This window comes from Sciurus vulgaris (assembly GCF_902686455.1).
Source record: "Sciurus vulgaris genome assembly, chromosome: 2".
In the NCBI taxonomy this organism is placed as follows: Eukaryota; Metazoa; Chordata; class Mammalia; order Rodentia; family Sciuridae; genus Sciurus; species Sciurus vulgaris.
The window spans coordinates 168188440-168476797 of record NC_136462.1 but is presented as its reverse complement, the minus strand read 5'-3'; the positions used below and the strand labels follow the sequence as shown (position 1 = coordinate 168476797).

Here is a 288358-nt window from a genome sequence, read left to right as displayed (position 1 = left end):
GACATATATAAATAAAGATTGCTGACATAACTCTTTAGGTCTGCATTTCCATCAGAGAACAGAGCTCAATTTGATCAGCTTCATCTTCAAAATCTTTGTTTATAAATCTTTATTTTCTAATCCTCCTTTGTCCCTCACTGAACTTGAGAATTTAGTCATGCTTGTCATAGCAAAAGATGCAAAAATTAGCTTCAGAATTAGAACATTTTACCTAAGATTTGTGAAGAGCCCCACCTTACCTGAGATAAGACTCTCCTTCACATCCTGCTGCATGTTAGAATGGCTCCAAAGTAAGCCAGACTTTAACTCATTTAAAGTTGTGTTCAAAAGTTTGATGTTTGCTGTAAGGATTACTGTGATCTCAAACAGGGGATATAATGAATAACTCAGCCAAAATTCAGGATAGCTATTGCACAAACTGAATGTTTTACTGTTGGTGATTCCACTTTGTATTGTCCTTGTAAACTCTAGAACTGTTGCCTGATTAATTTTTTGCAGAAGTATTGCTTCAAGAGGAAACACCATAAATTAACGTGAAATAGTAAGCCATAACTATAGGACAGATAATGTAGACCCCAATTAGATAAAAAGGGGTAAATAACTGTAAAGTCATAGACATTGAAATTAAAGCCCAGGACACTTACTTTATGACTGGTGAGACAAACTTGCTGGATGTTTAAGATCAAACTTAGAAATTGAGATTAAATACAGAGGTCAAGAAAAACCAGTATTTGGCTCTTGCCCTGAGAGTCAGCCTGAATCCTGGGAACAAGAGAACTTCTCTAAGGAGCTTTGCAACTCTGGGCCACACAACCTCCCAATCAGGGAGATTAGTGAGACCCCTGGAGGATGAAAAGCCAATCAGTGCACCTGCTGCAGAGGAGGGTCATTGGAGAAGGGAGACATCCCTGATGCTTCCAAGGGAAGCACCTCATTAAGGAGACCCTGCCTAATGAACAGCACTAACAGAGCTAAGAAGCTGCTCTTAAGTTCCCTATGAGTGACTCCAGTGGGAACTCAGCCGACTCTTGACAGACAGGAACAGGTCAATTTGATCAGTTTGGTCTTAAACACCTAGCTAAGCAGTTAAAACTGAAATATAACCATTCTTGGGCATTTAAAAGAAACAATAGTTAAATGCAACCTAAGATGTACACTTGTGTTAACCCCCCCTAGAATAATTAAAGACTGCAAACTACAAGAGAGAGATTCTTAGGCAGATATACCTGCTATCAAGAGAAACCACCAGAGTCAGGAGTTTTTAGTCAGTTTAAGGCCTTTTTAGTCAGTTTAAGGCCTATAGATCCTCATAGGTAGGCTTAATCTATGCTTGCTAGTATGATTATCTAGCCCTAAATCACAGAAATATAGAGATCTCTACTAAACACATGTTACGCTAACAAGAGGACTTGGTTATGCAGTCACTGCCACCCAAAAGATAAAACAGCAACTCCAGAAGGCAGTAGAGGCATCTGCTGACCCCCTGATATCCCTGCAAAGATGAATAACATTTATTGCTCAAGTTTCCTTACAGAACCATCAAGCACTAGATCTGACAAAGGGGGAACATGCCTCTTCCTAAGAGAAGAATGTTGTTGCTGCATCAATGAAACTGGTTTAATGGAAAAAACATCAAAACTCTCAGACATCTAAATGAAAGGCTGAGGCAAGAAAAATCAAATCCAGGGGGCCAGGATGACTGAACTCCACTCTTGTCACCTGGCTGACCCCTACCCTTACTCCCCTATTTGTGATAGGATTTCTGCTAATGATTACTTCCTGTCTTCTCAGGTTTGCCTGGAACCGCACAAGTGAGGTTGCCAGGGTGACATACAACCAGATGCTCCTACACTCTTATAGCCTCCTCCCCACCGAACTAGAACCCAAACATTTCTTTCTCCACGATGCCCCCAACATGCAGGAAGTAGCCAGATGGACTTTGGCACCCTGTATCACCAAAAAGGTCAGGATGTTAGGTTGGAATTTGGGCACCCATATGAAGGAGAGTGGAGCAACTGAGGCAAAGGGCAGTGCGCCACACAGCGACCAATCAAACAGGCAGAAAAACTCTACTGACCCCTTACCTACACCTATCACTCAGCAGGACCCCCGCCCATTCTGGCCTACAAAGACCTGGGCAGCCAAGGCCATGTGCGATTTTCTCTGGCTCCCTACCCTGACCTGTACCCTGGCAGGCTGGGAATTTTGTCCGAGAGCCAAATTCCAAAAAAGCTTGCTTCAGCTGCTTTCTGTCTGATTTTATTTGGCCACTAGCCGTGCCCCTGAGCTTAGAATTAGTTGTAAGTGAAATGCAAGTTAAAAGCACCATACAGAAATTAAAATCCACCAGAATGACTAAAGTTAGAAAAGACAGAAAATATGCATGCTGGATAGGATGTGAAGCAAGTGGAATGATGACATGCTGATAGTTGTAACTCTGGCCACATTGCCTTATGCTGGCTGTAAGCACATAGTCATGTTGCAGCAGTTTAACTCCTATTATATTCCCAACAGGAATACATAAATCAACATGCACACACAGAGATATATATTTTCACCAAATGCTATGTACAAAGATGTTGTTGAGAACACTATTCATAAATGTATAAAAGTCCCAAACTGGAAACAACTCAAATGTCCATTAAGACAAAAATAGATGAATAAACTGTGGTCTATATAGACAACACAGTATGAAACTGCAATGAAAATTAAACATCTACACTACACAAAACAACACAGGTCAATCTCACAAACATAATGATGAAAGAAGAAAGAAGCTAGACACAAAAAGTACTTACTGACATGATAACATTATCTAAGGCTCAACTAATAAACACTATGCGTTAGAAGTTAGGTTCATAGTATAGAGTATACTTAAACAAAGACAGCTTGCATGTCATCAAGTGATACAGTCTTTGTAAGACCATTATTGTATACGCAGTCCATTGTGGATAGAAACATTGTTATGCATGACTGTAACTATACATTTATTTCAACTATACATTTATTTTCAGTTTTCCCCCAGTGTGAGTAATATTGGTATATTTACACCTTCACATTTTCATCTTTATAAATCCATCTCATAGGGATATTTTCTGGAAATAGAATTTCTGAATTTAAAATATTTTTGGTAAAATGTCTTAATGAAAAGTGAAAAAAAATCATGTTCACAATATCTTTCTCTTGGAAGGGAGTGGTAATTAGAAGGGGACAAAAAAGAGAATGTCCTGTTTTTTTTTTTTTTTTTATCTGGATGTGTGTACATGTGTGTTCATCTTAGAAACCTTCATCAAGCTGTATATTTTTGTGCACTTTTGTATATTATAGCTCAATAAAGCACGAAACAAAACACAACAGAAATACTGCTAGTTGGCTTTCCACTGTGACAAAATACCTGAGATAATCAACTTAAAGGAGGAAAAGCTTATTTGGTCCACAGTTTCAGAAATTTCAGTCCATGATCTCTTGGTCCCGTTGCTTTTGGACCTGTGCTAAAACAGTACTTCATGGTGGAAGGGTGTGGCATAGGAAATTACTCACCTTATAGTAGCCAGGAAACAGAAAGAGTGAGAAAGGTACCAGGGTTCTAACATCCCCTGCAAAGGCACGCCCCCAATGACCTAACTTCCTTCAGTTAGGTCCCAACTCCTAAAGGTTTCACCATTATCCATTAATACCATGGACTAGGGACCAAGCCTTCAAAGCAGTGGGCTTTGAGGGACATTTAAGATCCAAACGAATACCATTGAATCTTTTAGAACATTACAGTTCAGAAGATAACTACAGTTATGCATCATATAATGACATTTTGGTTAATGACAGACCCCATATAGGAAGTGGCCCCTTAAGGTTTTATACCCTAGTGGCATCATAGCCACTCTTTGTTTAAGCAAGTACACTCCGTGATGTTTGTGCAATGATAAAATAGCCTAATGACGCACTTCTCAGAACATACCCCTGTCATTAAGCGACACGTGACTGTATAGATATTATAATAGATGTGTTTCTAAAAATGATAGTGTTAATCAAGCTTGGGTTACTTATTTTAAGTGCTCTAGTGAAAGCAACTCTTTAAAGGAAGCCCAAGGAAAATCCTTTGATGAAATGAATAATTATGGTTGATGACATTTCAGAGTTCAGATGCTACCAAAGTGAGCCTCTTCTAAAATCTTCTTTCACATTTTTGACTCTCCATTCAATAGGTGCAAAATTAAATTAAATTCTGTTCACTCGGGAGCCTAATAATTTTAAGACCTTTTGAAGATTTCTCAATTGTGACTCCACTTTTCAGTGTTTTTTTATTTTCACCTGCATTGAGGAAAGGTACCTCAAAATGTCCTTTTTGAATGTCATAAATTATAAAAGCATTTAGGGACCAAAATGTAAATGCATGTTCCATCTATATTTTCATGCAAGAGATATTATGAGAATGTGAGCATATTAACAGTGGCAATCAATAATTTATAAGAACAAAAGAATGTCCAATATTGAATCATAGGACTTATATAAATTGCTACTGCTCTCTTGTGATAACAAATTATTTTACACTTTTCTAACATACACAGAAATAGAGCACATGGTATAATGAACTTTCAGTACACAGTACGGTTATCACCATTTATTGCCGATCTTATTCCATATATACCCCACGTTCTTCCTTTGTCTCCTCACTAAATACTTTTAAAGCAAATTCCAAGCATATTTCTGTATACATACACACACACACACACAATTTAGATAAGAATTAAAGACCATGAGACCATTACCATTATTAAAATTAACTGACAAAAATTCCTTAATATCATCATATAGCAAGCCACTGTTACAATTGTCCTCATTGTCTTGTGACCTTTTTTTTTTTTTCCAGTTACAACTTTTGCTTTTTTGTTTTTGTTTTGTTTTGATGCAGCATCTATCCAGGGTCTCATGTTGCATTTGATTACTGTGTCTCTTAATAAGCTCTTCCCTTTTTTGTATGTCTCTGGGAATAGAACTCAGGTCCCACCTGTGCTAGACAAGCACTACAGCTGAACTACACCCCAGCCCTTTAAGGCTCTTTTGATTAGTAGACTCCCACTCCCTTTATCTTTTACCCAACATTACTTGTTCAAGGAACAGGCTGTAAAATAAAAATTTAACAGATTAACTTTTGTACTATAATTCTAAAATTCTATTAGGACCCACATTTACTATTATTTGAATGTAGTGTATTCATAGAAGTGAACAAAATCAATATCTCTATTAATTCCTATGTCCTACCAGAAGTCCACTCTGAAGTGGGATTTTTATCCCCACCCCATTTATAAGTAGGCTATCAGCAAATGTTTATTGAATACTTTGTGTGTTCAGCACTATACTCAGCATGTTACATGTAGCATTTCACTCAGTCCTCACAGCTCCCTCAAAAGGTAGTTATTATTCCCACTTTACGGATGAGAAAACTGATCCACAGAGAAGTTAAGCAATTTGTTCGATGTTATTCACTAGAAAGTAAGAGCATTGGAACTGAAATAAAATGTATTTAACATCAAATTCATGCCCTTAAATGAGAAAATAATTCTATAAGCTTGTTTTTAGAAAATGCCTATTAGAAAAGGAGAAGCTATCATCCAGAAATATTCAATAGTATTTTTCAAATATTATTGAAAAAATCCAGAATTTTTTCAATAATATTTCTTCTTCTTTTTTTTTTTTTTTTTTTTTTTTTTTTTAATACCTGGGAAAGATTCTGAGATAGGCTAAAGTCTGGACACACCTAGACATAAAGTCCCTAGATAACAAAGTGCTCGTTTCTTCATAAAGTGCTTCCAGAATCTACTCAAAGATGGTTTGAACCCAGTTTTTCAAGAATGGCGTGTACAGAAGCAACCAGCTCATCTTGTCCATGACCCTATGTCATCACAAGCTCAAAGTCCCTATGCACAACATGGTAATTCTCTCCAAAAAAAATCATGTGGCCTGTGAAGAGGCATGATGACTGTCTATGACTGAGCAAAAGAAGTCTAAAATTTCCCATCAGAGAATTATTCTATTAGTCTTCTCCTTGGTCCTGTCTCTTGGTATTCAAGTTTAAAGAGAGGGGAGGCAGATAGAAAGTGACAATCTGAGAAGGAGAACAAGATTTATTTGTAGTTCAATAATATATGCAAAATTTCTACCCTTGGGCCAGGTGCAGTGGTGCACACCTGTACTTCCAGCTGTTCAGAAGGCTGAGGCAGGAGGATCACAAGTTCAAAGCCAGCCTCAGTAACTTAGTGAGGCACTAAGAAACTCAGAAAGACCCTGTCTTTAAATAAAATATAAAAGGGTGGGGGATGTAGCTCAGTGGTTAAGCATTCCTGGGTTCAATCCCTAGTACTAAAAAAATAAAATAAAATAAAAAATTTGTACTGTTGGGAAGATTTATTGTAGTCAACATATTTCATGTTGGTTTGAATCAATTTATTTTAAAAAACTGTTTCATTATGTAGCAATATGTACTCAATATGAATAAATTTAAAGGTACAGAAAAGTTGTAGGATAATCACCCATGATTTCATTACTCTGAAAAAACTAATATTTGTTATGTAATTTTTTTCTCTTTGTTTTGGAATAAAAATCTGCATAATGATTTAATTTGAAATATGTATAATATAAAGTTTTCAATTATATGTGTTTAAAATGTATAACGGAACATGAAGTGGTTCAATGTTATGTTTAATTTCTATAATTCTTGGTAACACGGGAGTAAAGCTGAACAAAATGAAAGATGCTTGCTCTGTAGATTAGATGAGGATGGAGAATAGGTTCAATCATTTCATAATTTGAATGTTAATGTACATTTCGACTGAAAGCATCAATAGGTGACCATGTAAACAAAATGTTTTCATCTTTCCAAAGTATTTTTTGTAGAAATAAATAATTTGTCCTTACCTACAAGATGGCTATGCCAAAGTCATTATAATTTTATTCATTTTGACATTGAATTCCATAAAAATTATGCAATTTGGTAGACACATCTGACAGTCCTAGGCAATGAATGTTCTGAAGATGAATAACCAAATGCTCTTCATAGATGAGCCAGGATGACAGGACCTTGAATTCAGAGCTGCACAATGACAGCTTGACAGCTTGATGCATTCCTAGGCAGATTAATTTTCATAGCCATTGAAAATATAAAAGCAAGATGAAGGTAGTGGTTTCACTGAAAATAAAAGCAATATTTATTTTAAGAGTAGTGCTCATTAAACTTTTTTCTATTGAATGGCAAGCTGTTTTTAACAGGAAGAAAATGCTCTTAGCAGTACATGCTATGGGGTCATCATTAACTATATTCAACTAGCATGTTTGTAGCCTTTCTATTATATGCCTCAATTGGGCTTGGTTATTTCTGATATTTTAAAAATTTAGTTGATATATTTTAGGATATAAATCTCAAACTGGAAAACCAAAAAGAGCTTTCTTGTTTGGGTTTGCCAAATCCATATTACATCAGTAATTTTTGCAAAGAATACATTTGAATAGTGAAACTTAATGTTTTGAAATTTTAGAATAATGAAATAGTCTATAAATTAAATTATTTTATACTATTCTTTTTTTTTTTTTTTTTTTTTGTAAATTCAAGCATTTGGGGACAGTACTGACTGTTATAGGCCAGGCTATATGGGCAATGACCAAACAGACTCTATTTAACCCTGAGACTCCATGTCATGTAGGAAATGCTTCGCCCATGGGAACACCCTGCTTAGCATGCCATATTTAGCAACACAAAATGGCAATTCTTATACAGTGTAAGATTGTTCTCCCTCTGGGTTCCATTTTTCTTGAGCAGTGTACCCTAACCACATAAAATGTTAACATTTGTTTAAATGTTAGTAACCATTCTCTGATTGTCATAGCAACAGCCATTTATGATTAATATACTGACATGCTTTACTTATAATATAAAAGGTGTAGTCAAACGCTTGGAGCGGTTCGAGGGTTCCGACTTGCAGCCTGACCTTCCATTTCACCAGCTGGGGAATAAAGATGGTTCTGTCTCCTGCTTAAAGATCCACTCAATGATTTATTGGAATCTTGGCATAACACTGACTATATTATTTGGTTTTATATCCCAAAAGATATGTTTCTTTGACAGAAGGGAGGGGTAAAGTTGGTAAAACTTGGAAACTCACAAAGGAAAATAGAAGAAGCTCCAGCTAGCTCCCATACTGTTCAACTTGTACTGGCAAGTCCCAGTCAATGCAATGTGATCTCCCTCCAAAAAAGAAAAAGACAAAATCATCATAATTTGCTCATGATATGATCATTTATTTCCAAAGGCCAAGAGATTTGCTGGGGACTGATTAGAAAAAGATATATTCTGTGCTTTTATAATTATGTCAAAATGATTTCTAATATCATGTCTAACTAAAAAGATCCAATAAATTAAAATATTTTAAAAATATAAGAGTTCAGTAAAGAATTTGAATAAAATCTCAACATCCTAAAGTCAATGCTTTTTCTGTAGGTCAGTTATAATCGATTGAAAAATGTGATATAAAGATTTCATTCAAGTCAGGTGTGGTGATACACGTCAGTAATCCCAGCTACGTGGGAGGCTGAGACAGGAGGAACCAAATTTCGAGTCCAGCCTGGGTAACTTAGTAACATCCTACCACAAAATAAAAAATATAAAGGACTGGGGATATAGTGGCAAAGCACTTGCCTACCATGCATAAGGCCCTGGGTTCCAGTATTGTTGAAAATAGGAAGTTATCTCTAATTATCTGTTTATCACAGCTCCTGTTGAATTTATCTGCTGCATATTACTTGGGTTCATCCATGTCTTTCTTGCTTAATTCCTTAAATATGTTCTCTCAAGCCCCAGGGCCTTTGCATGTACTATTCTTCCTGGAATCATCGCATTCATCCTGTGTCCCAATTAACTATAATTATCCTTAAGATCTTATCTCAGTCATCTTTTCCTTAGGTAAGGTCTCCCTTATTCCCATTATATGCTCTCATAAAAAGTATACTATCTGTCCTTCACAGCTCCTTCACAGCTCGGTTGTAAATTAATCTTTATGTGGGTGATTTTTTAGACTTAACTCAATCAGAACAGGGATCAGGTATTTTTATACTTACTATGGTAAGTATAGGCATATGCACCCACCAGGCCCAAATGCTCTATATTTAATTTCACATTTTAAGATTGTTTTCACAACTGAGTCTCAGTATTTACATCAATGCATTCATTACAATGAAAATAAAATCAGAAAGGAATCAAAATATGAGAAGAGATTTATCTGTGAAAATAATCAGGAATTAATTTAGGGTAGAAAATGATGAAGATATTTCTTATAATGTTCAATAAGGAGCAAAAAAGAATATTTAAACAAAATCTTGAATTCATCTATGTTTTAAATAATTTGGCTTCATATACTGCAAATATTAAGATAAAAATATTTACTATACTTTATCATAAAGTCAGAGTAGCCTAATTTAATAAAATGTTCACGCATAGTAAATCCATAAGTAAAATAAGTAAGAATGGTCAATAATTTCTCTTGAGAAATTGACTAGAATTTGTTTAGTTTTTAAAAGTCTTTTAATTTTGATAAGTAACTCAAGACTCTCCAAGTTGTTTCTATAATCATAAAGGAGGTTCAAATTTATGTCATGTATCTTCATTTCTTTTTGCCAAAAATATAAATAAAAACAAAGAGATGCAAAATAATAGTTTTGATGAGATTTTAAGCACCATTGAAAACAAATGTTAATAATTTGTTGATAAAAACTCAATCCATTTTTCTTAAATCCAGGTAATATTAAATTCCTTTGTAATAAGATCACCTACTCGATACCCAGATGTATCTGATGTACTGATAAGAAGTAATATATAACATATCAATCTTTATGTCTAGTACACCAGGACTGTGGGGAGATTTAGTAAATATGGTCCACTATGTGTAGTCCTCACATAACCTGAGAATTTTCAGATTATATTCAGTTGAATTATTAAACCTATAAGAGGATGTCAAAATTAAGCTAATGATTGAATATCCTTGTAATGACTCCAACTCAAAGTCTAAGTTTGTAGTTTTGCCTAATCTTAGTAAAGCTTTTTTAAGTGTTCTCTCTCTCTCTCTCTCTCTCTCTCTAATTTTAAAAATAAAAAGGAATTGTCAGCCTGTTGGAATGGAAGACTTTGCTTAGCTCCCGTTTATTGAATCCCACTCACCTCCGGGCTCTGTTGTAAAGAGCTTTCAATTCGTTATTTCATTTACTCTTCAAAACAACCACATGAGGTTAAAAACCTCACAAAATTTAGAGTTTACTTAAGTATTTAAATCAAGTTCTGTCTTCAAAACAGCGGTTCTTAAACATCTAAAACACACCTTTTTTCTTCTATAAAAATTGTGTGGATGCACTTTATTTCCTCAAATCCATAAAAGTCTGTAAAACACACCAATTTGAATAATAACTTTTTATAGGGAAAACAAAACCAAAGTAATTTACACTTTGATTTTAAGATACATTTCAATTTCTGAAAAGTTAAATGTGGGGAAAATAAAAATCTCATGGATCTCCAAAGTATCTGTGATGCATTGTCTCCATTGGCAGTGAATAGGATTCATGGTCTTTATGATTGATTTCTCTTCCTTTCTCAATTCCCTCCTTCTTCCCTCCCTCTCTCCATATTTTTTTTTGTCTTTTTTTATTTTTAGTTTTAGTTTTTGATGTATCTTTATTTTATTTATTTTATTTATGGTGCCAAGGATCAAATCCAGTGCCTCACACATGCTAGGCAAGCACTCTACAACAGAGCCACAAACCCAGCCCTGTCTTTATTTATTGCAAGGTCTTGTTACATTATCCAGGCTGGCCTTTAATTCAAGATCATACTGCCTCAGCCTCCCAAGTAGCTGGAATTATAGGGGTATATCACCATGTCTGGCTTAACTTTTTCTTTTTTATGCTGGTGTTTGAACCCAGCATCTTGAACATTCTAGGTAAGAGCTTTATTACATCCCAGGCCTATTTATTTATTTACTTATTTATTTATTTTTTTGAGACAGGCTCTTAATAAGTTATCCAAGCTGGACTTGGAAGTTAGCTATCCTCCTGGATCTGTCTTCTGAGTCTCTGGGATCACAGGTGTGTGCCACACAGCTTTCCATGACTTATAGTATTGGATATTAAGTAATGAAAAATAATACTATTCAAAAATAGCAATAAAACAATGAAATATTTTTAAACTTATATAAAACATTTTAAAACTAGAATGAAGAACTTTAAAATCTCAAAGAAGATCATGAAATAAGATCTGAATAGATGTAGCTCAGGTAGAGTATTTATCTAGCATATGTGAGGCCCTGGGTTCTATTAGGGAGGTGGGGGGAACCTGAATAAATGAAACAACTACCACATTCTTCAGCAGAAATACTTAACTCCAATGTTAATTGTTCCATAAATTAATATTTAAATATAAATTTAATTTCAATTATAATTCATTTTTAAATTGCATAAAATGATCTACAAGTTCATAAGGAACAATAAAACTTAATAACAGCAAAGGGATATATTAAAGAAAAAACCAGCTGGGTGTGGTAGTGCACACTTGTAATCACAGAAACATGGGAGTCTGAGACAGGAGAATTACTCACTCAAGGCCAGCTGAGGCAATTTAGTGAGACCCTGCCTAAAATAAAATAAAATAAAAAGGGCTTTGGATGTGGTTCAGTGGTAATGGTATAGTGCTTGTCTAGTCTGCATGTGGCCCTGGGTTTGATCCCAGCGCTACAAAACAAGAACAAAAACCAAACAGTGAAATAGGGGCTTCCTTTTGCAGAGGTAAGGACTTTATGAAGCTGTTGTAATAAATAGGTGCAATATTGGTTTAAGAACAGGCAAATAAATCTATGGAAGAGAAAATACATTCTACAAATAGATCTCCAAGTAGATGAGAATGTAATATATGACAAAGGTGTTATTTCAATTAATTAGGAAAAGAATGTTTTTATTTTTAATATAAATGACGTTGGTATAACTGGTTCTCTATCTAGAAGAAAATTAAGTTGAACTTCTAATCTTGTATCATATATAAAAATAAATAATAGATGAATTAAAACTTCAATGTGCAAAGTGAAAATTTTATAAGAATATCAAGAAGATCTTGAAGGCTTTAACCAGGATAAGAAACCCAGAAAGCAGAAAACAGATACATTTGATTAGAGAAAAATTAAAGACTTTTAAATGGTAAAGCACCAAGTAATTGAAAGAAATAGGAAACAATTGTCACAAAATTTTTGTACTACAGAGGATGGATGAAACATTAATGTGTACAATATGTGAAGTGCTTTTTAATAAGAAAATGGGCAATAAATATATATAATTAAAATAAAGCAAATGCAAATTGCTAAGAATATGTTTTTTAAATACACAGATTCATTAGTCATCAGAAACTTCAAAACAAAATAGCCAGGAGCCACCAACTAGCAATAATAAAGAAACAAATACCTATTAGTTACTGGCAGGGATATGAGGTGAAGAGGTTGTGTAAAGGGGACCCTTCATGCAATCCTGACAGAAATAGGAATCGATACAGCTATCAAAGGACAAAACCACAACAATTCTGTTTAAAGGTCTTAACTGGCTTTATTTTTGATTCTAGAATTGGGCAATACTAACATTCCATAAAATAGAATAACTATTCTGTTGGTTCAATAAAAGATGGTTGGTTTTATATCCAGAAGGGTTTTGAAGAAAGAAGAAAAAATAAAGATGGTATTTTAGTGAGGTTTTTAGTTGCTGTGACCCAAAGACCTGATAAGAACAACATAGAGAAGGAGAGTTTATTTTGGCTCACAGTTTCAGGCTATAGCTGGCCAACTCCATAGCTCTAGGCCAGAGGTAAGACAGAACATGATGGTGACAAGGCCTGGCAGAGGAAAGCAGCTCAGGACATAGCAACCAGAAGGCAGAGAGAGAGAGAGAGAGAGAGAGAGAGAGAGAGAGAGAGAGAGAGAGAAGAGAGAGAGAGAGAGAGAGAGAGAGAGAGAGAGAGAGAGAGAGAGAAGAGAGAGAGAGAGAGAAAATGAAAGAGAGAAAAAATGAAAGAAGAAAAAAAGAAAGAAAAAGAAAGAAAGAAAGAAAGAAAGAAAGAAAGAAAGAAAGAAAGAAAGAAAGAAAGAAAGAAAGAAAGAAAGAAAGAAAGAAAGAAAGCTAGCTCTGCTCACTAGGGACAAAATATAAACCCCAAAGGCACACCTCCAGTGTCCAACCTCCTCCAGCCACACCCTACCTGCCTACAGATACCACCCAGTTAATCCATTCCAGCGGATTAATTCAGTGATCAGGTTAAGGCTCTCATAATCTAATCATTTCACTCTGAAAATTCTTGCATTATCTCATACATGAGCTTTTAGGGGACAACTCATATCTAAACCATATCAAACAGATGGATCATTTCAAAGTTGCTTTCCTTGTAAGGTTGGGACAGGGAGACAGAAAAATGGAAAAATAGCTGATTAGTTAACTTCAGGTTATATTTTAGTGTAAGGATTAAGGTGGAGGGAACTTTATTATCTTGCCAATTAAAACCACCCTGTTTGGGAAATTTGGTCATTCATTTCTCTAATCTTGATTTCTAGGAATGTCACATAACTGGCTTAATTTCAGCTTGTTGAACTGCAGAGTGAATGACTGTTTTGATTTTTAGCCTGAGGCAGTAAGTATTAAAGAGTAGACATCTTTTTTGAACTAGAATTTACTCATTAGACTCTAACATTTAATAATTAAAAACATAAGTACCTAAGACTACTAATGCAAAGTCACCAGGTTTAAAAATATTTTTATCTGGAATGTACACACCCATGAATCATTGACTATGGGTACATGTTGCATGCACACACACACACACACACACACACACACACACACACACACAACAAAAGGGTCAGGCATAAAAAATTCTTTAGCATAATCTGCCTGGTAAGGTAGGTTTTTTGGGTGTAGAGCCAATCTCCTGAGAAGGAGTTAGTTGTAAGCTATTAGCAGCCAACTCTCACAGAATTTGGTGAAGGGTACACCAGGTCAAAAAAGAGAACTTAGTGTATTATGGGGCGCAACTTAAGAACAGACCGATCACCACTGAGAAGTCCAAATTTGAGAGTCTTTATTAAGCTGGCCAGCCGACTATCTCACACAATGCCCCCAAAAAATAGCTACTGGGAGAACAGCCCCGACCACAGGGTTGTAGGGGTTCTTATACCAAAAATCACATCAATCATAAGTGTCTGTTGCTGATTCGAAATTACACATTAACATCATGAGATCATCGACAGAGGGGGTAGTGGGTCAAAATGACCCTTACCTAAGTATAAACTAAAGAATGGTTGCTAACATCCACACAATCACCGTTCACATGGTACATTGTTTAGGAGCAATAGGAATCAAAAGAGAGCAATTCTTTACTACATAGGAGTTGCCATTGTATATTATTAAACATGTCACACCAAGTAACTGATGATGGGCACAGAGGCAGGGTGTTGCCATGGGAGAAGCTTATTTCCTACATAACATGGAGTCTCAGAGCAAAATGGAGTCTGTTTAGTCATTTCCCTTACAGTCTGGCCTATAACATTTTCATGGAACCAAATCTGTCAGCCCATCACAGTGGGAGAACCAACATTGTCTGCCACAATCTATAAAGTTATGTAAATGATCTTAATTTGGGAGGTATATTACTGGGCATTGAACCCCAGACCTGGTGCATGATAGGTAAGTGCTCTACCACTGAACTACACCCCAACCCTTTTTATTTTTTAAGACAGGGTCTTGCTATGTGACCCAAGCTGGCCTCAAACTTGTGATTCTCCTGCTTCAGCCTCCTGAGTAGCTAGGATTACCAATGTGCACCACCACATGTAGCTCTTAAATTTTTTTTTTTTTTTTGTGGTGCTAGAGATCCAAAAAATCCAACAAAAGGACACTTTACTACTAACCTGTATCACCACCTGCTTTTACTTTTTATTTTGAGACAGGATCTCACTGAGTTGCCCAGGCTGCCTTGAACACGTGATCCTTCTCAGGTTCCTGAGTAATTGAGATTATAGGCATGTTCCACTGCACCTGGCAAATTGTTTATATTTTCACATAAATTACATAAACACAGGTAAAGTATGGAACAACATCTAAAAGGCGTTTTATATAACCCCTGACACAGGAGAGTAAGAATGAAGATAATACAGATAGAAAAGGGAAGCAAGAAAGAATGTCAGGCTTAGGGTGATTTAAGGAAAAAGGGGGAAGGAAAAGGAGATTACATCCTATAAAAAAAAAAAAAGATGATTATAGTTAAGGGGCAACAGTAAATGGAGAAATGATTTGGAATGTTCAGTGGTAAAACATGATGTTAATGCCTTCTCTTAGGGCAGACATGTTTTATCTTCTGTGAAGCTGTTGTCCTAGGAAAGAACCACTAGCATCTGGGTAGCTTTTTGTCTTTTGTTGTGAGTTGAGTGATGTCCTCCAGCAAGATATGACCAAGTCCTAACTCCTGGAACCTGTGGATGTGAATTTATTTGGAAACAAGTTCATTGTAAATATAATTAAGGATCGCTGGATAACATTATCCTGAATTTAGGGTCTGCTCTAAATCCAATCACTATTGAAAAAGAAGAGAAACACAGTCACAGGATGGGGAACCACATGAACATGAGACAAAGATTGTAGTACTGCATCCATAAGTTGAGCAAAGTCAAGGATGACTGACAGTTGCTAAAGACTGGAAAAGGACTAAAGCCTCAGGAGGAAGCACAGTCCGGCCAACGCTTTGATTTTAGACTCCTAGTGCCCAGAACTGTGGGAGAATACAATTTCTGTTCTTTTAAGTCACCATATTTGTGGTAATTTGTTAAGGCAGCATTGGAAAACTTGCAAAATCTGACATAAAGTTAGAAAAGTATGGGCTAAAGGTGTAGCTTAGTGGTAGAATGTTTGCCTAGCATGTGCAAGGCCCTGGGTTTGATCCAATACACACACACACACACACACACATACACACAAAGTGAGATAGAAGGTATTAAAAACTCAAGGACAATAGTGTGTTTATTATTTTAAATTCATCATACTACTTAGAATTTTACTGCTGCTTTTGAGTGACAAATTAATTGAAAGTTATGAAATTGTGCTAATTAGGAGAGCTAATTAGGTGTTCTTGAGGTTGTGGAGCTGGTAGGAACATGAAGACAGGGTTTTGCTTTCAAAGTTTGCCTCACATGTATATATGTTTAATGTATGAGAAAATAAATGTAAAAATACAAATGCATGTGAGAAGGATGAACTTACTGATTGAGCATACAGAAGATCTGTTAAGAAGTATTTGACTAAATTGTACTTGAAATGGAAAGATTGTATATTGCCTAATGGTCTTCCAGATGTTGCATCAATACACCCCCACCAGTGTGTAAAAGTGCTCATCTTCCTGAACTTTAATCAACACTAATTACTCCTTGCAAATTTAGTAACTGGAAATGAATTCATCTTTTTATAATTTGCGTTTGTTATTTCTGTGGTGCTGGAGATCAAACTCAGGACCTTGAACATTCTAAGTAAACACATTACTACTGAGCCACATCCCCAATCCACTAATTTGCAATTTTAAAATTAATAATGAGGACAGACAATCTGTAGCCTTTCTATTTTGAGTCCACTTGGATCCAGAAGTTCTATTTATTTATGCTGAGAAAATAGCCAGGGATGTGGGAAAAGGATACATACAAGATGTTCACTGCATTGTTGCTTATATTAGTACAAAAACTGAAAGGCTTACTAATACCAATCTCATTGACTAATTTATGGTACAATCTCTATAGCTGAACATTTCTTCAGTTATTAAAAATGATGTAGGAGTAGAATATGTACTGATTGTATTTGTTTATGATGTTCATGACGTTAAGTAAGAGGAAGAGATTATGAAATAATAGACTGTGTCATCCTGTGGTTGGGAAAGTCTGTATCAAAAACAAACTGAAAAGATTCATATAAAATATAAGTAGTGGTTATTTTGGGATAACAGGACTATACTTAATTGTATTTTCCTTTTGTTTGTGCGTGTTTGGTTTCTACTTTCAAATTTTCTGTTGTTACAACATAATATTTATAATAAATTTTATAAAATTACTTTTAATTTTTCTTTTGCAGTATGGGGATCCAACCCTGAGGAGGGTGCTTTAACACTGAGCTATATCTCCACACTTTTTTTTGAGACAGGGTTTTGCTAAGTTGCTCAGGCTGCCCTCAAAGTTGATATCCTCCTGCCTTAGCCTCCTGAGTCTCTGTGACAACAAGTGGGCACCACATTGCCTGGATTAAAATTACCTTTTTATAGAGGAAAAATAATACTTAAAAAAATATATCTCCCTTCCTAGATAATCAGTTTCTTGAGGTTAGGGACTATGAGTAAATCTGTTTTTTTGTTTTGTTTTTTTTTTCTTTACTTCCAACATTATTGACCATTGTATATGGCAAACAAAAAATAACCCTATTAATACTTCCCATGTAATCACAGTACTTCAAACTAAAGCTACAGGACCAGCCAGTAAATTTTGGTGGTGTATACCTGCAATCCCATTTACTTAGGAGGCTGAGGCCCAAGGATGGCAAGTTCAAGGCCAGCCTGAGCCTGTCTAGTGAGAGCCTGTCTCAAAAATAAATAAATCAATTAATTAAATAAAAACACATTGATTAGTTAATTAAAAAGGGCTGGGAGTGTAGTTCCTTAGTAAAGTTCTTGCCTGGCATCTGTGAGACCCTGCATTTGATCCACAGTTCTGGAGGGGTGGGGGCTATATTGGCTGAGCTAGGATGCTTACTATAAATATTTCCTCAGTGTGAATTTTGTGTGAGTGTGTGTGTGTGTGTATTTAAGTTTTTTTACTCTCCAAATATAATACTCCTCAGTGTGAATTTTTAACAGGCAATTGCCATGCTGTTTATTCCCCACTATGTTCACAACTTTTTACAGAGAGTAATATTCCATGGTTTTTAGTGCACCAAAGTCTACCAATCATTTCTCCAACAAAAGATCTTCCACTAAACAGGATTAGAGGAAATGCATTAAGAGCAATTACATATTCTTAATAAAGAAGCACATACATCTACTTATAATTCAAAATATAGATTAATATTGGGTTTAGAGGCATCTAATTTTGAATTCCGAGGGTGAGTGGAAAAAATTCCAAGGATTAACTGGCATGGTATTGCACACCTGTAATCTCAGCTACTCAAGAAGTTGAAGCTGGAGGATGGCAAGTTTAAGAACAACCTGCATAACTTAGTGCCTCAAAATAAAAAGAACTTGGGTATAGCTCAGGGCTAGACATTTTGTTTGGCCTGTGTGAGGGCCTGGGTTCACACAAAAATTTGTAGGGATTATGGAATACGATGATTACTCAATGTAAACACCTAACTATGTAAAAACATATGAAGCTATCATATATTCAAAACTGCCTTTTCCTTCTTATTTATTTATACAGCTGAAACAGGACCCTATAAGAGATGTTTTGTCTCCTTGACTACTCCCCAAAGATTATCAGAAAGGAATAAACCAACTGGATGTTTTGACAGGCCCTGCTTTGATTATGAGAGTGATTCTTGTACATGATACTCTTAAATAATAACCTTGATGGTTTATGTGACTGCAAACAATATTATTTTATTTCAAAGTTATACAAAGAACTGTTCAACAATATAAGACTCTAGAGTATGATGGTTGGTATAGAAGTTCTTAAAATTTCTCTTCTATTATTGAATGCCTGAACAGGTTTGATTATATAAACTAGCAAGTTCCAGGAGACCTATGATATGAAAGATATTAATAACCTATAATTTAAGTATCTTGTATGAAATATTTCACTATTGTGGTTAAAATGTCTAACATATAAAGATTTTCTATGCAGTACAAATGGAAGAATTAAAGACAGGAATATCTATAAGACCAAATAAGTTTTTGACTTAAAATTCCCTTATAATTTGCTTTAGTTCTTTACTTTTTCCCTTGTTGCCCAAATCCTAATCTATTTTATTTAGTAAGATGCAAGTCATTTTGTACTCCTCTGGTTCAACAAACTTTTTTTTTTTTTTTTTTTTTTTTTTTGGTGCTGGGGATCGAACCCAGGGCGCCTTGTGCTTACAAGGCAAGCACTCTACCAACTGAGCTATCTCCCCAGCCCTTCAACAAACTTTAATGCTGCATGTCCTATGAGTTCTGTAAAAGTTCGGAGCAGCTGCCACCAACTTCATTCTCTTCCATATGACCCTCCCTTTCCTTTTTGTAGCTCTAGGGTTTCCCGTCCCATATCCTGGGGTACCTCATAAAGCAATGTACAGACTTCAATCTTATTTTAACTCATAAAACTGGCTGAGGCTTAGTGACTATTTTTTCTTATCATTTATTTCTGCCACAATGAGCTCCTCTGAAATTATTTCCGAAAATTTTCATCTCATGTTTTACCATCTGAGTTTGAATAGTGGTTTTCTTGAACTATCAAGGAGGTTGTTTTTCATTTCTAGTATTTTCTTTTTGAGGCAGGAGCTTGCTATTTTGCCTAGGCTGACCTCCAAATTCTGGGCTTAAGTGATTCTCTTGCCTCAGCCTCCTGAGTAGCTGGGACAACAAGCCTATATTACCATGCCCAGCTACATTTCTAGCATTTTCTAGTAAGAGTTATACACAATCTTAGGAAATGCAAATGGATTTATAAAACTATTTCAACAAATTTCTGACATATTCAAAATGAGAGCATTGGTGTTTCACCAAGAAATATATCAAATTTTATGGCCAAGCTTAAAACGACAGAGGTAAAAGTGATTATAGTAAAGATTGTAGACCCTACTTGATAAGGAGAGGTAGAGAGTTTCCTTGTGTTTTCTTGGAATAACTTGAAAATGCAATTTAGGACCTAGGAGAACCAGGGCAATTCCCATATTTCATATTCTAAATCTCCATGTATTTTAGGAGAGAAATAAAGGGATAAAGAGATAGAGAGTCAGGAGAAAACAAAAAGGAGGGGAGAACAATGAACTCCTGCTTTACTTGTAACTGCAATTCCCAATTAAACTCCTGTTATGGCCTCAGCAGTCACCCATGTGGTCCTTAAATCTGCTGGGTGTGAGGAACTAGTCCCAGTCTTCGGAGTCACTAGAATTAATTATAGGTGTGTGCCACCACACCCAGCTAAGTTGCAGTTTCTTATGAGAGTGCAAGAAAGGCACATCAGATCATTCACCAGGGACCTGTTATCCTCAGTTAATCTTCTGAACTGACTCACCAGATAAATGTCCTCTGTCTTTGGAGAGATCTCCTTGGACCTCCTTTCGGAGGCAGGGACTGGCTTAGATAGGCCCTCTGCTTCAGAGTCTTTCATGTGGCCTACAAAGGCAGGGGCTATATTCTTCTCCAGGTCCCAGTAGGGAGGACCTGCTTTCAAATTCACTTTTGAGGTTGCTGACAGCATTTAGTTCCTTGTGGGCTGTGGGCTGGAAGCATCCTAAACTCTTGCAGTATGGGCAGTTTCCATCATGGCAGCTGGCATTCTTCAGAGTGAGAGAGTGAGGAATCCAGAGAGAAGCCTCTATTTTTACAACCTGATATCAGAAGTGACAGCCCATCACTTCTATTGTACTCTGCTTATGAGAAGCTGGTTACTACGTGCCACCTAGACCCAAAGGGTTGACCACCAGGAGGTGAGATTATCTCAGAGGCTGTCCACCACATGCAAATACATTTGTCCCTTTCCCAGATACTTCAAAGACTTGCTGCATTATAACATCAACTCAAAGTCCAGAATCTTATTACTGAAAGGAGGTCAGGATATCTGAGGCTAATCAGGTGTAGTTTTAAAAATACAACTCTAAGATCACAGTTCCTTTCCAACTGTAGACCCATGAAGTTAAAGAGGAAGTTATTGTCTCTCTATTCCAAGCATAGAATGAAGGATAGGCATAGGATAACTGCCATAGAGACTCCTATTCACAAAGTGGACAAGTCGGAAACACCAAAGAGTCACTAAGTCCAGTCCATATGCAGGGGAGAGAATTATGTAAAGGCCTGAAAACCAGGAGGAGGGAGTCGCTGGGGGCCACCTTAAAGGCTGTCTACTCTGCTGCTGTCCTTCTATTTAATTTTAATAATAAAAGGAGTCTAACCTTAGAGAACTATTTTATGAAGTTTGAGTTGAAGTTACTTTTAAAATATATATGGCATTGCTGTGCGTTTGTATCACCGTTTTTTATTTGGCTTAGAGTAAAAATAATTTCTGATGACAATATTGGAGGAAGTTGCTTAAAAATTATTTTCCCTTTTATTATGGCTATAGATCTGACCACTGACTGTTAATTTTCCAAAAATTTTCAAAATTTTTTCTTAGTTTAATATAATACTTGTTAAAAATAGATCCATATTTATTCCTCTAGCTGTATTCTCTATTTCATTTTTGATTGATCAATGTACCATGAATTTACTTAAAATTCAAATTACATTCCTTGGTGAAATATCAGAGTCTCTACTTTGAATATGGGTGCTGTTCTAGCTACTTTTTTGCATCGTTGACTGAGTTAGAGAAATAACTTCCACTTCCTTTCTCTATGCTTCTTTCTAAAGTCTTGGTAGGGTACTCTTTCTTTTCCTTCTTCTTCTACTTCTTTTTTAATATCAGTGTAGAACAGTGATTTTCAGCCAAGGGCAGTTTTGCTTCCCAGGGGAAATTAGTTAATACCTGGACACAGTTTGGTTTTAAACTTGGGTGTGCTATTGTTATTTAGTGGATGGAGACCAAGGATGCTGTTAAACATTCTGTAATACACAGGACAGCCCTGCAAGATAAAGAAGTTATGGTTTAAGGACTGGGGATATAGCTCAGTGGTAGAGTACCTGCCTAGTACATGTGAGGCCTGTGAGGCCCTGTGTTCAATCCCCAGTACCAGGGGAAAAATAATTATCTGGTTTAGAATGTCAATAGTATAAAGGCTAAGAAACTCTACTCTAAAAACTAATCAGTTCTTCCTCCCACTTTAAACATGAAGACATTACAGAGTTGTTTTAGCCTTAGCTATTATATAAACAGACTTTTTAATCACACATTTCCTCAAAATAACAAAAATGTAGAACTGTGATACAAACTAGCAACTTCAGGCAAACTAGATTCTAATTCAATTACTTAACCACTGAGTAACAGAGAGAGATAAAGGGAATTGAGAAAAGTAAAATTTCATTAAATGTGCAGCTTTAACACTTCTTTTGAATGAGCAACATGGATGGATCCTTTATGATATTTTAGAATCTAATTTTATATTTTAAATGTATGCAGTTGCTATTCATTATAAAATTTGTATAAGTATATACAAAACATAGCAAGGATTAGGAATTTTTTTTATTTTTGTATGTTCTTAGAATGATACCAAAACAACAATGATAAAAATTTAGAACAATGTACAACAGTCCCTGTGGAATCCCTAAGATAACTATAACATCTTTAATAATGTTTCAAATTACTATTATTCTGTGACATTTCTATTCATACAAATAAGTATGTCTATAATTTTATGAGTCATCTGTCTATATATGCAGAACAAGACTTTGGGAGAGAACAGTCCACTCAATATTTTTCTCAATTAATATCTGGTAAGTTTGTCTGTTTCATAACATAAATGTGATTCTCATATTAGTTTTTATCTTCAATGACATATGAAAGATCTAAAATCAAATTGGCTGTCTCTACAGCCACCTGTAGGCCACTAAGCTTAGCAGTCAAACAGTCCACAATCAGATTACTGGTTGGGCTCACGGTTTTATGTGGAAGGCAGGTTTGTGGGGCAAAAGGATGGCAAGTGCTTCGTAAGAAAGACCAACTGAGTTCTTCCTGGCTACTGTATAATCCACAGCCACATCGTGAAAGCAAATCCGGCCAGTTGACAACAGAGGGACAATCTCCCTGAACTGACCAAAGGTGTCCATACTTCATATCAGTGACAATTTCACCTCCATCATGTTCTAAAGAACCAGCAAGAGACTCGAGAGCACTGCAAAATGCTTCAGCAATTAATTGAAGTTCTGCTTGAGTACACCCATCATCTGTGAGAATACTTTCTGGTTCATTACGAGCCTAAAGAGTAATAAGCCATTGAGAACAGAGAGTGATTAATATCAAAATATTTCAGAAAAATAAGATACTTGATCAAAATCTTATTCATAAAGTTACTATGCACCTTCATTTACTCCAGGGGTTGACAACAATTCTAATGGGCTTGTGTGGGTCAGCTGGCTAGGTTTGGATCCCTTAACCTGATAGGTCATAGTAAAAATATATGCTCCCTGTCCTGTTACTGCAATGAATGTATCAGAATAACCCCACCAGCTGCTTATTCTAAACAACTGCCTTGAAGTAATATATGAAAATCAAGGCATATATATTATTACATTTGTTTGTATGTACCCGGGAAAGTTACTGAAGACTAATGTCCAAAATGAAGTTATTTATCGTATCATCAAAATGTTTGCTTAAAATGAAAATGCATATATTACTAAGACATCATTTTGGGAGTGTACAATTTTCACATCAATTTTTTTTTAAAGTAGTAAGACTTTAATCTGCTTTTTGGTTTCACCACTCTGAAAAGTTTATTCTAGAAATTTCTTAATAGAGAAAAATAATATAATAGTGAACTAACTGAATGATGATTTAAAAAGTCCATATTATTACTACTAAAAAACAGTGAATCACTTCTTGTTTTGGAACATATTTCCCCCATATCCCCAACATCTAAACAAGATACTTCCTTCCTCCAAAACACTTTGTCCAGTTTACTCAGTTTCATTTACAGATTAAATTATTGTTCACTCAGAATTACTAATTGGCAATGGATTTTGTTTCCTATAATGTACATTTTGATAACTTTTCATGAATTGACTTTATCTTCAAATAGATTTTAAATTACTTGGGAAGGGCATGCCTATAAAAAAAGTTTACTCTTTCTAACCCCAGTCACCGACTGGAAGCTCTGTAGAGCCTCTCAGTGATTCTGGTTGATTAAGTCAATCAACTGTCAATATTTGGATTGTTTCGGTTTAGAGGTTAGGTGTCCCTCAAAAGTTCATGTGTGAAACAATGCAAGAAGGTTTAAGGGTGAAATAATTGGGTCTAAGAGCCTTAACCTAGTCAGTGCATTAATCCACTGATATGAATTAACTGGGTAGTAACTGTAGGCAGGTAGGGTGTAGCTGGAGGACGTTAGGCATGGAAGCATGCCTTTGAGGTTCATATTTTGTCCCTGGTGAGTGCCGCTCTCTCTGCTTCCTGACTGCCATGTCCTGAGATGCTTTCCTCCACCAGACTCTTCCAACACAGTGATTTCCCTCATCTTGGGCCCAGAGCTATGGAGTCAGTTGATTAAGGATTGAGACCTCTAAAACCATGAGTGTCAAAATAAACATTTCCTCCTCTACATTGTTCTTGTTGGGTATTTTTGTCATGGCAATGAAAAAGCTGATTAAAACACATTTATACTTTTTTATATTCATCTTTAAATAAAGTAGGATAGGACTTATGAAATAATTATTCAGAACTATGGTACACTAAACTAATATCTGTCAGGAAATGAAGTTTCCTAGACTAATAAAAAATTCACTTAGTAGAATTAATATATATCATATAGAAATCAAAATAAAAACAATAATATAATGTAATATTTGAAATGCTTTAATAAATGAAATTAAGTTTTTTCTTGATGCTCCTGAAGTATTTTGGTAGAACCCTAGTTCTTTTGTTATTAACATTAGTATTAAATTTCAGTAGCTAAGACGTTAATATTAGAAGTCCCCAAGACAGAATGCTAGTTTCAACATGTAACACATGTAGACAGTACTCAAAAAATGGGGTAATTTGTTAAAGAATTTGATTTGCAATAATTATTGCAATAGAAGTCTTACTTTATATTTACAAGTGTTATTTTCCTCAAGGGTTCTCAAACATAATATCTAAGTTAAGACTACTGAATAATTAAGCATGAATGGTTTTAGGTATTATGATTTGGCTTATCATCTCACAGAACACAAGTTGCTGAGAACTCAGGTAATTTGAAGAGGGCTATTAATCTTACCTTGTATCTAATAAATGCAGCCAAATGAGTTTCTGTACAGCCACCTCCCAACAAAGCCCATGGTTCCTTGATTGTTAAATGCAAGATGTGCAGTGCTGCTTGACATGTGAGCTAAAAAAGGACCAAATCCGAATCAGACACTCACATCAGATCCATGCATCAGAAGCATGCTGTAATACAACATACATCATGGACTCAGAGTTCTATTTCAACTGACAATGAAATCTGCTTGGTCAAGGTTGTAGCGTGATTAATACATTTTGGAATAATAAAGATTAGGGACTGAAGAAAGGTACTTTAGTCAGAAGTATTTTCATAAATATTTTTTATTAGATCAATATACAGTTAGGTCAATTTTTTTCATGTATACTGAGTTCTTTAAATTATGATTCATAATGTATGGACTCCAAACGTCTGGGTCAGTAAGACTAGCTGGTACTTACACACAAAAAATTCAGTCTAAAAAATTCTGTTGTATAAATGCTATAGAATTTAGTTCAAATCATTTTGGAAATAATATATTGCTATAATTCAACAATAATAGAAAAGCATACAGAAACTTTGATTCACCAGGGATATATCCTTGAGAGTACATGAATCTTTATAAACTTGTGATCAATACCAGAGTTTATGGCTTCCCTTAAATAACTACTAAGAGATGGATGATAGGTATTGACTAAAGAACTCATTTTAAGTGAATTATTCATATATGTTCACATCAAAAAGTACACAACTCAAATTAATTTTTAAAAAAAATTTAGGGCTGGGGATACAGTCCAGTGGTAGAGTGCTTTCTTCATCAGTGTGAGGCCCTCCCTGGATTCAATTCTTACCACCATATTAAAAAAAAAAAAAAAAAAAAAAGAAAGAAAGGAAATTTCATATCAATGACTTTTTAGGTTTCTTGTAAATAGAAATAAGGAATGGTAACCCATGTCAAGTCTACTATAATGAAGCAATTAGTTTACTTGTAACTTTTTCTTTTTTTTTTTTTGATGTTTTGCACATATACTACCGCTGAGCTGTACAACCAGCCCCACCCCCAAAACTTCTGTCATTTTTGTTCTTATTTTCTATATCACTGCTTAAGCTATGCAAGAGGGGTAAATAAAAAAGAATGGCTCACAAATGTGAAAAAACTATCTGAGAACCTGTTGAGTGACCATTTCATCCCTGCCTCAGTCCTTGGATATGAAATTTAATGTTATTACTTACCTTCAGCTCATCCCAGGCAGTATCATTTCTGTTGCTGAGAAGCAAGCTGCAGATAGTTGCTTCATTAGGAATAAGATGAAAAAAATGCTTGGAGCCAAATTTTGCAGAGCACAATTCTTTCACAATTCCATAACTACTAGAAGATACGGAGCCTATGGAACCAATAGGCTGTGTTCCTGTTTTTTTTTTTTAAAGAATAGAAAACACAAAATGTCTAAGAAAAGGTGGAGCAAATAACCATTTAAAATTAATAAATGTAAATAAATTAATCCTCATTGCTAGCCAATATAAAAGCCCTGCAAAAGTATATCATGTAAAATATTACATTTTGGATAAAGTAATAAAATGCATCTTCTTAAACCCCTGAAATTAGTATTCTATTAAAATGATTTGCAAATAAAGCAAAGATTTTTTTGGTTTGCTTACCTCTTGGAACATTTCTTAGAATTTGTTTTGTGCTCTTGCCAGAAACAGGCACACAAAAATTTGCATACATTTTTAGGAAGCCCAAGAACACTGAAACCCCATTCAGAGATCACCAAATTAAGAACTCACTAATCTGGAATAAGAGTGATGTGAAGACTTTTTAAAGGCATTACCATTTCAATTTAAAACAAATGCAACTAACCAAATAGTTCTGAAGTGACTTCCTTTGGGGATCTATTTAGGGAGCATATAAGATTTTTATTTTGGCCTAGCAACTATTTTTATGTAAATAGCTACTTAAATTATGCTAAAATCTTACTTCACTTTGTTGTTCTTAAGCATTTTGCCCTTTCAACTGCACAGGCAATCAGTAACACTTTACAAATTTCAAATAGAAATAAGGTTATTAAAGGAGAAGCTAGGAGGCTTGAATGTTTGCAAAATTTCCAGATGTAATGAAATTTACATAAAAAATCTAGACCAAGCTTCTGTAAGAAATAACAATGCCAATTTAAAATCTGAATATTATACTATTGAGCAATTCATTCACTTGGGTCAACTTTCTATTTTCTTAAACTGATGGAGTTAAATGTTTAAAGCCATGATTTAGGTACATGTGCGTTAAATAACAATTGTGTACATGTGTGGAAACCCAGTCTACATTTATATTGCTTTTATGGGAAAATGTTCCACACTTTAAACACTAAATAATCCAGAATACCCAATATTCATAAGCTGTAAACTGCCAGATTCATGGACAGTTGGTGGATACTTAAGGACATGAGTCTGACCTACAATATTAGCAATAAGTTCCAAATAATTATTTCCACTTATTATTAACAATTTTTCACTTGATGGTCATTTGACAGTTTTACAAAGGTAAATAACTGAGAGATATTATATATTCAATAATTGGCATTCATACTGCTTTTTGATTATTTGTAACAAGCATATAAACATAAGTGAACTTTAACAATGCTTTAGTAACTTAAATATTGTAGGCTGGGCACAGTGGCGCGCACCTATAGCCCCAGCTATATGGGAGGCTGAGTTGCATCACTTGAGCTCAGGAGTTTCAGATGAGCATGGGGAATACAGTAAGACCCCACCTGCAAAAAGAACTGCAATCAATACAGAACTAAATGATCATCTGATAGGATGTCAATGCAGTTAAAAGGAACACTGAAAAGTGGCACGAATCAGCTCTTCAACTTGTTTTTCTTCGACTCTAACAGGTGAGTATGAACAAGTGCTTTTAATTTGATCAATTTGTGAAATTCAATAAATCTTTTGCCTACTATAATTATTTACCTAATTGGCAGTAAGATATATTACCACCAATTCAGCAAACATTCTGGAACACCTGTTGTGGACCAGGCCTGTCATAGTCCTCAAAGTAAATGACCTTGATTCTCAAGAGCTCAGCTGGAAATGTATTTATAGGTAACACATGCACATATACACACACCCTTCCTGCCCCCAGTTAGGAACAACTATTTGGGCAGAAGTACAGAAATTCATTGGCATTATAATAAAAATGAAGGAGGTATTCCAGTTATAAAAATAACTTTCGAATGTAACATGATTTAAAAGCATTGGAAATTGAAGTAGAAAAATTTGGGGTAAATTATGAAAGACCTTGTAATGATGTTAAATTTCTCAATTACCTGTAAAATACTGGGGTGGGGGGGTTAGAACAGATTCTACAGTATATTTTGGAGTTGAAAAATATACAGAAAATGGCCATAGTCACTCCATTTTTATTAAGTGAACAATAGGGGATCTTTTTCAGAAAAAAACCTTTGCTGTCAGAAATGATACCCACAACATGCTGTGAGGTTGGTGGCTTCTACAATTTTTCAAGATGTTAACAGCATCACAATTCAAGAATACCTCTGCTCAAACAAGTGATTTATTAACTGTAAGGGGCAAAAGTCAAGAGTGCTTTTTACCTGTCACTTTGCTCAGGGGTTCCATCAAAGCCACTCCAACTCTGTCTATGGCAATAATGTGATGTGTACTGAGGAACTGTTTCAAAGATGGGTGTATAACTTTTTGGCACAGGACAAGATCTACATGATCACTAATTAGCTGCCTTCCTAGGTTAAGCAACTGGTCCAGGGCTGCATTTTCAAGAGACATCCCATAACTGACCACCACGGTTCCTTCTCCAGTGTCAGCAAAGTCTCCAGATAAAGATACACAAAAGAGCGCCACCTTGAGGGCACTTGCTTTTTTGATAGGTAACATCCTCTTTAATTGAACTTCGGACATTTCGATGAGTACGCCAGGTAATACAGTAGAATCTGTAACTCTCTGACCTTTTAAAGGTACAATTATACTCTTTCCTAAAATGATACTGTCATCTGTGTTTTCTGGAATTGTAAGCAAGAATGCTCTCAGAATCAAAGCACTTATATGATCTATTTCCTTTCTGGTGAGCATGCAGGCAGGTTTACTTGTTAAAATACTGCGAACCAAACAAAGGAGGATCTGAGAACTACTAAAGTCAACAGGGATTCGACAACCACAGGCCTCCGACTTGAGATAATTGGTGCAGAGATTCAGAAGATGTTTGTTTAATTTAATCACAGTGGTGGGTGTCAAACCTATTTTCTGGACATTTTCAATCAGGTTGCAACAAAGAATGGCCGTAAATAAGCCACAGTCACTGAAGCAGGACACATGATTCTGCACCGAAGTTGTCAGGATTTTTAATATGGGATGGGTGACTGACAGGTTACGGAGCAGGGCTGAGGACTGTGAGGTTGTGCACACATAACCTCCCAGGCCATTGTGCAGCTGCTTCAGCCTACCTGAAGGACCATAGCATGATGTTAAGACTCCTTTTAAGACAGACAGTGTGGCCCTGACTGTCTCATTTGTCAACGGTTCACTTTTACACACTGAAGGTTTCTTAGCTTCTAAACGAGACATCTTACTTCAGGTGTAACTTGTGATGACAGTTTTTATTTTGTTAACCATATTTTTCTATTTATTGCATTGTCATGTGTTTTAACATTAAAAATACATTCTTCAGGAATGAAAGTCTGAATATGCAGCACTGTTGTTATTAAATTGTTCTGTTTCTGAAGATTATCGGCATATAATGATTTTATGACATGTTATTAATTCCAAACATTTATTTCACTTCATTCTTCAATACTCTTTTGTTGTTTGCTCCCAGACTGAGATTTTACAGACTGTTTTGCAGCCCTCTGTATAAAGTACGTTCCAAGGTGGACACCTATGAAAGACACCCCAGCTACAAGAAGCCAGTTCTTTCTAATCCAACTGGTGCTTTTCATTTCTTCTTTTGATATCAAGTTCTGGCTCAAGGTTGCTTCTTTCTGTAAGAAATAAAAATACGATATTTTAGAGAAATAATTCTACATTTTGTAGACTGCAATTTAATAATTTATTTTAGTGCTCTGCTCCATTTTTTACAAAAAGGAACTCAAACTTTCACACGCCTTCAGAATATGAGAAAGTAAACCAATGAAGACTTAATATTTCTTTACTCTTCAATGAATCTCTCCCATAAGAAAAAATACTTATATTTCAGTGACTTGGGAATACCCAATGATACAGCTAGGGAGGCTAGAGTACAATTATTTCAATAGGACACACTTCTAAAGGGAAATGAACCATTATAAAATCTAGTTTCTGAGTCTTAGAAAAATAGTCCCAAATATTTGTATTCTCTTACGGGAAAACTTAACGTTATGTTTTCATAACTTTGATCTGCTTGGCCTTTGAAAATAACTACATTTATATCAAATCGTGCTTGTAAATAATTATAAAAACAAGATAGGTATTGTACTAATACATAGTCTACATTTAGCTGAACAAATCTGTACAACACACTTTATCAATGTATATACCATGTTTTAAATACTTGGCTAAAATCAGAGCTGATTTTTTTTTTTTATAGATACAGGCTACTAATCACTGATTTTCAGCTTTTAATGTTCTAATCAACTAATTCTCACCAAAATGCTGGCTAATGACAATTAATACAAAACCAAGGAATAGGCAAAGTAACAAAGAGAAAAGTAGGATCTCATTTAAACTTTATTTCAATGAGTCTATGTACCATAAAGTGTTATCATACATCAAGTAGACAAGCAGAAATACAGAAATAGTTGCTTTAAGAAAGAAGGTGGTAAATAGTGTGCTTGAAAGATAATATCCTGACACTTTAATCACAATGTGTACAAAGAATAAAAATCTCAGCTCATGAGCCTTATCCTTTCGAGGACTGGTGTTTTGAAGGTGAAGGTTTAGACTATAATTAATTACTTTCAGAAATATGCAGCTTTGTGGAAAGTATTCACCCTTAATAAGACTAATCTAACTATATCCCAAAGTACTTCTTAAAGTAGATTATGGCATAGTATGGTGATATAGACCAAAATGGTGAACTGAGGACAGGCAAAGAGGTTAGGAGAAGAGGGAATGTTATGCAAAGTGCTATTTTGGTTACTGCTCCCAATTTAGTTAAAGGGCTGTAACCATGGCAACTGGGCTCAAATAAAGAAAGCAACTATGGCCAGCTTTGTCCTGAACCTAAAGGACCATTTTTTTTTTTTTAAATAGCATGAGGAAGGAAAAGAACAAAAACAAAAAAACTATCGTATTTCACAAACATTTAAGATATCTAAGTATAATTTCAGATTCAGTAAAATCTGAGGAACACACTTAAATGAAACCTTAGTGAGGTTTATATGGTAATTTGCATATTTTAACTTATACATACACAAACAATACAAACTACGATTAATAAAATAATTTTTCTAGTTAGAAAAGCCTTTCAACACATAACGACACATTGCTTTTCCAAAGAATTCCACACTGGCAATTCTAACAGTCCTAAGGTAATGAGACCAGTAACCACGTCTTATGGCTAGTACCTGTACAAAATGAAAAGGAAAGAAATCATTGAAAATGTTGGTGATACTCAAATCATTTTGAAGAGGTAAAAACTTACTGATTTATGGTCATTGGTTCAGACTGCAACAAATTAAAGTGTAAGAAAAAGAAATGAAACAAAATATTGGGGTTGCTGTGGAGAATGTTTGGAGGTGTCCGTTCAGCCCTATCAAAACTTTTTTTTGGGTGGCACTGGGGACTGAAACCAAGGCAACTCTACCACTGAGCTAAATCTCCAGCCCTTTTTATTTTTTGAGACAGAGTCTTGCTAAATTGCTGAGGTTGGCCTGGAACTTGTGATATTCCTGCCTCAACCACCTGAGTAGCTGGTGTGTTACAGGTGTGTACCACTGAGGCTGGCTAAGACTCTCTAAACAGTGTGGTCCATAATTCTAAATCACCATCAGAGGCATGGTTCTGATTGTTTCTGAATGCACAGGCCTAGCAGATGATTTTTTAATTGTTTTTCAATGATGGATACTTAACAGTAAAACTTACATGTCGGCTTCCTAATTGAAGAGATAATAAGCCATAAAATGTGATTTAAAGATATAAAAACGGGTAAAGTTTCTCCTAAAAGGATTTAGGATTCTTAAGAAAAATGACTGATTTTAGGTCTGAAGCAAGAAATGCACAAATTGAGCTACTAGAAGTTTTCTGCCAAAAATTAAGGATATTATCAAAGACTCCCTGGGTTATATCAAAAGTTCACAGGAAAACAAGTTGTAGGAGTCAACATGGAGCAGACAAAGAGATAAGTGAAATGTATGCAAACCCACAAATTTCACACTTATATCCAAACCAAAATCCCTAAGCTACTAGAACACTAATTCATTATTTTAAAACCCAATAAAGGGAAATAGAGCATTTTTTTTGTCTGTTCTATATATATGCATTTTGAGGTAACTGAGTAGTTGAGAGAAAGTTGGTTTTTAACCTAATAAATTATAGAAGGAATGATAAAAACATTTGGTATTCCCAATGAAATAATGGATTATGTCATCACATTGGCTGGTTAATTAAGTCCAGGAACCACAGACTGTGTGTTTCTGTAAATAAAGTTTTATTAGAATGCAACTAGGCTTATCAGCTTATCACATACTGTATATAAATGCTTTTATATACTACAACATAAAGTTGAGTGGTTGGGACAGAGATCACATAATCTGCAATGCAAACTATCTGATCCTTTTATAGAAAAGTATGCCAATTCCCAATTTAGTGCAATAATCACCAATAGATATTAATAATTTATTAAATAAGGGATTAAGGAAGAACTTTACAATGGAGAGATTAGACTGATAACTCACCTATTAATGTTAGCAACACCCACAATGGATCATACATTATATGTGAAATGTGATTACCTGGGATATACACCATGGTGCTATCCATGCAGTCTTCTTATTCTTAAAAAAATTAAGCCAAATCCAAATAAACTTTTTGATTTAACTTCCAGATTGCAGAAAATAAGGGGAAAGAGGAATTTGTTAAATGACAAAAAAAGAGTGCAACTGACCAAATTCAGAATGCAAGTTATTTTTTTAAAAATAGACTAGCAGGGGATATTTAATAGTTTGGAAAGAGACATTATTTATCAAATGCAGTATGTGGATCTTGTTTGGATCTGAATTCCACCAAACCCCTAAGAATATATGTATTTTTAAGACAAATAGATAAATATAAATATGGCTCTGGATATCAAATTATAGTAAGGAACTACTGTCAATTTTCTCAGTGTGATAATACAAATGTGGTTGTGTGATTATACCTGTGTTTACTATTAAAGGATGTATACTGAAGGTCTACAGAGTGGCACCTGGAAGCTGCTATAAAATATTCTAGCAATTAAAAAAAATGAAAGGATGAATAAAAGATTGGCAAAATGCAGGAAAATGTTAGAGATGGATGATGGATACTTAAGGGTTCATTTTTCTACCTTCCATTTTTAGCTGTGTTTATACATTTTCTATAATAAAAGTAAAAATAAAAATGGACAAAATATACTATATTCTTTTGATGTACTTCAACTATTTGGAATCAGTGTTTAATTAACTCTAAAATCTGGTTTTAACTTTTGCTTACCCAAAGCCTATTTAAATATCTGCTTCTATTTGCTTGATTAGTGATATTCACTTCTATGACTATCCTAACTATTGCTGCATGGACATTTTAAGCTCCTACTGTATTCGTCTAATCTTTTAGAGGAGACACTTTCTTTTCTCAACTTTTTTTTCCTCCAAGAATACCTTAATCAATATTCCTTATATTTCTTTTTGTACAAGGAATCCCCATGTGTGACTATACCTGACCCTTATGCTCTTATGACAAGAGTTATAGGGAAAAACATCAACCACAATCTCATTACAGTCTGTAAGACCTAATATATAAAAATGAAGCATATAATAAATGCTGTAACTTTTGCTCATACCCATTAAAATTCCTCCTATAACAACAAAATTTTACAAGGAATATATGAGGGTTATTCTTTTAAGCTCACTTTTTATATTAAATAAGTATCTAATATTTTAAGCCATATTTTTCCCCTTTTCCTTATGAACATTTAAAAATAAAATCTTGATTTAATATAATGTAACCAATAATTATAACACAGTCTTAAATTATAGTACAAAATTTCACACCTCTTATAAATGAAGAAAATTGGATTGAGAGTCTCCTTGTATTAAGAAGTAGAATCTTAAAATGACTTACTTTATGCCAACATTTAGAGTACAGTCCCTACTCAAAATGAAAAAGTGTATTAAAATGGAAAATGCTTTATAATTATAGGGCCATACTTCTTTACCTGGAACCCTTGAGGCTAGATGAATGAATTCACAGTTCAGGAATTTCTTGGACTTTATGAATATAATGTTACATAAACATCTATAATCAAAATAGTACATATCCATAATCAATGACTATGATATAGTATAACACTCATAATCAAACACAACATTTTTGCAGTGAAATTAAAATTTTAATTTTAAACACTGCAAATTGCCTCATGTCAATTAAGATCAAGTTTTGGGTTGGGGAGATAGCTCAGTTGGTAGAGTGCTTGCCTTGCAAGCACAAGGCCCTGGGTTCAATCCCCAGGACTGCAAAAAAAAAAAAAAAAAAGATCAAGTTTTACTGCCAAATGAGGTAGGACAGAAGTTTTGTTTTTTAGACCTTTCTGGACTTTGGAATTACAAATGAGGGACTATAGCTCTCAATTAATTAACTGTATCCTTTTAATTTTAGTGGTTCTCAAAAGGAACAAATTATTTTGAAGCTAAAATATTAGGTGCTTAGGAATGAAACAATTCATTTTATCTGTCTTAGAAAAAAGAAAGAAGAATGCAAGTTATGATAAAAGCAACAGCTCACTTGTCAATTTGGCTTTTCTCTTGCCAGTGCTCTATAAAATCAAGTTTCCCTCATTGGAACACACAATATGATTGACTAGATTAAAGGAAACTTACCTGAAAGTCGCAAGTCTACTATTTCCCTTGGATCCGGTTCTTTGGTGGACTTGCAAGTGTCAGACTATCTGGCTCAGGAATGTTGTCCTTATTGGGTATTTGGAAGACAGGGCTGCTTTTGATTCTGTGCCACCCCAAATGTATAAGCCCAATTAAGGGTACCATAACAATCAGAACTTTGTAGTCTCTCAAGAAGTTCTGAAAGCTCATAGTCCTTTGGCATCAGTGTACCTAGGAAAAGATCACAAAACAAACTCCCTCAAATCACATCTACAAACCACTACAAGCACTACACAGCCGTCCAACAAGGGATGACTTACACATTTTTAATATGTAAAGAGATATAATGTAAACCCAAGGGATATCAGGAACTCAGGTTGGGGAGACTTTTAGTCAACGACTGTAAAGGAATGACATTATCAGCTGGGAAAGCTATATACATCTTTGGAAGCACTCATGCATGCAGTATTCTTTATATTTGTTACTAGCAGTTGTCTCTCTGAGCTACAGTGAAGTTAAGAGTTTTTAATTAATATATATAATTTTTAATTAATAAAATTAATTAATATATATTTTAGTTGTTTTTAATTAATATATATATATATATATTAGTTGTTGGACCTTTACTTTCTTCATTCGTTTATATGTGGTGCTGAGAACTGAACCCAGTGCCTCACATATGTGAGGTAAGTACTCCACCACTGAGCCACAACCTCAGCCCCTTAAATTTTTAATTGAATTCATTTTTTATTTGTTGGGAATAAAGCTTAATGCCTCTTGCATTGTAGGCAAGTGGTATGTACGACTCAGCCCTCTCCTGACTCTTTTTTTCACAAAAAAATTATCTTATTATCTTCAGTCCCGATTTGAACAAAATAATCAAATTCTTAATCTTTAAACATGCAGTAACAATTTAGGTTCCCTGTTGTGATGTGACTTAAGTAATGAGCTTTCAACAAGATTAGAATGAGTAAAGTACAGATTCCAATTGTAGCAAAAACCCCTGCTTGGGAGCGCTGAATTAGAATGAATTAATGTTACCTCCACACTTACGTGTTGAACCATGCATTTTAGAATGTTTGCCCTGAACCACTAGTTACTGTCAACCCAGTTTACAGAAGATATTGGGGCTAGAAAATTGCCTTGTTATATAAAGCTAGTTGGTGTTTAAAATAGATTTTTTTCCTGTCTTTGATTTGGAAAGCACGGCACGGGGCCCAGGAAAGCTGTGTTCTGAGATCTATTGGTTTTGTGAACTCAAGTCCAGAAAACCTTTAAAGCTTCCTTATACTTTTATATTTAAGGGGCACTCATTAGTAACTACTTTATACCTTGTGATGATACGAATGGTCCCGTTTTGCAAGTTCCTTTCTAAGCACAGAAGGATAAGGCCGGCTCCATCCTCTGTGGGTCATGCTAAGAATTTGCTTCAACTGCACCTATGAGTTATTTAGTACCATGAAATTCCCTAGAAGACTATATATTTTGTATAAATGCCACTAGAAATATGTCTAAACAGAACTTCTTTTTATCCAATAACACTTAAATCAGTATTAAAATATAGTAGTACTGAGCAAAAAAGCCTGAAGTGTCTGTTCTGTGTATGAAAAATAAACAGAAGGCTGCAAGCATTATGCTTATAACATATTATACCCAGCAATGTAAAACATTTCTCCCCAAGGTCTAAATTCACATATTGTAAGGATTCTGCTGCTAAACTTAATGCACAAGATGAAGAAAACATGACCTACTTTGAACATATTTTATGGCCTTTTCATTTTCTAAAGTGCTCTGGTATCTTAAAACTTTGCAACCCTTAGGGACTATACCTTTTGTGTGGGTGAGAAGCAGGGAATGACCACGGATTAAACTCAAGGGTGCTCTACCATATTCTTGGACTTTTTAAAAGTATTTTGAGGCAGGGTCTTGAAACCTGCTCAAACTTGTGGTAGCCCTGCCTCATCCTCTCTAGGAGCCAGGATCACAGGTCTGTGCCACTGTCCCCATAATGAAACTGTACCTTTTATTTTAGTTTATGTTTCATTTTTGGAGGAAATCAATCATAAATATCTGACTCATGATAAATTTGGTTGTGAAGCCCACTGTGCAAACATCTTTATAGAGCGTTTGAGATTTGACAGAATAGTACAATAATTGGGAGAGGGAATTAGGTAACGTGGAGTAATGAGGGAGAAATTCTAATAAGGTTTACTTCCTAAAGGAAAGGAGGGATAGAGGCTGCAAATGGCTTGTATTGACTGACCTGTGGCATTCTGGTTCACAAAACACCTTGAACTAAAGGTCTAGAAGAGACTGCCATACTTTGGATAGGTGTTTCCCAGAGGCCCAACTGCTGAAGGTTTGGTTGCCAGCCTATCATGCTAATGTAGGGTGCTAGAACCTTTAAGAGATGAAGACTTGTAGCAGGAAGTTAGTTTTTCACTGGGGCATGCCCTTGAAGAGACCACTGGGACCCCTGCCCCTTTCTCTCTCTGCTTTCTGGTCACTATGAGGTGAGCAGCCTCCTCCACTATATTCTCCCACCATGATGTACCGCCTTGTCCTAGGCCCATGAAAAAATGAAACAACTAGACTGAAACCTCCAAAACTGAGCTAAAATAATCCTTTCCTCTTTATAAATTGAATAATCTCAGGTATTTTGTCACAGTAATCGAAAGCTAACCAAAATATTTCATTCAAATCCAGTCTTCTCAATACTCAAGATGTCTTTTGCATCTGTTATTCTCAATATGAGGTTATAAAGCCACATTACTTTTAACTGATGACATCTCTGCTATTCAACATTTACTTCTCCATAACCACTAACATAATTTCAACATTAGCTAGCTTTTTTTCTGAATCATAAGCTTTTAGAAAAACAGCTTACAAAAAAAGAAAATAGTTTGGACAAAGGATATAACAACAACATAGGGACTAATAACTCAGTATCTAAAATTCAGAATGAATTAGACTACTATTTATAATAGCAATATTTGAGAAAGTGTTGTACTGTTCTCTGTATGTAGGTCATAGTATGACATGAATGTACTGTGACCCATCCTTAAGAAGAGTAAGAGTAGGATCTCAGAGTAGGATCAAGTAGCCCCATCATCTTTTGGATATTTGTGAATTGAAGACAAAAGAGGAAAACTATTTTTACATATACAGTGTTTAGCACACTTATTATTCTTTCCATCTGGATAACTTGAGGAGTTATGTATTCGTTTTGAGATTTAGTTAAATCTAATCTGGGAATTACTATCTATTTTGGCCGAAAACTATTTGTTACACATCAGTGAGGCCCAGTGCAGTACTTCCGGGTTAGTAATGAGGACTGATTTAAGATTAATTGTTTTAATGTTTACTGAACACCTACAGGTTCTCATTTCCTCAAATTCTCCACATCTCACATATTCATTTGGCTAATGGAGGTGAGAGAGCAGGAGACTATTTTCTGACAGATTATTCTGTTGTCCTTTGAGAGGCTTGGAAAATGATTAGGATCAGGATAATTGAGCTTTTTATTTTACAAAGTTCTTTTAGAGCCTTCACATTTAATCCACATAAGAACTCGGTCACACTGACTATATAATAGTTCATCCCCGCCCAGCGAGGTGGAACATGCACTCTTTTCAAATGGCACTGTCGTGTAACTTTAATCTGCTTTATTTTCCTGAACAGTTTCCCAGCATGTTATGTGTCTTCTTTGCCTGAGTAAGGCTCATAGCTAGTTTTAAGAAAAAGGCAATATAGCTTTAAAATTTTCTATTTAATATGGAAGTTAGGTAATGTGTGACTTATTTTGTCCATATCCTCTTGTAGAGCTTTTACAATCAAACACATTTTGGGAACGAAATTTTAACACTATTTCATCTCAATTTTCCTGTGGGGTTTTTTCAAAATAAAAATTAATATTACTGCCCTCCTCTAATATTATACGCTTACTTTTTAAAATCAGTAAGGAAAAGGAATAAGGAAACAAGGGAAAAAACAAAATCTTTTTGGTTTAAAAAAGGGGATCATGACATTGTTTTGTAATCTTTTCTTCTCACCTTCATTATGATTTTTAACTGCTTTACACAGCATTTGCTTCTATGGAGATATTCTAATTTGACCCATTCCTGTTGACAAATATTCTTATAAATTTTAAAATCCTCTATATGCCGCTTTTCAGGATAATTCAAAGAATTGACAGATTTCTTAACTTGTTTTTTAAATAGACTTGACAAAAGGTTTTTAAAACCTTGACTTTTACCAAGGGTCATAGTGCTGAGTAGCAGAGAAACTAGGAGCTGCAATTTGGGAAACAAACAATTTACTTAGAGATAGTCCTTCCCTCAAAACACCTGGTAAGTCATTCCAAGTGGTGTGGAATAGCCTATGGATATCAGAATTCCCAAGTTTGAAATAATTTAAGAATCTGCTCACAGTGATCTGATTTAAAGAGCAATAAAAGGCTACTCCCTAAAATAAGTCATTTCAAGAGAAATGAAGGGAGATTGGTAAGCAACAAAGAGCAGACATTATTTTATTCACTGAAATGCCTTTTGTTGGGTTTAGAAAATATTTAGAGACAATCTTCATTCGGATTGTGCTTTTTAATACTTTTCTCTCAAAAATACACATTATGCATTATTCAGAAAGTTACATATTCATTTTGTTTTCAGAGCAACTTTGTGAGACCAAAAGGCCATTTTATAAACGAGGACACACGAAACAACTGACTCAAGGATTATTGTCAGTTGTGGCACTCAGTTTAGAGTTTGGGATCTTTTAAAAGGCTCAGCTGGTATTCTATGAAACAGTTCTCAAAAGTTAAGCATTAGCATCCTGCTGAACATGGTGGTGCACACATGTAATCCAAATTGCTCAGGAAGCTGAAGCAGGAGGATTGCAAGTTCAAAGCCGGCTTTGGCTACTTATCTAGGCCCTAAGCAACTTAGTGAGACCCTGTCTCTAAATATAAAATATTAAAAAGAATGGGGATGTGGCTCAGTGGTTGAGCGCCCCTGGGTTCAATCCCCAGAACCAAACAAAACAAACAACAAAAAAAATTAGCATCTCAGCCTGGACAGTACAGTCTCAGAATTTCCAGGGAATGAGGAGGACAAGAAGAACATAAGAAGAATGTGGTGGATACTTATGAAGGTTACTGAGGTGAACTAGCCTGGCATGTAAAGCCTGGCATATTCTGAGTCTCATGTCAAGTGTATCAGTGTACTTAACAGTGGTCTCATGTTACCTGATAAAAATTAGAGAACAAGTGTCCAGATCTCCAGAGTTGGGCTGTTTAGCTCAGTTTTCTTTAGCTTAGTTCTCAATACAGAATGGATAGGAAGATGTTTATGAACCTAAGGGGAGGAAGTCTGATATACCTTCACTTCATTACAAATGCTGCAATCTTTTTGAGTAGCTTCAAACTTAAAGGCAAAGAAAAGAAAATACTGACACTTATATTTAGATTACATATATTTTTTTCTTCTTCATCTTTGTGTGTATGTGGCACTGGGCACTGAACTGGGGGGCCTAACAAACACTAGGCAAGTGCGCTACCATTAAGCTAAACCCCCAGATCATAAATATTCTTCAACTCATTTCTGTCTAGGATAGCAACTTTCCGTTACCCTAGTTTGCATTAAAGAAATTACTGCCTCTTCAATTTCTATTATTAGGGCCTCTGATGAGTTTTCTGAAATCTGTTACATTCTAAGCTATATCAAGGTTTCTGGGTGACAGAACTGGACAGTAAGCAGTTGTTTCCTAGAAAATATCAAACAGTTGAGCTGTAGATGTCAGACTACTCCTTCTATGTAGCATAGTGTCAAATAAATCCATGAAGTTTTATTACTTCTTGCTACAAAATTAGGTCTACAACAACCTAGCTGCAGGGAATATTCTATTAAAGATTTTCATTTTGCCTATGGGGCTTGCTGGGCGCCATCTGGTGGTGTTTGGGCACAGTGTAAGGTAGATTTAAAAAAAAAAACCTTCATTACTACTCTGTTTAAAATATTTGAAAAACAGTAATGTTTAAAAGCTTAATAAAATGTAATTTAGTCATGAAGAGAACATTAGAAAGTGAGACAATTAATCAACCCATCTCCTGTGATTACGTTTCATGAAATTTACTGAAACTATACACGGACTTTTCTGTCACAATGCTGGCCTTAGGTGTTTGTGAATCCCTCATTCTAAATTCCAATCATTGGTGTTAAAAATAGTTCTTTTATCCTCAATTTTTAATATAGCAGTTCAGATTTTGGCACTTCTTATGTACGCGTTAGAAAGGACAGCAAAAAAGCTAGAAGAAAAGATTTTGAGATTGTTTTACCATAAAGAAATGACAAAAGTTTGGGATGAATCTGTTTAACCTGATTTGTACATGCACTGAAACCTTACATGATTCTTCTTATTATTATGGTATCTCATTCTTATGTACAATTTTTTTGTTTTTATGTATCCATTAAAAGCTTTTTTAAAAAATGCAAATTTTCATACCTATTCAACTAACCAGCATGGCAAAAACAATATTTTCCTTTTCTATTACCAAAATAACATCAGTTTTGCTAGACTTTTCCAGTTTTATCAAAAACAAATGCTAGAAACATTCTTTAAATTGTGAAAAATGAATCCTACAAATCCTATCCTACCACTGACCTTACCTCACCATTCAAGGTCAGACTGACCTGTATCCAGCAGCCAGGCTGCTGAGTACAGCTATGTCAAAAATGGATCCGTGGCCAGGTAGTATAGTGAAGGTTAAAATGGATGCATGTACTTTATGGTTTTTGCTATTCCCCCTTGTTTTGTGAATTCAATGTATTTATAATTAAAAATGATATACTGAAAATATCACAAACCTTACAGGGGAGGTTCACTAACTGTAAGCAGTTGAAAATATGAAGTAAGTCACAGATTAGTGACTAATGAGACATGACAGTCAGTCTATTGGCAGGCTGAGTGACTTATCAGAAAGGCTGTACTGTTCATAGAGTTGTCTCAGAATTCTTCCATCCCCTTTTGTTGATTTTACATTATGGCTGCCACTTGATGCTGGGTTGGTGGGGGGAAAGGGGATGTGTGTCATGCAAATAGCCAGACTGCCCAAGATTAAATGTGCGGTTGATATGCCAGAACTTCCTCTCTTCTATCTTCAACCTCCCGCTCCTCCTCCTCTGCATAACCACAACCAATTTTCTCCATTGAAGACAACCAAATGGAAGCTCCCTAAAGCAACCACCCTTTACCATTCTACTTTCCAGGTACCATATAATTGCATTCTTTTCAAATAATGCACCTTTTTCTAGGGTGGCTTCTCATTCCATCTTCAAACTCAACTAATCTGCTTTTGTTCCATTCTCCATGGAAACTACTCTGACTACTAAAGATCACTATTGTAGTCACTTTCCATCACTGTGACAAAATATCTGAGAAAAACAACTAAAAAGGAAGACAGATTCATCCTGGCTCATGATTTCAGTTCATGGCAGCTTGGCCCCGTTGCTTTGGATCTTCAGTAGCAGAGTAAACCATGTTTCAATTGCTCACCTCACAGCAGCTGGGAAAAGAGAGAGGGAGGAACTGGTTGGAATCCTAACATCCTCTTCAGGGGCACACTCCCAATGACCTAATTTACTTCCATTTGGTCACACATCCTGAAGATTCCACTACCTCCCAATAGCAGCACAGGATGACTGACAACCAAGCTGTTGGCTTTCTGGGACATTTAAGAACCAAACTATAACAATCACCAACCTGTCTCTTTACTTGATATCTTTGAAACATTTTATTTGTTTTTAAAACTTGTTAAGTACTTGGACTCTGTCCTTTCTCAGATTCCTTTACTGTCTCCTTGGTTTCCACCCACCTACTCATCATCTTCAAAGATCTGTCTTTGGTTGACTCCGGGTGGTTTCATTCACAACCTAAGTTTGTATTACAAAGCATCCACTAACGGCTCTTGCACCCTCACCTCTACCTTAGATCTGTCCATAAGTCCATCTAATTGATACTATTCACTTGTAACCCGTTTTCGAAAATAGTCTAAAACCATCTCACATAAAAACAAATTCTTTCCTTCCCAAAGTGCTATTCTACTTGGATTTCCTATATACATATATATTTTTTAAAGGCATCATATACTAAGTCATTCTATTCAGAAACCTGGATATAGTTTCCTTTGCTGAGAGAAAACTTTTTAGTTTGAATCTATCCCAGTGGTTGATTCTAGCTTTTATTTCTTGTGCTATGGGAGTCCTGTTAAGGAAGTCTGATCCTAAGCCAACAAGTTGAAGGTTTGGACCTACTTTTTCTTCTATAAGATGCAGGGTCTCTGGTCTGATTCCGAGGTCCTTGATCCATTTTGAGTTGAGTTTTGTGCAGGGTGAGAGATAGGGATTTAGTTTCATTCTGTTGCATATGGATTTCCAGTTTTCCCAGCACCATTTGTTGAAGAGGCTATCTTTTCTCCATTGCATATTTTTGGCCCCTTTGTCTAGTATGAGAAAATTGTATTTATTTGGGTTTGTATCCATGTCCTCTATTCTGTACCACTGATCTACCCACTCCTTGGCCTATACCCAAAGGACTTAAAATCAGCATACTACAGAGATACAGCCACATCAATGTTCATAGCTGCTCAATTCACTATAGCCAGATTGTGGAACCAACCTAGATGCTCTTCAGTTGATGAATGGATAAAGAAACTGTGGCATATATATACAATGGAATATTACTCCACCATGAAGAATGATAAAATTATGGCATTTGCAGGCAAATGGATGAAATTGGAGGATATCATGCTAAGTGAGATAAGCCAATCTCAAAAAACTAAAGGACGAATGATCTCGTTGATAAGCGGATGAGGACATATAAGGGGGGTTATAAGGGGTTAGCGTTAGGGTTAGGGTTAGGTTGAGGGTTAGGGATAAGGAGGGTGGTAAGAATGGAGGAAGGAAGGACTGTATAGAGGGAAAAGAGGGGTGGGAGGGGTGGGGGGAAGGAAAAAAGTAACAATGAATCAAACAATATTGCCCTATGTAAATTTATGATTTTTAATTAAAATAAATAATAAAAAATAAAAAAATTAAAAAAAACTGCAAAAAAAAAAAGAAACTTGGATATAGTGGATCCTGCCCTTTTCCTCACACTCAAGTTGGTGACCACCTCCTACCATTTGACATGATCTTTCCCCATGGCCACAGTTAGACCCTCACTGGCCTCTCAAATGAATCTTCTTTCTTAGTCCAGTGATTCTCAACATGGTCTCCTCACTGGTAGCATTATCCATCACCTGGGAACTTACTAGAAATGCAAATTCTCAGGTTGCCCCTACAGTGGTGTCCAATAATCTTTTTAAATACATTTTCTAGATAATTCTGCAGCTAGAGTTTAAACCACTATTTCAGTCAACTCCCACTAATCCAGTTTTTACACTTTTAAAAACATTTTGCAAAACAAAACAAAACAAAAACCAAACCAAATGAAATTGTGTTTCTGCTTTGCTCAGAAGCCTTTAGTGACATTTTTGGAGGGTAGAATCTAAAATTTCCTAATACAGCATAAAAAGCCCATCAGGATCTAGTTTCTGCCTGCCAGTTTTCAGAAAGTAATGTACAATAAAGCCTTTTAGTAGGATTGCATTGCCATCGGGTGATTAAGGAATAAGCTGTGGAATCATACCACTTGGGCTCTGAATCTCTACCTTACCACTTTACCTCTGGCCACGTGGCTTGGATGAGTCACTTAATCTCACTATGCCTCAGTTCTGGCATTCAAAAAAGGAGAATAATGACTTCCATATCATAAGGTGGGTATGCAGTTGGCACAACACCTAGCACTTAGTCTGGGCTCGGTGATGGCCAGCTATTATTACTATTTTGATTGTTTGAAAAGAAAAAAGAGTTCTGGCTTTAACCTGGAGTGTAACAAGATCAGGAGTGAACAGGAATGAATGCCCTGCTTCTCTTGGCAATTAGTTAGATAAAGAGTAAAAATATCCAGACTCTCAAGAAAGGTTTTGTGGTCTTTAGGGATATTTCTATTGTGGAGAGTGGTGTGATTCTGTAATCAGAATTTATGATGAGTTAGGACAGTTAACAGTCTAGTTTGGGAGAGCAACATAAGCTAACTGTGAAGGAAATAGGAAAACTAAAAGAGCAAAGTGCAAAGGAAGGAATAATTTCATGTTTGTTTCTGCAATAACAGCTAATAAAATTATAGTTGCCAACTGATTAAATGTGAGAGTCCTAGTGTGAAAGAGGCTCACTCTGCATTTTCAGAAACATTGGTTACTTAAGAGCAAAGGCTTTGAGTAAAGATAAGAATCAATTCTAACATCCATCACAAATAAGTTATAAACTCTGGCAAATTCTTTCCTGCCTCCATCTTGTAATCTGCAATATGGAGCCACATTATGAAATTTATGTGTATATATGTATATATATACATATATAATATATAATATTCATAGCTACAGTACCTAGTATGTGGGAAGTGCTCAATACATGACAGTTATTATTAGTGAAGTACATTAGCTTTAATAAATATCATACATAAAATAGGCACCTCTAAAGACTGCTTGATCAATGCCATTACACATCATCACCTAATATTCTAACATTTGGTTATAACTTAAAAATTAGGAAATATTGTAAAGATTGATCCAAATACAATCATGTCTCCATGCTCACATCATTTAGGGTTTACCAACTTTTGAGGATGTGTGACATGAATTTTATTCACATGCTCACTTAGTCTTGTTGTTTACAACATGCTAGGAATACCATGATAGGCTCAGGGGAAAACATCAAGATCAATAAGGCACAATTCTTGATCTTTGGGAGAATACTGGCTTGAGAAGCTACAATTCAAATACAAATGCTGTATGGGAGGAAAGAGACCCAAAAAACTACTGCATAAAAGTCTCTGCTGAGTTGACTCATTTTCCAAAACCATACTTGTTTTTTCTACTCCCTTTGAATTCATCTCAAAGGGGAAAAAAAAAAAAAAAAAAAAAAAAATTCATGTTTTTCCTTTTTCTTTCTTTTCTTTTTTTTGCTTTGTTTTGGTAATGGGAATTGGACCCTGGGGGTTGTTTTACCACAAAGCTACAACCCCAATCTTAGTTTTTAGACAAGGTCTGGCTAAGTCGCCAGGGGCTGATCCTGAACGTAAAGTCCTCCTGCCTCAACCTCTGGAGTAGTATTATAGACTTGCACCAGGGCACCTGGCTTGCTACCCCACTTTTCCTATCTGCCCAATTCTGCTTCCTTTCTTCATTGGTGATGACCTGAAAAAGTCCTCTCACATAAATATTCACAAATCTCCATGTCTGCTTCCCAGGGAAAATAACCTAGATTCTAGAAACATCTTGTCCATTTATGGGTGTTCGTGTTTACCGTTTATTCCCCCATCACAAGAATATAAGCTCCATGTGGTCAGGAACCTACCTGTCTTGGTCACTGCTGTATCTTCTAAAGCAGTGCCACAAACACACACGTACATTTGTTAATGGAAAAACCCACAATGTTAATGAATGAAACTGCCACACCAATCTCTGAAAGAGTAACAGGGTTTCAGTTTGGTCCCATCTGTGAGGAAGATGAACATGACCTCAGGAGATCTCTTCCATTTCCAATGCATTTCGATCTCCTTAATATTGTCAAAAGCCCTAAGTCCTGTTTCTGCTTTCCTACAAGTTGGCATGACCGTGGTGTACGACAGTTCTGCCATCCAGTTAAACATCAGGGGGTAGCCTTCACCCATTAACAGCCTTGGAGACAGCTGGCCCTTCCAAGTGTAGGAGTTAGAGAGGCCCTGTTGGAAGATGGAGCGCAGGTGCAACTGGGGCTTTCCCTAGAACATCTTTTCCATCTACTGCATGGTGGAGGTGAGTGAGTGGAAGCTCTATTCCAACTCTGCCTACGATACTAAACACCTTCTAGCCACCCACATCCCACCAGCAAGTATTTACTGCCTACGCTATTTTAAAAGAAAGTCCTCAGCCTCCTAGAGGGCCAGCCTCCTCCTTGGCTCCACCCCCAAGGACAGGGAGGACGCCACGACCTTTGTGTGTGGGGGCACCTACAAGCCTCCTCTCCTCTTCAGTTGGAGAGAAAACTGTTTGTTCCGCCTTAGATTTCAGCGCTCTCACCTGCCCACCAGCCGCTGCGCTTTCCTAGGCCGCCACCGCCGCCAGCAGGCACGTGAGGCCGAATCTCACTCCGCTGCAGCCCCGGATTCTGGCAACCTTCGCCCTGTGCTGGAGCCTCGGCGCATGCGCAGTTCGTCAGTTCGCGTCTCCGGCTCTTAGGCGAAGTGCTAGCCAATGACAGCGGCGGCGGTCACTGAAAGAACTAGGGCGCAGTTCATTTAATGTCAGCCCCAGTAAATTGTTGAAACTGAAAATGTTAAGAAAACAAATCAAATTTAAACAACACATCAAAAGGGTACACAGTTGTCTTTTGATGCGCACTTGACGAATATTTACTGAATGAACCAAATACTAGTCAGCCATTCTTGGCGCTCTGTGCTACCCGACTCGACCAATCATAAAGCGCCTGATTCTGTCACTCAACACTATAACCTGCTTCCCTGCACTGGGGCCTTGAAAACTAGGGGGCGGAGGGACCGAACACCAGAACTTCCCCGTCTTGGGCTGGAGAGCGGACATGCGCAGTGAGACCTGGTCGCCGTCTCCGACGCTTCCGCCCTTAGTTCTTCGTGTGGAAACGCTAGTGCCGGGAGGTGGGAAATAAATGCCTTTCACTAACTTATTTCCGTGTTCTCTCCCCTTTATGGTTTTTGTTTCAGGGGCGAAAGTGTTACTTTTCTGGATCATTCAAAAAATTATGGAGGAAGTTACATTTAAAGATAGCTATTTTATTTAAAGTTTCTCCGGCATTGTGAAAGCCACCTTTTACTCTACAACCTGTCTTCTATAATCGTCCTTATCGAAAATAGTTTTCACCCTTATGTCAGCAATTTCCCGATATTAATAAAACCACGGAAATACTATATTACTTTCCCTTGATCACTTCAGCTACACTTCACTGTGGGTAACCTTGATTCGTCACCTGCTAATCATATTCATGACGTCCCCAGCGTCTAAACAGCTTGACTCTGTTGCCATTTTTGATTTGGACTTTTTTGAAAGTCGTGAGACCAAGGGCCATTTTCCTTTTGGGCAGATTCCGTGCGTTATCTGGGCCTTTTACCTAATGTTTTGCCGCCATCTTAAATCCTGGCTCTGGCTTCAGTACGACGGCGAAGCTTCCTCGTTCATTTTACGTTTGGGCAGTGGCTGAGTTCCCAGTCGCGCAGGGAGAGCCTGGGAAAAGGGAAGCAAGCTTGAAAAATGAATTCCCCCAAGCTTCTGAAGTTTGGTTTGGGTAGCCAGCTGCCTCTTTAGTCAGAGTTTCCACAATCAGGTACTACTCCGCCTGTGGCCCTGGATAGTTACAAAACAAAGCCCGAACCCAAACCCGCCACCATCATAGGTAAGAACGTGGAGCTTCTGCCACCTGAGGTGTTCCTTCACTTGAACTGATGAACTGTTTGCCCATCTTCTCTCCCCGGGATTTTACTTTTGAGTTTTGAGACTTTTCCGAAGCTTTCTCCCTGAGCTCCCACTTTTTATTGTTTCCAAAGAGCTTCTAAGTTCTGAAACATAACAGTACGGAAAGCCTGAGCTTTACAGCGAAAATGTTCAGGAAAATTCCTTTAGGACAAAATGGAGCCCAGTACATAAACTCGGTATTTGTTACCAAATTATGGCGGCCTGCATTCATACGTACAAATAGTGCTTTTCACGGATTATTTTGGGGTTTGACTTACGTCATTAATTAATTTGGTGCCTTCATCGAGTACTTTTTTTTAAAGCCATAAAGATTCGGCAATTAAAAAAAAAAAAAAAAAAAACTTGTAGACCTTAATAACCCTGATTATCTACTAGGTTGGAACCAAGAACATAGTATTCTATGGTCCTTAGCACCATAGACTATACAAACAAGTATTTGCTTTCACGCTTCCCCAGCAACACCCCGACACCCCGCCCGGTTTTGACCTGAATTAGTAATTCTGTTGACACTTATTTCTTGGGTCCTAGGTATAACCATATTTGTAAGCCAATTGGCTGATGTTAAAACCAGTATTCAAGTTGTTGGGCCTTATTGCTCAAAGCGTGGTCCATCTACCAGCAGCATCAGCATAACCTGGGAGCTTGTCAGGCCACACCCCAGATAGACTGAATTAGAATCTTCTGGAAGAAGTGCGCCTTAAAGAAAGGGTGATTCAGGACATGTGCTAAAGGTATAGACAGTATGTTTTCAACCCGTGCCTCGTAACCATATTCCCAGTGTGTTGTTATGTGTTTTAAATGCAGTGAATATTAGGCGTGTTTTTCTCTGATTTTAGTCTATTGACTTGATGTCATGATTCCAATTTAGCATTCCAAAAAATTGAAAAGTCTATTATGCTTTATGTTATCTATTTTGACAACATCCAAAATAGAGCTTTTTCTTCAAGTTCTTCCATCCAGTTTACCACTAGTTTGCATTAATAAAAAGGTTATTACTATGCTTCCTGCTTTCTCATATCCTGCATGCATATTTTTACCTACTTATTAAAACTTGAACTCAAAAAGTTTGCATGTGAACAGCAGTTCAGTGTGGACTTGGAAAACTTCTGGTCATGTTTTACCAAAGCTGTTTGTGGCACCTTGCTTTTTTTTTTGTCCTCCTTTAATTAGAAATCCAAATCAGTGGTTCTCAACTTTGGCTGCAGGTGGTGACAATCACCTGGGGAGCTTTTATCAGAAGCTGAGTTTCTGGATGGAATTAAGGAGCCAGTAAGGTATTTGAGAGATCAGCTAATGACATTCACATTTTTTCCTGTTTTCTTTGTTAGATTTTTTTCTTCCCTCATGGCTTTAATTAAAATATTTAGGGTTTTGAGGGCAATGAAGAGAATTGGATTGAGAATGTGTGAACCACCTTCCCAATAACTGATCAACCTACCATTTATTTCTTCTGAGTTTTAAACAGGTTGTCTAGCTTTTCTTTTTCTTCCATCCATTAGGACAAGAAGAAATGAAGGTCATTGTTGTTTTATTTAGTCTCATGTGAATGTTTCAGATTTTAACAGATATGTATATTTTGAATGTGGGAAGTATTACAGTGCAATGTTCAGTGCTTCCTATTTTCACGTACTTCGTTGTATTTTGGGAGTGGCAGTACAGCAGGGTGGGCAAGGAATTGAACTCTGTGCTCCTTGGGTCCAAATCCTACCTCTTCTACTTACCAGCTGTGTGACTATTCAGTGCTTCAGTTTCCTCACTTGTAAGTTAAGGTTGATGTGAGGGTTAGATAATACAAGAAAAATATTTACAACTGTGCCTGGCACATAGTCACAATTATGTAAATAGTAACACTTGTTATTTTTAAATTATAATTATTTGAGATTAAGGTTTGGATTATGTATGCAAATTTACTGGCGGAAGGTATTGCAGTTTTATGACTTTTCTATGTACCTGCTTGAAAAAGAGAGTGACCTGAATATCTAGACAGGAAAGAAGCTTTTATTTTTTAATTAAAAAAAACTTTTAAAAAGGCAACTTTATTGAGATATAATTAATACTGCATATGTTTAACATGTGTAATTTGATGTTTTACATGTGAACACCAAGGAAATCATCACCACAATCAAGATAATGAGTGTGTCCATCACCCCCCAGAATTTCCTCTTGATCTTTTGTAATCTGTCTAGCTGCTTTCCTCCAGGCCACACCTGATCTATTACTGTAGATGAGTTTGTATTTTCTAGGTTTTTAATCTAAAGGTAATCTTTAAGTTCATGTGTTTTTTGGGGGAGGCCTACCTTCCTTCCCTCTTAATTATTTTAGGAACATCTTTGTTGTATCAATTGCTCATTCCTTTTTAATCATTCAGTAGAGTTCATTGTAGGTATTGACTAATTTGTTTACTTGTTGAGATCCCTTCAGGTTGTTGTTTTCAATATGTTCACTATCACATTGCTTTGTTCTTCCCTGGCTTATTTGAATTGTTAAAAAGAAAAGAAAGAAAAGTCTAATTGTAATTTGGTGATCAAGACTTTTACATACAGTGAAACCAAAAGATGACTGTGGTAAAACATGTTTGTGTTTTCACCTTTGCCATTGTGTAGTTTTTAAATTCATCTTTTATGAATGATCCGTGTTATGGCTTTTTAAAAATGCATCACCCTGTCCTGTTTTAGCTCAGGAACTGAGCACTTCCTGCCGGGTTCCATGCCCAGAACTGGAATCTGTGTGGGGGAGGAAGCATAATGCATGTATTGAGTTTTAGGTAGATTGTCATCTCTTGCTGTGTACATGTGTAATCATTTTAAGCTGTTTTAAATCTTTGAAGCCGACTATTTGTTTATTACTTTTTGGAGATTGAGTATGATAATCCATGCTCATTAGAAACCTACTAATTAGGCAGCAAAGTAGGGATTTATAAAGCCATGCCAGAAATGTCAAAAAACTCCCCTTTGTAGATAGAGAGTACCACATGTATTTTTGTGTTGTTGTAAGTACATTTCTAAAGTGTTTTTTTTGTTTCTGTTATAGAAAAGTAGTGACTTGTATTTTTTTTATAGTGTTGACATCTTGTGCTTGAAGAAATCAGAGCCAGTTTGAAATTGGATTTGATTTCTGTTAATTTTAGGGTAATATAGAATATGTTTGTTATAACGTTTCAGACATAAAAGTTTATTGTGTCACTGTTTCGAGTTATTCTGTAGTTAGAAAAGATTGGATGTTTTTACAATTAAAAAAATATTTTTGAGTTGGGTGTAGTGGCACATACCAGTAATGCCTACTACTTGGGAGGCTGAGGCAGGATTACAACAAGTTTGATGCTAACCTGGGTAATTTAGTGAGGCTGTCTCAAAATACAAATAAACAAGTAAACAAATAAACAAATAAGGGCTGGGGGGTATAGTTCCGTGGTAGAATGCTTGGCTAGCATGCACGAGAGGTCTTAAATTCAATTTCCTGTACTGGAAAAAATATTTTTTTGTTGACATATAATACAATCCACTCTCTTGGTGTACATTTTATGAATTTTGACTATTGCATTAAGTTGTATAACCATCACTGAAATCAGGTAACAGAACAATCCTATCTCTCCCCTTGCCAAATTCTTTCCTACTACCCCTTCATAGTTATCCCCCCATCATTCCACCCTTGGTACCCAATGATCTGTTCTCCATTGATAGAATTTTTGCATTGAAAAATATTAGATTTTAAGATGACTGCACTGATGATTACCAAAAGTTTTTTTCTATGGTGAAGACAACTGGAAAACAGTCATTGTCAGAATGGGTATGGGGTTACAAAGTGGATTAATTATGAGCTGTCTGCTTGTGCCCTCTGCATTCTTGATTCTGTTAGGCTACTGAGTACCCACCATGTATCAGGCACTAAGCCAAATACTTACATATCTGATCTTGGGTACTTCTCACAGGACCTATGAAGCAGAAATTATTATCCTATTTCAGATAAGAATATCAGAGACTGATGAGGTCACATGAAGAGGCAGAACTTTAAGGGATGTGTTTCATTAGAAACTGAGGATGTGACAGCACCACATGTGGGTGCCTCTGTCTGTTTCTGATAAGGTATTATCTGAGAATTAGATGCTGCCTGTTAGGGAAGAGTCCTGTGCAGGTCCTGCTGCACTGTGGCACAGCAGGAAGGGGAGGCCCAGATTGTGGGTCACCTAACTCCTGTGAGGGAATAGAAAGACTCAAAGGCAATTCTGTGGAATTAATCTTGGTAGAGGATCTCAATATTTGATCTACATTTAATGACAAAAGAAAAAGAATTTCTAATTTTTCATTGCTTGCATTATCCTCTTTCCATTGTTGGAGATTGTTTTGGTTTGTCTCTTTTACAAGCTTACTTTGGCATTCATTGTTACATGAATAACAGGAAAAGCTAATTCTTTTTTACACTGAAGTTATCTTTTCAAACATTGAGTGTCCAGTAAAACTTGGTCATTTGTCCTTTTTTTTGGCCTTTTATTAAAGTGTGTGATTCCTTCCTTGATACTGGTGTTTTTGGTAATAAAAGTTCTATGAAATGATTTCTTGTTCTTGAATTATAGTTGTAACTTCAGAAATTTTAGGCCCTTTGTCCTTTTCTGGTTTTGCTTTTGTAGCTAATAAAGTTTTTCTTTTTTAAAATTTTTTTTTAGTTGTTGATGGAACTTTGTTTCATTTATATATTTGTGGTGCTGAGATTCAAACCCAGTACCTCACACATGCTAGGCAAAAGCTCTACCACTGAGCCACAACCCCAGTCCCTAATGAAAGTTTTTCAAGATGACACAAGCATAATAATTTTTTAGATAAAATTTGAAATCTAGAATTAAAAGTCTAAGTCTAAAGTTAATTTCTAATATTTAACTAGGTTGGTTGCTTTTGCTTGTGACAGTTCAGTGGTGGTAAGAGAAAGACAAATGTGAATTTCAGAGTGCCTTAGTTTTTCCCACAGAATAATCTGGAAGGTCAGTGACTTTCTTTATTAGAGTTTATCTGTGCTGTGCATTTAAATAACAGGACAATCATGTGATATTGTTTAATCTACTTCCATTCCTCCCCAAATTAATTTTCATAAGGCTCTTATGATCTTTCCTTTCCCTCTCTGGACACACATGCAGACATATTTTTGGTGGTGTCATGCATTATCAATGTGACCTCTTGGTGAAAGAATGCCTGGAGCCCAGAGAAAGTGGGCTCAGGAATGCAGAGTAGAAGACAATCTTAATTTGTAAGAGTTATAATACACTTTAACTTCTCAGCATGCTTATGTAAATCATATGCTCTCCTGTATTTGGAAAATTGATCTTTTTGGAGGTTGTTCTGAATTTCATGATATCTGGCAACAGAATTAAAATGCCACTGAATGTAGCTTTTAAGTGATGGTTCTTCTAACAAAGGCTTTTTCACATTTATGCTTTAAACCCTAGCACTGAGCTTGCTGTTCTCTCCACAAAGCAACTTTGAAGGCCTAGGAAGGTAATTAGGTAATTTTTTAAGACAGTTGCTTTGTGTGTGAAAGTTCACATTTGCTTTTTAATTATGAGCAAAACAAGTTTAGAAAGGCCTCAGGTTGTTCCTAGATTTAAAACAACACACATGCTAATAATTCCTATTCAAGTGAATGTTAGAATGTTAGTATTTTAAAGACAAAAAAAAAATTTTAATGCATTAAAAAACTCATGGCCTAAATTCCAGCCATAACCTCTAATCTGTTGTACATTATTATTAATATGAAACACCCTGCATATGAGTTTATATTTGACTTACAACTTCTTCAACTTTGGCTGTATGATACATAAATTAACTGTTATTTATTAAACTAGGGATGTAATTCAGTGGCAGAGAACTTGCCTAGCTTCTGCAAGACTCTGGGATCCAGCCCCAGTACTGCAAAGTACGAGTTGTTTACGTATTGAAAGAGGTCCAGACTTTGACTTCTTTTTGGGAATGCTTAATGTAGAATTTGGGATTTGGAGACAGTAAAGATGTATTAGATAAGTAGATATAAGTCTAAAAATAAATTGTTTATATTCACAGATTTAGTTGCATGAGTAGGCTCAAGTCATTACACTTTTGATGATACATACCTGTGCCATATCCCAAGTATTAAAGAGGACAGGGATGGACCCTGCCCTCAGGAAGCTCATGGTCAAGCAAATGAGAGAGAATAAGGACCAGAGTTATGTGAAATCCATTGAGTTAAGTGTGAGGGCAGATGTGGTGCTGGTGTAACCCAGAGAAGGAGTGATTCAATCTGCAGATTCATAGAGGGCTCCAAGGAGCAGGTGGCATCTGAGTTGGGTTTTGGATGACTTGCCTTAGGAGAGAGATGATGACATTCTGCAGTGCAACCTGCATGGGTAAAGGCAGTCAGGTCTGGAGAAGTGTGATCAACATGTCAAGAGTTGGTTATGTGAAATTGCCTGTGCCCTGAGGTGGAGGTGTGAGCAGAGGCACCAGGGGAGGGCCTGTGATACTGTGGTAAGTTCCACTCAAGAATTTTGAATAGAAGACTCTGGCTCAGATACCTGTGGTGATGGTTCCAGAGGGATCCAGAGGTACAGTTATGGAGACTGGAGGTATTTTAGGGAGGTGATGATTGTGGGGCATCTGCAGGATAACCCATTCTTTATGGTCTGGGCTTCCTGGCATCATGGTGTGTTTCAGTCCATTTGGGCTGCTATAACAAAGCACCTTAGACTGGGTAATTTACAGACATTAAAAATGTATTACTCATAGTTCCAGAGATTAGAAAGTCCAAGATCAGAGTGCCAGCAGATTTAGTCTCTGGTGAGGGCTTGCTGTCTGCTTCAAAGATGGCACCTTCTTGCTGAGTCCTTACATAGCAAAAGGGGCAAGGTAGTTCACCTGAGCCTCTTGTAAGTTCCCATACTCAAAGGTGGAGCCGTCATGATTTATCACTTCTGAAAGGCCCCACTTCTTACTATCACATTGGTATTATATTTCAACATATGAATTTTGGAGCAGTACCTTTGCCCATTTTTTCTCTTGGATTGTTTTATTTTGTATACTTTGCTGGCTATGCATCTTGCACATGTCTTCTCCCAGTTTATAGCTTATCTCTTTCTCATTGCTTTATGGTGTATTTTGATGAACAGAAGCTTTAACTTTTAAAAAAATTTTCATTTTGAAATAATTATAGGGTCACAGGGAATTACAGAAATACACCGGAAGTTCCTGTGTACCCTTCTCTGAGTTTCCTCCATTGATAACATCTTGCATAACCATAATACAAACATGTAAACCAGAAAATTGATATTGGTTTAATCCAGAGTTTATCAGCATGTAGTCATTTTTTCTTTTCATGGGAGACAGAAGGGACCATCCTTGACTGTCATCTCTTCTGTCCTGGATGATAGGCTGTGTGTCTGTAGTAAGTGAAGAGATTGAGTTATTCTCAGATTCCATGGTAAGTGGTTCTGTGTTGAGACGTCACGATTCTCAGGTTTTAGGAAAGAATAGGGAGGAACATTCTTTCCTCCCCAGAGGAAGTAATGAAGCCCCACATTGGCTAGTGGGTGTTGCACAGTGGTTGTCAGGGCATCAATAACAGAAGGGGTCAGGAGCCTCCCCCTCCACTGCATTAACTTATCAGACCTGTAGAGATGCAGCTGAAAGACAGGAGCATCTTACTCCAAGCACTACCTTTGCCCAATTTTCTACTGGATTGTTTTATTTTGGACACTTAACTTTTGCTGGTTATATATCTTGCGTTTTCTCTCAGTTATGACTTCTCTATTTCTTCATGGCATATTTTGATGAATAGTAGCTTTAATTTTTAAAAACTTTTATTTTTAAATAATTATTGATTCATAGGAAATTACAAAAAATCTTTAGGTAGGTTCTGTTTACCTTCCACTAAGTTTCTTACAGTGATAACATCTTGCCTAAGTATAACACAAACATAAAAAAACAGAACATTGACATTGGTTTAATCCACAGTTTATTAATCAGTTTTACATGCATTTGTTTAGTTCTGTGCAATTTTATGTGTTTTATATATGTGTGTATTCATGTATCCAATTCTACAATCGATCCATGGAACTGTTCCCTAGCTGCAGGCTCCCACCTGCTATCTCTTTATAGCCACACACTCCTATCTCTAACCCTGGCAACCACCAGTCTGTTCTCCAGCTCCATGATTATGTTAATTCAGAAATCCTGAGTAAATGGAATTATGTAGTATGTAGCCTTTTGATATTGGTTTCTATAGTTCATTATAACTTCTTGAGATTCATCCAAATTCTTGTGTGTATCAGTACTTTATTCCATCTTATTGCCAATATCTCATGGTATAAATGTACCACGTTTTTTAAGCATTTACTCAATGAAGAATATCTGTGTTGTTTCCAGTTTGACTATTATGAATAAAGTTGTTGTGAACATTTTCAAATAGGTTTTAACATAATCATTTTCATTTCTCTGGGATGAATTCTTAGGAGTGCAGTGTTTGTGTTGTATGATAAGTCCACTTTTAGATGTATAAGAAGCTGCCATTGTCTTTTCCAGAGTGACTGTACACTTTCACAGTCCCATCAGCAAAATAGATCTTTTTCAGTACCTCCTCACCAGCATTTGGTGTTATGACCATTTTTTTATTTACTGTTCTGGCAGGTGTGTAGTGATATCTCATTGTGCTTCTATTTTACATTTCTCTGATAGTTAACGATGTTGAATATTTTTCATATGCTTGTTTGCTTTCTCTGTATCCTCTTTGTGGAACTACCTGTTTATATCTTTTGCTTATTTTCTAACTGGATTGTTTGTTTTTAGTAATTGAGTCTTGAGAGTTCTTTATATAATCTAGATAAAAATCCTTTTTTGGACATATGGATTGCAAATATTTTCTCCCAGTTTGCAGAACATTTTAATTTAAATATGGCCAAGTCTATCATTCTTTTTCTTTAGAGTTTATACTTTTTATGTCTAGTTAAAAACCCTTCCTTATTCATAAAAATATTCCCTAGAAAGTTTTAGTTTTGCACATTTTATTCTTGTGTGGTTTGTGACATAGTGGTCCAATTTTATTTTATTATTTTAAATAGGTATAAGGAGTTGTTTGATGGACCACAATTTATTGAATGAATAGTTTCTTCATTTCTCACTGATTTGCAGTGCTACTTTTATGGTGTATACCATTTTCATAAGTGCATGAATATGTTCCTGTTCTTTGTAGTCTGTCCCTTTGGTCTGTGGTGAGTACATTTGTTTATTTACTATAGCATTTGGAAGTTTTGTTGTGTCTGTGAAGACAAACCTCCTCCTTTGTTTGTGTTTGTTTTTCCTCTTGCGGACATGTCTCCTTCCATTTCAGGTTCTGAGTTTGAGGTTGTGATTGGAACTAAAGTTAGCAGATCACTGTGAAGAGGTCTTGCACATATCTGGCTCCATTTATTTCTAGATTTTTTTCATTTGTGGCATGCTAGTTCAAATGATATTTTTATTTTATTTTATTTTATTTATTTTTTTAAAGGGAATTCTGATTTCATTTTATTTTACACGTACCATCAGAAGGAAGTGAAATGGGGATTAACTGTAAAATAAGATTATAGTACGTTAACTATTTGGTTACCACCTAGAACCGATGAGGATGAGCAAACCTGTTCATAAAAGGCAGTTGCCTCACACTTGAAAATGCCCTGTGACTCAGGACTTCAGCTTTCTTCACAAAATAGAAATAACCATTAAGAATCGCAAAATTTTCTTTAAAATCGTCTTTGTTGCAAATTTAAAAACCGGGAAGGCCATTTTTCCCACCTGAAGACTTCATAAATATGGACAGTGTAGTAAGTGTGTCATTTAAAAGGATCATGTCAAAAATGGTAAGAGGTGGTATCCACAGGCATGCATCCAACTTGTCAGAGGCAGCGAGATCCTCAGGCAGCCTGAGCTCCATGGCTAGGTCACTTCACAGTCCAGCAATTACAGCTGAATCCCTACTTTTAATGGGACGGAATGTGGTTTTTATAATCCAACAAGGGAAAACTGTCCCTACGTAACATTCTAGGAAGGATTTCCAAGTCTTCAACTTCACATGACAATGACAATTTCTGTCCCACTGGTCTTCTGACTTCACGACTATTATCACGTCTTTTCATCACAAAATTTATTGGAAATGTTCTTTGAATGTAGCATGATACTGGGATGTGGCCAGTGAAATCTAAACGCACTGAATCATATGTGATTGAACTTTCAATGAGAGTTGCTAATGGGAATTCGTGAACCCTGATACCACAAGAAGTTAGAAGATACAGGAACTCAAAGAAGTCTGGCTCCATTATGGTCACCGGGCAGCCATAGCCTAGGGAGAGCTCGTCAGGCTGAGGCAGCAGATCATTCACAATAGGCGCTCGTCTAACTCTTGACCAGGAGCCAGGAGGTGGAACAGGTGACGGACAAATCAGCAAGACCATTAATGGACACAAAAAGCATGAGGAGCCCCCCTAGCACGCCTGAGAGCTTCATCATCACCTCGAACCTCAGCCCCACATATAGCAACAAGCAGGAAAACCCGGTATTTTTAAATTCTACATTTCTGCTTGTTGCAAAGAAGTTCCTTTATAGTTAATCAGTAAGCATGTTTGCTCCATTTTTTGTAGCTATTTTTTGGGATTCAGAAATTCCTTCTATTTATATATTTTTAATGTTTCTTTTTTTTTTTTTCTGCCTCTACTAACCCATTTTTCTCCCATCATCTCCTATTAAAACTGAAGTAGAGGATATAACATATAATAAAAGTAAAATTATATATGAAATATTAATTAGTGTTAGTTAATATTTGTAAACTTTAGATTATGAATTCCACCTATTTTAATGCACTTTGGTCAGTTTTGTTGAAATATTCATTGAACTGAAAACTGGGGACTCGGTGGGTAAAAATGATCATGTGCTTTTCTTCAATTTCAATTTTTAAATGTGAATTTTCTAGTGTTAAACCAGCCTTATATTCCTCAGCTACCTCATTTGGTTTTAATTCTTTTTAAGTAGCTTGGTATGTTCAGATTGCTTCTCTTTGTTAAGGATTCTTACCTTTGTGTTTGTGTGTAAAATTGTGGTTTTCCTTTCCCGTATTGCCTTTGTCGGTTTTGCTATGAGGGCTCCGTAAAATGAGTTGGGGGGTGGTTTTTCCCTCCTGGTCTCTCCTCTGAAAGAATTTGTGTGCTGGCAGTATTTTGTCCTTGAACTACTCTGAATTTTGGATGGCAGAGGTTTAGAAATTTGAGACATCCTAGAGGTTCACCTGTTTAGTCTCATGGTATTGTTGAGACAGGAAGAATTAAATGGGAGGCTCTTATCCATGGGACACTTTTCATCATACTCTCTCTCATTACTTTCACCCTTACAGAAACTTGACTTCTGAATTGAAGGTAATGGACATTTTATTATTTTAAAACTCATGGCTCAAAGCCTTTGCATTGAAGTCCACGCAAACCCATGTAAGAGAGACTTAGAAACATCACATTAACCCTGGTCTCTTAATTTTCTAGGTGCATCTGATTAAGAATGGAGAGAAGGGGGAGGTTCAAGGGAACAGGCATTGATGACTCATGGGAAGCACTAGGAGCTAGCGGGAGACCCTACAGACCCATCTCTGAGTAGCTGTGGTAGCAGCCCGCAGTTGAGAGGGTATTGCCCACTGTAATGATGGTAAATAATTTGCATCTTGGATATCAAAGAAGTGTTATGGTATTTTTTATGAACATTGGTAAAGATTCAGTAAATTTTTGAAAATTATTCTTAAAAACAGCAAAAATGAAAAGGTTGTAGACATAGTGACTGAGCCCCATTTATCTGGAACATTTTTTTAAAAATATTTTGTAGTTGTCAGTGGATATTTATTTATATGTGGTGCTGAGAATTGAACCCAGTACCTCACACATGCTAGACAAGTGCTGTACCACAGCCAAAACCCTAACCTTTATCTCAAACGTTTTTTCATTCACCAGACGCCTCTTGAGCACCCTCTAGTGTTATGCACTCCTGACGGCTGCTTTCTCCTGAGAATATCCTCTCATCAAGGGCAAGTGCGATTTCACCACATTTTGGATTTAGCACACTGATTCAGTTTATGTCAATGTTCAGTTCACTATTTAATCCATTTTTAGCACCTGTGCCTAATGGTGTAGTGAACCAAAGGAAATATGCTTCCCTTATCTGTAATGACTTCAACAAATATGCAAGCTCAAGGCCTGTGCAACTGTCCAGATGTGTTATGCTTTTTTCTTGATAAAATTCAGTTATTTATATTTTACATAAGGAATTGCTATGCCATGTTACATTGTATAGTGATGAATTAACTCAAAATACATTTTCTTTTAACTATAAAGTTTATGTTTCTTGCTCTGCTTTGATGAGCAGAAGAGAACTATTACTCCACCAGCGTTATTTGAAATTATGCTCTGCCCTAAGAACTTGTCCCTTGGCAGAGATGGGTGGTTATTAGGGAGAAGTTCACACCCACCCTGACAGCTCAGATAGCCATTAACCTTGACTGTTCTGTGTTTGACACATGGTGTTTGCCCTCAGTGGGCTCAACAAGACCCTCGCTGGTCCTTGGATAGGCTGTCAGCTGTGAGACGTTGACGTCCCATATATTTTTATTATGAGAATAGATAGCAGGGCTTGGAGTAGGTGATCTGGAAAGATCTCTTTTAGCTCTAAAATTATGACTTTAAGTTTCCAAACATCATGGAAACAAGTGAAAAAAAATCAATACACATTGAGGCAGCGTATCTTATGATATTGAAAGAGGAAAAAAATATTCAAAATATATTGCCCTCTTTTCCCAGATAGTCTATTTTACTTTAGATCATATTATTCTATATAAAATATTTGCTTTTAATTCTAGATTACTACAGATTATGTTTTTGAGGTTTGGCTTTGATGATACTTTTTGAAGAATCCGGAATTCAAAAGGAAATGTAGTTGGGTGCCACGGAGCATGCCTATAATCCTAGCTACTAAGTAGACTGAGGCAAGAGGTTAACAAATTGCAGGCCAGTCTTCACAACTTTACGAGATCTTGTCTCAAAATAAAATATTAAAAAGAGCTGGGGATGTAGTTTCATGATTAAGTGTCCCTGGGTTCAGTCCCTGTACAAAAAAAGTAAATGTAGCTGCTCTTGCTTTGCTGATAACACACCCACACACACAGACATACACACAACCTTATTGTGAGTTAAAAATGTAACCCTCACTAATGTGGCTCAATCTATCTAGTGGCAGATATGGTTTAAAAACCTTGCCTCAGCCTTCTGTGTGGTCTGCCTGTCCTTCAGAGAAGGAAGGATGTTTGGAAAAACCTGCCTGTGATTAAAAAATGAATAAATGAGATCACTTAAGCTTCACCTTTGATTGAATTCTTGCTAACAAAACTCTCAAAGCTCTTTTCCCATTCTGTCTAGCTGATTCACCTGACATGTTTTAAGTGCCCCTGCCCCCATGCAGGGACTGCCTAGGTTTTTAGCAAAGTCACTCAAACCTGATTTAATACATTTAAGGGTACTGATTTTATGTTTCTCAGGCTCAAATAATGTAGTTTTAAAGATTTATTTAAAGATAACTTTTATAACTGTTTTCAAACATGTTTTTGATTTTCCATGAACTACCTCCCATTTATACCTGTGTCTAAATGAGCTTGTTAAAGATGAAGAGAAACATAATTAAAATTTTTCTAAATCATATGCATTTTGTTATTCATAGAAAGAAAATTAATAACTGAAATTATTTAGGGTTCATGTAAAGTTATTTTTGTCCATTACAAAATTAGGTTATCAGGTTTTTTAAAAAAAAAATCACCAAATTTATCAGATTTTTAAAAAATCACTATTGACCAAGTGATAGTAATTGTTAATACTCATAGGAAGTCTGCTGTTTATAAATCAATATATTGGGTGATTTTACATGTCATTTTTTTTTTTTTTTTTTTTTTTTTGGTGTAGGAAATTGTACCCATGGCTTCATTTATGAGCTGTATTCCCAGTCCTGTATGTCATTTTATTAATCTTTTCAATAATTTTGAGTTAACCATTACTAATAAATAATAAGTGTTTCATAAATAATTCAGGATACAGAAATAAGTGCTTTTCTCACTTTAAAAAACTCAAATACTCTCAAAGTACATTGTTCATTACATGGTAGCCACTAAGCACAAGTGTCTACTGAGCACTTGAAATAAGTCTGGTCCAAATTGAAATATGCTAGAAATATAAAATATCCTATTGGAAACATTTGGTTAAAATAACAGGAATGTCAATTTTTTGTATTGATCACATGTTGAAATGCTAATATGTTATATTTGATTAAAATATTGTCAATTTCACCTGCTTCTGTTTATCAGTTACATCTGGGAAATTTAAAATTACTCTTGTGGCTCGCATTATGGTTTCTGTTGGACAGTGCTGCTCAAAAAGCATCTGTACACATTTTTTTTTTTTTTTTGTACTAGAGATTGAACCCAGTGACTCATACATGCTATGCAGGCACTCTGCTACTATGACATCCCCAGCCTGTGCACACAAAATTTCAACAGGCAGATAGTTGTAGGTACAAGGCTTCTGAATGATGTCATCCATCTCACTCCTTCCTTCCTCTGTGTCAGCTCACTTTATCTTGTTTTTCAGGTTGGGGCCTAGTTTAACTTAAGAATTGGGTGGGTTCATTTAACTCTAAATTATTTGGCCATATTTCTGCTATTATAACTGCTGTTGTTAGTATTATTGATCTTAATGAACATTAGAGGGAGCTTTTGTTCCCTTTAACTCTTATGTACCCACTACATGCACACACGCACATTCCCCTTTCTTCTAATGTTGTAAACATAATAATTTTAGGTCAAGATTCAGTATTTGCTATTAATGACTATAAATGCTAGTTATAACTGAACTGTGTGTTAAGTATTCTTTTTATTTTTTGCAGAGCTCTTGTTTATTCTTGGATCAATAATCACCTTGTTATTACTCATTTACTTAGCTTTCCATGTACCTTTCCTAAGGAATTCCACCTCATGTTCTCCCCTAGTTGCCTAAAATTCATCAGTATCCATGTAGACCTTATAGGATATGCCACTCCTGGAACCTTGCAACCTCCTGTCCCAGTGGTTCTGCCTGTCTCCACAGCTCTCATGCAGGGATCTCCTTTCAGGATCCTAGGCTTTCCTTAGCCCTTCTCCTACCTTGGCCCTCCTATTTCCTGCATCTTTCTCTTTCTCGGTTAATTTCCTCATTTTGGTGAGGCACATCTTTGGTAGCTTCCTGGGAAAGGATGCATGGGACATAATAACATTTTTTAAAGACCTTGCATGTCTAAAAACTTTTTTCTTCTCTTACATTTAATGCAGTTGGAGGTTGGAAACAATTTTCTTACAATCTTGAAGATATTTCTTCATGAGCTTTTAAATTTCCAGAGTTGCTTTGGACAATTTGTTTTTTCTTTTTCTTTTAATTTTATTTTAAAAATATTATTACTAGTCGTAGTAGTTGTACCAGGGATTGACCCAGAGGGGCCTATCCACTGAGGCCCATCCCCAGCCCTTTTTAACTTTTTTTTTTAATTAAAATATTTTTTATTTTTACAGACACATTTTGATTTATTGTACACAAATGGGGTACAACTTTTCATTTCTATAGTTGTAAACAGTGTAGATTCACATCATTCATGTAATCATACATATATACAGGGTAATACTGTCTATTTCATTCTACTGTTTTTCCATCCCCCACCCACTCCTTTTTCCTTTTTGCTCTTCACCATCCAAAGTTCCTTCATTCTTTTCTTCCCCCCATCACTCCCTCGTTATATATTGTCATGAACTTATCAGAGAAAACATTCGGCCTTTGGTTTTTTGGGCTTGGCCTATTTCAACTTAGCATGATATTTTCCAACTTCATCCATTTACCAGCAAATGCCATGATTTTATTCTTCTTTATGGCTGAGTAATATTCCATGCTTTGGGCAATTTGGAGCCAATTCTAACACCTGATCCATTGTATTCTCTACTTCCTGTCCCCACCCACTATTCATATTTGTAAGATTGTTTTGTCTCTAGTGCCTAAAATTTCACTGATATATGCCCAAATGTGGATCTATTTTCATCCTGATTTTTATGTGCCAGTCCTCTTATATTGGTCATTTAATTTATTCCCTTATTTTTTTTTTATTTATCTTTTTCAATCTTTTTCAGTTTTGTTGAAGTTTGAGAGATTTACTCAACTTGAACTTCCAACTCTTCAAGTAAGTTTTTTTTTCAGCTATCATTGTTTTGTCATTTTTCAAAAGTCTCCTTTTTTAAAAAGTTATTTTTGGCTTCATTTATGCATTATTTTTTAATCTTCCTAACAAAAGCTTAAAGAAAATGTTTCTTCTTTCACAGTCTCCATTTTAGCAAGTAATTTTTTCTGCTTGTTTGGTGTTCTTATGACAGTATCTTGCCTTAAATGATAGGTGATTCCTGGTTGTTTATTTGTATTCGAGAATGGGACATGAAAACGATGACTAGAATTTCTGTATATGGACTTCACTCTAGAGCCATCTGTCTAGGCTGTTTCATTGGGGAACCCCTGTTGTCAGTATTTTTAGATCCTGCCTTTTAGTTCAGTCTCATTCCTGAATGAGGAGGTTTCAGTCTTCCATCTGGAGCATCTAGGCAGGTTAGAGGGGCGCATGGGCTGGGAAAAGTCTCCCTTTGTAAAATATTTCCTAATACTCTTCTTTTAGTTGGGTAGCCCTACCTTATACCATGTCTGTTGTTTTCCAGTCCAGAGATCCTCTGACTGAACACAGTAAATGAGTGTACTTACCTTTTTATTATCAAATAAAATGATTGTATAGATATATCACATTTTGTTTATCTATTCATCATTGATTTAAATTTGGTTTATTTTTACTTTCTGGTTATTATGAATAATGCTGCTGTGAACATTCCTATGTAAGTTTTTGTTTGGACATAATATTTTTATTTTTCTTGGGTATATACCTAGGAATGGTCATATGTCAACTCTTACTTTTTAAAGAACTGCCAAAATATTGTCAAAATTGGCTGCAACATTTTTACGTTCAAAATTCATTCTGTCCTTGTCAATACCTATTACTGTTTTTGTTTTGATTTTAACCATCCTGGTAGGTATAAGATGATATTTCATTGTGGTTTCCATTTGCATTTCCTTGATGGCTAATGATGGTAAGCATCTTTTCATGTACTTACCTGCCATTTTTATATTTTCTTTGAAGAAAAGTCTATTCAAGTCTTTTCCCCATTTTAAATTCGGTTTTGTCCTCTTATTGAGTTGTAAGCCTTCTTTATATATTTTGGACATGAGTGTCTTATTAAATGTATGATTTGCAGATTTTATTTTTTCATTCTGGGTTATCTTTTTTTACTTTTCTTGATGTATGAAAATTAAAAATTTTAATGAAATACAGTTTACTATTTTTTTCTTTTTTCATATGTTCTTTGGTATCATATCCAAGAAACTTGTCTAATGCAAGGTCACAATGTAAACCTATGGTTTTGTTGTTTAGTTTTAGCTTTTGTTTTTTTAGGTTTCTATTTTGAGTTAATTATTGTACGTAGTGTGATACAGGGACCAGCTTTATTATTTTGCATGTGAATATCCAGTTGTCCTAGTGCGATTTGTTGAAAGGACTACTTCCCCCCATCGAATTGTGTACATAATCTTATTGAAAATGGGTTGGCAGATGCCATTTTTGGAGTCTTGATTTTTATTCCATTGATCTGTATGTCTATTCTTATGCTAGTACCACATTGTTTTGATTGTTTTCACTTTGTGTTAGGTTTTTAAATGGAAAAAGTCTGAGTCTTCCAACCGTTTTCTTTTTTGATACTAGTTTGGCTTCTCCAGATCCCTTGTATTTTCATATACATTTTAGGATAAGTTTATTAATTTCAATAAAGAAGTCAGCTGGGATTGTGATATGATTGTGTTGAATATGTAAATCATTTTGGTTAAGTATTGTTGCCTTAACAGTATTAAGTTGTTCTAATCCATGAACATGGGCTGTAGTCCCATTTACTTAAGTCTTTAATTTCAGTAATTTTTTTAGATATTTTTTTTCTTTTTTAGTACTGGAGATTGAACCTGGCCTTGAATTTATGATTCTCCTGCCTCAGCTTCTTGAATAGCTGGGATTTACAGGTATGTGCCACTCTGCTCAGCTTCAGTAATGTTTTATGGCTTTTGGTTTGCAAATATTGTTCCTGTTTTGCTATATTCATTCCTAAGTGTTCTTTTTCATGCTATTGTAAATGGAATTGTTTTCTTAATTTCATTTTAGGATTGTTCCTTGCTGGTATATAGAATTACCAGTGAATTTAAAAATATTGATCCTATATCCTACCACCTTCCTGAGTTTATTAATTCTAATAGTTTTTTTTTGTAGTTCATTAGTTTTCTATATATAAGAACATATCATTTGAGAATAAAATAGGTTTATCTCTTTCTTCCTTACTTGGATGCCCTTTATTTCTCTTTCTTGCCTAATTTTCCTGGCCAGAATCTCTAATACAGTGTTGGATAAAAATGGCAAGAGCACAGACATCCTTGTCTTTTCCTCATCTTAAGGGGAGAAAACATTTAGTCATTTATCATTAAGTATGATTTTAGCTATGGGTTTTCCATAGATGTCCTTATTCAAGATGAGGAATGTCCTTCTATTCCTATCGTGTGTATGTATTTTAATGAAAAAAGTGTTTTGGAGTCAATTACAGCGGTACATGCCTGTAATCCCACAACTCTGGAGACCAAAACAGAAGGATTGCAAGTTCAAGGTCAGCTTGGGAAACGTAGTGAGACCCCATCTCAAAACAAAAAGTAAAAAGGATTTGGGATGTATTCAATAATAGAGTACCCTTGGGTTTAATGCCCAGTACCTAAAAAAATAAAAAATAGGGTTTGGGGTTTTGTTGTTTATAATTATTTTGTGTTTGAGATGGTCATGTGCATTTCCCCCCTTTATTCCAGAAATATATATTATATTAATTTGCAGGTATCAAAACATCCAGGTATACAATTTGTTCCTAGTGTATAATCTTTTTTATGTTGCTAGACTTGGCTTGTTCATATTTGTTGAGGATTTTGTATCTTCATAAGGGATATTGATGAAGTTTTCTTACATCTTTATCTGGTGTGGTATCAGTACAAGACTAAACTCAGAATGATTTGAGAAGTTTTCCTCATGCTTCTATTAAGAGAGTTTCTGAAGGATTGAATTATTTCTTTAACTGTTCAGTAGATTAGGGATGCTATCTAGGCTTGTGCTTTTCTTTGCAGGTAGTGTTTAAGTTACTAATTCAATATAGTATTTTTGTTAAGGACATTTATAAGAGAACATTAATTTCACAAACACCTAAAATGTTTTATTTATTCAGCCAGTTTTTCTTATAAGATGTCCAAATTAAAAGAAAGTTTATGTAATTATGGCTTTCTTTTCTCTTAAAGGTCCTATAATTTCTTTTCTCTTAAAGGTCCTGTGGAAAATCTGTAAAGCCATGGCATCTAAGAAATTTGCTGTTAAAGTAAGTAATGCTTAATAGCCTTCTTTAAAATAATCAACTTGCTAATATGAGTATGTTCTAGGTTAATTTAAAATTGAATGTTATTTCTTCTCTTTACATTTGGGACTCAGAACTTTAAGTAGGCACATTAATATTTAAATTTTAACAATGAGATAGGAGAAAATGAATAGTTCATATTGTTACAAGGAGTTCTTTGCTTAAAGTCTTTTATCTAAGGTGCTGTTTTGGTCATAACTTCATCCTTAATGTTAAAAAATTATCCTTCATATTTCACGTCCATAGCATGATTTCTGACTGTGACAAAACAGATAAAAGGACAGAATAAGAGAAGCCGGCAATGAACCCTTTTTCTGGGTCCAAGAGAATTCTCTTGTCTGTTTGCCAAGAGAGTTCTCTTGTTTTGGTGTCCTCTTTCATTTTCTTTTCCTTTTTTTTTTTTGTAATTCATTTTTATTGTAAACAAATGGGATACATCTTGTTTCTCTGTTTGTACATGAAGTAGAGGCATACCATTTTTGAAATCATACATTTACCTAGGGAAATAGTTTTTGATTCTTTCTGTTATTTTTTTTCTTCCCCCCCACCCCTCCCACCCCTCGTATCCCTCTATACAGTCCCTCCTTCCTCCATTCTTGCCCCCTCCTCTCACCCCCCATTGTGTGTCATCATCTGCTTATCAGCGAGATCATTTGTCCTTTAGTTTTTTGAGATTGGCTTATCTCACTTAGCATGATATTCTCCAATTTCATTCATTTGCCTGCAAATGCCATAATTTTATTATTTTTTATGGCTGAGTAATATTCCTGTGTGTGTGTGTGTGTGTGTGTGTGTGTGTGTGTGTGTGTGTGTGAAGGTTTGGACCTACTTTTTCTTCTATAAGTTGCAGGGTCTCTGGTCTGATTCCGAGATCCTTGATCCATTTCGAGTTGAGTTTTGTGCAGGGTGAGAGATAGGGGTTTAGTTTCATTCTGTTGCATATGGATTTCCAGTTTTCCCAGCACCATTTGTTGAAGAGGCTATCTTTTCTCCATTGCATATTTTTGGCACCTTTGTCTACTATGACAAAATTGTATTTATTTGGGTTTGTGTCCATGTCCTCTATTCTGTACCATTGATCTACCTGTTTTTTTTGGTACCAATACCATGCCATTTTTGTTACTATTGCTTTGTAGTATAGTTGAAGTTCTGTTATTGCAATCCCCCTGCTTCATTTTTCCTGTTAAGGATTGCTTTAGCTATTCTGGGTTTGTTATTCTTCCAGATGAGTTTTATGATTGCTTGCTCTATTTCCGTGAGTTACATCATTGGAATATTAATTGGAATTGCATTGAATCTGTATAGCACTTTTGTAGTATGGCCATTTGACAATATTAATTCTGTTTATCCAAGAACATGGGAGATCTTTCCATCTTCTAAGGTTTTCTTTAATTTCTTTCTTTAGTGTTCTGTAGTTCTCATTGTAGAGGTCTTTCACCTCTTTTGTTAGATTGAATCCCAAGTATTTTATTTTTTTTCGAGGCTATTGTGAATGGGGTAGTTTTCCTAAATTCTCTTTCTGAGGATTCATCACTTATGTATAAAAATACATTAGATTTATGAGCATTGATCTTATATCCTGCTACTTTACTAAATTCACTTATGAGTTCTAATAGTTTTCTGGTGAAATTTCCCGGTTCCTCTAAATATATAATCATGTCATCAGCAAATAGGGATAGTTTGAGTTCTTCTTTTCCTATTTGTATCCCTTTAATTTCCTTGGTCTGTCTAATTGCTCTGGCTAGAGTTTCGAGGACAGTGTTGAATAGAAATGGTGAAAGAGGACATCCCTGCCTTGTTCCAGTTTTTAGGGGGAATGTTTTCAGTTTTTCACCATTTAGAATGATACTGGCCATGGGCTTAGCGTAGATGGCCTTTACAATGTTAAGGAGTGTTCCCACTATCCCTATTTTTTCTAGTGTTTTGAGCATGAAGGGATGCTGTATTTTATCAAATGCTTTTTCTGCATCTATCGAAATAATCATGTGATTCTTGACTTTCAGTCTGTTGATATGGTAAATTACGTTTACTGATTTCTGGATGTTGAACCAACCTTGCATCCCTGGGATAAAGCCCACTTGATCGTGGGCACTATATTTTTAATATATTTTTGTATGCGATTTGCTAGGATTTTGTTGAGAGTTTTTGCATCAATGTTCATTGAGGATATTGGTCTGAAATTTTCTTTCCTTGATGTGTCTGTCTGATTTAGGTATCAGGGTGATATTGGCTTCATAGAATGAGTTTGGGAGAGTTCCCTCCTCTTCTATTTCATGAAATACTTTGAGAAGTATTGGAATGAGCTCTTCTTTAAAGGTTTTGTAGAACTTGGCTGAGAACCCATCTGGTCCCGGACTTTTCTAGTTGGTAGGCTTTTGATGACTTCTTCTATTTCATTATTTGAAATTGATTTATTTAAATTGTGTATGTCCTCCTGGTTCAGTTTCGGTGATTCATATGTCTCTAGAAACCTGTTGATGTCTTTGAGATTTTCTATTTTGTTGGAGTATAGATTTTCAAAATAGCTTCTAATTATGTTTTGTATTTCACTCATGTCTGTTGTGATATTTTCTTGTTCATTCTGAATTTTAGTAATTTGGGTTTTTTCTCTCTTTCTCTTTGTTAGTGTGGCTAAGGGTTTATCTGTTTTGTTTATTTTTTCAAAAAACCAACTATTTCGTCAGTTTTTTTGATTGTTTCTTTTGTTTCAATTTTATTGATTTCAGCTCTGATTTTAACTATTTCCTGTCTTCTACTACTTTTGGTGTTGCTCTGTTCTTTTTCTAGGGCTTTCAGCTGCAGTGTTAGGTCATTTATTTGTTGATTTTTTTCTTCTTTTATTGAATGCACTCCATGAAATAAATTTTCCTGTAAGTATTGCTTTCATAGTGTCCCACAGATTTTGATATGATGTTTCTTTGTTCTCATTTACCTGTAAGCATTTTTTAATTTCCTTCCTGATGTCTTCTCTTATCCATTCGTCATACAATAGCGTATTATTTAATCTCCAGGTGTTGGAGTAGTTTCTGTTTTTTACTGTGCATTTATTTCTAATTTCAATCCATTATGATCTGATAGAATACAAGGTAGTATCTCTATCTTCTTATACTTGCTAACATTAGCTTTATGGCATAAAATATGGTCTATTTTAGAGAAGGATCCATGTGCTGCTGAGAAGAAAGTGTATTTGCTCTTTGTTGGATGGTATATTCTATAAATGTCCGTTAAGTCTAAATTATTGATTGTGTTATTGGGATCTGTGGTTTCTTTGTTCAGTTTTTGTTTGGAGGATCTGTCCAGTGGTGAGAGAGGTGTGGTAAAATCACCTAGTATTGTTGTGTTGTAGTCTATTTGGTTTCTGAAATTGAGAAGGATTTGTTTGACATACATGGATGAGCCACTGTTTGGGGCATAGATGTTTATGATTGTTATATCTTGCTGATTTATGCTTCCCTTAAGCAGTATGAAATGTCCTTTTTTATCCTTTCTAACTTTCGCTTGAAGTCCACATTATCTGATATGAGAATGTATACTTCGGCTTTTTTGCCATGTCCATGTGCATGGTATGTTTTTTCCCATCCTTTCACCTTTAGTCTATGGATATCTCTTTCTATGAGATGAGTCTCTTGCAGGCAGCAAATTGTTGGATTTTTCTTTTTTATCCAATCTGCCAGTCTATGTCTTTTGATTGATGAGTTCAGGCCATTAACATTCACGGTTATTATTGTGATATGATTTGTATTCCCGGTCATTTGACCCATTTTTTTTTTTTTTTTTTTTTTTTTTTTTGACACGACTTGGTTTCTCCTTTATTTGACAATTCCTTTAGGATAATTCCTCCCTTTGCTGATTTGCTTCTTTGATTTGTTTTTCATCTCTTCCTCATGGAATATTTTGCTGAGAATGTTCTGTAATTCTGGCTTTCTTTTTGTAAATTCTTTTAGTTTTGTTTATCATGGAAGGATTTTATTTCGTTGTCAAATTTGAAGGTAAGTTTTGCTGGGTGTAAGATTTTTGGTTGGCTTCCATTTTTTTTTCAGGGCTTGGTAAATGTTGTTCCAGGCCCTTCTAGCTTTTAGGGTCTGGATTGAAAAATCTGCTGATATCCGTATTGGTTTCCCCCTGAATGTAATTTGATTCTTTTCTCTCACAGTCTTTAAAATTCTGTCTTTTATTTGTATGTTAGGTATTTTCATTATAATGTGCCTTGGTGTGGGTCTGTTGTAATTTTGTGTATTTGGAGTCCTATAAGCCTCTTGTGCTTGATTTTCCATTTCATTCTTCAGATTTGGGAAATTTTCTGATATTATTTCATTGAATAGATTATTCATTCCTTTGGTTTGTTTCTCTAAGCCTTCCTCAATCTCAATAATTCTTAAATTTGGCCTTTTCATGATATCCCATAATTCTTGTAGATTCTGTTCACGATTTTTTACCATCTTCTCTGTTTGGTCAGCTTTGTTTTCAAGATGAAATATTTTGTCTTCAATATCTGAGGTTCTGTCCTCCAGGTGTTTTATCCTATTGGTTATGCTTTCTATGGAGTTTTAAATTTAGTTTATTGTTTCCTTCATTTCAAGAATTTCTGTTTGTTTGTTTTTTTTTTTCAATATCTCTAACTCTTTATTGAAATGATCTTTTGCTTCCTGTATTTGCTCTTTTAACTTTCGATTGGTATGATCATTCAATGCAGATTTGCTCTTTTATCTCCTTGTTTGCTTCCCTGATCATTTTAACTATGTACATTCTGAACTCCTTTTCTGTCATTTCTTCTGCCATGCTGTCATTGGGTTTTATTGCTATACCATCTAGGTTTGTTTGAGACATTTTCTTCCCTTGTTTTCTCATATTGCTCCGATATCTACCCCTCTAGTAGTGAAACTCTGGGATATTGCAGATTTCCTCTATGGACTAATATTTTCTCTGTAGATTTCCAGTAATTCACCTCTTAGCCTTCAGTAGCCTGAAGTGTTGGAGGAACTTGATAATGTGGTGCTCCACTAGGAAGCTGCCCCTTAGGGGTGGTGGCCTTCAGGTGGGGTATATTCCCTGTCAGTGGGTATAGGCGCATCCACTTGTTGACTGATGGTCAGTCAAAGGGGGACTAGACTACAGACTGGGGCACGTCTGATCTGGGCCTGTGTCTCTGGTTCTGCCCTGGTGGGACAGCCTTGCCCAGCAGGGAAGACTCACCTGGTGGGGAAGTTTTGCTGGGCAGCTCTCCTCTGAGAAGTTCCCTTCGGTCCAGAACTACCACCTGGACTGGGAAGCCCTCCTCTGCGATGTTCCCAGAGGTCCTGACCTACCGCCTGGGCTGGGGAGCCTGGCCCTGAGAGGAGATTCCCTTGCTGTGTGGCCTTCCTCTGCTATGTTCCCCGGACACCAGAGCTACCACCTGGGCCTCGGACCCTCACTTTGCGTCAAAGCCTCTCGCTGTGCGGCCCTCCTCTGCAATGCTTCTGGTTGACTGGGTACTGGGCTCCAGCAGGGAAGTCTCACTGGGCCACTCTACTCCATGAAGTTCCCTGTGTTTCGGGACTACTGCCCCATCTGGGGAGCCTGATCAATGGGAGAGATTCACCCGGTAGCTCTTTAAAAAAAATCCTTTTTCTGTCCCCTGGTGGCTGGAACTGAGACTTCTCATGTGTGGAGGGATGGGAAGAATATGTGGGGGGAAGAAGAGGGGAAGAATTGATAAATTGTCAGTGTATGCTCTTGATGATACTTCTATATATACTGACTGTTCTTTAAGTCATTTTCTGCATGCTAATGTTATCTTAAGTACCAGTTAAACACCTCAAATATGAATTATAGTTGTTAGTTTACCAAATAATATACTTTTTAATATTTTAATTTTATCTAATTTTTAACCAACTCAGTGTTTATTCAGATTTACTAACATTTATAAATCACATGTCCTATGGTATTTATTTCTTCAAGGGTGAATAAATAATGAACTTTCATTGTTTATCTAAAAACATTCTGATCTTACTCTAGAAAGATATCAAGTTGGTTTTGGAATTCTACGATGAGCATTTATTTTTCCTCAACATTTAAGATTTTTTTCCATCATCTTCTGACATCTGTTATTGCTACTGGGAAATGTTTACGTTATCTACAGGTGTTTCAAAACTACCTGAAACCTAGAGGCTTAAAACACGAGCCATTTTGCTGTCTGTTATGATTGTGCAGGTTGCCTGGCCCCAAGTAGGTGGTTTCTTCTTTTGATGTTGGTTGGGGTTGCAATTATCTAAAGACTTGATTAGGTGGAACATCAAAGATGTCATGCTCACATGACTGGCAGTTGGTGCTGGCTGTGGTTGGAATCTTACCTGGGTCTGTAAATTCTTCTCATCCATGTGGCTACCCTGTGTGGTTTGGGCTTCTGTCATGGTGATTTGAGTCTTGTCCTGACAAATGAGTTGCAAGAACAAAGAAGTGTAATTTGCTCATCTGAGTTGCTAATTGTACTGTGTACATTTTCTGTGTATTTACTTATATTTTTGTCCACTTGTTCAATCAGTTGAGAGGGGTATATGAAAATCTCCAGTTATGATTTTAAATTTATGTATTTCTCCTTTTAGCTTTATTGGTTTTGAGGCTATGTTAATAGAATGGACAAATTTATAATTACCGTATCTAATGAATTACTTATTTAATTATTATGTTTTATGTCTTTTTTATCTCTATTAATACTTGTTAACCTAAAGTTTGCTGGCCTAATATTAATGTAGTCTATATTTGAGATCTATCAACCAAACCTGGGTTGCTACTGGTTCCCAGATCCTGTCAGTTAGTTCCACCCATGTGCACAAAACTTTCAACTATCATTCCAACTATTTTTTTAAATTGTGAATGAACAAGAGTTTCAACACAGGTTTAAGAAAAAGTTGGAATATGAGAAACAGAGAATAAAATGAATGAGCAAACTCAGAAGATCAGAAAGGAAGACTTTATACTAATTTGTATTTTCAGAGCAGAAAAGAAGCTATTAAACCATGAAACAAGGTCAGTGTTATGAACAAAAGAAATTCATGAGAATAGAAAAGAGCCCTTATCAATTACAAATGTGACAGAAATGAAAAATCATTAGAATATGATAAGACCATCAAGGAATACTGCTAAAAAAAAAGTAGAATGGAAGATAGTAGATCTAAATAAATGGAGAAAAAAGATTAGAGGTTCAGTCTTAATATGAAAAATGGAAGATCTAGAAAGAAAATAGTAGAGAGGAACATTATGAAAAAAAAAAAAAAAAAACCAATAAAATTAACCAAAAATGAAGGGTACAAAATTCCTGTTTGAGAGGATTATGAGCATGTACCCAAAAACGTGTACAAAAAGGAGTTGTGCTAAGACACATTATCCTAACATTTAAAGACACTGAGAATTTAGAGATGAAAAGAAAAAAAAATCATAGAGAATTGAGAATTAGAAAGCCTGCTCAACTGCAGTTGATAGGAGATAGTAGTATCATACCTTTACTACTAATAGAATACCAAGAAAAATTGTTACTAACCCAGAATTCACTTTGCAGCCCAGTTTTTAATCATATTATGATGGAATAGAGACATTTTTCTGAAATGCAAAGTTTAAGAAAATTTCCATCTGTTGTACTTTATTTTAGGAAGGAGGAAGTCTTCAAATATGGGGGAGAAAAAGAATAAGGTGGGACCCAGGAAATAGAGAATTCAACAGGTGAGGGCTGAAGCAAATCCCATGATGATCTCTGTTATGCCAAGACAAAGTACCATTCTGATTGGGTTCTATGAAAGAATGTCTTCCACAAAAAGTGAAATGAATAAAATATCTCATCTATTTTAAGTTTATAAGGAAGAGATATTTTTTGTTTTTCATGCCTGTCAGAGAGCCTGGGAAAGATTTAGTCATAGGGTATAGGAAAACCACCCCACAAAAAAAGGAAAACGAAAAAAATGATTCACCTCTTAACTCTCTAAGTAAACAAAAGATTATGCAAGATAGGAAAGTAAGCATAGTATACTATATGACTTGGCTTTGAACAAAGATTGCATTTCATAATATTGTGAACTCCAGGTTTTAGAAGGCTGGGACAAGAGATTTGTGGGATGATAGTTGTAAGTGTTGAAGTCCTCATTTTTCATAGACTATATGTAAAACTGCAAAGACAAGAATTGTAGCATAAGCACAGTATTGAAATATGGTAAATACCAGATCAAACAGCTTAGTTTTCAGTGTAGTTGCCTCTGGTACAAGTAGTAGTGGTGGGGTTGGTGGGGCCTATTTTTGATGTCAGTGCAATCCGTGTCTATACTTTAAAATACAGAAATCAAGTGGATACAATTTTAAAGGAATTTATGCAGATTTTTCATATGAATGTATCTATTTTCAACTAAACTGAGTTGAAAAATACTTGAATAGAGCATGATTTCCAAAGTAAAAGAGTAACTGATGAATTCCAAATAATTTGCCACTTGCATCTGGGTTGCTTATTCTGACACATCCCTGGAGTGGTATTAATTTTCCATGCAAACAATTTAAACTTTCTCAAATGAAGTCTCTTGACCTTCCTACTTCTCTCTTTCTGTCTTTTTAACTCCTGTGTCTATAGCCTTGAACTTCTTCCTATAACTGCCTCCTAGATTTCCAGGAAAAGGCAGCAGTGCATGAGATAAGAGTCCTTGGGACTGTAGCTTTCAGGGTCTCTTGACATCTGGCAAGGTATATCTTATATGTGAGTGACTTCCCTCAGTTGAAAGAAGTGGTAGCATCAAGCACGTGTTTCTACAGACTTCCATAGCACTCCTCATCTCAAACTTTGCACCCACCATCCCACTTTTTAAATTGTTTTTATTAGTACATTGCAGTTATACACTATAATGGGTTTCATTTTTATGTAATCATACATGCATGGAATATAATTTGCTTCATTTCAGTCCCTAGTACTTCCTCTTTCCCTCCCCTTTTCCTTTGCCATATTCCCCTTTCTTTACTGACAATATTTTTAAATTTCCAAAATTATAAAGTTCTAGGGTAAGGGAAAGGCCTAGACCTGATGGAGATCAGCAGATTACAACCCCTGTGACAGCTGCTTGTATTTGTAAATAAAATTTTATTGGCGTACAGCCACTCTTGTTTGCTTATGTACTGTCTCTGAATACTTTCAACAGTGGCAGAGTTGAAGAGTTGCAAAAAAGATGTGATTACCTGTAAAGTCTGAAATATATATGTACATATACATACTGATTTATGTATGTAGTCATACATATATGTATGTATATATATCTCTGAGAGTACAGCTCAGTTCCTTTTAGCTGCATTTCAAATGCTTAGGAGGCAAGGTGGCTAGTAGCAGCTGTAATTGACCAGCACAAACTTTTTTTTTCTTTTTTTTTTTTTTTTTTTTTTGCCGTGCTTGTAATCAAACTCAGGCAAGCCACTAGCTGTAACTCCTTACACCTTTCAGAGTAAGCATTCAATGAAGTTACCTTCAGTTAAACTGCCCACAAAAGTCGGATAAATTAGCAAGACCAAGACAAGGACATTTCCTTTGCAAATGGAAAGGAGAAATAGACTTGGACACATAAGGTATTAATCATGAATATTTGTCCACTAAAACACAAAACTTTAATAGAAAAAAAAAATCCATATAAGGAATTAGTGTTAAAAAGTCAAATAATATACATTTATCTCAGGAAATTCTGTGGGTCTGCCCCTGGCTTTAGAGGCATTTAAAAAAATATAGAAAATTATCAGGACTCATTCCCAATATTCATTATGTCTTAAGATTTCAAATTTTCAATTTGGGTTCTAACTCAGCAGTACTGTGAAAATTTCCTACCTCATTGTCTCTGTAGACCATTTCCTCTACTTCCTGCATCTGTTTTCTTGGATTAGTTTGGTATTACACCAAAGTCTAGAATTCTTTTGGCCACAAAGGTTGCTTTTCTCCTTCCCCTCCCCCACTAACTCACTTTATTGTGGGTGGGAAAATTTGTGTTGGGAGGGCTTGATTAATTAGAAGGGATTCCTGGCTTCCCTAGCAATGGCAGCCTGGGAAGATTACAGAGCCTGGCTTAGTGACAGGCAGGCCAATCTGTATGTAAGGAAAAACTTGGACAAGCCAGATTTCCCTGGAATGTGGATCTGGCTTTGTCTTTCACAGGGAATGTATAATGACCCCCAACCCCCTTCTGCTTCCCACCCATTTCAGAAGGGTAAAAGCTTTTACTTTTGCTGTTGACAGTTGTCCACTTTTTATTTGGGGACTTGGGGTAGGGGTAGGAAGCCTGAGCCATTTTTAAATCTAAAGAAGTCTGAAGTTTTATTAATGTTTAAGAGGAAAGGAGAGATTTTACTCTTTTTTTTTTTTTTTTAAACTCCTTGCATCTTTATTATCTGTTTTTCTTTCCACTCTTTTACAGCATTTATAGTTTAATGTTCTGCTCTGAATTGCTGTTAACCTTAGTTTTTGCATTCCATAGAATACCACAAAAAAAGAAATATGTCCAAGAATTGACAGTAATTTCCCTGTTATAGTAAAAGTAAATGTGAAGAACAGTGCTTTAAATTTCCAGAGAAAGAAACCCTTGAATAGAAAATGGGCAGTCACTAGGCTTTTGTCTTCCAATTTGCCTCAGTGAATCTCTTAATTCCTGTGTCCTAGGTTTTTATTCTACCTAAAGGGGAATGTGACACTGACAGCATCCCCAGAGCTCATTTGAAAATTGATGCATTCATTTTGTGTGTACCATTGAAAAAAAAGATTCATGCAAGTATTTTCATATAGGTTGAATTGTAGGTACTGATTTTCTGTTAAATTAAAAAAACTTGAATTGCTTTAACAGAATAAATTTTAAAAAAACATTTTAAAGAGTTATATTCTTTATTAGAAGTAAATTTGAATGAGGAGCATGGAATTTGGCAGGGGGGTGAGTCAGGGTGTGGGGTGTCGGGGGATTGACTCTGGGAATGAACCCAGGTCCTCCTGCATACTAGGCATGCACTCTACCTCTGAACTACGTTCCCAGCCCTCCTGACAATGTTTTTACAAAAGCATTTTGTGAAACTTTTCAAAGTGAAAGAAGGACCTCTATTTCTTCTCCTGATATTTAAACTTGTGATCATCCAGTTTCTCTTTAAATTCTTATACTTTATGATTTAAAGGCATATAAAATTAGTGAGTTTACATATGTATGACAGATTGTAAGATGAATGTAGACTGCTCTTTTCTCTGTTGCACATTATCTGTTCTATTGCATTGCCCATACTGTAAAACATATTCAACTAAGTGTGCACTGATTGCATGATAGAATTAAAATAGGATTCCTAAAAGTTCACTAATAGTCACCAATTAGTTCTAATTTAGACTTACAGCTTTTAGGTACCTTCTCAGTAGGGCATTTTCTCTGACTGCTGATAATTTTAAAACAAAACTCTTTTGGACTTGACATTTCTTTTTCCAAGTGTTCTCTCTACATTTCTGGCCAGACATCCTGCCTTTTGAACTTCCTTGTTCCAGTGTTTTCCCTGTTAAGTATAAACTCATCTTTTTTTTTCTTTTCTTTCTTTCTTTCTTTTCTTTTTTTTTTTTTTTTTTGATGACTAAAACTATTTAAATAGCCCTAGCTTCTCATCCACTTTTCAGTCTCAGCTTTCTACCTGCCTCCAGAAGTTTCTGCCAAAATCGATGTCTAAAACCTCAAACCAAGACTTGAACTGGCTTTTGCTTTGAAAGTGCCTGGCACTGCCAATGATGTTCTTCTGTTTTTCATTCATAGTTGTCTATTTAATTTATCCACCCTCAGCAAAGTATCTTGGATTTGCTCCTTTTCTTTCCTTTCTTGCCAGTTCAAACCTTTATCATCCTTTTTGTTTGTTTTTCTGTGCTGATCTCTGGATGATCGCTCTGCCTCTCTTGTCCTGCCATCCCAGTTCATCTAGACAAGTGCCAGGGTTGTGTTTTCCTACCGCCACTTTCATTGTTACTTCCTTGCTAAGTGATTGGAGTAATTCCTTTTGTTTAATCAGATCCAATCTAAATTCTCTAGCTAGACATAAGGCACTCTGATAATTGCTCTCCCCTTCCTCTTTACCTTTGATCCAGTTTTCCATCTTGGAACTTGGGAAGAAGACTGACCAATTTCTATGGAATGGACTCATTATCATTCCCTGCAGTCATCTGGCCTGTGATTTTCTCTCGTTTCCTCTCACCTTTCTTTCTTGGCCCAAAAGTTCATATTCTGAACTTTTCCTGGGTTTATTACACTCTGAATTTCCTTTGACCATGTGCAGCTTATGTTGTCATGTTTTATTCATATTCTCCTGTAGTTTATATATATGTGCCTATGTGTGATTTTTGCACACTGTTTCTAACCACATTTCTAAGAAGAAGGATCTGTGCCCTGCTTCTTTTGTTATCTTTCTTTCCTTGTTCCAAAGATGAGTACTTCCTTTCCTCATGAAGAACAGAGAAGTTACTTGAGCTTAGAGTTATTTCTTACTGATATCTTTTCAATTCTAGTCAGGGAAGGTTGTAATCTTCAATTTGTGGTTTATTTATTTTATTAAAAATTTCATCTAAATCTGTTTTCTCTTGGGAGTCCACAGTTCCACTTTGAAAAGTTTTTTAAAAATTCTTTTGTGAACTGCCTCTATTAATAACCAAAAGTACAATATGAAGAATTTGCTTCTATATGTCCTTCAAAATTATATTTTACCTTAATTAATTCTTCAGTGTTAGACCTTAATAATTTTTCTTCCACAATACAAAGCATAGCCTTTTATTACTTATTCTGATGTAAAAAAAAAAAAAAAAAAAATCCTTAGAAAAAGGGTTCTCTCATCTGCTGACCCAGTAAGTAGTTTGGATTCTCTTTGAGGACTGTAGAGGGCATCATTGGTCTGTGTTTTAGAAGGTAACTGCAGATTCTATGATTCAAGGCAGCAAGCAATTAAAGTACTTTTTAAAATTTTGACTCATTCCTAAATTATCACGAAATCCTATGTGTCTGTCTGTCGAGTATCTGTGTACACACCTAGATCCCTAACCCGGTATATACATGTGTATGTAGATTTTTTTCTACCTTATGGTTCTTACTAGGATGTGCTCCCCACTAAATGCTGCTGTGGAAAACAGTCACTGTAATCAAAGGTATCCAGAGTGACCTCTGGGAAAGCTTTCAGAGTGACACAGATGACCTCTTGTGAGCTTCTCTTCTGGATTTAGAAACCTGGATGTGATGGTCTGAGAATAAGAATCCCCTTCATACTAGGAAAGCTTTGGGAGCCCAGCCCAACCCAGCCAGCTCTGGACCTGGCAGTAAAGGCAGAAGGGTTACATTGGGACTTTGAAGAAGTCCTTAATGACATAGCATTGTAACGGTTACATTTCTTCCCACTCACTTTTCCTCATTGTTATCCTTAATGTCAGTTTGGGCGATACTTGCTTAAGGAAGTCAGGGGTGTGGTGGGGATTGAGTGCCCTTGAATTTGTAGTCCCTGGGGGTTCCATAGAAATGACTTTCCACTGAAATGGCCTAGGTGAGCAGTAGTCTAGTCATTAGCCGAATAATCAAAAGAATCACAGTGTTAACTTACTGTCATTTTAGATACTTCTTTGTTAGTAACTTATTGGGCTTCCTATGATTAAGTAATATAGGAAATTAAACCTCTGTGTGTGTCATTTTGTCACATGTGAAATAGCATGTGACAGTAACTTTCTGATTTTAAGACAACTTGGAGACCTCATTAATAATAGTTACCCTATACACTGACATTAATAATAGTGTGTAATAATAATGTGTGAAAAAAGAAGGTTATGTTGTCTGTTTATTCCACAGAGGTATAGCAACCTAAAGATTCTGGTGAGGCATGTGCCAACTCTAGCATTCCAGTTCTTATTACTTGAGATATTTATTATGGATTTACTATGTATGGATTACAAGTGATGTTGTGGAAGTGAAGTTAATACTATGTCTGTAATGTCATTTGTATGATTCTCTGTAATCTAGTCATATTGCTTTAGGTTCTTTATAGTACTTCTTGAAATTTAAATCATCAGGGTTTTGAGGAAAGGATTCTAGAACATGAGACTAGCATCATGCTTTGCTCAGCGTTCCTAACTTCACATTTTGTTTTCACTTGTGAAAGTCGGATGACTGGGTGAATTGTTGTGACCTCTCCGAGCATCTGTTTTTTCAGTTCTGAGAAGAAAGTCAGCATTATGTCTTTCACTGGATTTCTTTTGGGTATTAAATTAATAGTAAAAGATAAAATACTGTGAAAGTGTTTAGAAAAATAACTTTTTTTATTCTTGTCATAGGTCCTCAGTAATTATTTAACAGTGACATTCTGTATAGTATTAGAGGGACTTGGCCTTGACTTCTTATTTGTTCCTGGTCTCATAATTCTTTGGAGTGAGGACTAGTCTAATTCTTTTCATATGTGAGGACTTAGTAAGTCTTTATTTATCCCTGCCATGCAGGGCCCTGGGTTAAGCACTAGAGACACAGACCAGGCTGATTGTCTTAATCCAAAAGTGGAAGGTTAGCGTAGAAGAGATACCATACTAGTGCACCTTGCATAGCTGAGTCATGACTAAATGAGGACAGGCATTTTGTTCTTCTGTTTCTGATGGGATGCTGTGGTAAAGCCATTAAGCAGTCAGTGTTGGGTGCTGTAGTTGTTTGTCAGTTTACACTATGGGCTGCAGTGGCGGGTGACCAGGATTAGAAGTCAAGAGGACTGGATTTTAGTTCTTGCTATTGATTCCTGACTAGGGACAAGTCAGGCAGCTTATTTTGTTTTAGTTTTTCTCTCTGTGTGTAACAAAGTAGCCCCAAACGTCTTACAATATAGTGGATCAGCAGATCCAGCTAGGCTGTTTTTCTGCTTTACTTGGCATTGCCTGGGATCACTCACTTAGATGCATTCAATTACTGCCTGAGCTGCAAAACCTGAGAAGACCTCACTCACATGTTCAGCTCTTCTCTGTGACACCTCTTTGTCTTCACAAGGTGTTTCATCATTCAGTAGTCTAGCTTGAGCTCCCTTACAGTATGGCAGTGGCTTTCCCAGAGAACACACAAGAGGAAGCTGCTGGGCTTTCTAAAGACCATCTCTGTAGCTGGCAAACTGTTCCTTCTACCATGTTCTATTGGTCAGCACATCACAAGACCAAGGAGAGGAAATAGGTCCCATCTCTTGATGGGAGCAGTGTGCATATCCCAAGGATGTGAGGAATTGGTACCCATCTTTGGAGATTGTTACCACAGTTATTGATTAAATGAGGTGTTGAGTTGGTGAGTCTCTGCAGGCTAATATCTAGCCCAACATTTTCATGATACTAAAAATTTTTATTTGAGAAATTATTTTGCGCATGATGTAGTGGAAAGAATTTGGACTTTGCAGGAAGAAAGGCCTAGATCTTAATATTGACTTTGCACTGGGAAGTGACTTAAGTCTAAGTTTTGTACCCATCTGTTAAATATTAGGGCTAATTAATTAGGGTTAATATTAACTCATTTCTAGGATAATTGTTCACGTTAGCACAGAATTATCAGTTCGAAAATATCTGCGCTCTTTCCTTTAAGGTCTTTTTAAAGTCACCAGTAGCTGAAGACATAAACGTCTTTTTGTTGTTGTTTAATGTGAAGATGTTCAGGTATTTAGTTATGTATCACAGTTACTGAGTATTTTTCTAAGACCAGGAGTTCAAGATAAGTTTATCTGTTTTGGTGCTATAAATTATCCTTAGAATGTTGTTGCTACTAAGAAAGTAGACTTAAAAATAAATAACTGCATAGTTTGAGAGTTCATTTTGGTGTTTGAATAGCTGAGTTGAGTGACATTTTAGGTAACTTTTGTCTACAAGAAAGAAAAGCTTCATAGGGTCACCAGCATTCAACCTAGTTATCTTGAATGGTGGTAGTGCTCAGGCCATGGATCAGGCCTAATAGATGTTACTAGGGCCACACACTTGCTCTGCTCCCTTGCTGCATGGTAAGAATCACCTGTGCCAGAAAACTCAGTCCAACCACCATATACATCCATAAGAATGGGACTCTGACTAGAAAAAATATATTCGATGTTTGTATAATTGTATCAGAATGAATCCTGCTGTCGTATATAACTGAAAAGAACCAATTTAAAAAAAAAAAAAGCTCAGTGACTAATGGGAGTGGAGAAATGAAAGAATGTAGGCACTAAAGTACTGGTTTTTGAAGTGTATTCTCTGGACCCATAGCATTAGCACCTCCTATACTAATTACAGTATTTTCACCAACTATTATTGTGAGGGTTAAATGAAATGATGCTTACAGAGTATTTAGCACAGTCCCAGGTAACCTTTTTAATAATACTAGGCATTATTAATAATATTCATCATCATCATTAATAATAAATATTAATCATTGAGATTAATATTTTTTCTGACAATGTGTTTCACAAAGCAGCTTATTTTATAATTTTTTAAAAAGCTATCAGAATTGTGATTAGTTTGTTTTTATATCTTCTGACTGGTCTGCTAGTCTAATTGTATTGAAAGTTGTCAAGTAAAGAGTTGTTTAGGCAAATTCTGAAGATGCTTCTTACAAGGCCTGTAACTGAAGAAGACAGTCTTCAGTCTGAAGTGTTGGTAGATCATATAATCATGCAGGTATATGTATAGCTTGAATATTTGTGGTAGTCATTAATGCCATTTAATAAGTCCCGAGGCAGTGTCTGAACTCTGGAGTTTCCTTTGAAGAGTTATTCTTTCTACACCCCACTTTAGGTTTCCATACAACTGTTTTCTTTCTTTTCTTTTTTTTTTTTTCATTTGTGGTCAAATAAAGACCATGGTTAACCCCAAAAGGAAGCCCAGCTGAGCTGTGGGGGCCCCAGGCCACAGTGCCTGAGCCAGTCCAGAGCCTCTCTGTATCTGCCAGCTGCCTGTTTACTTCCTCTTTAAGCTGAACTCTTAAAGTGAAAAGCTGTTTATTCCATCTTTTGGGCCTGCTGATTCAGAGGTGGTGGAAGTGTTCTCTGGGATGACACTGTTAATCACCTTGGCCTCTTGCTGGTGCCTGTATCCAGAACTAGAAACTTTTCCTTCCTTTATTTCATGGGAAACTATGGGTTCAGGCCATGACCAGTAAGAGACAACTGATCTTCCTTGAGCCCCCTCCTCCCCAGGCTTAAGAAGTAGTGTTCCTTACTGTCTTGTCTCCATCTTTGAATTAACTATGTAGAGCAGTTCATGTGAAGCTGTTTTTCGTATGGAGAATTTTATGCTCGGGCAGAGCCAGAGGACTTGGAGACCCTCCGCCCTGAGAGTTTTCAGTAGTGTTCCCTGGAAATACTGGATTATCTGGAGGGCTTAAGGCACATCCTTGTCCCTGCTCTGACCTGAGTGGCTTACCTGCCATTAGTGTGGTATATTGAGGTCCTGCATAGAATGCAGAGTGGATAAAGGAGGGTCATGAAGCATACTGTAGAGCCCTTATGTAGTCGCGCTTCTTCTGGGGTGAGATGAGAATCCCTGCAGACAGAATTGCCCAAGAGAACTTAGACAGTGTTTTACTTAGATGCCTAAGAACTAGATTGGGCTAGTGTAACTCCTACTTGAGCTCTTTAGAAGGAAGTAACGAACCCACACAAACTCAAGTGGAACCGAGAAAGGGTATTTCAATGACGTGGGAGTGCAAGTGACTCAGTACACTGATGTAAGATTGCTGTGGAGCTTCTTGATGGCCTAGAGATGGCTTCAGGCTGCCCATAGTCCTACTCATGGTCCTCTCTTGGAAAGTGGGATCCTGGTCTCTGCATCTTCTTGTTTTTCCCCTCTGCTGACCTCTGCTCCTCTGTGCACATTTTAGAACACAGTGGTGGGTTTTTCATTTCCCATGTGTGCTATTAACATAGCCTACGGTAGTGCTGTGCTTTCTGCCCCAGTAGCAAACTTCGGGAGATGAGTTTGGATAGTGTCTACCTTTGCTTCATTGACTATGTACATACATATCTGCCTGTGCCCACACTGGGGCATGGCAGAAAACAGTGCACAAATTTCTCCAAGAGTTATACAGTAGTATTTTATGGTTTAGAGACTTTGCTGTACAGTTTCTTCTTGGCAATCCCATAGGTAGACCTTATTACAGAACATAATAATGAGTGCTCAAAGTTTATAGAGAGGCCTCAGGGACATCCAAGAGGTAACTGAAATAATCTGACCCTTGAGAAGGTTCTCTTGGTTACTGGGGATGAGAACAATCATAATTACTTCTTTACTTACAGTTTGTAACTTGATTTATTATTGGAGTGAATGTTGAGGCATTTTAAGGTTGTTCATATCCCTCAGTGTGTGTATGCTATGGTAATTAAACCAAGATACTGAAAAAATCAAGAAAAGTATCAAAGAGGATTTCATTCTATTAAAATTTCAGAACATCTACTCTGTAGATGACATTGTGAGTCAAGAAAGGATCCAACCTTTAATAGCATGAATATGGTCTTCAGTCTTAAATTCTGAAGCATCAAAATGTTACCCATAGTCCCTTAGTCAGCTATGAGTTTGCACATTTGCCTTTGACTCAGCATTCCTTGTGTACTTCCTCTAGTGTGCAAAACCACAGAAAATGCATCATAGCTTTAGCATTTTTAATTGCCGCCAAGTAGTGCTGCTAGCCATTGTGCTTAGTCTTTCTGCAGCTGATGAAATGCTTATTTATTAAAAGGTTGCCCAGTGGAATCAGACATGGCTGTATCAGTTCCGTTGCTGCTTGCATCTCTGTTTCACTTCCCCTAATGACTGATTCTCCATCTGCCATGACAGTGCATTCCTGAACTGATGCCCTGGTCTTGGTGACTGGAATGTTTATTTTTAGGAAAAGTTCAAATTATCCAGAATACTGAGTGCAGTGACACACACATGTAATCCTAGCAACTCAGAAGGCTGAGATAGGAAGATTGCATGTTCGAGGCCAGCCAGGGTAATTTAGTGAGACCCCGTCTCAAAGTAAAAAATAAAAAGGACTAGGGATTTAGCTCAGTGGTAAAACTCCCTTGGGCTTAAAAAAAAAAAAAGATTATCCAGAGAAGGGTGCCTTTTGTAAATTTACATAAATTAGACTCTTGCTTCAGGAATTATGAGACGGTATGTGTCTTTGCATGTGTGAGTGTGTGTGTGTGTGTGTGTGTGTGTGTGTGTGTGTGTGTGTATAGATTTTTAAAAGAACCTCTATAGAAAAACTTAAAACGATTAGGAATATGATGAACATTGATGTACCCATTACCCATCTTCAACATTGTGGACAGTTTTAGGTTAAGTAGTATTCAAAACGAATGCTGGTTTTAAAAAGTGAATGGTGGATTTTCCAGATTTCAGAGCTGTTAGTAATTTCATGCATAACCTGAATCTTATCTCCTTCCTTCAGTCTTCAGTGTAAGTCTTAATAAATATTGTTAGATGAACAATAAGAGGTCTTATTGGGGCATTAATGTGGATTTTCCCGTGATAAGAATGGGACACTGAAGCTATTAATTTTGGGTATGCTAATGTACCTTAGGTTTCTGATTTTATTTTGAAGAGTAGTCTCATTGGGGTATTTTCACAATAATCAGATGAATCAGACTGCTTCTCCTACCTGTGGGAGCTTGATTTCTTCTCCCCAGTATTGGGATAAATGTCAATCTGATGGAATCCTACTTTCTTCTAAGGTTATGGCAGAGCTTCTATATTAGTTTGCTTCTTACTGGGGACAAATAGGGCTGGACTAGATCTGGATGACCTCCCTGTTGTTAACTCTGCTTCCCCAGATAGCCATTTCCCACTTCATGGAAGGAAAGAAAAGCACATTTACAAGAGTAGGCAAATGGGTAGAGGGAACTTTTGGGAGGTGATTGAAGTGCTGTAAAACTGGACTATGGACAGTTGACAACTATATAAATTTGCTAAAACTCATCAAACTGGAAACATAAGAGGTGAATTTATGATATGCAAATTTACCATAATAAAACTGTTGTTGATGAAGATCAAACCCAGAACCTCTCTAAGTATGTGATCTACAACTCAGTTACACTTCTAGCCCAAAGCTGTTTTACTAAACAGCATATTTATTCAGTGTGCTTTTTTTTTTTTTTTTTTTTTTCAGAATTAGAGGTCTTTGTAAGAATTTTCAAGACAATAATTATTCTCTAGTCCCAGCCATACACTGTTCATATTTGTTCATTAATTTATTGCCATGGAGAAGTAACACCAAGGAAATAATTTTAACACCAAGGAAATAATTCCACACTAATTAGTGTGGAATGGGTTAGTTTGTTCTCTTTAGTTTTATTAGCAAAACAAAATGATTATCAGGAATATTCTATAGTACTAAGTGATTCATAAATGAAAAAGTCCTACCTGAGTGTTGCAAAAATGCAAGTTGGATTTTAATTACTTCCTGAATAAAAGAAACCAGAAGCAAAAAGGGAAATATTTTAAAGTAATGCTTTCCCAAAAAGATTCTGCGATGATGACAGGGTTTAGGACATGCTACCCCAAAATATGGCACCTTGCCAGTTATAGAAACAGCAGAAGCAGGAAGGTCACTCTCACCTTCCCTTACCCTTCTCCCCTGAAGCAGGTCATAAAACCTAGGAAGGAGTTTCTGACCCTTTCCTGAAACAGGTCATAAGCCTTTATTGGAGAAGTGCCCTCCTTATACCCAGAGGAAAAAGAATATCCTTATCTCTGATGACAAAGGGTCACAGAGAACAACCTGAACAAACATGCCTTGCTGTTTCCTCCAATTTATTACCATTAGGTCATTCTTCTTTATCCAGTTGTATTTCTCCAAGACTATCCACTTCTTCATCAAACCTAGTATAAAAAACGCACACAGGTTTGCTTGTTTGTTCAAGTCTTCATTTCCATAAGAATGTTCCTATGTCACATTAACCTTGCATTAAATAAATATGTATGCTTTTCTCTAGTTAATCTGTCTCTTGTTATAGGGGCCTCAGCCATGAACCTAGGGTGAGCGAGGGGAAGAGTTTTTCCACACTGACAGTGAGTTAGCCCTTTATGCACAGTCATAGTAGAATATAGTCTAGTAGTGTCAAATCTTAAAGGTCTTTGGTTTATAAAGGTAGATATAGTGTCGCCAAAGGAAGTTAGAAATGACTTTGACATTTTTTGACTAGGAGGTACATTCACTTATTTAAGAAGTACTTATTGGGGGCTCACCACTCTGCTGATCATTTAGTGATAGACAAAAAGACATGACTTCCCATTGGTCAGGCCTCCAGAAATTAGGTGGTTGAAGACCTTGGTCTGCTGTTTGCTTTGTGAGGCACTGTGAGAGAGAATTGTGAGGTCTTTGAGAGAAGGCTCATGTCTTATGAATTCCTTTTCATGTCTCTAGTCTTTTGTATATTACTAGTGCTCTATAAATATTTAATGCCCACATGAATAAAAGAATAAAGAGAATGTTGTCCTCATCCTCAAGAACATTTTAGTTGTGATACTGCTATGGTTTGAGTGTGTTTTGTCCCCACCAAACTCATGTGGAGACTTGGTCCTAAATGTAGCAGTGTTGGGAGTTGGGACCTAGTGGGAGTTGTTTGAATGGTTTCATGTCATCTGTTAGGAAAGAGTTCTTGCTCTGATGGGACTGAATTAGTTACTGTGGGGGTGGGTGTTATAAAGTGAGGCTACCCCTTGTGTGTTTTAGTCTTCACACACACCTCTTTGCTTTTTGCTTTCTGGCATGAGTCAAAGCAATAAGAGGCCCTAACCAGAAGCTGAACATATACCAGCATCACCCATGCTCTTGGACTTCCCAGCCTGTAGAGCAATAAGCCTAAATAAACTTAAAAAAAAATTCCCAGTCTCAGTTATTTTCTTATAGCAACAGAAAACAGACTCAGAGACTTAAAAGCCATATTAGTATGAAAAAGATTGCTAATAACAGGGTCCTTTATAATCCCAAATATTTTAATTGTCCATGTAATGCCTAAAGAAGAGGGCAGTAGTGACTTAGACTGTTTCAAAAGACCTGTAGAGTTGGTGGTATCCAGTGGATATACCTGAATCTCTGACTAATAACAGGAGAATCCACTCAAGGATGGGTGCATGCACATGCAGACCACATGGTAGAAATGAAAGTGACTTGTATGGGGACCATGAAGCAGGGCTGACTTGAAACCAAGGGGAAAATGAATAAAGGAATTAGAGGAGAGAGTAACTGAAGATTGTCCAGATCAGCCTCTGTTTTTCAGCATTAGGAAATCAGTGAATTTTTGAGTCAACACATGATTAAATTAAAATTTGCAAACTAGTTGTTGATTAACCAGGTAGATGGTATGGCTGATGTTTGCATCTCTGTGTGCCAGAATTGTAGATATATATTTTTAGTTGTAGACGGACCTTTATTTTATTTATTTATATGTGGTGCTGAGAATCGAACCCAGTGCCTCACATGCCAGACAAGCCGCTCTGCCACTGAGCCACAACCCCAGCTCCAGAATCTTATATATTTAAGAGGTTATTATATTTAGTTGCTGCATTTTCTAATTTCCTGGCACCTTTGGCAAAAGAATTATCAACTTTTTTTTTTTTTTCCTTTCTTAATAGGTAGGAATTCTAACAGTCATACAAAGAAGAACAACATTTTATTTGGAACATTCAGGCAGGAATTCACTGAAGGTGTGTCATATGCATAGCAGTGCAGAGATGAAGAAATACTATGCAAAGGGTGGTTAGACCATTAGAAAGGTAGCAATGAAATGCTACTGGAGTTGGGGAGGAAGAGAAGGCATTGCCTTCTGCTGAGAACAAACTGAAAACGATGTAATCTGTTTCAGGCATTTGCCTATATATGTCTTTTTAATCCTCAAAACATCCCAGTATAAATTTTAATCCCTAATAAGAGAAAGAGGCTTAGGCTGATGTATATGAACATAAGTCATAAGTTTAGATGAATTTGGCAGTGGAGGGAATATAAATAGAAACTAAAATCAGTTTGTATGAAATAGCTCAGTGTTGTTTACTTGTTCCCTATAGCCAGGGCATCTCAATGTCCCTTTATACAAAGTCTAAGATAATTAATAGTCCTTTAAACACTACTTGAAATCAAGTTAGTTACATGAAACTTTCAACCCTAACTTTTTTTAGAAAATATAAAAATTGCCCTTTTCAAAGGATTCTAGTCTAAAAGAACACTTTCCAGTTAGAACAAAGCACTGCACAGATCTCTGCATTCAAACTTGTTTTCTTTCCAGGACTCACATAAGGGTTCAAGTGAGCATGTTAGTTCCTTTGATCAACTGATTCTAATCCCAGTTCTTTGGGCCTTAGTGTCCCAGTAAGTAGTCAGAGGTTTGGATTAGAGTAGTTCACATGCCCTTTTAGCTCTAAATGCTTGTTGAAAACAATTTCTTAAGGCAGTAGATATTTGAGGGTTAAAAACAACAAAATCAGCATCCAGTCTAATCCTGCTCAGCTTTTATTTGTTCATTTTTTGGAAACTGTAGTAACTTGTTAGATCTTGTGCAGTAAAACATAATTCCCAATTTTCCAAGACCAGCTGTAGATTAGAATTCTTAAGGCCTCCTTAATGGAAAAGGGTGGGTAATGTGTTTGTCAAGAGGCCACTTAGAAAAATCACTTCCATGTAATTTTTAATACAGTTCTTTGGATAGACTTTTTATGACTCAGTATTACAGATGTCATTAATTTATAATGGAAAATAGTGAGACAATATGACAGTGATTTTCATACTCAAGAATACTTAGGCGGCAGGGGGAGCTATAATTGAATAGTTTGGAATAGGCTTCTGCAAAACACCACTAACCTGAAATGCAGATCCCACAGCTGAGCTGGGGGCCTTGGTACCTCTGATTTTTTTTTTGTTTTGTTTTGTTTTTTTTTTTTTTTGGTGGTACTGGGGAGTGAACCCAGTGCCTTTTGAATGCAAGGCAAGCACTCTACCAACTGAGCCATATCCCCAGCCCACCTCTGACCATTTTTGATGAATCAGCCAGGTGGCAGAAAAACTGAGACCTGTTGGAAATCTCAGGCCCTCCAGATCTTTTCTCACCAAAGGAAACTCTACACCTGTGTTTGTTTTTCTCAGCAGGCTAAGATACAGGAGAAGGGTGGTCTTGGGCAATATGGGGAATTAGATTTAATGTTTGGTTCCTCCACAGTCATATATCCACATATTCTCTTCCTTTGAATAAATATTGGACATTTTAGAGATGAGGACAAACCTTTTGCAGTAATATTTTGGGTATTTGTATGAAAGAAGAAGTTAAACACTGGTGGACATTCATGACTAAAAGGGATAGTGGTTTTCCTTTGCTGGCAGTTAAATGTTTTGTTATCTTTTGCAAGATAATAAATTTTGAGTGAAAGTCATGTCTGACTTTTTAATTGAGACCTGTCATCTGTGGACCCCACAATGTCCCAGGAGCAGAGAAATGTTACGAGTGAGAAAGGCCACTGATGTGAATTGGGAAAACTGAGTTCTGCTTCTAGTACTTGTTTTAGATATTATTGTGTCCTCCTAAAAGGGTATATTTGGAAATAGGGTCTGAAAAGAGATAAATGAGGTCATTAGGGTGGTCCCTAATCCAGTATGAGTCGTGTTCTTATAACAAGGGAAAATTGGGCACAGAGACAGATATACACATAGAGAAGTTGATGTGAGGACAGAAAGAGAATGTTATCCACAAGCCATGGAACACCTGAGGCTACCAGAAGCCAGGAGAGAAGCATGGAAATAGATTTCCCTCATAGCTCACAGAGAACCAACTAATTAATTTCAGACTTCTGTCCTTCAAAATTGAGACAGTAAATTTCTATTGATTTCAGCCATCCAGTTTTTGGTACTATGTTATGGTAGTCTCAGGAAGTCTCTATAGTCCTGATTCCCCCAGAGCACAAAACATTAAGCAGGCCTCTCAACCGCCTGGACTTCTGCTTCCTTATTTGTAAAATGAAGTATGAGAGTAGATGATGTCAGGACCTTCCCACTCTGACATTTGATGATTAATACTTCAAAAAGTGCATTCAATATTCAGCAAAGTAGTTGTTATATTTCTTAATATAGCTAAAATACACAAAGAATATGCTTTTTTCAGTTCCCAATTCTGTTCTTTTCATTGGGGAGTCATTGGCGATACTTCCCTTAAGCTAAAATATTGTGCAAGGCTGTCCCTTCCAAATTGACACACTAAAGAAGTGACAGCATGTCTAGTCTGTATATGAGTACAATGTAAAACCAAAGAACAAATCACTTAAAAGCATATCACTGTTTTCTACTAGCTTGGGGTTATTAGCATATTTTGGATATCACTTCATGGACTTTTCTTCCCTAGATGTATAGAATGATTTCTTGCACAGGCTTATTCTAGTTTTCCCAAAGGAACCTGCCACATAGATACAGGTCACTTGAGTATTTGCTCAAAGGTGTCTCACCTCCTTAAATAGTAGCACAGTAGCATCCTGCTCATGGTCAAGTATAGTCAGACCAGAGTTCACATCAGTCAAGGAACTGGGTATGAAGTTGGTTTTCTCCCTTCACTTGTCTCCAGGGTACAATTGGTCCATTGGTATAGCAAAATCTAGATACTGTAGTTGGTATTGTCCCAGAGGAATGCAAGATGGAAATCGCCATCCACCTCTTCTCCAGTGTCTTTGCCTATGAAAACTACAGCTGAAACCCCTGAGATTCAGTTGCAATAATACCTCCCTGAACCTCCTCTTTAATTTTAATTTTTTTTTTCTTCTTTGTCCCTAAATTGTAGTGGGTAATTTTTTTTTTTTCTTAAACTTTTTAAGAGAGGGTAACAAAATTGTCTTTTCCCTTCTTAAAAAAAAATCATTATATATTTGATTACAAGGAACGAAATCTTTAAAACCAGCTATGTAAAATGTTTTATACCACTTACTGGCCTATCTTAGACTCCCCCTAATTTTCTCAGAACCTTTTTATACTTCTTCCTCTGCTGAAATGTCCCCTTTCTTCAGTCTGCTAGCACAAAAAGACAAGGACCAGGTTAGGTTAGGTTCAGGCAAAGAATTTAAGAGAATTAGCCTTGGTGGGGTGTGCCTGGACTGGCCTTAATGGCTCCTTCTTTTTTCTTTGTACTTAAGAGAGAAATGATTAACATGATTACAGTTTCATTGTATTCAGCCAAGTTAAAGGTAATGATTTTATTCATGTTTAATGAAGCTTAAGAATTACTATGCTATCTTCTGAAGATGTTTTTAACATATAAGTGTTTAAATCCAGTCTCTGGTTTAAATTTTCTTCTTTGCTTAGTTCTCCCCACCCCGTACCCCCATCTGGGGTTATAACACAGGGAAGAGCCTAAAATTGTCCTTAGTGTAAATATCTAATTCTCTAATTAATCACCTGTATGGATTATGAACATTGCACTTGGAAAAGCACCATCACGATGAAAGGCCTTCATACAGTCTCATGTGAACCTAAAAACATGTTTGGAAAGGAGATGTTTTCAGCATTTAAAGTAGTGGAAATTTATTTTTTCTTTAAGGCTATAACTTCCTTTGTATAAGTGTATAATATAGTTTATGACTATTTATAATTTCATTTTGTTCCTGAATAAAACACAGTACTTAAAATATTCCACTTTGAATCTTTCCCTAGCTCTCTTCAATCTGGTTCTAGACCTCCACCCTGGCTTATTGCAGAGGAGTGGTGACAAAGGAGATGGTCCACTTGATCTGGCCATGTGTTTCCCTATAACAGTTTTTCTTTGTGTCCAAATGTGAATTGTATGTAAAATGACAATGAATATTATGTATAATTATTGTCCACCAATAAAATATTTTTTAAAAAGAATGGATAAAATGAAACAAAAATAAACAAACAAAACACCCCTTCCCCCTTTCAATTAAGAATCTTCTAATAGCAGCACATCACTAGGGGCTGATCCCTCAATTTGTGAATTGTCCTGACTCTAATCCCAGTGCCTTTTTTTCTGGTGCTTTATTGTTTGGGCATTTTTTTTTTCCTTCCTTTGTGCCTTTTCTAGAGGACTCAACACATTTGTGTTGCTGTTACTATGAGAAGTTGAAAAGATTTGGTGGGTCTGTAGTTTGAAATTATTGACCAAATAGTGACTTAGAATGTCTTTATTTTTTTCCTTGTTGTTTGCTGGCTTATTTTAGTGTCTTTGTCCATTTTCCTTCTTCCTGTGAATGTGGCTTCTGGTAGTAAGAGCCAGTTTGGATTCATTCTTGGATTTGAATGCTCCGATTCAATGTCTCTCAGTTTGTTTTCTGCCACAACACAGATGGTTTTCACATGCCTTACGTGCTAACAGGGGTATATCCAGGGTTATGCAGAATTCCAAGCAAATTCCTTATGATTCCCCCCTTACTTTCCCATTCAGGATAGTACAGTGGAGAGCACATGATAGATTACGGTTCTCTAACCTTGCAGTCAGTTGGCTCTACTTTCTAAAATAGCAAATTGTTGGGGCTGGGGCTGTAGCTCAGTGGCAGAGCACTTGTCTAGTGTGTGTAAGGCACTGCGTTTGATGCTTAGCACAGCATAAAAATAAACATAGAATAAAGCCATGCTGTCCATATACGACTACAAAAAAAATTTTTTAAAAAGCAAATTGTTACATATTTTAGTACTTGATTCTCATGTTGCTTTAGTCATTTGTGGATTTCATTGATGCTTAAAAATAATGTTTGAAATATTTAATAAAATAGGTAATTTCATAAGGAACACCCTTATACTCATTCCCCAGTTTAAACACCTCATAACGCTTTGTCAATCACATTATCATCCATCAACCCCGCTTAAAGAAAATGAAGTTAATATGCCTTTATGTTCTCTCTTGTTTCTCCCTCAACTTCCCTTTATTTTGTACAACCCAGATTGTTAGTTTCTGTAATCATATTTATGATATTGTATGGTCGTGTTTCTTTCTGTAAATGTGTTTTATTCTTGGCCCTTCACCTCTACCACCCCTTCTCTCTATACTTTAATGGGCTGGATCCAGAAGTATGTTCAAGAAATGTTTTGTCCTTTTTGACCTTTTTCTTGTGTTCTGAGACCTCAACTACCATAGTGTCACTTTATCAGATCTAAGTTTCTTTACCTCAGAGTTTTTGGACTTGGCTCCATTTGCCATTTTGGACTTGACTCCATTGTCATTTGTGGCAAAGCATGGACCATCTCAGGTTTTCCTCCCTGATCCTGGATTTTTACGAAAATGCCTGAGTTCTAGAACCTAATCATTTCTTAAGCTATTATGCTAAATCACTTTTTCCCAAAACCCAATGATATTTTAGATCTGAAAATGTCTTTCTTAATTTTAGAGGTAGTTTCTTTTTATTTTAAATTTATATTATGTAATAATTAGATACATACCAAAGAATGTATGTGATGTATATATAAACTATGAGGCATAATTATTTAACAAAATTTCAGAAACTCATCACCAAAATTTTAAGTGTCATTACAAAGAAAAAATTGGAAACATTAAATTCCTGCATTTCCTTAACCTATAACTTTTCACCCACCCCAGAAATAATAATTTTCCCGAATTTGGCATTTGTTATTTCTAATATATGTTCCTTGATTTTTCTATAAGTAGATCTGTCTGTATTTAGTATTGTCTTGCACAATTTCAAACTTAATTTAAATGGTTCATGCTTTGCATAGTATTATGCAGTTCGCTTTTACCACTTATTACTGTGTTTGGGATATAGTCACATGGATATATTTAGCTCTAGTTCCCCCTTTTGAACTATATGCCATTTATTTACCTATTTCTGGTGAACATTTAAGTTTTTCCCCCAATTTTGTGCTATCCCCAGCAGTTTGCAGTGATGTATGTATATGTATGTGTATGCATTTACATAAGCGGGAGCTTTGAACAGAAGAGCTGGTTGCTCCAGGGATTCTACCCAGGAGTGGAATTGTTAAGCTGCAGAGGACTGCTCATCCTCAGCCTCACCAGACACTCCATAGTAGTGGTATCACTTTCTCTGCTAACCAGCTGCATTTGAGAATTTCCTTTTCTTTATGAACTTGGGAATTCTTGATACTGCTAGAATTTTTACCTTTTACCAGTCTTATGGTATGAAATGAGATCTTGCTATTTGTTATTTCTTCTGTTGATAGCTGGTTCTTTACTCATTCTTCTGTGGGATCATCTTTATTTTTTTAACAGATTTATTTAAGAAATCAGATACACATTCAAAAGGGAATGCGGATGATCCCAAGAGAGAGATGTCTTTTGGGGGAAAGTAAGAAATGAACATTTGAGGGAGAATGTGACTTTCTTAAGAGTAAGAAGTTTGGGGAGAAAAACAAGGAATACACACATTCAAGGGAGAATACAGGAAAGACAACCTCTGCAGAAGGAAAAACAGCCTGCAGAATTTTATCTAAGTGTTATCCTATATATTGATCTTGTATTGCTTATATGTGTTGAGATACTAACCTGTGACTTGGTCTTTTGTGTTTTCTATGATGTCTTTGTTGAGAGGAACTTTTAAATAATAATATAGTCAGATTTATCAGTCTTAAGATTTCTGCTTCTTAGGTGTACTTGAAAATATATTTCCAACAAATATCTGTCCTTTATCTTTTTGAAAAATTGAGAATTTTGTTCTCCATATTAAATCTTTGATTTACCTGAACATTCTTTCCTCCTCTCCAAATTCCACAACCATGTATTCAACCAACGGCGTTTGAAAATACTTGGGGCGGGAGAGGGGGTTGCATCTGTACCAAACATGTAGAGACTTTTTTTTTCATGTCCTGTACCCTAAACAATACAGTAGAATTACCATTTACATTATATTAGGAATTATAAGTAATCTAGAGATGATTTACAGTATAGGAGAGAGTGTGTATAGGTTATATGCAAATATTGTGCCATTTTATATAAGGTACTTGATCATATGCAGCCTTTGGTATCCTCTGGGAATCCTGGAAAGAGTACCCTGTGTATACTGAGGGGAGAATATATTTAGTTTCTTGCATAGCTATCTACTTTTATTTAACTTCAAATGGACAGTCATTTGTCCCAGGGCAACTTATTTTTCCCCACTGATGTCTAATAATCTTCTATTGTACATTAAGATTCAGATAGATACAGATGTATTTTCAACCTGTATATTATTTATATTTTGTTTCTTCCTATGCCAGTGTCAGTGGTTTTGATTACTATAGCATTATCATAATACTTTAACGTAGCAGAATTAGCAGAACAAGTACTTCTGCCTTTTTTTTTAAAAAAGATTTTGTATTTGTAGATGGACAGAATACCTTTATTTTATTTGTTTATTTTTATGTGGTGGTAAGGATCGAACTCAGTGCTTTACACATGCTAGGCAAGCTAGGCAAGTGCTCTGCCAGTGAGCTACAGCCCCAGCCCACTTCTCCCTTTTTATAATTTTTTTTTTTATTTGTAGATGAACACAATGCCTTTATTTATTTTTATGTGGTGTCGAGGATCAAACTAGTGCCTCATGCATGCTAGGCAAGCTCTGTACCACTGAGCTACAACCCCAGCCCACTTCTATACTTTTCATTTCAAAATGGTCTTGACTACTTTGGGACCTTTGATCATCCTTAAACATTTGAGATTTTGATTCAAGTAACTTTGAGTTAATGGATTAATTGGGGAGCATTGCAATTTTATCACTTTTAGTCTTATCTTTGAACAAGGCCCATAGAGACCTTTTATTTGCCTTATTTCCAGGCATTTTGTTTTGTTGCTACTGTAAATTAAATCTTTGTTTTATAGTAGGATTTGGAGAATTATTCATTTTTTTTTTTAGATTGGCATTGAAAGCACCCCTATTGAACTCTCTTATTTTAGTAGTTTCTCTCAAATTCTTTGGAATTTTTTATGTAGATAGTCAGCATGTACAGAAAAGGTTAGTTGAGTCTCTTTCATTCATTTCTTATATATCCGTTTTCTGGCTCTTGAGTAGGAATTCCAGTATAATTAGGAATGGAAGGAGAGAAAGTGATTTTGCTTGTCTTGTGCCGAACTTTAATGTAAAGAATTTTAGTCTCACTTTTAAGAACAGTGTTTCCTTTAGGTTTTGATAGATAACCACTTTTATGATCAAAGCAGTTTCCTCCTGGTCTGGTTTATCATCATGTTGTCTCATGATGAGTGGTAAATTTTATTGAATGTTTTTTTAAAAAAACATTTACTGTGATGATCCTATTTTTCTTTAAACTTTTAATATGGTTTATTATATTAGTAGATATTCTGACTTTTGTCAATGTTATTATTCTTGAGATAAAGTCTGCTTGTATTTTCCAATATTAAAATTTAGGATTATTGAAACTGTTTTTATAAATGAGTTTTGTCATTCATTTTAGCTGCCTACATTATGGTATATAATTTGCTGACACTTCCTATCTGACCTGGCACATGTTCAGCTTTTAAAAATATTCAGTATATAATTGAAAAGATTTGATAGTCTATATTTATTAAATGCAGGATTCTATGTAAATATCAGATCAATTAATTTAATTGATTTATTCTCAATTCCTCAGTTTTTGGTAGTATTTCTGATTATAGATTGATTTTTTTCTTTTTATATTTTTTTCCTGCTGTATATATATTTTGAAGTGTACCTAAGAATAAAGGTTTTATGATTATTCTGTCCTCACAGATTTTTCTATTTGTATTATTAGGTATTCATTTTTAGTGATATGAGTACTCGTTCTGTAAGATTCTATTTTGTCTGGAGTTAATATTTCTTCATGAGTTTTTCTTTTGCTTAACACTTGCTTTTCCAGCCCTTTCTGTACATTATCTCTAGTGACAAATGGATGGGTTCTTTTTGCCTAATATAATAATCTATACCTATTTGTAGGTTACATTTATTGCAAAGATGGATGTAATTGGGCTTATTTCTTTTCCAGTATATTTTTTGCTGACATTTATTTTCTTTGTCTTTTTTGTCTCCATTCCTGACTTGTGATTTTACCTAAACTTTTTGTTTTCTTCTATCTTGAAGTCCTCTTCTGGTTTAGGATACATATGTAGTAAGTCTGTTCTTTTATAGACTACTCCTAATTCTTTTTTATTATATAGTTAAGATTACTTTCAACTACAAGTAGTAGAAAAACTAATTTGAGAGGTAGTACGGATAAATAGGGTGGGATTTTTTTTTTTTTTTTTTTTTTCCTTGTATAACAAAGTCTGACAGTAGACCTATTATCAGGGACCTGGATTGCTTCTATCTTTTGTGTTGTCACCTCTTATCTCATGATGGGTTCTTTTTTCTTTTTCTTTTTTCCTACTTCATGGCTGTAGTCTGGCTGTTACACTTCCAGACATGACATGCATGTACAGGCTGAAAGAAATTGGGAAATGGCTAATTGGAAAAGAAAGATGTGCCCATTGAGAAGTCCCCTTTTGTCAGAAAAACAAAGACTTTACTGGGAGTGCTACCTAAGAGACTTCAATCCTTTTGGCCAGAACTATGCCATATAGCCTTCCATAACTGGAAGGAGTCTAGGGAGAAACCGAGAATGAGGTTTGGGGTCAGATCATCTAGTGTCTCTAGTGCACATTTTGTTCTAAAATTTTCCAACAAACTCATAAGTTATTCATTATTTCTACACTTTTTGCATGTATGACCAGACTTAGCACATTTTATTTAAACATTAAACAACTTCTGGAGTGTTTTCTTAATACAAAGTGAAATGGTTATTGATATTTATCAGATCCCTGGTATTCACCCTGCCCTTCACTTATTTCAGATCCATTTCTGGCTCAACAATTTTAAACCTGATTTATCTGTCATTGTGATATTTTGTAGATAGTTTCTAAAAATTGAGCACTGGCACAAGGGTGCTTCAAAATTAGAATTTATTGTGTAATGTTTACTGGCAATTATGGCAGTTTTTTTTGATGACAGAATTAACAATTGTAATTGTTCTTTATACTCTGTTGTGACTAAGTCTGTTGTCTTTTATTCTCCAAAATTCAGATTCTTACAATTACCATATTAAAATTTATTTTGAAAATAATTTAATTTTTAAAAATTTCTTGTTTTAAACAAATTTGTCATTATATTCTACTCTGTCTAGATTATAGCAATGGCTATTTTTATTGACCTCTTTTCTTCTGAAAAAAGGAAAAAAGACCATAAGCGATTGGATGGTAAGTTCACACTGAGGATGATTATGACTAAAAATGAAATATGTATTTTAGATAGTAAGCCATCTTCACTCCCTAATTTGTATCTCTATATTAATAGTTATTCTCTATCTCTTTTGCCAGGATTAGGCCTTTCTTGCACATGTTAGACAAGCACTGTACCACTGGGCCGCATCCCCAACCCTTTTCTAAATTTTATTTTGAGACATAGTCTGGCTAAGTTGCCGAGGCTAGCTTCAAGCTTGTGATCCTCCTTCTTCAGTATTAGTAGTCATTATTATCTTAATTATATGTGTGAATCTGTTTTTATTTTATATTTACTGATCTTACTAGTAAATTTCTCTAATGGAAAAATGTGGGTCTAATATAGATTTTCTCCTTTGATTCTTTATATCATTTGTGACTTGGACCTTTAAGATTCACTTTCTTAAATGAGAGATACTTGTCTGTCTTGAACTTTGAGTACAAGAAGTACCTTTGATCTGATTTCAAGTATGCATGCACACACACACGATAGCATGTGCTCAGGACATGTGCACTGGCAGACATTTACACATGTGATGGAAGCAGAAGTATCAGGAAATAGTGCTTAATTTCATAACATTCCTTTGTAATACTCTTTGTTTTATTCAGTTCTAGGTTATTCATTATATTCACTTAAAAATTTTGTGGGGTTAGGGTTGTGACTCAGTGGTAGAGTGCTTGCCTAGCATTTGTGGGGCACTAGGTTCAATTCTCAGCACCACATATAAATAAATAAATTGAATAAAGTTCCATTGACAACTAAAAAAATATTTTTTAAAAATGTAGTGATTGTAAATCAGTAAGCTCATTTCAGGACCCACTAACAAGTTGCTGTTGCAATAACAGTGTCTCTCTTGTTTACAATTTCAATGAAGGCTAATGTGCTTCTGCTTCTTGCTTGTACTACTGGCAAAGAAAACATACAGACATAGTAAAAGTAACGTCTATAGGTAAGAGAAATTTTCTGATGTCCCTGAAAACACAAAAAGGTATATATATGAGAAGGAAATCATCATTTGTTCATGTACACAGGATAGCATAGAATCCATTCAGTCTGTGATAAAAGATATTTTAAAAGCTTATCTTCTTTTTCAGTGTTTGTGAATTTTAAAAAATTTGACATAACATTTATTTATATTTAGAGAGTATAGTATGATAATTTGGTGCATGTATATGCTATGTAATGATCAAATCAGGATAATTAGCATCTATGTCTTCTTGAACATTTATCATTTCTATCTGCTGGGAAACTTCAGGCTCTTGTAGTTATTTTGAAATGTATCATAAATTGTTACAACATACTAACTATGCTATAGAACAGTAGAATTAATACCTCCTACCTGACTGTATTTTGGTACTGCCTGTCTTCCTGCCCTCCTTCCCCTTCTAATCTGTTACCACTATTCTGCTCTTCTATAAATCACCTTTTTTAGCTTCCACAACTGAGTGAAAACATGAAGTATTTGTCTTTCTGTGCCTGGTTTATTTCACTTAACATGATGTTCCTCAGTTCCATCCAAATTGCCAGAATGACAAGATTTCATTGTTTTTTAATGGCTGAAAATCTTTCCATTGAGTAGGTTATCATTTTCTTTATCCACTCATCCATCAGTTGTTGGATACGGTTGATTCCGTATCTTGGCTGTTGTGATAGTGCTACAATAAACATGGGATTGCAGCTTTCTCTTTGATATAAAAAGTTAGCTATTTAAAATCAAGATAGTAAAAGACAAGTGAATACTATATTTCCATCAAAAACTAACCTGGGTTTAACTGGATCTAATGGAGTAAATCTACATAGCTAACCACAACAATGTGTCAAAGGAACAAATAAGCTCTAACTGAATTCAAGAAAATTATTCATGTCAATGAGAGGCTGTGGTTAAGACATAATTATTGCACAATTCATAGATGATTTATTTAAGAATCACTTTTTTTTTGGGGGGGGGGCGGTCTGGAAGACGAGAAGATTATATAAAAACCCTGTTTGTTTGTTTGTTTAAATGAGACATTGTGGTCTGAGCTTGGGATCAAAGGAGAAGACTTAATTTATGATGTAATGCGTCAGATTTTATATAAGTTTTTTTCCATGTGTGGAAGAAGATGGACTTTTCAAAGCACCTACCAGTACATCCTTGTCTCCTGTCCATTCCTGAGGTACCAATTTCTGGATTTCATTTTGGAGCCAGTTTTGGTTTATGAATAATGTTCTTGGTGAAGATGCTTCCAAACTCAGGCATTAAATGCAGAATGTGTGACATAAGCAAAGATTAAGGTGATGACTACATGGGGCGAATGCATTTGAGTGCTGTAGAGTCAGTCTTTTCATGTGTTCATTTATTTTCATGAGTTTCTTTTTTCACTGACCTGATGTTTAATGACATCTACTGATGGGTTTGTTACCTGAGTTATACCTAAAAGTAAGTCATGAAAGTTCCCATATGAGGTAGAAGTTTAGCCGTACATTCTCACTCACATCCTGTGTGGGGAGGGAGCAGATGGAAGAGAACTGATGGGTCTGATCCTAAAGAAGAAAACCTGTGAATGCTTTTTTTATAATGGAACACACCAAAAGGATTCAGTAAGTTGCTTCTTCAGGAAAACAGAATAAGAGTGGGGAAAGCAGGTTGTTTGAGGCTTGGCAGGTTACACCCATCTCCGGGCAGCTATCTTTGAACCTAGGGCTTTGAGCTAAGGCAGGATGCCAGCATGATCTGGATGTTTTTTAACTGGGGAGTTTCACCCAGGAGTTCTCAGAAAGGCAGCCTTCCTGAGAACTTTATGATGCCGCAAACAAATCCATAGTTCACATACAGTTTCCAGCAATACATACTTGCATTGATGGTGGCTTCAAAAAGGTGAAAATGTTATTATAGATCAGAAACACTAGTGGTAATGGTGATGACAATAATGATAATGGTGGCCAGCATTCATAAATGGGCCCTTTCATATATTTAGTTGCCCTTTCATGCATACCAACACTAATGAGTATTTTACTGCAGTATTTCATGGAGTGCCACGGCCATAATAGTTTCTGACCTTTTCTCTTTAAAACAGGAAACTGAGTGTGATGATTAATTTTATGTGTCAACTTGTTAAGGCCATAGTACCCAATTTCTGGTCATCTGGACCTAGTCTCAGTCTAGATGTCACCATGCAGGTATTTTTTAGATGAAATTAGCATTTAAAGTCATAGACTTTTGAGTAAAGCAGATTATTTTTGACAATAATGGTGGGCCTCATCCAGTCAGTTGAAGAAAAAAGACTGAAGTCCCTGAGGAAGAAGGAATTCTACCTTTAGATTGCCTTTCAGACTACATCTTGCCCACATCAACTCTTCTCTGAGTCTCCAGCCAGCACACGTGCTGGCCTCTACAGATTCGTAAGTCAGTTTCTTAAAATGAAGCCCTCCCTGCTCCATGTATGTGTGTATGCTTACCCCACTATAATCATGTCCTATTGATTAAGACTCTGAAGAGTCTTAATACACTGAGATAGTCACCATCCTTTTCCAGGATGACTTACCTCTACAACCTATACTCTTAAGCAGTGCACAAAGGTTTCCACTATGCTTCAAAGAGGAAATGTGCTTCCATTTAAATTTGATTTTTATTTGCTGTTGTTCTTCCTGCAATCTGTTCTTTCAAAAAAGTTGCTAGTGAGTAGTAAAGTTACTAAAGCTATTTTTTTTTTAAAGGAGCTGTTTGCATCCATAAAATGATTACACCTTTACTGAAGAGTTGCACTTGACCGTTAGCAGTTGCCAAGGCAATGATAGACCCCTCTGGGGCCTAGAGATGGTGCATTCATCCACCACAGCATCATCCAGAGGCGAAATTGCTCATGATAAACATGTTGGTCTCCATAGAAGTCTTATCATTTTACCTCCTCTTTACTGCTGCCACCCTTCTTGGTTTTTGAGACTGGAAGGCAGGGCTGCCAAAGACTTACTATAGGGCCACAAAGGGGTGGCAGATTTGTCAGATGGCAGGTTTTACTCGCTTCTACTTACCCAAACAGGCTTAAAAAGTTCTGGTGGTGAAAAAAGAATTGTTATCACTATCAAGAAAAATGTGTGCCCTCATTTATTCACTTTTTCTCAATTTCATTTAAAACATAGATTATTTTAAAAATCTAATTATATTTTATTATAAGACCTTTTATAAGTTGTACTTCTGCTTTTCTAAGCAATTTCTGAATGTCTATACAACCATAATAGGAATGGTGTTTTCAGGACTCTGATGAATACAGTAGACTATTTCTCCTTAACTAAACCTAGATGTGATTTTTATTGCATGTAGTTTCAACAAGCAAAAAATAGGCAGAGTTTTCGTTGGATGGAACTGAAATGGCATTTTATTAGTTTTTCTGTAGAATAGTTAATTAACCCTCAGAAGAGGGTTAATTAACTGTACCACACTGACAAAGATAGGTAATTCTCACTGTTTAAGATGTGACAGTTACTCCCTTAAGTAAGGAGAGATGATTCTTCATTTTAACCATTGCTTTGTGGCCTGGTTATGCAGAAAGTTAATGGGGTGGGGGAGGACCACAGATGCTTTGGTGGAGCTGGGACAGCATGTACATTTGTACACTTGGGGAGATGCACTGTAGGAGTCTCCTGCCCGTTCTCTGTCCATTTGCACTCCTTCAGCCTTTCACCCACAGCAGCAGAGGGACCTTCTAAACACTAGTCAGATCATATCACTCTGCTCAGATGCTGGGTTGTTGATCCAAGGGGTCTTAACAAGAGGCAAAGGCCATGCCCTCAGGCCCTCTAATCTGACTATTCTCTGAATTCAAGGGCTCACATGCTCAGCAACCAGTACCTTCAACCTTTCAGCCTACTTGCCACTGTTCTTTAAAGGTTTTAGCCCCCACCTCACAGCCTTTGCTTTTGCTCCTCCCAGATTGTCTTTCCCTCGATGCTTGTAGTATGCACTTCCTCTCCTCCTGTGATCTTCTTTTTGAGGCCTTTTAGTACCTTTTAATCTGTTCATGGCCCACATCTACATTATTTCTTCTACTTAAGTCATTTTAATTAGTTATATATGACAGTAGAATGCATTTTGATACATCATACATAAATGCAGTATAACTCCTCATTCTTCTGGGTGTACATGATGTGGAATCACATCAGTTGTGTAATCATATATGCACATAATGTCCAATTCATTCCACCACCCTTTCTATCCCCATGCCTCCTCCTCTCCCTTTACTCCCCTCCATGTAATCCAAAGTACCTCTATTCTTCCCTAGCCATCCCACTTATTGTGAGTCAGCACCCACATATCAGAGAAAACATTCAGCCTTTGGTTTTTTGGGATTGGCTTATTCATTTAGCATGGTATTCTCCAGCTCCATCCATTTGCCAGCAAATGCCATAATTTCCTTCTTCTTTAAGACTGAGCAATATTCCATTGTGTATATATACCACATTTTCTTTATCCATTCATCTGTTGAAGGGCACCTAGTTTGGTTTCATAGTTTAAGTTGACCTGCTATAAACATTGATATGGCCATATCACTGGGTATAAATAAACTGAGGAGTGGCATAGCTGGGTCCAATGGTGGTTCCATTTCAAGTTTTCTGAGGAATTTCCATACTGCTTTCCATAATGGTTGCACTAATTTGCAGTCCTACCAGCAATGTATGAGTGTACCTTTTCCCCCACATCCTTGCATTTATTGCTGTTTGTATTCTTGATGATTACCATTCTGACTGGAGTGAGATGAAATCTTAGGTTTGATTTGCATTTCTGTAATTGCTAGGGATGTTGAACATTTTTTCATATATTTGTTGATTGATTGTATTTCTTCTGTGAAGTATCTTTTCAGTTCCTTAGCCCATTTATTGATTGGGTTGTTTATTTATTTATGTTTTTGGTGTTAAGTTTTTCAAGTTCTTATATATCCTGGAGATTAATGCTCTATCTGAGGTACATGTGGTAAAGATTTTCTACCATTCTGTAGGCTGTCTCTTCACACTGACTATTTCTTTTGCTGGGAAGAACCTTTTTAGTTTGAATTCATTCCATTTTTTGGTCATTGATTTTACTTGTGCTTTAGGAGTTGTGTTAAGGAAGTCAGATCCTCGGTTGACACAGTGGAGATTTGGGCCTACTTTTTCTTCTATTAGACGCAGAGTCTCTGTTCTAGTTCCTAGTCTTTCATCCACAGTGAGTTTCGTGCAGAGTTTAATTTCATTTTGTTACATGTGGCTTTCCATTTTTCCCAGCACCATTTGTTGAATAGGCTCTCTTTTCTCCAGTGAATGTTTTTGGTACCTTTGTCTAGTATGAGATACCTGTATTTATGAGGGTTAGTCTCTGTGTCTTCTATTCTGAACCATTGATCTACGTGTGTCTGTTTTGGTACCAATATCATGCTGTTTTTATTACTGTTACTGTGCAGTATAGTTTGAGCTCTGGTATTGTGATGCCTCCTGCTTCACTTTTCTTACTAAGGATTTCTTTGGCTATTCTGGGTCTCCTATATTTCCAATTGAATTTTATGATTGCTTTTTCTGGTTCTATAAAGAATGTCATTGAGATTTTAATAGGAATTGCATTAAATTTGTATAACGCTTTTGGTAGTATGGCCATTTTGACAATGTTAATTCTGTGTATCCAGGAGCATGGGAAGTTTTTCCATCTTATAAGGTCATCTTCAATTTATTTTTTTAGTCTTCTGTAGTTTTCATTGTAGAGGTCTTTCACCTTTTTTGTTAGATTCATTCCCAAATATTTTATTTTTTTAAGGTGATTGTGAATGGGTTAGTATTCTTTATTTCTCTTTCAGTGGATTCATTACTGATGTATAGGAATGTGTTTGATTTATGGGTATTGATTTTATATCCTACTACTTTGCTGAATTCATTTTTAGTTCTAGAAGATTTTTGGTGGAATTTTTTGAATCTTCCAAATATAAAATCATGTTATCAGCAAAGAGTGATAGTTTGAGTTCTTCCTTACCTATTTGTGTACCTTTAATTTCTTTCTTCTGTCTAATTGTTCTGGCTAGAGTATGAAGGACCCTAGTTGAATAAAAGTGGTGAAAGAGGGTATCCTTGTCTTTTTCCCGTTTTTAGAGGGAATGCTTTCAATATTTCTCCTTTTAGAATTATGGTGGCCTTGGGTTTAGTATATATGGCTTTTGATATTGAGGTATGTTCCTACTATCCCTAGTTTTTCTAGTGTTTTGAACCTGAAGGTGTGCCATATTTTGTTAAATGCTTTTTCTGCATCTATTGAGATGATCATACGATTCTTGTTTTTAAATCTGTTGATACAGTGAATTACATTTATTGATTTCTGTATGTTGAACCAACCCTGCATCCTTGGGATGAACCTTATTTGATTGTGGTACCCTATCTTTTTAATATATTTTCGTATGCAAGTTGCCAGAATTTTATTGAGAATTTTTGCATGTGTTCATCAGGGATATCAGTCTGAAGTTTTCTTTCCTTGATGTGTCTTTGTCTGGTTTTGGTATCAGGGTGATATTACGCTTGTAGAATAAGTTGGGAAGGGTTCCCTCCTTTTCTATTTCATGAAATAATTTGAGGAGTATTGGTGTTAATTCTTGTTTTAAAGGTCTTGTAGAACTTTTCTGAGAATTGGTCTGGTCCTGGACTTTTCTTGATAGGCTTTTGATGGCGTCTTCTATTTCATTGCTTGAAATTTATGTGTTTAAATTATATAAATCCTCCTGATTCAGTTTGGGTAGGTCATATGTCTCTAGAAATTTGTCAGTGTCTTCAACATTTTCTATTTTAGCGTAGAATAAATTTTCAAAATAGTTTTTGATTATTTTCTGTATTTCAGTGGTGTCCATTGTGATAGTTCCTTGTTCATCATGAATTTTAGTAATTTGAGCTTTCTCTCTCTGTTAGAATGGCTAAGGGCTTATCAATTTTATTTATTTTTTCAAAGAATCAAATTTTTGCTTTGTCAGTTTTTTGAATTATTTCTTTTGTTTCAATTTCATTGATTTCAGCTCTGATTTTAATTATTTCCTGTCTTCTGCTTTTGGCATTGATATATTCTTCTTTTTTTTAAGGCTTTCAAATGTAATGTTAGGTCATGCATTCCTTGACTTTCTGTTCTTTTATTGAATGAGCTGAATGTAATGAATTTTCCTCTTAGCACTGTCTTCAGAGTGTCCCCGGGATTTTGAAATGTTGCATTGGTGTTCTCATTTACCTCTTAAGTATTTTTGTGTCTCATCCCTGATTTCTTCTGCTATCCATTCATCATTCAATAACATGTTATTTTATCTCCAGGTATTAGAATAGCTTCCATTTTTTATCAGTGATTTCTAATTTTATTCCATTATGATCTGATAGAATACAGGGTATTAGCTCTACTTTTTTGTATTTGTAAGAATTGCTTTGTGGCATAAGATATGGTCTGTTTTAGAGAAGGATCCATGTGCTGCTGAGAAGAACGTGTATTCGCTTATTGATGGATGAAATATTCTATATATGTTTGTTAAGTCTAAATTATTGATTGCATTATTTAGTTCTATAGTTTCTTTTAGTTTTTGCTTGGGAGATCTATCCAGTAGTGAGAGAGGTATGCTAAAGTCACCCAGTATTATTGTGTTGTAGTCTATGATTCTTAAAATTGAGAAGGGTTTGCTTACCCTCTCAGTGCTCCACTGTTTGAGGCACAAATATTTACAACTGTTATGTCTTGCTGATATATAATTCCCTTAAGCAGTATGAAATGTCCTTCTTTGTCCTTTATGCTTAATTTTGGCTTGAAGTCCACTTTATCTTCATAGAAGGATGGAAACCCCTGTTTGTTTATGAGATCCATGTGAGCGATATGTTTTTTCCCATCCTTTCACCTTCAGTCTGTGGATGTTTTTGCCTATGAGGTGGTCTCTTGGGTACAGCATATTGTTGGGTCTTGTCTTTTAATCCAGTCTGCCAGACTGGGTCTTGATTAATGAGTTTAGGCCACTAACATTCAGGGTTATTATTGAGATATGATTTGTATTCCAGGTCATTTTGGTTTACTTCTGATTTTTAATTTGACTTAGTTTCTGCTTTGATTGACTTTTCCTTTAATATAGTTCCTCCCTTTGCTGGTTTGTACTTTTTTTTTTTTTTCATTTCATCCTCATGGAGTATTTTATTGAAAATGTTCTGTAGTGCAGGCTTTCTAGTTGTGAATTATTTTAACTTTTATCTTAGAAGGTTTTTATTTCATCGTTAATTCTGAAGCTTAATTTTGCTAGATATAAAATACTTGTTTGGTATCTATTTTCTTTCAGTACTTGGTATATGTTATTCCAGGACCTCCTAGCTTTGAGGGTCTGGATTGAGTAATCAGCTGAGATCTGATTTGGTTTCCCCATATATGTAATCTGGTATTTTTCTTTCATGGCCTTTAAAATTCTATCCTTAATCTGTATGTTAGACATTTTCATTATAATGTGCATTGGTGTGGGTCTGTTGTAATTTTGTACATTTGAGGTCCTGTAAGCCTTCCTTTGGTTTGTATCTCCATACCCTCATCTATTCTGATAAATCTTAAATTTGGGCTTTTCATGTTATCCCCTAATTGTTGGAAGTTCTCTTCATGGTTTCTTACCAAGTTCTGTGCATGATGAACTTTATTTTCAAGATTATATATTTTGTTCTCATTGCCTGAGGTTCTATCTTCCAAGTGGTCCAGTCTGTTGCTGATGCTTTTCAATGGATTTTTTAATTTGGTTTATTGATTCATTTATTTTGAGTAATTCTACTTGATAATCTTTTTCTTTTTTTGGTGGGGTGGGGAGTACCAGGGATTGAACTCAACCTCACTCAACCATTGAACCACAGCCCTGTTTTTGTTTTTGTTTTTTTGCATTTTATTTAAAGACAGGGTATCATTGAGTTACTCAGCACTTCTCTCTTGCTGAGGCTGGCTTTGAACTCATGATATTTATGCCTCAGTCTCCTGAACCACTGGGATTATGGGTGCACACCACCATGCCCAGCCTCTGCTTGATTTCTTTTCAGAATCTCTCTCTCTCTCTCTATTTAAGTGGTGATCTTTCATTTTCTGAAATTTATCTCTGATTTCACTCCTTACATTGTCCTTTATGTCACAGATCAGGTTAACTATGTACATTCTAAACTCCTCTGACATTTTTTCTTCTGTGGTGTCAGTGGGTTCTATTGTTGGAGCATCTTGGTTTGTTTGGGGGTGCTTTATTCCCTTGGTGTATCATGTTGTTTGTGTGTCTTCCCATCTAGCAGTGTGGATCTGAGAGAGTACAGTTTCTTTCTTGTAGACTTAAAGTGTCTCTGACGGTTTCCAGTACCTTACTTTTAAGAGGGAATACCAATATTAATAGCATCAATGCAAACAGTATATAGCCTTAAACCAAATAGCTATTAAGGTATCTCCAGTTTTGCTACAATAAACTGAAATGGTGTGTTCAATTATTGTCTACATTATAAATACTAAATTTGCAAAAAGGTTTACTATTTCAAATGGTGGACAAAGAAAACATAAGTGGTATAGGATGTGATGTTTATGAGGAAGGAGGAGAGAAGATAGAAGTAAGAAATAGGATGAGTAAAAGAGGAATTAGTAGAGGTTGGCTGTTAATAGGAGAAAAGAGAGAGAATCCAGGAAAATAGATAAGTGAGAGGGAAAAAATACAAATAAAGAAAAAAGTAAAAATAAAGGAATACACAAGAAAACTGTAATACGCTATTCAGACTTCCCTCTCCTACATAAATGATACATGCAAAATACTTGGTTTCAAAAATGGTAGATATGTGAGAAAGAGAGAGAGGAGGGGAAACAAAAGAATCTTGATAGACAAATTGAACCATTGTTTCCTTGGGAGTTCCAAAGTTTCTCAGCTGATAGGTAGGGCTGTCTGGAGTTTGATGGTCACTCCACCCTCAGGATGGTAAGGACGAAATATATAAAGACAGTTGCCAGTCCATGTTGGAAGACTGCACTCCAGGAATCTCATTTGGGTTCCACTCATATGGTGTGGGTATCAGCTCTTAGCTCCTTATGTTGCCTGTGGACCCCACAATTCCTGGTTTCTGATTTAGTCTCCAAATTCGATCTCTTCTGCCCCTGACCTTTTGAATTCCTGGTCAGGCACTTCTCTCCCACGCTGTCCTAAGGGCTGAGTGCCAGGGCCTGGTTGCTAGTTGGTCCTGGAGAACTCTTCTTTATTGGGTGTATCAAGTCCAGGTGCTGAGATCTGTGGTCTGGCCACATAACTGCAAATGATGGGACAGGTTAGGGGTTAGGGATGGGTTGGGAGACTGGGGATTGGGGAGCTGGTGGGCCCTGTTGGGTGCTGAATGATGCTGGACCTGGTGGGGCCAGGGGGTTGGTAGATGCTAGACTGGGGAGGAGTCAGGGCTGGTGCCTGGACCTGGTGAGTGCTGGCTGGAGTGGGTCTTGGGAACCTGGTGGGTGTCAGACCAGCTGACTGTGCAAGCTGAGAACAAGATGCCCTCACACCCTTTCCCACCCTTCTGACCCACTATAGCCAGCCCCATCAGTCCCTGAGCACTGATTGAGGAGTCTTAGAGCTGGGAAGACCCAACTCTCTCCAGCCTCTCTAACCTGTCATCCTCCGGGGTGAAATGATCCTGGTTTCTGACTTCCTACAGGATTGCTGGGCTCAGACAGGGCTGTGCAGACCTAGCCGCACACTCATAGATCTGGGTTTCAGTTTCTGTAGACTCCACCATGTTGTAGTTCCAAAATGGCTCCTGGATTGCAGATGGTTGATAAACTCCAGTGGAGAATTTTTTTTTTTTCTTATCAGTATCTGACTAATGATGAGTCAAGCAGTCTGTGGTTCAGACTAGGGCAGATTCCCCCTCCAGTCTCAGGGTTTTTCATTCTAAGCCTCTGGGAGATGTGACATTCCCACTCTTTGAGTTCTGGGTAGCTGAGCTAAGAGAAATGCTGCCTACTCTACCATCTTCTTTCTCTTTCCATTATTTCTTATCCTGTTACCTGCTTTATTTTTTGCTATCATCCTTGTATCTTCATCTGATATGATATACATTTTGCCTTTTTTTTCTTGGTTTCCATTACAAGCAAACTTGATGAAGACAGGGATTCTTATGTGTTTTATTTACTTTTGTGTTTTTTAATGCCTTAAAATAATGCATGGCACATAGGTGTTCAGTAAACCTTTGGCAAATGTGTCAGAATTTACTATTGGCAAAATGGCCATCTGGCTCTTTGGACTTGATGTCTTTGTTGATATTTGACCTTGGTATTGGTCATTATGAACTTTATTCTTCTAGTTACAGGACCTTGGAAGCCTCAGAAAGCAGCTTTCCTGGTCTCTGATTTAGTCTCCAAACTTGATCTCTTCTGCCTCTGACCTTTTGAATTCCTGGTCAGGCTCTTCTCTCCCACTCTGTCCTGAGGGCTGAGTACCAGGACCTGGGTGCTATTTGGTCCTGGAGAACTCTTCTTTAACTGTGGGCCACCTTATTATGGCCTGCCTTCTCTCTGTCCTCCCACACTCCCTTAAATCAGCAAAGTTCCCTCTGGATATGGATGGGACTTTTCAGTGTGCTTCAGCTAAGGTGGGATGCTAGACCTGCTGTGTTCCTGGGTGCCACAGGGTTAAAGTACCTACTGAGACTCCCTAATAACTGGCAGGTTAGTATAGGTGGTCTGGAGGTAGGACTAGAGATGGAACTGAATAGGCCATTGGAACAGCCTGAAAAGCATAGAGCCAGACATTGTCCCCTGAGAGGTAGCCACATGTGCTATTTCCTGTGGAACTGCTCTTTAGGCCAGCCTTCCACCACCTTGCTACAGGATTGACTGTGTGTGTCTGTGCTTTCTGCATGCAGCTTCACTTTCATCTGAAAAGGATCTCCATTTACAAATGTTATTTTTTTGGATCATGGCAAGAATGGCTCTTTGATTAATTTCCTAGGACTGCTGTAACAGAGCACCACAAACTGGGAGGCTTAAAACAACAGAAATTTATGTCTTGCTGTTCTTGAGTAACAGGTCTGAAGTTAAGGTGTCAGCCAGGCTATGTTTTCTCTCTGATGTCTCTGGGGAAGGATGCTGCCTTACCTCTTCAAGTTTGTGGCATTTGCTGGCAATCCTTGGCCTTCCTTGCCTTGTACATGCATACCTCTGATCTTGGCCCCTGTCATCCCACAGCCATCTCCTCTCTCTGTGTCACTGTCATCTTCTCTTACAAGAACACCTATCATATTGGATTAAGGGTCTTCCCTAATGACCTCATCTTAAAATGATTACGTGCAGAGACCCTGTTTCCAGATAATGTCACATTCACAGGGACTGGGAGTTAGAACTTCTCATATCTTTTGTGGGGATACAGTTCAGCCCACAGTACTCTCTGTATGAGGAAGGAGCAGCAGTTATGAAGAAATCCTAGATAGTGTTAAGGGTGGAGAACAGTCCTGACCTTTCTTGACTGCTTAGAAATTTCCTAAGTATTGTTGTCATTATTGACTGGCTTGCCCTAGGACTCAGGTTTTTGGTCTTCAAATCCTCATGTGTGCTGTAGTAAAGTGAATCGTGTGTACCTTCTTTCTTCCTCTCAGGTCCAGGAGCACTGAAATAGTAGAGTAACTGTGAATGGAAAACTTCCTGAAAATACAGAAAGAACCACTCTCTTGGAGAAATAGTTCTGATCCTTTGTGGGAGCTTTCAGGCCTCCCGTGATGCAATGATCTGGACAGCTGCAGGTCAGGACAAGTGATGAGCATCTCTTACATGTAAAGAGCCCTTTCCAAGGGGCCCTCCCTGGCCCTTTATCCTGCCCTTCCAAAGGTGCCCTAGGACTCTTCATATTAATCAGTGTTCTGTGGCATTATTGTGCAGATACTAGGTGGAGTTGGGTAGAATCATGTATTTCAGCATGTGTAGAAATGTAACACTGAACTTACATTCTTATCCTTACAGTGTAGAAGACCATTCCTAGGTCAGGTGTAGCAGTCCCAGCAGTTAAAGAGGAACTCCATGAGACTTGTGGGATTTTCCTGGCCAGAAAGATGGTGGCCACAGTGGAGAGAGGTCATGTTAAATGGCTATGATCCACTGCCTGTAGGGATGAGTGCACAACACACACCCAGCAGGGCTTAGGTAGCCGGAAATGTGGCGGCTCTATACCCCCAAAGTGAATTTTAAAGTTGACTTATTTATACCATTCCCATAGCAACAGAAAAACTATTCTGACCTATAGCCGTGGAAGACTCTGTAAAAGAAACTGTAGGAGGAAAAAAATAATAATGCCAGGAAAAAAAAATTTAACGAAGTACCATTCTTTCACTTATCCAGTCAACTGAGAATAACAATTTGTGCATTTGGCAATCAAATGGGAAATGGCATTTCGTGTTGCAACATGAACCTGCTTATATTACGTGATTTATTTTTTTGTTTAGACACAGTGTACCGAGAACTTTCTTCAAGTGGAGAGCTATTAAAAATGTGAGAACCAGCAGTGCTCACTAACCTGAAACATTTAGGGACTTAGAGGAATGATAAATGCAAACAGCCCCAAATCCAGAAACTGTCTTGAACATTTAAACTCTAGACTCTGGGAATGTGTGTATGTCTTCAGTTAGTTGGATATAGATAATTTTTCTTTCTGTGAGGTCTCTTTTTCAATTGTATCTTGTCTGGACAGGGTGGAGCCCCTGTGTAAATTCTATTTCTAGCTAGACGGAAGACTAAATTATTGTCAACCAAAGCCAGTGCTACTTGGAAAATGGGAAACACACAGAAGATGGGGCATGTGTTCTCCTTTGATTGGGCCGTGAACTTGGGGCCATTTCTCTGGTGGGTGCTCCTGGAAGGTTGCCCAAAGCCTGTATTAAGCCACTGGGCTAATCCATGGTAACGCCTCTCATTTCTCTTGTTTATATTGAAGATCTGTATTTAGTAACTCATAGATCTTTTCTACCACTTGTCTCTGAGCCTGTAGTTAGTGCTGTGTTCAGCATATTTTGGTGTGACCTTGTACAAAATCTGTTGGCCAAAGACATTGCAAGTAATCTCTGTCCTCTCTTCTTTCTATTTAGTACATAGTATTCTGTATTATATATGTATGCCTATAACTCAGTTCTGTTAAATTATTCTTTTTCTTCAAGAATATAGTAAAATTATATTTTAGAAGCCCCCACCCCCTTTAACCTGCCTATTTAAGAATTTTTGCATGGTAACATCTTGATTCCCATTTTGGCTGTGGAACTATATAAACTAGTTTGTTGCATGCTGCTCCACTTTGTATTCATGGTTATGATATTGAAACTTCAGGACCACACACAGATAGCAAAGTCTCTGGCCACTTCAACATGTAAACAGTCTGGCTTTTTATAAAGTGGAAAAATATTTCTTGTGCACTATTTTAACATGATCAGCATGTTGAAACTTGGTGTGCAACTGTGTCAACATTTCTTTGGCTCTGAAGAGCAAACCTGAAGAGCCTCATGGTAACATATAAAATGCAAAGCTCGTTTGTTTACTACTGGGATTTAGGCTGCAATTAGTCTGAAGTTGACTTCCAAACTTGGGGTACAAAATAAGTGAAATAATTATTTTTGTTTTGTGATTATGCTAGTTAAAATAATGATTGCTTTTCAGAAGGCTGAGATTATTTCAGGAAATCAGAGGAAAATGGGTAGCTGCTTTACCATGAGGTTCCTTTGTGGAAGAAACCCACATGGGACCCAGCCAGACAGGGTCCTCTTTAGTTTTACGTATTAGTTGCACACCTCAGGTTTGTTGGATTCTTTTCTACCTGCAGGGCATGTAGATTAAATGAGATAGGTCATTATCTAGTATTACTTGTTCTTATCTCTGACTATATTGTGGAGAGCAAACAGTAAATAAGTAATGAAGGAAATGAATAAGAAGATATTTGTAATTGCTCCAAAACGAGTTTGTTCAATATCAGATGTTAACTGGGGGCACTGTTGAGACCCATAATACACATCAGTGCCAAAGCAAACATACTATTTTTTAAGGGTCTCATTCTAGTGCAGGAGATAGTCCATAAGCAATAACCACAAAAAATACATAATTTGTGGAGTGTATTGGTAGGTGATACATACTATCCAAAGAGAAAAAGTAAAACAAGGTAAAAAAATATCAGGAATACCAGGTGGGAAGAGTGGATAGGCTGTGATTTTGTTTTATTTTTCCACCTTTATTGAAGTATAATGGACAATAATTATATATATCAAAAGTTTACATGATTAATATATATTGTGAAATTATCATAGTCAGATTAGTTAACACATCCCACATCTCACATTGTTACCACTTTGTGTGTGTGTGTGGGGGGGTGAGAACATGTGAGAGCTACTTAATTAGAAAATTGCAGTTGAAGCGATTTTTAAATCGGGTGGCCCAGGAAAGCCTCATGGAAAAGACTTGAAGTGATGGAGTTAGCTCAGTGGCATCTCAGGAGGAGTGTTCTAGGCCTGTGGGAGACCAGTGTGTTTGAGAAGCAAGGATGAGTGTGGTTGCTGTGTTAGTCAACTTTTTTTCACTATGATCAAAATACCTGACACAAATAACTTAAGGGTTTCATACCGTGATTAGTGAACTCCATTTCTCTGGGCCAGAGTCGAGGCAGAACATAGAGGGCAGGGCATGGCAGAGGAAAGCTTCTTAGCTCATGGCATCTGGGAAGCAGAAGAGAGGAAGAGGCCAGGGACAAGATAGAGTTCCCAAGGACACACACCCCAGTGACCTGCTTTATCCAGCATTACCCCACCTTCCAAGAGTTACCAACCAGTAGTCCATTCAGATTTTTAATCCATTAAATGAATTAGTCCATAAGTGAGATTAGAGCCATCAGGATCTAATCATTCCCTAAAAAGTTCTACCTTTGGATATTGTGGCATTGCCTTCAACATACTAGGGACATTCCAAACCCAAACCATAATGGTGGAATGGAGAAAACAAGAGAAGGGTAGGAGAACTTGACAGTTGTGATCCTTTCAATAAGTATGAAAGGCCATCAAGTGGCATGACCAGGAATGGGGGGTTACTGTTTTAGACAGAGGATAACAGGGAAAGCCTTTTGGTAGGGTTGTGAGACTCACACTGAAACCCGTGGCTGTGAGGAACCTGTTGTGTGAAGAATCAGCTGAGAGTTGCAGGCAGAGGAACAGCAAGGATAAAGGATATAATCCCATTATCTTTTATTTTTTTAAGGTATTTGGGAAACACAGCAAGAACAATCACAAATAATTGAACATTTGTATACCAACCACTCAATTTATAGAAGTTAACATTTTGGTATATTTGCTTCTAGCCTTTTAAAACATGATTTCTTTGTATACACTTAAAAAGCATACAAAGAATAAAGGCATACATTCTCCTTTAAAGTATATGTATATGTATGTGTAGTCATAATTTTTTTTTTTTTATCACCATTCTCAGTTGCTTTCCCCATCTTAGAGGCAACTATGTCACAAATCTGCCTAATAATTGTACAGAATCTGTTCCTGGTTTTCATCTGGGGAAAGGCAAGGTAGAAAAGAGAGCCAGCATTTTTTGAAAGGTCATGCGGCAGTCACTGAGTTCCATTACCCACCTAGCTGGCATCAGCCAGCCCCTGCATCCATTCCTTCCTGACTATGGAGCTCAGCCTTGCTTAGCGAGCACCTGCTTTGGGCTTAACACAGTGTTTAGCACAAGGCCAATGTAGACAGAGCTTAAAATAGCGTAGCCCCCCCCCCCCCCCAAAATCTTCTCTTTCCCTGGCATCTCTTTAACATGATTTTTCCTAGGTCACTATGTCATTGTCCCTGTGATTTCTTTAGTAGATGAGGTGCTCAGCATGGGGTCAAGTAAAGCTCACCCCCGCTGCTTTTTTATGTGAAACACTTTTGATGGAAATTATCCTAGATATCTCTCAGATTTAGATTTCTCTCTTCTTTTAAATGAGGTCTGTTAACCTTTGGTGTGGTTTGATCAGGATTATTTTGAACAGTAATAGCTATATTCATTATTACTCTCAGGGGCTGCAGACCACTTGCTTCAGACCAGTTTGCTATGAAATCTCTTCTGCCTCCTTTTACTGACTCAGTCCTCTCTCTGTGAGCCAGCACCTTTCCCTTCTGTCATCAGTAAGCCTGCCTCGCCTCTTCTTCAGTCCCACTTCTCACTACTTATTTATGAGTTCCCATCTGCTATGGCCTGGGAAAGCAGTCAACTCAAGTAAATTCTGGGTAAGGCCAGAGAAGACCCACAGTGAGTAACTCTCCACTGAGTGGGCCTCAAGCCTAAGTAGAGTGTCTATTAGATTTCCCATGCTGACATGTTGGTACTGTCTAGCAGACATGTTTGTTGGTCTCCTCTGAAGCAGTTCTGGTGGGTGAGGCTCTGGAAACATTGCTTGCTGGCTCTGTGATGGGCTCCTTTCCACTTTGAGTTCCTAGTCAGAGCTTCACTTCCCCTCACCTGGGACTCTTCCCAATGATGTCTCACTTTGCTTCTCAGGGTCTTGATGGTTGGTGTCAGTGGTAAGGCAGCAATAGGGAAATGTGATAAAATTAGGAGGAAAGTCACTGCTGGGTCTATGAAGTTTATTCTTTTCTAAAACCAGTGGTTTAATTATAAAGGTGATGGGGGCATGAAGATAATCCTATTCTAGCCCAAAGCTTTACAACTGAAGAAAATAAAGCCCCAGTGACTTTACCTAGATCACTGAGTTGCCAACTGCTGACTGAACAGTGTTCCCACTATAGAATGTTCTGGCATTCTGGCAGTTTGGGGCTGTGATGTATCTGAGCACAGTGGCTGATAAGTGGGATATCCTTGGCAGCAGTGTAAAGTAGGTGGTCTCTCTTCTGTGCCTCATTTCCCACATTTGGTGGGATACCTTCCAAATGCAGACCAGATTTTCTACTGGTTAAAAAAGTGGTATGAACCTATCTAGTATGTGGACAAATTATTTTTTTCCAGAAAGATGTTCATGCAACATTATTTATAATAATGAAAAATTGGAAACAGCTTGTCCGGCATTGGGATGGCAGATTTTAACACAACTATGTAATACAGTAAAAATAAATAGAATCCAGTTTGAATAGAATTTAATAGAATTAAAGAGAATAAAATTATATGTACGGATTTATTAATAACAAGGACATTGACAAAGATGCTGGCTTTTTTTTTTGGCCCAACATTACATTAAGTCAAATAAGCAGAATTTAAAAGAAAAGTGGTAAAATTAAATGTTAAATTTTATTTTTCCAAAGAAGAAAATGGTGGTGGTTGTTGGTGTGCCTATGCAAGCCTGTGAGGTCTTGAGATGTAATCTTTGCCTTGAATATTGCATTTATCAGGCATCCAGCTCAAAACTCTGAGAAGGCCAACAAGAAAGACAGGGTGAAGAAGTAGAAGAAAGGGAGGATTGTTATCTCAGGCCAGGCAAGTCCAGTCCACTTCTCAAATTCTGAGTGAAGAGGAGAAAATAGAGCTAATGTTTGTTCACCTGCACCTGCTGCTTTATGCTAGTTAGAGGTACAAGGTTCTAGCAGGTGCAATCTCATTGAATCTTTACTGCAAACATTTAGATAGGAATCATCACCCCATTTTTCAATGCAGGCACCTGCGATTCAGCTAACATATGGTATAGTTGAGATTTATACCCAGGTCTGCATAGAGCAAAGCCTGGAGTGTTCTTCTGCCTCTTGCAGCCCCTGCAGGCAGCTCACACTTCATGGAGACAGGAAGAGAGCATCTAGCTGTGTACTGCACAGCAGTTGTTTGTTGCCAGGATGTATGTCAGGGTTCTGGGAGGCTGCAGGTAGCTGGATGTAAAGGCGTGCATGGAACTGGGCTTGAAATACCTCCAAGAGAGGTTCAGACCCTCTTTGCCTCCTGCCAGCTTTCTAGAAACTGCCAAGGAGCACCAGGGAAAGGGTTTAGAAGGGACAGGACAGCCCTCCCAGGTGGCTTTGAGAACTTGGAATGGTGGTGGGATGGGGCATGGTTGGGGAAAGGAGACAGGTGCTCCTGAAGCACCTAAGTCCCTTTTGTTTCATTAGGGTTCAGCTTTCTCTTTCTGTTAAATCAAAGGCTAAAGTGCAAACCACTGAGTGGTATATTCACATGCTACTTTCAAGTGAGACTTGGGGATTTTGCCTCCATCTGCTGCAATGGATGAACATGCATCTGAGGCTCCAGGCCCTCACGAGCATCTCTCTCATCTTTCAGTCTCCTGCCACCCTCACTTTCATCCCCTTTGCTTCTTCCTCAGGACTTGTCGACTTTCTGGTCAGTTTTCGCTTCTTCATCTGCTGCTGCTCCTGCCAGGTTCTTGCATCCTGTTCCTTAAGCTGGTGCAGGGCTGCTGCCAGGTTTTCCCAACTCAAGGCCATCATACTTGTTTCCTTGGTGAGGAAGACTAGTGCTGTGCACCAGTCCTGGTATGACTTGGATTTTGCTCTGAGGATGAAATACACACCTGACAGAACTGGCATGAGGACAACATGAAAAAAAAGTTTTGCCTGTGAAAGGGGCTAACATATTTTCCTCCCTTTGTCTTCTCCTACCCTGCTGTGGTTTTTCACCATCCAGAAGCTGTTTAATGGGATTAGGGCATTGAATTGGCAGACTGGTTCTCCTTTCTACTCTTTAGCTGTGGGGCATTGGTTAAGTCACTGGGTTTTATTTAATTTTTTTGAACCTCAGTTTGCTCATCGGCAAAACATGGGAAGATAACTGCCCACTATACTAGGCTGTGTAAGTGGTTGTGCCTTATAAACTGAAGTACCACACAGAGACCTAGCAGTTGTTGTGTGTTCAGTATACCTTTCCAACCTGAGAGAGGGGGTTGAAGATGCATAGTATCCAAGGTTCATTATGCCTGTGAAAAACCACTTTGTACTAATAATTTGTGAGATAAAAATGGACTGTGTGTTCTAATAGTATACTTATATTTATCTATTTTTACCTTCAGCCTCAGTGCCTCATTCTCAGTATTTCAGATAGATTTTTCTGGCAAACCTATGTTTTCCCCTTCTCTGTCTCCTACACCTCCATTAAAAAAAAAAAAAAAAAAAAGAAGAAGAAGAAGAAAGAAAAAGAAAAAAACAAAAACAAACTATTTATATTTAATGAATTAATGACCCTCAGGCTCTTTGGGCACTAAGAAGTATGTGACCCATGAGCAGTGCTTCTTTGGCCACACACATCTTTCATCCTGGATAGGAGGAGCCAGGGTCATAGGCCCATTATGCAGGTAACTGTCTTCCTGCCTGCTACAATCAGCATGGAGCATGGAACCCTCCCGTTGTGCCCTGTTTCAGCCCCACTAAAGGTAAGGCAAGCTACAGCAAGAGGGAGCCTGGCCCAAGCCTCAGGCACCTGGGCCAAGATGGATGGACCCAGCATGAAAAGGGTACAGTGTGCCTCTAAAGGATCTTGCCAGACAAAAGCACTGGGTTTGTTGTTTGAGAATGGGCCACTTCCTGGATTCACTCCTAGAGCACCATGGCATTGTGCCATGTTCTTACCCCTCCATTTACCTTACTTGTGAAAGGGAACCAGCTCGTTTCCTTATTTTTTTCTGAGTTTCTGGTGATCCTTTTAAACCTAAGATGTTTGTAATACATTGTTCTCATAATCTGCCAACATTTGTTTAATCTATGACGTATCTTATTTCGCTAACAGTAAGATGGAGCTAATGGTGTGTGTTCATCTTGCAGGCACATATAAAAACTTTCTTAATCATAGTCTCAGAGAAAAAAATGTTGGAATATGTAGTCATATTCTCATCCCCTGCTGCTCCTTCTGAAGTCCCCTTCCCATAAGGTCATAGTGCCTCTGGGGAGATCACCAAGGGTTTTGGACTCTACCTTGTGAGAATATCTGTTGACAGAAATAAGATAAGACTCTTCTTTATATTAAGCTGAAATCTGCTTCTCTGAAACCTACCTCCATTTTAAAAATTTTGTCGACAGAACATTCCTATCTGCTCTTCTTTAACAATTTAATACCAATAACTAATAAAAACTGGGGATATAGCTCAGTTGATATAGTGCATGCACAAGGCCCTGGGTTCAATCCCCAGCACCAAGCCAAAGGGGGAAAAAAGCAGTTACAGCAGTTGGGTACTTCTTGTTGCATTTGATACCCTCTACTTCCCTATGAGGAAAGGGCTGCTACTCCTGTGTTTTCACAGCAGAGTCTTGGAGCAGGTGAGGGCCTGTGGGTAGCCAGACTGGAGAGTGAGCACTGAGTCACTATGTTATATGACTCACACTCTCATATGACAGCCTTTTTTTTATGCAAAGACCAGAGTGCTGTCTCTCTCAACTCCAATCTTTTCTTCTTCCATAATAAAAAATTTCTCAGAACATTCCATATACAATAATGTCCTAGAGGTCATACCCACCTCTTCCTATTTCTTTGAATTTCTTCATATGTGATAGAATCTTTTAGAAACTTGGTACCCATGAGGAGGCTATATCTTGATAAATTTTAGTTTCATTTTGAACATGAAATTGCCACATCATGAAACCCATATCACAAGAGAAATAATTTGCTGATTTTCTTTTTGTTTTTTTCTTTATTATAAGATAACATACGAATGTGGGAATATGGGATTAGAAGACAGTACCTCCAAATTACTTGAGCCTAGAACAGATGCTGGCAAATGTTTTTAGATAATAATATTTTAGACTTTGTGGGCCATTTAGACTGTACTGCAGTAATTCAGCTCTGCCATTATTTGTGAAAATAGACAATGTGTAAACAAATAACTCTGGTTGTATTCTAGTAAAATTTTATTTATAAAAGCAGTCAAGGGCTGGGGAGATAGCTCAGTTGGTAGAGTGCTTGTCTCGCAAGCACAAGGCCCTGGGTTCAATCCCCAGTACTGCAAAAAAAAAAAAAAAAAAAAGTAGTCAAAAGCTGGGTTTGACCCTTGATTACAGTTTGCACTTAGTGGGGCTGTTCTCAGTGGTGAAGAAGTGTTTACAGCTGTTCTGGTGTAATTATTAATAGCATCCCCTTTCCATTTTAAAAGCATCTTGCTCACTAGATTAATATATTGCCAGTGTCATTTCATGGTACTTTAAAGTTCTTAAGTGAGACTAAGGGTGGAATTGAAAGTCTGCTTTCTGTCCTTACTGCAGTCAATTATTATGTGTTACAAGAGTCAGGATTTTCTACATCAGGTGACCTTTTCATAGGCTCCTGTTCTGTTCCTGACCAGGAGGAGGGCCTGGCAGTGGAGAAAATTCTGGGAGGGAAAAGAGAGACCTCCCAAAGGATTGTCAATAGCTCACCTTTTTGGAGTTGTGCCTGTGTGCTGGGCACTGTACCAAGGACTTTATATGGTCTATCTCAGGAAATATTTGCTAATCTCATGAGCTAAGTATGGTTATTATTCCCGTTTTACTCATGAGGAAACTGAAGCATAGAAGAATTAGGAACTTTGCCCAGACTCACAGAGCTGGTAGTTGGATTTGTTTTCAGACTTGGACTATCTGATCTCAGAACCCCAGTTCTGAGGCTGAGCAAGTGTGAAATAATCAAATAGAATAAATCAGTAAGATGCAAGCAGAAGATTGGATATAGGTAGAAGAGGTCTCATATACTACTTCCCATCTTATCCATGCTAGGAATAGATACCACAGAGGTTTGGGGTGTTGGTTGGGACCTTTCAGTGCAAGTAAAGGAAATACAGAATTTTCAGGCGTTCTGGTTAAAATACCTTGAAGCACTGGAGGCACTTGAGGACATTGGTGGGTTTAAATGATATAGGAATTAAGGAGGTTTGGGGGCTACCTTTTGCATGAGAGGTGCCTCTGGCAAGCTCAGGGCTTTGTCTGGGCAGAAGGGTGAGAAGGAGTGCCAGCTTTGCTTGTTGCTGGCCATTGGCCCTCAGCAACAGAGTAAAGAAATCTGTTCGGCACAGCAGCTGCCCTGCCATTGAGATGTGTGTTTTCCCAAGATACCTGCAACTTCTTGGCACAGTAGTGGAGGGAGAACCCAGACTAGTCTATGGACTTTTACTGTTTAGTCCCCCATACTTCTAGCTTGGTGATTTAAAAGAGAACACCAAGTTGTATATAATTTTCAATGGGAGTTGCCTTCTTTAGATAAACCTGTGCCAAAAGGAAATCTTTAAAAATAATTTCCATCACTCTTATTATTTCTGGGTGGTATTTTTTTGTATGGTTTCCAAAGCAGTGACCCTAACCACAATGAGGACAGTCATTTGGACCTTTTGCAAACTCCTCACTCAGAGAAAAGTGCAAAGAATGGTGCCTGTAGGTTTGGTTACAAACTCCTCCTGGGAGTGGGAACAGTGGGTAAGCCTCCAGGCCCCAGCTTTTTAACACGCATCCTTCAAGGGGGATTCTGTTTGGTGTGTTTTCCCAGATTCTGAATATTGCCCCAGGACAACTGTCTAAGTTCACTTTGGCATCTGGACAAATGAGAAGATGTTTCCTGTTTGCCTGACTCTTACCCTAACTTCATTCTCTGTTCTGTTAAGCTCTTGGCTAAATTCTTTCCTCTTGTACTCCACATTTTAACTGATGTTAGGGCACCAAGTGCAAAAATCTGCAAACAGTTAGCTTTCATGTTTGAGCATTCTGGTCACAGCATACCGAAGTTAAAGTTCTCATAACACGGAAAGATCACCCTCTGTATAATACATTAAACATTTAATAACTGTACTAATAATCCCAAACACTTCTAATGGGCCACACGGGAGTCTTAATGTGGTTAAAAAAAAAAATGTATTTCTTCACTGTCAAGTTAACATGTGTCAAATTGAGAGAAATTCTTCGAAGCAGCTTTGAGGGGCTGTTTATAAGCCTGAAAACAAGTAGCATATTCTTAAAGTAGTTTTTATGTAGAAAGAGACAATAAAAAATAGGGTGAGTATTGACCTAGTGCTTTGTGCATTTCTTTCCAGTTTAATACTTTTGGGTTGAAGAGAAGTGTTACACCATTCTAGTGTATCTGCTGTGTGTCAGGCTAAGCGATTATGAATAGGGTTGGCAGCAAAACCATTGTGGAATCACAGGTCTCTCTGGCTTCAAGACTTGCTCTTTGATTGGGAATGTGGACTGTCTAAATTTGGTCCTTTCTGAAGTGTTTAGAAAATAGGACATTAAATTTTGAGAGCAATAAATTGAAGGTGGATATGTTTTATAATAAATTGAACTCACATTTATTTCTAAGTTAACTTTTAAAAATGTTTTTATTAGTGCATTGTAGTTATACAGAATAGTGGGGTTCATTTTGACATAATCATACATGCATGGAATATAATTTGCTCCATTTTCGTCCCCAGGGCTTCCTCTTTTCTTCCTCCCCTTCCCTGTCCCTGTTCCCCTTTCTGTACTGGCCTTCCTTCTATTTATGTGTTGTTTTTTAAATAGCTGCTTTGTAGATATATATAAAGGTAGAATTCACTGAGGTATATTCATATATGTATATAATTTTGTCAGTTTTATCCCAGAGTTCTCTCTTTCCCTGTCCCTCCTCCCTCCCCCTTAATCCCAGTCCTCTATTCCACTGATCTCCCTTCTATTTTCATGGGAATAGTTGAAGCATTTTTAAAGAAATTACTTCCTGGTGAAACAGGTGTGCATTTGAAGTGATGCATTGCTTTGTAAAGCTCAGACAGAAATGATTGAAAGAAGGGCAAGTCTAAGAGTGTAACTACTGGTATTACTTTGTTTGGGCTTGTTTCAAATAGAGTTGGCTCCATGTTCCAAAAGCAATCCAGTTAAAACACTGAAGTTTTAAGGTGAATACATTAAGGACTTAGGAAACTGATATTTCTCAAGTATTTAGAAGGAAGTGATGTCTTCAGGATAAAATTCATGACATAAGCACAGCTCATCAGCTCACTAGGCTGAATACTATACCTACCCAAGAAGTTTTTAAATTTAAAAACTTGATTTAGTTGAACATTTTGAAAATTTGCAAATATTATCAATTGATGTTACTTGAATGATTGGTATCAGGATATTGATAAACTGGAAAAGATGATAATTTGAGAAGAGTGAAGCCTTTTGCACTGGATTTTGCTGTGTACTCACCTGAAAACACCCCTCCCACTTGCTTGTTTTATAACGAATCAGATTCATTGCTTTATAGACCTTTCCATCAAGGAACAGCCCCACAGATCGCCCCATCAAGGTAGCTATGATAAGAGCCTTAAGTAGAAGTTTGCTGCTTTATTTTCTAAGAAGAATTTGCTTGTATTAGCAAAGAAAATCTCAGTGTGGCTTAGGTTGCCTCTATTGGCTTTTATTCATCTTTCCCTTTAACAGAATGAAAAATGTCTGGGTAGTTATGGCTTTGTTCTAAAGTGGCCCATAATTTTGTCTGTGTTTTACATCCCAGTGGATTCCTAAGCCCAAATATGGTATTGCTTCTCAGAGAGGTCTCCTTTTCTTTCCCTTCAATCTGTACAATATTTAATATATTTATTTTGGGGTCAAGATTATCTTTTAGGTCAGCCTGCAACTGAAAGACTGATAAACTTACATTTGAGCCTTAAAGAGCTGCATGTGTCCTTTCTGGTTGTTTGAAATTGTTAAGCCTTTGCATTTGAGAAAGCGTTGGTAGAATTTATGAGATTACTTTAAGTCAGCCTTTTCTCTTCACTCCATGCCATCATTTGTTACTGCTTCTTTAGTTCCGTATGTATAACACAGAAGAGACTGTGCCTCTGTGAGCACAGCCTCAGGTGCCAATGAGCTGTAGCACGGCAGAGGTTGGGGTGCTGCCATATGCTCAGTCTGCCTTGACAAGGGGAAATTCAGAGAGAGATTAGGACAGAAGGGACTAGATTCAAGACAAGGGATAGATGCTGGCCAGACTTTAGGCAAGGTGGGGATAAACAGGGTGTTCTCACAGAAATGATATATCAGTAAAGAAGCTTTCCATGTACTAGAAACATGAAATACCAACATTTATTAAAAGAAATGAAAGGGCTGAATGTTGACTTTAGGTGAGCAAGTTTTAGTTTTTAGAGGTTTGGGTTCTAGAAGCAAATGCCCGAGTTGGATTCCTGACTCTATACTTATAAGTTCCTTAAAGCTGAGAGCTTAAAGCTCTCAGTGCCTTCATTTCTCATTAGTAAATTGGAGTTTTTAATGACAGTCTGTGTTTCATAGAATGGATATGGAGAATAAGTTGGAAGAGCATTTTAGATAGTATTTAGGAAGTATTTGATTCATACTGGTGACGGGCCCTGCCGCTGGTGGATCTGATAAGTGATCAGTCTGCTGCCACTGACAGGGTCAGCAACTTTGCTGACTTCCCATCAGTGTGATCCTGAGGAACTCCTTTCACTTCTCTAGGTCTTTATCAATTTCAACCTCTGTAAAAGAAAGAACTTGAGCTGGGTATGGTGGTGCATGTGTGTAATCCCAGCAGTTTGGAAGGCTGGGGCAGGAGGATCACTAGTTCAAAGCCAGCCTCAGCAAAAGCAAGGCGCTAAGCAACTCAGTGAGACCCTGTCTCTAAATAAACTACAAAATAGAGTTGGGGATGTGCCTCAGTGGTCGGGTGCCCTTGAGTTCAATCCCCAGTACATCCTACCTCTACCCCTGCTGCCTCCCCAAAAGAAGGAACTTGATATCCAAGTTTTTCCAGAAGGAACATTTTATGTTTTTAAGGTACAATTGTATTTCTCCCAAAAAACAAACTGAGAATTAATAGTACTTTAGAACATTATAGAGTTGTTTAGAAAAATAGGTATTCTGCTTAGGGAAGGCATGCTTGCATTTATAGCTTGGAGAACATGCTGATTAAATCTACATTGTTGCTTTTCTGCTGGAAATGGAGTCTCCTCACTGAGATGGCCTTTCTCCAGCCAGCACAGGGACTCCCTGTGAAGACCAAGGTTGCCTGTCTACTGCAGATGATGGACCCTGGCTGTGGAAAGAGTAGTGAGTTCGATAGTCTTCCCTGTTTGGTGTTCTGAAAGTAACATTTATATGAATTCACTCTAATAAAAATTAGAACATTGGAGACATTTAAAATATATACATACTCTATTGAGTATAAGTTATATACAACAAAATATACCTATTTAAAGTTAGATGAGTATTGACAAAAGTTGACATGTGTAAGAACCACTGCCTTTTAGACTTTTGAGCAGTTTTATTGAGATATAATTCACAGACCATAAGATTCCTCTATATAGAGTGTATAATTCAGTGGCTTTCAGTGTATCTACAGAGTTGTGCAATCATCAGAACAAATCTAATTTTAGACACTTTTCATCACCCCCCCAAAAAAACCCACACCCATTAGCAGTCGCTCTTCCTTCCTTCTCCATCTACCCCCCACTACTAGTCCTAGGTAGCCATTAATCTATTTTGTTTTCAAAATAACTTTACCTATACTGAATATTTAATAAATGAAACTATACAATATGTGCTTTTTCACTTAGCACAGTGGTTTCAGGATTCATGTTGCAGCTGGTATCAGTGCTTATTCCTTTTTATGATCAAGTAATAGTCTGTTATATGGATAAGCCACCTTTAGTTTATCTATTATTTGTCAGTTGGCAGACATTTGGGTTGTTCCCACTTGTGCACTATTATTACTAATGCTGCTATGAACAGTTTGTAAAAGATTTTGCATGTACTTAAGTTTTCCTTTGTCTTGGGGTTATACCTGGGGTTGGAATTGCTAAGTCATATGGTGACTCTATGTTTAACATTTTGAGGAGCTCAACTGCCAAACTATTGTCAGAGTGACTAAACCCATTGTACAGTCTCACCAGCAGTGAATGTGTAAGAGTTCTAATTTTTCCACATTTTTGGCAAAGCTTATTGCCTCTCTTCTTGTTTACAACCTTGTGGTATAAAGTAGTATTTTGTAGTTTTTTTTTTTTTTTTTCAAGGCCTTTTCTCATTTTTATTTGTAGTAAGACCACCTGCAACAAATTTTCTCCTTTAAAAATCACTTTAAAGTTTACATTTTCAGTAAGAACTAAGCATCACTAGGGAATGAAATTCAGTATTTCCTCTTTAAAAAATAAAGAATACAAACCTTGAACATGCCAAAGTATTAACTTTAAAGTTAAAGAAGCCATTAAAGAAGCCATTCTAATTTTAAAAATAGAATATACAAGAAACATTTAAGTAAAACACAATTGATAATGTTCAAGCAGTTGGTAGTTTCTTCTGATGGTTCCCTTTGCTTTTCCATTCCCACTCCAAGTTCACTGTGCAGCAACTACTTGAACATCCTTTTTTCCTGTTCGTATCCTGGAGATGGTAAACCACCTGCAATCTCAGTGAATCTCTGATGTTGTGATATGTCCTTGGTTGTAGAACTAGCAACAGCCTGCAACAATGAGGAAGGTATTTCTCTTGAAACCTTGCATGTTATTTTCTTCTTCTTAACGTTTATCCTTAACTGATAGCTATGGATTATGTTGGTGCAATAGTCTTTTTTTTTTTTTAATTAAAAATCATAAATTTACATAGGGCAATCTTGTTTGATTCATTCTGTTATTTTTTCCCTTCCCCCCACCCCTCCCACCCTACTTTTCCCTCTATACAGTCCTTCCTTCCTCCATTCTTACCACCCTCCTTATCCCTAACCTAACCCTAACCATAACACTAACCCCTCCTATCCCCCCTTATATGTCCTCATCCGCTTATCAGCGAGATCATTCGTCCTTTAGTTTTTAGAGATTGGCTTATCTCACTTAGCATGATATCCTCCAATTTCATCCATTTGCCTGCAATTGCCATAATTTTATCATTCTTCATGGCGGAGTAATATTCCATTGTATATATATGCCACAGTTTCTTTATCCATTCATCAACTGAAGGGCATCTAGGTTGGTTCCACAATCTGGCTATAGTGAATTGAGAAGCTATGAACATTGATGTGGCTGTATCTCTGTAGTATGCTGATTTTAAGTCGTTTGGGTATAGGCCAAGGAGTGGGATAGCTGGGTCAAATGGTGGTTCCATTCCAAGCTTTCTGAGGAATCTCCATACTGCTTTCCAGAGTGGCTGCACTAATTTGCAACCCCACCAGCAATGTGTGAGTGTACCTTTCTCCCCACATCCTCATCAACACCTATTGTTGCTTGTGTTCTTGATAATCGCCATTCTAATTGGGGTGAGATGAAATCTTAGGGTAGTTTTGATTTGCATTTCTCTTATTACTAGAGATGTTGAACATTTTTTCATATATCTGTTGATTGCTTGTACATCTTCTTCTGTGAAGTGTCTGTTCATTTCCTTAGCCCATTTGTTGATTGGATTATTTGTATTCTTGGTTGTAGAGTTTTTTGAGTTCTTTATAGATTCTGGAAATTAGCGCTGTGTTTAAAGTATGAGTGGCAAAGATATTCTCCAGCTCTGTAGGCTCTCTCTTCACATTACTGATAGTTTCCTTTGCTGAGAGAAAGCTTTTTAGTTTGAATCTATCCCAGTGGTTGATTTTATTTCTTGTGCTATGGGAGTCCTGTTAAGGAAGTCTGATCGTAAGCCAACAAGTTGAAGATTTGGACCTACTTTTTCCTCCAGAAGATGCAGGGTCTCTGGTCTGATTTCGAGGTCCTTGATTCATTTTGAGTTGAGTTTTGTGCAGGGTGAGAGATAGGGATTTAATTTCATTCTGTTGCATATGGATTTCCAGTTTTCCCAGCACCATTTGTTAAAGAGGCTATCTTTTCTTCATTGCATATTTTTGGCACCTTTGTCTAATATGACAAAATTGTATTTATTTGGGTTTGTGTCCATGTGCTCTATTCTGTACCATTGATCTACCTGTCTATCTTGGTGCCAATACCATGCCGTTTTTGTTACTATTGCTTTGTAATAGAGTTACCCCCTGCTTCGCTCTTTCTACTGAGGATTGCTTTAGCTATTCTGGGTTTCTTATTCTTCCAGATGAATTTCATGATTGCTTGCTCTATTTCTGTAAGGTACAACATTGGGATTTTAATTGGAATTGCATTGAATCTGTATAGCACTTTTGGTAGTATGACCATTTTGACAATATTAATTCTGCCTATCCAAGAACATGGGAGATCTTTCCATCTCTAAGTCTTTCTTTAATTTCTTTCTTTAGTGTTCTGTAGTTCTCATTGTAGAGGTCTTTCACCTCTTTTGTGAGATTGATTCCCAAGTATTTTATTTTTTTCGATGCTATTGTGAATGGGGTAGTTTTCCTAATTTCTCTTTCTGAAGATTGATCACTTATGTATAAAAATGCATTGGATTTATGAGCATTGATCTTGTAACCTGCTACTTTACTGAATTCACTTATGAGTTCTAAGAGTTTTCTGGTGGAATTTCCAGGTTCCTCTAAATATATAATCATGTCATCAGCGAACAGGGATAGTTTGAGTTCTTCTTTTCCAATTCGTATCCCTTTAATTTCTTTGGTTTGTCTAATTGCTCTGGCTAGAGTCTCAAGAACGATGTTGAATAGAAGTGGTGAAAGAGGGCATCCCTGCCTTGTTCCAGTTTTTCGGGGGAATGCTTTCAGTTTTTCACCATTTAGAATGTTATTGGCCATGGGCTTAGTGTACATGGCCTTTACAATATTAAGGAATGTTCCCACTACCCCAGTTTTCTCTAGTGTTTTGAGCATGAAGGGATGCTGTATTTTATCAAATGCTTTTTCTGCATCTATTGAAATAGTCATGTGATTCTTAACTTTTAGTCTGTTGATATGGTGAATGACATTTATTGATTTCCAGATGTTGAACCAACCTTGCATCCCTGGGATAAAACCCACTTGATCGTGGTGCACTATCTTTTTAATATATTTTTGTATGCGATTTGCTGAAATTTTGTTGAGAATTTTTGCGTCGATGTTCATTAAGGATATTGGTCTGAAATTTTCTTTCCTTGATGTGTCTCTGTATGGTTTAGGTACCAGGGTGATATTGGCTTCATAGAATGAGTTTGGGAGGGTTCCCTCCTCTTCTATTTTATGGAATACTTTGAGAAGTATTGGAATGAGCTCTTCTTTAAAGGTTTTGTAGAACTCGGCTGAGAACCCATCTGGTCCCGGACTTTTCTTTGTTGGTAGGCTTTTGATGACCTTTTCTATTTCATTGCTTGGAATTGATTTATTTAAGTTGTGTATGTCCTCCTCGTTCAGTTTAGATAATTCATATGTCTCTAGAAACTTGTTGATGTCTTCGAGGTTTTCTGTTTTGTTGGAGTATAGATTTTCAAAATAGCTTCTCATTATGTTTTGTATTTAACTAGTGTCTGTTGTGATATTTCCTTGTTCATTCCGAATTTTAGTAATTTGAGTTTTCTCCCTCTTTCTCTTTGTTAGTGTGGCTAAGGGTTTATCAATTTTGTTTATTTTTTCAAAGAACCAACTATTTATTTTGTTAATTTTTCTGATTGTTTCTTTTGTTCAATTTCATTGATTTCGGCTCTGATTTTAACTATTTCCTGTCTTCTACTACTTTTGGTGTTGGTCTGCTCTTCTTTTTCTAGGGCTTTGAGCTGTAGTGTTAAGTCATTTATTTGTTGATTTCTACTTCTTTTGTTGAATGCGCCCCATGAAATAAATCTTCCTCTAAGTACTGCTTTCATAGTGTCCTAGAGATTTTGGTATGATGGTCTTTGTTCTCGTTTACTTCTAAAAATTTTTTTATTTCCCTCCTGATGTCTTCTGTTATCCATTCATCATATAATAGTGTATTTTTTAATCTCCAGGTATGGGAGAAGTTTCTGTTTTTTATTCTGTCATTTATTTCTAATTTCAATCCATTATGGTCTGATAGAGTACAAGGTAGTTTCTCTATCTTCTTGTATTTGCTAACAGTAGCTTTGTGGCATAAGAAATGGTCTGTTTTAGAGAAGGATCCATGTGCTGCTGAGAAGAAGGTGTATTCATTCTTTGTTGGATGGTATATTCTATATAAGTCGGTTAAGTCTAAATTGTTGATTGTGTTATTGAGATCTATGGTTTCTTTATTCAATTTTTGTTTGGACGATCTATCCAGCGGTGAGAGAGGTGTGTTAAAATCACCTAATATTATTGTGTTGTGGTCTATTTGATTTCTGGAATTGAGAAGGATTTGTTTGACGTACATGGATGAGCTCATGTTCGGGGCATAGATATTTATGATTGTTATGTCTTGCTGATTTGTGCTTCCCTTAAGCAGTATGTAATGTCCTTCTTTATCCCTTCTGACTAGTTTTGGCTTGAAGTCCACATTATCTGAAATGAGGATGGATACTCCAGCTTTTTTGCAGTGTCCTGTGCATGGTATGTTTTTTCCCATCCTTTCACCTTTAGTCTGTGGGTATCTCTTTCTATGAGATGAGTCTTTTGCAGGCAGCAAATTGTTGGATCTTTCTTTTTGATCCATTCTGCCTGTCTATGTCTTTTGATTGATGAGTTCAGGCCATTAACATTCAGGGTTATTATTGTGATATGATTTGTATTCCCAGTCATTTGACTCATTTTTGTTTTTTGACATGATTTGGTTTCCCCTTTATTTGGTTATTCCTTTAGGCTAGTTCCTCCCGTTGCTGATTTACATCGTTGTTTTTCATCTCTTCCTCATGGAATATTTTGCTGAGAATGTTCTGCAATGCTGGCTTTCTTTTTGTAAATTCCTTTAGCTTTTGTTTATCATGGAGGGATCTTATTTCATCGTCAAATCTGAAAGTAAGTTTTGCTGGGTATAAGATTCTTGGTTGGCATCCGTTTTCTTTCAGGGCTTGGTAAATGTTGTCCCAGGCCTTTCTAGCTTTTAGGGTGTGGATTGAAAAATCTACTGATATTCTTATTGGTTTCCCCCTGAATATAATTTGATTCTTCTCTCTTGCGGCCTTTAAAATCTGTCTTTATTTTGTATGTTAGGTATTTTCATAATAATGTGCCTTGGTGTGGGTCTGTTGTAATTTTGCATATTTGGAGTCCTATAAGCCTCTTGTACTTGGTTTTCCATTTCATTCTTCAGATTTGGGAAATTTTCTGATATTATTTCATTGAATAGATTGTTCATTCCTTTGGTTGGTTTCTCTAAGCCTGCCTCAATCCCAATAATTCTTAAATTTGGCCTTTTCATGATATCCCATAATTCTTGGAGATTCTGTTCATGATTTCTTACCATCTTTTCTGTTTGGTCAACTTTGTTTTCAAGATTAAATATTTTGTCTTCAATATCTGAGGTTCTGTCTTCCAGGTGTTCTATCCTATTGGTTATGCTTTCTATGGAGTTTTTAACTTGGTTTATTGTTTCCTTCATTTCAAGGATTTCTGTTTGGTTTTTTTTCAGTATCTCTAACTCTTTATTGAAATGATCTCTTGCTTCCCGTATTTGCTCCTTTAACTGTTGATTGGTGTGATCATTTAATGCCTGCATTTGCTCTTTTATCTCCTCCTTCAATGCCTGCATTTGCTCTTTCATCCCTTCTTTTGCTTCCCTGATTGTTTTAATTATGTACATTCTGAACTCTCTTTCTGACGTTTCTTCTGCTGTGCTGTCATTGGGTTTTATTGATATAGTACCTAGGTTTGTTTGAAACATTTTCTTCCCTTGTTTTCTCATATTGGTCAGATGTCAGTGGGACTTTATGATATTGCAGAATTTTTCTATTGGCTTATATTGTCCCTGTAGATTTCCAGTGTATCACCTTCCTGCCTTCAGTAGCCTGAAGTCGGAGTAACTTGATAATGCACTGCTTCCAAGGAAAGCTGCCCCTAGCCCGCTACTGGTTTCAGGACTTGGAGCTGGCTCTGTGTGGAAAGGCTCTCACTGGGGGGTCTGCTCCGAGAAGCTAGCCTGGAAAGGCGCTTCCCGCCGGAGGGGGCCAGGCTGCGGGCTGCTTGGGGAAGTTCCTGGCTGCCCTGTCCTGGTTCCTGAAGCAGCCTGCGGGCAGGAACTCGCCGCCCTGGTTCAGGGACTTGAAGCTTGGTTCTGTGCAGAAAAGTTCTCAGTGGGAGGCCTGCTCCGAGATGCTGGAGAATCTGGCCCTGTGAGAGGAGCCCACCGCCGGAGTGCTCAGGGCCGCCTGGGGAAGACTGTAGCTGCCTTATCCTACTCTAATAAACCACCCGAATCCAGGCCTGCCGCCGGGGCAGTGCTTCACTGGGTAGGGGAGACTCACCCCGAGGCCCTATTTTAGTCCGAGTCTCTCAATGCCTCCCCTTCTTTAATCCTGGGTTCTGGAGCGACTAGAGATGCAGTCACCCTCTAGTCCGCCATCTTGGATTGCCCCGTGGAAAAAACCTGCCGCCAGGGGGGTGGGGGGAGGGTAGGTCCCTCTGGAGAGGTCTCTAGCTGCCTTACCCTTGTCCCAGAGGCTGCTTGCAGGCCAGAGGTCACTGCTGGCTTGGGGACTTGTGGCTGGTCTGTATAGAACGGCTCTCCCTGGGCGGTCTGCTCTGAGAAGCTAGCCTTGAAAGGCACTTCCCGCCGGAGGGGGCCAGGCTGCTGGCTGCTTGGGGAAGTCCCTGGCTGCCCTGTCCTGGTCCCTGAAGCAACCTGCAGGCAGGAACTCGCCACCCTGGTTCAGGGACTTGAAGCTTGGTTCTGTGCAGAAAGGCTCTCAGTGGGGGGCCTGCTCCGAGATGCTGGAGAATCTGGCCCTGTGGGAGGAGCCCACCGCTGGAGTGCGCAGAGCTGCCTGGGGAGGACTCTAGCTGCTCTGCCCTACTCTAATAAGCCACCTGAATCCGAGCCTGCCGCCCGGCAGCGCTTCACCAGGTGGGGGAGACTCACCCTGTGGCTCTATTTTAGTCCAAGTCTCTCAATGCCTCCCCTTCTTGGATCCTGGGTTCTGGAGCGACTGGAGTCCACCATCTTGGAACCTATTTTGTAGTTTTAATAGTCCTTTACCCAGATGATGGATGATATTGAGCATCTTCATGTGTGTATTCACCATTTGTTTATTCTTCAGAGAAATGTCAATTGAAATCTTGTGCCCAGTTTTAAATTGGGGTATTTGTCTTTTTATTGAGTTGTTAAGAGTTTTTATCTATTCTTATCAGATATATGATTTGCAAATATTTTTCCCATCTTGTGGATTATCTCTTTACTTTTTTAAAAATTAAATTTCTTGGGGCTGCAGTTGTAGCTCAGTGGTAGAGTGCATGCCTGGAATGTGTGAGGCATTAGATTCTCTCCTCAGCATCACATACAAATAAATAAAGTAAAGGTATAAAAAATACAATGACATTATTCAAAAATGTTAAAAAATTGAATTTCTTTTTAACTGACAAAAAAACATTGTACATATTAATGGGGTACTATGTGATGTTTTAATACATGTATATATTCTATAATGTTTAAATCAGGCTCAACATATCTATCTCCTCAAACATTTATCACTTATGGTAAAATCTTTCAAAATCCTATATTGTAGCTTTTTGATGTGTACTGTACTTTATTGTTATCCTGCTGTGCAATAGCACAGTGGAGCTTCTTGCTCCTGTCCAACTATAACATAGTCCCCATCAGTCAGCCTTCCTCATCTCTCCCTCCCCCTACTCTCCCATCCCTCTGGCAGCCCCATTCTGTCAACTTCTAAGAACTCAATTCTTTGAGAGTCACATGTGAGCAAGATCAGGTGATACTTATCGTTCTGTCACTTTACTTTCTTGATTATGTGCTGTGAAGAACAAGTGGTTTTAATTTTAAAACTCTGTATCTATTTTTTCCTTTGTCATCTTTCCTTCTGGTATCATATCGAAAAATCATTGCCTCACCCAGGTGGAGTTAGCTTACTCCAATGTTTTTTTCCTAACAGTTTCCTAATTTTAGCTCTCAACATTTAACTCTGTGATTCATTTTGATTTAATTTTTGTCCATGGTTTGAAGAACAGATCTAACTTCATTCTTTTGCCTGTGGTTATCCAGTTGTCCTTACACCATCTGTATGAACATATGTTTTCTTTCCTTTTTTGATTGTTTCCCCCATTAATTCTCAGAATCCCATTGTGGACTTTGAAAGAAAAACAATAGTCCCCTCTTCTATGCTTCTCCATTCTCTATTCCCACCCCTGAGGACTGATCACTCTATTTTAGCTGTTTCTTCTGTTTTTCTTTTATTTTCTTTTGCCTCCATTACTTCTAAATAGTATTCTTTTTGGCGATTTCTTGACTATTATTTGTAATTCAACATATTTGATTTTGACACTTTTTATATAGATATCTACTGTGTTTCCTTGTCATGAAACATTATAACAAGCTGAACTAAGCAATATATTCTTATTTATTTTCCTTTCTCTTTAATTTCTGCTCCCTGGCAGATGGTCTTTCCTTTCCATTTTCCCTTTGTCTTTTTGTCAGTCAGTCCCCCATTCCTGGGTTCCTCTCACTCCCCTCCTGTATCGTTGCCCTTGCTATCGTTACCTTCCAGAGGCTTCCCACTGTTCTTCATTTCGTAGCTCCCTTCATCTTGCCTCTGCTGCAGCTCCCCTACTTCCTAGAATTACATGAATTTTTCTGTCAGAGATCTTTTAGAGATAGTTAAGAAATCTGGTGCCCAGACCAATGAAGTTTCTTACCCAAGATCCTTAAGCTAATGAGTATTTTCTTTTCCCACTCAAGGCTACTGAAAATGAACTAAAATACTGAGTTTAAGAACAGTTCCTCTACTCAGAAATGCAGTCTTACTCATTAAGGAGAACTCTAGGAACCAAGGACTTATCAAGGAAAAACCAGAAGTGGTACTATATCCCTAAATATGGACACTCATGCTCAGGGCTTTCCTCACCACACCTGCCTTTATTCAGAGGCTGTTTCATTTTTCTGTATGATTTTTTTTTTTTTTTTTTCTTGGAGATTGACAGCAATGTATTAGTTACTTATACTCATAGTCCAGTGGGAGAGGGTACATCAGCTATGCCGACCCACACAGGATAATAAAAGGGACTGGGGATGTGGCTAAGTGGCAAAATACCCCTGGTTTAAATCCCTAGTACCTCCACCCCCCCCCAAAAAAAAGATAAATGTTTGAGGAGATAAATTTGTTTAATCTGATCTAAGCATTATATAGTGTGTATACATGTATTTCTATCCATTAATATGTGTAATTTTATGTTTTATTACTTAAAAAGATAAATTTACTTAAAGAATACCTCCCAGGAACTGGATTTACTAACTTAATCCTACTATCTTCTGCTTTTAAAAAGACATCATAATGGCATTTATAGCTCTAAAACTATTTAGGTCCAATAAGTAGAAAAGTGTATGAACATGTATATACATATATGTGTGATGTATGTGTATATATCAGTGATGTTTAAAAATTTTTTTTATCTCTCTTCAACATCAATGTTGTAATACTGACTTAGTTAACCAAGAAATCTATTAGAACATGTAAAAATTCAAAAAAAGACAATTTCTGTAACATATTAAAATAAAAATATGCTGAAAGTACTGTGTAAGGACACTATCTTTAGTCTGACCACTTCCTTAGAGCAAAAATATCTAGAAGTGGTTTCAGCCATGGTTGGGACAAACCTCTGCAGATTTTCCAGAGGAGATTGAGATTAAAACTTTTTGAACAAATGTAGGACTGAAGTAGAACCAAAATCTCCCTTGCTGTGCCATCTCTGATTTCAAGAATGGTCACCTTTCTTCTTTGGCTGATCAACTCCTCCCATAGTAAATGGAACTAATTAGAGGTTCCATTAACCACAGCCTTGGAATATGAAGAAGCAACCATGCCAAGTGACAGTGATCACCAAGACTAAGTGCCACCTTTGGAATGGGAGAGAGTTGTGCTCAGCAGTACAGACAGTCAATAAGGGTTGATTAAATGTGTCATGCTGTGCAAGCCTTGGAGACTAATATTGTAAAATAAAATTGGGAATGTCTGTTTCAATAACTGTTAATAGAAAACGTAGGTTGTATTGCAGTTAGTGTGATGGGATTATTAGTTTTCCCTTATTGTTGCCTTTTCCTTGGACTTAGATCTTTTTATAAAAACTTATTAAAGCCCTCCTAATAATCTCAGTGGCATAAATCAATATTTTTCAGACCTGTTCTCTTCTATCCCTCTTACAGTTATGTAGCCTTTTCTTAAAATAATATGTGGATATGTGGAAATATAGCATACAAACGCATAGAGTGGAGGTGTTGGTGGGAGCTCATTTTTTTCATCTCCCACCCTCACCTCTGGACAGCTTAATGGGGAGCAAAGGGAAGTATGCAGAGGGAGTGGATGGATGGCTTCTAGACTTTGTGGAACAGTGAGAGTGCATGAAGACACAGTTTGTACTTTGCTGGTTCACCCCCATTAAAATGCCCTTCCTTTGCCCACATTTGGGTGTTCCCCAGGGAGGAGGGTTATGCCAGGATACTCACATATCAGCCCAGGAGGCTTCTACTGGTCCTCATTCCCACAGAGCACCCTCCCTGTTGTTCTTTTCAGCCATTAAAGCTCTAAACCACCCACACCATGACAACCCAGCTGCAGAACCATCAAGGAAACATCTCTTCTAACTCATATTCAGCCTGTTCGTATGTGTGCAAAGTTTGGTAGGACAGCATGCCACAGCCACCTCACTGGGTGCAAAGCTCCCTTCCCTATTACCCTAAGCTCCCTGAGCCCTGAACACCTTGCTGCTTTGCCTAGTCCACTGTTTTTCCCTGCTTTTGCTAGACCTGCCTGTGCATGACTGAACCCCAAGTGTAAACAGAGGTCAGACCACTTGGTGTGGGATGTAGTAACGTTAATGTACAAGTATATGGAGAAGGGAGCAGTGGCTGCCTCCCTGGCCAGATAGACCTCAGGCTCAGTTCCACTTGGAAGGGACATTCCACCACTGGATGCTGTGATGGTCACTGAGAGATAGAAGTGGCTGATAGCTCTCTCTTCCTCGTAGTAGTTTATATTAACTTTGTTTCTCATGAATTCACTACAAAGTTTGATTAATAAATCACACTTAACTGGTTTTCATAATAATCACAAGACTGACTAAAAATTTCCCCCTCTGTTAACTGGCTTCTGTATGTTGACAGATGCTTTTGCATTTATTTCTTTTTACTTAGATATTTAGGTTTATGTGGAGAGAGATTAATTAATTATAGGAAAAATTAAGTAATTGTTCCTTCCACTTTTAAAATATTGCATATAACCTTAATTGTTTCTAAAATGAGACTGAAAGCACCATGGAAGCAAGGATCATACTACTTATTCACATCATCCCCCCAGTGCCCAGGACAGTGCTTAGCAATAAGCACCCAGGGCTTACTGAATGAACAAATGAATGAAGAGTTTATTGCAGGAAGTGATGCATTTTAGCTACCTAATAGGGCATGTTAATCTTTAAAATCTGAGATTAAGCCCTTTTTTTAGTGTTGCCTTTCATATCAACAAAATGTCACACTATTTCATCTGAATTCATATTTGAATCTGTTAAATCCATGTTTTAAAGAATGTAGACAATAAGTGAAGTTTTGCTTTTTTTTTTTTTTTTTTTTTAATGGTAAGAGGAAGCATTGATGTTTGTTTTTTTTGCTCTGGGGATTGGTTGGTTGGTTTTTTGCCCTGCTTGCCATGGGCCTGGAGGCTGAGGCAGACTGGTCTAACAGAGAGCCTTGGTGCCAGCTGAGGAGCCAGCAGGCCTACCACAGCCCATGCAGACTCTGGAGAGGTGTGGAGAAAGCAGAAAGGCTGGGCAGTGGTGGCAGGCCTGAATTATTCCCAGGGCTGTGGGAGGGAAGAGAGCTACAAGTCTCAGGGGCTTGGTAGAGTAGACTGGCTGTGTCCATAGGTACAGGGAGGACTCATCGAACTCCAGGATAGTAGGACCCTCTACTGCATTTCTTCTGTCTGTTCTCTTGAAGAATCAGCTTGGCTCTTCTCAGGCTCTTTTGCACCCCACCTCAGTGCCCAGGTTTACATTTAACAGGCATAGCCTTGTGGAGAGACACTCTTGACCAGCAGCCCTACCCTAGTTTCATACTACTGAGAAACATGAAATGATTGTTCTGTCAGCTGTAGCCAGGCCTGGGATGAAGTCAGAAACACAGGGCTCCCAGGGGCCCACTCCATGGTGATGGGAAAATAGTCATAGGGAAGAAGTTTAATTGGAAATTCAGTTTGTTATATACATAAAAATGTCTTTGATGTTTAAAATAATTAATATTTTTGTGAGTTGCTTTCAAGTTTTTATTTGACCTGTGGGAGTACAAGATGGTAGTAGAGCTACAAAAGTATTAGCCAAGTGATGTATGTGCAGAAGATCTAGAAAGAAGTCTGGGGCTCTGCCAGCTGTTCACTATTTGATCTTATCTTTTCAGAGCCTCAGTTTACAGCTCTTGGAAATGGGGATAATGGTTCATTCTTGCCCACATCTGAAGCTCAGTCTGATGCCCTGCCCTGTAACACCTGCCTGTTTCTTGGACATTTCTCTTCATCATTTCTACTGCTGTTGTCTTGGTTCAGGCAGTCGTCTTATGTTGCCAGGACTCTGTAGCAGCCACTTAACTTGTGTCGTTGCCTTTAATATCTCCTCTTGCATCTTTTGGAGTCTGGTGATCTTGTGTTTATGTGTTTGCCCTATATGATAAAGAGAAAACTCCATAGCATGTTTTTAGAAATAAAAAGCAAGAAAACAAAACAAAATCTTTGTAGTCTATCCAGCCTGTCTTTTTAAATTTTCTTTCAAATCTAATTTCTTCATAATTAATTTTTATTATTTTGTGAGTATATATAAACTATATGTGTATATGTACTATGTTACTATATATATGTGTGCATGCATATATATATATACACTTAGACTATATGTGTATGTGCGTGTGTGTGTGTATATATATATATATATATACACATACACACACACACACTTAGACTATATATATGTATATAGTTTAAAATGTTAAGTGGCAAGATAACAAGAATTTTAATAAAAAGTACGAGACCCCTGCCTGCTGCCACTTCTCCCTATCCTGAAATCCTCTACCCCAGAGTCACCTCTGTTTATAGTGTAATATCTTTCTTTTTCATTTTTTTTAATGTACTAAGGATTGGACTACATGTCTCACACATGCTAGACTAACATGCTTTAACACTGAGCTATATAGCCCTGGTGTAATTTCTCGATTTGTGAAATTTTGACATTATATATTGCCTTTTTTTAAGTGGAAATTTAGCACTAGTACACCTCTCGCTTCCACCTTCCCACACAGAAACTTCCTCCTTTCTGTCTTCCACAGTTGTATCACAGTGTTTGATTAAATCTGTATCTAATGTTAACATTATTATAAATATGTAAGTATTTTCGCTGGTGAGCCAAACTGTATTCTATGAATACATTTTCTTATTGTTAAAATGATTTGGTTTTTCTGGAATTTAGAGTTTTCTTGGGTTTTTTTTCTTCTCCTCAGTATAGTTTTCTTTATTTCTCTGATCATTTTTCTCCAGAATTATCAAAATGAACTAGAAAATCCATCCAAAGAGTTTTTCTCATGATCAAATCCATCAGGTAATGTATCACCACATTTCCTTGTCTCTTTCTAAAGATGTCATCCTACTGCTTTCTGGACTCTCTGTGTCAGACATCATCAAATTATCCTCATCTCCATCTTTAGATCTTTTTTCCCATATCATGTCTTCTACTTTCTGGATCTATTCTTCTACTTGGTGTACCACACTTCTAGTAAATGCCTGAGAAAGAAATGTGGTTGGTAGAGGTAGGAACTTCTCAGTAAAGTCCTCTTCCTATGGTTTGCTGGCCTACCAGTTTATCCTGTGGTCTAGCCTGTTCCAGACTTCATCTTCCCTATCATACCTTCCTTCATGGTTCAGCATCACCATTTACTTTCATACTTCTGCACTTGTTCATCCTTTCCCTTAGGCTGGAGGGCTTTCCTTCAGTTTTCTACCTGGTTAAAGTCTAGTTATCAAACTACGTATCTGTCCAGGTGATAAAATGATAACTGAGAAAGTGCATAATTTCCATTTTGTTTAGCAAAGGCAGTGAATAGTCTGTTCTTAAAACAGGTGTATAGGAATTGTTGGATTTGGGTTTGTAAACTGTCGTGATTCTCTTTGGAATGAGCTGGGATGTAATTCATTAACAGTTAATAGTGTTTCTACAAAGAAGACAATCTGCATCATGGCAGATAATTTCAGTAATGGTAAGCCAACTAACAAATGCTAACTGTCTGAACTGTATCTTCAGGACGTGCGCCCCCCCCCCCCGGTTGTTACTTACATCAGATTATGTTTTATCTGCTGAAATGATTTTGGTTAGCCTTTAAATTCATTTCCTAGGGCTACTATAACAAATTACCATTAACTTTTTGATTTAAAACAACACAACTCTTTTCCTTTGGTTCTAGAGGTCAGAAATTTGAGATCAAGGCGTCAGCAGGACTGCACTTCTAGAGGCTTTAGAGCAGAGTCTGTTCTTTGCCTCTTCCATTTCCTAGTGGTTTCCAGCTTCCTCATCTTATGAACATATTCCTCCTTTGCTTTTTTATCATATTTCATTGTGTGTTGTCATCTCTGTGTCATTAGGGAATTGTGATTGAATTTAGGGTCCATCTGGATAATCCAGGATGCTCTTTTTATCTCAAGACTTTTAACTTAATTAAATCTGTGAAGACCCTCTTTCCAAATAAGGTAACATTCACTGATTCCAGAAATTAGAATATGGACAGTGGGGGCCACCGTTTAACCCCATAGCAACCTCCAAAGTGTGGACCCATTAAGATGTGTGGTCTCTACTGATAATTAAAAGATTGATTTTCTTTTATCTGGGCATGGTAATTGCATATCAGTTGATATTTCGTGGGTTCATTCATTCAGGTGCTGTGCTGGACTTCTTTATAGAAGCCAGTAAAAACTAAATCCTGCCCCTCCAAGACTCTTCAGTGTTACCAGAAAGGCTAGCTTTCCCAGATGACCTCAGCTGTTATTTGAACATGTTCTTGAATAGCCATAGAAATAAGAAGTTAAAAAATATAAAGAGAAACCCTGGCAAGAATATTAGCTACATGTGGAAGGTGCAGGAGAACTAGGAAGAGTAGATTCATGATTCACCAGTCAAAGGTGTTTTGAGCTGACTTTTAGCATACAAAGTGGCCTTTTAACGTGAACAGGAATCAGCCAAACTTTAAATTATAGAATCTTCTCAATTTATTCAATACAAGCTCCTTTTCCTCTTCCTAAAAATTTATCCTATCTCCAAGAAAAGTGTTCTGATAAGGTACCAGGCAAATGGAAGGTGCTCTTCACCTTCATAGTTGCTTTTTTAAATATATATGTGTGTGTGTGTGTGTGTGTGTGTGTGTGTGTGTGTGTGTGTGTGTGTGTTTAATTATTGATGGACCTTTATTTTGTTGATTTATATGTGATGCTGAGAATTGAAGCCAGTGCCTCCCACATGCTAGGCAAATGCTCTACAACCCCAGCCTCCATAGTTGCTTTTTGATTTCTTTTGTTTTAGTATACTCGATGGCATTCAAAATTATTTCTCTAGGGAATTCTTGTAAGTTTCCCTTGGAGTCAAGTAATAAAGAAGAATAGCTTGGAAATCCAAAAGTTATCATCTCTTTTAGAGGTTCTAATTCAGGGCTTCTTTATAGTTTAGTGTATTTTAGGTAAGTTGTTAACACAAACGAAGTAGCAAAATTCTTTACAGAAAGGAAGGTGAAGAAAGATTGACGCACATTTAAGCTTATTCCATTAATGTAATTACTCCTTTTCATTTGCATTCCATCTTGCTTTTTCATTTGGGAAAGAAAAGTGTAGAGGGACAGCTGGTTTCTGTAATTACACATAACCCCAAGTCTGCCTTATCTCTACATTCCTGGGAGTGGGAGTGTGTACACATAAACACACACACACATTGACAGACCTGTTAGGGTGCTACCTGTCCCAAGTAATTGATTAGTATGGGTGTTGTGCAGTCATTTATCAGGTAAGAATAGGATTTATTTTTAACTTTCAAAATTAATTTTGAAATATTTTTAAATTCTTAGAATAAACTTCAGAATATCATATTAAGAAGTTTTCCAACTTTGTACTATTCTCACAACTTTCTGATTTCAAATTATATTAAAACAAAAGAGGATCAGAGCAATTAAGAAAGAAGCTTTGTGCTTAACTGGTTTGTCACAGAATCATGACATTAGTTTGATAAACATTATTTTTTAAATGTCATTAGTTTTCATGTTAAGATTGAATCATTCAAGAGGGATTTGCATCTTCTGTAGTCACTCTTTATCTGATACTCATGAGTAATAGTAAAAGCAGCAGCTAACATTTATAGAGTAAAAAATAATTTTACTTTAGGAGTTAAAAGGGCTTATGAGGGTTGAGCTTTATTGATCTTGCTATATTCTTGGGATTTTTTTTTTTCCTTTTTCTCTCTTTTTCTCTTCTTTATCCCCTGCACCCTCTGGAAATACATTGTCATTGTACCAGACTAGCTCTTTGAAGTCATCCCAACTTGTCTCCTTTTGTACAGGACAAGGGAGGAGAACCCAGACCTGTCAGCCCAATCTGAAGAACCAGAAGAGAAAATCCTTGCTCATGGAGAGCCATATCCCATGGGAGTGACTGGCCATTGTGCACCCTACTAGTTAGTTACATTGCCCTGGGCTCAGCATGTTTGGCTGGTCCTGTTAGGTATTTCTGTAATTTGTGATTTTCCTTCTATGAACAGATACACACATATCAGCCACCTTCAAACTGTGTAACTGAATGCAGCCCAGCTCAACACTGAGGCTGTTAGAGAATTCCTAGAGCTTTCCTTTATTTACATGACTTAAAGACTTGGCAATATTTATTATTTCATTTGATATATGCAAGGAAAGAAATGTGTTAATACATCAGTGAGTTGTTTGAATACGTCTCAGTCTATTTTCTTTCCATATTCTTTTTATTTTTTATAATAAATTTAGAGTGGTGCCTAAATATTAAAAAATATACTTATATTTTGCTTTATGCTTTAGCTTTATTGAAAGTTCAATTTTAAGAAAAAACAGATAAAAGTAATTTTCCTGTCATGCTAAGAGAGTTTTAATTTATATATCTTAATCTTGTGTTTTATTCTTCATTCTTATGGTAAAAAAGATGAAATAAAGGACTCATTAAAAAATGATCCTGAAGTGGGGCACAGGGCCACATGCCTGCAATCCCAGCTACTTGGGAGGCTGAGGTTAGAGAATCCCACGTTCAAGCCCAGCCTGGGCCACTTAGGGAGACCTCATATCAAAATAAAATATTAAAATGGGGCGAGATCGGGGTGGGCTGGGGATGTAACTTAATAGTAAGTCACTTGCCTAATATGTTTCTGTGTTCAATCCCATTATTGAATGAATAAATAAATAAATGATTAAATACACACACATATATATATATATACACACACACACACACATACCCATCACTCACACTTTTTTTCTTTTTAGTCCTACTTTAGTTAGAATTCCATGTCTCTGAGAAAGGAGGAACACCAAAATTATTGAAAATTCAAGGACTTTTTCCCATAATTGCTATCATATAAAATATTCTTTTCAATTCTAGTTGACCTGGATATAACCCAATATAAGCCAAAATTGGCAATATCCTTGATGCCAGAATAATTTTATGAGTTCAGGAAACCTTTTGAGTCCCTGCCTTCATTGCTTAAAAAAGTCTAAGCCTTCGGTGTGCAGTCTACAGAAGTTCCACCTATGGAGTGAAAGTTGGGAACCACCTAATGGAAGTGGCAGTGTGAAAATTCTGGTTCTCTCTGTAGCATTTCAGTTGCCTCATCAGTACTCAGATGCAGAGCTTGGTTCTCATCTAATAGTTTTGGGACTCCATATTGTGAACAAGCTGACACCCTTTCTGCCTAATATTTCCTCTAAGGAAATTCACTTTGTAAGGACAAAAAAACAAAACAAAAAAAACTTACGAACCTTTGAAGGGGAATGAATAAAAGACTCTGTTGTCAGCACCAGAGTAAGGCAAAGGGACCCTAGAGATATGGCTTTGGAGATTTGAAGCACAATATACACTGGTTGGTATTCATTTATTCATTTATTAGTTAGTCGTTATGTTTCTGGTATGAGTTTATGTGTTTACATATTACATGATTCAGTGCGTCTTTGAGTTTTTTCCTTGTGAGGTCTGTTTAAACATTTGGAAATGTCAGTGAACATAGTACTATTGATATTTTGTGGCTTTCAGGTTTTGATTTCCCTCTGAAGCTACCGCCATGTCATTAGCTTTGATGAAGCTAAGAGCATCAGAGGGTAGAAGAAAATGATTACAGTGGTTAATAATGTCCTGATGTTTTAAGAGTTGGGGAAGCATGCCCATTTCCATGAAGGAGTCTGAGGGCTCACATGGTGAGAAGCTCCCTGGCCACATGTAAATTGAGAAACAGATTTCAAAATGAGTTTTGATTAAAATGGAAATTTGAGCCTGCCACTGAGAAGCAACTGTCTTACTATAAATTATTTATGGCATGATCATGAGGGTTTGGTATAGAGGCTGTAAGCTTTTTTCCATCTTGTTTCAAAAATTGGTTTGATTATAAACAGAAAATACATAATTTTGGTATTGAAAACAAATTTTTAAAAAGGGGGTTTAAGTTCCCTAAATTGATCCTAAGGTGGAAAATAAAGAATACTTACCAGTACTTTTCAAAAGAACCAGTGCTGAAACTGAATTCTCCATAAAGTACAGTGGAGCCCTGTTTAAGAGTCTATCATTTAAACACATGAGATCCTTTTCAATATGAGTATGTCAGTGGTTCAAGGAGAGATTTTTTGTGGAGTCCTCAGCTTTACACACATATCTCTATTATTTCTGTGCTGACTAGGTTATATGATACCTCCCTGCGTAGACTGCATATGCACGGTCTGCTGAACAATGCGATAAAGCATGGAGGAGCCCGTAGACAGATAGCAGGTGGCTGCCCAGCTTGTGGTGGGATCTGGCGGCTAGATCTTGTTATAGGATTAGGCTCTCACCTCCTACCTGCCTTGCCGTGACAGAGAAGTTTGGATTCTTTTGGAAAATTGGAAGTTTAATCTGACAGATACAGAAAGTGCTCCATGAGTGTTTGAAAAATATGGTATATTCTTTGCTTTCATTGGATAAGGTTTTAGATATATCTTGTAGATCAACTTTATCCATTTTATGTACGCTGCAGTCAGTCTTTTACTACTCTTCAGTGTCTCTTGTTCTTAAAAATTGTATCTATTCAAGTTTACCCCTGTTTCCTATGTGCCAAGTATGGTTCTCAGTGTGGGACAGAATTTTAAATAAGACTTTGAAGGTCCTTGGTCTTATGAAGGTGACATTTTAGTCAGGGTAAGACAATGTACACAGGAAGAAACAAAATGATTTCAGATTTACTTAAAACTTCTCTAATCTGAAAATCCAAAATCCCAAATGCTCCAAAATCTGAACATTTTTAGTTCTAACATGATACTTTCAGAGATTTAAATTTTGAACTTTCTAATTAGTGATGCCAAACTCATAAAGCCTGTGTAAATATTCCAAAATCTGACAAACCTTGAACTGAAACTCTTCTGTTCCCAAGATTAGGGATACTCACCCTATACTTCGAAATGGGTGATGAAGAAAACAAGATGGCAGTTAGGTGACTGGTGACTGGGGGTGGTTCCTGTTTACACAGGCTGGTCAGAGAGCTCTTCAAGGGAGGAGAATTAGGGTTAAACTCCAGTGGAAAGTGGGAGTGCCATCCCCTGGGATCTGGAGGAAGTGGTTCCAGCAGAGGGACAGCCAGCACAGAGCCTTTGAGACAGACAGAAATGATATTTCAAAGGATCAGGTTTTGCGGTTTTTTTCCATCTACCTTTATATGCTAGTTGTTACATTGGATTCTCAGGATAGTTTCAATTTCTGTATAGCTTTTATCGTCTGTCATTAAGGTCCTACTTCTTTTCATTTGATTTTTACTGCTCCACTATGAGTCTCTGACATTACATCCTTGACATTTTCTGGCAGACCTTTCTTTTTTATTCTGAACATCATCTAAGCCATTCAGATGTTTCTCTAGTTGACTGACTGCAGCGGTCTCCATGGTCACATGCATGTGCCAAGTTGGGGGCCAGTGTTAAATAATCCTCTGTAGTGTGGGGAAAATATTAAAAGTTTTATCTTTGTTTAGTTTATTTAATTAAAAAAAAAAAAAAAAAAAAAAAAAAACTAACCAGGACTAGGGATGTAGCTTAGTGGTAGAGCACTTGCCCAGCATGTAAATGGCCATGGCTTCAATCCCCAGTACTCAAAAATCAAACAAAGAAGAACCAATCGAAAGATTGATGTCACCACATAGAAAAGTGAAATATGTGATGGGACGGATATGTTAATGAGCTTGATTTTGTCATTCCTCAATCTATACTTATAAAGTCACACTGTACCCCACAATCATGTATAATTATTTTTTTGTCAATTTAAAAAAAATTGGTATGTGAGTGCATGGGAGGGTACTCTGTTTGGGAAGGTGACTCAAGGGAGGGAGTGTCCCCTCTATGGACAGGGAGGATGTGACTGTGGTGCTATTGTGTATTGCTCACTTTCTTGGTTGGGTTATGGTGCAGCCACATACTACAGGGTGTTGTCAGTGAGTTTATTTCATAAAAATGCAACAGACTCCAGTTCCCACCTCACCTACTCCCCTTGCTGGCATATTGTGGTGAAAAATCACCAACAACTTCAATTAAAGTCCGTGGCCTTTTAGTGCTTGTCAAGATGGGTGCATATACTCAAGCTGAAATTTGGACTGATATTTAAACCATAATGGGTAGAAACTGGGGTGAGAGGTGTGTGTGTGGGGGGGGGGGGGTATTTGTAAGCCACAAGCAATATCTTTCTGCCAAAGGGGAAAAACTTCAATATTTCAGTACCTCTTTGGGAAAGCTGCTCAAAGCTGAATTTATGCAAGTAAAGTAATGATCCACTTTGAAGTGGTGAGAGGTTTGAAATAAATCACTGTGCTTAGAAGAAGAAAGTTGTTCTGTGCATGAAGCTTTGTGACATGTTTCTTCTGAATAGTTTGACCCTTTCAGGTGAAACATCTCTTGGTTAATTCTATTTTGTCAGTGTTCACATTGCCCTCCCATTTTTTTTTTTTTTTTGGTTTCCTGAGTGAATCTTCCTATAGCCCCTTGCTGGAAGTGGAAGTTTTTTCATGAAGTGCAGCCTTGGAGGGAGGGTGAGGATGATGGGATGGGATGATTTTTACTCCCTGCCAGACCCCTTAGATCAGCTTATACCTTGGGAGGGGGGATAAGCAGGGACAGAAGCCACGGACAGGAGAGGATTTGTCAGACCTTGGGCACAATCAGAGCTACACTGGGTCCTAGGAAGTAGGGTCAGCTCCACGTTGAGGAGTGGGTGTGCGGTCCCTGCTTCCTTCCTGTCCTTTTTTTAAAAATAATTTTTAAAAATTTTTTTAATTAGTTATACCTGACTCTAGAGTGCACTATGATACATCATACATAAATGGAATATAATTTCTCATTCTTCTGGTTGTACATGATGTAGAATCCCACTGGTCATGTAGTTATATATGTCGATAGGGTAATAATGTCTGATTCATTCTACTATCCTTCCTACCCCAACTCCCACACCCCTCCCTTCACTCCCCTCTACCTAATCTAAAGTGATTCTGTTCTTCCTAACCCCCCTGCCCTTGTGAATAAGCATCTGCATATCAGAGAAAAAATTTGACCTTTGGTTTTGGGGATTGACTTTGTTCACTTAGCATGATATTCTCCAGCTTCTTTCATTTGCCAGCAAATGCCATAATTTCATTCTTTTCTTTTTTTTAAGGCTGAGTAATATTCCATTGTGTATTTATACCACATTTTTTTTTATCCATTTATCCATTGAAGGGCACCTACTTTGGTTTCATAATTTAGCTGTTGTGAGTTGAGCTGCTATAAACATTGATATGGCCATATCACTGCAGTATGCTGATTTTAAGTCCTTTGATTTTAAACCAAGGAGTGGAATAGCTAGGTCCAAAGGTGGTTCCATTTCAAGTTTTCTGAGGAATCTCCATACTGCTTTCCATAATGGTTGCACCAATTTGCAGTCCTATTAGCAATTTATGAGTGTACCTCTTTCCTTACATCCTTGCCAACATCTGTTGTTGCTTGTGTTCTTGATAATTGCCATTCTGACTGGAGTGAGATGAAATCTTAGAGTAGTTTTGATTTGTATTTCTCTAATTGCTAGAGATGTTGAATATCTTTTCATATATTTGTTGATCGATTGTATTTCTTCTGTGAAGTGTCAGTCTAATTCCTTAGCCCATTTATTAATTGGGTTATTTGTATTTTGGTGTTAAAATTTTCAAGTTCTTTATATATCCTGGAGGTTAGTGCTCTATGTACATGAGGTACATGTAAAGATTTTCTCCCATTCTGTAGGCTCTCTCATTATTGTTTCCTTTGCTGAGAAGAAGCTTTTTAGTTTGAATCCATCCCATTTATTGATTTTATTTTTTGGACTTTAGGCATCCTGTTAAGTAATTAAGATCTAGGCTGACATGGTGAAGATTTGAGCCTGCTTTTTCTTCTGTGAGGTATAGGGTCTCTGTTCTAGTGCCTGTCTTTGATCCCCTTTGACTTGAGTTTTGTGCAGGGTGAGAGATAAGGGTTTAATTTTATTTTGTTACATATGGCTTTCCAATTTTCCCAGAACTATTTGTTGAAGAGGCTGTATTTTCTCCCATGTGTGTTTTTGGCACCTTGATCTAGAATGAGATAACTGTATTTATGTGGATTTGTCTCTGTGTCTTCTATTTTGTACCATTTAAGCACTTTCTATGGACCAGGCTTTGCTAAGTACCAGAGCATCAATAACTAACAAAAATGAACACAGACCTCATCATCTCTTGAAAAAACCTTGCCATCAGACCAGCTATCCAGAAGCAGGAAAAATTGCAGTCTTGAACCATTATTTCAAAAGGAGTGACACGATGGATGCTGCCCTTCAAGTAAAGGGAAGGTCACTCTGGTCTGCAAGCCAAAACTGAAGCAAACCCTGTTGGAGTTCACAGGGAGATGGGGTGGAGACAGGGTGGGGAGTGCCCTCCTGCAGAGCCAGGGTCCTGTCTGTCTTATTCTGTTCTCTGTTCAGCTCCTGGAACAGAGTTGGCATCCCAGATACATTCAATAAATAGCTCTGGTCCAGAGCAGAAGGGATGGTGACTTGACATATCACTGTCAGGGCCAGATCTCCCAGAATCTGGTAGGTAACATAATCTGGTAGGTTATCATGAAAATTAAGAGTTTTCAGTCTATTATTTTTAGACTGTTAATAATTATGGCTGAATAGTAGGGGATAAAATGCAACTGATTGGGGCAAACTGGGGTATATGGTGGGCATCTTCCAGGCCTCAGTAGGGCTGCTTTCTTTTTTCTCAGCAGTGGAAGGCCCCTCAAAAAGTGTTCACGTAGGGTAGGGAATGGGTTGGAAGCAGGTCAAGACTTGACTGATGTAGCAACAGACTGGTGACACATGGAAGGTGAGTTGATGTACCAGACCATGGAAGACTGTTGCAGTGGGCCAGGCAGAACCTGGTAGTGGCTTGAATTGGAGGTGGGGATCGGGGGCAGAACCCCAGGATGTGGTGCTGGCTTTCATGAGATTGCTGAGGAAGGGAGGTGTCAGGGTCTCAGAATCAGACAGGTCTTGGAGCCATTGGCTGAGTCGGAACAGAGGGAAGGAGCAAATTTGGGAGAAGGTATAGTTTTGGGCAGGTTGAGAAGTAAAGGTATGAACGTACAAGGTTTCATCTTTCATCTTACGAATTTACAACCCAGGAGAGAATAATGTAATCTCACCCATTGGGTTGCAGTATATCAGTTGGAAATATTTTGGAATGGTTTGATCTTTCAGCTTTGTGTTCATTCATCCAAGAGAAAGGAAAAGCAAAGAGTCTGTGTCTTTGCACATGGGACACGTAGAAGCCAGCACTTTCATAGGCTGTTTCCCAAGGCCTGCCTCCAGTGGCAGGTGCTACCTTAACCTTGACCACAGGTAACTAACTTTGTGCTTTGTGAGTAATGCCAGCCTGGCCACCATTGCCCTCTTCTGGTAAGGGGTGAATGCTACAAATGCACTGAGTTTTACAAGGAAAAAAAAACTCAATCTAATTTTTCACTTTGGTTAACTGTGCTGTGCCAGCTGGCATAAATCCCTATAATGAAATGAATGTTTGGTTTAAAATGTAATGTATACTCAGACCATGGAACCACTCGAGAGTCTAACCTTATTTACAGTTTTGGCTTGTGGGGAGTACCTTGGATATCCATATCATTTTCTACAGTTGGCCACTTTCTCTTTGGCAAAAAAGATTTCTCTCAGCCTTTTCTTTGCCTATGAAACCCTGTCTGGCTGCTTCATTAGTTAACACGTGTGTGAATTTGCATCATTCATAATGGCAGCAAATGCAAGGAATATGGTTTTAATCAAATTTTAGGATCTAATATCTCTGAAGCATGAGGGCACAAAATATTATAGGCCTGGGATAAACAATTCATATTTGATAGAGGCATTTTAGCATTTCTTGGTAGCATATTTACACAATTTATACTTTAGATATGAGTTTGTGTTACATGATAGAGTTTTAGATATGTTGAAATAACTAACTCCTTTGGAAAGGGTTACTGAGAATATGGAGTTATCATAGTGACTTATGTGAGAACTACTTCAAGAAAATCCCTGTTTTCCTACCTGGTGCTTATTCTTTTCTGCTCAGTGTTTGGTTGGCATCTCTTCTTTCTTTCCTCAAAATGGGGGAGGTAAGCACACAAAGTCAGTGGACCTTGGTATTTAAAGGTATCTGTAGTGGCTACTTAAAAGAAAACATTATTTTATGAGGCATTTGAGCACATCCTTTATTATAACCCTTTTAAAATTTAGATTTTTAGCTCACCCATTAAATAGCTATTTGGCATTTAAATTTGGAAGATTATTACAGATAAAAGCTGGCCACAATGCTTATTTTGATTAAGGATCTAAGGACATAATGATGTTGATCTTTTTAGGCTAGGTCACTTTGATATTTATCATTAAGTTGATTAATGTAATTTTATAAGAATTTAATATCATCTGAAAATACATCTAATACCATGATTTCATTACAATATTAATAATGCAGGTGAAGAATCCTTCAGTATCACCCTATCTGCTCATATGCAAAGTCCTTTATGCAAATTGCCCCAAATAAAAATGTTTATATAACAAAGTCCCTCGAGAAAGGGTCAATATTATTGTGTAGATTTTTACAAAAGTAATGATATAGTTTATTTCTCAAATGCTACCTGTTATAATTCCTACATTAAAATTATTTTCCCCTCTCTCCTATCCTTTTTTCTTTGGTTTAAGCCTGTTAAAACTGAACAGTGATATAAGAATACTTTATACAATGAATGTAGTCTGTCAGTTGACTAGGTGCGCAGTCACAAAATGGAATTATTTTTGCTACCAAACTAAATAAACTCTAGCCCTGTGAAGAAAGCCCTGATGGACAAATGGCAAAGCCAAGGCTAGGGTTAGCAATAGCTGAAGCTCTTTGGGGTTTTTATACTACTTCTTTGATTCTGAACCTTTTTCCCCTCCACCTTAGATCCCTGTGAATTCTACAATGCTGAGAAGTCATCTGGCTATACATAAAAACTTCTAGATAGGGTTTCTCCAAGTCAGCACTCACGGCAGGATGGACCAGATGATTCTTTGCACTGCGGGCTGGTCTGTGCAATGTAGGAAGTTTCAAAGCATTCCTGCTCACTAGATGCCAATTTGACAGCACTAAATGTTTCTAGACATTGCTCATGGGAGAGGTTAGGGCCAAATCACTTTCTCATTTAGAATCTAAAATCACAGTTTTAGATTCGGAGTGATACAGTCCTTCCTTAGCCTTATTATTTGAAGGTAAACTGCATTGTCTTACTTCACCAGTAGGTAGTGATTTATGGCACACAGTCCTTTAGACTGAAGATTCCTTAATTTGAGGAATTAAGGGTGGGGAACAAGTTTCCTGTTAAGGGCCAATGCCCAAGGCAGAGTTAATCAGGAGGCACATACCAAAAATAATTTAGCCTCTTTTTTTCCCACCAAAGAAAAATATTTTGTTCCTCATTTGTGAAATTAGGAACAGGCACTGTTCTTATGAACTTTATTTCAGAAAAATAATTCATTGTAAATTTTCTACTCGTCTTATAAGGCAGAGGCAGTGAGAAAAGGTAGAAGCAGTTGAATTATAGATGTAGAGAAATGAGGAGAAATAGATTTAGATTTAGAAAGAAGGAAAAAGGATTTGTGAAGGATAAAAAATAGACTGCAGGAAGAAATCTTAGAAGCTTTTGAATGTGTTAGAAATCATTACCTGCTGCTTAACTTGTAGGACTTAACTTCTTATTTCAAAATACAAAAACCTACCCTGATTTAAAGGAATTAATTGATTTATCAGTGTTCGTAGATCTTCAGTTGCTCTAAATAGTAAATCTGCAGAGAATCCTGTCTGAGTAGTGTAGGTGTAAAGGGTGGCATTTACTGGTTCGAAGAGGCCCATCATATTTTGGTTTGGGAAAAAAAAGAAAGGAAGGAAAATGGCTAGTGAAGCATCACCACCACGGGTAAGTAGAGTCAAGCAGATGCCAGGATCTGCCTCCTTATCTCTAATTTGTGACAAAAAACATGATCATTTTCTATTTTCTTTTTCATTTTATTAACTTGAACAGTAGCAACTTTACTTAAAACGGGAAGTAATTATGAAATTGTTCAGCATATACGTAGTCTCCACATTTAAATAAAGGTGATCTCCTCAACAGTGGTTCTCAGCCCATCCAGCACATTGGAATCAGGTAGGAAGACTTTCAAATATACTAATGCTTAGTCAGGCCCCATCCCAAGAGACTCTGGTTTAATTGAGGAAGAATTGAGACATATTCTTTAAAAAGCTCCCAAGTGATTCTAATGTGCTGCCAAGGTTATGAACCATTGTTCTAGACCTTTCTCAAAATGTGGTCCCCAGATCAGGAACATCACCATCACTTGGTAACCTGTCAGAAATGTAAATTCTCAGCCCCACTTGGGGCCCCACCCCAGGTAAGCCTTAGCAGTGTGTTTTGAACAGCCCCTCCTGGTGAATCTGATGTTGGCTTTAGTTGGAGAAACTGTTTCAGCGATAGGTAGCCGTGCTCAGAAGATACAGTGTCCTGAGAATCAAGGGTCTGTCACAGTGGATTTCATAAATACCATTCCAGGGGTCACAGTGGATTTCATAATTACCATTCCAGGGTCAGTGCTGTGGTCTTCAGAGTTGAGTGGCCTCAGGAGACTTCATTTATGGGGAGGAGGATGCCTGGGAGATGTAAGTTTCTACTGAGAGCCTTTATAAGGCTTAATTGCTGATGTGTAGGTGGCAGCTGATACTGAGTTGGCCCTGCCACTCATTTCAGCTAAGCTTTCAACCTCACTCTCAATATTCTTAATTAATGATCTTCAGCTTCTGAAGCCATTTCATCAGGGGTCTCCTGTCCCAGCATGTTTCCCCTTTAAGCATTCCTTGAAGAGGGTGGTGTTCCCAGCAGTCAATTAGAAAAGGAAAGTAGAGGTGGCTCTCTAGTCCTGTGACCAATTAACTACCTCCCTTTTTTCCCCTTTGTAGTTCTCTGAAAATGGGTCAGAGGACTAAAAACTCCAGCAGACCTGGCCGGTGTTTGTCTAACACACTTCTGTCCTGTTTGGCATTTCAGTTTCCTGCCTTAGGCATGAATTGGTTGAAATTCCCTTTGAACTCTTGCTCCTTTTGTAGAAACTTTCAACAATGAAAGCAGTTACAGGATTGTCTCCTAAGCTCCGGGAAGCAGCACAGAATAGGCAGCGCCAAACCTTGAGGGTCATTTGCAGCACCTCCAAGGGAGACATGTACAGTGGTTGCAATCACGACTGTAAGAATTCTAACTGAATTTGTTTTCTGACTTGATAAAGCAGGGTCCAGGAGAAAAATGAAGGGGACCTTAAATTTCTTAATCTCCTGTTTCTCCGTAACAGTTTTTATTGCCTCATCTTTTGTTTAAAAGGAAAATACCTTTAAAGAAAACAGCTTTATTGGATCAACACCTTCCTTGATAAAGTTCATAGAAATTTCCCAGGTTAGTCCCTATCATTCCTCACTTGAAGGGCTGAGGAGTATGCTGGAATTCCCTGTGGGATGGGAATCCCCTTGCATCACCAGGTACTTCCTATTATGGGGTTCTCAATGTTGCTTACTCTTTGAGGTTTTAGTCTCTCACTAAAATAATAGAATCAGGATTTCGGACCCAGGAGTCATTTTAGGGAAATAGCAACACTGTCCAGTGTGGTAGCCATTAGCTACATGTAGTTCTTGAAATTAATAAATAACTGATAATTAACCAATTTAAATTAATTAGAATTAGATTCAGAATTCACAGTAGCCTCATTTCAGATGCTTGATAGCCACATGTGGTTTGAGGCTAAGGTATGGAACACTGCAAATATAGAACATCTTCCCAGAAATTTATTGGATAATACTGGTCAATTTTATCACCCTAATTGATGGTGATACTGAAACAGAATGATGTCATTTATTTGTCAAATCCTCCAATTTATTGCTAACTACTGTCAGTTAATACTGTACCCTGTTTTCTCTTTGAATTTAGTCACAACACAACAGTCTCTTTGCAAAGGGCAGACATTATTGTATCCATTTTACAGATCAGGGGGTTGAGATGCAGAGAGGCTTGGAAACTTGACCCAGGCCATAAGGCCAGTAAAAGGGATAGCTGGTATATGTGTACATGTCTGCATGATTCTAAACCCCATGATTTGGATGTTAAAATGTCCCTTAGGAGACAAGTCCTCTGGCATTTGTGGTCAGTAAGTCCACATCTTTAGGGGTAGACTTAAGAAAGCCCAAAAACCATAACCAAAGGTACGTTGGATGGTTGAAGTAGCTAATGGACCTAATGTAAACAAGCCTGTGTGGTTTCCTCTCAATGAGAGACCAGTGTCCTGTGGTAACACTGTGATGTTTATTCAATTGCCCATTTCCATGGACTTTCTGTCAGTAGAGTTTGTTCCTCTGGATTGGGTGGTGAGCACATCACCTCCTGTGGCAGATCACTTAATATCTGGAAAGCCCTGCTGGTCTGAGAGTCCTCTTTATATGGTGTCAATATCTGTCTCCTCATGGTTGCTCTGCTTCACCTGATTGTTTATCCCTTAAGACCATAAAGCACTAAAAAGGATTGTTCTTCCATCTTTAAAATCTGTCTTTTTGTCTTTTTTTTTTGCAGTGCTGGGGATTGAACCCAGGGCCTTGTGCTTGCAAAACAAGCACTTTACAAACTGAGCTATATCCCCAGCCCATCTTTAAAGTCTTGTTAATATTATTTTATCCTGGCTGTCTATTTTTATTCCTTTTTAGTTTGTTTTTCTTTCTTCAGCTGATCCTCGTGACATGATTTTAAGTATTGCTGTAACCCTCGTCACTCTTACTTGAATTCATGACAGTTTGTCTTAATTTGAGCATTGAGAATAATTGAGTGCTAAATGCATAAAGCACAGCCATCCTATCCCTTATTCTAGCTCCTGCTGTTAAGGCAGCCTGATATGAAATTAGCATGGTTGATGGCCATGGCCTTATGGTACCTACTCACAGTGCTCACTCTTAACTATGAAGCTCTGTGCTTGGGCTTAGTTTGGTCCTTACATATAATAAGGGCATATTCTTATTAAAGTTAGATTAGTCTCATCTCTCCAAGTCACAGAGATACAAACCTAGTTTTTAATACCCCATATATTCACTATCCCATTCTGTGTAGCTTCATTCACCTATTTTGTGGACATGTTCACTATATCTTTATCCATGTTGATAAATATGTAAAACAACTCCAGGACTAAGGAAAAGGCTCGGTAGCCTCTCCCTGCATGATGTTGTTGGGCCATTAGTGACCCCTGTGTTTATGGTTGTTTAACTGGTTATTAATTCATGTAGTTGCTGTTCTGTCCACTCTTCTATTTTTCTCATTTTTATTTACTAGGACCCATTTGTTCATTCATAGATTTGTTTTTTAAATATGTTTTGAATTTCTCTTATGTGCCTGTCCCTTTTAAATGTGGGATATGAGAGGAAAGACATCAAAAGTGACTTCAAGGTTTTTGAACAGAAGGAAGAATGGAGTTGACATTTGCTAAGCCAGCTCAGCTAAACCTGATGGGAGCAGGTTTGAAGGTAAAATATCAATAGTTTGTTTTGAACTTGTTAAGTTAAAAATGCATATTTGACATCCAAGTAGAGATGCAAAGCCAGCTATGAAATATATGTATCTGGAGTTGAGGGAGGCCAGGGCTACAGTGAAAAACATGACTGTCAGCTTGTAAACTATGCAGTGTCTATAACCTTGAGACCTATGTAAGTATGGCTAGATGCTAGGAGGTTCAAGGACCGGGCTCTGGGTTCTTCAGCATTTGCAGGTTGGTGTGATGGGGACAAACCAACAAAGGAGCCTGGGAAAGAGTGGCTAGTGAGGAGAGCGGAGAACCAAGAAAGCTGACTTCTGATGTCCCAAAAATCAGGGGTAGAGGAAAGTAAACTAACCATTCTGTCAGATGGTGCTGAGAGGTAAAATAACATGAGGATCAAGAGCCAGTTCACTGGGTTTAATGACATGAATGTTGCTGATAACCTTGACAGAAGCTGTATTGACAGAGTAGTATGGACCAAAGGATAGCATGGGGAACTTGGTCCATTTCCTGGGTAAGGTTCATATATGACTGGTCACCTTTTTTTTTTTTTTTTTTTTTTTTTTTAAAACCCAGTCATGGTAGTTTAAGAATGCTTCAAAGAAGAAAATGAGTTTTCTTCTTGATCATCCCTAATGATCTGCTAATAATTAAGTATGTTATTATAAAATGCCTCTTTTTCTTCTTTCTGAAAAGGAAATGCCAGTTGTCCCTCTCTGGGTCCTCAGGGCAGCTCCTGTGCTTCTCCTCCTCATCTCAGTGTGGAGCCATGCTGTGGTGCCCATCCACCCTGTGCCCAGGCATGGAGTCCCATGAGCCAAGTGATCTGAACTCACTTAAGAACTTAAGTGCAGTCATAAAATCCCCGTTTTGCATTTACAGACCCCTTTCTTACCATTTCTGGCCTTGCCTTTCCATTTCTTCCTAAGTTTTTCCCTTGATCCAGAAAGTAAATCTTTTTTTTCCTATTGAGTTTCTATCACCATTTTGACCAGAAAGTAAATCTTTTTTTTCCTGTTGGGTTTCTATCACCATTTTGATCACCCTAATTCAGAGGAAAGTTGTTTGTTTGTTTGTTTTGGAATTGGTACTGAGACCTTGGCATGAACCAGAAGTGAATTTTTAAGATGCTCAGCAAGGTATTATTTTATTTCAACATTGACCTCCATAGAGGTCATAAGCCGAATTTCTCCTCTTTTCTGTCAGGATCCATAAAGGATATAAAAATATATCTTCCAATGAGAATTTTTAGAGAGTTTAAATTTAAGCCACATTCCAAAGCTTATGTGTGCACACACCAGATAAAATTATGAACAAAATTTGTGGGACTGGGCCTCCTGCTGTTTACCAATCTCTATTTTCAGGATACATAAACCATAATTGATCCTAAATATGCTCCTGACCAGCCTCCATGTTGCTAAATATGGATGGCGCTTATTTCTAAGCCACTGTAGAGCCTCTCAAGTCAGGGTTCCTTGCAGGTTTCTAGCAGGTTACTTTTTTATTTCCTGTCTCTATTGCAGGAATATGTAAGAGGAGCATTTGTATCCTCATCTTGTCTTCTTCACCGGTGTCCATTGGAGTCACTTCCCTGGGTCTTGGAGTCACCCAGACATAGAACTAGAGTTTGAAGTTGGATCTGTTTTACCCCAAGGCCTTCGTGCCCCTCATTGCCATGCATCTTTCATATATGCCATTGGCCATTCCACTCAAGAAAGGGGTCTGCAGATTACTTTTGAAAGAATAATTTACTGAAAATCATTAGGGAAAGTATCTTTTAAAAATGAGGTCAGTTCTTATCTTTCAGAGGAAGCTACTGAAAGAAAACCTGTTCCTAACTAAATTGTTCATATAGTGATGGATTTCAAAGTCTGTGATTCAGCCTTGAATTCCTCCCAGAGTTCTGTGGCAGATGTTAAATTTAAGCATTGATTCATTAGTACCACTTGGGTTGACCTTTGCTTTATTTCCAGGAGCATGTTGCTTCCCTTTCCAGATTTCATCCAGGGAGACTATGAGCCACTCTATTAGTACCCTAAGCAAAAACCAAACTCTCTTAGTAGGAGACCAGAGACAATTTACCCAAGGACATTGGACTCATAACTCTGTTTTCTTCCTTTTATAAGCTGTCATCAAACCCATTTGTTCTACCTTTCCCTCTGCTTTCTTTCTTTATGATTTGCTGTTTATCTTTGTAGATCTTTCCCCAACCATGGTAATAAATCTGCTGTGAAAAATAAGTGCCTGGAAAGTTGCCCATCTCTAACCTATAGTCAGAAGTCCCACAGTGGACACCAAGCAGGAGGGAGAAGCTCCCTCTCCTTCCAGTTCCTTTGACCTCAGAGAGGTCATACCTTCCTCTACATCCCTTTCAACCAGAAAAACTCAAGTTCAAAGAACTAGTCATCCATTTGCAGCTGAGGGAAGATCCTTCTAATGAGTCTGGATTTACATCAACCATGTTTTTTTTTTTTTTTTTTCTGACATCTTGCTCCACCTGACTGATTGGAAGGTAAAAAATAACCATTTGGCTTAGTGCAGTGGGCATCAGTGCCCATTTCTGTGCAGAGGTAAGGAAACCTTAGTTATAAACCATGAACTTGATACTGTAGTTTCTTATTCTGTAGACAGGGTATAAGAGAGAGGATGGTAATCCCTCCTAGTGAGAGAACAAGGCAACTACTTAAGTATTTTTAATCACTGATATTTTCATTCATTTAATAAATACTCTTCATGATTCTCTGTGTGCCAGACGCAGTACTAGGTATGACAACCCGAAGATAACTGAAGGCAGCTCATCCCTGCAGGATGCCTGACCAGGAGTGGAACAAATGTAGTTACCTGTTTATGGTCTGTCATAAATTCCACAACAGGAACATGAACAAAATGCTGTGGCAGCCCCAAAGAGCTTAATCCTACCTGAAGAAGTCTTGCACTGTTTTAGAGAAGAGAAGATTGTTGTTTTTGAAGATTTTTGCCTTGGTCAACCCCACTAAGTGTCTCCTTTTCCTATGGTTCATATGATTTTTAGCCATATGACTGACTTTTTTCCATCATTGATTATCGAGACAACCAGAGGTCAACACAGCAGGAAATGTGGATTTTAATGCTTGCTTATATGACCCATGGTGGACTGATGAAGAACATGACAGGTGCCAGATTCAATATGATTTTGTTGTGACCTTTGGTGTGCAGGTAAAATCTAAGTACATGGTTGCAAACCAAAACAACCAGGGCATAGGATCTTAAAGGGGAAGGATCCTTGAAGGCAGTCTGCTTGGGTCCACTGGTTTTACACAAAGGGAAACTGACATCCTGAAGAGAGAGGTGTAACCCCTCCTATATGAGGGTACCATCACAGTAAATTCAGTCTTTAGATTTCCTCTATCAAACCATTCTCCATTTGTCATCAAAGGACTTTGTCCAAGCCTCTCTGTGTGCTGTGATCTCAAATTCAGACTGTGTCTAATTCTGTTACTAAGATTATGGCGTGTTTCTTGTACCTGACCTAACAAGTACTGCCAGGTTGGCAAGGCACCACACCAAACAAAACCCAGCCATGATCACCAGGGATCTTCTAAAAGAGAAAGAGCACTCAGGTTTCTCTGTGTTTCCAGAACACTGCGTGTTAATAGTTTCTGCCTCTCTGGGTTGTCAGGAGAATTAAATGCAATAATGTTCAGAAAGAGCTTGACATAGAATCTGGCATACAATTAGTGCTCAATGAATCTTAATTATTGTTATTGCCAACTTGTTCACCATTAGTAAGTTTTTACACATAGACTTAGAATATGATGTATTCCAACAGAATGACTTTGTCTTCCATCTCCTGACCTGACCATCTGTTAGTTTATTACACATGCCACCCAAAAGGTATGCTGATTTCTTTTCTTGAATATAAACTTCAAGCTTAAATTTCTTGGACCACTATTTTACGTAAAGAACAGACCAAGAGGGTTAAATTGACAACATATTTGCATTGACTTTCCATTAGTTTTTGTCTAATGTCAGGAGACCTCTCTTCCAACCCCAACAACTCTAACCCTAACTTCAGCATGATTTATTGCTGTCATCTGCTGCATTTTTTCCTTTCCCCTTCCCATCTTTCCTTCTCCCTGATAACCCCTCCCACCCCAGACTCTCTGCAGTGGGGCTTTGACTATTTCACTGCACTCTTTTTATAACATGATATCCCATAGTGGCAGTTTCAGTATCAGAGCTCTTGATGTGGTGCCTCCATTCAAGCATGAAATCAAGCTGCCATGGAAGGGAGCCAAGTGACCCCATTCAGTTCGCTTGTTTCAACCACCAGATGTGAAGGGATGGGGTTCTGTAGAGCAGACGTGGCTGCCATCGCTCACCCAGAGGGTGTAGGAGTCCAGTTCCAAATTAAGAGTTGGTTCCAAGCTAGGCAGCCATAAAAGTACACTTACATGGGGTCTGAAATGTGTCCTGGAGGCCTTCCTCAGGGGAAAATTTCTTCCAAGTGTTGTATGGCAGTGGACTTTGGAGTGCCACAAACCTGGATTTTACTCCTGGTCTGTCACTCATTTGTCTGTGTAATCTTAACTAGTTGATAACCTTTTCCATTTCTACTTTCCTATCTATAGAATGAGGTTAGTAGCTTTTCTCCTTAATAGGCTAGTAGTGAAAATTAAATTGAATACTAAATTGAGAGCTCTCCAGCCTACCTGTCTCTAGCTTAGCATAATGGCTCGAACATAGCTCCTCTGTAAGTGGTACTAAAAAACAGATTTTTTTTCTTTAAAAGTCACATTATTTTAAATTTTCATGCTGTAAGATATATACAGTTTGTTTTAATATGAAAATATTCAATATTTTTGCTAAAACCTTTTAATATAATTGATACTCCAGAAAGGATATGGCCATGTTTTTTATGAAGATCTTCAGGAGAAACATACTTTTGGATTTAGTATCAAGATTTAAGCTGCCTCACACTGATGCCTTCTTATCTTACAGACTCTGATTGGTTTTTCATTTTTTACATTGGCAACTAGGAAACACAGTGCCAACTGCTGCAAAGACTTAGTCACACCAGGGGACTTGACATTAACTTCATTGTATGTTTTTATTCTTGTTTTTGTTCATTTATTTTTCCCATTTTTAATCTTTGCCTTGTTGCTTGAAGCTACCTGCAAACCTTAATGTCACATGGGTGTAAAATGCCCATTTAAAATTTTTTAAAATTCTTTTTAGATATACATAACAGTAGAATGTATTTTGACATATTATACATATGTGGGGCATAACTTACTCTAATTAGGATCTTATTCTTGTGGTTGAACATATTGTGGAGTTTCACTGGTCACCTATTCATATATAAACATAGGAAAGTTATATCTGATTCATTCTACTGTCTTTCCTACTGCCAACCTCCCTTCATTCCTCTTTGTCTAATCCATTCACTTTCTACACTGGATGGCATGTTAGCATCCATATATCAGAGAGAACACTTGACTTTTGGGTTTTTGACATTGGCTTATTTCACTTAGCATGACAGTCTCTAGTTCCATCCATTTATCGACAAATGCCATAATTTCATTCTTCTTCATGGTTGAATAATATCCCATTGTGTATATGTACCACGTTTTCTTTATCCATTCATCTGGTGAAGGGCACCCAGGTTGGTTCTATAGTTTAGCTATAATGAATTGAGCTGCTAAAAACATTGATATGGCCATGTCATTTTAGTATGCTGATTTTAAGTTCTTGTCTTTTTTTTTTTGGATCGAACCCAGGGCTTTGTGCTTGCAAGGCAAGCACTCTACTGACTGAGCTCTCTCCCCAGCCCTGATTTTAAGTTCTTTCGGTAAAACGCCCATGTTAATTTGTGTTGCTTTTCATCAGGAGACCCATATGTACAGACCACCTCCATCTAGCCCCACAGGTGTAGTCAAAACTGCTAACATATTTTAGATCTCATCCTTTTTCTTCCTCCCCTTCATACCCAACCACATCTTCTTGTTTCTGTCTTCTGAGGGTTCTTTTACTCTGCCCCCTCCCTCTTCCTCTCAGGATCACCTTCTGTTTTCTCTTATTTGGGTTCTTGTGGTGGCTTTGTACTTCTCTGCCTGGCTCTGGTGATTTTTCCACTGCCTGTCCCTGCTCACATTCCTGCTTGAGAGAGTTCTCCAACCCACCTGTCTCCTATGCTTCCTTGGCTTGTCCAGGGCTCCTCCATGGCCTGAACCTTCCTGCCTGTTAGCCTCATCTGCTGACATTGTCCTGTATTTGTACAGTATGGAACTCCTTACCATTCTCAGCACACACTGCACCAGGCAAGCCTCTTTCCTTAAGTCCTGAAGTGGCGCAGTTTTTCCTGTCTCTATGGTCAGAACTTCACTGAGACATCACCTCTTCTCCGCTGGCCTCCCTCAGGCAGGGCCATCTCTCTTGGTCCTTGAGTGTGTGCCATGGTCTATTAGCTACAGTGGCCTATTGCTGCTCTTCCTTTTTCAGGGCCTGGCACTCCTATGAACTCAGCACATGTTTAATGATTAAATGAGTGAGTGAGTAGAGCATGTAGGATCCCTTCCATATCTCTCAGCCTCCTGAACCTGCTCTAAAATCATCATTACATGTGAGATGTGTTAACATTTCACCTTTATGTTATGCTTGATATAAATCCAGAAGATTTGGAAGTAGGGCAAGGTAAATTGCAGTACTGGAATTCTTAGGAAAGGAAATAGGAAAAGTAACTGGTAAATTTACAATGAGATAACCCCAGGATCCTTGGATTCCAGTTTTTCAAAATTTGAAAAATGATTGGTCATCATTGGTGATGACATAGTTGTTGCCACTCCAGAATAAGGAGGGAGGAAGTTGCTCTACAGTGCTTCAGTGCCCTGGGCTGAATGTGAGTGACCTTGTCCCCAGAGGGGTAGAGCCCTCACTTTGCAGATAGGGAGGTGATTTGCCTGAAACTCAGAGCTAATTTGTTCTGCCATTTATTCATTTGTTCTTCCTTTTAAATAGGAAACTTGTTCTGTGAGCTGCTACTGTGTCAGTCACTAAAAATACAGAGGTGTGAATGGCATCCCCACTGTAGCTTTTAGTCTTGCAGGGGAGGCCACTTCACGGACTAGTTATTTAATGCAGAAATCCATAAGCACATGAAGATGGTGTCCAGTTCAGAGAAGACAGATAAACTATTCAGAAAAGCTTCATGGAGCTGGCCATGTTTCTGCTAGTCTCTGAGGATGCATAGAGTTCACCAAGCATAGGAACATCAAGGCACATTCTAAATAGAAGGTGAAAAATTTAGATGTGTGTTGAAAAGTAGTGGGAACCAGCAGGGAGGTGGGAGCCTGACTGGTGCTCTGATTTACGGTAGCAGTAGCTTTGCAATAAGGATCAGACTTATGTGTGACAGAGTGCACAGGTGTTGTCATGGAACATTCATCTGGGACACCACTAGATGTGACCTCATTTTCCAAGCAGGAGATGATGTGAATAGTGGAGAAAGAGGAAAGATAGGTTTAAGAATGCTTTAAAGATAAAATCAACAAGATGTGGTGGCCAATTCTGGAGGGCTAGGAAGAGGGGAATGAAGGGTGTCTCCTAGGCTGTGACTGAAACCTCCAGGTGAAGTGGGGGCAGAAACTAGACCAGATCCTGGCCTGTGGTCACATAGCACAGCCCAGTGTATGGGTGGCAAAGCTGTTACTAGTAGCCTTTGGACTGTCATAGAGTTAACTTGGCCTGTGTAAAATGACCCACTCTGGCCTGAGAAAGAAAGGATGTGTTGCTTCTCTCAGAAGAAAGCTGGTGAGTTTATCTTCTGAGAGTAGAAATGACCTCTTCCCAATTAAGGAGAGAGGAGAAGCCAGACTGTGGTTAAGTTTTTTCCCTCCCTTAACTCTGTTTACTCATGGGAGAAAAGAAGCAAAGTTTTGGGAGTAGGGAACTTTAGAAAGGGCAAAATCCTCTGATTACTGTGGGAGTTTGAGGGAGCTCATGCTAGAGAACTCAGGATGGATGGCTGCAGAAGGAGAGCCCACTGAGGGGAGAGGATGCTTGAGCAGCAGTGGTGGTGGAGTTTTCCAAAAACCCAGGAAAGATTGGTCTCTAGAGTAAAAGTGAATGATTTGTTTAAAAGAGAATGACATTTGCATTAGTCCATTTATAATCAAATTTACACTAGGTTATTTGTGATTAAAGTCATAAAGCAATGAGAAAAATACCAAATTAGACCATACTGTAATTCTTTAGAAGGTAACTGTGATGCTATCAGTACAATTATCAGTCGTTCAAGCATCATTTTTTTTTCTCCCAACTTTAAAAATTGTTTTTGTGAATGAAGAGGGAGCAGAGACCTTAATTTGAACAAGAAGCAGGTACAGGTACAGACAAGATCATCTATGTGAAACCCTCATAAAATTTTGTGAGGCATATCTCCTTGTTTTGAAGGGACTTTTATCTTTTATTCCAGAATCCCCAGAACTTTAGTGGGCCCATGATAGAATTCAGAGTTTAAGTGAATGAAGGCAAATGGGTTAAAAAGTTATCTTTATTTTGACCAAGTTCTAATAAATGTAGGTTTCCTATGAATTGGAAACACAATGGTGTCAGCAACATTGATCACCATTAGAAATTACAGCTCTTTTCATGTTATAGTTGTTGCAGAAATCTCAAGGTAGCATTTATGGTCTTTACTACTTTTGAATTAGAGTAGCCACTAAATCCACTACTGTGTGACAAGAGCCAGGGCCTTCTTCAACCTGTATATACATTACTATATCACAAATTTGTGTTTTAATTTTGGTAACTGTACTTAAGTGAAATTGGTTTTCTTTTTAACCCTATGAATTGTGCTTCCTGCATTTAAAAACATTCTGAACAAGTTTCATCACCTTCACAATTGACTAAAGAGGTCTATGGCATATAAAACGTTAATATCCCCTGGCCAAGATCATGTAGTTGTGACTTGCGACCTCCACCTGGTGGCAGCATACTCCTTAAAGGTTAAATCTGTAATCAACAGTTGAGAAGAAATTTTAAACCTAACAGTGCACTTGAGTATGGTTTTCAAACATTTTTGACCACAACCCACAATAAGAAATAGGCTTTCCATCATAACTCAGTACACACACACTTAGGTTTCACAAAACAATCTTTGACCTTACTGTATGAGACATTGATATTTTTTATTGCATTCTAATATTCTCTTCAGTTCTCTTTCATTAAAATAAAACACAGGTTGCAAGACACCAGACTGTGCAGTTCAATGGGCCACAGTACTATTCAATATCTTAGGAGACTGTACACCCACACATTTTCAGCAACACAATACCTACATTTAAAACACTGCCAACAAACACAGATGCATTTTACAGTGTTTAAAAATTCATTGATGTGTAAATTACCTACAGTGAAAGGAACTGATTTTAAGTATATACCTAAAATAGGCCATCAAGACAAAGACTATTCCTATCACCACAGAAAGTTCCTTTATGCCAGTTCTAAGCCAGTTCCTCTCTGAATAGTCACCTTTCCCATGGCTTTTACCATATGTTGGTTTTACTGTGTAGAATTTCATATAAATGGAATCACAAATATGTATTCTTTTGCTCAATGCAGTGTTTTGGAGATGAATCCATGTTGAAGGTGTCAGTATTTTTGTGAGCAGTATTCCATTGTGTCAATATCCATGTGTTCATTTTGTTGATAGACTTTTAGGCTGTTTTCAGTTTTAGTTATTATGAATTAAACTTCCATGACCATTTACCTTTGCATGGCTGTATGCACATAAACTTCTTGTCCCTTAGATAAATACCTGAGGTGGAATTGTTGGTTTAGTCAGTTAATAAATATAAGTTTAGCTACAGGAAACTGACAAACCATTTGCCAAACCGACTGAACCTTTTTATGTTTCTACTAGCAATGTGTGAGTGTTTGGGTTACTGTATATCCTTCGCAACATTTGGTTTTATGCCAGTCTTTAACCTTAGTCATTCCAATTGATGAGTGCTTTAGCTGTCTCTCATGGTGGTTTTAATTTGCATTTACTGAGTAAAGTCATTCAACACTTTTTTCATGTACTTAATAGCCATTTATTTATCTTACTTATGAAATGTCTATTCAAACTTGAGATGTTTACTTTTTAAATATTAATGTGTAGGAGTTCTTTGCATATTTTGGATACCAGTTTTTTTATGTCAGATGTATGTATTTATGAATACATTTTTTTCCTAGTCTGTGTTTTACATACTCATTTTCACTCTTTTTTTTTTTTTTTTTTTTGATGAACACAAGCTTTTAATTTGACAGTATCCAATTTAACAATTTTTCCTTCAATATTTAGTGCTATGTAGATCCTACTTCCATGGAATTATAGCACAGAATTAAGGGAGGGAAACAGTTTAGCTAGAAAGGTACAAAAATGACTTTTCCCTATGGTTTGTAAACCAAACCTCTTGGTGTCTTAGACACCCCAGCCTGTGGCCTTGGTTGTCTATTTCTTTTCAAATTGATTTGTTCACTATTACCTTGTAATTCTCAGAAATTACTCACAAGGGGCAAGGACTTAAAAGGCTACAACTTTTCATGGCACCTGTAGGTGTGCTATTTAGGACAAAGCAGTAGCCACATGTGGTGATTTTAATAGAGTTAAAATTCAGCTTTGCAATCACAACAGCCACATTGTGAGTGCCCACTCGCCACATATGGCTACTGCCTGTCCTGGTGAACAGTGCAGATACAGAATTTTTTTTTTCAAAAAAAGCTAGATAGTACTAACCAATAGAATAAGAGGAGAGGCCAGGCTTACACAATTTAAAGCATGTTTTAATGAAACTTTTTTAATTTTGATAATTGACATCAAACCCCTACTTTCCTCTTCATTCTTCCAGATTTCTGTTTCTGTCCTAAGATACCTATCCCAGCCAATCCTTTATGTCTCTTCTTTCCTAGTAGAAGGAAGAATTTCCCTGGCTTTGCACAGAATCATTCTTTCCAGAAGCTTACATAGTATTATTTAACTTCTCTCAATGTTTGATAGTCTGTCAGCTGCCAACTGGGCATCCCCTTTTAGGGCGTGATCCAAAGATAAGTATTCTGACATATCTGTCCTGATCAACCTTGCATTTCTTTGTAACATTTCCACTATAAAAATTATATATCTATACACATATGTATATATATATAATGTGTATAGATATATAATTTTTTGGTTGTAAGTGGATAAAATACCTTTATTTTATTTTTATGTGGTGCTAAGGATGGAACTGAGGGCCTCATGCGTGCTAGGCAAGTGTTCTACCACTGAGCCACAACCCCAGCCCCTCCACTATAAATTTTAAACTGAGGAAAAGTAATAGGTTATGACCTGTAACCCTGTCGCATATTAAGATTTCTGTCCACTACTGTACTTGGTTGCCATTTCTTCATGAGCAACCACATAGGAATTTGTGAGATTCTCTTTCATTGTTTGCTGGGCATAAACTGCACAGACAGTGACTCTGCTATTAATGTCTTTTAGTGTGGGAATTTTGTTGTCCTGGTGGATCTTCATATATCACCGCAAGGTTCAAACAAAGATACCAGCTGGTTTTCGGAACAGAAGAAAGAGGTACGACATTTTTATTATTTAAGTGCAAGTAGCTCTAAGTAGCTCCAGCTACTAGGAGAGATATTAGCTCTTTCTGACTTTCTTTTCACCAGTGGGAAAAAAAGTTGAGCAGTGTTAAACATATAAAAAACAATTCTTGGATTCCCATTAACAGAAACATACATATTTACTTTTTCCCCACCTTCAGAAGCTGATATATCCATAGACTTCATGTGCTACTCTATTATTTGTTATTTATTTATCTTTTACAGTACTAGGGATCAAACCCAGGGCCTTGTGCTTACTTGCACTCTACATGAGCTGTATCCCCATCCTTAATTCTATTATTTAAACCAGAAATTGTATACCTGTTTGTTTTGGGGAGAAGAGTTTTCTATATTTAAAAAGAGGAGAAAGAGGATGAGGAAATGGAGTTGGGAGAAGGAGTAAGAAGAGGAAAAGGAGAAGGGGAAACTATTCCAGATGATTGGGAACCCGAAACAGGAGTGGCGATCAACTCAAGGCTGGTCTTTCACAGCTGTCTTAACCTTCGTATTTTATCTTCTACCATCCTGTCATTGTCCTGAGCCTTTTAGGGAGGAGATATTTGACCATTCCTTCTCTCATGTTGGTCAATCAGTAAAGCAAATAGTCAAGTATGGACATGTAATTGACCCTGAAACAGCACATCTTCAAACTATGCAGGTACACTTCATGTGGAATTTATTTTTGGAGGTTTGTGACTGTTTGACAATGAGACAAACCTTGTAGCCTAGGAACATTGAAAAAAAAATAAGAAAAAGGTGTGTTATGAACACATGAAATATATATAGACAATAGTCTATTTTATTATTTACCACTATAAAATATATGCAAATCTGTTGTAAAAAGTTAAGTTTTATCAGAAGTCAAACACATGAATATGGACTGTGCCTGGTGCCATTTTCAGCTGAGAGAAATGTAAGCAGATGTAAAGGTGCAATTTTATCTCACAACTGCATAAGGTTAACTGTGGTGCAGTCTGTGCTACCACAGCCATCTCACAAGCTCTCACTGTGGTGAGTGCAGGTATTATATCTGCTGAGAACACTGTGTGAGGTGGTGGTCTCTACATGAGCAATTTGTCTTTCTGATAAACTGCCTGTCCCCAATACAATATGATTTCCTGGGGTTCTCCAGAATTTTTCACCATATATAATACATATAATATACAAAATATGTGTTGACTGTTTTCGTCACTGTGAAACTTCTGGTCACTTGTAGGTTATTAGTAGTTCAATTTTGGGGAGTTGGAAGTTATACTCAAATTTCCAACTGAGCAGGGGAATGGTACCCTAATCCCAGTGTCAGGAGTCAACTGCATGATGTTTGACCTCCCCATGCTTCATTCAGCTTCCTCATCTGCAAATGAAGAGGTTTGACCAGGCACTGCCTAAGTCTCCTCTCTGTTCTAACTCACTATAGGATCCCCCCACTCCACATTCCTGTGGTAGAAGGTTAGAAGGTGCATTTAATTATCATCATATGCTGTGCTTCCTCCTCTAGATCTTTGCTTACCAAAGAGCAGAAAGACTCAGGCAGTCATTTTTAACATAATTTTCAAATTACCATTGCACTTTATTTCTTCCATGATAGTCATTTGTCTATTTTTAGAACTAGAAATAAAAGTAAATTTTATTAAAAGGTAATGTTATATGAAAAAACTGGTAATAGTGGCTTAAAGTTAAAAAGCGTTCCTGTGATAACTGTTTTAGTCAGCTTTTAGAAATCACTTAAGTTTTCCCTCTTCCAAAATTATAGGATAATATATTTTCATTCAAAAGATAATATCATCAGGACTTTGCTGTCATTTGCAAAGAATATCTGGCAATCCAAAGCTCAGAGAAGAAAGGCAGTAGGATGGAATTTATCAGTCAGGTAATTAACCATGAACTGTCCTCTTCAAAAGACTTAATATCGAGCTGGCCAACATTTACTGCCACCCACTTTTACATAATTGCAAGCTCTAGCTTACTAACAATCTGCATGATTCAAATCAGTTCATTCATTTCCCTAAGGTGACTAATATTTCACCCAAGGGGACCTTAACTGGAGAGCTTCTTACTTATTAACAGTGTTCTAGAATCCACTATTTCAGGCCCAGATTTTCCTCATTCTCTCTCAGCTTTACCCCTTTGGTCTTAGACCTTTCATGTTAATATCTAATCATTTTTTGCCCAAGAAGTAGTTGATATAGAATGTTTCAAAGCCGGGGATATGTAAATCACCTCCCAGGCCAAACACGAAGCTAGGTTTCTTCAGAGTACCACATGCAGATGCATTGCTCCAACTAGTACCTAGTTCAGAGCAGCCAGGCATGACTTTGCAAAGTTGTGCAGTGCACGATAGGACCTGCAGAGCGATGCTGCAGTGGCTGCTATGAGAAGGCGGGTCATGCCAGCAAGCTGAGCTTTCCTCTCAAATTAAGGTGCATGTCTGACTGCTGCTGCTCTTAAGTTGTTCCTTTATAACAAATGTTCACCAACATTAAAATTGCTCCAGGATAATTTCTGTGTTTAAGAAAGGTGAAAAGCTAGTTGAGGAACAGTCATGACTTTGCTCTATCAGTGCTTTCATCGTTTTTATCATTAGATCATCTCACAGTTGAGATTTCATGGGCAACCAGTTTGATTGCATTTAACAGCCAGTTTCTATAGTGAAAGTCTAAGTAAAAGAGCTTATTACAAGTATTAAACTTGTGTTTATTTTGAGTCCAGCACAAGTAGTCTTTGTATCCAAACAGTCAAACTGAAATGGTTCCATTTGTAAACTTGAGGAATTGAACATAAGCCCCCTGTTTGCCTAGAGATGCCATATGTTTCTCCTGGTTACTTATTGATTTTTAATTTGGTCTTTTCATCTGCCCCTCGAGTATCATATTATTGGCAGTTTTTCTTTTTGTGCATTCTTCTGATCCTGTAGAGAATGCTTCTTTAAGTGCAACATGGTCAGTTACTAGGTATCTTGGCCACATTGTACATGGTCTTCCTTCCATTCGTGAAACCTGACTCACCCAAAGGACAGCTTTGGAACTATAGGGAGAAACTTTATGTGTATAGGCCTGTGCTCTATTTTTGTCATACTATTTTAGTTTTAGCCTTATAGGGTATTTATGTTCAAATTTTAACAATCTTTGTTTCCATGTATGTCTTTCACATATTTTCTAGCTCAGTCATAGTTGAACCCTGCATGTGAAGTAAAATTCTTTAATTGCTAAAACAACAGTACAAGGCAAGGCTGCTTTTCTGTTGTATGAACAATGCCAAAACATTCAACTGTAAATGGATATCTCTATTCCACAAAGCACTGCATCTTTGGGCTTCAAAATGAAAAGCAGGAGAGAAGAGACCAGTGTTTGTGTTTTGTTCAGAAACTCCTATTTGTGAGTTAAATCAAGGGTTTTATATACTGTTTGAGGGATGGATGTAGGCACTTGTAATAAAGGAAAAATTTCGCTATGGTTGCTTTTCAGAGCAGCTTAAAAATTGGTTCATGTTTTAATTTATGAAGATTCTAAGAGATCAACCTGAGATGGCATTGTAAGAAACCAGTGAAACAGGTTTGAGGTAACCTCAGCAACTGTGAACCTGTTGTAGCGTCTGGGAATTTAACCAGGATTTATCAGTACCTAGGTATCAATTTTATATTTAGTTTTCTTCACTTTCCCTGTACTACATTTTCCTAATAGTGCAGGACTACCCAGAATATCTTCCAGTATACAAACCAATTGACACAGCCAGAAATTGGGTAGTCCTTATGGCATGCTGAAATTTAATTAAAACCTTCGTTATTGTTATGTCCTAAATATTAATCTACTTTATAGAAATAAGAGTAGTTAAATTCTTTTCATCATCAATAGATAAATATAATATGGTTTAACAAAAGTAAATGAGCATGTGCAATAGCAGCAGCATGAGTATGAAAGAAAATCACATTACCATTTCCAGTTCTGTTTGACTCCTGCTCAACTCTCTTCAGTAGTTTTAGACCTGAAGCTAGAACCTACTGAATGAGGGTGTTTACATTAAAAACAAATTTTTTTGGCCCTTCAATTGATGAATGGATAAAGAAACTGTGGTATATATATACAATGGAATATTACTCAGCTATAAAGAATAATAAAATTATGCCATTTGCAGGCAAATGGATGAAATTGGAGAATATCATGTTAAGTGAGATAAGCCAATCTCAAAAATCCAAAAGAGGAATGATCTCACTGATAAGTGGATGATGACACTTAATGGGGGGTGGGAGTGGGACAAGAATGGAGGAAGGAGGGACTGTATAGAGGGAAAAGAGAGGTGGGAGGGGTGGGGGGGAAGAAAAAAATAATGGAATGAATCAAACATCATTACTCTATGTAAATTTATGAATATGCAAATGGTATGCTGTTACTCCATGTACAAACAGAAACAACATGTATCCCATTTGTTTACAATAAAAATAAATTTAAAAAAATAAATTTAAAGAATGTTAAACTAAAAAACAAAAAAAAAAATTTTTTTTTTTTTGAACCAAGTTTGAAAATGGAAATTTCTGAGTAAAAGTCACTGTTTCTGCTTCCTCCTGAACCTGTTGGTAGGTCTGAGAATACTGTGCCTGTAGACCTAACAGCAGTGTGGTGGAACCATGGTGGCTGCCTCCTTTGCCTGGGCTGTGGTCTGGGTACCCCAGGATGTGTGCACCAACAATATGTGAACATGTTCTTACTCCTGACTCCTTCTGTGTCTACATCCCCTGGAGCCTGGCCACAGTGGGCATGTCCCTGAGGCCCTTATGCCAGCCAGCATTGGTTCATTGTTTCTTCTATTCATCTTAATAACTGACTGATATTTATTTGAAAGCATACTTCACCTAACCTATTTTATCACCACCCTGATTTTTACACTGAAGTATTTCCTTTTTGATTTGTGAAACTGAAACAGAGAGAAATAATTTTTGAGAACATAACACAGCATCATGGTTTTGAACAAACCTTGGTAGCATATTTGTCTGCAGTGTTATCCTATAACATTTCTTTCAATATTCATAGCTAAATTAGAAAGCAAAAGAAGGAAATGTTCTGCATTTTAATATATATGATGTTAGCTTTTTCACATTGCATTAAATAAAGAAAATTATATCCAATTTTTTATTTATCTTAGGAAGTCTGTTTGCTATTAAAAGAAACCATTTATTCAAGAGTTAAGGAGTACTTGGAAGTTCGTAAACAGCACAGGCCATCAAATGCAGAATTCACAAGATCCAGTCCCTTGTCCTTAAAAGGTAGGCACAGAGCACTTTGATTTTGGATAAAGAAAATAAAATTTTTGCTTTGTAGAGATGGCAATTATATTTGACTCTGACTGTCATGTTAGTGTAATGATACATTTGAAAAGTATGTTGTAATGAAGATACTTTTGTTTGGGTAAAGAAAATTAACTGAAAAGTTCTGAAGTATTTTTAATGGTAGGCAAAATATATAAAAATAGCAAATAAAACATTCCTAAGGAAACGACATTTTTAAAGTTTTCTTTTTGACAAGTAATCTTGCAAATGGATTTACATTAATACTGATTTAAATTGATTGAGGGCTTAATGCTTTTTTAAAACGCTTTTATATATGTCACCTATTTCAAAGGTTCTCAAATGGGGCAGTCCCCAGGGGATATTTGGTAATGTCTGCAGGTACAGTTATCATAACTGGAAGGTGTGGGATGCTACTGGCCTAAAGTGGGTAGAGGCCAGAAATGATACTACACATTCTACAATATACAGGTGGCCCTTAACTAAAGAAGGAATTATCAGCCTCAAAACATGAAAGGCACCAAAGTTGAGATCTCTGTCCTGTGTTGTAATAATACTGGCATGGTTGTATCTTTGAGTTATAGGTGAAGAAGCTCAGAGACTGTAAGACTAAAGCAACTTGCCCAAATAAAAGATCCTTTTCTTGAGGATAGAGACTGTCATTTACTTAGCATAATCACCTCCCATTCCCCTTCCTCCAGGGCTTGGCCCAGGGCCTGATATACATATGCTATGACATGTTGAATGAGTACTTGGGTGATCAGTGGTAGAATCTGAACCCAGATTCCATCTCAGTGTTCTTCCTACTCTGTCAATGTTGGGTTTCTATTTTTTTTTTTCTTTAGGTCAGCATTTCATAGCATTCTTTCTTATGCAGATATGGTCAGTCTATGTTAATTCTCAGAAGGTAGTGGCTGGACTGCTGTGAGCCCAACTATGCTAATGCAGTACCTCTTTAGGACAAAAATCAAGGCTTCCTTGATCCAAGGTGTTCACCCCAGTAAAGATGACAAGTAGGTGGGCAGATTAATGTTACCTAATCTGAAACCCTTGAACAAATGGAATTTTCATTCCATTGTTGTATTGAATGATGCTCTCTGGTTTGTCACTCAGTAGTAGTATAAGTCTTAAGAAAAGCCTAAGAGTTTGCTTGCTTTGTACTTCAGCAGACCCGGTTGGTCTCACTTTCTAAGTGGTCAAAAGGAAGAGGAATGGAACAAGATTCCGGACCTCCATCTCTGGTATTAGAAATACTGTATATATAGTTGGCTTAGTCAGTGCTGATTCTCAACCAGCCCTTCCCTTGTCTTCCTTGACTGCTGAGTCAAAGAAGTGAAATACTCAGTTTCCCAGCCTCTCTTACAGATAGGGATCTCAGTTCTTGCCCCCAAGAGAAAATGAGAGCCTTTCTTGAGCTCACGTGGGGAAGTTGTTTGTTTATTTTTAAACAAAATAGTGATCTTACCATATACACAATTTTGAAACCTATCTTTCCCATCTAATATAATATAAAAATCCTTTCATATACATCATTTTTAAACCTTTATTTTTTTGTGGTAAAAAATATATATATATAACATAAAATTTGCTATTTTAACCATTTTTAAGTGTACACTTTGGTAGCAGTAAATACTCTCAACATGGTTGTGCAATTATTAGTCATCACCATTACCCATCTCCAGAACTTTTTTATCATCCCACACTGAAATTTGGTACCCATTAAATGGTAATTTCCCATTTCCCCTCCCCGCTCCCCTAGTAACAACCATTCTGCTTTCTGACTCTATGAATTTGACTACTCTAGGTACCGCACATAGGTGGAATCACAATACTTGTCCTTTTTTTTTTTTTTTTTTAATCTAGCTCATTTCACTTAGCATGTTTTCAAAGCTCACACTTTAGCATTTATCAGAATTTCATCTTTTAAGGCTGAATAATATTTCATGTGTATATCACATTTTGTTCATTCATCCATCAATGAACATTTGGATTATTTATACTTTTTGGCTCTTGTGGATGCTGCTGCTACAAATATTGGTATACAGATGATTTTTTCAAGTCCCTGAATTCAGTTCTTTCAGATGTATACTTAGAAGTAGAGTTACTGGATCATATGCTAATCCTGTTTATCTTTTTTTTTTAAGTATTCCCGTATTGTTTTCCATAATGACCACATCATTTTACATTCCCACCAGCAATGCATGAGGCTTCCACTTTCTTCATATCCCTGTCTACACTTATTTTCTGTTGTTTTAATAATAGCCACTCTAATCTGTGTGAAACAATACCTTATTGTGGTTTTGATTGACATTTCCTTAACAATTAGTGATGTTGATCATCTTATCATGTACTTATTGGTCATTAGTATATCTTACTTGGAGAAATGTCTATATGTCCTTTGTTCATTGTCAGTCGGGTTGTTCATTTTGGGGTTATTGTTGTTGTTTAGTTATAGGAGTTCTTTATTTTGTGTATTACTTGGTTATTGGATATATGATTGGCACATATTTTTTCCATTCTCTGGTTTGCCTTCAGACTCTTGATGGTGTAGTTATACATACAAGTTTTTAATTTTGATACATCCAGTTCATTTATTTCTTTATTTGTTGATGTCACATCTAAGAAACCTTTGCTGATGCCAGTGTCACAAAGTTTTCATTTTATTTTTCAAAAATAGAAGAAATTCCATAGAATTTAATTTAGGTATTTGATCATTTTGAGTTAGTTTTTGTATATAGCTTAAGGTAAGAGCCCAACTTCATCCTTTTGTATGTGATATTCAGTCTTCCTAACACTTTGCTGAAAAGATTGTCCTTTCCCCATGAAATGATCTTGGTACTCTTGCTGAAAATCTTCTGAAACCATATATGTGATGTTTTATTCTTGGAATTTCTACTTTATTGCACTTGTCTCTATGTCTTTATTCCAGTTCTACACTATCCTGATACTGTAACATTGTAGTAAGTTTTGAAACCCCAAGTATGAGTATTTCAATTTTGTTATTCTTCTGAAGAGAGTATTCCAGGTCCACACAACTGTGTGTGTGTGTGTGTGTTTTCCTGGGGATTTAGCCTTCTGGCACTCTCACTGAACTGCATTCCCAGCTCCTTTTATTTTGAGACGGGGTCTTCCTAATTTGCCCAGGTATGCCATGGAACCCGGCCCACATAACCATTTTAAATGACTACATAGCATTCCATTAAATCCCTATACTATTAATTTACTGATAGAATTTATTTAGATTGTATCTAATAATTTCACTATTGTAAAGGATAGTTCAATAGGGCTGGGAATATAGCTCAGTTGGTAGAGTACTTGCCTCACACACAGAAGGCCCTGGGTTTAATGCCCAGCACCATTAAAAAAATAAATTAAATAATGCAATGAATATCCTAATAATATACATATTTGAACATTTCTAATTCTTTGTATTTCTAGTTTGTGAAAACTAAGGATATTAATGCTATATATAGTATATAAATTGCAAATGTTTTTTCTCTATCATTTTCCTTTGACTTGATTAATTTATTTATGCAACCACTAACAAGGGAAAAACTCTTTTTGCCTCATGAGGCCTCTAGTGACTGGTAGTGGGACTCATACTGGGTTTCCAGTATTAGTGGGAACCAACCTAGGTGACCTTCCAACAGAAGAATGAATGTGGGGAGAAAGGTACACTCATACATTGCTGGTGGGGCTGCAAATTAGTGCAGCCACTCTGGAAAGCAGTGTGGAGATTCCTTAGAAAACTTGGAATGGAACCACCATTTGACCCAGCTATCCCACTCCTTGGCCTATACCCAAAGGACTTAAAATCAGCATACTACAGAGATACAGCCACATCAATGTTCATAGCTGCTCAATTCACAATAGCCAGACTGTGGAACCAACCTAGATGTCCTTCAATTGATGAATGGATAAAGAAACTGTGGTATATATATACAATGGAATATTACTCAGCCATAAAGAATGATAAAATTATGGCATTTGCAGGCAAATGGATGAAATTGGAGACCATCATGCTAAGTAAGCCAATCTCAAAAAGCCAAAGGACGAATGATATCGCTAATAAGTGGATGATGACACATAATGGGGGGAGGGAAGGGTTAGTGTTAGGGTTAGAGTTAGGGTTAGGGAGGGGGGCAAGTATGGAGGAAGGAAGGACTGTATAGAGGGAAAAGAGGGGTGGGAGAGGTGGGGGGAAGGGAAAAAATAACAGAATGAATCAAACAACATTACTCTATGTAAATTTATGATTACACAAATGGTATGCCTTTACGCCATGTATAAACAGAGAAACAACATGTATCCCATTTGTTTACAATAAAAAAAATAAATAAACCAATTTAAAAAAAAAAAAGAAATTGTGGTATACATTCACAATGGAATATTACTTAGCCATAAAGAAGAATGAAATTATGGCATTTGCTGGTAAATGGATGAAACTGAAGACTGTCTTGCTAAGTGAAATCAACCAGTCCCAAGAAACCAAAGGTCAAATGTTCTCTCTGATATGTGACTGCTAACACAGAATAAATGGAGGGTTGGGGAAAGGATAGAAGTTTATTGGATTAATCAAAGGAAATCAAAAGGAAGGAGATGGAATGGGAATAGGAAAAACAGTAGAATGAATCGGACATAATTTTCCCATGGTTGTTTATGAATATACACCAGTGAAACTCCACATCATATACAACCACAAGAATGGGATCCTAATTTGAATAAATTATACTCCATGTATGTTTAATATGTCAAAATATACTCTACTATCATGTATATCTAAAATGAATAAAATTGTTTTGAAAGTATATCCTGTCCTATAGATCACCAGTACACTGGACTTCCCTTTATACCATTTGAGGAATGTCTACCTCTGCACAAATGTATGAGCCATTGAAATACATGTGCTTCCCCTTCAATTCTCTGTTGTCTCACCAGTTTGGAGTGCAGTTCCTGGCTTGCAGTAGGTAATATGTATTTATATAGGTGATAAGTCCTGTAAATGGTTATATCTTTCCCTTTTCTAACAAAGTTGAGAATTGCCATAACTTACCTGCTCTGTACCCATTTCTTGGAAACCTGTATTCAGTGTACCTTTGTACCTTTACTTTTTTAAGCTTCTTCTTTGTCTGACAAACTTCTATTTAACTCTTAAGACCCAACTCAAACACTGCTTCTCCAGTATTCTTCAGTTTTAATAGCTTTATCCTTTTTAAGAGTCAACTGAGCCAGGCACAGTGGTGAACCCCTATAATCCCAGCGGCTCGGGAGCCTAAGGCAGGAGGATTGCAAGTTCAAAGTCAGCCTCAGCAACTTATCAAGGCCCTAAGCAACTTACTGAGACCTTGTCTCAATATAATAAATAAAAAGGGCTGAGGATGTGACTCAGAGGTTAAGTACCCTTAGATTTAACTCCTGGTACCAAAAAAAAAGAAAAAAGAAAAACAAAGTCAACTGAAAAGTTATTTCCGTGGATTCAGTAAAAATTAGTGATACAAGGAAGTGTTTTAAAAGACTTAACTGATGTCAGTTTCCATCACTTCCATCTCATTAATATTTTCCCTGGTCTTGTCCAACATTGGGTGTTACCGGTGGTTTAATTTTTGCCAGCTAACAGTCCAGAAATCTAAAAGGAGATGTCATGCTCTTTGATCTTAATTTATCTTTATGTTTTTATGTGTTCATTGACTGGACTGTATATTTATAGTTTGGGTTTGTGTAGATTGTTTGCCCGTTTCTTCTTAGTTTTCTCTTTTTCCTACTGTCACTCCCACGATCAAGATCCTTCCTAATCAGCTCTTGCATTACTGCCACAGGCTCCTGATTTTCCTTTCAGTTTATTCACACCTCTCCTGCCAAAATGGCCTTTTGAAAACAAAAATGTGATAGTCCCCAGCTTAAAACCCTTTGTGGTCAGGAACCTTAGTTGCCTAATATCCTTTATCCAATTTCTTCTCTGCTTGAGACTAGCCAGAATGAATCTGGCTCTTTAGAAGACAAAAAGTTGATTAAAAATATTACGTAGCTTACAGGATCTCTGAGATGGCCAGCAAGTCCCATTCTGAAACTACACAAACAAGACAACCTCAGTCACAAGATGGGGACAGCTTTGGTTAGTGCACCATTGCACCTGCCATTTGTGAAGCTCAGGACTAGTATCAGAAATCTCTGTCCCAGCCTGCAGAGATTGACTGCCAGCATGTGACCCTGCCCTGTGCAAGCTGGCCTCTGCAAGCAAACCAGATCTCGTGACTTTACCTAGTTGCAAATGAGTTGGGAAGCAAAAGTTTAGCTTTTATCTTGGGAAGGTTAGACTTAAAAAATGCAAAGTTACCAAAACATTGGAGAATGGTCAGAATGTTTGGGTAGGTAGACAAGGTATAATTATTCGCTAAAATTTTTCTCTTGACTTCCTTTTTCCATGAACTTCCAAATAATAACAACAAACTATTTCATAACAACACAGCTTTCCCAGCTACCAAGGACATGTGCTCACTGTCTCCTCCAAAAGAAATGACCCAATTCTCCAGTTCCAGCTCCAGGTCCAGAATTTCCAAGTGATCTTTTACTTATAGTTCTTTCACAAACCATATTTGTTAACTTGCCAAATAAATTTGAAGTTTATTTACCAGCAGACCTAAAATAGAATAGGAAGAGAATTGAAAACCAAAACCATAATTAATATATGTAAATGTATCTACCTGTGGTAAGAGAGTTGGTATGGAGGCTCAGATTAATTGCTGCTGCTGAAAAATTGGCTACTTGACAGAGCTCAGTCTTGGTGTGATTAGGTCCATATTGTTAAGCCCTAGCAGAATGTTTCTCCTTGCCACCATGGTCACACTGCTCATGAGCCCTGTGAGCAGGTACTCAGGCAGCTAGGGAAAGAAACTGGTCAGCATCCATGGGCATAGTCCATCTTCATTACAAGAATTTATCACCTTTTGATAAATATTCACTTATGATACCTATATTCTTACACTCCATACCAAACTTTTCCCTAAATGTTCTTGTCTTTACTCCTTCTGAGTTTCTGGCCATTTTTCCAAACTATTAACCACTGCCAGTGAATATATATATATATATATATCAGTGAATATATATATATATATATCTCAGGCCATTTGTTTCTTATAGGCCAAATGATCTAAAATGTACTACTTAACATTCTGCTTACTGAAGTAATTTTCCTTTTCCATCCCAAGTGAGGTTTTATCATTGGTTTCTCTCACTGCAGACTGGTAGCACTCCATTGGGCAGAGCCATAAATCAGCCACATAAATCAAGCAAAATTTTTATCTACTGGTCACTCCAGCTTTCACCCTTTGAGGTTATTTTTGTAGGTCAGAAAAAAATATGCAGATATGCTACTGAAGCTTGTGCTTATTTCTTAGTAGTGAGGGTACAATGTATAAGAAAAACTTGGCTTTTCTTTTAGAGAGCTCTTTCACATGCTGCAGACCACTAGACATTCAGAAACTGTTTTCTGAAAGGTTGTCACCATCTGACATGCTGTGTCTTAGCCAGATATCTAGAATACATGCCACATCCTGCCATGTAAGTCCTATCATAAATGTCTTCAGTGTAGTAGACCAGAACAGTATCCTACAAAATATGGAGGCTGTGAGAGTCCCTGTGGACTGAATAGCATCACCAAAATATAATGTTAACAGAGCAGCAAGGCAAAACAGTGAAACTGCACCACTGTCTCTGCCAGTAGATAGAACTTGCTACAGTGTTTACTGCTCACCAGATAAAAAGAAAAATTTTTGCCAGTCCTATAGTACTTATGCTGGGTGCTCTAGTGTTCCAGTTGAGAATCTATTTCTAAAGCAGTCTGCCTAATTGAACTTAACATTAATCTTCCATCATTCTATAAGACCCATCTATCTTCTACCTAAACCAGAGAGGTAAATGAAAAAATACTTAAGGATATTTCAGATTTCTCATGGTGGGCTATATCTTTGATTTCCTAGGAATTAATATTACTTTTGGTTTACAGTTTTGATGGTAAGTGGGGACTCCAGAGACTTTCGTCTGGCCCTTTTTGCCATAATAACACTCAGTTCATGAGACATGGAGTCCTGTTGCAGAGTCTGCCAGTTATAGGGTTAATCCATCCCAATTATACCCTCAGCAACAGAGAGGACAACTCCAGGAGATTTTCACAGGCTTCATAAGCCCATCGTGAGATTAATTTAAGCCAAATTTCTATTTGTCACCTTCTGATGGATCACAGTAACAATCAACAATCCCAAAAAACAATATTACCTTGGAGTTAATGTCTAATCATCCTCAAAAGTTCTGAGTATTTCTTCTTTTTTCCTGTATAGGTACATAGAAAACAGCAACATATCCCAAATGGAAGATCTATAAGTTGTGATATTATTGGCTAGTACTTATTCCAGGAAGTGCTTGGCTTTCCATTTAAGGACATAATAGGTCTGTGAACTGAGTTGAATCTGGGGACTATCTCAGATACTGTGACTTTTCTCTGAGGTGGCATAATTCAGCCCTCTGTCCACGAAATCTAGATTCCTACCCCCTGATATTACAGTGTATTAGTTTGTTGGGACTGCTGTGGGCTGGGCATGTAGCTCAGTGATAAAGCACTTGCCTAACATACGTTAGGCCCTGGATTCCACCCCTGCACTAGAAAAGAAATTAAGGCTGCCATAACGAAAGACCACAAACTAGGTGTTTAATCAATGGAAATTAATTTTCTCCTAGCCTGGAGACTAGAAGTCTCAGATCGACGTGTCCGAAGTTAGGACTACAACATAGGAATTTTGTAGGGGACACAGTTCAGCCTACAGCATATAGTTTGAGCCTTGTATGTGTTCTTTGTCTTATTGAGTTACAGACATAATTAGCTAATAAGCCAGAGATGTCTGTGGGTCTAACAAGGTTCTTACCAAACTTACCAGTGGGTCATAGCTTACAACAGACCAAGTGACTTGTCCAGTCATGAATTTTAATCAACTGCAAATTATAAGATGACCTACGCACTTTTGGCTCTGGTGGTCTATAGATCTTGTCTGTGCTGGTCATCAGTCCTCCTAGCTGGCTATGTCTCTTTAGGGGTGTCCCTTTTCCTCTAGAGGCTGCTCACTCAGTTACAACTTTGGTAGCAGAGCTCTCCCCATGTTGGCCCCAAACCGTTTTGTTAAGTGTTCTGAGGAATCACTTGGTGGGGGATGACAATCTCAACACATATTGTCACGCACAGAGATTGTCTACTCCCTTGGCACTCTGTAGCAAGTCGTATTTGAGAATAGCTCACTGTACCTCATAGCTGCTGTCCAGAAGAGGAACGCCACTTCTCCCACTGATCATCCATTTTATTGTGCAAGCATGAAAGTGACCTGGGGATGGTGGTGCCAAACATTTTAGTCCCAGTTTCAGGCATTGAGCAGTCTGACAGTTGAGAAGACTGCTAGGCAAGGCTAAGAGTCTTTGCCAGTTCTCCAACTAGATATATGAGGCACTGAGTGCAGGTGCCCCTCTCCCTCAGGGAGAAGGGAGGCACATTACCCATGTGTGCCATCTTGACCAGCACCCTGAAAGAGCTCTTGTGGTCATTCATCAGTTTGTCCTTCTAACTATGCTGACAATCCCCAGAACACAATGTTCTCTTTTGCCTCTGACCTTTGTACTTGCTGCTACTGCTCCTCAAGATCCGTTAGGCCTGTGCTTAGGTGTCACTTTCTCTAAGAAGTCTTATCTGATTCTCTCTATCTACTTTTTGAAGGAGCTCCCCCTTCTCTCCATGTGTGCCAGTTAACCCTTTAGGGAAAGTAATGGCTCTCATCATTGATCACCTGCCTCCCAGATGGACTTTGGTCTCATTAAAGGCAGGGAGGAATCTTGTCCTGTTCAGCATCTACTGGGGAGTCAGATGTTCATCAGGACCACAAGTATTGGAAGAAATAAAAGAATTGTTGTTACTGCTCGCTGGTCACAGGTTTCTTGGCCCAGGCTTTACAGCCTGCTTCCTTTGCAGCATCTTTTGCCCCCTTGAACAAAAGACAAAAGTGAAAGTGGTCTCTGGGTAACAAATTAAGTAGCTTCTCGTTTGATTTTCAGAACATCAAAACTACATCCTACCCCAGTGTAAGATTAGCCTGCCACATCTTTAGACACCGCTAAGGACAGAGAAATACCTTTCCTCCAGTCCACAAGCTGTTCTTTAGAATTACTACCTCTGCCTGTTAATGAGTGTCAACTGCCAGCTGCCAGCATTAAGTTGGATCTTTCACATACCCATGCCAGGTCCTCATGACAGCCCTTTTTAACTTCTTACCCCACCTTACCTCCTGTGCTGGATATCAAACCCAGGTCCTTGTGCATGCTAGGCAAGTGCTGTTCCACTGAGCCATACCCCCATCCCCATAGCCACCATTCTTAACCCTTGTCCAAAAGATGAGAACCAGACTTGAAGTAAGTTGCCCAGAGGTCACATAGCTAATAAGTAAGTGTCAAAGGCAGAATGAAAACACAGCTGTCTCGCGTCTAACTTGTTCTCACTGCTTCGTGTCCCTGTTAAGAAGAATGTCATGTGTATTTTCTTTGGTTTTTTTTTTATTTATTTATTTTGTATTTGTTGATGGACAGTCTGCCTTTATTTTATTTGTTTGCTTTTATGTGGTGCTAAGAATGGAACTCAGTGCCTAACATGTGCTAGGCAAGTGCTCTACCACTGAGCTACAGCCCCAGCCCCTGTATTTTCTTTTAATAATTTTTTCCTCTAGACAGGAGAACAGATTTCTTTAACTTAACCACAGTGTTTTGCTAAACTACCATGAGTATCTTTGTTTTAGATTTTATATCCCTTAATCTGATCATGAGATGAAAAGGAAATATTTAAGCTCCCAAACAGAGCTCATCTTCTTGCTCCAAGCACTTGCCTCCATGCATTGTCTAAAATAGGGATTACTGAAGTTCTGTATTTGTGGAGCACTAAGAGTGAAATCTTTTTTACTGCCTATTATTCTGTTCTGAGTAACCTTTTCTTATAGTTAACATCTAAGAAAACCAGTCTTTTGGAAAATGTCATAAAATGAATTGAATTTTCCTGGGTACTGTGGTTTCAGTCTACAGAGGCTTTCATTTTGGCTTTTCTACTAAGCTGAATGTTCCTCTAAAATCTTGACTTAAATCTTTAGCCAAAGCCTATGGCTGTCTGCTCATCCTTCTCTGGCATCCCAGGTATCTTATGCAAATATTCAAGGCCGAAGTACCAGGTCTTCCTTTCCGTCCATCCACCCACTCCCCACCCTGGCACATACACACACCCCACTTGCAGCATTCTGTGGTGGGGTGCATCAGCACTATGTTAGGGAACCTGTGGGTGTTCACACAAGAGGAGAAAGAAAAGACAGAATGCCAAAACAAGCAAGTTCTTCCTACTCTTCCCTCTGTCTGAGCAATGTTCTTCTCCTTCCCCCTGTACCCTATGTAATGCTCTATACCTGCCAAGGAAAGCTTTCTCTTTGCTGTTCAGACACTGGCTTGGTTGTGAGCCCTTCTCCCCATTGTCCCCATGAGTGCAAATTTGTATATGTGGTGTTTTGTATTTATTTTCCCAGCCCATTGAAAATAAGGCCTTTTCCTATTTAAAATAAATTTTGGAAGTGAAACATGTTTTTGCCTTTGAGCCCAACCCTTCCTCCATGTAAGCCTTTAGGCATTTTCAGAAAGATTTTGCAAACTTCCCCTAGAATACCACCCATATACTCCCTTTCATTTGGTATTTCTTTTACACATTAGCAATAAAATGTTACTGTACATCCAGCAGCTGTGAAACCTGAATAAGCAGAGGTCCTTCACAGATAATAGTATTTTTGTCATTGCTTTCTATGTAAGTTCACGATAGTGTACAGTTGGTGGTTGCTCCCATTGTGCACACCCATAGCAAGAGTGCAACTCTACTGTAGTCACAGGTAGAATGAGAGGCTAGTTGTTTTCTGACTTTAACAGGCAGATACAGAAGACTGAAAAATGAAGGATTAGTCATTTGTGTGGTTTTATAAACAGCAAAACAGCACAGCACACTTTTAGTTATCTGCTATTCTGTTCAGTGTTCTTAATATTTAAAAATTTTGTGTTTTTTTTGCATTCACAGTCCTTTACAAATAGAAATGGGTTTCCCTAAGTTGGTCATAGAGCAGAGTGGAAACATGTGTTTTCTTTTTACACATGTGTTTAAATAACTTTGGTTATTATTTACATTTCTCCCCATAATGTACTCAGTCAAAACATTTTATAGCTTTCATCCACACATGAAAAGCATAAAAGGGAAATAATGAAAGCAAGTGCCTATAAGCTCTTTGGTGAATGTACCACATTTCAGCAAAGATTATTTTTCCAGAATGGGCAATTTGTAAAACTTAAAGTTTTATACTTTTTACCAGAAGTGTGCTAAAGCAGCAATGGCAACACAGTATACTGTGCTTTCTCAAAAATGGAAAGATTGCTCTAACCATTTCTTACAATATAGGAAAAGAAACCAAAATCTACACTTTAAGGGTAATTTTCCACTTGTCATAGTTACCTGTTACGGAACTGGCCAGTCACAGTGCCTCATCCTTTGTCTGTTTACTTTTATAAGACATTAAAACACAAAAGAGCCACATGGACAAGACCTCAAAAAAGGTTAGGATTCTTTTTGTCACATGAAGTGGTTGTTGAACCTCAACCTATTATAATCCCTGTGAAGATGTTTTCGATGTTAGTGTAGGCCTTAATTATTAGAGTGATCCTGTTGGCCTAAATGTACTGCTGCTTCTTTCTCTTCCATCAGCCCCTTCTCCCTAAATCTACTACCCCAAGTATCAGAAAGATGACAATCTTTCCCTCATAGAACAGTCTGTGTTGTCTTTGCTTAGTTTCAAATAACAAAGCCAATTCTGTTGGAGCTTTTATATGATGTAAGTTCAGTATTGCTTTTTGTATCTTAGGTTTGTTCATGTTTACAGCTGGAATTCTTGTTCCCCAAAATCTGTATTGCATCTTCTTTTGCAGTACTAGGGACCGAATCCAGGGACTCAGGCATGCTTAGGCAAGCATCCTACCACCAGACTGTACCCTGAGCTCCTTCTGCACATTTCGAAATTAGAAGGTTGATAACAACTCTACCAAATACCCTAGGACTCTTTGATTTTAGAAGGATTTTTGCCATCAAATACTGATTTGTAAGACTTTTTTTTTTTTTTTTTCCAGTTCCATGAAAACTGATGATTTATTACTAGATTTTCCAAAGACACATCCTTTTTGGGAGGAGAAGTAATAGAAGAGAAAGCCACCTATCCTTAAATTGACATAGAGATGAAATGAGTTTAAAAATCTTCCTTTTGGTAATCTGGTTTTTTCACAGTATTTCTGATGTTGACAATCAGATGGAAGACCTATAGTTCTCTAATTTTACCTAGCAGAGAAGAATAGTCCTCATTTAGTATAATATTATAGTTTAACCCAGCAGTTTGCAAACTTAATGTCCTGAGGCACTGGTTTTATATTGTCCAAATAGGTTAACTGCCACCTAGCTATTTGTGTGTATACATGTGTTTGGGGAGAGGGGCGCAGGCACAAGGTTATAGTGAGCCCATTTCTAGGCATTGCTTTCCTAGGGCACATCCTGGTTGACATCTTAGAAGGCACCAACCTCTTCTGTGTTTGACACGTACTAGTAGTACTAATAAAAAGAGCTCTCTCTGTAGCCTGCCATAAAGCAGTGAACTTTTCTTGCAGGAATAGCATGCAATTTCTATTATGTGTGGGGTGGCAAGGTATAGTGAAAACTTGCTGTTTCCCAGGAGTTTATGGCCGCTACATTATAGCAATAGCCTTCCCATACCTAAGTAGCACCTAAGTAGTAACATTTGTAAATGCTTTACCCTTTAATCCCACCACCATCCTTGGTCAGGACTTCCATCATAATTTCAAGATTTTTAGATTCCTAGTAATGGAGTTTTATATCACTAATATTAATATGCATAAGGAAGTTTTAAAAAGAGGTAGATTGTAATCTAACACATTAAATGTTAGTAAGAACCCTCTGATTTTTTTAATGCCCACTTTTTAAAAAGATGTTGTTAGACCTTTATTTTATTCATTTATTTTTATGTGGTGCTGAGAATCAAACTCAGTGCCTCACACATGCTAGACAAGCACTCTACCACTGAGCCACAACCCTAGCTTGAACCCTCTGATTTTTGAAGGGCATGACAAAATGAGTGAAAAGACTCTGATGTAAAATACTGTATTGTGACTTAAAACTTTGAAATTGAGATTTGCTAGCTAAATATCATGAGAATTTTGGAGACCACAGCCCAAATGATTAAAAATCCCAGAACTGTCATTTTCAGATTTCCTAATATGACACCCTAATATTCTAATCATTTAGAATAAATGTCATAGAGAATCTAGAAATAGTGTCTTTCTCTAGTTACTAAATATTTTCAGTTAACTTCTTCAGTTGTCTACAATTCAGCAAGTTTATATTCACTATAATAACTCCTATACATTGGGCAAGGTTATCTGTTCCCTCTTCTATTATTGAGATTTATCCTGTCTCTAAATGAATTTGCCAAAAATTTCTGGGCGAGATGGGTATTCATGAAGCATTAAGTACCAATGGGCTGTTCGTAGGGTGTTGAGTGGAGACATTTTATAATTGCTTTACTACAATGCTGTCATTATTTAGAGGTTAAACTCCAACTAGATTCAAGTTTATTTTAACTGTTTGATTATAAATCATGTAACCTAATGAGAAATTTGGCCTAATCTGTTTTGAGAAATATCTTGAGAAATCTCTATAAATAAAAACAAAACTAACTACATGTAATCTCAAGCACTAATAAATAAATAAATAAATAAGCCTGGAAATATTCTGGTTTTAAGATTTAGGCTAAGATCAAATGGCAGTTCTACAGTTAGATGTGTATGTCTAAGTAAACATATGTTTGTTTCTGTGTGTGTTAATGAATATATAGATTTATATGTACCCTCAAGTATAAATTGCTGCTAAAGAAAACTAAAGTTACAAGGACTAAAAGGAGGCACCAAAAAATATGATTTCCTTACAAATATTTGCAGGAATTTTACTTAATTGCAACCAGAAGTCTGACCTGGAAGTGTAGTGTTTTGACCCCCTAGCTGTCTGGTTTCCTATTTGTGGTGTTTTGCTCTCCCCCAACTGTGAGAAAATCTATTTTACATGGTTTTAACCCTGAATATTCTTAGAAACACTGAAGTAGAAAGTATTCCCTCGAGGGGAAAGAAATTTTCATTATTTACAAGAATGACTTGTAAAAGCTTCTCTTAAAGTAGAAAACATTTTTGAAATATTTGACAAGTCTTTCTTTATAAGGTGCATTTGAAAATAAAATAGCCTCTGGGTTTCCCTTCAAGGTAATGTGAACTTTTGGAAGACTGTAAGATTTTTGCATAGTACAAGTTTACCCTTACTTCAAATAATTATCAAAATAATTTTTGATAACAAAGTAGGGTTTATATGTAGTCAACTTTATGAGGAGGTTTTTAATTATAACCCCCCATTTTTAGCTTTTAAATTATTTTTCCTATAACTTTTTAGAAAAGTCAGAATAAGACTAAACCTTAGGTGCCTGTAGTAGTACCACTACATAGCATTCTGTTGAATGTAAGACATTGGTGAAATTCAGTTGGTTAATGGTTGGCCTTACTGTATTAGAAAATTATAGCATCTGTGCCTCAAATGCTCATGGATACATTTGCCATGTCTAGTTAGATGATAGGGAACATTGTTTCCACAGGTAAATTTTAGTGAGATCTAATTTGTGTATATACAATTCGCCCATTAAAAGAATACCGTTCGTTAGTTTTTATAGATTCAGAGTTGTGCAACAACCATCACCAGAATCAATTTTAGTACGTTTTCATCACTCTGAAAAGAAACCTTGTCCCATAGTAGTTACTTCCCATTTTCTGCAGATACTCTCTCACCTCTAGCCATAGGTCACTATTAGCTTACTCTCTGCCTCTATAGATTTATCTATTCTGGTTCTTCATAGCTTCTTTTATTAAGCATGATGTTTTCAAGGTCCATTCATATTGTAGTTTGTAGCAGTAGTTCTTCCTTCTTTATTGACAAATAATATTCTATTATATGAGGATATCACATTTTGTTTATCCATTCGAGTTACCACTTGGGGCTAGTATAGTTTCTTGTTTGTTTGTTTTATGCTTGGGATTGAGCCCAGGGCTTCATGCATGCTAAATAAGTACTTTACCACTTAGCTGTACCCCCAGCCCTGGACTTTTAGGAACTATGCTACTATGGACATTCGTGTGGAGGTTTTGAGATGAATATGTTTTCATTTCCTGTGGGTCTATACATAGGAATGGAATTTCTGGATTGTTTTGTACCTTCATGTTTAACATATTGAGGAATTTCCAGACTATTTGCAAAGAGGCTACACCATCTCATATTCACACTAGCAGTGTGCAAGTGTTCCAGTTTTCCTCCATGTCCTAACCAGTTCTTGTTATTTTTGTCATTTTGCTTGTAGTCATCCTAGTGGGTGATAAGTGGTATCTTATTTTGGTTTTAGTTTCTATTTTCCTGATATCTAATAATGTTTACCATCTAATCAAGTATTTATTGGTCACATTGTATCTTCTTTAGAGAAATGACTGTTCAGATCCTTTACTATAGTTTCATTAGATTATTTGTCTTTTTACTTTTGAGTTGTAGGAGTTCTTTACATATCCTAGATGAAGTTCTTTATTAAGTACATGATTTGCACAATTTTTCTCCTTTTCTCTGTGTTGTCTTCTCTGTCTCTCCATAGTGTATTTTCAAACACAAAAGTTTTATTTTGATCATGTCCATTGTGTCCAGTTTTTTCTTTTGTTGTGCTAAAAATATTGTCTAATCCAAGATCATAAAGACTTATACCTGTTCCCCCCCACCACGAAAGAGTTTTATAGGATTAACTCTTACATCCAGGTCTCTGATTTATTTTGAGTTAATTTTGTATATGGTGTGAGATCATTCTTTTGTGTGTGGATGTGTAGTTGTCCAAGTGCTGTTTGTTGAGAGGACTGTTCTATCCACATTTAATTTTCTTGGCCCCTTGGTTGAAAAACGATTAACATATGAGTATTTATTTCTGAACTCTCAATTCTCTTTCAACATGTCTGTCCTTATGTCAGTACTACATTGTCTTGATATAGCTTCATAAAATAAATTTGAGATTGTCTTCTCATTTTTGTAATAAACACATTTTTCCTCCTAGTAGAGTCAAAGGTGGCATTTACTGCTTAGGAATAAAGTTTAGTTAAGAGTCTGTTTTAACCTAGTCATTGCAAACATAATTTTAGATTATTGTAAACCCCTGAATTTTAATCAATTAACAAAATACTATTAGTTTTACCATAAGTTTTTTTCCCTAGAGTTTTATATTAAGTTGTTTCACAAATTTACTAACTCTATTCCATTTTAATCAAATCAATGAATAGAAGAGCAGTCCTCATTGTAGTCAAGGTCTTCCTATGCAGAAATAACACAGTGAATTATTCAGACTTGTAAGATGTGACTGGAAATGCTCAGGAGTCTCAGTAATGCTCATTTAAAATTAAATGACTTAAAAGAATCTTCAGATTAAGTTACTGTCCTTATTCTGTAATAACGAGTGTGCTTCAAAGAGGCTTACGGAAGATGAGAGCTTTATAATCACCTATTATATCATTTTTGTTTGGTGTTCCTTAGAATTGTTGTTATCTACTTAGGAAAACTCTTCTAAAGATTATAATTAAAATTCACAATATAATAAAGGATGTTTTTGCATTCCTTATAAAATGTTATTTTCAGAGTTTGTAAATTACCTATAAAAGCTAGCTTTGATCATGATTTATATTCTGAGACCTTGGAAGAGAGACTGTATTTAACACAAATATTTACAAAAAAATGTATTATCTTTAAGGTTCTTGAATATTTTCATCAAATGAGAGTGTTTACTTTTAAAAAATAAATCTTCAAAAGAATCTTCACTAATTTTTTTAAACTTATCAGAAATTTCAAATGCATACAAAAATAATATAATGAGCTCCCACTTATCTACCACTCACATTGCATTTTTAACATATGGCCATATGGCAAGTGTTATTTTATTTATAAGCCTCACCTACTTTTCCTCCCTGCCCCCTTCAGACTGCTTTAAAATAAAACTTGTAATCTATTTATATATAAATGATTCAGAATAAATAGCTATAAAAGATAAGAATTTTTTAAATGATCAAAGTGCCATTAAAGACCAAAAAATTCCTAATTTCACCACATACCTAGTCCCTCTTCAGATTTTCTTGAATGATTCAACTCTTCTGTGGTTGTAAAAATCAAGGTCCAAACAAACAGGGTTGATCTAGACACCAGTGCATTTGGTCAGTTCTCTTTACCATAAAAGAACGTCTCTTTTAATATACTATTTCCCCTCCCAATATTTTTTTCCTATTTAATTATTAAAGAAACCAGGTCAGATGTCCTCTGAAATCTCCCACATTTAAATTTGGCTGGGTTTGTCTGCATGTGATGTTAATTATGTGTTCTTGCAGCCCCTGTGTTTTCTGTAAATTTGTAGATCCACAGACTCATGAGGTCTACATCCAACATTGGTAGGATTTATTTCCTTCTATAAGAATGCAGGGTGACAGGTGGAATGTATTTCCTGTTGTAGCTCATCTGGCAACATGTGATTTCTGCTTGTATCTCCTAATTCCATGCTAACTGTGTACACAATAAAAAGGGAGTTTCTGTTTTATGATTTTTTATTAGTGTTTTAGATTTGTTCATTTGAATTTTTATTGCTAGTAAATACTGTTAAAGCAAAACAAAATTATAAAGAACCCTTTATGTATTCTTCTGAAACTTTGCCTAATTCAGGCAATTAAGATAAGAATATCAAGGTAGTGTTTTGGAATAAAACCTGAGTGTTAGCATGTATACTTAGTTCCTTTTTAACCTGAGTCTATCTTAATTACAATCATAAGTTGTATACCTATAATTTAAGTTTTACATATGAACATGACATTTCATGTGAACTCTTAAGGACATATAGAAGACAAAAATAACAATATTGTGGTGATTTTTTAATTTGTGTGAAAAGGTAGATCATCAGTCATGTAAAAAGGAAAGAAAACAAAGGCAGTAGGTATGTTCTTTGAAATCCTCCAGAGGTGTGATAATAATTGAGCTAATATATATTGGCTTCTCATAAATTGCCTTGGTTGTTTGAGCCTTGAGGGCCTTAGAAATTACCTTTGTCCCTGTGCCTCTTCACTGTTGCTATAGTACTCTTGCTAAAGGCCTATTTGTTTGTGTTTAAGGAACTAGGGTAGTTTATCATTTGTGTTCACTGACAGGAGTTACTTTTTGTTATTGTCTTTCAAGAACTCTATAAAGCACCACCATTATTCTAAGAAAACTCTTACTAATAATTTCTTTATGACATCCTAGTAAATCAACAAAATAACATTTAAAAACTAAGTGATTTCCAAACCTGACTGTGCATCAGAATTCCCTGGAGCTTTTTGAAAAGAATATAGTTCTCTGGCACCCACCCCAGATCTACATCAAATTCTTAGGGCCTGGGGATACAAGCATCTGCTATGGAAATTCAAATTCCCCAAATGATTTAGATATGGGCTGTGGACCCATTATTGGGAATTCAGAAGAGTAGATTATTGGGGTTTTTTTGTTTGTTTGTTTGTTTGTTTTTGTTTTGCTGTGCCAGAGATTAAACCTGGGACTTTGTTTCTGCTAGGCAAGTGCTCTGCCACTGAGCCTCATCCCCAGTAAATACTTTTTTGAACTTCATAGTGGCTTATTTAATAACTGGAAAAAGTACAAAAGATTATCAACTTTGGGAATATTTAATGTTATCATCCATAACTCGAGTGAATGCATCAAAACTGGGAAAAAGACCCAGCACCTTATATGGGATGGGAATTCCAAATGACTGTGACAAAACTAAGAGGCATGTTTCTCACAGGCATATGTTGAATAGTAAGTTAAGTGTAGAACAGAAAAATGACTAGCATCTAAACATCAGAGGGAAAAGCAGGGAGTGAACTAGCCTGGTACTAAGAAATAAAAACAGAAGAGTGACATGGAAGAAACACATCATTATCCTCCTTTAATTTAATGGTTTCCCATGAAGCTCCTATGTTGTTTTCTGCTTCATATCTTTGCAATGGTCCTGGAGCAGAAGTTTACCTTTTTGTATCTTCTTTCTTACTCATTCTGATGCTACCTCAGAAATACTGCCAACCTCTTGATTGCCAACTTAGTAATTCTCTTTCTGCTATTATTAATGCTCTCTTGGTATTTGATCTTTTAAAATCTTTGTTCTAAGACTACTCTCTTCATTGTTCCTCTAGTTTATTCCTTATAGGCTTCTTTATCTGCTGACCCTTGAACATTGGTTCTGCTCTGTTCCTCTTAATTTCTCACTTGATGTGCCCTGTTGTAGACCTTTCTGCCTTTCGGGCAGAGTTGCCTCAGCCTATCTTTTCCCCTGAACTTGGAGTCTTATTTCTACTTCCTTTCTGCATAGCTTCGCTCAGAGATCTCATTGGTCTTTCTCTATAAAGCTTATTTCGTTATCTTATCACCTCTCTAAGCTCTCTGTTCCCTAGCAAACTACCATTTACCTAAAATGTGTTCACAAAACCAGATAAATCTTCATCATGAATCATCCTTCTCTGCATGTGTATATTGACAACCAAGCCTATCTTATTCTCTCTGAATTGTCCCCTGTGTATATCTTTTTCTCATTAGTTCTGCTACTGATGAACCGCGCTTTCTACCACTTAGGTTTATTAAAAGAAAAACTTAAGATGAAATAAATCTAATAGAGTTTATTTGAACAAAGAATAATTCATAAATTGGATAGCACTATAAACTAGAAGAAGTTCAGAGAGTTCTGCTTCAGCATCATGAGCAGCAAGCTGTAAGCTAATCTTGGAAGCAAAATTTTAAAATTTCTGAATTTGCTGTAGGTAGGCATTATCCTTACTCGGATATGACTTGATGGGAAATCCCTAGTTATATAACAGATTGGCTAGTTGACTGACTATAATTGGATAGAACTCAATTCAAAATTAACCAGTTATAAGGAATGCCTCTAAGTATCAGCTTGTTTGTAGACACACACCTGGTCTAATGGTTTCCTGCTTAATTTGCTTTATTAACTTGTATAGTAGCTTCTGCCAGTTTCAGTCATTTAGTGCCATGTGAGAATATAGGCCAGGTGATACAGAATGTATTTTTTTTCCCAAGAGAAACAAAATTTCTATTGATGTAGATTTGAGATTTTTTTTGGAAAATAGAAAATAAAATAATACAAAAGAAATGCTGGGAATTAATGCAAATTTATTGATAATCACAATGGAATTTTGTTAAGTCTAGATTTTTAAAAATATTTATTCATATGTTATTTATAAGACATATTCCTAAAACATAAGACCTCAGAAAAAGTCAAGAGAAAAAGGAAGGAAAAGAGTATACCTGATAAATTCTACTGAAAAGCAAGCTGGAGCAAGTCTATTAGTATCAAATGAAATAATAAAGCAAAGAGCATTACTAAAGAGTAAGGGTACCACTGAATATTGATTAAGTGTTTAATTCATTGAACATATAACAATTCTCAGCCTACATGCACATAATGCAGCTTCTCAAAAAATAAAATATTCTCTAAAGAGAAAAGGGTCAATTGAATATGAAAGAGGGAGAGTTTGACCCATTATTCTCATTAATTAATTGATCAAGCAAATAAAGTGCATATAGCTTTAGGGCTGGGGATGTAGCTCAGTGGCAGAGCATTTGCCTAGTATGTGCAAAGCCCTGGGTTCAATCCTTACTGCCTCAAACAAATGAAACATAAAAATATTGTATGGCTGTGAATGAAACAATTTTAAAAACTTGACTCAGTGGACATATTTTGAACTGTATTCAGAGAGGAGTAGAGGGAAGAGGTGAAAATATAACATGGATTATTCTGGAGGGCATTATATCAAGTGAAATAAATCAGACCCCCCGGTATTGTATGAACTCATTTATTTTATAGAAACAGAGTATGATGATGCTTGCTAGGGGCAAGGATAGGGGTGGAGGCCAGTTGCAGGGTAAGTGAAGGCAGAAGGTGGAAAGAGAGAGGATGATCAAAGGGTGCAAACTTGCAGCTGAATAAGTTCTGGAAATCACAGGTACAGCATGGTGATTGTAAAGATGCTCCTCAATTTACAGTGGGTATCCTGATAAAACCTATCATAAGTTGAAAATAGTGTTAAAATGCATTTCATACATCTAACCTAGTGAGCATCATGCTTAGTAACACAGTACACTGTAGAGTATTAGTTGATTACCCTCATGATTTCATGTTTCCTGAGAGCTGCCACTGCCCAGCATTAAGAGAGAACATCTTACCACAGTCAGCCAGTTCAGGAATAGATCAAAATTTAAAATTTGAAGTACAATTTCTACTGGATGCATATGGTTTTCACACCCTTGTAAAGTTGAAAACTCATAAATCTAAACATTGCAAGTTGAGGACCATCTGTTGTTAATTATACTCTATTATGTATTTGAAATTTGCTAACAGAGTAGATCTTTGTGTTTTCATTACAAAAAAAAAAAAAGATGGGAGATGAAGAATGTGTTGATTAGCTTAATTGAAATCATTTCACAATGTGTACATCAAATCATCGTTTTATACACCTTAAATTTATACAATTTTTATCTGTCAATTACACCTCAATAAAGTTGAAAAAAATAAGAGGTTAATAGACTTTTTGCCTAACAGCACACATAAGTCAGTTTGAAATTGTAGCTTTTAGGAGCTAATAATATTTACAATTACAATAAAAAATAGAGTACTTCATAATAAATAGAGTACTTCATAATAAAGTGTGAGAAATTCATGTAGAAAAACTTCAATTTTACTGAAAGATATTAAAATTCTTAAATAATTGGAGAGCTATCATGTTAAATAAATAAGTTATTATAAAAGTCTTATTCTAATAAAAATGTTTATTTTATTCAGATTTATCTATGGATTGAAGCTCTTTCTAATCAAACTCCTGAAAGGTTTTTTTTTTTTTTTTTTTTTTTTTTCATACGATTTAACAAGCTAAATGAAAGGGCAGAATGCCAAGAACAACTCCACATATTCCTGATGAATAAAGAAAATTGTGTTGGGGGTTAGGACAGAAACTTGCCCTACCAGGTTAAGATTTATTATAAATAAAGCTCAGATAATTAACACAGTGTATATTTTATGATATGTCAGTGGAATATAGTAACTCAGAAACAGTGCTATGTATGACAGAACTGGCTTTGGGGATTAGTAGGAACCTTCTTTGAATATTTAATTTGTTATTAATGTGTATGGCGACTGATATGGTATAAGTCACCGTACACAAAGTCAGTATTCATAACACTGAGTTTTTTAAAAACAGGGTTACAGAACAATATTTATCACATGATTCCATTTTTATAGAAAGAAATAGGAATGTATATGTGACTCTGTGGTATATCTTGAGGAAAGATGGAGAGGATAACAAAAGTCAAGGTGATAAAAGTGTCTCCAAGTGGTCAGATTGTTGGTGATTTAGCTTTTTCTTTAAGCCTTTCTGTTTTTGCCCAGACTATTTTTTTAGTGCATCAAGTATATGTTACTTTTTATTAGAAAAAGCTGTTTTAAACTTGGAATTTCTTTTTCTTAACTATTCATGTTTATTCTTCTGGGTTAACTTTATAATTATTTTTGGCAACTTCCAAACTGCCTCCGCAACACATTTCTACTACCACTACTACTGCTAATAATAATAATAATAATAACAACAACAACTTCATTGTGATTTTTAGCTCGTATTGTCTGGTACACAATGAGCACTTAGTACAGGTTTGATAAGTAATTAAGTAAATAAATAAAACAATTCACATCTTTTTGACTGTTAGCCCACTTACTTAAGAATGCCCATGTCAATCCATCTTTCCAGGTCTCTTTTTTAAATTCAGGAAGTTTTCTGTTTTTTAAACATAGATCTCACATATTTATGCAATTTATGATTTCTAAAATTGTATAATCTTTCCATTTTCTCCCACATTGAGTCAAATTAACTAAATATCTTTAATGTTGGGAATTTTAGAGTCAAAAAAATGAATCAAAACATTCCCTGGGGTAGTGAGGTTAAGGACTTCAGTTTATTTAGCTTAGAATAAGTGACTAAATTGAAACAGAACACCATATCTTCAAACATTTGGAAGTGGCCAGCTTTCATTTAGCTTCATGAAGACGTGAAAAAAAAATGAACTTCAGCTAAATGTAGGAATTCCGATTAGAAATTACAAACTGGCACCAGTCAGCTGCACTGACCTTCAGAAACACTTTATTTGGATTGCACTGAGTGTTTTAAAATTCTGAATTCATTACAAATTTAAAATCTGGTGGGGGGAGGTAAGAGAAGAAAAGAGAAACTTTGTATTGTGTAGAGGGAAATGAGAAGGGGTGGGGGCAGGAGACGGTAAGGTAATAGAATTAGACAGACATCATTACCCTGTATACGTGCATGATTACACGAGTGGTGTGAATCTACATTGTGCACAACCATAGAAATGAAAAGTTGTACCCCATTTGTATACAATTGATCAAAATGCAGTCTATAAAAATAAAAAAAATTAAATTTGAGATTTCACATTAAAAATTGAATTAGCAATATTTTGGGGGAACACCTGTTCCTTAAATTCCAGTGGCAGCTGATGGGTAATGTTGAGTTGCTGCGACCCCATTAAACAAGCTGAGACCACTCTTCATTTTCCCTCTTAAACCCAACCCTTAATTATCTTAGGCACTGAGTTTACTTTGTCGATTTGATTGACACAGGAAGAACTGAGTTGCACATGGGTATTTTGGTATTGTTTTTAAAAAGTGTGATCCTGGCTGACAAAAAAGTGGACAATATGATTCTGCAATTCTATTAGAAGAGCCCAGTGATTCATGAACTCTTCTCAATGCATGTGGTCCTAGAATCTCAGAGTTGGAATGGACTCTTTGCAAAACAGGCCACAGAGGATGTGCTTCATCTGGCATTCCTCTTATGCACAGGAAATTTAAAAGCTGTTGCTGAGGGGTTTGCTTGAACAGTTAGCAGTTCAGACAACCAAATATATCATATAGAAGTGTCATTAAAAATCTGTTTCTATTATGCATAGTTCTTTAAAGATGAGTGTAAAATTTTCTAGAGAACCCTGAGTTTTATAAGTCCACAATATTATATCTGTCTCATCATTATGCATAGCCTGACACAATTGTGATTGTGGAAACCATAGTTTTGATTATGATTTCATCTGTGCTTGCATATCATCCAAACATGGTTTTCCTATTTAATGTTAAGGGCATATTTTCATAAGCAAAAGGTGGGAAAACAGTGTGGACAAGAGATCCAAAGTGATAATTTCTCAATTTGTTTTATTCTAATATTTTTCTGCCCCAAAAAGGTTTCTCATTCACTGTTTACCAATCATTGATGGATCCTGAAGATAATAAAATTAATAGCACATGTGGACTGTGGTTTTACCATTGTCCATGGGATGACAGGTGGAAAATCTGTTTTTTTTTTTTTTTTTTCCTAAATAAATTTGGCCTCAAATAATTGTTACTCAATTTCAAAAAATAAAATTTTTATGAAACTAACCAGTTTGCCCCATTTGTTTTGGCATCAAAGAAACATAGCTCTATTGTGACTCAGAGTCTAGTACTGTCCTTATTTAAGGACATGAAATGTTATCTCAAGGGAACCTTTTTGGAGTCTCTTAATGTCTTGGGTAATAAGTGAAATTTTTAGCCTAGGACCAAATATTCCACTTACCAACCCAAATTGTTTCCCACTTGTGGTCTGAGTTTAGGATTCTGTGTGTATATTCTTAAACTTCTGACCGGACTCTTGGCATTTAGTTCCCACAGAACAATGCCTTTTCCCAGCTCATCCCATCATCAGCAATGGTAAGGTCACATGTAGGCCTATAATGTGCTTCAGGAGGCCCCATGGTAATTTTTCCAAAGTCTTTTTCTCATACCTGGCATCTCTGTGTTTTAAGTGGCAATATCAAACTCCCGATTTCTCTACCCTCTCCACCGTAGGGCTTCTGATAATGTTCTGAATGGATGCATATTCTCCATCTTTTATGTAATATGTTCCTGGACTAGTCTAGCACTCAGGGTATTGTCAACATGTTTTGTACTTATCAACCTTTTTCTTCCTATCATATTAAGTCACAACCAAGTCTTCAGAGGGAGGATGAAAAGTGACTCATGACTTCAACTGGAAACAGTCACATGACTGAACTAGCTTGCAGTACAGAGCAACTTCTGCATTAGCACGTGGGAGTCTGATTGTGACCAAGTTAACTTTCCTAAAACAAACATGAGACTGCTATCCAGATTTCTTAAGGAAGTTTACCTTTGCCAAAATCTTAAGCATCTACAAATTTAAATTTTGATTTCTTTGAAATTATCTCTAGAACTAAATCTTCAAGTCATCTGTGCGTCAGACTTTGAACTGTATTTATAACTGTAGTTTGAACCTGCAATTTTTCTATAGCAGTTAAAGGAGAAGTCAATTTTTAAATGGCTGGCATTCTAAAAAAGAATGCAGGGTTGGGGTTGTGGCTCGGTGGTAGAGCACTTACCTGGCATGTGTGAGGTACTGAATTTGATTCTCAGCACCACATAAATAAATAAACTAAAGATATTGTGTCCATCTACAACTAAAAAAATTTTTTAAAAATGCAGATTGAAAATTTGTATTTAGGCAGTTTTTTTGTTTTTTGTTTTTTAATCCAGACTTGGGATCTTTCTATTAAAATAATGACAGCCCAGTGGATTTTAAAGTTTTGGGAAAAAAGGAAAGGAAGATTATTTCAGATTAAATGAGATATAAGAGAATATATATATATATAATATATATATATATAAAAATGCATGATCTTTGGTTGGGTCCTAGCTTGAGGGAAAATCAGTAATAAACTGATTTAGCCCCTTTCTCATAAGTTGAAGAAATTTGAGTATGAACTAGTTATTTGAGCAGTAATGTCATGCTCAGTTGCACTAATACAGGTTGAGTGTCCCTTATCTGAAATGTTTGGGACCAGAAGTATTTTAGATTTTAGTTTTGGGGATTTTGAAGTATTTATATAGACTTTACTTTTTGAGCATCCCTAATTAAAATATCAGAAATCTGAAATACTCCAGAAATATGAAACTTTTCAAGGGTCACTGTCAGTACTCAAAAAGTTTCAGATTTCAGGGCATTTTGGAATTTCTTTAGGGATGCTCAACCTGTAGTATTTTGACGATGCAGGAGAATCTTATTGTTCGGGAGTCTGTATATAGGAGTCAGGTTTCATGATGTCTCATTTATTTTGACATGGTCTAGCAAATGTGTCTATGAAATATGGCAAAATATTAGCTATTATTGAATTTAGATGGTAGGTGTTTGTGGTACTTTTCTGAATACTTGAAATTTTTCATAAGCACATGAGTGATGAGACTAATGAAGAAGTAATATTGGTAAAAGAAGTATTAAGGGGCCCAGGTCATCTTCCTGAGTCTGCTAGTTGTTCAGAAGGCGGCCTTTTTTAACTGGGGGAGAGCTGCACAGGTGATGTGTGGAGCTCATCTGCCAGGCCATTCCTATGGCTCAGTGGGCCATATGGAGGAATTTTCCCAGGCTCCCCCATGAGTGACCTCATAAGAGTCATGGAGAGGATTTTCCACCGTTACCTATTGTACATAGATCCCCCAACAGCCACAGGGAAGCTCAAGTTGTTTTTTGTTGTTGTTTTTGTTTTGTTTTATACCATGGGTTTAACTCAGGCGCATTTACCCACACCCCCAGTCCCTTTTTTTACTTTGAGACAGGGTCTCACCAAGTTACTTAGGGCCTCCCTAAATTGCTGAGGTTGGCCTCAAACTTGTGATTCTCTTGCCTCAGCCTCCTGAGCTACTAGGATTAAGGTGTGCACCACTGTGCCTGACTTCAAGTTGTTTCGATTGTGAGCCCACTGGAAAACAAGTGAGGCTGGATAGTTTTACATTAAAAACTCCATGTTGGAGGTGGGAGCTTGTGCGCTGCTTGTCCCACACAACAGAATGACAAGCTGCCTATGTCCCAAGGAAAAGTTCCAGTGCCATACACCACAGCTGATTCATCACTGATATATAGAAACACAATTGAGGCTGGAGCAGTGAGCTCGGACAACTGGGAGCATCGGAGAGGAGGCCGCTCAGCACAGCGCTGGGACTCGGAGCCACCACTGGGCCTCCGGAGGCTGCCTAGGGGAGGAGCGGCGAGGAGAGCTGTGTGGACTCAGGACACCGGGGCCTGCCCTGGGGAGGAGGAGGAGGAGCGTGGCTGCTTGGATTCGGAGTGACTGCACCAGAGCTACAGGCGGTTGCCAGAGGAGGGGCTGTGTGGCGAGCTGCTTGGACTCAGACCACTTCTGAACACTGGGGCCTGCCCGGAGGAGGAGGAGGAGGAGCGCGGCAGGGCGTTTGGACTCGCAGTGACTGCACTGGAGCTCCAGGCGGCTGCTCAGAGGAGAAGGCGAGTGGTGAGTTATTTGGACTTAAAGCGACCGCTCCTGAACACAGGGGGGCTGCCTGGAGGAGGAGCACGGTGGGTCGCTTGGTCTCGAGTGGCCGCACCAGAGCTCTGGGCGGCTGCCCAGAGGACGCGTGCAGCGGGTCACGTGGATTCAGAGCCACTCAGAGTGACTGCTCCTGAACACCCGGGGGGTTACCTGGAGGAGGAGGAGGAACAGGGAGGGTCATTTTGACTCGGAGTGATTGATTGCCCCAGGCTACGGGTGGTCGGTGGGAGGAGGAGGCACGCAGTGAGTTGCTTGGACTCCTAGTGACCACACCGGAATACTGGGCGGCTGTCTGGAGGAAGAGGCATGTGGCGGGTCTCTGGGACTCAGAGCAATTGTACGGGGCCCCAGGTGGCTGCTCAGAGGAGGGGCTGCATAGCCAGGCGATTAGGTGCAGAGCAGGGTCCCAGGATCTAGGAGGCTTCTTGGTGGAAGAGCCGCACAGAGACAGGCTTAGGGGCAGAGCGAAGGTTCCAGGCCTGCGGGCAGATTCTCTGAGGAGGGGCAGCCTAAGGAGATTCATCTGCGAAGGGTGAGGCTCCCAGGCTAAGGAAGTAGGGCCGGGCCCCTGGGAACTTTGCAGAGGAAGGCAGCCCAGCCCAGGCGGTAGCTGTAAATTGAGGGGAACCTCTAGGAGGGAACTGACCAGCGAGACCTCCCCACCAGGTGAGTCTTCCCTGCCGGGTGAGGTTTCCCCACAAGGACGGTAAAACCAGAGACACAGGCCCAAACAGGCCTTGCCTCAGCCCGCAGGCTAGTTCCCCTTTGGATGACCATTGGTCAACAAGTGGAGACACCTCTGCCCACTAGCAGGGAATATACCCCACCTGAAGGCCACCACTCCTAGAGAGGCAGATTCCTTGTGGAGCACCGCATTATCAACTTCCTCCAAGACTTCAGCCTACTGAAGACTAAGAGGGGATATATATAGAAATCTTCAGGGACATTGTAAGTCAATAAAGGAAATCTGCAATATCTGAGCGGTCCACTGATACCTGAACAATATGAGAAAACAAGGAAAGAAAATGCTGCAAACAAATCTAGATGTTACATCAATAAAACCCAATGACAGCATGGCAGAAGAAATGACAGAAAAGGAGTTCAGATTGTACATAATTAAAATGATCAGGGAAGCAAACGATGAGATGAAAGAGCAAATGCAGCCATTGAATGATCGCACCAATCGACAGTTAAAAGAGCAAATACAGGAAGCAAAAGATCATTTCAATAAAGAGTTAGAGATATTGAAAAAAAAACCAAACAGAAATCCCTGAAATCAAGGAAACAATAAACCAAATTAAGAACTCCATAGAAAGCATATCCAGTAGGATAGAACACCTGGAAGACAGAACCTCAGACATTGAAGACAAAATATTTAACCTTGAAAACAAAGTTGAACAAACAGAGAAGATGGTAAGAAATCATGAACAGAATCTACAAGAACTATGGGATATCATGAAAAGGCCAAATTTAAGAATTATTGGGATTAAGGAAGGCTTAGAGAAACAAACCAAAGGAATGAACAATCTATTCAATGAAATAATATCAGAAAATTTGCCAAATCTGAAGAATGAAATGGAAAATCAAGTTCAAGAGGCTTATAGGACTCCAAATACACAAAATTACAACAGACCCACACCAAGGCACATTATAATGAAAATGCCTAACATACAAAATAAAGACAGAATTTTAAAGGCTGTGAGAGAAAAGAACCAAATTACATTCAGGGGGAAACCAAAACGGATATCAGCAGAGTTTTCAATCCAGACTCTAAAAGCTAGAAGGGCCTGGAACAACATTTTTCAAACCCTGAAAGAAAATGGATGCCAACCAAGAATCTTATACCCAGCAAAACTTACCTTCAAATTTGACGATGAAATAAAATCCTTCCATGATAAACAAAAGCTAAAAGAATTTACAAAAAGAAAGCCAGCATTACAGAACATTCTCAGCAAAATATTCCATGAGGAACAGATGAATAACAAAGAAGCAAATCAGCAAAGGGAGGAATTATCCTAAAGGAATTGTCAAATAAAGAAGGAGCCAAGTTGTGTCAAACAAATAAATAAATAAAATTTAAAAAAATGAACCAAATGACCGGGAAACCAAATCATATCTCAATAATAACCCTGAATGTTAATGGCCTGAATTCATCAATCAAAAGACATAGACTGGCAGATTGGATTAAAAAGAAAGATCCAACAATATGTTGCCTGCAAGAGACTCACCTCATAGAAAAAGGTACCCATAGACTAAAGGTGAAAGGATGGGGAAAAACATACCAAGCACATGGACTCAGCAAAAAAGCTGGAATATCCATCCTCATTTCAGATAACGTGGACTTCAAGCCAAAGTTAGTCAGAAGGAATAAAGAAAGTCATTTCATACTGCTTAAGGGAAGCATAAATCAGCAAGATATAACAATCATAAACATCTATGCCCCAAACAGTGGCTCATCCATGTATGTCAAACAAATCCTTCTCAATTTCAGAAACCAAATAGACCATAACACAATAATACTAGGTGATTTTAACACGCCTCTCTCACCACTGGACAGATCTTCCAGACAAAAATTGAACAAAGAAACCATAGATCTCAATAACACAATCAATAATTTAGACTTAACGGACATTTACAGAATATACCATCCAACCAAGAGTGAATACACTTTCTTCTCAGCAGCACATGGATCCTTCTCTAAAATAGACCTTATATTATGCCACAAAGCTAATGTTAGCAAATACAAGAAGATAGAGACACTAGCATGTATTCTATCAGATCATAATGGATTGAAGTTAGAAATAAATGAAAGAGTAAAACACAGAAACTATTCCACCATCTGGAGATTAAACAATATGCTATTATATGATGAATGGATAACAGAAGATATTAGGAAGGAAATTAAAATATTCTTAGAGGTAAATGAGAACAAAGAAACATCATATCAAAATCTCTGGGACACTATGAAAGCAGTACTTAGAGGGAAATTTATTTCATGGAGCGCATTTAATAAAAGAAGTAAAACTCAACAAATAAACGACCTAACACTACAGCTCAAAGCCCTAGAAAAAGAAGAACAGACCAGCACCAAAAGTAGTAGAAGACAGGAAATAGTTAAACTCAGAGCTGAAATCAATGAAATTGAAACAAAAGAAACAATACAAAAAATTGACAAAATAAATAGCTGGTTCTTTGAAAAAATAAACAAAATTGATAAACCTTTAGCCACACTAACAAGGAGAAGACGAGAGAAAACCCAAATCACTAAAATTCGGAATGAACAAGGAAATATCACAACAGACACGATTGAAATACAAAACATAATTAGAAGCTATTTTGAAAATCTATACTCCAACAAAACAGAAAACCTCGAAGACATCAACAGGTTTCTAGAGACATATGAATTGCCTAAACTGAACGAGGAGGACATACACAATTTAAATAGACCAATTTCAAGTACTGAAATAGAAGAAGTCATCAAAAGCCTACCAACAAAGAAAAGTCTGGGACCAGAGGGGTTCTCAGCCGAGTTCTACAAGACCTTTAAAGAAGAGCTCATTCCAATACTTCTCAAAGTATTCCATAAAATAGAAGAGGAGGGAACCCTCCCAAACTCATTCTATGAAGCCAATATCACACTGATACCTAAACCAGACAGAAACACATCAAGGAAAGAAAATTTCAGACCAATATCCTTAATGAACATCGACGCAAAAATTCTCAACAAAATTTTAGCAAATCGCATACAAAAACTTATTAAAAAGATAGTGCACCATGATCAAGTGGGTTTCATCCCAGGGATGCAAGGTTGGTTCAACATCAGGAAATCAATAAATGTCATTCACCATATCAATAGACTTAAAGTCAAGAATCACATGATTATTTCAATAGATGCAGAAAAAGCATTTGATAAAATACAGCATCCCTTCATGCTCAAAACACTAGAAAAAATAGGGATAGTGGGAATATTCCTTAACATTGTAAAGGCCATTTATGCTAAGCCCATGGCTAATATCATTCTAAATGGTGAAAAACTGAAAGCATTCCCCCTAAAAACTGGAACAAGACAGGGATGCCCTCTTTCACCACTTCCATTCAACATTGTTCTTGAGACTCTAGCCAGAGCAATTAGACAAACCAAAGAAATTAAAGGGATACGAATTGGAAAAGAAGAATTCAAACTATCCCTGTTCACTGATGACATGATTATATATTTAGAGGAACCTGGAAATTCCACCAGAAAACTCTTAGAACTCATAAGTGAATTCAGTAAGGTAGCAGGTTACAAGATCAATGCTCATAAATCCAATGCATTTTTATACATAAGTGATGAATCTTCAGAAAGAGAAATTAGGAAAACTACCCCATTCACAATAGCATCGAAAAAAATAAAATACTTGGGAATCAATCTCACAAAAGAGGTGAAAGACCTCCACAATGAGAACTATACAACACTAAAGAAAGAAATTAAAGAACACCTTAGAAGATGGAAAGATCTTCCATGTTCCTGGATAGGCAGAATTAATATTGTCAAAATGGCCATACTACCTAAAGTGCTATACAAATTCAATGCAATTCCAATTAAAATCCCAATGACGTACCTTACAGAAATAGAGCAAGCAATTATGAAATTCATCTGGAAGAATAAGAAACCCAGAATAGCTAAAGCAATCCTTAGCAGGAAGAGTGAAACAGGGGGTATTGCAATACCAGATCTTCAACTCTACTACAAAGCAATAGTAACAAAAACAGCATGGTATTGGTACCAAAATAGAAAGGTAGATTAATGGTACAGAATAGAGGACATGGACACAAACCCAAATAAATACAATTTTCTCATACTAGACAAAGGGGCCAAAAATATGCAATGGAGAACTGATAGCCTCTTCAACAAATGGTGCTGGGAGAATTGGAAATCCATATGCAACAGAATGAAACTAAACCCATATCTCTCACCATGCACGAAACTAAACTCAAAATGGATTAAGGACCTCGGAATCAGACCAGAGACCCTGCAGATTATAGAAGAAAAAGTAGGTCCAGCTCTTCAACATGTCGGCTCAGGACCAGACTTCCTTAACAGGACTCCCATAGCACAAGAAATAAAAGCAAGAATCAATAACTGGGATAGATTCAAACTAAAAAGCTTTCTCTCAGCAAAGGAAACTATCAGCAATGCGAAGAAAGAGCCTACAGAGTGGGAGAATATCTTTGCCAATCATACTTCAGATAGAGCACTAATCTCCAGAATCTATAAAGAACTCAAAAAACTCTACTCCAAGAATTCAAATAATCCAGTCGACAAATGGGCTAAGGAAATGAATAGACACTTCACAGAAGATGATCTACAAGTAATCAACAAACATATGGAAAAATGTTCAACATCTCTAGTAATAAGAGAAATGCAAATCAAAACCACCCTAAGATTCCATCTCACCCCAATTAGAATGGCGATTTTCAAGAATACGAGCAACAACAGGTGTTGGCGAGGATGTGGGGAGAAAGGTACACTCATACATTGCTGGTGGGGCTGCAAATTAGTGCAGCCACTCTGGAAAGCAGTGTGGAGATTCCTTAGAAAACTTGGAATGGACCCTCCATTTGACCCAGCTATCCCACTCCTTGGCCTATACCCAAAGGACTTAAAATCAGCATACTACAGAGATACAGCCACATCAATGTTCACAGCTGCTCAATTCCCAATAGCCAGACTGTGGAACCAACCTAGATGCCCTTCAATTGATGAGTGGATAAAGAAGCTGTGGTATATATATACAATGGAATATTACTCAGCCATAAAGAATGATAAAATTATGGCATTTGCAGGCAAATGGATGAAATTGGAGAATATCATGCTAAGTGAGATAAGCCAATCTCAAAAAGCCAAAGGAAGAATGATATCGCTAATAAGTGGATGATGACACATAATGGGGGGAGGGAAGGGTTAGTGTTAGGGTTAGAGTTAGGGTTAGGGAGGGGGGCAAGTATGAAGGAAGGAAGCTCTGTATAGAAGGAAAAGAGGGGTGGGGGGAAGGGAAAAAATAACAATGAATCAAACAACATTACTTTATGTAAACTTATGATTACACAAATGGTATGCCTTTATGCCATGTGCAAACAGAGAAACAACATGTATCCCATTTGTTTACAATAAAATAAAAAAATAAAAAATAAATAAAAAAAAAAAACACAAAAAAAAAAAAATAAAAAAAATAAAAACTCCATGTTGGATATTTGCTCTCAGTGACCACTTCCTTAAAATGGACTCCTCATAGAGCATGGTACTATTTAAAAGCAATGTACATGCCTTGCTAAGCCAGAGTAGAATCTGTTCAACTCATATTTGATATGGGGGGAGTTGTAATTTTTGCCTTTATGTTCAGAAGTCTCCAGATTTCTTCCTTTCAAGCAGTTTAGACAGAGTATGAAATAACATACTAGCAGAACTCTGGTTTGCCTTGATGACTCCCCGCACCACCACTTTTTTTTTTTCCCTTAGAGACTTAATATTCTTCGGAAACAACCAGGTGATCCAGAAGAAAAATTAATGGGGTATCAAGAGGTTGTTTTAGGATTTAACAGGAGTCTGGAGGTTGTTTGTAGAAGGACGGAGTTGTGCATCAGCTGTCTAACAAACTACAGAATGCAAGAGGCAGCACAGGGGCTGGAGACTCTGGCTGCTGAGAGACCAGGGAAAAAGATGGACTTGCTTGCTGTACTTGGATGATCACATGATATTTTGCAATTCAAAAAAATTTAAAATATTTCTAGAAATTGACATTCCTGAAGACTCCTGGTGGAAAGATGCTTCCATAACAAGCCATCCCCTCCTCTATCCCCAGTCTTTGCCTGTGTCTAATGATAATCTTCTCAGATTTAGGAGGATCACAAGAGCCACAAAGAAAACAGATATACTTCAATATGATTTGCAAGTACCTTGTAAATTTAGAATACTGAAACTAGATAGTTTTCAAATGAAAATGTTATCACTTTACAATTTCCATTTGCATGTTTTCCTTGAATTTCCTACTGACTCAATTTTTTTTTTTATTTAGAACCCAAGAGCTGCAAACTAGAAACTGGTGCCTGAGTAGGAAAAACAAAGGACCTCCTGGATTCTTTGCCAAATTGCTGTTTAGCTTCAGAGAGTTGTGTAGCTTTGCTTTAGCCCTGGCTAAGTACAAAATCTCAGTGGCTTGTTGAACTCTATAAAGTCTTTTTCGCTAAGAGGAAAGATAAGAGAATAATCTTTATCACTGCCTTTTATCTGTGGATAAATGAAATACATCTCCCTAAAGCATTTCAGTTCAGTGTCTTTCAGCAGCAATAATTTTCTCTGTTTATAGATCAAAATTAGTTTGCCATAAGAACTGACACAAGTACCTTGTGTTTAATCTCTCTCTTCAAGTTTCTCTTTAAACAGTAAAGTTTCGTATGACCAGTGGAATGTAGACAAAGCAGGTGCAAATCTTATTTGCATGTTAAACTTGCCATTTCATTGTAGGTGCCATTAGGCCAATTTTTCCATTGAAACTATTAATAACAAGATGCCAATCAGGAATGATTCCCATCTTGTGGAGGGTGTCAGTGCAGAGGGCCAGGTTTCAATAAATCCATTTCTCCTAGTAGTTTCAGTAATAAATAACTTGGAATATGCCTTATATTACCTTCTTTTACTCTAGGAGAAGGTGTCATATTGGAACTTTATTGTTTGGTTGACCAGATAGGATTTAGTTACCACTCAAGTGGTAGCTCCAGATGTCAGGCTTCCTGAATTTAGCTGCAGCTTTCTTGGGCAACTTCACATTTATTTCTCATAATAACATTTTATTGCTGGAGATTTTGTACAGAAGAAGACTTTGAGATTTTGAACATGCCTTCTGAACCCTCTCACCTAAAACTAAATCAACAAAGGCAGAATGAGAGATAGGGCACATTTTTAATGTTATTGTTTAGTCCTTTGAAAGACTCATAAATAGTTTCTTGAAAAATCACTTCTAAATTTTGCTGTGTTTGAGTTCAAAATTGTCAAGGATTCCTCTCTTATAACCCTGCTCCCCCAGCAGTAATACAAATAAACCAGATGTAGAAGTGACTTCCCCTCTCTCGGTCACCTAAAGAATGAAATATTTGTTTCAGAGCATTCCGAGTAATGCCAACGGTGTGAATGTCTTGTTTAACATTTTAAGCAAAAGAAAGCCACATGACTGAAATGCAATCCATTTTCAAGTGTTGGGGGAAAAGTGTATTTCATCTTAGTAAATCTGGAGATTATCCCTTCATAGATGTCACTGTTGTTTCACAATCTGCATGACTAAAGCAATTGTGCTGTCAGAGCCACAGCCTGTTTAGACAGAGCATCAAATCTGCACTCACCGAGGTCCTGGATCTTTCTACAGGGGTCTTAGAAGGAAACTGAATGCAAAAATGGAAACTTCTTTTTTCGTTTGTGTTCTCTGTATAAGATATTTTGAAATAATTATTGTCATGGACTTTAGGGGATCGGGACACTTGGTTTCCTTAGAGATAGTTTAATGGTCCTGAGGCTACTCTTGTAATTCTCAGCTCTTCCATGGTAAAATATTGTCTTGGAGGCTTAGCCATTTCCTGAGGTTGCTTCAGCACCTGGGGTCCCTTGCCCTCTTCCACCAGCTACTTGAATGGCCTACTGCAAACATTGTTTCCTGACCTTTTCAGGAATTCGTGAGCAGATTAGTTTATACTTGGAAGGAGCCTGAAGGAGAGAGAAAAAGGGAAGGGGGAAGAAATTAGGCTAGTACAGTCTGTGAATTATCTGACATTCCATTACCAACCTTGTAAGATGGAAGGAGCTGTTGCCATTTTCACAAATGAGATTTACTTATTTGAACAGACTACTTTTTTTTTTAACGGACTACTTTTTTAGTATTATGTGTGTGTTATTTATTGCTCTTAGTGTCTGTAGTTGTAGCTCATTCATTTATAGGGGCAGTGTAATATTTTACTGTATGGTTATATCCCCATTTATTAAAAATTCTGTTAATGGATCTTTGCATTGGTCCCAGTTTGAGAATAAAAAATGCAACTGTAAATAACTGTGTCCATGCTTAAGCCCAGCTTTAGATACTCAAGCATTTTTCAAAGGAACTTTACCATTTTGTACTTCTACCGACAGGATATGAGAATTCTATCTAGTTGCCCCATATGCTTTCCACCACTTAATTCTGTCTTCTTCATTTAGACCATTCTGGTGCTTTTTTTTTCTTTTTTTTGAAACATACCATGTTCATTTACATCTCATTTCATATGAAGACGGCTATACTTGAATTAGAGAATAATTTACTTATAAAAAGTTATCATTTTCAAATAGATATTAAACTTCGTGTGTTTGAGCTAATCAGCAATATCAAAAGATGACCACAATCTAAGTATCAGTCCACACTGAATTAATCATTTCATTAGAAAGCCCTGATTTTCAAGTATATTAGACCTGCTTGTTTATCTCGTTTTACAAAGGAAGTGACTGAGCCACTTCAGGTAAGGTACTGGGGACCATGCCAGGTATTATGGCCAGGCCTTCTGGAAGAACCCAGAACCCAGGTAATAATGTTCTGTTTCCCTCTACTAGGGCCCTCTACTGATTATTTTATTATTTCATTTATTAAATAATGATTGAATTCATACTGCATGGCAGACACTAGACTGAGCCCCTGGGATTCAGTGACAAACCAGCTTGTAATCTAATGATGTCCCTTTCATCTTACAGGTTATGGCTTTCAGATCACAGCCTATTTTGTCAGGAGAGGAATACACCTCCGCTGCATTGGGAGCTCACAGAATACTGGTAAGAAGCTCATTTCTTGGATCCTTAGGCATTTCACACAACCAACTTGCCATAGAGAATGGATGAAATTAAGAAACAGAAATTCCTACTTGCTTCATTGTCATTGTGTACAATGACACATGTCATTGTGTATTTTCAAACATTTGTGATTTTTTTCTCCCAATCTATGCTGCATTTACTGCCTGAGTATAGTGACCTGGACCACATTGCATTTTACTTTCCTGACGCATCTCAGCACTTTCATTGAGTTTCCAGAGTTGCTTCATCATTGTCAGTGCACACCAAGGCCCTGGGATGCAGATCAAGTATGTACATGAGAAAGCCCTTTCCTAGCCCAGAGCCATCAGAGCCTTCTCTAGGTATGAGAATTAGGCCAGATCCCACCTCTCACTTCCTCAAGTCAAGATATTCACTGAGAAAATGATGTCAGTCTCATCTAACCACAGTAAAGTCAGAAGCTAGTGATCATTCTCCAAGAATCCTGAGCATTGAAAAGAAAATTTAACTCAAGTTCCCAACACTGTGTCAGTATATCTATAAGACACGAAACAAGGACTTTAAAAATCAACTGTATGGAAGTTTGTGGAATCTTCATGATATCTCCACGTTCTTAGGTGGAGTGTTGCTTGAATATGTTACTCTCTTAATAGGATCTTCCATCTTGTTCACCTCTCTTAGTAAAATAAGTCAGCTAACCTTGTGTCTGGTAAAATAACACGCTAGCTAGTAAGGACTGTCATTGCCTAAATCTATGTAATTAGTAAAATAAAGCAAGTCTCAATTATGACTAAAACAGACTGAAGGAGTACAAAAGTAGCTTTCTGTTAATGCAATACCTGGTACCAAAGTGTTCAAAATCTACCATTTTTATTTTCAGAGGAATAAATAGAAGTACTAAATACAGAAATTATTTGATGAACTGGTAATTTTGAATTATAATTCTAATCCATTAATGAACTCTTTCAATTTTCCAATTTGGAGGGCAAAGGGAAGACAGATAATGAATTCTATGACTTGGTTTCCTCTTCCATAAAATGGGAAACAGACTACTTATTGTTTATCTCAATATTTTAAGAACTAATAAACAAACATTAACTGAATTGATAATTTTGTTCTCTTGACTTTTCAAAGGCCATTCATAGTAACCAAGCCAGATGTAACATTCATGTGGGGTCAAATAAACACACCTTGGCTCCCTCCTGAAAATGATGTCTTTCTAGTTGGAAGAAAGACCAGACCAACAGGTTAGGTACCAGTCATGAAGGGCATTGAATGTTTGCCTATCTATATGTGTTGGGCACTGGGGAGCCACAACAAACTCTTGAGCCAAATAATAGAACTGTTAACCTAAAACTGTTAACCTAAAACAGTTTCTAAAACTGTTAACCTACTGTTCTAAGTAGGATGAATTAGAATGGAAGAATGACCCCCAAGGAGACAACAGTGGTCCAGGGGATAAGGAGAGATTTGTTATTAGAATATCAATTCTTTAGACCTTTTGGTATAATTTAACCTAGCCAAGTAGTATAAGGAGTTAATTGTGTTTAAATTGTCCATCTGCATCTATTGACATGTCTGTGTTTGCCTTCTGAATATACCAAATTGACACTATTACCTCAGACAGTGCCCTCTGTGCAATACATAGAAGAGGTTCCACTTACATGATTCATAGTATCCATATTTTTAAAAATTGGTCACATCTAAGAGGGAAGTTTTCTGTTTTAGAAAAATGACTTTATTTTCTGTCACAAATGTAACTCATGGGTATTATAAAAATTCTCGAGCAGTAAACTGAGTATTAACAAAGAAAGAGATCTTCTCCACTTATTCAGAATATCCGTTGTATTCTGACATCACCCCAGGACCACCACTCCACACATCACCCTAGAGCTCAGTGGAGGCCAGTAGGCAAGCAGAAAGAAGATCTGGATGGTGTTACTGTTTTGTGTTCCCTTCATTGACTGTTGTGGTGTCCCATCTTGCAATTCATTTGTCCTTCCCCATCTAGAAGTCAGTGGCTTTGCTTTAAGAAGCTGCAGTAATAGATACGATTACTGTGTATAGTTGTCTTCACAATGCACCTTTAACCATTCCCTTAATAATCTGATTGTTAATTCCTAAAAGAAGCTGCTGTTATTATGGTCTCAGCCTGGGAGTTTGCCCTCTAGTGTAAGACCAGCTGACCAGACAGATGATAAGTAAACTATGAAAAAGTTAATGTGTCACATTTTTAATTTTTATTTAATATTCTTCCTTTTTCTCTAAAGTCCACACAGTGATTAGTAAACACTGATACTATTTTTTAAGTATGAGTTCTAACAAGAAGACAGTAAACTGATACAGAGAGAAAGCTGCAAAGGACCTGCCTGGGGGCTCCATGTGATATAATGGTTCAGGGGCTCAGGTGGACCAATTTGCAGCTTCCTTGACTCCCTAAGGCTTAGTACTCATTCTGCCCTATTGATGTCAAACACTGGAAGGAGGATAGAGAGAAGAGACACGCCTCTTTTATATATATATATATATATATATATATATATATATATATATATATATATATTGCCATAGCATAAAATGAACAAAATAGTCTGGGAACAAACATTTCTGTATTCGTAGTTTTCTGAAACCTTCAGTAACTTTATTTTCTTCATTTTGTACAGAACTCTGTGTATTCCCTGACAGATTTGTGGTGTGTGTTAGTCAGCTTGCATTTAATCATGACATTTTGGCAAGTCAGATTGAAGAATCGGTATGTATGAAAAAATGCTATAAACAAATCTGCTTCAATGCTGAGTTACTGTAATAAGTAGAAAAAAGAAGTATATTCTGTTACTATTCAACTGTCATACATGCTTTTGGGGACCGAATGTGTTGTGCCTATTTTGCATGCTTATATTGACACGTGTTGATTCGTTGTTGTCGTCTCTTTGTTCCTGAAGACTCTTGAATATTTAATTCGATCAGCAGAATCTTTTCAGTATCAATTTTAAATTAAAAAGCAACACCTTGCAAACACTGTGATGGTGCTTAGGGATAGTATTTAAATGAAAGGAAGCAAAATCCACATGTTTCCACTGGAAGTTTGCACTGGGGTCAGTGGCTTTTGAATTTCATTCCATGTTGAATCACTAACATTTTCATGAGAACCAGTACTTCTCCCCAGTGTATTATTTCATAGTTGATAGGGTTCATTTTCTCTCTCCCCATTTCCCTCTGTCTTTTCTCATGCTAAGCTTTTAGCTCTATCCAGGCCTGTTTCTGTTTCATCAGAGTTCTCAGACAAAGAAAAACAGAAAACATGCTTAATGCCTAAAGCTTAACATGTACACTTAACAGAGTCTCCTTGTAGTATTTGTATCTTGCCACAGTCACTGTTCAATCTACTTACCTCTGTACAAACTTTTTTTTTTTTATAGTTTTAGACATACAACTTGAAACTTTAACAGGAAAAAAAAAAAATCCTAGCAGACATTAAGCCGGCCATGAAGTATGACATGATTATTATGCTTCTAAAATAATTTATGGGAATATTAAATTATCCCTGATGTTTATTATTTTTTAATTCATATGAAATTCAAAATTTGGCCCACATAGTCTACAACCAGCTTCTTATCTCATCTTAAACAAATATATGAGATCGTTTCAGAGGCTATAAAACAGAATAGAGACCTGGGAAGAGTAAAGAGCAGATAACTTATATTTACATTTAGATTCTTTCATTTTCAGCAGAGGACCCTTTCACAAAAGCCAGTGTGACCCTTATATTTCCTCTTCTTCACCCATCAAAAAACTTTACAGTATACATATTAAATGAAATAAATGAAGCAGCTTTGGCAAGAAGTTAAAAGTTTATCCTTTGAAATATTTCCAGAATGTTGACTTTCCTTGGTAAATTAATAAATTCTTAAATAGTAATGCTGTTGGCATACAACTTTAATATAATATTGCTTAACTGATTTTCAGAGCAAGCAAGAAACTGATCTATGGTTTAAGAAAACAGCAATTATCTGTGCCAGAAAATGTTATTGCTTTCAGATGGAATACAGGAGAAATTAGATCTTGTATCTGATATGCAATATTAATACCTAGTATCTTAAATTATTAAGCGGGAATTAAAACATCTCAGTATAAATGAAATGTTATCCCCCTTAGGGGCCCTTGTATTTATACAGATGTAAGTTTTCTATAGCTGCTGTTACATAAATCCTATAATCTGGAGCACTTCCTAAATGTTGTGAATTTTCATTCTGATAAGTTGACTAGTCTGACCCTTTTACAGTTTCCTTATCTGTAAAATGTTTGAATTTCTAACAATAATACTATCATAGCTAACCAAATTATAAGAAAAATGTCATTAACATTATGAGGCTCTTTTCATTGTTTTTTGTTTGTTTGTTTGTTTTGTTTTTGTTTTTGTTTTTGTTTGTGTGTGTGTATCTGTTTGTTGTGATCAGACTGTTGTTAAGTTTTTCTTTTTGGCCACCTCTTATTGCCCTTCACAGACACTCTTTCCCACAAACACACAAGAGTCAATGAAACTCTGTTCACCTGCCCTCCTGCCTGGCCTCCTCACCTGAGCATCTCCCCATCACAGACCTCCACCACTTCCTTAGGCTGGTGATCACCTGTGACTGTAAAATATCCAGGTCAAGGGCCCTCTCCTACAAATTGCCCACCAAGCCAACCTCACTGCTCTTCCACCAGAAGTGTCTTGTAGCTTAATCCTCATTGATATTTGACCTCTGCCAAACCTACTGTCTCGGGTATTTAAGGATCAATACACAATCCTTCCCTCCCAGAACTGCCTTCTGCCAGAGAGAAGTCATTCTTACTCCTCTTGATAAACTTCAGATGCCCAAAGCCAGTGATGTCAGGCTCCCTTGAGTATTCCTTGAACTTCCTTCAAGCCTTGAATTCTTTTATCAGTTCAAATTGATGTTGGCCTAAGGGCAGGATCCCTCTCATTCTCTCTTGGTAATGGTTCTCAAGGAACGTCTGCTGGGCAAGGCCTGGGAACTTGGCTTCAGGAGTAGCTATATTGGCTATAAACTTTAGTTATTTTCCTATAATTGTTTACTTAGCTCACTCTTCTACACCCACAGAAATGAGGGGGAGTGAACTAGTACCTGAGCTAAGGCCTAGGCGCCTTCCTCATGCTAGAGTCCTGGAGAACACAAATTCTTTTTCCTTCACTCACTCCCTCCCACCCCACCCACCCCATTTGGATCATCAATGTCTCAGTGACAATTTGTTAGAAAATCTGGAAGCATCTATTCAAAACTACTCTGCCAAGGGATTCTTTCAGCCTTCAGACAAGAAAGCCAGCTGCATTCAGCTCTCAGTTCTTAAAGGTAGTGCACAAAAGAATCGCTGTCTCAGATCAGTCAGTACAAAGGAGAATCCCCTTCCTTTGCTTCTTTGCATGGCAGAGCAAATGCAGCCACACTGTCCCCACTCCCCACCACACCAGGGAGGTCTGTTCTGCCTGCTGTCGGCATTTCTCTGTCCACTCCAGGACATTGGAGCAGGGCAGTCCTCCGTGTTGCAATTACTCTGTACAGAGTACCCATGTGCTAGGGATGTGGGAATTGTGCTGTGTACTTTGGGAAGAAAGGGCATTATTATGAAATGAGTCATTGTATTTTTCTTTCTAGAGTTTCTCATAAGAAATCTCTAAACCCTTGAGCCTCAGTTTTTAACCTATTGCAAGATATGAAACTAGAGAGCATTTTGGGGAGTTTATACCTTTAGTTGTTCTCCTCTGCCTCACCTTTTTTTTTTTTTTAAACTTGGAATTATGAAGAACATAAGGTAAATTTTTATTTCACTTAGCTGTGTTCTCTTTAAATAGTATTTTCTTGGGCTGGGGAGATAGCTCAGTTGGTAGAGTGCTTGCCTTGCAAGCACAGGGCCCTGGGTTCGATCCCCAGCACCGCAAAAAAAAAAAAAAAATAGTATTTTCTTTTTTACAAACCAAGTCTCTGTGTAGAGAGTATTGTCTTTCTCAGATGCACAGCCTGGAACTTTTGGGAAATTAAAAATTGTTAACTTCTGTTATTCTTTTATTAAAATTATATAAATAACCATAGAATTATATATATATATCTGGGGACATTTCAGGCACAGTACAAAGCTACTGTTTCATTGTGTGTTGGTTGCAGACTCTCCTTCTTGTAGAGGGTTAATTCCATGCCAGGAACTCTCCAAGGCACTGGGGAAACAAAGAAAAATAAGAAAATGCTTTTCCCCGCAAAGTGCTTACAGTCTTACAGATCAAGGGTACTGAAGAGTTTCCTGGTGATTTAAAAATGTAATTCAAATAGAGCCTCCATTTTTCCTAAAGATATTCAGTTAGATCCTTTCTATTATTCAGAAGGAACAGCCAAAAGTTTAGACTGACTTTTTTTTACTTTTGTTTAAGCTGTCAAAGTCTGTTCTCCTGTAGGAAATTAAAAAAATGATATGTAGGCTATTGCTGCCTTAAAATGGATACATGCATTAAGACATTTGGGTTCTTTGCCTTATGCTTCATGTGAGTTATGACTGAGACGTGAAAATAGCTACAGAGGTTCTGCAGAGGGACCCAACCACACAGGGCTAGACCCATACTATAGCATCATCTTAATAACAAGAGTATTACTGAGGTGTCTGGACATGGGACATTTAAGCACTAAATTGAACACTTCTCTTCAGTCAGACTGCTGTTTAGCATTAAACATCTCTTCCTAGTTTATGAATATAGGATTGAAGTGAAAATTAATCGCAAGCAACACCACCGTAGGTTGGGTTATTTTTATTTTGGCTTGTATTCCTCAGCTTTGTGTAATCCAACCTCTGTGGGCCTTCACCCTCCTCTCAATCAAATGGGTTAGGGGGAGGGTATCAAATTATCTCAAAAATCCTTTCTCACACAGAATTTCTACCAGAAGAAGGAGATGAAAATGTAGCTAAATAAAAACTATAAAATGATTTTGCATAAAAAAAGAGCTTACTGTTAAGATTTTTTAAATTGTGATGAAAAACATTTAGGGCAGAGCTGTATTTTACTTTGGGAAAGATAAATAGTAGTTATAAGGAAACATTTTGGCTTTAAACAAAAGAAACGGCTTAACAGTTTGTACACTGACTTCTATACTCTCCTTGATAACAGAATTTTTTAACTTTCATAAGAGAATATTTGCATAAATACAAATAAGATTCAAGAAAAGAACTCTGCTTTTTATACTAAAAAATAAAATGGTGGATAATTTTTCCAGGTTTTTCATAATATATTGTGGCCTTTAAAAATCCATTCTTCTCATTTCTTTTTGTATTTCCTAAACAATGCCAGTGGTGAATTACATGGAAGCCATTAAGAAGAGATTTCTGTGGCACTAGGAAAAGTTTCTTGAGTGGGCAAAGGCTATTTCCAAATTTCACATTTTCCAGTGTTCCAAACTTAGTTCTTACTTAACTTATTGCCAAAATTATACAACAAAATTTTAAACCCAAATATGCACAAAGAAAATAAAAATTACCCAAAACTCCTAACCCAAAGATAAACCTCTGTTACCCATCTAATATGTATCTCTCCATACCTCATACTCAAAAACTGAAGTAAATGGGCTGGGGCTATAGCTCAGCGGCAGAGCACTTTCCTAGCATGGCACTGGGTTTGATCCTTAGCACTGTATGAAAAAAAAGTAAACGAACAAGGTGAAGGCATGCTGTCCATCTACAACTACAAAAAAAAATGAAAAAAACTGAAGTCACTGTGTGTTTAACTAGAATTCTATTCATTTGTGAACTGTGCTTTTTTGTATCCATTTTTCTGTTGATGAACAGACTCCTCACAGACTCCTCATATGGGATATGTAAAACTTTAATAAGTAACTTTTAGTGAGTCTATCATTTTCCTGTCAGTCATGTTATTGCCAAATGGTAGAAATCTGTGTCCTCAGATCTGCTTTCCATAATGACTACTACTTTGGATTAAATTGGTGTTTTGTTTTTCTAATATTAGACAAATAGTTACTTACATTTCCTTTGGGTAGTCTTATGAATTATTTTAGTTTGTGATGTGAGGTTCTTTTTATTGTTTGTGTTGATCAGCATCATGCTATTTGTGGTCTTTAGGTTTCAGGGACAACCAAGCTCTGTCTGCTTCTTCTATAATGGGCCTCCTTGTCAGGGCACTCAGGACCATGAGATATCTCTAGGGACCAAACTCTCCTTTTGCCCTTTAGCAGGGGGACTTCACTAAGATCACTAAGGTAGTTGGGTTGCCTTCCTTATACTTCATTTGAGTGTGGCTGGACTGTGAAAATAGCTGTTGGGTTTCTGCAGGTGGCCCAAGCCATATAAGCTGAGTCCTCACCATAGCATCATCCAAGTAGGAGGATTACTGAGATGTCCTGATAAGACACAATATTTGAGCACTAAATTGAACACTTCTCTTAATGTCAGACTAATGTTAAAGAATTCTCATGCCTGCCACCTGTCTAGGTTGACAGCCCTCTCCTTTTCCAGGCAGTTGTGGCCAGGACTCAGGATCACAATGTGATCAACAGATAGCTAAGGGGCAGATTAGAGCAACACCCTCAGCAGATCCTGTGGATTGGCTGTTTCCCTTGAACAGGGGTGGGGACGATGGTAGCTACCATCCCCACCTGCCCTAATATAGACTAGCAGGTGGAGCAAGGAGAATACCAATAGTAGGGATGAAGATTTTTTTTATGGGTTAGTTTTTCTAGATTGTGACCCCGAAGATAAGAAAAAATATTTTTGGGGTAAAATCATTTTTTTAAAGATTAAGTGTACTTTGCCTGTTTGTTACGGTAAACTGGGGTTTTGTTCTCCTTTCCTAAAATAAAATTCTCCCAAATGTTTAACCAAGTATTCGTGAATGAGATATTTCATGTTCCATCCCCTGCGGGGGAACCTGCCCTTTGCTGAATTTGACTAGGATGGGAAAAATACACAGGATATATTATAGGATATATCTGGGTCCTCTAATCCTTTGTGGTTTTTTTTTTTTTCCTCATAAGCCTCCTCTTAGGTACAGAGACATGTAATATCTCCTTAATGACCCACTTGCATCATAGATTTAATTAGGAAAAACATCATGGGGAATAGAACAAGAGGAAAATATTATTAGAGTTAAAATATGAAGACCTGACTTTGACCATGGGCTCTTCCCTCATGCACTGGAGGATCTTAGGCACTTGATTTGACTTTTCTGCGCATCAGTCCCTGACTTATTAAACAGAGATAAAAGTGGTACCTACCAAGTAAGCTTTTCCAAGTTTTCCTAACAATCAAGTGAAATCATAAATAATAAAATGGCTTATAAACTCTAAAGCACTTAAGAGTATTATTTATCATTTTCCTTTTTCCTCAGAGAAAAATTAATTTAAGAGCCACGAACACCAGATTAGCAGACTGCTGTACTTCTTCCCCCCTGCTTGAAATGAGAAAAACACCTAACACTCAGCACCCTCATACTTGTTTGTTTCCATTTTCCAGCTCAGCTTCATTTTGCAGCTATAAAAACTGAAATACTCAAAAGTTAAGTGATAAGCCCCACATAACTAGCCAGTCCAGTGGGAGCTCTGTTAACCAGCATCCAGAGGAGGAAGAAGTATAGAGACCACCCAGCTTAAACACCGTTCATTTCCAGTAGCTGCCAGTAGAATTATGTTGAGATATGGCTACGGAGAAAAGACCCAGTCATTTCTCTAAGGTAATAGGAGTTGGGAGACAGCTGACTTCTCAGGCCTAAAGAAAAGCGCATGCTCCTCAGAACACCCACAGTGATAGCAGAGTTCAACACACAACTGGATTATGTTTGGAAAGTTCATTAGCAAACAGATGATTTAGAATTCAGTACTCACTTTCCCAAGGAAACTATGTCATGATGGGGATGAGGTTCCCAGACTATCCACAAAAGCTGTTACTATCATGAACTATGAGTCTTGGAAGGAGAGGGGACCTGACTGTCTGCGTTCAAGGAAAATAGCAAAAGCTATTCCTTCCATGTTCCTGGGCAGAGAGCCAACTCTGAGCAGAGTTCTGAAATGAGACAGTCATCTGTGATGTCTTCTCTCTGGCCTTCTGCTTCTTTCCCACCAGTGTCCAGGATACTCGGAGCCCCCTTCAGGCTGGCCTTACTCCCTTGGTGCCAGGACTACACCATACCTGCCTCTCCTGTCAGCCAGGTGAGATGTTAGGAGAGAGCAGCACCCTGAATGAGAGCTGGCTACCTTGCTGCCTGTGCTGGCATTTTTCAGCCCTAAACCTCTATCAGGGGAAAGCACTTTTAGCAGGCCACCCTCAAAGGTATGCCAGCTGTTCCTCCATTGAGCTTCTTTTTTGCATAGATATTTCCCTCTATTTTTAAATTAGAGTTTGTTAACCTATGAGTCATAAATTTCCTGAAAAATCTGTATTTTTATGTTTTTCTGGTCAAAGATAAATGACTTTTATCCAGTTCTCAGAGTGGTCTATGAACCTTACAGTGTCAAGTACTAGACCAGACTTGCACATTCTTCAGAATGCCTTAGCCCTTGTCACACTCTTCTGGCACAGAGACTCAAAAGTGGGAGATAAGGTTGATCAGAATTTATATTTAGGTTCTCAAGGGTAGGTGAATGTGAACTGGAAAATCCCTGTAAAACATGTACTTCCTGCAAATTAACTTCCTTAATTTTTTTTATCCTGATTTCATTTTTAGGGTAGCATTCTTTCAACTACTTATTGATTTTTTTATCTTTATATACAACTGTTTCATAGTCATCAATTCAAAATTATGAACTTTTTAAATTTTTTATTTTAAAGAAAACAAAAAACTAGAGTTATCACAACTAACCTGAGCAGCAGCAGCAGCAATCCTGGCTTTACTTTCCCTTAGAGTTCCATCCTTTCATGGGAAGACAGAGAAGTGAAGTACTTAGAGGATGAACTTGGGGTCAGAGTCATGTGGAGCAAAAGCTTGGACTTTCACTGTGGGAACTGGTCAGATGACTTGATCTTTTAGAGCATCAGTTTCCTTCTCCAGAAGTGGAGAAGGTCATGGGCATTTCATGCACACCAGTTTACCAGGTGCTGGTCCTTATACCAAGTTCTTTGCTGGTCTCCACCACTACCCTCATGGTCTTTAAAGAAACAACTTCAGTCTAGGAGGATTCATGAGGTGTGGCTTGTTTTTTGCATTTTACTCCCTTTATGCTTCAGTTCTGTTAAGTCAATACACATATACTTGACTGTATCTATCTTTTAACTGTTCATTATGATTCTATTCCCCCTGTTTTGTCCCTTTTACTTCCTTAATTTATTATCAAATAATTTAATAAAGAATTAGATATGAAATTTGAAAAAGAGAATTCTTCCTCTTTTTTAAGACACAGGCTTCTGCATGGCCATGCTGCATTGTGGTCTTAAGATTATGGTCATTCTTGAATTCATGTTTTAGGCTACTTCTCTGTAACTAACTCAAGTCTTTCATATCATCACATTTCAAAACACCCATGCTCCTGAAAACACTTAGGTATTGCACTAAAATATGAGAGTAACTTCTTTTGCCCTTCGATAATCACATCACAAAGCATTGAAAGTAATTCCAGTTTTATGCTTTAATATTATCGTTACCCCTAAATAAGCTGATACTATATATTTACTCTGCTTTTATTGTTTGCGAAAGGCCTTGTTTGCAGAGTACAGAGGGCTGTCGCATACAATAAACTTATTCAGTGCAGCAGACCTGAGAAGAGATTGTATCAGTCTTGAACCTTTTCATTTTCAAAGGACAGGAAAGCCAACTCAGAATGGTTTAGCAAAAAAAAGATTTTGGGCTCATATTCCTATAAAGTCTAGACTTCAGGTAGAGCTTGATCAGAGGAACAGAGAATATCATTAAAAGTTTCTCATCACTTTTGGCTCTGCCTTCCACTGTGCTGACTTCACTCTCAGCCTGTATTGTGCTGGTTGGTCCTGGTAGCTTTGGTCTTTACTTTCATGGCAGAAGAGAGCAGACCTTTGCTTTGAACAGTATGGGTCATGCACCTCTTTGAGCTAATGAATTCAGAACTTGGATTGACCTGGACTGAGTCAGGCCTATTTCCGAAGTCAGATATGGAGGCCTCCTGAACTGCGTGGACATTGGATGGGATGTTGAGTTGTGATTCCTCAGAATAAAATTCAAGTATTGTTTCCAGGAAATAAATGTGTATCCACTCTAGAGATATTATTTTCATTCTTTTTTTTTTTTTTTTTTAAACCAACAAGGAAACTGATGCTCAGGGCAGATAAGTCAGTTTTCCAGATCTCACAGCCGGACAGTAACCGAGGGGGGCACTGGAACCAAGGACTTCTGACTCAGAGTTCTGTCCTGCACATCTCCATCCATGACCATGACAGCACATGACTGTGGGCCACCAGGCAGGGAGGAGAGAATAGTGCACAGAGGCAGGCCTCCCAGATCCTGTTCTGCCCCAAACCAAATGTGTGGCTTTAGGCATTTCTTACTCTGTGTAGTTCTTGTTCTTCTCATCTGTAAAATAGTGAGGATGTCTTTCCTCCTGAATACTCAGTGAGGACCAGATGAAATGTCAAGAAGAGGGCGCTGAGAATCATGTAAGCTCTCCAGGAATGCAAGGCATCCTTTTTTTTGTTTTACAAACTCCATATGGTTTATGAAGGCATCAGATTTTCTCTTCTCAGTAATGTCAAGAAAATTTCTTCACGTACTTTATATACTTCACTGCATTTAAATTTCCCAAACGATAATGAAATGTCAATGAGAAACCAACCATCAGGGGATTGAGGAACTGGTCCTAGCACAAGCCAACAGTGGGTGTGAAACCATGGACTCTGGTTTCCCTCACCTTTGTGCTCTGCATTGTCCTGATTTGGTCAACTCTGTATGTATCATTCTAAGCAGATGTGATCATGAGGGATTGAGAAACAGTAACACTTTCAGTGTGCCCTAAGACTATTACATATTTTTTTGGTACTTGGGATTGAATCTAGGGGTGCTTAACCACTGAGCTACATCCACATTCCTTTTTGTATTTTGAAACAGGATCTTACTTTAATTGCTGAGGGTGGCCTCAAACTTCAAATCCTCCTCTCTCAGCCTCCTGCATCCCTGGGATTATTAGGCATGCACCACTGCACCCTATATGTATATTTATTCTAATAGTCTATATGTATTCTAATTGTCTGTCAATTTTCTACTTTTAAAAACTTACTGTTCGGTTATTATTTTCATTGGTCATTGTGTAAAACAGAATCAGAAGAACTGTATGTATTTAACCATGAGAAAACAGATCCAACTCTCAAAAGATAAAGTTGAAGAGTACCACATTACTGTAATTATTATGTTAAAAAAAAATCTTAATAGCATCAAAGAGCTTTTTTTCCTCTTATATCACCTTAATATGATATTTTACAATCCTGAAAGTAAGAGTTTGTTGGGACAGCTCATTAACACAGGTTTTCACCTTGGCGGTAAGGGTGTAAACTTAATTGTCAATGGACCTTTATTTTATTTATTTATATATGGTGCTGAGGATTGAACCCAGTGCCTCACACATGCTAGGCAAGTGCTCTTCCACTGAACCACAACCCCAGCCCTGTAATATAGACTTAGTATATAAAACATCACAGACATGATATATAAAATATCTCAGTATTTTCTATATTGATTCTCAGTATCTTCTCTGTTGATTAATGTTATGTTTTATATATTACATTAAATGATATATTATTATTGAAATTTAATTTCACCTATTTATTTTTTAATGGGGCTGTAGAAAATTTCCAGTTCCTTATACAGTTCACATGTTTCTACTGGAGAGTTCTGTTCTCCTTTATGATACCATTTCCTTCCCAACTCTGTGTCAGGTAGGCTTGGGCCCCAGCACTTCGCCAAAACCAGCTAGCTTACATCAAGGTCATCTTCCATTTAGTTGTCAGTTTCCACTCATAACCACTCAGTGCATTCTACAGTTGTCACTTTCACTAACATTTCATTTTTCACTTTCATTCTTCCCTTGCCTCTTGATTTTTGTTATTTTGATTTTTCTCTTTCCTTACCCATAGTTCCCTCATAGATCCTTGCCTGAATCTTCCTTATCTTCTCAACTTCGTTTTCTCGTGCAAACTCATTCCCTGATAAAGTTCATCCTGACCCATCATGGCATTAGACACCATCAGCTATCCCAGGTTGGTGTCTATAGCTCAGATTATCCTCTTCCAGAAACCCATACCTTAATTATCTGCTCATCATCTCCATTTAGATATCCAGGAGGATTCTAAAAGTCCTTGTGTTTGTGCTACTATAACAAGATGCCTGATACTAGATAATTTATAAAGAACAGAAATGTACTCTCACTGTACTGGAGGCTGGGAAGTCCAAGGTCAAAGCACCATCAGGTTTGTTGTCTGGTGAGGGTTTGGTCTCCCCTTCCAAGATGGCACATCATTGCTGCCTCCAGAAGGGAGGAATGCTGTGACCTCACATAGTGGAAGGCAGGAGGGCAAGTGGTGCAGACTAGTCCTGTTGAGGCACATCTTAAGGGCTCTACCTCCTAATACTATCACATTGGCAACATCTGAATTTTAGAGGGGACCCATTGAACCCATAGCAACATCTAGAACCAATTTCTTGGTTTTATTTTCCCCAACCTGCCCCTCCCCAGTATTTCCTCCAGTGACAAAGGGCACCTTCCTCTGTGCATTTAGTTATTAAAACCACAGACCTTGGACTCATCCTTTACTTCTCTCTTCCCCTCACTCCCATATCCACTTCACCAGCACATTCTTTTGAGCCTCTCTTCAACTTCTAGTCTAACCACTTCTCTTCACCTGTGCCTCCCCCAAGATCCATCATCTCTCAGTGGACTGTTGTGTCTCATCATTGGTCCCCCTGCCTCCATCCTTATCCCTCTAAGACACCCAAAGTAAACCTTTTAAAATGTCATTATTCTTTTCAGAACTTTCCATGGGCATAATATCCATAATATCGTCTTTCTCACTTTAATGAAGTATGTCATCATTAAAAAGCCATTCAGGATTTGCCCCTCCACCACCAGTACTTACTCTCTCTCTCTCTCTCTCTCTCTCTCTCTCTCTCTCTCTCTCTCTCTCTCTCTCTCTCTCTCTCTCTCACACACACACACACACACACACACACACACCCTTACCTGCTCTCTGACCCCTTGCCCTGGTTTTCTTGTCCCTTCACATTTCCAGGCATGTTCTGTCCTTAGGGCATGCACTTCCTCATATGCTCATGAAGCTTGTTCTTCTCTCAGGTTGCTGTACAAAACTAACCCTGCAACCTGCACAGCCTTCTCTGACCACTGTGTCCAAAATAACACCTCATGGATCTTTAGATATTTATTCCTTTTCATTATGTTGTAGCCTTCTGACACATTCTATTTTTATTTCTTATCTCCCCTATTGACGGACTCCATGAAACCAGGTCTTTTTCTGTGAGTCTACATCTTTTTCCCTAGGGGCCCAAGGTGTGACTACTACAGAGTTCAGGGTTGCCCTTTTGGATTATTTTGCTGGATTCTGCTCAGTTTTCAATACCATGTACCCCTAGAGCAGAAGTTCATTAATTTCTGGGTATAGGTATGCTCAAATTGCTGAGGGAGAGTATCTTTCTAGGTTACACTTTTGAGACCAGACCAGTGGATTTGTCCTACTTCTGTATTTTTTTGTTCTTTGTTTTGTTTTAAAATATTTCTTTGGTTGCTGGACTTTTATTTTTATTTATTTATATGCGATGCTGAGAATCCAACCCAGTGCCTCACACATGCTAGGCAAGTGCTCTACCACTGAACCACAACCCCAGACCCCCTACTTCTGTTTTGACACTCTTTGCAGATATAAAGTTTTATATCTAAAATTCTCAAAGTATTACAAAAAATTAAAATGAGGGTAGGGTCGGGGTTGGGCAGGTAACTAGGAATGGTATATACCAAGGAATGATATTTGTGGAATTTGATTCATTGGCCTAGACTAAGTGCTAATAGCTTCCAGGTTATAAAGAATCATTTATGAAGGCTCCAAGAGATCCCCATGATTAATCTCTTTCTTAAATACCTGAACCTCCATGGGGTGCTCACTCTGGACTTTGGATGGTCAACTGGTAGCTCTCTTTGAATATGTTGGGTTTGCCTGTATTCCTCTTAGAAGATGGTAGGATCATTATTCACACAGAATCTAAAAGTAGTTCTGTCATTCATGGAAGCCTTGGTTGCACTAGCAATGTTCTCAGCAAGCACTATATATTTGCACCTTGATTTCATTTTGATGCCAGATGTGAGAAGCATTAATAATCAGGATGAATCCCTTTGGGAAATTCTATTCCCAGGTGATAGCTGCTTCCTTAGGAATACTTGGGGGTAGGGAAGTTGGAGCAGAGGCTGTGATTTAGTGACAAAGGGGAGTGAATTGACCCTAGAAATGTAAGAATAAGAGATTTCTAATAAGACCTGACACTTCAAGGACTGAAGAAAGAGGCTAAACTTTTTTTTTTCCTGCCCACCCAGTCTTCACACAAACGTAAATATGCCTCCTCCTTCAACAAATTGGCAAATGTGGTTTTAATTTGTAAGCAAGAGATCTGCCTTGCCTTTCTCTTCCTCCTCTTTTTTCTTTTCTAAACGAAGTCACAGGTTTTGCACTTTTTAAACTGATCTGTTACCTTTTCTGTTGTTCCTTTTCTTCCAAGAACATTTTCCCCCATTGTTGTCAGAGGAATTTGGGATGAGAGCCGACTGCTTTTTCTTAAAGAAGTTTTTGAAGTTCCCAGAGGAAATACATGGTGCTCTTTAAGCTGAATTTTCAAAACAAATAAGTAAAGAGAGTGATCGAATCAAGTGTGAGACTTGAAGAGCGCATCCCTATCTAGGCACTGTACTTCATGTGGTCTGTGCAGAATCCATTGTTGTTATTTATGACCTTGTCTGCCTTCCATTGTGGACTTCTTCCAGCCTTGGGGAATTTACATCATTCCTAATAGCAAAAGGCTTTCTGGTTCCCACAGAGTTGTTCAAAGCCTGACTCATGCTCCTTATGTTAATTGTTCAGCTCTGAAAATACAGCACTTACAGGGTGTGGTTATAAGGGGGAAATCTACTGTACTTATAGGGCATGTTTAGAAGTGTTTCACACATAAATCTATTGCTCCCAATCTTTGTCAAAGTTAAAATGTCTCTCTGCCTCCCTCCTGTCACCAACTCTGATTTAACTTTTAAATTCTCTCTCTTTTTTTTTTTTTTTTTTGTCAACTAATAAATTTTAGGAAACAGAAAAACCAAAGGGGAACTACATCAAGATGCAATATAATTCAAAGCCTATAATACTCTGTTCACTAACTAGATATGACTTTGAGTGACATCGGCCCCAGCCTGAAGTCATCAGCACTGTTAGCAAGTAACTCAGTAGTATGGGCAGTGACTGAGTAAAAAGCTCTTCGTATCCACTTGGAGGCTTAACCCTAATGGCTGCCTTCTACCAGGTTCTCTGGGGCTATCACTGCTAATTCCCACGTAAGCCTGAATAAAGCAAGGACTTTCTGATAATCAACCAAAACTGTTCTTTGTGGTAGCCACATTTTTCTGGAATATGATGGGGAATAAGAGTGTCCCAGAAAATGAGAGACATCAACACCTTGTCTGACTTACCTATTTGGTAAAAAGGAAAATATCCAAAAGCAGACACAAACCAGTCAATGTTGGCAAAGGTTTGGAGACTTTATAATTATGTCCTTATGATGTTTCCATTGGTGTGTGAAAAAGTAGGCAGATAATCTCTTAATTATTTAAAAAAAAAAAAAAAGACCATGATAGTGGTTAGTATAAGGGGAAAACTCCTGGGATTTTTAGTAGCTAAGAATGACAAACTTGATTTTTGAAGCAACTGATATTAAAAGGCTCAACTCTTAAAATAGTAAATAAGTAATATTTCTATTTTTTATTAGAGCATTACAATTATACACAATATTTGTATTTCTGCAAATAGAGAAAATGTGGGGAATTCTCAGAATTACCAGAGTACTACCCACTGTGCACAAGTCTTCTCACAAATTTGCTACAGCCTGGCTTAGTGATTCTGGATTTTTGTCACTGTTTGAACCAGAGAGAGATACTGGCCAAGAGTTACTAGATGGTTTGGAATCAACATCCTTAACATGATAGTCTTGTATGTTTATGGTACATATTAATGCATGAAATGTATGTACGGGGAGTCCAAAAGAAATTGTAATTTGCCAAAAAGTCCTAGGTAAAAAAAGAAAGAAAGTTAAAATATCCTGTAACACTGAGCAGTTTCATTTACTCTTTACAAAAATAAATCTGTTCATCTGGGCATTCAGAGTGTAACTGTTTTCTCTCATGTTCAGCTAATAGATTTCTGGTTGAACTTTTGTTATCTTTTGGAGTAGACAGAAAGAGCTCTCCATGGAGTGTCTGATTATTTTGCTGAGTGTGCGGAGAGTCCACTTCCTCCCAGTGCAAAGCTCAAGAGAAATGTTCTGAAAGAAATGTAGGTTTAATTTTTCTCATTTTTGACTGTCTGTATGGATGGATGGATAATGTGAAATCTGGAATTAAACAAGGGGGCATGGAGTGTAATCCTCAGAGCTTGGCTGGCACTGATTTTGCCCTTGGTCTCACACTCGCCCTTCCCACCCTCCTGACACTGTTTTCCTTGCTCTCTGGACAGTGGGGGTAGAGTACTTGCTTCATAGGTGTGTTGCAAGGGGTAATTAATTGCAAAGTCTTTGAAGATGAAAAGCACCTGCTGGTAGTGAGTTTCATATAACTTTCAGGGTGACTACAGACAGTCCTAAAAATATATATATATACCTTTTCTAAGGTGCTTTTTCTAACTTTTATATAATGATAATCCTTGTGCCCCTGATAGCATCAGGAAGAACGTAACATACATATATGTGTATGTATGTTTGTATATACACACAAACACACACACACATTTGTTTCTACCCTAAGACTTAGCCATAATAAATATTTGAGCTCCAGTGTTTTGACTTTAATGGTTGAAACTTCTTACCATTCCCAGATTTCTTGCTATTAATTTCTTGCTAATGATAAGGTCTTTAGTCTCTAAATTTTCCTTGTGCAGTTTCTTTCCTATCCCTCAAATTTTTATCGCCAGAGTGAAGTTTACCTTGTCTCCTGAGTGTTCTGAAGAAAAAGAATTTAGATAGATAAATAGATAGATTAACACTCTCTTGACCACCATAATTGCACTTCCCTCTCATGGTGGCTGTCTGAATTTTTTTCCAAGTGCTATTAACTGAGTCTGACTTTCGTATGGTTAATGAACAAGCCTGACACCAGTTAAATGGTAGTTATATTTGAGTAATGGCCTGAGAATAATTTTTAAAATTCTTACTTTACTAACAAATTGAGTCAGTTTTTCTTTACTCACAAATAAAATTGTGTATATGCATATTTGTGCATATGTACACTTACCTAGCATAAGCTTTGGGTATATTTGAGCATCAGCTCCTAGAAAGAAAATCAATGCATCAAACATAGGCAGTATTCACTCTTAACATCATTGAAATGAATACCTGTTTGCCTTACTTAAGAGGACTCCATTGATAATACCAATCAAAAACCACAATATAACCCAGTATAATGGAAAATGTAGAGGTTATTGCCTAATACACTCTTGGATTTTTCTAGATTTCCTGGGGAGACAGGGTGAAGGCAGGTAGCACATATCACTTGTTGCAGAAGAAGAGAGTATGAGGGAGGGGGAATTTGAAGGAAACCCTGCCATTACAGCTTTGCACAGCGTAAAATCTTTTTTGTTCTTGTTGTTTTAGTGTGAAAAGAACAGAAACAAAAAGTAACGTCGTGAACAAATCACAGACCAGCAAGGACATTGTGGGAACATCTAGTGACTCAGTGATTGCAAAGGTAGCAAGGAGGAGGGATGATGGTCAGTCCTTCTCCAGTCCCTGGTCAGAATCCACAAGACGAGCAAAGGATTACATAAAGGCAGTGGAGTGCCACCAGAGGCTTCCTGTTCAAAAGCTGGAAAATGTTAATCAGACCCAGCCAGAAGACACTAGCAGCCAGCAAAAACCTCATCCTGGGGAGCAGTTAAAGACAGGGCTTCTAAGCAGGAGCCCTGTCTATAGCTGTGAGTCAGCATCACTAGGTCCAAAGCAAAGTCCACAAGTAGCCAAAACACAACAGAAATGCAGGAACTGTGGCTCTGCAGAAGATTTCGACCACCGCAAGAGAGTTTCTCTTGGAAGTGATCGATTAGTCCCAGGAGAAATAATAGTGGAGAAAAGCACAGCTGTCAGTGTTTTGCCAACTTTAGAGTTGTCAGATCCGGGGTTACTTTTGAAACAAGATTTGGCAAAAACCATGTCTAAGGAAGAGTTGCATGTTTTGGAAAATCTCCCCTCCAGACATCTTATAAAAAACAACCCAGGACAGGCACAGCAAACCGACTCAGCCACAAACACTGAAAGACTATCTGCAACTCAGGGCAGCCCAACCAAGAAAAGAAAGAAATCACAAAGGATTGCAAAGTCATAGTTGAGGATAATAGTGGCCAAATCTGTGACAAGAGAACCACATGTATAAATGCTGAGACTTAAAAGGAATTAGTTCGAAAGATTTTTTTGTTTGTTTGTTTCTGTCTTTATCACAACATTGGGGATCAAACCTAGGGCTTCACACATCCTTGGCAAGTCCTCTACCACTGAGCTGCATTCTCATCCTTCCGAGTAGCTGGGATTACATGCATGTACTACCATGCCTGGCAAAATTTTTATAAAAAATACATATCTACATTTGGATTTCCTTTCAAGCAATCACCTTCAGAAGGCTGTTTATTCTAATGCTATTTTCTCATCATATTTCATAACTGTCTTCAGAAATTTTATTGATAAAGGGCCATCCACCTTGCTGGAGAGGAGACCATTTATGCAAGGACTGCATGAGGAAACCAGTCTTTGTGTTCCTCCTTGACATGTTACCATGCCGACCTTGTGATGGGACACATGAATACAGTGCCACATGCTGCAGTTAAGTTCTAGGGGTATAGTAGATCCTCGTGTTCCTCAGCTCAGAAGGGGACAGTGAAAGAAAAAGCCAGTGGTTCTGAATCACTGAGACCAGCATCATTGGAAACATGAATTAGAAATGTGGATGTTAGGCCCCACCCAAGACCTATAGGAAGAAGCTCTTGGTGACTCTAAAATATGCTAAAGCTTGAGACTAGTTGAAATCTCCCTCATGTTTATTTCCTCCAGCCTGGCTCCCATGGCCTCCAGCTCATCAGCTGGGGCTACGTGTGGACATGTACACCCTTATATTCCCTCAAACTTATAAAACACCTGGGTTTGGTGAATGAGTCACTCTGTTCCCAGATTCTACAGTATGACAGCCACAGCATTGAGGGAGCTGTTACTTACACTTATAATTGTCGGAAGTTTACAGATAATTTATCCCAGCATTAGGGGAAGAAATGGGAGAGGCTTGTTCTTACTTGTAGCTCAGGCCTATCCTTTTCCCTGCCCTTTCTTCCACCTCCAAGATTTTGGTTAGGTTCAGACTAGAACCCAAGAGGAACTAAGCGGCCAGAGTTTTGATTCCCATTTGAAAGACTTCACAGGCAATTTAAGTTTCTTCTGTGGTCTCAAACTTGCTCTCAAAAAGATAAGCCCTTTAACAGGTCAGCCTGAAAGTTTAATCTGGGCCTTACTTGTCTAGTAGAAGATGGAACATTTGATTTTGGAAATTTTAAACAGTTTCTGCAGAAGAAGGTTAAAGTCATTGGAAAAACAGGACATTTCAGGACTATTCACCTTAAACACTTTGAGAATAAAATCACAGTTTCTGAGAAATAGCTTTCTGAAAGATATTTGAAATACATTACCAGAAAACACCTGATGAATTAAAATCCTGCTGGTAGCAGTAGCACACTCTTGTAATCCTAGTGATTCAGAGGCTGAGGCAGGAGGATATCAAGTTCAAGGCTAGCCTCAGCAACTTAGGGAGGCCTTAAGCAATTTAATATCTCAAAATAAAAAGGGCTGAGAATGTAGTGGTGATAAAGTGCCCCTGAATTCAAGCCCCAGTATAAGAAAGAATGGAGCGAGAGAAAGAAAGATCCTTGTGATTGGCTTCATGTGGTTGCATCTGATGAGACATAAACTTAGTTAACTTCCAGATTAGTCAAGGACAAGATTAGACAAGATAAGAGTCTGAGGTCTAGGTGAAGCCTCTTTTTAGAGGGCTTTGATTCTCAGTGTTAAAGAATGAAGCAGTCACTCAATTTCATCCTAAAATAAGAAAGAAATCTTATTTAAAGACCACCAATATGGCTTTTTTTTTCTGCTTACCAACAGGTGATCCTTTGAAGTAATATCTCCCCTAAGTATTAAGGAAAATCAAGGGTATTCCCCAAAGTGTTAAAATTAGCAGAAAAGCCCAAGAAAATAAAATAGCATGTGGATGCTGTTAGTGCTTTCTCCAACTGCAAACTGTCTCTCCCAGTATCTGCTTTCTCCACTTGAATTATACTGGGTGAAGCCCACCCAAAGGGAACCATATATCCCAGCACCATTTGTGGGTCATGAGGTTCAGTTATGGCCAGAAAACGTGACTGCTGGGTGTAGATGCTATTGCTTAGGTGTTACAACATCAGCCTGGAAACCTGTCCCCTTCCTATGCACCCACAACCCCCAACCTAGCCCTTCTCTGTCCTTTCTTATTCCTTCCTAGCTATGTCCCTTATCGTAACTGATTTCAACCAAAGAATTCTAAATAGGTAAAAAGGGAGCCCAACAGAATGCTTATAACCTCAGTGGAGCTGATTCTGCTTGTACAGTCGGGTTAGACTCTCAGAATGGAAACTGCCTGAGAAGGTATTTCACTAGTTAGCCTGCGCTTGATGGTTAAGACAAATACTTAAAATTATTTTCTTTCAAGAAAAGACTTGGCTTGAGTGTTTGTTATATTTGGAGAAAAAACAATTACTGTGATCTACTAAGGAAAATAGCATCTTTGGGTTGCAGATAGATGTGATCTTTGTCAGACTTCACATACAATGGGTTTTAACAGGATTAACTGGGAGCGACTCAACTCCCACACTATGGCATATGTTTGAGGAATTTTGCCTTTAAGCACTTTCCTTCCACATATCTGAAACACCCCTGGATCTCTTGTTACTTGAGTGGTTGTCTGATTCTTTAGACATTTAGACATACTAAGAGGAAAATGGATGTTGGGGTTCTTTGCAGATTACTAGATGGATATGAAAAGTTCTCTATTGTTGGAAATAGTGTTTTGACACTCTTAATAATTTTAATTTAACATCTGAAAGTCTGAGACCCTGTCGATATTTATAGTAGAAAAGAACAAATTCTTCAACCCCTATACTCCAAATGATATTCAAGTCCCTGTGATTCTGATACTTGGAACAGATTTGGTCTAATTTGATTAATGTTATAACTTTTTCTCAGTACCTTGGGTTTAAGCTATCTTCATCACCTCCATGTTCTTCTAAATAACTTTTTTTTTTATTGGTACCAGGCTTGAACCCAGGGGTGCTTATTCACTGATGCACATCCCCAGCTCTTTTTTATTTATTTATTTATTTCTTAGTCTTGCTAAATTTCTGAGGCTGGCCTTGAACTTGTGATCCTCCTGCCTCAGCCTCTGGAGTCTTTGGGATTACAGGCATGGGCCACCACTCCTGGCTTAAATGACATTTTAATAGGTGCATTTTTTCCTCTTTAACATTCACATGCAAGCAAGGTCTGGGGACATGTGATTTTTCTCGTACACCTTTTTTTCTCTTTGCCCTGGGGCTTAACCATCATCTGGACAAATATGTATATGATTCGTTAAATACAAAGGAGCAAACATTTGTGGAGAATGGAGTGCAGCAATTTTTCCCTTATTATTTTATTCAAGTAGTGTGAAAAGTATATTGCATTATTTAAAAAGTGAGTCTTCTAGACTGAGAGTATAGCTTAATGGTGGAGGAGGCGCTTTTTATGTGCAAGGCCCAGGATTTGATCCCTGGCACCATGCACGTGCACGTGCACATGCACACATACACACATACAGACTCAGAAAAAAACCCTTTTTATGATTTATGGAGAATATGGCTTAACTCTGAATTAAATATCCTAAAGTATATCTGGGGGGCGACAATGGGATCACAGCATAATTGTTTTCTTTTTGCTGTCATGTTTGGATTTTGGCATGGATTGTTGTGCATGTCGGTGGCCTTTGATTTCAGAAAGAGCTTGGCGAGGGCAGGCACATAGGGGAAGGAAATCTCCGTGCCCAAGAGAATGGCCTGGAATCAGTGTCTCCACTCCACATTTCCTTAAGCTCTTTGGCAGGCCTTGCTATAATATTTCCACAAAACTGTAGTAAGTGGCCCTCCCCTGAGGTAATCAGCCGCTTTCCTAAAAGCCAAAAATTCTCTCTTCAGCGTGCTGTGACTTGAATATGGAAATCATTTTAATTTCTTCTTTCTTATGAGGAAATTTCCATGCTTGGTTTGTCAAGACGAGAGTTCGTTCCTTGGTATTGAAACACTAATGAATTGAAACATGTTGAAGCAAGTAAAAAAATCAAAATTAAGCTGGTTTCTCTTAAATAGTTTAAAGCCTTCCTTAGTACAAAATAAATTAAGCATTGTAAAATGAAGTTAATTCAGGTAATTATTCAGTGCAGAAGTCTAACCATATATATCATTGGTATTGTAATTTCAGGGTATAATTAAATTCTCTGAAATCTGCAGAACTCCCTCTAATTTGGTTTCTATATTTATTTAACAAGACAGGAACAAATATGTGTCAATATGCAGCATAACAGAGGGAACTAGAATGGATGAAATTATCTTTAATTATCTAGAACTACTCAGTACCAGGCTTGAATAAGTTTCATCTTGCAGCCTAATGTTTCCATATTCCACATTAGCTTGTAAATGCTATTGCAACTCCTTATCGAAAATTTTTATAACTTAAGTAAAAATCAATAAAACTGTGCATCTTGACCCTTGAAGCATCTGATCAGGTGCCTGCCAGTATGAATTTGACAGATCCCTGGAATAACTTTGTTTAGTTGAATTAGAAAGCCAAAACACTGCCATAATCACCAGGTGGACTCTTTTTTCCCTGTTGGTCATTTGTTTTATTCTAAACTGTTTAATTTGAATAGTTGTCTAGGTGATGAAACTATATGTATGTATTGAAAATGTACCTATTTTATGAATAAAGATAAAAATCATCTTGAAAATTAGTGTGTGTAACTTTTTTTTATTCAAGAACAAGTGAATCAACCCCAAGGAACACGACATCCAGAATACCCTTTTCTGAACTTGTTGAAGTATGTCCTGTTTGGAAGAAACATTATCCTCCTAGAAGCAATTGTTAGGTTTTGAATGCTTTGTTAAAATAACTCAAAGGGGCCATTTGAACCATTGGCCCTGAAGATTTAGATATGGAAAAACTAGTGTGATATGTTGGGATTAACCCATAATATTTTGGGGTGCTCCTTAACAATTTGACTTTGTTCCCACTTCTGCTTCCCACTGTAAGCTAAGAAAGATCTCTTGTGGGGGGTTAAAGTTCATGACCTTGACTCCTTCCTAGAAAACCCTGACATTCCCCAAGTGGATTCATTTCCATTTTCTTAAGTGGATCTAGTCCTTGTTCAGGAATAATATTAACAACTCTTTATGGGCCAACTCTTTTCTACATTGCTTTTTATTTTAGTGTCCCAGTCTTCTCTGGTGTTGCACATGATGTTCCAGAAGGATTTCAATATCAGTTGGAATAGTACACTTAGATAGATGGACCTGGAATGCTAAAAATGGCTGCAAATGATGAAGCATTGCCCATTTCTCCTCAGCATTTTGGTAACGGTGGCTCACCATGTGACCCGATCAACAGGAATGATGCCCTGCCTAGATGTGGGGCTGGGCTTAGGATCTGGGGACTGGATAACAGCATGGTGCTACAAGCCACAAACCCTGGTTCCTAGCTGCCACTTTGCCACTAATTGGTTTTATATGTTTTGGGACAAGTCACTTAGCCTTTCAGGCCTCATATTGTTCATCTGTCAAATAAAGTTACCTAATATTTTAAGTGCCACCCATGTCTGTTAAGAGAACTGGGTTAAACATACCACTCCAATGCATTAATTTCTCCATATAAAAATAGTTCTCTATCCTAGCTACACATTAGAATCACCTAAGCAGCTTCTAGTTCAGTCCAAAATCCTGAGTTTGGGCCTGGGCATTGAGATTTTTAAAGCCCCTTGAAAAACAATTCTCATGTGATTCTGTAGTTAAGAGCTATCCTTTAGAACGTGTGCAGTGTGTGCATGTTATAAGAGGCAGGTCTGCTAAGAGCTGAGTGTGCATTGGTAGAGGGATTTTCTGCAATGTAACTATACCTACTTACTATATTTTCAAACAAAAGAGCAGGAAAGGCATGGGGGATGAGGTGTCAGTTCATGGTCCTACCCTTTAATCATATAAAGAGATGCATTTCATTTTCTTCCAAGGTCCCTCTGTATTTGCTGCTTTAGATCCTACACATCTGAACACAACACCTCGTCTTTGCCAACATTGAGAAATTGTTACCCTCATTCAGAAGGTGAGTTTTTAAAGCACCTAAATAATTGTCTGAAATTTTTACATAAACCTCTGGGGTTTGCCTTTGATCCATGATCATTAATATCATTAATAGGCACTCTAAAAGTGCGTGTGAATCTCGAGTTAGTGTTTGGCAGGGCAGTGGAAGAATGAACGCTTTTAAAATAGTTTGGCTCAGAAAACACATCTGAAATAACCCTGTGGGAAAATCAGGAGAATTTCTCATCCTCCAAAGGATTACCTAGGATGAGATACTGACCTTGTATTTTAAGTTCAGTTACATTTCTTAAAACCTCATTCATTACCCAGCCTGATTTATTTTAGGGGGTGAAGTCGGCTGTGAGAGGGGACTCCACGATGATATACAGACCTTCAAGTTGCTTTTTGTGGGCTGCACATCTCCCAAAAGATTTTTATCATATATATATATATATATATATATATATATAATATTCATATTCTTATAAAAAGGCAAAAAGACCAACCTTTCACAAGATTTACTACAACTTCTCAGAAATGAGAGCCGAAGACTTCTCTTTAGGCTCTAAGCAATCAAACCCCAGAAGGCTGAGTGTGTGCAGGGCGAGCAGAGCGCTGACCTCTGCTGGGGGAGAGGTCAGTTCAGCACAGAAGACTCAAAGGGGAGGGAAGAAAGCAACTCTGCAGCAGGGAGTTTGACTTGCTTTAGGGCAGAAGAACTTTCATAAATGAGTTCCCAGTCTCCCACGCCCTCTTGCCTGATCTTCTATTAGGAGCCCTGCCTCTGCTTACACACACACACACACACACACAGAGTGAGAGCTTCTATTTCTACTCTCTGCCTCACACACATCTCCCCCTCTCTCATTTGTCTCTACCTGTCCCTGGAACTGAGGGTAGACTGGCAGACCCTGCTCAAGAGGAGGCAGGTGAAGCACTGACAGAATTTTTCTAGGCCCATTGGCTCTTAAGGCCTTTCCAGTTCTTCCTTCACATGCTTGGCTGGTGAGAAGAACCCAGAGGGCTCTTTCCCAAACCCACTGTGGATGCCTAGGAGGGGTCATCCTGGCTCATCCATCCCTGTTGTCCGAGAGAAAAGGTTGAGTGGTAAATCAGAGCGGCCTCCATCCAGGATATGGGAGCCTGGGCTGGGCGTTTGGGATGTGTCCCAGCAGGAGGAGTCTGGAAAGGCCTTCCTGTAAGGATGCCAAAGGCTTGTGAAACAGCAGCATGGCTTTATTTGTATATTCTCCTTAAAATGCTGTCTTAGCAAGCTTTTTCCCAGTGCAGTTCTTCTCAGTGGGTTGACCGTTTAGAGACAGTGGAAACCACACGGGCAGATCCTGGGGCATTTGGGTAAATGCTCTGAGCTGGCTGGCTGGTGTGAAGTGTCGATCTGAAAACACTTCTGGTAATAAGTGCTGTCTGCAGAGATGCAGGGGATCAGTACTGGAATTGGGGTTCTTGTTTTGAAGTTAAGAATCTCCAGGTGGAAGAATGGTTTAGATCTCAAAGACAAGCAGATTCTCCATTCATCTGTGAATTTTCTACAGCAAATTGGCTGTGATTTCCCTTACAGATAATATTTCTGGGGGCTGGTTTATCAAATCTCATGTCTTATGGGCCTTGGTTGTAGAAAGGACTTTGGCTCTTGTTTTGCATGTTTGTCAAGTCTAATTCCAGGCCCAAATAATATTTTAGTAAAGCTAGCTGAACTCAAGAGAAATCTTAACTTTCTCTCAAGTTAAGATAGAACATTGTTCTCATCTGTGTATGACAGCTTAGGCAGCTGCTCACCATTTGACAGCAATCCTAGGAGAGAGTAGGTAAATAGGAGACAGTCAGACTTGACATCCAACCCCTTCTTGGTTCAGAAGAAATGATCGCCATGCAGTGAAGACAGCCAAGGAGGAAAATTCCTTGTAGGGAAAGTCTCCCAAGGGAAATACTTTACCAAGTATTTTTGAAATACCCAACCCACTGAAAAAACCTCATCAAGGAAACCGGAATCAAGGGCTAGGGGTGTAACTCAGTGCTTGTCTAGCATACATGAGGTGCTGAGTTCCATTCCCAGTACCACAAAAAGAAAAGAAAATACCAGAGTTAAACATCATCATATTGTTTCATAAGGATAGAAAACTGGTCCAAGACTTTTATGTCCTGGATTCCTGCAAGGCCCAGACACCTGAGCTTTCCTCATTTGGCACTAATTTTTACATTATAGTGGTTGGGGGGTGGGGAGATAGAAAGAACACTGTTCTCATTCTCATTATTTGCTGGCTATAGTCAGTATCTACACTTGCAGACCACACACTGTTGTGGAATTTAATTGGGCACGAAGTACCCCCACCCCCGCAGTCTTTTAGTTCATTCTCATCTTGAATGAGCTTTTTTTCTGCTACACTGGTAGAAGCACTGAATTGATCAAGGAAAAAGCAGACAATTTGTATAGTCACAACCAAATACAGCATCTACACGTGACACGGACTGGTACAATTCTCTTTGTAGGAGGTCTATGTTAGTGGTCTATCACTGTGAAACAAATTACCATAAACCTAGTGGCTTAAAACAACACAAGTTTATTATCTCATAGTTTATGGCATTTTTAGCTGGGTTCTCTGCTTCAGAACTCATAAGGCTAAAATCAGGGTGTCAGCCAGGCTTCTTTCTCATCTGCAGGCTCCAATAGAGAAAAATTTGCCCAAGCTACCTTGTGTTGTTAGCAGAATTCAGTTTCGTGCTTGATGTAGGACTGAATTGTCTTGTTGGCTGTTGACCAGGGATTTCCTAGAAGCCATTCTCAGGTCCTTGCCACATGGACTCCATTTCATTCATGGAGAAGCCTGCATTGCCTTGAATCTTTTTCATACCTTGAATCTTCTGGTTTCTGAGACCAAAGAAAGAAAACTCTGTTTTTGAAAACCTGTGCTTATGTCAACCCCATCTGAATAAGCTGTATTTGAAGACCCATTGATTTTGGACTTGGCATATAGTATAAAACCCCTTCACTGCAGTACCCGAATTTGTGTTTGAATAACCAGGGGCCAGGAATCTTTACAGGACCTCACTTAGTTGTTGAGGCTGGTCTTGAATTTGCAATCCACCTGCCTCAGCCTCCCAAGCCACTGGTAATACAGGTATGTGCCACTGTGCCTAGCAGAGGCTGAGTTTAATAGTGAGAAAGTAGACTCACTGGAATCTAGCAGAATTGCTTAATCTTTTAATGGACTCTGGAATCACAGGTTGCTTAGAGAAAAAAATAATAGTATTCTTTCTTCTTGCATCCCTTTTCATGAATACTAACAGATGAGGAAACTGAGGCACAAAGAATTTTGGAAACTTTGCCAGTAAGTAGCAAAGCCCCCAGAATCCAGGTCTGTCCAACCCCAAAGCCCAGAAACTGTAATTAAGCCACAATTTTTTAAAGTAATTCCAAAAGTAGGAGTTGGGAATGAAGAGGAAGTCTGGCATGCCCTTGGCCACTGGGCATACAGTTTGGCTGGGCACACCAAGAAGGTGAAAGAAACCATCTAGCAATAGGTTAAGCCCACACAGAAGCAGAACGTTGGAGGAAATGTTCATGACTTCTTTTGTAACTGCACTGAAGCCCAGACTGCACAGGTACTTTTCTTTAGTTTTGTGCAAACCTGTATGTTGTTTCACATGTGTGCTCTTCCTTTGTTTTGTTTCTTGAATTTCCTGAAAAATACTTCCCATATAACATCTCTGCAAAGCCAAAGGGAGCCCCTTGAAGGTATCTGATTGTTTATGTCCTGAACTGGGAAAGTTTGTGTTTCTGTCTCCATGAATGGGGTCTTTCCAAGTCATTGGGCATGGGTGCCTCAGTGCAGAGGGAAACTTCTGCACCGTTCTGATCTATCTTCCCAGACATAATAAATAGATAAAATTGTGGAATAGTTTCTAATCTATTGATTCTGGGGACAGGTGTCTGACCTATCTTCCCAGACATAATAAATAGGTAAAATTGTGGAATAGTTTCTAATCTATTGATGCTGGGGACAGGGGTATAGCTTTTGGGGGTGTTGGGTGGAGGAAGCAGAACTGCCTATCGGCAGTTTCAGGAACTCACAGATGTGTCTGTGCTGGCCCAGGTGCACACTGGATGTAGGGAACTTTGTCACTTAAGCAATTTAGATTTTAATATTTTTAAATGCTCAGGTGATTTTTTCCAAGATAATCTGGAAGGAAGCTGCCAGAAGTGGGTGTGGAAAGGGGATGTGGGAAGAGACCTAATTGTAATTGCCCTCACCTGACACTGGACAGGACCCTTGCACCTGGCTCTCAGTTCCTGAGAGCAGCGCTGCTGTCCTGAAAATACCCAGTAAGTGTGTGTGCCTTTGCACACAGGGAGGAGGAGGACCTGGGGAACTGTCGATTTCCTTTCTGAACCCCTTTTCCTGCAATTCATTTTCTAATTCAATGAAGCAGAATCTAAAAAGGAAATCTGAAACTTCCCAAGAACAAAGGAACAACCTACAAAGGAACGGGCTTAATCTGCCTTTGATTCAGAAATCCCCTATTGCTCCACAATTTTAAAAGATGCCACTTTCAGCCAGGCATGATGGCATACACCTGTAATCCCAGCTACTCTGGAAGTTGAGGTGGGAGGATCATAAGTTCAGGGCTAGTCTCACAATTTAGCAAGACCCTGTCTCAAAAAGGGCTGAGGAGAATGCCTCTGAGTCCAATCCCCAGTACCATAAGAAATAAATAAGCACAAGATTCTACTTTCTAAGCAAAACTAGCTCAGATCAGTGACATTGTCTTTGTGGCAGGTCCCTACAGCCTCCCTTAAGCCTTTGCATCTGTTTTTGTTTAGTGCTGATCTCTCAGTACTTCACCTTTTAAAATCATGCCCAAGGCAAGATCCAAGCACAAACCTGGCAAATTCCCAGACAAGGCAGAAAACACGGCATCCCAGGAAGCAGGATCTCCAGACTCTAGCCCTAGCTTTTGCTAACTCTGTGACCAAATCTCTGAACCCCTCTAGGCCTCAGTTTCCCCATCTGGGAAGGTAGTAGAGGTTGGTAACATCAATAAGTAACACCCCTGATTGCATTACCTTTCAGTGAGTTTGAGCTAAAGGCTTTTCAACTACACACATCTTAGGATGAAACAAAGCAGTATTGTACTCTTTGGGTGCAAAAAAAGGCAGGTGGGAGGCAATCTGCTAGGTTGCCTGAGTGGTCATTAGGAAGCCAGCTGCAAAGGTGTTTCCCTCCAGATGACCAAAGAGCCTTACCAGTGTGCCAAGAGAGCCTCTCCTTAAAACAAAGCTGTTACTTTCATGTTGCTGGCATTTGTATTTGCTCTGTGGATAATTCAACCCTTGGGTGCCCTCGTATGGATATTTCCCCCGCGGGGCATGGTGGGTAGTGGGTTGGAGGCTGTGAGCAGATTTCCACTCAAGGTTCTTACTGGAGTTAAGAGCCTTTCCTCTCCAGGTTAATTTTCCTGACTTGCATATCACAGGTTAATACTGGACCCATGCATAATGATACATAATTTGAGACTTGTAAAACTACCTTGGACTTGAAAGAAACACATTCTTTGCCAGGAAGGTTGAGCCCGGCATGCAAGAGCAAGTAATACAGGTAGAGTGTATGTCCAAAGCAAGGGAGCCTCACCCTTTTGACATGATCTCAGAGGATGCCATTCAGGTGTCTAGGCCCCTCAGCTACCAGGCAACCTTCCCACTGCAGCCCCACAAACACCCCTTGGCCCCGACTTGCTCTTAATTTTAACAACCATTGGAATGCAATTGTTTACAAAGGGAAATTCGTTATTTTTAATATACCCAGAAATATCTCATGGATATGGAGTGATGCAACAAGATTGCCCTAATGGTTTCTAAACTTTGTTTTTAAGACTTCTGGGGCCAGAACCCTAAAGAATTGCCTTGGGGCACCCTTCTACCTCAGATAACCAAGCTGTTTGTTGGCATTGTTGGAGACTGACATAGCCTGAGCCGGGATGTTTAGCTGCTTGTGGGGTGGAAAAAAAAAATGTTAAGAAAAATAATTGTTGTTTTTGCAAACTATCTATTTAAAAACAGAACCTCAGGAAGCAGATTTCTGTTCCAATGCTTGGATGAATCAGAGCTTACAAAGTATAAATACACATTAGCAGGAGGCGGCTTCCCATAACCCATGTGCTTGTGTCTTCCCAGATCAGGAACCTCTGAACTCCTGTTTCTCATTCCCAGTAGAGGCAAGAAAGAGACCCACAGTCGAAGCGGAAGTGGTAGAGCATTGCTCAGCACAAGTTCAAACCCCTGTAGGCCTGTAGGACTTTTTTTTTCTTTAAAAGCAACTGGTTTTTAGCCACACACTTGCTCACTCTGGGAAAGACAGGTGTAAGCCATTTAGAAAAGCAGGGAAACCACACTCTGGTTCCTTTGGCTCTTTGCTACCAAAGAAATATTACCAAATAAGTTAACTGACTCACTGACCCCTCAGATCAGCTAATAAAGATGAAGTACTTAGACCACAACTCGCTTAAGGGGCATTGTAATTATTTTACTTAAAAATGATGTCAGGTGGCAATTTAGCAACAAACTGGCTTCCAGGCTATTTAATTCAGTTTAACAAGGAGGAAAAACATTGTAATTAATGAAGAGCTTGTACTTTAGTACTACATCAGGGTTGTTCTCAAATTTTACTGTATATAAATAAGCTGAGAAGGATGGGGCAAGGGAGAGAGCATGCTGAAAATGCAGGTTCTCAGACCGAACTGTGGTCCAACAGGGTCTTGACCCCGGCCTTGGAATCTGCATCTAAGAGACCTGCGTGCAGATCGAGCTTCTGATTACCACTCAGTCGCACTTGGCTTAATCTCTTAAGACATATTCCCTTTTTTCTATTCTAGTTCTACATTGCGTAAATCTAGTCTCAGGACAGTTTCCTATCCTAAAACAGCGTCAAGTTAATTCTTTCCTGGAATTTCATGATATATTCTGTTGCTAGAAATCTAGTTAGACAGGTTTCTGGACTGAAGATTTTTTTCTTTTAGGACCCCTTTAAAGAGCTGAGAATATTCCTAGGAATGGTACAATTACTGAGTCCCTTCTTCTGCACTCCCAACTCCAGGATAACCAGGGCTCTGTTGCCTGCTTCCTTCTATCTTCGCAGTTAAAATCCTGGCTTTGAGCCGTGCCCACAGGAGCCTGATCTATGCCCTCCTGCTACGGAGTGTCCGGACGACTCATTAAGACAACACCCGTGAATCCCAAGATCACTTCCCTCCTGGAATGAAGAACTGCAGAGGCTCGTTAAACTTTTCTTGGCATGAAACCATTTGGCAGCTACCCAAGGAATTCTGGGGTCCTGCTGAATCTAAGTTTAGAAACCACCAGAACAAGGCATTGCTTCAGGATGGTATCTGAATCAAATGCTGCTAAAGTAGACTGTCTCCTAGCTTAAAGGGTCCATTCTTCTCCCTTCCCCTAACCCACCTTGCAGAAACCAGCTGTCTACCAGCAGAAATTGATGATGAAGTATTGCTACACTAAGGCAGGGTGATGTCATGGGAATCCAGACTCATCACTATCCAGGCAGGTCCTTTGGGCTGCTTCCTCAATGAGCCAAGACACTGTTAGCCATTCTTGGGTCTGTCAGACTGAATCCCTTGATGGCTTCTGCTCATACACAAGGAGCCAGGGACACTTAAAGCCTGTCATCCATTATTAAACAAGTTGCCCATCTGAGAATAGTTCCTAGGCTGGTTGAAAAAAAACAAAAAAAGAAAAAAGAAAATAGCCTTTCCTCCAGAGCTGCTTGCCAGCGGGAGCATACTGTGAAAACCAGGGCTAGTTGGATGGGCCTGAACATTGAAGTGCTAGGGGATGGAACTGAGAAGGGCAGGCTTTTGCTACCTAACCAGAAGTAAAAATTTCCAGTGACTCCACACAGCTACTGGAAGCTGTCCATGTGCCTGTCACAACTCATCCCTTGCTGCAGAGGTGCTGGAGACAAAGCTTCCCCCACCCCACAGTATGGGGGCAGGCAGGGCCTGTCAAGGTGCCATGGTAGCTGCTGGTCTCCAGCAGCCAGAGAGAACTATAGCTCCTTTGGTGACAGTCATACCCTGAAACTTCACAGAAGGCCAAACACCTGGCACCCCAAGGCCGCACAGTAAGACCAAACACTTATTCCCAGGGCCAAGGTGATAAGTGGACCGGCCCCAACACCAAGAAGCTTCTGCATAGTAAGGAAATAGTAAGGAAACCACTCCATTGGGGTTAGTAGGCACACATAAAGCCACACATAAAGGCACAGTCTATGACAAGACGTAGGTATTAATCCAAGTAGCTGGAGGGAGAAAAGAGAAAGCATTAAATCTTCCTCTTCAGCCTCCAACACCAATTCCAAACTGTTTAAAACCCCTTTAGTATGGTGGGCGTTTCCCGTGAGTGCTCCCAAACAATTCACCTCCACACTGCAGGCCATTAATCCAGTGGTGTTTATTCAAGCAGTATTCACACTTGCTGTTGAATAATAAGGGCTCCACAGCTCCAGCTTCACAGCAGCCCCAGTTCTGAGAACTTCAGATGAGTTTTGTGGTGAAAAAGCCTTTCAGTTCTTTAACCCTGCCCCTGTCAGCGACAGCCTATTATACCAGATTACCAGCACAGACCAGGGGGCTGGTAAAGCCAGACAGCAAAGTGGGGCAGAACTACGGAAGCTCAGAAGAGGCCACACTGTTCCAGGTTTTCATACAAAAAATTTAATAAATATTACTTCTCAAAATTTATTGCCAGGAACAACACATCAAAGATGCATTTTTTATGTTCATATAACACTAATAGGACAATACAAAGTATCTTCACGGTCTCAATGGTGAACCAACAAGATTACTCTGTTTTATAAGCCTTTTTGATCTTGAACTTTGTAATAGCACTTTGATTTCCTTACTTAAGGCAGGCAGTGTACTCTATGGCAAATCTAAACAGTGATCTTACTGGACATTTTATGGTTCAAGTATTCGACTAGCTTATTAGAATACTCCCTAAATGCAGTAGATTAAAAAAAAAAAATCTACAAGTGGTTCAACATTACATATGAATGGTGAAAAGAAATCAGAATTTACAAAATAAGATTGGTGTGCTTCCAACTTCACACAATTTGATATTTTTAATGATATTCAACCACTCACGTTTTGCCTACATTAAGTCATAGCTCAACTTGTTCCCTTAAACTGCTCTGTAGCAGATCACCTGCCTGTCTCTTTTCAAGTCTAAAACGGAAAAAGAAAAAAGATCTGGTTCTAGACTAATTCTCAACTGCCTCAGTCAGTCCTTAAAACGTGTCTTAAAGTGATGCTATAATAGAAGGTGTTTTAACATCTGACGTCATACAAAGAATTCCATCAGTATCCCAGGCACAGAAGCCCATTCTATTAAACTATTTTCAAACACCTTAATTTTGGCTTATAGGCAACATGTAACGAGAAAATAAGTTCAAAAAAAAGAAAAGCCATACGCTTACAATGCTATCAAAAACCTTCAGTTCTAAACACATACATATAAATAAAAAGGAATGATGTTTTAAGGCTCTTGATTATTAAGTTAATAAATCAAATATACACAGTGATTAATAAAAAAAGAATTATTTACATAACTATACAAAAATTCTACTTGACACATTTTTCCTCTTTAAATTCTTCATTTTACCAGCAACTGCTGACATCAAAGGCCCCCCCTCCCCCAACAACAAAAATACAATAAAAAAAATAAATAATAAACTCATTTGTGATAGTTGCTGTGGTTCTGAGCTGCAAAGGCACTTTCAAATACAGAACTATTTGTACGTCATCATAAAACCAATATACAAAAACAACTCAAGAGTCAATAAATATAAATAAAACTATGATCCTAAGACTGCATCACCATTAGGACATCTGGCAGAAGTGGAAGCTCAAGGACTAGGGGCCGGGCAGTGTCCTGGGAGCCTGATCCGCGATGTCGGCTGCAGGGGAACGTACACCGGGGCACTTTCAACTCATTTTTGCATAGCTGTGAGATGCAGCGCTCAATTTCCCAGCCAACCACAGAAACTACCATTGCCAGTGTAAGCCAGCTTGTCGAAACTTAAATTAACACAGGGATTCTAAGTCAACAGCCTCAGACTCGAATGACACAACAGTTTAAAGAACTACAGCCCCGAGTGCCCTCAGACTCTACCTAGCGGCGGCAGCACCTGCTGTCTGCTATACGATGTACTCCATCCGGTTTAAGCTTTGGGCACTTTCCAAGTCTCTGTTATCCTGTTTGTTTGTCCAGTTTGGGTGTTTTGTCGGCGTGCCGTTGGGGGCCTTCTCCTCTCTGTCTACCAGCGTGTACGCTGGCTGTTTGGCAAACCGGGCTTTCTGCTGGTGTTTATCCATGTCATCTTCTTCGACTTCAGAGTTGTGTGTCCTTATTTTAGACATTTTGGAGTTTTTGTTCTCATAATCCTTGATGGGCACCGTGTTGGCTCCATGCTTCTCGATGGGGTTTTTAATTTGGTTCAGCTGCTCCCGCACGTTGTTGGTGGTGTTGTCCTCAGAGGCCGAGTGAGTGTGGCTGCTTGGCTTCCGCCGCTTCCGCAGGCACCAGTAGAAGGCCGTCACCAAGCAACAGACCCAAGCCACCGTTAAGACCGAGCTCAGCAAAGGAACCAGGAAATCTGTGAGGCAGACACAGGACCAATTAATTCTTTAGATGAAAAGAGGAAAAAAAAAAAAAGCATTGACATGGGAACAAAAGAATACCAAGAGTGGTTCTCCTGTCCTTAGTCCCCAAGAGGGGCACTGCAGGGATAAGTCCCATTTCACAACTGCATATTGTCACTTCACAGCTAGATAAGCAAGTGCTGGGATCAGGGTCCTTGGGGACCTTGGCATCTGTTCCCAGAGAGACTAGATGGGGCAGTAGCTCCTACGTTGTCTGACTCCACACAGGGAGAGCAGTGCCTGGTTAAGTCCAGGTTAGTCTGGCTCATGAATGATCGAAGCTGGTTTTCAGAATTATCAAATCCAAACCAAGTGTGGACAGCTCAAGTATCTCAGTCATGTGCCCCATTTCTCGCCTAGCTAGAACAATGATGCTTAAGATCCTCAAAAGGAGAGTCTGAGGGCTGGGGTTACGACTCAGTGGTAGAGCACTCGCCTAGCATGCCCTGGGTTCAATTCTCAGTACCACATATAAGTAAATGAATAAAGGTCTGTCAACATCTAGAAAATATTTTTTTTTTTTTTTTTTAAAGTCTGGATGTCCGGGCAGGGATATCCAACCTGCCGGGGATATCCAAACATCTAACTTGTGCCTCACAATGCTCATGATAAGCTGTGCCATGACACCAAAATGCCAGGTCACAGTTTGAGAGCTTCAAGCTCAGGGCACAGTGGTGCTCTGCCCTAGGGCTTTGCAATACACCTAGACAATACCAGTTCTACAGGGAGCCTGCTGGCAAGAGTACACAGCTTGTTTGGGAAAAGATCCACCTCTGCTCATACTGTATGACCTTGGTCAGACAGGCTGACCTCAGGTTTCTCACCAACTAAGGAGCCCCTGGGAGGCAGGGGCACACGCAGGTAATTCCCCACCTGGTGGCTCTGCTAGATGTGTAATGAGATCAGTTTGACAGCAATCACAGAAAGGGACTGTTCCCATCTGATACCTACCTGTTCTGTTCTTCAGAGGGCGCCTCTGAACTCTCACTTCTGCAACAGCAGCAATAAGCGAGCTGTTCCCATCACGTTTACTAACAAGGTCTATTATTTTGTCAGTGATTTCCTTGATAGGATTTCCATCATCCCGTATGTCTTCAGCAGACTGGAAAAAGAACAACTGTCAGACTTGACTTAGGGGGACACTCAGCAGTAGCCTTTATTTGAAATTACATGACAACATGTATATATAATACTTTTCTTTCAGTGTATTTACACAGTCTTGATACTGGCTGACATTTACCTCCCTTGCAATCAAATAATAAGGTGTAAATAGGTCTTATACTCACAATGGCCACGTGTATTTCATTGTTTGCTGAAGGGGAAGGCTCACAAGCTATGTAGATTGAATATTCAGCAGAAACATTCTTCAAAATGTTCAGATTCCTCAATTCACTGCAAATGTGCTCCGTGGTAAGACCCTAAAGTGATTTTTTTAAAAAATCCACAGGCATGTAAGATATCAGAAGAAAAAAAGCTAACGTTCTCTTCAAACTTGGGCTAAATTCAAGCCTCACTTTGCTGTAAGGCAGGAATTCAGGCTAAAGAGAAGTAGATCCTAGTTTGTGACTTTATTTTAAACAAGCAGACACACTGTCCCCAGTTAAAATCATTACGTACCGGTGACATCATCTCTTTGTTAAAGGTGAACGTGATGTTTGCACAATTATCTTGGTAATAGGAGTCAGAGGTGCACTTGGTCTTCACTGGCTGGAGACTAGAAGACCGACACTCGCCCACTCCAGTGCAGGGGCGGACAAAGCACTGGTCATCCAGGATGGGGATGCAGCTCTGCCCACTGGGGCACTCACTGTGACCTTTGTGGAGCAGGCAAGGTCGAGGGCCACACCAGACCTGGAGAGAGTAAAAGAGGAGCGGGCAGCTGAGCAGGAACCCACCCATTCCAGAGCAAAGGGGAACCGCAGCAGCCCTCGCACCCTACCTTTGAGCAGGCAATCCGTCCATTCAGGCACTGGCAGGTGTTACAGTCGTCATCCCACTTGGCCCCGTCAGGGATCACACTCCCCATGGTGATGCAAGGTCTCCCTGAAACTGAGAGGTGGAGACGCATGAGTAGGAGTTTCTTCTTCCGTAGACCGGATCACAGTTAATTCTTCATCTCCTCCCTGTTATGAAATGGTCACACACGTGCCCTTTGCCACGATGGGCACGTGTGTTCCCCACCCCCACTGACTTCACTTGGCCGCATGACTTATTTTGGTTAATGCAGTGTTGGCAGATGTGACCCAAGAGACCCTTTAACTTGGCTTTCTCCATTGAGCTTGGCCTCTTGAGTGACAACCATTTGCCATGAAAACAAGCCCCAGAGATGGCTGCTGGCTGGTCAACCTGAACCTGAGCATAGTGGCACAACTGCTCTGCCCACCCATGCCACACACAACAAAAATAAATGCTTACTGCAAGCCCCTGAGGGTTAAAACAGTTGGTTACACAGGATTATCTCATACCAGTGGCTGCCCTGTTTTAGGAAGACCCACTTCCCCTTCCCTGCAACCCCCTACTACACACCCCCTCCCTGAGCTCAGAGCCCATTTGTGAACAAACTGATGGCTACAATGCCCACTCACCCCAAGAGTCACGTGGGCAACCAGGGCCTGACACATACCTTCTTGGCACTTGGCACCACTGTGCCCCGGGGGACAGACACACTGGTAGCCATTGATCTCATCCACACAGGTTGCCCCAAAAGCACAAGGTGAAGACTGACATTCATTGATATCTAGGAAAGATGGAATTTAAATTTAGGCTCCATGGGGGTGGGGGTAGCAAAGTTTGTTTTCTTTTCTCAAACATAGAAAAGCATTCCGATCATAATTACAAGCTTGGTGCATTTTCACTCATGTAACCAGTACCCAAGTAAAGAAACGGATCATTAATCTCCCAAAGCCTCTATCAGTCGCTGACACCCGAAGATCACCACTGTCCTGACTTCCAACAGCTGAGAACCATTTTAGGAGGCAGTGATTTTTACTTAAGTCCCTCTCTCTGACAGTGCAGTTTAGAGCAAAGCCAGCAAACTTTTCCCCAAAAAGGTCAGAGTGAATATTTTAGGCTTTGCAGGTCAGATTTCTGTTACAACTACTCAATTCTGTTGTGGTGAGTAGCCAGATAATAGACAAGTAAGTGTGATTGCCTACAATAAAACTTTATTTATAAGAACAGATGGTGGACCAGATTTGGCCTCCAGGCTGTAGTTTGTCAATCTTATTTAAGTATGAAACAGATTAACCTGTCCCCCATCTAGCGCTGAATTTTGGTACATCCCAGATTGGAGAATTGCAAGCACCTATAAAACATCAAACAATTTGGGGACAAGAACAAAAATAATCCAACTAGTCTATCATTTTTCTGTTTAAAAAAAAAATAAAGTAGGGGAAAAGCTTAAGAATAGTTTCAGCTTCCTGAAAAACTGCATTGTCTGCCTCCCACTGCCTTTGGAAGTCACAGATCCAGTCCCTCGCATTTGTGTTAGCTCTGTCCTAGTCCTACAACAGGATGTAGCTGTGGTTTGCTTCCACTTGCCCATTCATTACTCATGTCAGTCAAGAGGAGAAGCACACTTTCCTCAGGGCCACAGTGTAGCTTAAATTGTCAGATTCTGTGGCTGGCACTCTTCCCAAGAGTAAGGAGGGCTGTACCACCCAGGGACTACCAGCAAGTACCTGGGAGGATCCAGCAGGAGCAACTTAATCCCAGCTGGAGGCAGGAGATTACTTGCTTTGTCAAGGCTACTTAAAGGGAACTGTAGCCTTAATTGTTTTTAAAGATGAAAAAAAAAAATGAATCTCAGGCTTAGGCTTAGGAATGGAACAGGGAGTAAAGTCACTGGGAAAAAATCAGATGGGGGCGGTCCTTACTTATTCTGCAGTCGGGTCCAGCAAAACCCGGAGCACATTCACATCGGTACCAGTTGTCTCCATCGACGCAGGTGCCACTGTTGTAACTAAGAAGAAAACACAGATGGTCTCAGTTACCAGACTCCCAGTCCTTGACTCCAGCTGCCCAACCATGCATGTAGCCATGTCAGTTACAGCGGCTCTCACCCCTGGCCATAGCTGCCATTGTCTGGGGAGTTTTAAAAATACTGATTCCTGGGTCTAATTTCCTAGGTCTCGGTTGCAGCTCAGGCATTGGGACTTCTAAGAGTTCCCCAGGTGATTCCAGGGTGCAGCCAAGGTTGAGAATCGCTGCTCTAAATGAAGATACAACCTGGCTAATTAAAGTGTGGTCCCTGGAGCAGCAGGATGGGTGTCGCCAGGGAGCTTGTTAGAAAAGCAGAGCCGCACCCCAGATCTCCTGAATCAGAACCCCGTATTTTAAACACGATCCCCAGGAGCTTCTCATGCAGAGTACTTCAAAGGCTGTCACACTTACCAAGGATGTGGGCTGCAGTCATTGGTATCTGAAAAGACAACAGGGAGGTCTTCAACTGGGAAAGGAGTTTTAGCCCTAAGTAAAAGCACTTATTTCCATAATACCCAAATGATAAAGTCAAAGTTAACACCAGCCAAATATGCTTAAAACCTCTGCTAAATTGGAACCAGGCCTGCACTACACTCAGTTTCATTTGCCGTGGGACATATGTACACAGGAAGAGGCCCTGGTTGGGGACAGAGGAGTGTGAGAATGGAAGGAGGCAGGCCTGCTGGTCAGACCCAGAGCTGGGAACCGAGACGCCATCTGTCTCCACTTATCTTCATCGGCAACTTTCTCATGCCCAGGTCAGGGCTGCATCCCATCAAGTCATTAATACGGACCCAGGTGATACAAAAGCAGACATCAAACAGTGAGCACTGCTTCTGGTTTCGATTGCAAGTCCCCAAGGGTGTCAGGATGTGTTCCAGGAGCCCTGGGAGAGTTCAAAGGGGAGGACACTCACTCTGAGTACAGATGGGCCCCTCCCAGCCTTCTTTGCAGACGCATGTAAAGGTCTCGCCGTTGACCACACAGGTGCCCCCATTATGGCAGGGGTTGGGTAGGCAGCTACTGTTTCTGGCTACAAGGCAAAAGCAGACAAGACCACCCTCTCTGTGGATCCAGAAATAGTCTGGAGGGGCAAGAACTAGACCCAAGAAAAAAGATAAAACCCAAGAGCATGACATGCTCACTTAGCTGGTCATGCCCACCCACACATGCATGACAGGTGGCGGGGGGGGGGGGGGGGGGGGGGGGGGGCGCGCAGAAAGTTACCTATGTTACAGGTCGTTCCTTCCCAGCCACCAGGACACATGCACTTAAATGCATCCCCTTCATCATAGCATGTGCCACCATTGTTGCATGTGGCCTCATCACACTGGCTGTCACCTGGAGGAAAGAATCTCAATGTGAGCCCCAACAGGCTCCCTCCCTCCTACAGGAAACAGGGGCAGGACCCAGGGACCCCAACACTTACGTGAGTGGCAGGTCTTTCCTTTCCATCCATTTTTGCAATCACAGTAAAAGTCGTTGACCAGGTCTCGGCATGTGCCTCCATTGTGGCAGGGGTTCTGGCTGCAGTCATTAATATCTAGAATCAAAGAGCAGACGCTCAGCTGAAGTGGATTCCAGCACCATTCACAACACTTAGGAGCTAAGTTTTCCTACAGCAAAAGCCAACCCCTGCTTTCCACCCCTCATGTTCCAAAAACAGCCGAGTAGCCCCAGGACTTCAACACAATCACCCTTTTCGAGGAATGAACGAGCTCCCAACTGAGTGACTCTGAATGTCACAAGTCAGGAAAGATCTTGCAGTTCTCTGGAATTTCCATGGAAATTGAAATCAAGATGGAAAGAGATTAAAAATCAAAACAGATTCCTCTCCTTGTAAGAAGGGATGTGTATCTTAATTACCAATCTTAATTCTACAGCTCCCCGGAAGTTCCTCCCCACCAGCTGTCACCAGCATTAATAATCACAAATGAGACAAATGATGAGGTCCCACTGCAGAAATCATTGGGGTCTGACTGCCAGAGATTTCCATTACAAAGAAAATAAGTTTTCCTAAGTGAAGGAAGGATCCTCCCCCACATCCTCTGCAACCTGGAGTGGTCAGCCCCAAAATAACCACAGACTCACTGGTTTCACAGTAGACCCCTTCCCAGCCATCGCTACAAATGCACTTGTAGGAGTTGACACCATCGATGCAAGTGCCACCATTTTTACAGGGGTTGCTCTCGCAATCATTAATATCTGTGAAAGGAAGAAAAAAATGAGTGAAAGACAAGTAATGCCACAACACAGCACTGTCCTGATTTTCACTGCTGCCTCCTGAGAAAATGCACCTGGCACCTCAGTATGCAAAACTCCTTGAGGATAATTTTTTCCAATTAGATGGATGGCTGATTAAGCAGAGGCCTCCCTCATTTTATTTAATGCCTTCACATGATAAGTCAACCTGGTGGGCTTAGGGAAGAAAGGTCTACAGAAAAGAGGGCCCAAATTAGTGAGATTCCAGAATATTCTAAAATAGACCTTGTGGCTCAGAGGCATCCAAGTGGTTTGGTAAACTGAATGCCACCTCAGCCTCAGATCCCAGATGTAATGATAAACTTTACTGGTCTCTTCAAGTTTAGCTTTTGATTAAAGCGATTCTCAAATACTCTCTAAGAGGGGCAGCAGCAGGGTCAGGAAGCACCATCCCCATTCCCCCAACGAGGGGGTTCTTACTTTCATGGCAGTATGTTCCCGTGAAGCCTTTGTTACAGTCACAGGTGAATTTGCCTCCCGACTGACTCTTGCACTTCCCATGGGGACCACAGACGTTAGAGGAGATATATCGTACTCCTTCCGGTGTGTCATTGGAAGCCATGGCCACAGTGCAGCTGTCAATCACTAGAAGACAGGCTGGGGTTCAGAGCCATGGACTCACAGACACACTTCCTAAGCAAAGCAGGTAAGGCGCACCTGCCATACTGGAGATGGCCACCCTTTGGCTAATGACAATGTTAGGAGGCACCCCAGGGACCAAGACTCTAACAACATGCTTGGTAGCACTATGCTAAACAAAGCTGAACTCCTGGCAGATGGGATTTTTAAAGCATCTTGGTCCTGTACCATCAGGAAGCCTGCCTGCCTGCGAGCCCTTCTCATCCCACCTTTGACATTACACGATTTGGTAAATGCTCGCTAAAGGAAAAAAGACCAATTCTACTTCCTACCTTCCTCCTTAATCAGACTTAAGCAGGACTAAAGTACCAATTTATAGAAGTTTTAAGGTTGTGTCACCTAATTCAGCAACCACAGGCCACATGTGGCTATTTATATTTAACCAGAGTGTGGCTAGTTGCACTAGTCCCATTCTAAGTGCTCAGTGGCCACTGTAGCTGTAAACCTGATGCAGACACAGAACATTTCCACTGTTGCAGAGTTCTCACAGTGTTGCTCCAAGGAATCTGTCCTGGTGTTGCAGATCAGCCCACTCCAGAACTGGAGTGATAAATGGATTTCACATTCTCTCCCCTAGGCTACTTGTACATGTGGTTTTCTTGCTGACCAGTCTGAATAGATTGTTTCCACTTGTTCTGGCTTCTCTAAGCACTCAGATAAAGTAGTTCCAACCAACAAGTCCCCTTTACCCTACACTACTTCTAAGAGCATTAGCGGGAGGTAGCAAATGGGGAACATGGGAGGAGGTCTGGAGACAGCCAGGTCCTGGGAAGGGAAGTACCTTCACAGGGGGTTGTGCGGCAGTGGTCTTTCAGGTGTGAGCAGTTCTTGCCCTCATAGTCCTCGGGGCACTTGCAGAAATAGTCACTGGCACGATTGTAGCACTGGGCACCATTCTGGCAGGGGTTGGGCTCACAATAATCTATGTCCAGCTGCAAGTACCAGGAGCAGAGAAGAAGGATGAAAGTAAAACAAGGTGTTATGGTCACTTCTCTGGGGTAGCAGACACTGGAATATGATCCCTCCATATACTTCTAGGAAACACTTGTATGTGATACTTTTTTTTTTTTTTTTTTAAATGTTTTCTTAGTTGTCAGTGGACATTTATATGTGGTACTGAGGATCAAACCCAGGGCCTCACACATGCCAGGCAAGTGCTCTACCACTGAGCCACAACCCCAGCCCCACGTAATACATCTTTATGCCCTAGGTACCATCATGGTTCTTGTTAGCAATTAATAAAACAGGGAAGAGTGGGAAAGAGCAGTTTGGGGTATGAAAGGAAACAAAGCCAAACAGATACACACGGAGAAGAAAACCATTCATCAACAGCTCCTTACATCAGCATTTATCTAGCAGAGATTCCCTAGTCAATAGGATGTTAATAAATGTCACAAGACTCCAAACACAAGAGCAAGAGAAATGGGGGGAAGGAGAGAAGGTTCCGTTGTAAATACGTGGCCATCTGAGGTTTTTGCCTCCACTCACCTGACAGAGGTTTCCAGAGAAACCAGTGGGACACAGACACTGGAATTTGTTGATTTCATTCTGACAGTGACCCCCATTCAAACAGGGGTTGCTGGCACATTCATCGATGTCTCTCTCACAGTGATCGCCTGCATAGCCAGGTGGACAGATACAGCGATAACCATTAACCAAATCCTGGAGGAGGAGAAGTGGGGGGAGAAAACACATGCTTTTTTTCTCTATATAGTCCACAAACACAGAGCTTCAGGGGTTTACTAGGACGGCTGCTGTGGTTCAGCAGATTCACTGCGATAGCCAAATGCCAAGCCTCTCAACCGGGTTAGGAGTTTCTGTGTGCATGCCTTTAAAATGACTCCCAGGAGGCGGAAGTAACATGAGCCCTAGTGAAACTTCCAGGGACTCACTTTTCACCTGCATTTTTAAGTTTCTCGGGGACAGAGCTCTCCAAGCATCACATAAATCTTAAATCGGTTGTCAATCGTCAGGGCTTTCATTTAAGCAAAGATTTACGTACCCGACAGGAGGCGTCATTCTGACACTGGCCAAGGCAATCGTTAATATCTAAAAAGTAAACAAGTCATTCGGTTAAAGAGGCACTTTGCATTGAAATTGGGCTTAATTGAAAAGCCCTCTTAGCTCTGGACAGATAAAAGTCTCAAATCAGATTTCCTTTGTGCTTCCCCCTTATTACACTGGGTGGGGACCCTCCCTAATTCTTCCAGACGAGACTGAAGGGAGTGAAACTTCACATCATTGTTTTAGCCTCCTTATCAGAATTCGGCCAGTTTTAACAGCTAATGAGCCTGACAAATCCTACATTTTCTTTGCTACACTGACCACTCCCTCTCTGAAAACATTCCCGGGATAAAATTCTCTTTCTACTCAGTAGTAGAGGGCTTGCCTAGTACATGATGGGCCCTGGGTTCCATCTCCAGCACCTCAAAATGAAGAAGAAAAAAAAAAAAACCCACTTAGAACTACAGCCTAGGATTGGAGAGGCAAGAACCTTCTCATGAAAATCAAAATTGAAACAAAAATCACTCACTTATGTCACAATTCTGACCCATCCATCCTGGAAGGCAATCACAGTAGTAGCTTGCAATCAGATTCTTACAGGATTTGGCATTTACACAAGGTTTGGCCTCACATTCATTTGCATCTGAAAGGAGACAAGAAGGAGCAGTGAAAAAATAGAGTTTTACTTCCCCCAGACCCCCACAAAAAAGAAACACCATACCAACAGAGTTGGTCTGAAATATGAGACATTTTAACAAGCTAGCTAAATAAGAAATACTAGGTTCCCTCTATTCAGATCATCTGAGCCCGCTCCCTAGCCTTTATCCAATAAGGAACGCTAATTGATAACTTTCCGGTTGCTGGTTAACAACTGGCCCCCAACAGAATAGCAAAAAGCCACCAGGCATCTCTACGCAAAACCCAGCACAGCCTAGTTGCTGGGATTTAAATGTGGCAAAAAGAATGCAGACAGCTCATTCCTCATGAGATCATCCCCGATTGGAACCCAGCTGAACCCTCCTTGGACAGACGATTGACATGGTTCAAGGAATCCCACGACTTTCCCACAGGGCCTAAAAGAGCTAGTCCATTTGCATTCAAGTTATTTCTCCCAGGCCCGCTGGACTCTTGCTAATAAATTACTTAGTATGATGGAGTGTGAACTCACACGGCTGGCCACATGCTCATCTTTCTTCACAGCTTTGATTAGCAAAGCCAACATTGGTTCAGGAATTAAGAGTCGAAAGACGTTTCTTACCTAACTGGCATGTCTTGCCAGTCCACTGGGGAGGGCACACACACTTAAATCCGTTAACCAAGTCCAGGCAGGTGCCCCCATGGGAACAGTTATTTGGAGAACAGTCATCGATGTCTGTTCAATGGGAATTGAGAAGAGCAACAATTTCATTCCATTTGGCAACTAGATAATGTAATATCACCCCTTACATGAGGGGCCTGTGTCTAAAAGCCAGACACCTGTTATAAGTAAAGCTACCACAAGGCAAGTGGGACAGTGACGATAAGGCTGAAGTCTTGATTTTAGCTTTAAATCCCCCAGTGCCCCAGTTCATCTAATCCCCCCTTAAGCAGTGGGGGAGAAAGACAGCTGGATACTAGCACAGCATCAACCTGGAGGTAACAGGAGACATCCATACCTGCCTAATCTTTATTTTTAAAGAAATAAAGAAGGGCTGGGGAGATAGCTCAGTTGGTAGAGTGCTTGCCTTGCAAGCACAAGGCCCTGGGGGTTTGATCCCCAGCACCGCAAAAAAAAAAAAAAAAAAGAAAAATAATTTCTTCATGGTGGAAGATCTTACTCCTCCAATTTGCTTACAGAGTTTTCAAAAAAACCCACTCAGTTGCCACACCCCTCATGTCTGCACCAGACGGCAGAGATTTTAATTCATTCATTTACAGTCTATGCTGCACGCTCTCTTTGAGAATTCACTTCCAAGTCTTCATGACAACCCGTAGAGACAGAAACTGCTATGATCCCATTTGATCAGGACACAGGGAGGTTATGAGGTCTGCCATCATTCTACAAGTCATGGGTGAGGTCCCTGGTATAAGCCCAGGCCATCTGACCCCAGAACCCACATCCTTAACCATGCTGCATGTTATTTTCAGGGTGCAGATCACAGTGGTTTTCAGGCCTGGCTGCACCTCAGAATTCCAGCTCATTAAAGGCTACACTTGCCTAATTCTGGGAATCCACTGGACCTAGAGACCCCTCCCCAGGTGATTTTGACATATGGCCTCATCTTAGCCAAGCTAACCCTTTATCCAGGTCCTTCTCTTAGGGGCCTATGATAAAAGCCAGTACAAAGACAGCCGCTCCAAGGCTAAAAGAGTTAACTAGGATTTAGAGACAGAGTTCCAGGAAGCACATGCAAGGAATGAGCTCTTCCATGAGCAGTTTCTACCAATCACAGATATGTGAGCCACCCTAGTGGGTAGGAACGGGGGTGTTGCGAGACTTCCAAGTACTAGAGTCATCAGGCTGCTGAGTGTACCTGCTCCTCCCACACTCAGACATGTCACTAAGTCATTAACTTTGGACAAGTCCACGTATCTCCCAGCAACCCTGTATCCTAACAATGACCCTCAGAACAGACATAGGCCAAAACCTGCACTTACTTGTAGAGCACGTGGGCCCAGTCCAGCCAGGAGAACACTCACACTCAAACCCCAGGGAGGTTTCCTTGCAGCTGCCCCTGTTGTGGCAGGGGTCAGAGAGGCAAGCATGCTCAGCTGCAAAGACCAGGACAGCAGTCAGCAAAGGACCCACTTTATGTCACACCACCCCCACCCCACAACCAAGTTCCACATATTGGTCATCAGCTCAAGTATGTTTCAAAAAGTAAAGCAAGCATGTAGTATAACCCTGCTGTGTCTATGGAAGAAAGGAAGTCATCTCTCTGAGCCACATTCCAGTGTATCTTGGACTTGCGAGTCACTACATCTCATGCTGCCTCCTATGCTAATCAGCATCACCCCAAAAAACTTCAGGGACTTGAAGTTTCAGAGACCCATTGGAAAAGCTAGAGTAACAAATCTTAACTTTGGAGGGTGTTTTTATCTTTTTACATGTCCTTAAGGGGGGGAGGGAGAGAGAGAGAGAGAGAGTGAGTGTGTGTGTGTGTGTGTGTGTGTGTGTGTGTGTGTGTGTGTGTGTGTGTGTGTGTGTGTGTTTTAAGCTGAGCATACCAAAAAGGAAATTATATATATATATGAACCCAAGGGATCTTACCCAACTTAGATCACTTACCAATTTCACAGTTAGGTCCTGAATATCCCTCAGGGCAGGAACACTGATATTTGTCAGGACCCGTGTTGCTACAAGTTCCCCCATTGAGACACGGCTGATGAGTTCCACAATAATTGAGATCTGCCCAAAAGACCCCAAAGTCAGAAAAAGACTGTAAAGACAGCTAACTCATCATGGTTTCTAGCCCTACTCCTCTTTTAAAATTAGAACCAAAAATAAGTGAATAAAGCAACCTATAGCATTAAAGGTAAATTCAAACAGATTTAGAATAAAATCCCCTGCAGAAGGATGAAGTGGGCTGAGGATGCAGCTCAGGGGTAGACCACTTGCTGAGCATTCTCCCTAAGCCCTAGTACATGGAAGGATTAAGGGTGGGAGATAAAGTAAAAAACAATTTGCTGCTATTCAACCCCAAGATCTCATGTCCCTTCCAAGGCTGGCATCTGGCCCCTGGGCCCCTCCCTGATGGGTGTTACCTTTGTCGCAGAGCTGACCGCCCCAGTTGGTCTCACAGAGGCACTGCCAGGGCTCATTGCAGGTGCCATGGACGCAGCCCGGGTGCGGGATACACTTATCACAGTATAGGCCTTGCCAGCCATACTGGCACCTGCAGACAGACAGCACACCCCCACTTAGCCTTATGAACACCAAGGGGGATGGATGTGCATGACTAAAGCAGAAGACTACGAAGTCTAGGCTGTTTGTTTTGTTGTGGGAGACAGGACAGTACACTTTCAAGGCCTGTCAGGGCCTCCTTGGGAACAAACATTTTCACAGTTGAGCCGAGATCCCCTTCTCCAGCCGACTCTCCACAAAAGGAGGGCTGTTTGGGGAGGGGCCGGCATGTGGAGCCCTTCACAAAGCCCCTCTCAGGCTCCCACGAATGAGCGAGGGCGAGGACATGGAATAAATCAATCCCAGGACCTCACGGGGACAGACCATAGAAGGAAAGAACAACAATAGCTGTGCAGAAGTCCCCACCAATGCTGCCCTTGCAGCTCCGCCCAGGCCCTTTGTCTCAACAGCAAGTCACAACCCCAGTGCACAGATGCAACAAGATGCCAAGGGCAGCAGGAAAGAGCCAAGCATTGACACTTTTGGAAAATCAAACAGGGAGGGAGAGGGGGCATCCTCCCTTGGCAAAGACCTGGGTAGGATCACTAAACTCAGTTCTGCAGGGAAGGGGAGGGGTGGCAATGGCACTTGGAACCAATTCCACAGATAATTTATGAGTCATTACCATGGCCGTTCATGCTAATTTAGTTATTTCTCACTTTGGAAAAAAAAAAAAGCGAGAAAGAAGAGGTCAAAATACTTTAGTTTTGGGCGAGTTGAGTTTGCCCTTTGTAAGAGTCTTGTTCATCAGACTCTTTTAAGGACAAATGATGTCTTTGATCCCCAAATAAAAACACAAACTTTCACCTGGGGTGGGAGAGAGAAGAGGGACTCAAACCATTCTCCCCTCAATTTCAAGTCCTCTGAAAGTTTAACCACCTTTTCAAATATCCAGCTAACAAAAGGGATGGGGGAGAGGCAGGGGGGAACACCACCAGCTAACCTGAGAGTGGAAAGAAGCAAGAGTGAATCAAATGTGGACAGGGCAAGATCATTCCAGATTAGGACCCAGGAGAAGCCATGATCAGAACCAGCCACCCAGTAAGCTGCTCAGCTGGAACTCACGAAATAAACGTCCCCTTCCATCCCCCAGAAGGAAAGGCTTTTGGTTTCCAGAGAGCTGGAGGCAAGTTAGTGAACCCTTGTCATGGGAAAATTATAGGGATCTAGCTAATAGCTAATCACCCATGGCTGAGAATGGATTAACCCCTGAGAATACTGACTAACCACTTCCTAACTTCTAAAAACACCCCATCCACACCCAAACACAAAGAACCATTAGAATGTGTGGTTTTAAAATTAATCAGACCCAGGATTCTGGTTCATGTAAAATAGACCCGCCATCTAAATGGCAAGTGACTATTTAAAGGAATAAAACAACAAAATAAGTCATCTGGTAGAAATAATTTTTTAAAAAGCAGACACCCAAGTTAGTGGGAGGTGAGGGTTGGGGAGCCATTCTGTGAGGCCCATATTCTTAGCCTGAAAAATAATTCCAGGGAATTGATTGGGAAATAGCAATATTCTTGCAGTCTTCCCTTATCCTTCCAAATTAAGGATGGCTACACCTCTTCAATTTGTCTAATAAAAGCAAGGAGAGACAGCTGAGGACCCAACCTAACCTTAATTAATGAGAGCTCAATCCCCAAGCATAAAACAGCAACCACAAGAGGCCACGGACGACTTCAAAAGAAAACAAATAAAAATACTGACCCTAAAAGAGGCATCGACCAAGTTATCCCAGTTTAATAATATATGATTAAGATTCTCATGAGAAATCGAAGTGACTTTCCTCATAGGATGATTCATAATTAAGTTTGATATTATTGGCAGCCTTGCAATAAAACAAGCCTGAGCACCCGGGAAGAGGGAACCCAGGTCTACTTGGGATCAACAAAAATCAAGGAAGTTTTCTCGTGTGGGAGAGGATGGGGTTGGGGGGGGGGGGGGGGGCTGTAAAAGACAACCCAAAAGACAACTTACAGGTAACTTGCCATTCAACTATTTCTGGAACAGGACATAACCTGAACTTCCTTAGCTGGAAGGTTGTGTTTTGATTTTCTTTCAAGGCAGGGAGAAGGAACTGGGCCGGGAGACTATGCAAATGCCGCGTGGGAAAGTGGCACCTTAAGTAAATAAGGGCACCAGTGCGTGTCTGGGCAGGGAGTGGGAGGTGAGACTTCGAAAGAGAAAGGGCTAAATTCTAGAAACAAAGCCTGTTGTTCTGGCTGGGAGGGCCCTCCCCTGCACAGCAGTGTTTATTCTGATGACAGTAGCACAAATCGTGGTTGGCCTCCATGATACTCAGATGATATGCATCTGAGCAGGCAGCAGGCTCAGAGTCCCTAAGAGCACTGCCGTTCTTACTTTCTCCAGAACACCCTTAATTAGGGAGAGTTGCCCTAGGTGGATTCCTGCTCTGCGTTTGACAGTAATGTTGCTAAATACTACAGTCAGCTGCCACCCAAGGGGATTAGCAGGTGAATCCCCTCGGCCTTCCAGAAAATAAACCCTTGCAGAACTGTAGGAAGAGACAATTCCAGGACAACCTGTTCTTATTTCACTTCCAGCTGCCTTGAATTGAATCCCACCTCGGCCTCAAGTTCAGTGTTTCCATTACGTGGGGGAACTTACGGAGCTGTGGAATCACGGAGGGAAAACCTACAGGTAATTCTCTTTAACAGCAGCCCTCAATTTAAACCCGCAAAATCACATGGCGAGTTTATCAAATGCAGATTCCTGGGCTGACACAAGGGAACAGAATTTGGCAGAAGTAGGGGGGAGCCCAGGAACCTGCACTTTTAACAGTTCCATTTGTTTTCAGAATTACGTTCCTGAGTGCTCAGGTTTGGGGTTTGCTGAGGTTTGATTCCCAAAATGTGGTTCCACCAGCAATAGAGCATCACTGGGGAGCTTGCTTGAAATGCAGAAACTTGGGCCCATGCCAACCCCATGGGATCAAGATCTGCATTTTAATGAGGGCCCCAGGTACCACATTCGTTTGAGGTGCACTGGTTTAGACTATTTCATAAGCTTCCTTTGGCTCAAATCTGAGCAGTCTTGGGGGCAAAGGTGACAGCACCAAAAGATTCATGTAGTGTCACATTAAATCTGCTGCTCCTTAAAATTGGGGAGGAGGGAGAGACGCTGTCAGAATATCTGGGCACCCACAATATTTCCCAAAACAAGCCTTTTCCAAATTGGCATAATATACATTTCAAGAAGTCCCCAAACTGTCCTCAAGAAGCGGTCAGGGTAGGTCTCTGTTTGGCTTCTGCATTGTTCCTGGACCATAAAAGAACAGACTTCAAAGGCCAGCAGCAAAAGTCTACATTCATCAGGCTCAGCTGACAAGATTCCAGCACAGCCATTAACCTCTCAGCACCAGCCCAGCTCCTGCCTGCAAAGGGGCCAGGAGATTGTACTAATCCCATTCTAAAGAATGCTGGACTTTCCCTATTGATGGGAAAAGTGGGGGAGGGCAGGGAGAGGAAAAGGAGGGTGGAGGAGGAGAAAGGCAAAGAAACAAAAGCCCCATCCCTTCATCTAGTCCATTTGCACTTTAAGGGAAGATTACAAAATGTGTTATCAATTTACAGAACAGTTAATACATGAAGTCACTGGCCATGCCCACAATTTTTTTCCTTTTCTTTTCCAAGAGGGAAGGGGTGGTGTGCATTCCATCAGACAGCTGGTATAATTTAATAAGCTTCGGATGTGCCTATCTGAATTTTTAAGCTTTCTTGCCCTCCAAAGGGAAACAAAAAGAAAAGGCATTTTCACAATAAAAATCAGTCCCTCAGTTGCATTAAAGGAAAAATTTTTTGAAAAGGAAAAAGGAAACCACAAAAGACCAGTTTACCTGCAGTCACCCGGGAGCTTGCAAGATCCATGCTTGGGACTACAACCCTGTCGACAAATAGCTGTAAAGGAGGAGAAAAAAAAAAAAAAGGATGCGTCAGCACACTGCCCATTTTCTGCACTGCCATCCTCATGAGAATGGTCTAGCACATTAAGCCTACAAAATCCACAACTTTAAGAGCTCTTGTATCAAGTCCATTGTAAGGAGAAGATGGGAGCAGCCCAAATAACAAATCCAGCTTTAAACTTCAAGGCCTTGCTAGCAGATTCTCAAAAAACATGATACTGTTTGGGGATAAAATGCAGACAAATGATGAGGGAAGGGGACCCTCATCCAGTCTCTCTCAACAATAACTACTCTGCCTGGTCAGTTCCCATCCTGCCCATGCCCACCCTCGCCACAAGAAAGGTGTAGATAATCCTCCTCCTGCCAACCCATTCTGTCCTATTAGGACATCCTCCAGCCTCCTTTACTAACTCCACCCCCACCCCCACCAAATGCCTGGTTTCAGAAATCTCACGGGTCTAACAGAGCCAACCAGGCTGGCTTCATTTGGCAGGCTAATCCAGTGGCCAGATCCTATGGTACTTCTGTAAAGTATCCTCACAAAGAATTCTCTACTTCATTAAAATGAAGCTAAGAAATTGAACTGACAATAAAAACCACAAGAGAGTTTGTTACCGATTTTTTAAAAACAACTATTTAAAATGTGTAGCTCAATTCCTTTTTTCCATTTAAATTCTCAAAATACCATCTTTTCATTTGAGATGGGGGTCCTGCTACGTTACTGGGGCCGCCATCTTAAAATTCTCATCTCCGGTTACTGAAGAAAGCGGCATTGCCCCAAGAGACCTGCAAATTCTTCATCATGCCCTACCCCTTGGTCGTTGAATATTTTTCTATCTCAGTTTGTCATGAAAGAATTTACCTAATTATCATGTAAGATAAGCAGATACATTATTTATAAGGGCATGTATATGGTTAACTAGAATTACTCATCAACTTGCTAGAAATTAGAATCTATAAAAAGAGCGTTGGGATAAAGGCAGCAACAGACTGAAAGTCTTTGGGTGGGCTCAATCCCCCAGGAGTATGAAGGCTTGGGCTACCCATTCCCTCTTTTCTCAGTGCTGCTACCCCCAAAGACACCTCAAAAGCTTCTTGCAAGACCACTAGAGCTCAGGGCCTGTCATTTCCTACAGCACTGTATGCTCAGTCAGCAACTGGGGTCAAGCCTGTTCCATTTGGTATCAAATTCCTCAGAAGCAGAGCCTGAGAGGGGGAGTCAGGTATAGGAGAGGGACTGAGGCAGATGGAGCAAGGAAGGAGATGAGCAAGGACCTGGTCTCAGCTGGATTCTGGCTTCAGCCTGATCCCAGAGGAAGCTCTGGAGTGTGAATCTCCTACCACAGTGTCAAGGCAAAGGGGGATGGCCTTTGTACCCCTTCTGGCAGCCAACCACTAACTGAGCTGGAAGGATGGGGCATGGAGTGGCTCCTGCTTGGCCAAGGAAAATTCCCTGGAGAAGGAGCAGCTGTGAGCTGTTAGCAGCCAACACTCACAGCAGCTGGGGGATGGGGAGACCAGCTGGTAATGGGAATCTGACGGGGCACCAACAGCATCTTCGACACTCAGCATCTTCATGCTTCAGTCCTAGATTACAGGCAAAGTCACACCCTGCCTGAGCAAGCAATCTGCCATCTGACTGCCAGTGGGTGAGAACACCAAAGCAACAGGCAGCACACGTGTGTGCACACACACACCTTTGTTACACTCCGGGCCCATCCAGCCTTCCATGCAAGTTTTGTTGCCATTCTGGTCACAGGCATAATGTCCAAAGAAGTCATCTCTGGGCCGGCAGAATTTATTGCAGCCAAAGCCATAATAGTAGTCATCGCAGGTCACACGGATCTGATACTCGAAATGGGCGACCCCTGTGTTCTGCTTCAGTGTCTGCCACTGCCGGCTAGGGTTTATCATGCCTGAGTGAGAAGCCTTTTCAATAATGCTGTCAGGTTCTACAGGCAAAAAAAAAAAAAAAAAAAAAAAAAAGGTGAATGACATTAGCATATCAAAGCCACCCACCCTGACCATTTTTTTTTTTTTTTCCCCTGGTAATGAGAATTGAGCCCAGGGATGCTTTACCACTGAGCTACATCCCCAGTCCTTTTTATTTTGAGACGAGATCTATCATGCTGAGGACCTCACTAAAATGCTGAGGTTGGCCTTGAACATGTACCCTCCTGCCTCAGTCTCCCTAGTTGCTGGGATTACAGGTGTGCACCATTGTGCCTGGCCATTTTTTTTTTTTTTTTTTTTAAATAAAGTACACATGCACATAGTGTGAAATTCAAACAGTTATAGAAAGGAGCAAAATAAAAAGTTCATCTCCTTCCCTCAGAGGCCACCAATGCCACTTATTCACCCTGTTTAATGAGTATTTAGGATATCTTATTTGTCTGGAAACATTTACCTAGTCTCTAACCTTATAGACATCCAGGTGGAAACCTTTTGTTGTTGCTAAAGCCAAAAGAAGTATGTCCAACATACCCATGTATGCGGTTCCAGCATTAAGAAACATCCCACAAATGGAAGTGCTGAATCAGTACGTGTATAACTAATCTACTCTGTCCACAGACCATCCCAAACTACCCACCAACGAAGCCCTGTCAATTAGTCCTCCCACAAGCACAGGAAACTGTTTCCCAGCAGCAGTGCCAATGCCATATACTATCAAACTTTCTAATCTTTTCCTGATGGATAAAGAGGTATCTCTTGTTTTAATTGCACCTAATTAAGTAATGAACACCCTTTCAAGGTATTTATCAAACCATTCATATCTGTTCCTGTGACCTGCAACCCATTTCTCTGTTGCCAACACTTTAATTACATCATTGGCTATACTGATTTGCAAAACTTTATGTATTAAAGAACATTGCCCCTTAAGGAATATTGCTCTTGAAGAAAAAATTTTACTATTTCAGATAAAGGTTAGCAATCTTGTCTGGTTTTAGAATTTTGTGTCTTTAGGGAAGTTTTATCCATTTCAAGACTCTTCATTGAAAGCAAAGGAGTGATAACTGAGTTACACTAAAAAATTGTTGGTGGATGTGGTAGTTCTTGCCTGTAAATTGGGAGCTGAGGCAGAAGGATCACAAGTTCAAGGCCAACTTAGCAAGACCCTCTTTCAAAATAAGAAAATATTTTAAAAGGGCTAGTAGAGTATTTGCCTGGCATGTCCAAGACCCTTGGGTTCAATCCCCAGCACTGCAAAAAAATTGTTAACATACCACCTCCTTAAACTGGAATTAAGCTAGCATTTCAATAGCTACACCACAAACTTGATGCATTTCACTTTTCTTCTTTACACAGAGGGCTAATGAGAGAATAATTACTCCAGTTCAGAGATAAGTAGATTTTTTTTTCTCTTTTTTAAAGTCACACATCTTAAAGAATGCTAACTGATCCAGGTCTGGTGGTGCACAACTGTAATCCCAGTGACTGGGGAGACTAAGACAGGAGGATCTCAAGATTGAGGCCAACCTGGGAAGCTTAGCAAGACCCTGTCTCCAAATTAAAAGGGGGCTGTTGTGGGGCAGGGAAAGAATGCTTACTGCAGAAAATCAATAATCAATGCCTAGAGTTCAAGGAGCTCTCAGGAGGAGTAAGAAGCGGCCCCTGCCCTAAGGTCACTTACAATCTAGTGAGAGAGAAGAGACAGGTACAAAAATAGCTCCAGACACCAGAGCCAGCTGGGGAGAGATGTGAACCGGCAAAGAGGCACCAGCTCAGCACGCAGCCTGGTGCTGTGTTTGTTTTCTTAAACCTGCCAGCTCTAGCCCTTCACCACCTTGTCAAATTCAAGGCCACCTTGGAGAGTCTACTTGCAATACCTTTGTGATTCTTACACACCTACATCACTGTTTTTCTAGGCTCTGGGCCTATGCTCCTTCACAAAGCTACATGAGCCCTGTAGGTGACCAGAGTAAGGAACTCCTGGGTGGCTTCAATCCACACGCTCACCTGCAGCCCCAGCATTCACCCTGGGGTTCTCCAATTGTTATGTGGGCAAGACAAGCCTCAAACAAGCCCGCATACCTGCAGACTTACACCCAGCACACAGGGAACCACTTGCAGGTAACACTTCACTCATCTTAGTTTTTGCAAATAAACACAGATCCAAGAATGACAAAAATGCCCCTCCTCGAAGTGTGTGTTTGTTCTGCTGGTTCAGTTAAGAGGTGTAGTGGGCTATTACCACATGGTTACAAGATCTGAATAAAGGAATCATTTCGACATACTAGCTAGGCTCAAAGGCATCCAGCTTCTCTTGGTCTAGTATCAACAACAAATAATTCAGTCAAGCATCCAGCACAATCCTCAGGGTGCAGAAGACAGACACATGATTCTCAGTTTGGTACATCGTCTACTTATTTCTGGGAAATACTCCGAAGATGATCACTTTACAATCCTCAATGGGGCTAACAGACTATAGAAATAGCTTCGCACCTGCCAAGGCAGGATGCTGGTGTGTCTGGGCCATGAAGAGCAAGTTCCCTGTCTGCTGCTTTTTGGCTGCCACCTGATTCATGCCTCCCTTCAGTTTGGAAGGTAAGTGCACCTGGGATGGCTTTCTTGGTAGTCCAGGCTTGTGACTGGAAAGGATGTTACCGTCCTGCATGAAAATCATTACAAAGCACCCAGATAGCCTTTAAGGCCAACCAGATAGCCTTTAAGGCCGAGGAGGAGGAGAGAAGGGTCAGCGTGAATACAACCCCAGGATCATGTCACCATGAAAACTTAGATGGGAGCCCGAGCAGAGAAGACTAAGCTAGAAGAAAAACTAGGTCTGAAATATGCCCGTTTATGTTTGCCATTAATTAAGCATCACAATAAACTGGAATCATTTGCTCTGGCAAAGAAAAAAATTTGGACCCTTAAATACTATGGTCCTGAAACAAATGACTTTGGGGACTGCTGGTAGGAGGGCCATTCTTAGAAAACCCCTTCTAATACATGAACAGCACCTGGGTTTCACTAGGCCCAGGCTCTGCTCATGAGGGTTCACTGCAAAACTGAGGTGGGAACAAATTTTGCCTCCACAATCCAGGATCTGTCCCTCATTTACATCTAAAGTCAGGATGTTTACAACTTGCTTCAGTACCAAAGGGCAGGCAGCTCAATATCCTCAGCTCTGCTCTCGTGGAACACATTCTGTTGGGAGGGGCAGAAGATAGAACGAGGAGCAAAACATTCCAGGCAACTGCAAACAGCCCCGATGCAAAGGCCCCGATGCAGTGGGAAAAATGATGAATTCAAGAACATACGGTCATGATGACAACGCGATATGTAAAAGGAAGACAAGGCTGGGCCGGACAGCCTCAGGAGCCACATGAAAACCTGCCCCAAGTGCAATAGGAAGCCACCGAGTGGTTGGCTTTTAATAGGACAGAAGACAACCAAATATTATGTTCCAAAAAGACCAGGACAGTGATAGCACTGGGGGTGGACCAGAGCAGATATGGGTAGATGAGCTGGTAGTTATTCCAAAAGTTCAGGCATGAGCTGACAGTGACTTGACCAGGATGGTGGCGGGGGGTGTGGCAGGAAGAAGCTAGATTCAAGTTAAGTGTTAAAGATAAGATTTTCAGAACCTGGAATGTAGCGTAGACAAGAACGCTAATGGGTATGCAAGGTGCCTTCCAGATTTCTGGCTATCTAAATATTAGTGCTCATCACCAAGAAAGGGCCCTGGGAAAGGGATCGCTCTTGGAGAAGGGAGATCTCAAGTCTGGTTTCAACTGTGGTAAATTTGAGATATTCTGGAAGCATCACAAAAGTGAGGCCAAAGAGGAAAGTGGATAAACCATTCCCACCAAACCACCATCCCTTTTCATTAGGGCTCACCAAGTGTTTCAGTGGCCTGAAATGAATAACCCAGAACCCTGTGCCAAACTCCCCAAAAGGTGAGGTTTCAAAGTACTTTGTTCCTACCGTTTTCCTTATCTCCAGCAAGAGATGAGACATCCCAGAACCCAAGAATGGGGATACCTGGAAATGTAGACAACCTCAAGCAGCTGTGGATGGGCTCTGGGTCTCCATGGGCACAGCTCCCTGAGCTATGGAGCACTGGAGGCCTGGGAAAGGTTCTGAGGGCATTTGGGGTCTTCTCACATGTCCCCAGCAAGTGTCCTGACCCAGCTCTTACCACAGGTCAGGATCAACCCCAGGATATTAACTCTACCGGATGGACTATTTCAACAGTCAATGGGGAGGAGAATGTCATTCATGCACCAGAACATTTGAAGAGCCCATTTCTCCCCCTCCGCACTTCTACCTTCCTAATGTTCACCAGCACTGTGAGCAGGTCACATTGACATAACAGTCACCCAATCCTCGACATTGCTGGGAGGGGAGAATACTCAGGTTAGAGAATAACCCTAACTAGTATCAGCTATAACCAAGGCTGGCAAAGCTGCCCTGCCACCATCCAGACATACAAACACCTGCCACAGTGGGACAAGAGTGCCCTTGGAGAGGACAGCTCAGAGCTCAGTCTTGCATAAGCCCCCCAGGCAGGGATGCATGCACATAGCTGGACTGAGGATACAGAGAAAGAAGAGTACACTGAGTGACTGGGAGACTATCACCAATTTGTGGCCCTGAGTGGCCCAATAAGTCAGCCACTGAAAGCTGCCTACTGAGCATAACCCTAGCCCTTCCTGTGCCCATGCTGGGCTTTGACCCCTCAGATCTAAAGAAAGCAATGTGAGAAAAGGGGGAAAGATGGAGAGTATTAGCTGTGAAAATACAAGAAAGGGTCAATAAAGAAGGCATGAGACATTCCAAGAAGCACAGAAAGCAAACACAAGAAGTTGGATCAACTCTTCCTCATGCATGGACCAAGAGATTTCAGTGTGAATCAAGTTTTCCAATGACAACAACCCAGACTCCACAGGCAAAATGGGAACTTGCAGTTTTGGCTTGTGAGGGAAAACATGTTGAGTTACAACAAAGAGTGAAACTATGTTATAAGCCAGACTAATGCCCTTCTAATACATGCACTCTATGGCCTCCACCAAAACCCATCCCTTCACAGTCCTGAAAAGTAACCTGCACTGAAAACAGAGCCATCTTTCAGAAGGGGACAAGGCAGGTCACGGCTGTGGGGCTCCGAAATTCCGTTTCAATGAAAGGTTTGTGGTGCTCAGTGTGGGAAACTCAGACAGGCTCGAAGCTCACCTGCCCACCAAGTGAAATTCAAGGTCGGTCTTTAGAGCTCAGCGCCACCTTTATGGCTTTATCTTTCTGATGAGAGATTAAACACTCACTTAAAAGTTTAAATGGACTTTTAAAAAGTCACTACTTTGATCCTGTAGCAGTCTACAAGGTTTTAAAGTTGTTAAACCATTAAGATCTTTATTCCAGAGATAATCTAGGTCCCTTATTCAGGGACTGAGCTAACTGGGAGTCTGTTCTGACTACTTAATATTCTAAGCTAAAGTGCTACGGAAAGTTAAGGTACAGATTCCACTGTCAGATTGGCCCTGGGTGGGGGTGCAGCACATGGCAGGGGGTGGTGGAAGTTCTCCTGAATAGTGAGGTAGTAGATACAGATGGACAGGTCCACCAAGCACGATACTTCCACATATTTACAGAAGAACCCACTGATGTGATACTTACGAACAGTGTCATTACTGGAGTCCCACGCCTCCACAAGCAAAGTATAGGACCTCTGCAAGATGGAGAAGCAACAGGTTAGTGATTCAGAAACAGGGGTCAGCTCTCCAACATAGTTTTTCTCTGGGCCTCCCTGCACACTCCACCAAACCAAACAACCAAAACAATATCTTATTAGACAGCACAGGATGTTTAAATCCAGATAAACTCCCCTACCCTCTTCAGCACTCTTTCTGGACTGACAAATGACTCCTTTCACCAGGAAGGGAACCACTGGGGTCCTCATGCATGCAGGCAGCCCAAAGTCCTGATCAGGAAATGCCACCTCCTATATGGGAGCATTTAGCATATAGTTTTCCAAAACTTTCCAGATCCTAACCCTAGTGCATGAGAAAACACACACCCCCACACCCACACACACACACACACCCCCACACCCACACACCCACACCCACACAAAGAATTTATTCTAAGCTAACCTAGCTAGGTATTTGTACTGAGCGGGTATTGCTAAGGTTACACTTCAGGTCCTGATGGGGAAGTCTCCAGGGAGGCCCCCTTTTCCTTTTCAGAACCCCTTTGAAAGCTCTGTCTGTGAGACCATCCCAGCTCCCACAAGTATCAGGTAACTCTAGGAAGCAGGAGGGGGTAGGTGCAAAAAGACTGCTAGAGACAAAGAAGGCAACCTAACTTGGGTGGCAGGGTCGGGGGCAGACAGAAAGTACAAAGAGAAATCGTTGCACACCGTGGGTTGTATTTATTGATGAACTTATCTATCCATAAGATCTAACATTCCAGGAATAATCAGAGCCCACTAACTAAACAAATTCCCTGGATGCTGGCAAGGTGCCAGCTATTATAGTAAAGGCCCTTTTTATCTCCCAGGCTTATCTCAGAATTCCACCTCTCCACAAAACCCAAAGCTATTAGCAACTTTCCACTTTTACTCAAATCTTCATTTGCAATTTGCCATGAGGTTAGTCTCACAAAACACCAGCGTCTTGGTAAACTCATCTCAGGACTGGAGAAACAGACTTGAAGCAGGTGGAGAGAAAAGGAAAACGAACCCGTTTTTGCATCCCCTGCTTAGCCACTGTCAGAAACCAATGCATAGAAAACAGCAGTGTGCGTTGCTTAAATAATGCCGTACACCAAAAACACGGCTACTGAGAGAAGGCATCTCCAAGGGAGGGGCGAAAAAAGGGGGAGAAAGTTTCATTCATCAATGCTCTCAGGGTGACACAGCAAGTCATCTCTGACTATAAAAATATCTTGTGATAGACCCTGACTTGGAATTCAGCCGAAATATGTTTCATACTCCAAGCCGAGTAGGATTCCATTTCGTTCACTGATAACTGTGGGAAAATGCTCACAAAAAGCAAGCAAAACCGGGCAAGCCAGGGCACATACCCAGCCCTCTCCTGCTAGTGGACATCGGTCCAAACACATTGTTGTCGTCGTTAATATTTTATTAGTGAAAGTTACACCTTATTTACAACCTCTTTAAGTTTCCTAGGACTTCCTACAAATTACAGGACTCTTCCTGATGAGCAGCAAGAAATTATATTTCTCTACTGATGTGAGGTTAGAGCCAAGTCGAAATGAGGCCAGATGTGTGGCTGATTCTGTATAATTAAGCCCTTCATTTGCTGATCACGTCGAGGCCCACATCCTCCACTTCAACAATATTGCTGTAATTAATCCTCTGATTAAATGCATTGATACCAAGAGTTTTGACAGACTTACACAAGCACTAAATACATAATACCCAAATGCCAGAGCAAGGGAAGGCGCCCTGGGACTGAGCTGGCATGGCACTACGGTTCCATTTAATACTTCGGCGGAAGGTATCCTTAGGTCTGACACCCGGACTTGGAAGACCAGGTAGTGTAGTGTATTGGGCTCACCCTCTCCTCAGAAGCTGCTGCCCAACACCCCCCCCCAATTTCTTGAGGGATGAGAATGGTACCCTCAGCTCTAGAGGCCTGATTTTCTACCCATTGCCTTCTTTCTCAAAGGTGGAGATGGGGTGAAGGCAAGGGCTGCAGTGACAACCACCAAGCCTGGACCTTCTCTCCCCCTTGTTTCAGAGAAGAGATCAGTGTTCCAGAAGAGATCTCCTGAGGTGTGGGTGCCTAGCCTTCAGAGAAGGATTCCCTCCATGGCTCCTATTAAAAGGCACTCTTACCTCCCACTCCATCCCCACACTATAGATCAACAATCAAGATAATTTAGCAGTGATTATTAGTTGCTAGGGAGCTTTAATTTTTCCCAGGCCCACGCCTGACCTCTGTACATCCCTGAATATACATCCGGACACTGAGATCTTGGACCATGTGCATCTCATGCCATCAAAGCAGGTACCAGGCAACAAATCATTAATCCACTATGATCAAGTCATACCCAATTGTCCACAGCAAATCTTGCTGCCAACAGAGGCCAAATTCCCAGTCCCCAGAGGGCTTAGAAGGGGCGCAGAAAGGTCAACTATTCAATCTCAAGTTCATACCAAAAATCAAATGAGGAAAAAAATAAAGCAAATACCTGGGTTTTCTTGTTTCCTAACTAAAAAACTAAAACTTCTAGGAAGAGTCAACTGGATTGCATCTTTTCTTAATTTTTCCCAGAATGATAGTCTAAGGATGGGTAGTTAACAGAGCTTCAGTCTGGATTTGCAATGTAAGTCATTGCTGCCCCCGCCCAGCTCCAAGGCCAAGGATGTCTGGCTACACAGCGGCTGATTCCCATTCTCCTACAGCATCGAAGAGGACTGGTCAGCTTTCAAAATTGCCGTTGGGGAGATTTCCATGCAATTTTCACCGAGAAGAGAATCCTGGCATCAAAGCCTCCAAGATGTGCCAAGGCCACCAGGTCCCTCTCCCAAGGCCAGGACACCAGCACCTCCTCCCATCCTCCACGCCTGGGCTGCTGCTCAAGGGCTATGTTCTGTGTCCTGCCCCACTCCATGGTGGTTACCTTGGCACTGGGCAGAGCGGTAAGCACTTAATTGCCACATTAAGAAGGGGGGATGTAAGAAACAAAGGTAATTGTGTTGGCAGCTGGGAGCTTCCTTTTCCTGGCAACAGTGGCAGCCAAACCAAGCCTTGAGAAGCGGCTGTCTCCCCTCCTGCCAAGCTGACGGACACAAACAAACCGCCATCCAAACGGCACGCGTGCGGCGTCCAAAACCCCAGGCTGCTGCGACAGGCGGGTCCGCTGGAGGCACGCATATCCTGGGAATGCCCAGCGTGCCAACGCGGCCATTGTGTGCAGCCATTCGGCCCCCCGGGTCTGCCGGGGGCCTTGCGCTCTGCTGACTCAACTGTTGCTTCCTGTCGCTTGTCCTGTATTAGCAGTATTTTTGGAGTGGCCCCATTCTTCTCTGTAATCCTCATTTTAGTCAATTCGGCCAACTCTATTGTCCTGCCTGTGTCTGGGTGGCCAGAGTATAAAATATTCCAGTCACAAAACATATTAAACAAAAAAGGATTCAGAGAACCCATGTGTGGGCACACTTACATACACTCGCACACATAATCCCTGTATCACAGGGTTTTGGCAAGGTGAGAGATGAAGGAGGAGGACTACCCTCTTGCATCCCTCCAAGCTAAGGCTCCGTTCAGAGAAAACAATCAAGTCTGCAGGGCTTGACATGTCAATAGCGTCCGATCTGGTTACAAAGGGCGATTTTCTCATCAAAGCCCACCTCAAAGGCTCACCAAGAGGCCCAGAGCTCATATACAGATTTGAGACTCTCAATGAGAGGCCCCTACCCCAGTTCCCATCATTACCCTTACCTGTTTGAAAGGCATCCCACTGATAATTAAATGCACCAGTTACAAAAGGGTGGTGAGGTTAATAGATAGAATACCGAGAAGCCAGCCAAGCACAACGGTCCGGTTCACACAGAGCAAGCCCGAACAAGAGTCCTTTCTACTTATTTACCAAAAGTGCATAAAACCTGGGCTGAGCTGGTACAGAACTCTGAATGTTTGACTATTTACGTACCCATTTTAACACTAGGAACCATCCTGTGGAATTTCTTCCCTGCACATGCATTGCACCAATGATAGATGTCACTGACACCATAAAAATAAGGGCCACGGGGCTGCTGCAGTCCATGCAGTGATCAAACACCAGCAAGAAGTCAACACAACTCAGCAGCGGTGGCACATTTGGGAACCCAGGACTTTCTCCATTTCTACCACGATTCTAGAATCTTCACTTTCCATGCATTCCAATACATCTCCCACCAACTGGAGGAACAAGTTAAGTTTTATCTATTTTTTTAAATGTATTTAAAGGCTGGAGCCAAGGATTACTTCTCTCAGCAGCCTGGATCCTAACCTTGAGGGTGGGAGGAATGCCTCTAGAAGTTCACCAAGGGAGCAGTCTCAGGCATATTTTTACTGATTATGAAGCCAACTGTATGGCTGTCCAAAGATGATGCATTCTTGCACTGTAATCCTGAAAGTCTGACACTGGGACCAATTTTGCCCTTCTAATCATGGGACTGTGGCTGCTATGAATCCAGTCAAGGTCTCCATTTGCAGATCAGCAACATGAAGGTTTCTTGTTACCCTACAAACAAACACACACACACACACACACACACACACCCTCACCCTGCTTTTTGGTTAACTTTTTTCTCCACACTAAACTTTTCACATGCATTCTATCTTAAAAGTCCCAAAAGGGACCACTATTTGGTATAAAGATTTCAGGCAGCATTCAGATTGCTGGTTTTCTGGGAGGGTACCTGCCTCCAAGTTGCTGCCACCTCTCCACCTCACCCGCTCAACTCCAACAGTCTCTAGCCAAAAATTTCACCATTTTCTACACATTTTAAGTCCCTGTAGAATTATGGGTGTGGAGCTGGTGGGTTGCAAACTCATGGAAGTATTGGAGGTTTGAATAAGTTGCTAAGAAACAGGACAACAAGAAGGAAAAAAAAAAAAACAAGAGATTATACCTGCAAGAGAAGAAAAAATATTAGAGACCAAGTACCTGGAATAGGGATTTCATTGGGGGAGTAGCCCTTCCAAAGTAGCACTACTGCACTTTCCCCCAAGCCTAGTTTGGCAACCCAGACGTGTTATTCCACTGCTTTAGTTTGAGGTAGATTTCTTAGGGCAAAGGGTGTTTCCTCCACACACAGAAAGTCCCTTGCACTGAGCATGTACATACGTGTGTGCTGTATGTACAAATGCTGACCACACTGGTGGGTTGCAAATACTGGCTAAACAAAGGTTCAAATGAGAACCTGGTTTCTCTGCCTTTTAAGTATCTAGAGGCATAAAGGCAAGGAATTGTCAATTACATTGAGATTAATACCATCCAGTCTATTTACTCTAACAGCTGACAATTATTCATTCAGGCCTTAAGTATGAAGGGGGCCAAAGCTGGCATTTTTCTGGTATGCAAGAATCATATTTCATTGAATTTTCCTTAACAGAAAAAAAGTTGACCTCTGCAAGTCTTTGATTGAGATCAGTGGTATTTCAAATATGAAGCTAAAAAACCAGATTGTCCAATGATTTCCCCCAAATTTTCTCTAGATTCATTTTACTCTAAGGCCCGCCAATGCAGCCACATACCTAACCAGGGTTCTAAGATTCCCAAGGAGTGGTAATTACATAATGCATTTTTAATAAGCAGGCTCTGCTGGGCCTTAGTACTCATTTTGGGAGGTTCAAATTAACCATTTCAGTGATTTATAAATGGTTATTCCCAAATCATTTCTTGTTAAGCCCAATTACCTCTCATAATGATGTTCTTATCATTTGGTCCCCCAATTTGAGGATCATAAATCAGGCTAGTTGCTTTTCAAGGCAAACCCCCTAGCAGCAGAGATGGTAAGGTGATCAGAAACCACTAGTTTAAAAACTTCAAGACCAGGGCTGAAGCAATGGGTGAGGTGTAATCAGATACTATATGGCAGGCAGACCCACCTCTACAAAGCTTCTCACATAACTGCTGGAACAGGGACTGAATTTCATATCTTACCAAATCATTTCCTCCTCTTCCTCTCCAGAACATAAACAGTTGCTTGACTGGGGTGATAATTTCAAACCAAAGACATAAATCACACGACCTTCTCCACTGACCTCCCCCTGCTCCCCAATCTTAGCTCTTCATGTCAGCAAATTCAGGACTCATGACAATTGTAGCTACCTACAAATTGGCAGCTAAGGTGGTTGTGAGACTAAGATGGTCTGGAGTTTTGAGGTTTTTTTGTTTAACTATCTAGCCTCCTTGTTACCTCTTGAATTATGTACCACATTCAGTTATTACCTATCCAAGGAAATCATTTTATTTTGGGCCTGGGGATTAAACCCAAGGTATAAGAGTTAGGCAAGTGTTCTGCCAATGAGCTTTACCCCCCAGCCCAGAAATATTTTTAAAAGACACTTATTAATGTTAATTGCCAAATTGAAGGAAGCTGTGCTACTTCAACACTGGCTCAGCTAAGGGCTTTCACTCGCCCTGGAGTTGTTCTTGAAAGTTACAGACTACAGGGTGTTTCTCCAGCCACATTCAGGAAAATAAACTAAAACAATACACCTAAACTCCAATTTCTCTTGGGAAGTAAAGCTTATGTTTCATGGGAGGCCTTTTAGGGGTAGCAGGGTGGAGACTTGTTTACGAGTGATACATGTATTTGGCCCAACATCAAAAGAACCACATTTTCAGAGTTACCCGGGCAGTCCCCCATTCTAAAAAGCTGAGTCTATTTCATGGTTAGTGACCGGTGGGGCCTGAAGGCAAAGACCACCAGCAAATCAATTGCCTCCCCTACTCTATCATACCATTTCCATTCCTTCTCCTCTAGGGACTCTCACCAAGTGTCAAAGGAAGAGACACCTTCTAGGTCACTTTTCCCCCTGGGAAAGCCTAAGGAGCAATACTTTGTTTTTGTCTAAGCCATTCTGACCCTACTCTCCAAAATGAATCTCAGCCAGGCCTTCTGTTTTTCCACATCACTAATAAGATTCCTTTTATGGTCTTGTGAAAAGCCAGAGGGGCTCCGGACTGATCCTCCAGAGGATGGAACCACCTGCTATCCCAGTCCCCCTAAACTCCAAATACACAGTTCAAGGGCAGTCAGCTTCACAGTCAGCTTGGGCCCAGCCAGATTTAAAGGTGGCCAACGTCTTTAGCTTAAAGTTCTCCCTAACAGGGGATTAACGGACAAGACAAACACTTTGTAAAAGTGAAATCCCACAACAGAAACAGCCCTAAGACTTCAAGAGAATTTCATATAGGATAGTTTTGTTTTCAAATAAGACCCTTTTAAAGGCATGTTTTTGATAACTGCCTCATTTACTTAAGGCAGAGGGCACTTCCTAATGCCATAATGCTAGCTCTTGTAAACGTGGATCTCAAGAGCCTCCCTGGACTTCCCGCAGACCTAGCCAGACAGGCTTCCCTCCCCTGGTGGAGTTGCTAATCACACAACCCGATTCCGCGGATAGGAGGCAGCAGAGCTCACCCCATCAGAGCACGTGGCGGAAAGCAATTCTCTGGGGCACTGAGCTTCCCCCCACCTCTCCCTCTGACTTACCACCCACCCTCCTAGAACAGGCTGGGCCAAGCCTCAGTCCTGGCAGTGAGTCACACCTCCTGGACAGCGGGCACACCCCCAACATTTCCCTTTCCTCCCCTTCTGCAATCGCACCCATCTTCCTTCCACCCATTTTGGGATGTTGCAAGGGCCTTGCTGCGGGGTCTGCCAGCTGGGCCTGGGCCTGGAGCTGCTCCGCGAGAGGCGGAGGGTTATGAAGGTCCATGCACTTGCACCCTAAAGCACTGCCTCCAAGCGTACCGCCCCTTCCAAGTCCTGGCACGGACCCCAAAGAGTTTGAGAAGGCTGTGTGCCCGCCGGACAAAAGTTTGCGCCCGCCCTTCCCCGGGAAGTTTGCAAACACAGCTGTTCCAGAGCCCGGGAACCACTGGAAGCGAGGCCACAAGGGCTACACCGCGCGGGGGCGGGGGCAGGAAGAGGCCGGCAGGGGGCGGGGGTTCCTGGGCCTACAGCCTCGCGCGGGCCCGGAGACTCCCCACCCTGCGTCGGCCGCCCCCGGGATGTTGAGCCCAGCCCGGAGAGCACCCTTGCACACACCAAAATCTCCCGGGAGCAGCGGGAAATCGGCTCCCCCCACACCCTCCAGGAAGGACACACCCGCCCTCCGGGCCGCTCACGGGAAAGGGGAGTGTGCCAATTTGGACGGCAACGCAGCCCACAACTGCGCGCAGTCGCCTTCCACCGCGCACCAGGTTTCATTGGTTAAGCAAAGAGATCACCTACAATGACCTCCTGGCTTAGGCTGGGCGGAAGGGTGGTGGAGGTTATTCCAGAGACTTCAACTTGCAAGTTGAAACCGGCCATCCTAGGAGCTTTCCCCCACTATCCCCTTGGGGTCCCCACTTTTGTGGGCTGAGCAAGCAGCAACAAGGGTGAGACCGCCCGGTCCTATCCTACCCAAGTCTAACTATAGTCTCGGATCCTTGAACGCCTCCCCAAACGCATCCCTAGTTATCGCCAAACTTCAAGCCAAGACCCTTTAAATCTCTCTGGCAAGGGAAAGTAGGGCTCGGCCAGACACGGTGGCGAGCCTCTGCCCGATTTCCCTCCCTGAGTGGGTCACTCACCGGCCAGGCGAAACTGAAAGGTAGTACGATGCGATTGCGGTCGTTTCCGCGGCTGGCCTTGAGATTGAAGGTGTTGCCCCCGATGACAGGCGTGGACCCTGAACCGAAGCTGCAGGGGCCCCCGGCCGTGACGCGGGATTGATACTCCTTGAGGCACACTTTGAAGTACGTGTCACACTCGTCGCGGGTACACTTGCGGTCCCCAGGGTTCCGGGAGCCGCCGCAGCAGTTCCCGTTCTGCAGCTCTCCGTTCACGTTTTGCATAGACAGGATCTCCAACTCGAACTGACCCGAGGCCCCGCACACCTGAAAGTGAGGGAAGGGAATGAGATCAACGCGGGAGAAAAGTTTTCTTCGAGGGTGGAGGTAGCGATTCCCTCCCTGCCCGCCTGACGAGTCCTCTGCACCAAGTGAAAGTAATTTTGCAAAACTAAGCCCAAGAACTCAACATGATTCAGGGGGCATAAAATGCAAGAGTGGCAGGAAAAAGTCCGAAGACTGCCTTGGAGAAGGTTGAGAGTTGGGCGAACGCTCCCTGCTCAGCCTGGAGGGGTCATCCTTCCAGCTCCGGGGCTCCCTAAGAGAAGCTGGCGCTCTCAACCCAGGTGCAGCCTCTTGAGCGCAAGGGCAGGGATGGAAAGCCAGGCGCCCAAGGACTCAGGGGGCCCGCTCTCGGCGCTCAAGCGCCCGCGTCCAGGGCGCCTCGAGGAAAGGGAGAAGACGGCAGGGAGGGAGGCTCGGCAGATTCCTACCTTAGCTCGCAGGGCACAGAGCAGGGCAAGCAGGAGGCTCAGGGGGCGCCCGGGCCGGCCGCGCGTCCGTGGGGACCGCATCGCTGCGCCGCGCGCCGCGGGCACTCGGGACGCCGCCGCTGCTGCTAGCGCTGGTGCTCTCGCCGGTGCTGCCGTCGCCGCTGCCCCTGCGGCCGCCGCGTCCCGGCTCTAATATACTCCGCCGATTGGAGCATGCACGACTGGAAAACAACACCACTTTTCAAAAGCCCTTTCAAGAGCGGCCGGTTCCAGAAGGCAGAGAGCCCGGCCTCCTTTTATTATTCTGATCGCTTCTTTGAGGCGCTCCCCCTCCTCTTCCACCTCCCGGCTTTCTTCCCTTCTCTCGCGCTCCCCTTCTTTTATTATGATTATGCGCAGCCTTTTATTCCCTTTCAGATCAGCTGCATGGAAAAGGGGGAGGGAGGGGAGGAAAAAAAAAAAAAAAACCAAGCCTAGCTCGCGGGCCGGCTGCAGGTAACACAATGACGCGTGCCCGCCTGGCTCTCAGAGAGGGACCCGGAGAGCCCGTCTGGGAGCAGCGGCCGGGGCTGGCCACCTCTACCCAGCACGCCAGGGAAGGCGCATGCGCGCTTATTAATATTCATGAGGGGCGTAACCGTCCAGGACACTCCCCTTCCCACCCGGTTGATGGGGAGGGGATTGCAGGGAGGAACTTGGAAGCGCTTGGGGTTTTGGGACGCGCTCCGCGGCTTGGACTCCAGGGGCCCCACGCAGACAACCCCCTCCCCCCGCGCCCTTGGGACCTTTGGGCAGGGCGGGAAGGGAGAGCGTGGAGAGGAATTTGGACGGAGCCATTGCTCTGGGACGCCTGGGGTACCCCCAGCAGTGCCCGCCCCCTCGGGCGCTCCAAGCCCGGCGCTTATGCCTGCACTTCGGGGCCCCAGGTGTAGGCGCCGCGACGCTGCTTGAGCGGTCGGAGCGAGGCAGCTTCCGCCTTCCGAGCTGCCTGCGTCAGCTGCGGGTTTAGCCCCAGGAGGAGGGCCTGCCCGCCCGGAGCCCGGCCCGCTTCCCGCGAGCTAGCAAACCGCCCAGGGCGCTCTGCTGGCGGCGGTAGCGGCAGAGGCGGCGGCGGTGAGACTGGCGCACTTGCCGCCGTCTGCTCGCCCGGCGGAGGCGACCTAGGCAGACGC

General features: G+C 38.7%; 5 protein-coding genes across 12 annotated transcripts; 1 reads left to right on the top strand and 4 right to left on the bottom strand.

Annotated features, from left to right (window-relative positions):
- Positions 1–21043: 21043 nt before the first annotated feature.
- MKKS (MKKS centrosomal shuttling protein) lies at positions 21044–29737 on the bottom strand. The gene is made up of 4 exons (XM_079126856.1): positions 28713–29737; positions 26335–26510; positions 25120–25230; positions 21044–23126 (listed from the first exon to the last, which is right to left on the bottom strand). The coding sequence occupies exons 1-4, from the start codon at positions 29695–29697 to the stop codon at positions 22686–22688; spliced, it is 1713 nt and encodes a 570-aa protein (XP_078982982.1). The 5' UTR covers positions 29698–29737; the 3' UTR covers positions 21044–22685.
- A 148-nt stretch (positions 29738–29885) lies between these two features.
- On the bottom strand, positions 29886–47434 carry LOC306653828 (uncharacterized protein). 2 transcript variants are annotated; one of them, XM_079126867.1, is made up of 2 exons: positions 47314–47434; positions 29886–30110 (listed from the first exon to the last, which is right to left on the bottom strand). In XM_079126867.1, exon 2 carries the CDS (start codon positions 30066–30068, stop codon positions 29913–29915), a length of 156 nt encoding a protein of 51 aa, XP_078982993.1. In that variant the 5' UTR covers positions 30069–30110; positions 47314–47434; the 3' UTR covers positions 29886–29912. The 2 variants fall into 2 exon arrangements, with proteins under 2 accessions (XP_078982993.1, XP_078982994.1); XM_079126868.1 differs by lacking the exon at positions 47314–47434 and adding an exon at positions 33060–33101.
- Positions 35160–47453, bottom strand: LOC306653827 (uncharacterized protein). 2 transcript variants are annotated; one of them, XM_079126866.1, is made up of 3 exons: positions 47314–47453; positions 42020–42212; positions 35160–35390 (listed from the first exon to the last, which is right to left on the bottom strand). In XM_079126866.1, exon 3 carries the CDS (start codon positions 35367–35369, stop codon positions 35178–35180), a length of 192 nt encoding a protein of 63 aa, XP_078982992.1. In that variant the 5' UTR covers positions 35370–35390; positions 42020–42212; positions 47314–47453; the 3' UTR covers positions 35160–35177. The 2 variants fall into 2 exon arrangements, with proteins under 2 accessions (XP_078982992.1, XP_078982991.1); XM_079126865.1 differs by lacking the exon at positions 42020–42212 and having other exon boundaries at positions 47314–47452.
- A 20792-nt stretch (positions 47454–68245) lies between these two features.
- On the top strand, positions 68246–239247 carry SLX4IP (SLX4 interacting protein). 6 transcript variants are annotated; one of them, XM_079126860.1, is made up of 8 exons: positions 68280–68298; positions 172191–172280; positions 174060–174176; positions 177443–177563; positions 216020–216097; positions 218758–218846; positions 234534–234634; positions 235947–239247. In XM_079126860.1, exons 3-8 carry the CDS (start codon positions 174159–174161, stop codon positions 236671–236673), a joined length of 1134 nt encoding a protein of 377 aa, XP_078982986.1. In that variant the 5' UTR covers positions 68280–68298; positions 172191–172280; positions 174060–174158; the 3' UTR covers positions 236674–239247. The 6 variants fall into 6 exon arrangements, with proteins under 6 accessions (XP_078982983.1, XP_078982988.1, XP_078982987.1 ...); XM_079126859.1 differs by lacking the exon at positions 68280–68298 and adding an exon at positions 127461–129412; XM_079126857.1 differs by lacking the exon at positions 174060–174176 and having other exon boundaries at positions 68246–68298.
- A 12215-nt stretch (positions 239248–251462) lies between these two features.
- JAG1 (jagged canonical Notch ligand 1) lies at positions 251463–287775 on the bottom strand. Its single transcript, XM_079126851.1, has 26 exons — positions 287187–287775; positions 286435–286740; positions 277786–277837; positions 271866–272120; positions 270103–270163; positions 266102–266232; positions 265626–265745; positions 264995–265108; positions 263616–263729; positions 262887–263000; positions 262356–262402; positions 261842–262015; positions 261135–261285; positions 260135–260299; positions 259544–259657; positions 258882–258995; positions 258680–258793; positions 258369–258485; positions 257864–257891; positions 257347–257432; positions 256095–256208; positions 255411–255520; positions 255089–255322; positions 254758–254889; positions 254423–254573; positions 251463–253425 (listed from the first exon to the last, which is right to left on the bottom strand). Exons 1-26 carry the CDS (start codon positions 287265–287267, stop codon positions 252968–252970), a joined length of 3657 nt encoding a protein of 1218 aa, XP_078982977.1. The 5' UTR covers positions 287268–287775; the 3' UTR covers positions 251463–252967.
- Between the last annotated feature and the right edge of the window lie 583 nt (positions 287776–288358).

Bases quoted from the DNA above. Each gene is read 5' to 3' on its own strand.
- SLX4IP (XM_079126857.1), top strand. From the start codon at position 68,272: ATGGCATCTAAGAAATTTGCTGTTAAA. The intron at 172,281-177,442 runs GTACGACATTTT...TATTTATCTTAG, and splicing joins TTTCGGAACAGAAGAAAGAG to GAAGTCTGTTTGCTATTAAA. The intron at 218,847-234,533 runs GTATGTATGAAA...CTTTTGGAGTAG, and splicing joins CAAGTCAGATTGAAGAATCG to ACAGAAAGAGCTCTCCATGG.
- LOC306653828 (XM_079126867.1), bottom strand. From the start codon at position 30,068: ATGAAAAGCACCAGTTGGATTAGAAAGAACTGGCTTCTTGTAGCTGGG.
- MKKS (XM_079126856.1), bottom strand. From the start codon at position 29,697: ATGTCTCGTTTAGAAGCTAAGAAACCTTCAGTGTGTAAAAGTGAACCG. The intron at 26,511-28,712 runs GTAAAAAGCACT...AAAAAAAAACAG, and splicing joins ACCCCTGAGCAAAGTGACAG to GAACACAGCCTATTGGTTCC. The intron at 23,127-25,119 runs GTAAGATTAATA...ATTACTCTTTAG, and splicing joins CTGCATTTATTAGATACAAG to GCTCGTAATGAACCAGAAAG.
- LOC306653827 (XM_079126866.1), bottom strand. From the start codon at position 35,369: ATGAGCTTTCAGAACTTCTTGAGAGACTACAAAGTTCTGATTGTTATG.
- JAG1 (XM_079126851.1), bottom strand. From the start codon at position 287,267: ATGCGGTCCCCACGGACGCGCGGCCGGCCCGGGCGCCCCCTGAGCCTC. The intron at 272,121-277,785 runs GTAAGTATCACA...TTTTGCCTGTAG, and splicing joins CTCCAGTAATGACACTGTTC to AACCTGACAGCATTATTGAA. The intron at 257,433-257,863 runs GTAAGTGTGACA...TTTTCTTCTTAG, and splicing joins GACTGCAGCCCACATCCTTG to TTACAACAGTGGCACCTGCG.